Source organism: Lytechinus pictus, chromosome 1 (assembly GCF_037042905.1).
Source record: "Lytechinus pictus isolate F3 Inbred chromosome 1, Lp3.0, whole genome shotgun sequence".
NCBI classification, from domain to species: Eukaryota; Metazoa; Echinodermata; class Echinoidea; order Temnopleuroida; family Toxopneustidae; genus Lytechinus; species Lytechinus pictus.
The window spans coordinates 10,937,845-11,226,202 of record NC_087245.1 but is presented as its reverse complement, the minus strand read 5'-3'; the positions used below and the strand labels follow the sequence as shown (position 1 = coordinate 11,226,202).

Here is a 288,358-nt window from a genome sequence, read left to right as displayed (position 1 = left end):
ATGCTTCACCCCCAGCACCCATGCTTCCCAGGGCCATGGGGCAGGGCGAAAAAGACTGTGAAATTTGATTTCTATTGTCTGACTTGTAATTGTTTATACAAAACACGGGCGGTCGGGCGCGCGCACACTTGATTCGACATAAAACCTGGAAGTTTCAAGTCCAACCACACCCATATCCCATGTCCCTCCCTGCTATCGAGTAGTGTGTAAACTATGTTTATCACGTATTGCGCGTGACCACGTCTGTATCGGAGTGCCGGAGCTTGATTGAGTCGCGTTATAGGAGGGATGTTATTGGAATATGTTAAAGACTATGTAAATGATTTGCGATTGTCGGATGTGATAATTATGTACATTATAACATATATTTAAAAAAATACAAAGAAAACCTGATTTCGTGCTGCCTATGGAAAATAATACACGCAGCACCCCCAGCACCCCCAGCACCCCCGCTTCCCAGGTCCATGACATATTTCCAACGTAATTAATTCTATACAAGCTTGGCGATTACCAGCAAAAAAACTGTCCTTTCTACTCCCTACGGGAGTTACCCGAACAGAAACAAAAACTCTTTTTTTTTCCATTTGCAGTGTGTCTCGCCTTGTAGTCATAGTGTGAAACGCAATCAGAAAACACTTTCACACTGTTAAATTTGAGCATTCAAACAGTGTGAATTACATCTTCAAAAAGTTCACTATGTGAACACACTGCAATCAGTGACACTAAATTCTTTGCAGTTAATTGGTATTCATCAAAGTTATTGTCGCGTTTTGTTTCTGAGCTTTAATTCCGGATCTTCCAAGCACTTTGCCACCCTCTCAAGTATTGGTTACCATGGTTACGGGATATCTACATGTGCGTTGTAAAACACTGGTGAATACTCATTCCGGGTTTCTGTTTCTTCTTCTGAAGTACTGTCCATACTGTTTTTGAAGATAGTGAATACACTACTGTTTTGTTTGCTTTCTTTATACAACTCAATGATATTTAAATTATTTCCTTTTATAATCTCTCAAAATATGTACTTTAAAATACCCGGTATATGTTGCTGCACATGTGTATTCACGTTATCCACGGTTCTGTTCTGTTGATACATGATTTAACCCTTATGAATATCAGTCATATTCCTTACAGTTATTGTCATGGTAAATTGCCAATTCGTCTATTGTCAACTCGTCTACTCATCATATGGTCTAGCTTCATTTAGTATAATGCCATTCAGTCCATCAAAATTTCATTTAGAAACCATTTGGTCCAATCATCACTTTGTCTAATCCCCAATTCGTCTTTAACAATTTCGCATCATAACCAGGAGGTCTAATCATTTTATTTTCATTCAGTTTGCCCAATATAAGGACTAAATGGCAATTGGACCAACTGGTTATTTGACGGAGTGGTGAGTGGATGAAATGGCAATTAGACAATGTGGATAGTGGAAGAACTGATGGTAGACCAAACGATAGTAGATGAACTGGTAATTGGACGAACACGCATGAGAACAATTGAAAATAAACCATTGTCATGCAGGATGGATGCACACATTGTCCTATTTTCCTATTTTTGATGTCGAATGTGCTTGTCTGAATTGTCTGAATCTTTCTGATAGATCCCGATAAGTATTTTTTAGTATAATAGTTCATTAGACTTCTCCTATATCACGCATGGTGTACCACAAGGTTTTATTCTCGGTCCGCTATTGTTCTTAATTTATATTAACGATGATACCACTTTGATATACAACCAACCTTACAAAATGATATCAATATCGAATTAGATAAAGCAACGAAATGATTCAAAGCAAACAGGTTATTAAATAAAGTCCTAGTAAAACAAATTATATTCCCTTTTTTGCCATGGGCAGTCTTATATTTCTAATTCATTAAATAATTTATTACTCCAAATTGACAAAATTCCAATTAATAAAGTAAATAATGTTTTTTGGTGTATGAATATGCAATGGGACACCCATGTACAAAAAATCACTCAAAAAGTATCTACATGTATATTGGTATCCTGTACAAATTAAAAATTCCCTCCATCTTCTGCACTGGTATTACTATACAATTCTTTCATGCTCTCACATCTGAAGTATTGTGTTGCGTTTGGGGAAATTGTAATCGAATGTAATTAGACAAATTATTTAAATTGCAGAAAAAGCCCTTGGTATTTGCATGGGATGTCATTATCATGCTCACTCTGCCCCACTGATTAGAAAGCTTAGGTCTCTTAATATTTTCCATTTATTCTATTTCTCTATTGCTCTACTTGGTTTTCTTTTTTTCAGAATAAATTACCTCTTAATGTCCATGAAATATTTACTCTCAATCACCAAATCCACCATCACAATGCCCGTTTTAAAGATTTGTTTCACCTATGGCCTGTTAAAACTAATAATGTAATGAAATCCGTACGACACACTTTCCCTGTAATTTGGAACTCGACCCCTAAAGATATAATTGAATGTAATTCAGTTACTCCTTCAAAAAAGATTGAAGCAGTTTCTGTATCTGAAGTATGCGTAGACATTTATTTATTCTAAATTGTAATTTCTTGTTCTTTTGTCTCTGTTGATATACTCTGTTCACATCATGTATTTTATCTTGTCATTTCTTTACAATGTATACATAAGGTTTTTGGAACTGCGCATGTACAAGGCCTCTTGGCTTTTTTTTTTGCAGTTCTCCATTTCATTTTCATTTTTACTTAAGCTTGTTAATAATTTTGTAAATTTTGTATTGTGCATATTTTTAACCGAAACTGAAATAAATGCGAAGTAAATTGAATTGAATTGAAATTGAGCCAAATGTGGGTAAGGATATGCAGGTTTGACATTATTGATATTCAATTGGGAGAGGAGGGTTAACGTTTCCCTTAAAAGAAATATGTTATGTACGCGCTAAGAAATCCCGGTGCAAATGGGGTGTACGATACGTGCGTACACCTCGCAATACCATCGAGGTGCAAGTTAGCTCTTATGCGAGGGTACGTGTCTGTTGTACACCCATGAACTCTTTGCGTGCACCCCACCAGTCTCGCTGATAGACGTATGGTACAGATAGAGTTGATTTGTGATCGAAAAATACCCGATAACAATGCACTAACGCCATACTTTACCGAAGTGAAATAATTTTTAAAATATTTAATATTAATGTGATGATAATTGTTTCAAAAACACATTTGATTACGTATACTTTTGGAGAAACAGTAAATAGGGCTATTTGAATCACAACTATCAGCACAAGTCAAAAAAGTATCTGATCATTTCGCTTGAGACCTCATCTGATCTTAGCGCTTCTCGCTGGCATAGCGGGAAAAATCTTGACTACAGGAAAAGCGATGTGAGTTCGAGTCCCAACTGAGGTAACTAAAAAATCGATACAGAAAGTGAATAGACCAGAAATCTCGACAATATTGGGGTGTAAAATTGAACCCGAATTTCTTAGTGTGTAAGGTAGTTATGTTATATTATGTTGTTTATATTAAAATTTCGTTTCTGTATTACGATTTGGTGCATGACGTAAATTAGATTTCTATAATATTTGCACTATGCCAGTTGCCAGTACGATTATTTTTCATGAGAAAAGATGTTTATAGATATATATGTACCTAAAATCAATAGTCAGTTGGTAATATATGATTTATATATTTTGGTTATTTGTTTATAAGAACATATACGTGTTTATGTATGTTTTTTTTCTCAATTATTTCAACCTTAATTTTCACTTAAAATGTAGTATGCATTTACGTGTGTGTTATATTATTTTTAGTATTTTGATTATTGTTTTTTTTTTATCAAACTGGATTATTTCATAATGAATGTGAAAATGTAATCTGGTAATTATGTATGCACTATGATTATAATTCTATGTTATGAGAGAAAAAGAATAAAAACTACCCCCAAAAAAAGTTTAGCGCCCGCTACAGATATAATCTATCCACTGTGTATTGTATCTCTATTCTACATCATTATTCATTCAGTTTTTGCTTGAATTTATTAGTATAAATCCAAACACCGTGAAAGAGCAAATCATTTATTGTATTGTATTGCCCAACTGTGAGACTGATAAATAACTGAGCTGCGACACAGAGTACATAGGGCTTGGTACCAGGCAGACACTTCAAACAACCTAGGTAAGCAAAACTTCAAATTTAACAGGCCGTTATATAGCTCTTTCTTATCGCTTGGATCTCCGAAATGATATGCTAATACCAATATAAATATCATGTGTGATTGAAGTTTGTGTCGCCATTTTATTGGTAGGGTCTAGATCGCCGTGAATGATGATAGAATCCGTGAAAATGGTGTATTAGTGTATTCTTCTCGTCAATCATTTCAGTGCAACTCATTACAGTTTGAAAATAATGTGATGTTAATCAGTGGAACTTACTTATTATTTAATGTAATAAATAGTTACTAAATGATTTTTTTGTATTAAGTGGTACATAGACATGTCGTAGGAAATGAAAGAAAGTATGCATGGGAACGGAGTCCCAATGTGATACACTACCAAAATATATATTACACGGATAGGTCCGAAATAAGGAAAATATCTGGAAAAAGATTATGTTCACTGAGTATGTTTGTTCTCGGATTATTAAAACCTTAGTTTTTTTAGGGGATTCGAAAAAGTTTTCTATAAGCGTGCCATTTAATGTGACTGTTGCATAGAGGGTTGAATGTATACTTGATTCTTTCTATTTGAAAGGAATTATATTCTCTATTATATCAATGGCAAAAAGAAGCTGCTGAAAACTGCTTATCTAATAAAAGAGAGCCAATGGAGTAAATTAGAAAGTCAAAAAAGGGCCTAAGCTTTCGATCCTAGCAGAATCTTCGTCGGAGGCAAAATGACAAACATATAAAGTGGAACAACCATAATATACACCACAAACAAGCTACAGCAACACTAGAAACAAGGAGACAAAAGGGGCATTTGTGAGTAGAGAAGACCAATCAGGTTAGTGAAGGGGATGAAAGAAAATGAGTAGGCAGACACAAAGGGAAGTTAGTGTAAGTAAGGCCAGTAAAAGACCTCAAGCCAAGAGGGATTAAAATAATGAGGCAGGCAACATCAAACAGGATCTGTAACAAAACAGTGATAATGGGATGAAAAACAAGAGAATTAGTGAGAGGTGGGTCAAACAGGTTACAAAGAAAGGCTTAATAAACTGGTGCATAAGAGTGGGGGAAAAAAGGAAAAGAATGGGAAACAACTGATAATGTGCAAAAGACATATAAGTATATATGATAAAGCATTAAACAAACTAAGAGAAGAAGGTAAGTGTAAATATGTATCTATAAGTGATATGTATATAAATATATCAAAAAAAGAAATGTATATGAAAAAATATAAAATACACGTATGGTGTAACTGATATTGTAATCCGCTAGGTGTGACGGCAAAAAAACATAAGACTATATAGTAGAAAAAAAAAAACCTGTATATGTGAAAAAGAGGAAGCAGATTGCCTAAAAAGGTAAAAGCAAATATAGAAGAGAGGGGGTGTATTATGAAGAAACCATAGTATACGTGTAAATAAGCAAATGTGGTAAATCTAAAAGAGGTGAGTGGAGAAAAAACAAATATATATATATATATAATAATTATTATATCGCCTGAATAAGGAAGGAAAAATTGGAGCTGAGCTTGTATGAGATATGGGAGGAAAGTAGAGTAAGAAACTATAATGTAACTATTCAAAAGAGCTGAGTCATAACTTTACAGGATGTTGTGTTAACAGGGTATTGAAATGCAATGTTGACATGTGTACTTCGTTGCTTTATTGTTTGTTTCGCTATTATTGATAGCTATTTTGAAATTAAGTGATTGCAAATTGGTGTTTCCGCACAATAAGTACATACGTCTTCTTTTTTTTTTTACAATTGTATGAGAAATTAATGTGTATGATAATAATAATGTATGTTAATAAATTTTGTGGTATCTTAATGCATTTGTGGAGAATTGTCGGGCTTGATGACACAAAAACTATTATATAATTCAACGAAGTTTTGTATCAGTATTTGGTGAGAAATTGTAGCCTAACCTATTCTATTTTGATCATGAATAAATGAATACGTATTTTCATTTCTGCGACTAAATAATTTTCCTCCATCATGCCCTATATTTCCCTATGTGATAGAAGTATAAAGACGGCATATCTGAATCTTCTGCCAAGTTTTAAGTGAATTAATGACATTGGAATATATTTTTACTGGAAATGGGCTATTTTGTCTCGTAAGTCACCACGAAAAAAATGTAAAACTTAGTCCAAACATCGTATGTGTAACTGTACAATGAATTGAAAAGAAGTCGTGAGATTATTGATTGAAGTGAATGGAAATCAAAAGAGAAGGTAGAGTTATGATGACCTGTCAAAAATAAATTATAAGCAGAATGATACCAATATTTACTTTATATTTATATGGTATTCTCGTATCCGTAGCGTCATACTTTCAATTATGAATATTGCACGTGGCCATTGCTTTGTCTTATAAGGTCATTAAAACATCTCATCCAGATGTTCTTGGTCAGACTAGCACAACGAATATGTCAATAAAAATGAACAGTTTGTCTGATTCCATGAATGTATTGTCATTAATTTTATGTCACTCATATCAATTCCAGAGAAATATATAAATATCATGGGTAACTCCACCGAGTCTGAGGCCGCCTAAATCGAGTAAATTCTAATATACAATAATTTATTTTCTGACTTCTGTCGTAAAAAAAGTGATGGAAATCCTTTTCAAATTTAAAATAGAATGGGATATTGTAAAATTAAAAATCTACCCCTTTTGCTACCACTTATATTGGTCGTATAATAGCATAAATTTAAGAGCCTAGTGCTCAGGGGAAAAAGGAGAGAAGGGAAAATAAAAAGCATGCTGGCATATGCTGGGAAAGAGAAAGAAATATGTCTTTAAGAAACTTTTATAAATTTGGCAACTTCCAATAACTCTGCAGCTGCCAGTTGATATGATCTTACAATGTATGTATCTAAGCATTTCATTTTAATTCATAGAGGTACATGATAGGTGACATTTCCCACGACTATTGCAGTATATCATGTGTCGTATTTTTGTCGCACAGTTCTGCTTTAAAATGCTACGAATTGTGGGTTCACGGTACAATTATATTGAGATCGATTAGTTTCCTCGTTTACGCAATTTTGAGGGTAGACACACAATGTTGGATCTAACAACAATTCTTTTACAAATATCAGCCGCAAGTATTGTGATCATATCCGTTATTGAAAGGTTAAACACATAACATGTTTGAATTGTTTGCTTTGAACCTTGAATAGTGGATCTGCTGGAGTTTTATAAATGCTCTTTGTTTGATCAATTGTTTTATTTCGACGAAACCATGCACAAAAAAATGGAGACTCAGACTCTGTATCCCAAACTTCAAGATCATGGGTTATGAGAGTGTAAACATGCATGAGTTGTGGTAAACATGGTGAAATGCAAAAAAAAAAAAGCACGGAAATTAGAAATGGTTGAACTGTTCTCGTCATATTGCGTAAGGGGGGTATATCCTTCAGTGCAAACAATTCATCAATTTCTGACTCCCGTGTTTCATTTTCTGTTTTTTTTTTGTTTTTTTTTGCGGGGGGGGGGGGCATTTTACCATGTTTACTGCTACTCATGAGCCTCTGAATTCATTCACTGTAGTCATACTTCGCTTTGACACATTTCGAATTTTACATCACAACAAAGAATACCTCCTGATTATCAAAGCGTAAATTTATACTACGTAAAATGGATTCACATTATTTTCGAGAAGTTATATTTCATGACATATGAAATGGTTTTGCGTTCATGATTAATTTTTCCTATAAATTTGGGTTTTTTTAAGTATAAAGTTTTCTTTTTTTGACTTACACGTTATATTGCGCCATTGATAAATGCCTACATGTTAACAGGTACCCCAAACCAACAATAATTCGCCAGGGAAAGTTATCTGTAATTAGCTTAAGTAGAACCTTGGGTTAAAAAAGTAAAAATAAGAAAATAAGCTCATTCTGAAAGACTAATTATTCTCCATCATACTATGAAGAATAGTAGTTGTGAAGTTAAAGAAAAGACTAGATACAAGAGTCTCTTGGACAACACTTTTTACACACTGCTTGGCGGTTTCACCTGGATCTGGATGTGTACGATGCAGGGCCCCCCTGAACATAAACGCATCGGGTGAGAGAGGGCGGAGTGAAGATTAGAAGGTTCTGTCGAGTGTCGATGGCCTTCTTGAATGAGCTTGTCGATGAGTTGATGACAGCGTCACTCAGGTGATTCCACTCAATGATAGTGGATGGGAAGAACGAGTTCCTGTGTTGTTCAGTTCGTGCTCTGATTAGATTGTAACACTTGTTATTACTTGTGTATTACTCGTGTCACAGTTTTCAAATTGTTTGGCACGTATACGTCGTTTGGATTTTGTAGGTTGAGCAAAATTTTGGATTGGGAGAGCTGGTAACTAGATTGCACACGCCTCATTTTTGAGTGAACCCCTAACTCTCAACCTTGTTTTCTCTTTAAAGATCTCATTGAATTCCTTCAACATTCAGTCATGTACTTGAGTGGGTTATTGTTTGATCGACTTGACAAAACTTAGAATGTGCTTTTATAAGTTTAATGAACAATTTTGATTTTATTTTTGGCGACTTATTGTTAGTTTTCGGTGGCAGGTCATCTATATAATTTCTATCATTACTTTAAGGAAATTACTGAACTATAAAGACAGAAGACCCGAACATGTCTGAATACAGTGGTGGCAATATGACAGACTAATTCAATGTTCATGATTTGCTTCTCACAAAATATTCAATGAGCGAAATCTAGTTGAGGACTTAAAAATAAGTTAATCCAATCTCTCTCGATTGTTTGTTATTCACGTCGACAGGGCTCATCGTTCCTTTTGTAATTCCAATGTTAAATCTGAATCCCGCCCTCTTGCTTTTTCCATTCACTTGTGAAATTATTGTCTCAAGTTCGGGGGGGGGGGGTGTTGCACCACAAATTGTCGCCCCGCGACAATTTGCGCGAAATTTGACACCACAAATTGTTACCCCTGAACAAATTGTCGCCTCGCGACAATTTGCGCTGCACGTGCCGGTCTCAATTTTTTTTAGCATATTGTGCCAATTTGTGTCGGCAAAAAGAAACCTAGAACCACGAATTGTCGCCCATTACACAAATTGTCTTCAACCACCAGTCTGGTGTGTAGTGTATGTGCTTCCGAGTGTGTGTCGTTTGTGGTAAGGTTGTGTTAGATGTGAGCGTTGTACTAGGGTGCGTGTGTGTGTGTGTGAGGGTGTGTATGTATATGTGTGTATTATTATCATTATTATTTTTTATTATTATTATTATATATATATATATATTTTTTTTTTTTTTTGGGGGGGGGGGGGTATATCCACTTTGTGTAGCAGTAGCAGTTGGTTGTAGTAGGTCCATGGTCAAACACTCTGATCGTCTAATACCATACGAGCTAAACCCATTTGCTCTAGTAACAGTTTGGTCTAAATCTAAATTCCACTTGGTCTAATGTATGTGACTTGGTCAAATATTATTTGTCGGTATAATTGCCGAATCGTCGAATATTATTTGTCGGTATAATTGCCGAATCGTCGAATAGCCAAATGGTCTAATCGCCTTTTCGACTTTTCAGTCTGTTACGGGATTGACCAAGTAGTGTTAGACCAATTAGATATTAGACCAAATACAAATTAGACCGAATGGAAATTAGACAGAATGGTAAATAGGCAAAATGACAATTAGACCAAAAGGTAAACTGGTTGGAGACAAAATGGAATTAGACCATGTATAGGATGTGGCTAAACGGCCATTAGATAAATCGGATCTACACCAACTGGCAATTTACCTTTGGGAAGGCTAATATATAGAGAACAGCAGCAGAGCCAGTGGAAAAATCGGTTTTTATCCACATGGTTTAACAACAGTTAGACTTATTCTCCGTTTGTCTAATAACACATGGGGCTTAACCCATTTGGTCTACTAATAAGTTGGTCTAATTTGCAATTGGTCTAGTATATACTTGGTCTAATTCTCATTTGGTCAATGACCAATTCGTCTAATAGCCAAATGGTCTAATTACATTTGCTACTCTACATGACCTATTTTATTTGTATAAGTTTTAAGTGAAATTGGGAGACAATTTGTGGTGTCCCCTCCTCCATAAATTGTCGCCTAAATGAGGCGAACATTTGTGCAGTGTGACAATATTTGTGGTGTCAGATTTTCACAAAATGTCGCGGGACGACAACTTGTGCAGGGGCGACAATTTGTTGTGCAACAGGAGGAGGCATTGGAACTTACATTACGTGACATGTGGGGAGTTGCTCGAATATACCGTCGCAAATAAAAAACTTAAATCAGAGTTCTCTTATTCCCTGATGGATTGTCAGAAAACATTCACCAATATTTTTCTCTAAGCTTTCTGCTGTTATTAAAACCAACCTATTGTCAAGGTGAACTTCCCCTTTATAACTAAGTTATCACCAATCAAACTATCGATATCTCTTTAATCCCTGTGCAGTGAACTTAAACAACTGAAAATGCAGACCACATCTTATCCGACCCAGCCGGGAGTCCCGGGTCAGACGGTCTATGTTCATCAGCCTGCTCCAGTCAACTATTCTTCTACTGTCCAGAATCCAAACTCGACGAGTGGTGTGTCTCAGAACTTCAATGGAGCAGCAGGAAGAGCAACCGGTTGGATACAACTTTTTCTTGGTATTGGGAGCATCGTCGTTGCTATTGCCGAGATCGTTCTCGGGACCGGAGTAGGCTTTACCGGCATGGGCATATGGGCGAGTGTTCTTGTAAGTTAGGTCCAATGTAAAAATTGTCACTTACGAAGGCTATAATACCTGATCTTTTCACCAACACTGTTATTTTTTTTTTAACAACGCTGTTTACTATATTATGAATCGTACAGTAGTTGTATAAACAGTGTAAAAAAGTGTTTAAAATCTTTAACAACAAAGTTTAATTTCTAATATTTTCTATAATATAATAATATATAGTAATTATTATTATAATAATATTTGATATGATAATTTCTAATAAATTAGGCATGGTTGTTTAACCTGTTCAACAACTACTGGACGATTAATATAGTAAACAGTGTTGTTTAATTATTTTTACTGTGAAGCCCTGCATCTTTTCTGTCATTTCCTTTGATTCATAAATTCGATTATCATCCTCTGTAGTTCTACATTCCTACTGGAATCTTGGGAATATGCACCTACCAAAAGAACAACTGTGTGGTATGTATTATTGTTTTCTTCGTTCATATATATAGTCTTAAATCAATATCACAGTCTTTTAAACCAAGTGGGAGCATTAGAACACTGACAGCTTTGAGTTTAAATGACTTTTTGGAGGGAGTGGGGAAGATGGTATGAAATAAATAACAAAGAAACACATATGAAATCGTATTTTTATATCAAAGTTCAATTTGACAAATACACACCTACCAGCTTTGAATGATCCCAAATATGATAGGACAGCAACTGCATGACCTCTATAATATATTTTAACATTTGACGTTGTCTTGATACCTGAATATTCTGTTTAATATTCTGCATTGTTTTCTTAGATCATTGCCTATCTAACGATGTGCATCATATCTGCTGTTTGTGCCTTCATTCAAATGGTTGCTGGTTCTATTAGTTCGAGTATTACGAGTGGACTATCATGCTATATTTATGAGTACTGCGGAGGTAGTATTTTGGTAGGTAGATGAAATTAGTTTCGGTTATTCATGGTGAATAATAAACAAAACATTCTCATAAAAAAAAGGAATACAATCTTTTATACGAGCATCTCATTAGTTGGGCCAATCACACCCCTTTTCAAAGCATTTGATTTAATTTCGATGATTTTCCACAAACTCTAATGTAGCGTGAGAAAAGTTGCAGTTGATAACCAGGGAATCTCAATTTCAACTTTACCACGTAAACAGAATGTACAAGCTGTAATTTTCGCGGGGGTTTTATTTTCGCGGATTTCGCGAATTGCCGATCGGCCGCGAATTTAACAACACGCGAAAATATTGACACACTTGTTAGTCAGTGCCAATGTCCCCAACAGCAAAGCTTTGCTATTGAAAACATACTGTGTAGTGAGAAAATGGAGATATGCACCTCTATATGTACAAAAAATAAGGCTTAGAAAGTACAGTTAGTGATTCAAAAAGTTAGCTAGAATTTCACTTTTTTTAATTTCTCAAACAAAATCAGAGCCTAAAGTATTTTCTAACATTATTTTATCAATATCTATACACTCATTGTAATATTAAAATGTATTTTCCATGAAATAATTTGATATTATTGTCATCTGATTGACTCTATTACACACGTATTGGCAGCTATTTGCATACTCATTAATATTCATAAGTCACATGACCAGAGCTTTTACAGTTGAAGATTCTGTTCACAAAATTCCACATTTTTGCAGTTTTACCAACTTTTTGAAAAATTAATAGAACAAAACACAAATTCTAACGATTGCTTAACCCTATAAATTACAGATCAAACTTATGGCATGATGAATTTTCAGATCTAAAGGTAAAAAAATTGAAATTTAAACCACCTTTTTCCACAGTTTGTAACTGTTTTTACAGGGACATATTTATGTACAAAAGACACATCAGCATGGAATTTGAGGAGTAGAGATTTGCACGTGATTAATTTAGCACTAGTTTTGCTTCTTTTAAATGCTGTGGAAATGTTTTCTACATCTTCCGATCGCGAATTTAACAACCCGCGAAAATGTCGGGACCCCCGCGATTCGCGAAAAATTCTGTACGCGAAAATAACAGCTTCTACAGTAAATATGTTTCATTGGAATTATGCGATCAGAAAAGCAGTTTTAAAGAGAGAAATGGTGACCGACATTTCAATGTCTTACAATCAAGTAATGTATATGAAATGGTCTGATTCATCTAATAATTTCTGCAAAATAGGATTCAGCTTACTGCGCTATTATCGCAGCTCATGGCTATGTAAGTGGTGTAAATAAGTTTGTTTCTGAAATTATTAGCAACTATTATCAGTGTTTAAACAAAATTGCAAAATTTTGCAAACGAATAAAAGACATTTTAATTTTAGATAGTCGATAATGAAATGCTTGTACGAGAACATAAATAGATAATAGGTGGAAAAGGAATTCTCGATTCTTATCTCGGCTTGGCGGTCTTTGGCGAGGCATCAGTCCAAATTTTGCCACTTTCCACCTACGTGTTAAATGGGTATTATTTATGATTTGGAAGCCAATGTAATGTGACTATCAATTTAGTTTGGAAACTACTGCTGAATTGCTCCCTATACGGAGTGAAGAATGCGCTTGCACAATTGTGCGAACAAGTCGCGGAAAATCAACGGTATATCTGCAAAGCGCTACGAAACGCCGCGGAGTTTTGTAGGGTAATACTAGTATACGGGGAATGGTGGGGGGGGGGGGGTACTTAGATTTGGTTTGGACGGCGGTGTGCAGCTGAAGGTTCAAAACCCATTCCCATATTTATGGGTCATTTCTGCTAACAAAATACCCATTATTAAGGATTTATTAAAATTTGACAAGCACCCCCCCCCAAAAGAAAAAAAGAAAGAAAGAAGTTATCACCCAGAATTGGAGGACAATATGGACCCATGTTTAAGGCCAGTATCTAAAAATTGGAGCCATGTTTAGGGCTTTTCCAGCATAAAACCATACCCCATGTTTAGGGATTTCTTCCAAAAAAAGCGACCACATCCCCGTATGCCTTATTTCGTCACGGTGAGTACCCCCCCCCCCAGGCTAGTATTTTATATCCGAACAATGCGCCGTTCCGATGTGCGCTATATACAAATGCGGATTATTATCATTGTTATGATTCATGAATGGATGATAAAAGAATACATCTATGGATACAGTAGTAAAAAATAAATAAAGAAAGATTGAAAGTGAGTAGTTAGGAGATTTAGATAAAGGAAGGGAAAATTAAACAGAAAATTATCTTTATTCTCTCGAATTCAATTGAATAGGCTGGGAGAGTCGCAAGTGACGCTCTGTTGGCGGTTCTTGGAGTGATTGAGATGGTGGTTGCTATTGTAGGCTCAGCTTACTGCTGCGGTGGTATGGCGTGTGCCCATTCCTCCCCAACAACTACTACTACCACTGTGGTAAGTTAATACACTTAATAATCATTTAAGGGGTACTCCGGGTTGAAAATAATATGATTTGAACAAATGAAGAAAAACCAGACAAACAGAACACTGAAAATTTGATCAAAATTGGACAAGGAATAAAAAGTTATGGCATTTTAAAGATTTGCATCATTCCGGTGAAACGGCTCTAGGCATGTCTTCATGAATATTCTATAGGCAAACTGATCATGTCATATCCCCACTTGTTGTTTTGTATCTTATTTTATGAAATTAGGTTTATTCATTTTTCTTTTCTTCAAGAACCAACAATTTGAATAACTATTTAAGTGCATTAGATATTCATTGCTGTAACTTATTTATTTACAAGGGAGACACATTCAGTTTTGTTGAAATTTTGCAATTATGACAATTCTTTAAATTTGTTTTTGCAGTACACCCAGCAGGCGGCCCCAATGGTGGTGACAACTGGTATGTTGATTCTGCATTTTACGTGGGATGTTTTGTTTGTGCCCATTGTGACCCATTCATTTTAGACCTTGATTGTATTTATTTATTTATTTTTCGAAAAAAAAGTAAACCGCGTTATTCTAAGTCGAGACGAACATACTAAAATGCTTGGTGAGTGGAGAACGTTTGCGGAAAAAAACATTTTGTAAGTAAGGGCTTGTAAAATGTGGCAAAAATGAGTCTGCTAACAGTTTCAAGAAAAGTTAGTGAATAAAACATTAATATGATTTCAAGCTAGTTAACACCGAGTAATAACATAACACATTAACTATTTGGGTAAGTTATTCAAGAAAATAGATATAGTCATCTAAAAATCAGGGAAAACATATTAGAATAAAGCTTTAATTTTGTGTTTGGTAGTTTAGGCACATTTTAGAAGAAAAAAATGTTTTCATGTGATTAAATGATGCGTGTGTTTCAACTGGGATTTTCCCATTCGATCACTTTTTGGAAATCAAATAATATTTTTTTGTGGATATTGATGATTGCTTTCTTTTTAAAACTAAAATTAACTTTTTTTTTAATTTGTGACGATTCACACATACACTGCGAAATCACATTTGATTGTATTTACACCGCAGTCACACCGCAGTTACACCGCAGTCACACCCCGAAACCAACTCCGAGTCGATCAAATATATCCATACGAATTTCAAATGACATAATTATCATCGGTCGGTTTTAAGTCGGTTACTTGAATGTGACTGCGTCATTACTTTTCTTACAGCTGAAATCAAATCAAGATTGAACTTCTGATAAGGAAATAAATAAAGCTTTATATTCTAAAAGTCTTGTGTTAGATTCGTACCTACTAAAATTATTTTTTCGATCGATTGAAATTCCAATTATCCCTCATCAGGCCAATTTCCACAGCCAGTGGGGATCGCTCAACCCCCTCCAGCTTACAACGTTCAGCAGGCCTACCCTCCAGCGGGCCAACCTGCCCCTCAAGCCGGATACAACCAAGCTGCAGCTGCCCCTTACAACCAGCAAGCTGTTGGAGTACCAACCAAATCTGGGGGAATGGTGGCCTGAATCTTCAACTCTGCTCTGTGTCTGTCCGAATTAATTTCTCTAAAATACAATGATCAATTTAAGAAGAAAATACATACATTGAAGGAAGAGGGAAACAATTAATATCCATGAAATACAATTATTGTATTTCATGGATATTGTTTTTTCTTAAAAGAATACTTTATACCTTATGAATTTGAAAATGGAGTTGACGCATATACAATGACAAACCTGTGAACCCGTGTAAACAAATTGTGCTATACAGTGCGTCCCACAAAAAACGAAACCGAGATTTAGCGATGATTTATCATAACTTAATCATGAATACAAAAGACAAATGACCAATCAATGTAAAGCTTAGGATCTCCTCTTTCATCTGACATTACTTAGATTATTCCTCATTCACGCATGAGCAAAATCAATTTGAAGAAAGGATACCAAAAAGTCATTTGGCGGGGGGTATCTGAATTTCAAAAAGAAATTCAAATGCCTAAAAAGTTCAATATCTGCTCTTTTATTTGAAACCTTAATCACTAAAAATGGTCGAGAAGTAAAAAAGTTATGTTCCCTCGAAACAATGCTTGTATTTCCATAATTTCATTAAATAAACGTGTTTTCACCGATTTCCCACAGAAGCTATCGAACGGTTAACAAAAGACTTAATGCATGGCTGATCGTCAACAAAACGGAGTATCGAGTGAGTTTGAACGCCAGCCTGTAAAACCTCTTCATTTTATGAAATTATTGAAATTCAAGCCTTATTTCAAATAACCAGAACTTTGTTATTTCTTGACCATTTCCTGTAATAGAGGTATCAAATTAAAGAGCAGATATTGAACTTTTCAAAAATGGGGTTTCGTTTTGAAACCCAGATACAGCCCGCCAAATTAATTTTTGGTATCCCCTCTTCAAATTGTTGTTGCTCACTCATGCGTGAATGAGAAATAATCTTATGTTATGATAAATCATCGATAAATCACGGTTTCGTTTTTTGTGGGACGCACTGTATCTTAGGACTTGTTTCATTAGTTTATGCTAAATATATGGATTTGCTTGATACATTTATTCCTACAATGAACCCACTTCGTATGTAAACTTTGTTGTAATTTCCTTTTTTACATCATTTTTTATTTTCTTTATAATTCAATTTACAATTGAATCAAGAAGACTTCTAGTATAGCAGTGGAAAGGAATATAATCCTTATGTTTTTTAGAACTTGTAATGCGTATCCAATTTAAACAGGGTGAATAAAGAGTGCAATGAATCATGATACAATGCAAGATGCAAATTACAAATTAAAATGAACACAAAATAATCGATTTTTTAAAAATGGCATACATAGTGAATCCAATCATATTGATTTTGTACAACGGTTGGAGAGAAGATGATAACACATATTACATACATCTATTTTCGTAATGGGGTGCTTTCTGAAAGGCTTCCTGTGGCCTCAATATTAGTTGGTTCATATTGACGATTGGGATGCGTACAAACCATGCAATGTATTTCAAATATATAAATATCTTTCAGTGATATTAAAATACTATTTATTCAAAAGAAAATGTTCTTAACTTAAACCTTGACCCTAAAATGTAACATGTCTCTGCTACTCATCCGTTGATATACCGTTTGTCACTGGAACAATGCATACCAATTGGGATTGAGAAAACTAATTGAAAAATATTGACATGTTTTTTGCATTATTGGCCAGTAAGCAAGAACTGTATTCACGTCGCCCGTAGAGTCGTATGACAACGAACATTCATGACATGTATTATAAATTAAATTATTACATTATAGACTGTATTCATACGTTCTTTTAGAAATTTCACACTCAATCATCGGCACGATAAACGAAATGAAATCAAATGAGGCCTAACAGGTTCACTCAAAACCTATCATCCGAAATAGTACAGATATGTATACATTTAGCTTGTCATGTGTGTTGCTATGTGGTGGCTTGTTTTTTAATTTCTTTCGGAAGTATGGTTACATTTTTTTTTCAAATAGGTTGTAGTAAAATAATAGAAGCTCTGTTTTTCAGTACTATCCTGAGTTAAATTTCGGTTTAATCATATTTAAAGCTTTATTCTAATTATTTCTAAGTTTCATTCATACGGTTTGTGAGGTATAATGTTGAACATGTGTAATGTCTTTCGTTTTTGTTTTGTTTCTTTATAGAGATTCAATATTTTTTTAAACTGAATATTCAATATAATTCGTACTCATTCATCGTTAATAATAGTTAATGATAGTTACAGAAGGTCAGCTGGAGAGCATATATATTTTCATATGTTTTACAAAACAAGAAAACATTGCCGTACGCAGACATTTTTCGCTTACGTGTAAACTTTTTCGAGAAAAACAACAACTCAAAAGCGCGGGATCGAATTGACCGAGTTTGTCATTGGGGCTTTTTTTTTGCATTCTGTCGAGTGAAAATGAAGGATTTGGTGCATACTTAATATGAATTTTGTAAAGATTGTCAGTAAAAAAGTTTCCATACAAGAATTGAACTTAACTGTTCCATTATGGTAAAATCAAGTGCATGGGTTCTTCATCATGCTCATTATTTTGTCGTATATATTTGATTAGAAAATCGTTTATATTTCATGCCATATTTTTTGCAGGCTTGAACACATTTTGTTTTATGCAGACGTTAATTATTACACATTTATGACATTGTAATGTATTTTTACAAAATAAAAAGATACATCGTGGAACGTTGCTGATTTGATCATAATATATATAGGACAACCTTTACAATTTGAGGTTAGCCAAACTGATTGAACACATTAAATTGAGTTGTTTACTGATTAAACCGTAAAACAGTTAATCGGTGCGGTACTATGGAGACTTGGGGGTAACCTCATTATGATTTTTCATGTTGTGGTAATATAATGGTGGAAAATAATGTAAAGAGGATACAGAAGAATATCACAAAACTGAAATCTGGGCCTTGTGATTCCATCTTATCTCATATTCAATTTAAAAAACAAACATGACATTTCATTTCATTGACGAATGACAGAATTAGTTTTTTCCTTCCCATAACAAGTCTCGCCCCCAGCGCCTTGTGCTGTGTGCGGGGACATCAAATGCCTTTTTATTTGTATTTGTATCCAAATCCAGACGATGAATACGAAATTAAACGAAACATACCCAACGCCATTGTTTTGTTTCAAATCTCTTGATTATTTTTTGGCTGTCAAATAATTACGTTGTAAGAATGGTTTTACTTCATTGGTTAAGAATCATAATAGTCTTTCTTTGACCGTTTCGAATAGCTATCGACATTGGAGATGTAAAATACGTTAGAAAGGAAAGAGTTCAGGTCATATTAATGTTTACATGGTTGAATTCACATATACGGGCCCTCCTAGACTTCCGGTTACTGCTACTGGTATTCTTCCACTGCGCAACCTACATAATTGACCTTCATCTCGACCCTTTGGTTTAATGGTATCACCGTCAAAATGATTATCAAAGGTCAAGTCCTAAATAGAGAAAATTCTAACTAGCTTAAAGCTGAAAATTTCATCAAAATCGGATATCAATTTATAAAGTTTGATATTTTAAAGTTTCGATTATTTTCACAAAACAGTGATATGCACAACTGGGTGACATTTTTGCAGATTTGACAATAAGGACCAACTTGACTTAACCATATAGTATTAAACAATACTAATTCCACATGTTCATGGAGGAAATACCCGACAATGAGGAGAAAAATATAATATTTCATATAATAAAATACAAAATAAATAGTGAGTGGATGACATCATCAGTTTCCTCATTTGCATACAGACCAGGATGTGATTATAACTGTTTTGTGAAATTAAGCGAAACTTTAAAATGTCATAACTTTCTTATTTCAAATCCGATTTTAATGAAATTTTCAGTGTTATGCTTATTGGATTTTTCTTTCTTAATTCAAATCAATTTTTTGTTGGGGTGGACTTGTCCATTAGGGGAAAGAAATATAGAGAGAGGAGAACAAACAGGAAAGAGAAGGGGGCTGGATGGAGAATGAGAGGAAGCACCGTAAAGTGATTAAAAACAGAATGAAGCAGAAGGACCAAGGATAAAAACACGAGATGGGGAAAGATGGAGAATGAAAAAAATATCAACAACCAATCAACTTTCTTATGGACGAGGGAGTTCATCATGTTCATTGTAATAAATGATTCTACAATGAAATATTTTGAATAAAATAACTTTTGGATTTTTTTTTAGAACACACGTTGGTGTGGGTGTGCGTGTGTGTGGGGGTGTTTGAAAGAGGTGTGTATCTGTGAGAGAGAGAGAGAGATATAGAGGAGAAAGAGAGAGAGAGAGAAGAGAGGGTGAGAGAGAAGAAGAGAGGAGGAGGGAGGAATGGAAGGAACTCTTGGGAGATAGATGCAGTGAGCTCTAGGAAAGATAACCAAATTAATGGGAAAAGGACTTCAAAGACGCGCTTAGCAATCAGATAGGCATGATATATAGGAGAAGGGTATAACAATAACATTTTTATGTTATGCGTTATCCCCGGGTAGATCAATTTTACAACTGTAGTAGCTACCCTGGGTAAATAAAACGTTTTTTTTTTGTTATTATATAAAAAGAACATATAGCGGCATAAAACTGTGTGAGGGTGATGAGAGGAAAGGGACAGCTCGAGCTGAATAGAAGATGAGAAGGTCTACTGTGGGAGTAAAATAAAACCGAGACACAATACTCAGTGTGTGGTGAGTGCGTGTGTGGGTGGGAATTTGTAAACAGTGGATATAGCATTACCGAAGAGCCTTGGAAATAAATTTGGCGATACAGGAAAGGAGTATATTTCTGAGAAAGAAAATAACGTTAAGTGAGAAAGAATCATATAAATATTGAAATAGATAAACAAATATTGAATTATTATTATCATCATTAAGTGGTAAGGCAAAGATGGTAAATAATAAAGTGCATGATCTTTTAGAATAGACATATTAGAAATGAGTTAAAGAGGGATTCTGAATTTCAATCCGTTATTAGGTTAATTTCGGAAAGGGTTTATATTTTTATAGAACATATGAAAAATATATATTTAATGTAGAGAGAGACGAGCGCCCGCTACACCGATGCAGCAAGGTTTATGATATTAGGTATTCCACTTCATCCAATATTTGCTTCAATAGAGTTATACCTCTATACAAAAACCCTCGCTCCTTCCACGGACAGAATCCATTTTCTTTTGTAAATAGAGCCGTAGGTTATTATAATATCTGCAGCAGCAGTGTGTGCCACTACGCAGCGCTTAGACTTCAAAGGGTTTTGATTCGGGCAGACATTTAAAAGATATCACCAAGGTAGGCCTTGTCATATTATGTTTTTCAAATCTAATGACATAATATTTCGACCTAAACATATTGCTGTATTGCTCTCTCCCTCTCGCAACATCTTCATGCTCTGTTGAACATGATATGAACTATTATTACCAATTGCTATGTCGTTGCGATTAAGACGCCATTTTGTTGATGTGTGCGTGTATTCAGCCTCATTTCAATCATTAGGAATGGAGTTATACATTTATATGATGATGATGATGTTAGATTGAAAAGCGATGTATCTCGTCTTGTTTTATACGATTCCCAATACAATGATAATTTTATAAGAAGCCATCAAAACCATTGTGATGGAAAGAACGGAGAACAGAATGTATTTTTTGTGTTTTTTATAGGTTTACAGCTTTTTGATCTTTTTTTGTAAGATCAGAAACAAAATATGCGTTTTTATGTTTTCCTTCACACATCAGAAGAAAGATGGCCTACATCAAATGGCTTTGCGATTATCATACTAACCCAAGTTTTGTGTAAATAAACTCTAAGGTTTTATGGTCAGAAGTTTCAGGATTATATAGGTTAGGCTATAATTTTGAAAAACATACATATATTTATTGCATGTTGCCGTATTGAATTGGTCTATCAAAATCATTACAATACCGATGGGTTTCCAAATATAATATTTTGTTGGCAAGATATTTCGATTAATGTTCATTTTGGTTTTGTAGCAAAATGTTGATATTCATCATGTTGCATTTGGCGTGGTTATTGAAATATATTTGTATAAACGCGATTAAAATATTTCTCATATTTATGCTCTAGGTAATGTATTTATATATAGTATTCCCATAAAAATGAAATATTATGCTAGCTGCCTCCGCCAGGAGATACAAGAAAACTTGATATTTTCCCGATTTGGTTTAGTCATATCATGATTTGAATATATAGTTTCGCAGTATATAACATGAATGTCAAATTTCCTTTTTTTTAAAACACATATTGACTAAATTGATATGACAACATAAATATTGTTCATTACCTTGTAAATAATTATATTCTTAAAAATCTTAAGAATTGCTGAGTTGGGGTAATAGCTGAATGCATCTTGACATTTACCACTCATTCTACTCACATCCGTCTAGTTTATTCTTTTCTAGTTAGCTTTGACACAATGATAGTAAAGTTTATCAAAGTATTTAGTTAGATTACGAATAAAATTGATTGAAACAATAATTTGAATTTACTCACCTGAAGGTATAGTACAGATGGTTTTAGAGAAAATCCTCTCTAACATTCGGGTTCTATTAATTTTCTCGGGAATCCCTTCATGGGACAATGCAAGTGATTTGATTGTCAGTATATTCTTTTAATAGAATCTGGATATTTTGAACTAAACTGTGCAAAATTCATAAGGAATACTTTAAGTTTTAATATTCAATTTAATTCAATGCGTTAAATTTTTAAATACATTCTTTTATTCAGAGAATGCATCAGAGATTCTAATGTATACACATAATAAGGATTCCATTTCTGTAGGAAATAAGAGCAGTTTGATAAATGTGTAAGATAACTGATGTGTTCCCCCTCATACGTTAAGTGACCGACGGAAATTATATATGAATCAAATCGAGATGTCCCTGCTTTTGCTCGGTATGCCAGTTATAGACCACAAAATAGGAAACGAAGCAAACAGATTTGTATGCAAAATATTTCAACTTGAACTGCCTGTTAAACAAACAAATCATTTATTTGTACCTTTCTCCCCATCGTACAATATGAGAGAGCACGCCTGGCGCTCTGACACTATTGTAAAGGCATATACGTCACACCACGCTTGGCAACGCAACGTCATGTGCTAAAATTGGACATGATGCAAAAATTGTGTCTGTCACCATGCTGTCACTAACACTGTTGAATTGAATGATGCTTCTATTCTAAGTGATCCCTATTAGTTTTGTTTTCAGAATGACTTTGATTCATGTATTGAAATAGTAATTTAAAGCCTTTTTTTTTTGGGGGGGGGGTAAATCTAGTTATCATTCATATTTGTTCAATTTGATTTCATTTTTCGAAAGAAAATGGAGCATTGTAGGCTACATGTATGCTAAAATACACGTTGGTTCAAAATTTTAACTTAAAGATTTTGAAATGTATATAAAAATAGCAAACAATGTTTGATTAAAAACAACATATGCTTTTTTTTTCGTTTGGGTATAAAACCCTTCCCCATGCCTAAAAAAGAAGCGATAATTAATATACAGTCTTCGTAAAAGTACATGTACATGTATAACTTTCTGAAAAGCCCGTAGGCCGAAAATATCCACTTGAGAGATAGTTAGATAGATAAAATAGATAATGTATTACACGTTTATTATAACGATTGAATATTATTCATATCATTAAATTATCATTATTAATTTTATCATTGATGATATTATTCATCATCATTTAATGTTATCGTAACGATGATGCCATGTTGACATTGATGACGAAGATTAGTATTTTCATTTCTTTCTCTGTTTCAATCTATGCGGTAAGAGCTTGATTTTTTTTTAAACAAGAAACGTAACAATTTAGTTTTTGCCATATTACCAATCGCCGAAAAATTACGTTTTCTTTTTTTTCAAATATTCAAGCGCACATAAATGCACGATCACATGCGCTTTTCAAGCACATATAAGAAATCCAATATAATTTGCATGATTCATTCTTAAAAAAAAATGAAAATACAAATCTCTTTATGTCGAAACGCACTTGAAGCTTCTATTCATGTTCCATGTCGGGTCCCCCATCCATCTTTCATTTATTTCTCTAATCATGATAAAGTACAATATTGCCAATTCAGAATTTCCTATAATTAGCCATTAGAATATAATACTTATATGTAGTATTTTAGAAAATGATATTCCATTACCAACGCTCTTTTCGCATTGTCTTTTGGATACACTCCCCGCACTTTGTAAGAATAAAGATTAGGAAAAAAAAACTTGTTTGACCCATTTTTCTAATGGCTCAATAAATTTGAGTATATTTTGTTATAAATTGCCCTACAAAGATCCTTATTATTCAAACTTATTCACAGCGGTCACTCAGTAGAAAATACCTAAAGGACAAGTCCATCCGAACAAAAAGCTGGTTTGAATAAAAAGAGAAAAATCAAACAAACATAACACTAAAAATTTCATTAAAATCGGATTTAAAATAAGAAAATTATAACATTTTCAAGTTTCGCTTAATTTCACCAAATAGTCATATTCACATCCTGGTCGGTATGCTAATGAGCAAACTGATGACGTCATCAACTCAGTATTTCTTTTGTATTTCATTACATGGAATATGAAATATTCCGTAATTTTGTCTAATTCCATATGAAACGAAGATTTACTCCGTCGTGAACATGTGTAATCATCATTGTTTTAACATTTTGTGGTTTAAACAAGAGAGTCCTCATTGTCAAATAAAAAAAAATGAAATATGGTATATTCAAGCAATAAACAACAAAAGAAATAGTGAGTGGGGGACATCATCGACTCCCTCATTTGCATATCACTGAGTTGTGCATACATAACTTATTTTTGAAAAATAAACTTTAAAATGTCATGACTTTCTTATTTTACACCCGATTTTGATGAAATCTTTAGTGTTATGCTTGTTTGATTTTTCTCTTTTTATTCAAATCAATTTTTCGATGGGGTGGATTTTAACTTTTTATGGCGATGACTCCGCAACAGATTGGATTCATCATGGCACGATTAATATTAGAAGTTATCCTCTAAACAATGGTAAAAAATGATAAACCTTGAAAACAACTAAACATTTGCAATCAGCACAATGACTTGATTCACTTTTTTAATTGTCATTTCCTATTGATATTTTGTTGTCCATACAGTTCATTGATAAATACTATTATGGTGTTGATTGATTTACTCTGCCATGCAGAGCAAGAATTTTCACCAAACGCTAATACACGGTTAACATAGCACCAACAATTTTGGCGCATTTTTACGGATTGTACCATATAGTTGAAGAGACTGAGTACGATTTGAATTTGCCGGGAGGAAGGGGCTTCCTATAAGAACCCCCCTGCTCCTACACCTGCTCCTCCTCCTTACACTCCCAGCCTCCTTGTTGTACACGCCCTCCATCCCTCATTACTCTTCATCCTCCTCCTCCCCTTCCTTCTCCCTCCCTCTCCTTCCTCGTACTCCCCTCCTAATTTTACCCCTCCTCATCGTCATCATCTACCTCCTTCCCCGCCTCCTTTACTCTCCTTCCAACTCCGATCCTCCTTTTCCTTCTACACAATTTACTCCCCTCCTCCTCTATCCTACTCTCGTTCCTCCTTCTACAACCTCTTATCCCCCTCCTCCTCCTCATCACCATCCTCTATACCTTCTCCTTATCTTCCTCTTTATACCCTCCTTTCACCTCCCGTCATTATTTTCCTTCTACCCTCTCCCCCTTCCCACCTCCCACTGAATCCATAAACCATTAACAATTTAGTGATGTTTTAAGTCATTTGATTTAGAATAGAATATCTACACTACAGTGCGTATCAAAAAAAGTTTACACTTTGAAAAAGCCCTGGGAATTAAAAAATATACAGTATGTGGGTAATTTTTTCACATACATGTATAATCTTGGGTTTGGGTCCCATCTATCCAATGAAAGTAACAGTTTTGACAGAATGTTACACTTGAGTGAGCACTGTCCATTTTTGTAGAGCTCGCAGAAATCTGTTTGCGCAGAAATGCTCGTTTTCACGCTGTATCAAGGGGAAAGGGCGAAATCAAACACCCTGTGAAACATTTCTCATACATTTGCCTTGCACTTTTAGTCAAAACGGATACATTCAAGCATTTTGTAACAATTTTGCCACCCAAATTGTATAGTAAGCACAACCTTTACCCTTATTGTGCCAGCTGGATCTGAGGACATATAAACTGAATCTGAACAAAAGTTTATATCAGACATCTCCAGTATTTTTTCACTAAGTTTTTATCATTTAAAGTGGGTTTAAGTCTCATTTTTCATTTAATACTTGTTTCTCCACACTTTTCCCAAGCTTAACAATGATTAACAAAATGAAACTTAAGCCTACGCCATTTCATGTAAATCAAACTCAGTGTAAAGCAAATATCGTCACGATGGCCTCGGTGTGTCGGGGAGAAGGGTGGGGGAACAATGCACTTTTCGAAGTGTTTTAGGCAAGGAAACAAGTTAAAAAAGGTAAAATATATCTTCAAATAAATATTACTAGCTAAATTCCACGTGTTCTTCATAATTAAGGTCAAATTTTATTTGCATAACTATTTCAAAGTTTTGCGCAAATCATTTTCACTAACTTTTCAGAAGTAAGTGGTGCTAACTCAAGCGGAAATATTTTTCGATAGTTATATCGTCATTTGCTTAAATGGATCTGTACCAATGTTAAAATGTAGAAAAATCTTCAGGATATTACAAATGTATAATTTTACAGGATTTTTTCTAAGTGTAAATTTTTTTGATACGCACTGTATGATACATTAACCGTCAGCAAACACCGACAAAATAATTTATAGAATATTATACACCAGCCTTACCGTGTCATACTTCAGCATGGCTGTAAGAGGGTTCTAGAGCAAACAAATCAATTAATCATTCTTTCTCTCGCAAATGAGGAACAAAAATGTACTGCACTTTGGTGGCAAAATGAATCAAGTCTCATTTCAATTTCAAAAGGGAGATTTCTTTTACCAGGGCCCAGTGTGTTATAAAGAGGTGCGTTAGATTCAATTTAAACATAAATTGTGATTTATCTTAATTTGCGGACTTAAATGTTATAAAATTGATATTAAAGTCATCATCATTATCACTATTAGTATCATTATCAATGTAATAATCATAAACATTTTAAACAACCGGACAAGGTGGCTCTGTAGAAGAGTGCCCGCCTCATGAACGGGAGGTCGTGGGTTCGATTCCCGGTGTCATAGGCGATTTGGACCGGGCAGCCGATCGGGGCCGGAGGTACTAATCGGCGGCTCTTTTACCCGCCGATTAGTTCCGAATTTTGTTGTGTGATGCGATCGTCATAGTCTATTTGTTCCGACCAGGCGATTTGTTCCAATACGCTGTTCATGCACCATTATCACCCCTACAGCAATAATGTGATATTCCAGTCGTCCTTTTCAACCAATTGGCTCCTCTAAGTCAACCACACCCACAGAACAGATACAGTTGCCGATTTGAGAATCTCAAGTTATTTAGGGAGTTGTATGCATTTTTTAGCACTCTTCCAATTAATTAAACATCCGGGGACGGCTGCTGTGTAAAGCCATGAAGCCCTATTCACACTGTGTGCTCCCTTTGTGCGCCTGGGCTATTCGGGGTGTGAACTTCGATATATCCACCAATATGGCTGGTTTGTCTTGGTCTTCATAACCAAGCAAGCAATAGGATGAATTGGCGACTAGGGTGATGGGGGGGGGGGGGGGGTAAACACTGCTGCATGCTCTTCTAACCCCCAAAGTAATCAAGTAGAAATCAAATTGAATGTATCAATACAAGAAAACTAAGTCCAACAATAAGGCTGCCAAAAACACAGGGAACTCTCAGTGACACCTCATTGAGACACACACTATGCGCATATATTTTTTTTTTTTGGGGGGGGGGGTTGGGGCACGGGACCCGGGTAGTCGAAAAAGGAGGAAATATATGAAAATAAAAGGGAGAGAAAAAAACGTAGGAAGAAGAGATCGCAAAAAATGGGGAAAAGTATATGAGAAAAGGAAAAAAAGAAAAGGGAATAAAGGGGGGGGGGGGGGGGAAGGAAAATGAAGGGGGAAAAGAGGAGGAGATGAAATAATAATAATAATAATAAAAGAGCGTGCATGGGTGCACCTGCAATTTGAAGTTGGACCTAGTGAGGAGCAGAAATGATGCTCGACCTTTGGGGTGCCAATTTGATGTTTGACCGGGGGCGCATCCATGTGTCACACGGGGGGAGGGGGTTGGGCAAACTGAACTTAAACTTAGGGGGCATCAACTTGACCCGTTATGAGGGGGCACCAAACTGAACTTAAGCTCGAGGGAGGGGGTGCTTTGGCGCAGATCCAGGGGGGGGGGGCACACCTGGCTCATGCCTCCCCCCCTTTTAGAGGCACAAAAAAGTGGTCGAAAGTACCGTATATGTGCAAGTGCTAACCCTTTTTTTAATTTTTGCTTGTCAAATTTTTCTGGACAAAAGTGCCCTCCTGGAAATTCCTGGATCCGCACCTGGCTGGCATTTAATAACACACATGTAGGCCCTATATATATATTTTATCTATATATATTTTATCTAGAAGCTTCTCATTGGCGGCGGAAGCCAAAAAATTTAGGGGGGTCTACCTGGAATTTATGGTTGGACACAGGAAAAAAATTGGACAAGCAAAAACAAAAAAAGGTTAACAAACAAATTTTTAGGGGGGACCATAACGATTTTAAACAATTTTAGGGCGGTCCACCTGAATTTAGGGGGGACGCAGGAAACAAAATTGACAAGCAAAAAAATAAATAAATAAAATAAAACCACCTCAAATTTAGGGGGACAGGACCCTCGCCCCCCCCCCCCGCTTCCGTCGCCTATGTAGCTTCTTAATATCACTTTAATTGCACCAAGCTATCGATCAAAGCTTGGCACAAGAAAGAAGCTACAAGATTTGTAATGTCAGTTCACTGATCATTGAAGTATGAAACACCAGCGACGTTCTGTCCGCAAGTCATTTCTCACGCTATATATTTTACCAAATTTATAGAAATATGAAGACAGAGGAAAATAATCAGGAGCGGCGGGGCAAATTTCAAAGTGGGAGAGGGACATAGGGGAAAAAGGCAAAAAGCGCACTTAAATATGAAGAACAATTAAAAAAATAGTATACTATCTACCCCAGTGGCGTAATGAGGCAAAAGTTTGGGCCAGACATGGCGTACAACGCATTTTTATTAAAGCTGCGAGCAAAATTTTGACTGTTTAATACAAAATATATAATTTGTGATGTATAGATTTTGACGAACCCCCATGCCTGAGGTAATGCGAGATGTCCTCGCATTGGATAACAAAATCACGGTCCATGTTTACAATCAAAAAGTTAAAAAACAAATGTTTAAAAACTAACGTTAGAGTAGACCCTACTCCCAAAAAGAGACGTGGTACAGTACGGTACCGTGTCAACTGTTCAGGCAGTCCAGCGCTGCACGCGCGCAAAAAAGGTACCGGTACATCGCATCGTGTACCGAAGGCGTACCGATGGTACCGTCCGTAACGTACGAGGTTGAAATACCTCTTATCTCGATCTACCTAGACCAACTTTTTTTTTTATTTTAGACCGAATTATAGAAATAATTGTGATGAAATTACATTAAAAATCACACCAATATATATATTGAGACATTTCACCAAAGCAGATATTTATAGAATATATTTACTACATTCGAACCTTCTGACGAATATGGAACCAAACGGCGGCTTTCCGTTCGTATCGGCAAAAATTTCAACCAGTCTTTTGGATCTGGCAGCCCCGATCGGCTAGCCGTTTGGTACTGGCAACCCAAATATACTAGCCGTTTTGGACTGGCGGGCCCCGGTCCAAATCTTCTACCACATCGGCCGAGTCATAGCAAAAAACTTATAAAAGTGGGACCTTATGCCTTCTTTTGATAGGCTGTGTTCAGCAATGGAATGAAGAAGTGTAATATTAAGATACTGTGTAATGCAGGATCCGTTGATAGATTGGTTTCAGTTGGCTTAAATAAAAACATCATTTTTATCATAGTAATTAACCACATCATCATCATGACCATTGTCATCAAATTCATAACAAATCAATTAATTAGTCAATAATAGAAATAGGGTAATATATTTATTTTCACCACAAACTCAATCCTTTATAAAATATGCTAACACATTTCGTCATTAACGGAGCTATTGATATATGCAACCACAAATTTGTTTTCCTCTTTCTTACCACGTTCCCATATCATTTTAACACAATTGGACTATTAAGAAACAGCGAATCGGTCATTTTTCCTGAAAAATAATATCTAATAAAATTAATTTCTGGTAGAAATCAAACAATTACATCACAATTAAAATATGTCCCTTTAAAATTTATTATACCTGCATATTGACTTGAATTTAAGCGGATATCATAATAGAAATAGTATTTTCCCATGCAATTTAAATTTTTACAGTAAACACCAAAAGTCAATACCTGAATTGGTAATGCGAGCAGCATATATTCTAGAACAAAGATTTTTTTCATTCTATTTTTCACAGAGCAGCGAAACTCTGATGTACTGGTGAATTTGTAAGAGAAATGGGGGAAAATATTTCTCGTTTCAAATCTTTGCAGCATTACACATCAATCACTATCCATGGGCGGGGTACACAATATACATGTATATATATTTATATGACACCTAGTAGTAGATAGATCCTTGTCATTTGGTTGGTTGTTTGATATCGATCATTCAGACCATTTACAATGACGTCATCAACCATGCAATTTTGTCCATTGCACGCGCGCACCGAGACTACTGGGGGTGTTTCATGAAAGTTGTCAGCGCTGACTAAATTGTCAGAGCTGACAATTTCAGTGAAATCCTTGGTTTTGATTGGCTGAGAGACAATAAGTTGTCAGTGCTGACAACTTCATGAAACGGTCCCCTGGTCACCACTCGTGTTTGCATGCAGCGCGTATGTTGTATGTACGCGACAATAGACAGACCGAGCTCGCACTGCATGGTCATATATTACATCGAAATTGATAAATTTGATATGAAAAATAATCTATTTTTAGATGTCATATAAATGCTCTTTTCATTCGTCCAATGGACAGAATACTTAATTCGGTGAAAGATGAAATGAATGATCCATTCAACTCGGCTACGCATCATCGTTGAATGGATCATTTCATCTTTCACCTCATGAAGTATTCTGTCCATTGCACTCGTGAACATTCATTATTTGTATTATGAATTACAATAAATGTCACTATGCGAGCGAGCAAATTTTTTAATAATTGGAAGCAAAGTTTTAATAATTGGAATGATTGCCAAAATCGTCTTTCAATGTGTGTGCACTTTTTAGAGAAATGCAGCGAGTGAGCGAGCCTTAAAAAGTTTCAGTCGTTTAAAATGCTTCAGTCGATTGAAATGATATGCATTATATTACAATGGATGATAACGGTAAATTGTAAATAACGTAAAGTCAGATATTGTTCAATGAAAGCTCATTTGCTCACTGGTTAAAGGTGAGATGAGAATAATAAAAAAAAATTGTATCATGATTATTGGGATTAAGGGAGCTTTATAAAATGATTATAGGACATCACAGGCCACAATATAAACTTTTAAAAAAATATGAGGAAATAGTACAGTGATTCAAAATGAAATTTAAATATTGCAGAAAAACATTATAGGCATTTATATAGCGCCATCTACCTATAAATATTATATTCCGAGGTGCGTTGTAGTTATTATCATTATTACCCCGGCTTTAGCTCGAGCTGCCTTTCAGCGCTCATGCATTCAAGGAATTAATCCTGCCGGGTACCCATTCACCTCACCTGGGTTGAGTGCAGCACAATGTTGTTAAATTTCTTGCTGAAGGAAATTAACGCCATGGCAGGGATTCGAACCCACGACCCTCTGTTTCAAAGTCAGAAGACTTGTCCACTGGGTCACAACGCTCCACAAAATTAAGATTATATTGGGAGATCATGATGCAACATTAACAAATTTGAGCCAAATTCGTATATGAAATATAAATAAGATTGTTATGAAATGTGATCTAAAGTCTCATATATGCATAATAATCGGATGAAATTGTAAAGTGTGTGGGAAATGCTTCTGCCCTACTTGGCTCTGTGTTTCATTAACGGCATTGATTTGGTTAATGTCATCAGTAACTCATCACGCTCATCGTACATTTTACTTGAAGTACAGGGTATGCCTATATTTTTTGTACAAATTATCCCCCACTTCCACAAAGATTCTAGGATGTGCCCCTCGCCATACTCACGCCAGTTTTTTCGAAGGATGTTATGATTGGTTTATGATCAAATTTTTAACCACATTTAAAAGTCATTGGTACCATACAATTTATAAATTTGAAGTATTATAACAATACTTCTATGATGTAGCAGGTATACCCTTTGTAGAGATCAAGAGTATAGTATACTCTTGATCTCTACGAATAACGTTATTGAACATAAATTCTATAAGTAACATCCATGGACTGTTTATGTTGAAACTGCTCCTTTAATCCTAACAAGACGACTGAAGAGCGAAAAATTAGACTGACATTTGTGATCTATGTTTACATGATTGCATGAAGCGAAAATTATTCATGATCAGTTTGATCATACGATATGGACGAAGACTCAAAGGTGGAGTCTGTATTTCAGTCATTGGGCAATGGGCAGTACTTAATAAAATCCATGAAAGTACCTGTACCTTTGTTTTTGCAATATCCTCTCTATTCCTTCGCAGCTTTCAAGTATACCACTGATAATGCAGGCCACATCTTATCCGACCCAGCCGGGAGTCCCGGGTCAGACGGTCTATGTTCATCAGCCTGCCCCAGTTAACTACCATTCTACTGTCCAGAATCCAAACTCGACGAGTGGTGTGTCTCAGAACTTCAATGGAGCAGCAGGAAGAGCAACCGGTTGGCTGCAGCTCTTTCTCGGTATTGGGAGCATTGTCGTTGCCATTGGCGAGTTGGTACTCCAGACTGATGTTGGCTACGTCGCTATGGGGATCTGGGCTGCTGTTCTGGTAAGTTCCCCCTTCCTCCCCTATGATATTTTGGAATGTTTGAGAGTACGACTAACAATTCTGGAAGGCATTTGAATCTAAATTATGCAAGAAAGAGTAAAAAAGTATTTCTACACCAACGAAATGTTTTGCAGTTAGGCGTATCGTGCCAATAGAACAAACTTGAATCGCATGTGGATGATCTTTGGCTTTTGAGTTCAAATCTTTGAGGTGGAATAAAAATTATAGCAATATGGATTCGAGATTTCGATTACACTCTTGGAATCAGATCTAATGTAGAATAAGAAGCAAATAACCAGCTTTAAGATGAGCAGCTTTATGCTCTTACTCGAAAACGTGTCATATATATTTGATATCTCACTTGACTTGCAACTAGATTGGGCTCCAGATGTAGATGGTCGCAGAGACGTTTCCGTCTCTAAGATATCTTCTAAAATTACAGAGTTTCCGACATGTCCGACGCGAGGAGTCGCAAGAAAAACTGAGCGTGCTTGATTCTCAAAGAACTTCTAGTTTTCGCAATGTTTTCGCGACGTTTTCGAGACATTTTTATCAGTTGCAGAGACGTAGCCATGGTAGCGGATACTATAACTATACATCCCCGACTTGATCATGATACGTCTCCGCGATGTCTGAAAATTCTCAGGAATTTCAGATGGACGTGAGACCTGCAGCAGGAGACCAGCCGTGGGGACGTCTACTCGATGATGATTAGCTACTCTACCGCACAATATATTTTTTTTGGTCACGTAGATTCGTCTTGGAGACATGTTTCCAATAAAAGATCAGACCTTTCTGTTGAGATGTCGAGCCAAATGCCGATCAGTTTGCTTTGAAATCTCCGCGACGTCTCTGATGCCCCGTCAGTCGCTGCTGAATAAATGCAATTATCAAAATACTTTATCATAACTGGTGGGTGTTTCAAAAAGCTGTTTGAAAGTTACAAATTACTTTACGCATGATTTGTGACCCTTTATTGCGCTACATTATAGCCCTACCAACTAAGGACGTGTTCCAGTCGTACATAACTTTACGAACAGCTTTATGAAACACCCAACTGGTACACATCGTTATCACTTGTTATCATTAGTATTATTATTCTTATTCTTATTATTTCCATTGAAATAACTACTGATGATGTCATTTTTTTCATTTTTATTAATTCATTTTATTTATTTATTTTTTTTTTTTTTTGGGGGGGGGTCGTTTATAATTGCTTTCTCTTTATTGTAATAATTTTTTTTTTCTTGTACATTGAATTATGATTTTGTATTTCTTAATAAAATTGTAAAAAAAAATGTTTTTGTGTTTTTATTTTACACGGACGTGCTGAAGAACGGTAAACTGCCGATTCGTCTATTGCCAATTCGTCCACTCATCACTTGGTCTATTTTAGTCTAATGCCACTCCGTCCATCAACATTTCGTCTAACAACCATTTGGTCCAATGATCACTTCGTCTAATCACCAGTTCGTCTATGACCATTTCGTCTAATATCATTTGGTCTAATACGCATTTTCTTTTCATTAAAGGACAAGTCCACCCCAACAAAAAGTTGGTTTAAAAAAAAGGAGAAAATTCCAACAAGCAAAACAATGAAAATTTCATCAAAATCGGATGTAAAATAAGAAAGTTATGACATTTCAAAGTTTCGCTTAATTTCACAAAACAGTTATATGCACATCCTGGTCAGTATGCAAATTGGCAAACTGATGACGTCACCCACTCACTATTTGTTTTGTATTTTATTATATGAAATATGAAATATTCGAATTTTTTCCTCCTTGTCAAGTGAAACAAAGTTTTATTTCTCCCTGAACATGTGGAATTACCATTATTTTAACAGTTTACATGGGTTAAGTTACGTTGGTCCTTATTGTCAAATCTGTAAAAATTGAAATATTGTAATATTCAAACAATAAAAAACAAAAGAAATAGTGAGTGATGGACATCATCGACTCTCTGATTTGCATATCGCTGAGTTGTGCATTTAACTGTTTTGTGAAAAATAAGCGAAACTTGAAAATGTCATAACTTTCTTATTTTACATCCGATTTCGATGAAATTTGCAGCGTTATGTTTGTTTAATTTTTCTCTATCGATTCAAATCAACAATTTTCTGGGGTGGACTTGACCTTTAACAATCGCCCAATTAACACTTATCCAATAAGACCAAATGGTTTATGGACTAAATGGCTATTGGTTCAACTGGTTATTAGACGAAATGGTGAGTGGACGAAATAGCAATTAGACCATGTGGATATTGGACGAACTGATGGTAGACCAAATGACAGTAGACGAGTTGGCAAATGGACGAATTGGCATTAGACCAATTGGAAATAAACCCTGACGTTTTTGGCTGATCTATGTGTACCGTGTCGAAATAAATGAAATAAAATCAAATAAAAATAAGAAGATTAAAGTTAGGAGAGCACTTTAGAAATTATGATAATGCAAGACCCAGGTGCAAGAAATAACAAAAATACTGTTGTTATCATATTCTATTATATGCAAGTTGAATTGTTCAAATAGAATGATAGGTTGTGAGCCTGTTAATATGGCTGCATTGAACATGCTATAATGATTTTTTTGCCTTCATAGACTAATATATTCACCCCTGTCTCTCTCTTTCCAGTTCTACATCCCAACTGGGATCTTAGGAATATGTTCCATGCAGAAGAACACTTGTGTAGTAAGTATTTATTTTAATAAAAATTTCTACTTTTAAAGCTTGTTTATTTATAGGATTCTCATAAACATTATAATGATGCAAGCCAAATAACAATGAATATGATGAGAGGCCAAGCGTTTACTTCCCACACCCGAAACAGTTTATAATCATTATACAACAAAATTGATTCTTGTTTCTAGATTTATGAGTAAAGACAAAATTATACACTCATTCTCATGACGTTAAGTCCTATAATAATACATTTGTGAAAACTAGGGCCTTAAATAGTATTATTATATATATTATACAATTTCAAACACACCCACATACACACACACCCACACACAATACACTCTGGTCCACAAACCCACATCCTCATATTCAACACACATCGTGTCAACTACAAGATAGCGCCCCTACTATAATTTTCGCTTAAAAGTAGATGGATACTCCAGTAAATTCAGCTTTATCAACGCATCCGTCGTCCTACTTCATAGAATTGTCCTTCTCGTCGTATCAATAACCCTTTTTTTCAAACATTTTTTTTCTTAGATCATCGGTTATCTTACGATGAGCATCATAACTGCCAATGTTGCCTTTGGTCAAATGATTGTTGGTGCCATTGGGGCAGGGATCTTAAGTAATTACGTCTCACACTGCGATTGGGTATACGTTTACTGCGATCCATCCTTCAGGGTATGTATCAGTGATGATAATAATGGTGGTGATCTAGTAAGACAAACTATACTATCATGACTATCATTGATCATACTTATGATGACAAAAATAATGACAATAATTATAATACATCGAAATGTACGAATGAGAATTAATTATTGTTATTGATAAATATAGTATTGATTGATTTTCCCAAAGTTTACCTTTTTAAAGATGTAAACTTTTACTAATAAAAATTTCTAGTTTATAACCTACGCTGTAATGTGACAACTGACGAGTAGCATGCTAATGTTACACAAAATAGCAAAGACCCTCGCTGTATAATACTGGAAGAATTGATTTTCGTTGTAAATTAACGATAATTTTTATAAACAAATAGGCCTACATAAATAGCATAGTCTAATGACTATATGGATTAGTTATTAATGCTTATAAAGGAGGTTTAATGAAAATATTGAATTAGCTATTGGAAAAAGAAGTCACGAATGCGAAATATTCCACTTGAATCGACAGAACGGAAGCATTGCTTGTGACTCTTTGTTGGCCATCCTTGGATTGGTAGAGATGATTGTAGCTATTGTGGCTTCTGCTTACTGTTGCGGTGGTATGGCCTGTGGCCAATCGTCAACCCGAACCACAACCACCACTGTGGTGAGTAGACAACAATTTTCTTAACAACCCCCCCCCCCCTCGTAATATCAGAGTGAGTCTGTCCTGTAGCAATTTTTACTATATACTTTACAGAAAAATGAACTTAATAATAGCCAAAGTGAAGATAAAAATGTATCACAATGACAACAAGGTAGTTAAGAAAATAACCAAGCGATGCATCTAGTTTTGTTGTAATGTAAATTGTAATTTCCCTCAGAATACCGAAATCTGTAGAGGGGTTTATTTTCAAGGACTTGTGAATGAGCAGGTGAATGAATAGGAATATGGATAACTCGTGTAAGCTCTGGCGCCATCTATAATATAGGTGAGCTTTAAGTTAAAACATAATATAGTCCCATAATGCACAATTTTCTTTGAAAAAAAATCAAAATGCATCTCATAGCCTATTTCAAAATAAAAGAAAATCCTAAACGAATCAAACGTTGTTCGAAGATAATATAAAAGTTGTGATTAATCTTGTAGTCTCACATTATGTTCTTTAAGATCACTGTGCTTTTGGAATTACATTTGGATACAATAGCAGTGAGGAGAGGACCGTCTCAAAGTGAACTGCATTTTTTGTGTGATTACAAATTGGTTTTTCACCTCCTATTTTCCTTCTCCCTCTTAACAAATTGTATTCTGTACAGTACACCCAGCAGACGACCCCAATGGTTGTAACAACTGGTAAGTGTCCAGAGAATTAAAATATTATTGCTGGGTCCCCCCCCCCTTAATATGGGTTTCGATATGGTGATTATAAAGCATGTTGCTATAGATTAAACGGCAGTGAAGTTAATGATTTACATTGGTTAGAAATATTTCCATTTGTCATCCCCTAAAACATAATTAATACAATCATCATGAAATACCGATCAGAAGACCTCTGTATGACCAACAAAAAATAGAAATAAAATCAGTAATTTTAAACGAATATAAGGCAATCTTAATACCTGGAATTTGTATATTGTACAAATGGAAACACATATCTACCATGTCTACCATTCAATTTATCCTTCTCCAACCGTCTCTTAACATGCTTAAGGGATACTCTATAGGCTAAAATTAATATGATTGAACAGATAACAAAAAAATTAACTAAACACTGAATCACTGGCGGATCCAGGGGGGGGGGCACTAGCGTACCTACGGGGGGGGGGGCAGAGGGGGCAGTCTGCCCCCCCTGACGAGCCACAACCCATGCAAAGGACGTATCCCTGCCCCCCCTGACGAGCTTGAAGACCTTTATTGTCCCCCTGACGAGCTTTTTTTTTTTTTTTTTTTTGCTTGTCAAATTTTTTTCTGATACGAAATCCTTCATTTGTGATTGAAGACCTTTTTTTTTTTTTTTTTTTTGTCAAATTTTTTTCTGATACGAAATCCTTCATATGTGATTGAAGACCTTTTTTTTTTTTTTTTTTTGGCTTGTCAAATTTTTTGGCGGACGGTTTTGCCCCCCCCTGTGAAAAATCCCAGGTACGCCACTGGGGGGGGGGGGTCACATCCGGCTCGCCCCCCCCCCTTTGAGAGGCATGATCAAAATTTGTAATGTATATAGGCCTATGCCATTTGTTTACCCAAGTCCCCCCCCCCCCCTTTGAAAGTGAGTACCTTTTGTTGCTGTTGCTTGTCAAACATTCCGCGGACAAAATGACCTTTAATGCTAGGTGCAAATCCTTTTTGGGCTTGTCAAATGTCCCCCCCCCCCTTTGGAAAATCCTGCAGTGGATCTTCCCCTGCACTGAATGTTTCATTGAAATCAAAGAAAAAGTTCTATGCATGCCCCAATGAATATGCAATGAGCAAGCTGCTGTCATATCACCTCTTATTCTTTTATACTTCAATATATGAAATATTAATTCCTATTAAATAAAAGTGGATTCATTACTTATATAATCTGTAAGATAATCGTAGCTGCAGTTTATATGTATTTTGTTACTTGTATAGAAAAATATGAAGTAATCATAATTGTATGGAATAACATATAACAATGAAAAGTGAGGATTTGACATGACCAGTCCCCCTATTGCTTATTCATGTCCTCGTCCATATAATTATTTTAAAAATTGTTTTTGAAATTCAATAACTTCGTTTTAATAATATATTGATAATTTTTTTCAGCGCTGTTCAATTTTTTTCGTTTATTTAGATATAAGTATTTGCAGCCTGGAGTGTCTCTTAAAAAGAAATAATCTTTTTCATTTTGTTTATAGTCATTCATTAGTTTCAAACATATTGGATAAAAATACTTATTCTTGTCACAATGTATTTTGGATAAACCCACAGGCCAGTATGCCCAGCCGACAGGGATCGCCCAACCCCCTCCAGCTTACAACGTTCAGCAGGCTTACCCTCCAGCGGGCCAACCTGTCCCTCAAGCCGGATACAACCAGACCGCCGGATACAACCAGACCGGATACAACCAAGCCGCAGCTGCCCATGTTTCCCCTTACAACCAACAAGCAGCTGCTGTACCAACCAAACCTGGCGGAATGGTGGCTTAAAAATGGTTGAAAATAGTCATAAAATACGCCTCATTTTACTATATTACATTAGTAAGCAACTCCCTTTAAAAAACGTGGTAATGATAAGCTTGAAACACGTTATAAAGGTGAGGAGACTGACTCCTCCATTTCGTAAATTCACACATTTTGAATTGCATTCATCTTCAATTAAAAAAAAAATGGTAATGGTAGGAATTCTACAGATGGTAATTTACGCTTAGAATTAGATCCCTGTGCCATGAACACAGTTTTTTTTCTGACGGGCAATATACAAAAGGTTGTACAATGGCCTTAACAGATCGCCAAAGCAAATAAATTACCTCTCACAATAATCATCTATGCTTTATTTTAAACATGGGCCATTTCTACCATTTCTATTTTTTGTAAATATTCAAATCGCTAAATATTAGTCTAATTTGATATTATGAAATGCAAACAATTGTATAATAATTGATTCATTCTCTACAAATGAAACCTTGAAAATCAATAGCCTTTCTTTCTATATATATATATAACCTCAAGTGCAGTGAAATATAGACATATAGATTATGTATCTATTTTATGTAATTTATTATTATTACTGCACATTGATGTCGTGCCTTCTGATCTCTTGCTTGTCCTATTCGTAAAAAAATGTATCGTCTGATAAAGATGTCTGACAAGAAAGGCTGAGGATTTATTGATAAGAAAAAAAATCATGTTCAGTAGAATACATCTTTTTAATGATGTATTAAAATTGTGCTTGCTTTTGATTGTTTTCATTGTGAATTTATAGGCCCAGATTTGCTTGGTTTAGTAATAATATCTTGTATAAAGTTATGCAATAATACTGAAGTAATGCTACAACTTGATTACATTTTTGCAGTAATCCATGCTAGATAAACTTAGCAAAGAACCCCTTTTTTTTAGATATTACTCGTGCAAAGCAATGTGAATTAAATATGGTTGGGTTTGTGGTGAATTCAATGGATAAGAACTCTTTTGTATATTATTCTATTAAAGCGCTATAAAAATACCCGTAGGATAGGCCTATACGTTGTTCTATAAAGTACTGGTATTTACAATTAAAATACATCCATATTTTGGTTTTATGTCTTTCTCTCCTATAATTCCCACTGGCTCTTTTAGGCCGGTGAGTTTATGGCCAATGATTTGAACGCCAGGTCGATTGTCATTAAGAAAATACAATGATATATATATGGCTGAAATATGTAATGTATTTCGAAGTTTGAGAAATAATTTCGGAAATAGTGGATATTGATGCGAGGTAGTGTATATTACTGATGAATTATATTTCTTGATTGTGTTAATTGTTGATTGTGTGAACTATCTTTCATATTCTTCGATTATCAATTTCTAAAGATGAAACTAGTTATGATGCTAATATTCACCTCGAATCTTTACTTTGATGATCGATTTTTTTTAAATCTAAAAATGTTATACTCCGCCTGTATATCTGAAATATATTTATGTAATTGAATTATGAATGTTATTCAGATCTATATATTTATAGTGGAGGTCTCTATGTCTTTCAATAATCTAATGTACAATGAGAAAAATATAATTAGTGTTTAATTAATTCTGATAAAACAACAGTTACACTTTGCTAAAATAAATAAACCATTTAGCCACATTTGAAACGAGACGTTTCACCAATCGGTGTTGTATTTTATCTTAACTATAGTCTGCTGCTTGTAGTGTTATATATATACAAATTGGGCGGTAGATTTCGTACATGCAAAAGATTCCACCCCATAGACATACTATTTTATCTATATTTACTATATCCACTCCAATACAGGGAGTATCACATTTTGCTGCAAATCATGTACGTTAAGTGGTAATGTAGAAAATGATATTTTAGACTAAAAAACCATTACATAACCCACCTTACCTTAATCGGAAACAGTTGATTACATCTCGTTGATAAATAAATTGGATGGAACATGTCACACTGATTAATAGCTAAATACGAGTTATTTCGAATCGTTTGATAAACCTTTGCCATTATTAGTTTTATTGTCTTTTTTTCAAATAAAACTAAAATAAATTATTGTTAAATGGTGGCTGTGTGGATTCGAACTATTTGGTTACGAGACCAGTGTCTGGTAATTTTTTTAATTGATTTTTTATTGTTAACCTTGTCATGGTAGTAGATTCCGCGTAATGATTTGCACTGATTAAAACTTCAATACGCAATCAGTCTTAGCAGCGTGGTAGGTATTTTGTTTCTCTTGTATCATTCAGCTGTGTCGTGTGTGTGGGAGGTGTGTATGTGGGTGTGTGTGAGAGGGTGTGCGTGTGTGAGGGTGAGTGTGCGGGTGTATGTGTTTGTATGTTGTTGGTGACTGGTGTAAGGGCATCAATCTGGGGTTTTTAAACTAAGACCAATTGGTTTCCTTCGAGTACCATACCCTGAAGTGTCAAAACTACACCCTAGATTGAACACAACACTAATGAGTGTAAAACTTACAAACAGAGGGGTTTTAATATTACCCATATTTGTTGAACCAACGCCAAAAAATAATAACACTGTAGTAAAATTACTTGTGTGGTTCCCTATGTACACCAATCTAACACCACAGTTTTTGCAATGTACGTTTAATGGGCGAGAACTACAATACAGACATAATTGAATACAGGGATGGAAAATTATGCATATTAATCATAATTTATTTAAACACTTCTGACAACATTGTGTCGTTTTCTGGGGATGTAGAGTTGTTTATAATAACAATTTATCAAAATTAGATTTTGCAGATGGTTCATGCTACTTAAACAGGAGGATGAAAAAGGGCCTACCAACACTTGTTCGTTAGATGTTACATCTTTATCTCGGAAATCTAGAATTATATTCTATAATATAGTGTTGTAGCAAAAACAGCTTATTTACAGTCAAATCAAATCGCTAATATAAGGTAATATTTATTATTTGATCAAACGTTCTCTGAACCATAATTTGAGAGATTTAAAACCGCGACGCAGGATGCTTTCAGGAACAAAATAAGGTATTTTCAAATGCCCTTAATGGCAATGAGCAACCAAAAAGTCTTTGTCGAAAATTGTTAAATCCAAACAGCAGTTTTGTCCTGGACTCTGGACAATAGACATACTTGCAATTTTTCGTCAGCTCCAAAACTTGGGACCAAAATTATGATCGATTTACCAATTTTCGACAAAGACCTCCAGCTGTTCATTGTCATTTGACGGGTATTTTCAATACATTTACTGTGTTCTGGAATTCGTTGCGAAAAATCTCCAATGATTATTAACCGTTGAAAAATCATAAAAGAGAGTACGCCCTCTTTTAAAACAGATGATGCATGTGAATCTGAAAAACGACATCCAAAGGTCGTATCATCGAGTATATTTCATGGCCATCATTATTATATCATGACTTACTTTGAGCCAATCATACACCATTTACAAGTAGGGCAGGTTGTTTGCTTGCTGGTGATTTGCTCCGGATTTGCTACGTTTATAGATACGGTTGCAAACAAGGCCCGTGGCACTTTTCTCTACAAAAGTACAATGGTCTAATTCAAATATTTCAGTTGTTACCTTTGTTCTACTCTCATAGTCCAATATTTAATGGCCTTCTACTAGGATTCCCTTGAAAACAGAAGTCTCTATAATGTATCCATCTTCTTCTCCTGTATGTTTGCACAGATAATGGGTGAATATGTAAACGAACTATATAAACAAAAACCCGGCTCAAATTCACTTGCTGATCCGGTTTACAGGTCTTTGGCTTTCAATCTGTATTCATACGTCTACCAAAAGATGACGTGTACTGTTTCTGATAAAATATTTAAAAAAAGAGATAATACCAGAGTTATGGACCAGTTTAACCTTAAATGTAGATTATAATTTCTGTAATATGAGAAACCTTGTTATTTTATCACCTTCATAGATGTATGTAAAGCAATACTGATCTGTTTTGAAGTTGATATACATTCGTTAATTTCCAAAATATGGCATTGAAATTACTTCCTATCTACCAAAGTTCAGACGAGAAAATGATGAGGATGAAGATAATGATGACCATGGTGATGATTAAGATGGGAATGACAATGATAATGATGATGGTTATGATGAGAATGTTGGTGATGGTGATGATGATGATGAGGAGGAGGAGGATGATGATGATGATTAATGGTTATGATCTGGATGATGATGATAATAATGATGATTGTGTTGGTTATGATGATGGTGGTGGTGTTGATGATGATGATGATGATGATGATGAAGATGATAATGACGATTATGATGGAAATCATGGTTATGGAAATTATTGTTATGATAACAATGGTTGTAATGATGATTATGATTTTCATGGTGATGATAATAATGTTCATGAAAAAGAGGGGGGGAAGAAGAATCCGGAAGATATGCACTGGTTATATTTTGAAATATCTTACGCTGTTTAAAACACACATGTTATTTGGTTTAGGTAGGAGCTTATCATAGTACGCATGATTCCGTACTTACTATACACATAATTATATGCCTCCTTTATATTTTGTTATGTTTGTCCTAAGGTACATATATTCTCTTTTTCTGAATCCTACTGTAAAATTAACACAAAAAAAGTTAAAACATCCGCCTCGATCGAGAGGTCATGTTACTTGCTCCAGGTAATAAAAAAAAAGAAATCACTATACTCTTCCCAGATTTATTGACACCTTAGCTTCGTATCCTCACTTTTATTCATTTGTAATAACAACCCCTCTCACCCCTCCTCTGTTTACCAACCTCTTATTTGCATAACTGCAACCAAACCATGAAAAGAGTATATAACCTAAAGCTTAATAGGGGGCCGAGCTCCCAGGGTTCTTACCGTTATATGTTAACACGCCTCATACGGTGGAAAACAAATGACAAGGGGGCCCAGCCAGCACACGGTCCGCCAGGCAGATCCGGTTCAGGATGAGTGCACACTGGTCTTCAAACAAAATCTTAAAGGAGGGGGGTAACGTCAATTGAGCTCGAGTTGATACCATACCCATGGTTGATACGATACGTCCATGTGAGGAATCAAAGGAATAATAATTTTGCTGATGGTTCAACTCGCTAATTGGATTTGTATTGTAGGGTCACCTACAGTGACACACCATGTCACGCGTATCACCAAGGAATGACGGGGACATTTCCCCCAGGTAAGCCATGATTTATTCTTAATTCATACCTTAATGGCAAAATGGTATTTGAGGCTATGAATTTCGCACTTCAATTGTTTTGGTTAATTTCGTTTCCGTTTTGGATAGAAAACAAATCAGATGTAGGCATATTGTTAATTGATTCAGATTTAATTGATTGATTTAATTGATTTAGAAACTGACAAATACAATGTATTCAAGTTTCAACTGAAAAGAACTGATAAATTAGTTCAGACTAAGTTGCCAATAAAGTGAAAAGGGGAGAAAATACGGAAAAGTTTTATTTATCTGAACTTAACTAGTTTGGTAATGATTTTCGTGGTATAGTTTTTACATCAATGAATTGTATTCCAGTAATTGACTGCTAGGAATATTTCTCCCCGATATATTGCTTATGATAGCCCGATATTGCTCAACTTTTGCAGAAAAGATTGTAGTGGAAATCAATTTTCTTATCAATTTTATACAGGATTTTCCATATATATATATATATATAAATTCCAATTTTTAGGCTCACTCGCATTGTAGATTTATCGAATTTTAGCTCAATGTGAATTTGTGAGTCATAACACCAACCGCAGAAAACTCCCTATTCTCCAATACTTATACAATGTAAGATGGTAACGAGCACGGAAGTAATGCAGCATTGTGAATTCAAATTTCTTTCAACCACCAAAATAATGAAAATATACAAGACAGCAAATGATTAGCTAAGCATAACGAAAAAATACAAAATTATAATTAGTGAATCTCGTAAACGCAAAAGACACACTCATAATGCCGCGCACTCCCTCGCATACCCATACTCATGCCATGATTAAAGAGATAAGATGAATGAGAAAAAAGAATAGGGAAAAGGGAAATAGAGAAGGGGAAACTTTGATAATTATGCAATATACTTTAAGTAGTGATCATGTTCCAGTATGTTTTGGAATAATCGGGATTCCTCAGCCATGATGGTTATTCTGTGACACCCGATAAGCAGCACCGCTTGGTGACGATTCTGGAAATCAACAATGTTAACAGTGCTTATATACCCGGCAGTTTGCATTCCGTATAAGAATGGCTTCATATATGTATATATTATTCTTATATCGGGGGGGGGGGGGGCGCTTTGACACTTACCGCCTAAAAAAATCAACCACAAAGAATAGATATACAAATATTCTATGTAGGCCCTATATGCGTATATATTCCATGTCGTCGAGTACTCTAAAATTAAAGCTGTTTACTGTTCAAATTCGAGCATTTTCTCGCTCGGTCGCTACATGCTCCCTCTAAAAATAACATGTGAATGCAGAATAAATTAATGCTTTCTTGGAGCGCTAGTATAACAGTAAATGATCCCATGCTATCCAATGCCTAGTAATTTTTTTTTCAAGTTTAACTCCCAACTTCGTCCAACACGAATACAAATGCCATAAAAATCAAGTTTTAACTTTAGATTTGTCTATTTTGGTTTAAAAAAATGCTCTGATTTTTACTTTATGATATTAAAAAAAAGAAAATAGTTCGGTCGCTATATTCTCCCTGAGCGAGGCTAAGGTTATTAAAATGTTTCAGTTTAGAATCACGGACGTCGATCCACGTCTCGGATTGGGGGGCGAGGGAGTAAAAAGAATATCCATTTTTGGGGGGCCAATTTTTAATACAGGATTTTTTTTAAACGCGTCCAAATCTTGATTTTTTGTGCATGTTTAATGATATTTAAATGTCAAGTATAATGACACTGGAAACGATTTTTAACAGGGGTGCTGGTGTAAATTCGACAAGCAAAAATAGAGAAAATGCGTTTTCACAAGAAAATGGAGGTTATTTTGATAGCGAGAAATTTGACAAGCAAAAAAATCACTACGAAAGGAAGGCGATCTTCTATTAAGCATATCAATCAAATTTCACGGCAAAGTTTCCTATGGGAAATAACCTACACCCCCGGTAAAGTTTGAGGATGCTTCAACACCCCAGCACCCCCGCTTCCTAGGGCAATTTTACCCCTATTTCTCGAAGATTATACAGGGCAATGTTTTCTGGGTTATGTTCTTTAGAAATATTTTGGGGACCAGGGTTCGGGGGACTAGCTGCTTGGTCAGATCAGTATAGTCTCCCACGTATGCTGCCACCGATAGGCCATTTCCATTGCACTGAATAAACCGACGTCGGAAATGTTTCAAGCCCCAAGAAGTCCCACAAAATGTTTAGAGTAGAAGCGCACCTGGAATTTGGTTAAGTAAGTGGAGCCATTATAACTCAAAGGCACTCGATATCTTAATGCTATATAGTAAGAGAACATAAATAAACGCTCAGACTAGTGCACTGGCGGAAATAAGTGGAAAATATAATCGATATTTGCATTGGATGTCAATATTAAATATTACTAAATTGAGAGAAACGAAGACGACGAAGTCCTAAGTAACCACGTATTTTATTAGTTAATGTTAAAAAGAAAAATTTTTAAAAGTCATCTTGACGTTGTTTTGGACGTGGTTCCGTTTTCATCCATCTTCTTCGCTATTACAAATGTGAAAAGGGAACAACATGTATCTTGGCAAGCACCAATCCATCTTCCTATATAACCCAAGACACAAGCGTGTGGAAGCAGAATATACTGAAAAGACAGACAAAAAATTACTTTCTCATTTGCCAAGATCATCAGCATTTTCATTTTTGGGGGCTGAATTATTGAAACTGAATAATAGGCAAAAATTTTATCCGATGTTCAATATTGGATGCCTAATGCATGCGGGCTAATAACTGAAACTCATATCTTTATTTTACATGCAGTGCTACATAATTTCTCCCAAACACAAAGTATCACCAGGGGCATATCCATGATTTTCAAAAAAGGGGGGGGGGGCATATTTTCCCAATGAAAATTTGACAAGGTTGTTACAAAAATGAAGGTCATTTCGTCCCAGTACACTTTTACAAGCCCCCCCCCCCAAAAAAAAAAAAAAAAAATGTCCTCACTTGTGTATGAACGACATATTCCCATTAAGAATAAAGACTATGACTCTTAAGGGGGGATTGGCCGGAAATGCCCCCCCCCCCCTGGATCACCTTCGTACCTCTCTGACGTGAAACCCATCGTGACTACATCCATATTTACATGACCTATATGTCTGTCTATTGAATCCGTTTTAATAATAATGGATCAGAGTATAGCAAACTACGTACATTTTATTAGGCAGGACAGCCTTGAAAAATATTCAACAGGTAATTATATATTAATGATGGTTAATTAATAAATAAAAGTTCATTGTTCAGAAGGCATCATCTAAAACGTTTCAGACAGCATGTTGATTGAACAAGTGGACTTTTGCTGAGTATAGATGTTACGTAAGAGAAAAAATTCAGTTTGCGGAAAGTGTTTTGGTTACTGACACAATGAAATATACCAAAGAAACCTTGTAAATGAAAACCCGTTGGCACTTAACACGAAAATAGCAAGAAGGTTCATAGCAGACCTTTTCTGTTCGAGGTAAGGTACTGGTATCTAGTTAGCTTTGTTTCGTATGCAAAAATTTTGAACCATATTACACGAAACGCTCCATGTCATATCAAATTCGAAAACATTCTCAAAGTACATTTGGTGTAACTACTAACTTGACCAGTTTCTTCAGTATGCATTCATGAACCAATTTGAAGTTCATCGTAAAAACGACCTTTTCTTTTCAATGTATACCACTTTGACTTTTGACATTGACACCTCCAAAACTAATTAGATCATTGTCACTATTCTATATAATTACCAATGATTACTGAACTAAGTTTGAATTAGATCATTCGAAAGGTTGTTTAGTTACCATTTGAACGATACGGAAGAAAAGGTCGCACTGATATGACCCGAAAACATTATTACGTAAAAGTACATAACTGTACATATTTTAGAAATCACCAACAGCATGAAGATTGTGAGACTAATTGGAAGAAGAATCAAGAGAACATAGTTATTAATTTTAAACACAATTTGCAAGATATATATTATGGGAATAGAGAATAACATATATTATTTCCATTTGTTGTTGATTTCAACACTTAAAAGAGATAGAAATCATATTGTAAGGAAGTGGGAATTCAATATCATTTTTACTTTCGTTTCACACAATATGAAGGATTTTAAAAACATAGGCCTAATGCCTATTACGGAAGAGACATTAACCATCATAAAATATGCTCATTTTTTGTGGCAGACAGAAAGATGCTAGGATGAATAATGATCTTGTCGATTACCCGTCACACTATAAAATGAACCGAAATTCCATGAAATAGACTTGATACATCATCTTTAGCTATGCTTTATTAGATCATCTTTTTTAAGATGTTTAATCATCTGTTTTATTTAATATGCAATTATTCAGTTTCACCTTGAGTGGTTTATAAATATTTCCAATTTCATTTTCATTTTGCAGGGGAGATGAAACTACCCGAACTTTGCTCGTACGACCCGCGTCTTCCCATGGAGATCCGATTTCCTCTATAAATCCGAACGATCCGGTCCCAGATAAACCGGTATACAGACCAGATACACTGCCACCTATCGAATTGCCAGATGACCGGGTTTTTACCAAGAGATCTCCAAGGGGAATCTTTACCGTCTCAGGTGAAACGTCATCTACCATACACGATATAGAAAGGCCATCTTCGTCTGCTGATATTTATCCTGTTCCGGAGACTATTTCTAGTCGGGTAGGTTTGCCGATATTGCTCCATGCCATCAACGGTACACATCGGAGTCCGCAGAGCGCATTTGAAATGGGGGAGGGTGGGGTGCTAAACATGCACAAAAATACATTATTTGGCAATATTCACTATTTTTTCATAGTCAGATACATGTAGTTATGGATTGTTTAAGTGTTGAATGGGCTGATAAATTTACTGTTAGAGAGTGAATTCGACACAAGTTCAAAGTACGGGCCTCAACGTTTTTGATCTAAAAATGGATATTAATATTTACCACGCTTCCTATTTCAGTATAGTTTGCAATAAGTCATCTTAAATAAAATTATATAAACATTAGAAAATTTTCTATTTGCCAATCAAAAGGTCTGATAAATATTTGGTAGATTTTTCCTTTTCGAAGCAAACTGTACTTCATGCCAAGGCACACTGAAAGCGATGAGCAAATTTGTGTCCATTAGGTAGAGAGAAATCATCCTTGTAAATCCAACTTTTTATAGATGGATTAAAGTAAAGTATTTATTTAAACATTCTATTTGGCATAGTGCTAACTCTGCCAGAATAATGCGCAATTTCTCCTTTCACTACTAAAGTGTACAATACTTTTAAAAAGATATCATTTCTACTTTATTGCGCTATTATATCAATTACTCTGTGTACCTAATCGGACTAAAATAGTCTGGAAAATGTAGCACGAGAACCCATTTTTTAAGGACTGAATTAAGGCAAGGTCCACAAATATCTTGAATGCAAGTTACGCCCATAACGCCGATTCTAACCCGGGTGGGTGTTTTATAAAGCTGTTCGTAGGTTAAGAGCGACTTTAAGAACGACTGGTGAACCTTTCTTGTAGTAAATGGTATATTGAATTGGCGATGGTTTAGCGCGTATAAGAAGGGTTCACCAATCGCTCTTAAAGTCGCTCTTAACTTACGAACAGCTTTATGAAACGGCCCCCTGGTTTGAAACCCACAATCCTCTGAATGAAATAAATATGTATGTTATATCTGATATATCCCCCAGATTTGATCGCTTGTTTTTTGCTAGAATGCGCAATTGTAATTTACTTCTTTTAATGTGATAGTTTTTATCATCACTATTGTTCATATTTATTGTTATCATCGACATTAATTTCATTACTATCATCATACTTATGGCTATGATTATTTTTATTCTTTTCATTTATTATTTTTATTGATATCATTGCCATTATTACTGTTATTATTATCATTGTAAATATTTTCAGTAATACAATTGATCTTATCGAGAAAAAACATTATACATATATACTCTTCGCCGTAGTAGTACACAGTAGTATTTAATTAGAATTTCCATATTGGTCCTCCATGACGCAGTACGTCATAACTATAGGGACTGCTAGCACAAAAGATAGAGAGCCGACTACAAATTTGTTCAGTTATTAGGGAAAACAGAAGAGACAAAATCAATACATATATAATGACAGCATCCACTTACAAATTTGCATAAGCATGATAAGATGGATAGGGTTACCTCGATACAAGCAAGCAAACATGGTTTCACTTATCGTAAAAACGTTTAAGTAAACCTATAACATATTTAGCCTGTGATCATCAGTGACAAGAACTAAGAACAAATTTCAATATCGATGATAATGACAATGCGATGATGATTATATCCGTATCAGGACAACTACCCCCTGGACAATTACCCCCGGACAACTACCCCCGGGTAGGGGGTAATTGTCCAGGGGTGATTGCCCGGGGGTTATTGTCCTAGAACCGATTATATAATAACTATTAATAACAACGATGGAAAATATGAAATAATATTTTATTAAAACAAATCATATATTCTATAAATTCTTCTACGAAAGCCTAAGAACGTTATGATACTCAGTTCATACGCTGTTCTTTTTATTTATGCAAGAGAAGAAAATCAAATAAAATTCTAAATTGCAAAGAAAACACAATGAAGCAAATATACATTTATGGCTGGTAGTTCACTTGATAAAAAAATTACGCAAATTGCTTTGCAGTTACTTTATAATTAACTTGAAACAATTGGTTGACATTTAATTTACTCCTGAAGATCTTAGCTGCAAGTCCCTGTTATTAAGGCCCTGCCCTTGATGTGTAATAAAATGTAGCCCTAAAAAGAAATACTGCTGTAAATAATTAGTCATGTTAGTAGGCTTGGTGCTCTCACAAATCAAAATATAAAAAATCAGAGCACTCTTCCAATTTTATTCTATACACAACAAGTAGGCCCTATTCAAATTAAAAACCAAAAGACGAAAATAAAGTGTGTGTTTTTTTTAAGCAAAATTAATAATGACTTTTCTTCCGTTTTATTTTCATTCATATGAATAGTACGAAAAACTACCAAAAACAAAGTTAGGATTTTTCAACAAGACCGCTGTTCATGTTTAAAACTTAATCAAGAAACATGTTAGTTGAAGCAATTCTACCAAAATTAAATACCGGTTTAAAAATGTCCACCATCTTATCTTTTTTCTGATGACTTTTTACACATTTTTGTACAGGGGAACACAGGCACCGATATTAACCCAGTCGATGTCCCCGATTCAAAAGGGACGAGGAACTGGTCAAAAGGAAAGATTGTTGCGATCGTGATTGGTATTACGTTGGCAGTTGTAGCAATCTGCGGAGTGATCGCCGGGGTCGTTGTCGGTAAGTTTTTTTTCAACTCTTTGGTAATCATATTCTAATCTTTACAACGAAACTAACAAACTCTTCCTAACCGTCTTTTTATTTTTACTTGAATTTTTTATCTAGTCGAGTGCTCATGAACTATATAATATTTTATGTAGACTTCGATGCACTAACTGCACCTTATGTGAATCGGGATGAAAATAGATAAGAATGTTTGTCAAATTTCAAAGTCTTAATCAGTGCACATTTTTTGTCCCTCCTCTATTATTTATTCTCTTTCTACCCCCTCGACCCTGGTCTCCTAGATTACACAAGGTTTATTAATGCCATCGCGTGTAATATCCTTCTGAGACACATTCGAATAAATTCTTACATTGATATATACCCATTTGGTACAGTGTGCAACCATTACTTTTTGACTGGATATAATGAAAACTTAACAAGTAATTCAATAACTTTTTTTACCATTTTGTTTATGCAGTTGTCAGCAGTGGCGAAGAAAGTGAGTAAAAATATATTTTATCAATTGTATTGTGTAAAGTTTTATAAATTGTTCATACAGTCTTCATGCACTCTTTACTGTATTGAAACAAATCACTAATACAAATGAATCATGTGCATGAACAGTAAAAGAAAGTATTTCGATTATTCATGTTCTTTCTTTCTTTGATATCCAAGTTTAATGTTCAATAAAAATGAATTTCAAAGAATAAATTGATAATGAAAACTTTGAATAGAATGAATGTTATGCATCATAATATTGCATCATAACTTTGAAGCACTACCATCATTATAACTGAACTTTTTTAAATCCTATTTTATTTTAGCGGCGACTGTTTCCCCTACAGACCCCGTATTTATTGAAGAGGTTGTGGTGTGTAAGTACATTCTTTTCTTTAGTCCACCCCAGAAAAATGTTGATTTGAATAAATAGAGAAAAATCAAACTGGCATAACGCTTGAAATTCCATCAAAATCGGATGTAAGATAAGAAAGTTATGGCATTTTAAAGTTTTGCTTATTTTTCACAAAACAGTGATATGCACAAATTAGTGTCATGCAAATGAGTCAGTCGATGATGTCCATCACTCACTATTTCTTTGTTTTTGTATTGTTTGAATTACAAAATATTACATTTTTTACAGATTTGAAAATAAGGACCAACTTGACTGAACCATATACATGATATAGCATGTATAATATTAAACGATGCTAAATCCACATGTTAAGGCAGAAATTAATCGTTGTTTCACTTGACAATGAGGAGAAAATCAGAATATTTCATGTAATAAAAATTAAAAAAAACAGTGAGTGGATGACGTCATCAGTCTCCTCATTTGCAACTGTTTTGTGAAATTAAGCGAAACTTTAAAATGTCATAACTTTTTTATTTTACAGCCGATTTTGATGAAATTTTCAGTGTTATGCTTGTTGGATTTTTCTTGTTTTATTCAAATCCACTTTTTGCTGGGGTGGACTTGTCCTTTAATAGTCTTAGTTATAGATACGAGTGCGAAATATATTTTTTAAATCGTGATTGTTCACATCATCATTATCCCTAATTATAATGGATATAATAATCATAAATGTCAATATTTCCCATGGTTGTTATTATTATGATCATTGTTATAATTGTCATTTTAGGCCCTATGATATGGCCCTATGATAATTGGTAAAGATAGTGTAACTAGTACCAATGATAATAGCATTATTATTAGCATTATTGTTAATATTATAATTATCATTATGCTGCTAATGTTGTTGTTATTGATAACAATAAAGAATTTCACATATAGGCCTAATCATCAGCATCAAAAATCAAATCAATATTGTAAATTTATATACAACCATTGTTTTCAATATTGCGTATTATTGTCAATAGTTTGTTCTTAAGTTTACGTTGTTTGAAATTCATTTTTTTTTCTTCAATATTTATCAATGCTGACATTTACCTACCCCCAGCAAGTATAAACGTCTCTGGATCAATGTCATTTGGTGATAAAGTCTTTACGGAAGCTTACAATGACTCATCGTCGGAGCAATATCAAGAATTAGAAACCAACTTTACCGTTGTAGTAAGTTTCTTTAACTTTTAATCGTCTTATAAAAGAAGTAAATCTTCAGGATAGACAATGACAATATTCGTTTAAAAACGAGAAACCAAATTCCATCGCGTTCCAGCAAAATGATAACAAACGGATTTAAGAGGATGCGGAGGGACCTTTCAAGCTTAGCTTCTGTACATTTCATCAAAATTGCAGAATGAAAAAAAAGTTATGGATTATTCCGGTGAAACACTTCCGTGCATGCCTTCATAAATATGCAATATAGGCTGGCTGATGATGTCACATTTCCCTAATTATTCTTTTTGTACTTTTCTTATTTGAAATTACATTTAAGCACTGTCCTTCAAAAATGTAAACAAGGTTCCACTATTGATTTAAAGTGTAAGAAAATCATACTGAAACCCATTTTGTTACACATATTTTACAAACTTATGAAAATGTGAAAGAATAATTATTTCATTCAATAAAACAAAATGTGAATGGGGACATGTTATCATCAGCACACCTATTGCATATTCATGAAGACATGATCATATAGAACTGTTTCACTGAAATAATGTTAAGTCATTGATTAATAAATTCGTTATTTGTATCAGATTTTAATACAATCTTGTCTGTTTTCGCTTGTTGAATTGTATTTTTCAGCCGAGATTATTTTTTTAAAGAATGAGAATGTTATCACAGATGAATAAGACGGAAAGAAACAGTACAAAGACGCAGATCTTAGAAAGATGTCTGTTGTTGTATAAGATTTGTTGACACATCACCATATTCTGTTGAATATTTTCAGATGGATGCAGTATTTTTGAGTGGAGAGTATGCTGACGTTTATAATGGCACATATGTCACTGGTTTTAGGTAGGTAATTGGATGTTGGATGTACTCAGTTGAGTTAATATGGAGCTAGGTACTTAATAAAGCCACAATAAAATAAGAAAATACGAAAAGCGTTTGTACATTTGCATCACTTATATCACACTTTTTTTTATTGTATTTCAATAAGCACGGGGCTGATCAAACAGACTTATATTATATTTCATAAAATCCACAAATATTATTTCTTTCAATCAGTTATGAGTTAAAATATAATTTTTTATATTTCGTATCCCGTTGTTATTCATTTTTCTCTCACTTTTCTTATTTTTTGATGTCCTCTTTCCTTCTCCCTTTTCTTTTTTTTATTCTTTTTTTTTATTCTTCTTAAACTTCCACTTCGTTTCTCTTTTCTGCGTACTATTATTATCATTATCATTATTATTGTTTAATTAATATCCCCATTATATACTAAATTGTCAATATATCATGTCTATCAATATTTATTTATCCATTCATTCATTAATGTGGGTGCGTCGTGGCCTAGTGGTTCTGACTCTCGCCTTTAAAACAGAGGGTCGTGGGTTCAAATCGTAGCCATGGCGTGTTTTCCTTCAGCAATAAATTTATCCACACTGTGCTGCACTCGACCCAGGTGAGGTGAATGGGTACCCGGCAGGAGTAATTCCTTGCATGCACTGAGCGCCCGTGACGGTAGCTCGAGCTAAAGCCGGGGTAATAGTAGCAGTGCCTTGTATCCTCTGGCAAAAAGCGCTTTATAAATCCATTGTATTATCATTATTAATTTCAATTACATTTTCAGCTCTGGGAGTATTATCGTCAACTTTTACGTGGTACTGTTAGATATCCAAGATTTAATCGAAGATACTCAAACAGATTCCGGCAGCACAAATGAGGAAGTCGACTCTTCCATAGCCCTCATAGCACAGGTAAGGCAAGAGATTATTCATGGTATAGGCTTACTCATAAATATGTATTTTTCTCATTTTACCCCATGCATATACGTAATATTCTATTCAGCAGCGTGGCTATTAATATCTCAAAGATCAAGATAATAATATCGAAAAGTTGATTTGAATATATATAGAAAATACAAACTATATAACATAGCACTAGGAATTTTGTTACCTTCAATGTGAAATAAGAAATGTATAGCATTTTAAGGTTTTGCTTATTTTCATAAGACAGTTATATGATGGAGGATTATGCAAATAAAAGAGTCGATAATGTCACGTACTTCGAGTATTATGAAATGCAGAAATATATCTATGTTAATCGCTAGAGGTTATTCATTTGTCTCGCAATCTACTATGGTCAACATGGAAATTCGTGATCACTCTCGCAAAAAGTGTTCACTATATATAGCTTTCTAGGAAATTCGTGATCACTCCCGCAAAAAGTGTTCACTAGCTTACAAGTTCACTAGCTTACAAGTTCACAAGCTCGTGAACTTGTAAGCTAGTGAACACTTTTTGCGAGAGTGATCACGAATTTCCTAGAAAGCTAGTGAACACTTTTTGCGAGAGTGATCACGAATTTCCTTGTTGACCATAGTAGATTGCGAGACAAATGAATACCCTTTAGCGATTATTTCATTCCGCAATAATGAACCTATTTAGTATATCTATGTTGTTAGATCTTAGAATAAGCAAGCACTTGAATGAATCACAACAGAGCGAACCAACCTGATTTTTTTTGTCATTACAATGAATAAACTTTTGATACATTATTTTCATGTCAAAAGATATGAAACAACGTGACTGGGGTGATTTCATCAGCCCCCTCATTAATACTGTGTTGTACATATAAACGCTTTCAATGTGCCATGCAGCTGTAGTATCTATCCATCATGCTTTTTGTAAACAAAAAACAACAAAATGGTTATTAATTGCAAGATTTTTACCAATAAACCAATAAGTATTTTGTCAATAAACCCCTACTTTCACGAGCGTTAAATGTGCTTTATTACTTTACCTCTTCCGATATCCTATTATTGGCGTCTTACAAGCTCAAGCCGAAGAAAGCGTAATTTTCAAGGCTAACAAATTTGAATTGTATAATTCAACTGTTAAGCGGTAAAATTCCACCGGTCTGTAAGTTTGTTTCCGTTCACCTTCCGATAAGTTTTATAGGAATTAACTATTTCATAACTTGGTGAAATTTTCCAGGCTTGAACGAAGCTTGGTAATCTAGTGAAAAAATATTATTTTTGAGAAAAAACTTCCCTGGGAGTGTAAACTGCATCCACGTCTTCCAATAACGAGATTAGGGTTTTGTTCGTAATAGATGCAATGTTAGTTCGGGGATTTATCAAATAAAAAAAATGGCATTGCCTCAAAGCTTCATGGATTTGTGGTATCAAGGCCACATTTTTTTATATGCATGCTACTGGCAAAAGTCGGTGCAAAAATATTGTCTCGTAGATACCTCTTATGTTAATTCAAATTCAACCGAAGACAGTTAAGTGATGTAAACATACATTGATGAGTGATATGACATAACAAAAGACTATCGTAGAAGAAATCGTATTCATGCAAGAAATCACTATACATGACCTGGATGTACACTTTATGCAAACATCGCTCGACTTATCTATCTACTTTGGAGAAGCCTTCTAAATTCAACGTGTTGATTCACCCTTTCATACTATAACATGTTGCCAGGGACGCCAGAGAAGGGGGAAATGGTGCGATCTTTTATGTATCGGTGAAATCCTCTAACAGTGTAAATAAATGCGTAGCAACTCGGAAAGTGTATTATGTGGTCTATTCAAGAAGCGGTGCTTGTATGAATATGAATAGACGTAAAAGAAGTATTGTGATGTGGGACTGAAGCTCACAAAAATTTGGTGTGGATTGGACCATGAATCTGGCCGGAAGGTTTGTTTCAAATTGGTTTCATTTCCTTTACATCACGATTGTGACTTGACTGTTATGAAAGGAATTCCTATATACATATTCGAGTCAAATGAATTACCTCATACTTAAGAAGTCAAGAGATAAAGAAAGTATATCAAACTCTCATAACTGTGTGCGAGCTCGAGGAGGGAGTGCTCGTGATAGAAATGGCGCAGTCACATTTGCTCTATGACGGTAATTAAATACGGCGAGTCTAAAACAGACGTTTTAATCATTTTTATTCGCCATATCGAGGGCACGTCCAATCGCTCAACTTTATTTGCAAGTTCATGTACCTTGTTTATACAACAGCAATGTTTCAGTGTGTGAAAATTAGACTCGTTCAATTTCTTTTCAATATAAGAATTGGTCTTGAAAATATATATTGATGATATTTTTTTATTTATAGACTTTCATTCTTAAAACAATATGCTTTTCACACTGCATTTCCTTAACCCCATACTATCCTTAACCCCGGACTATCCTTAACCCCATACTATCTTTTTTTCGATTCACTCTGTCTTTCTTAACCCCATACTATTTGCTTAGCCGGGGTTAACGCCTTAACCCCGGGCAATCACACAGCTCATAAATATTGATGATTTTACCATACAGAGCGCGATTGACGTGCAATTTCGACTTCTGTGATTGGCTAATGCTTAGCCCCACTTTTCCTTAGCCCTGTTTCGTTTCACACTGCAGTTGTGGTGCTAGCACCACAATAAGCCGGCTAACCCTGCTTTTTTGCAGGGCCAGATAGTACCGTACTATTTACCATGCTAGCCCACTTTGCTAAAACGTAGTGTGAAAACGAAGTGGGCTAAGCTTAACCCCGGGAAATTGGTGGGGCTAAGACCCCCCCCCCCCTTAGCCCCACCAATTTCCTGGGGTTAAGGGAAAAAAGTGCAGTGTGAAAAGCATATTACTCGACTAAGTTTGCAGTTGAAATAAAATGTATTCATTCCATGGGCCTAAAAGCTTCAATATCTGCTCATATCCCTACATTGACTTCAGAACTTTGAGTTAATGGTGTGTGTTTGGTTTTCTGTTTTATTATTAAAAAAATCAATGTATCAAAGGATTATCCTATCCTGCGAAAAATATCCTAAAAAATTGAAATCACCAATTATGAAAAAAAAGTTAGATAATCTCTTAAAATATTTCAAAACAAGCGTTTTTTTGTAAATCACGTAGAAGTTAGTTTGCAATCCTGCATACATAACAAATGAAGATTACATAATAACGCCGCTTTCGGCGAACGTTGGCCTATACGGAGCCCGCAAGCCCCTCGCACCATCAGCCTTCACATCGCACAATTAGATATTAATTCGGATTGTATACGATAACGGGCGTTATGGTATCATTATTATCATTATTATTGTTATTATTATATTATTATGGTTGTTTTTGTTGTTATCATTACTCTCCTAGTTTTAACGATTTCGTCATATCTTCTTTTTCTGTAGTAGTGTAGGTATTGCCATACGATCACAATAGGGCGCCGTACCGGAGGCGGCGATAGTCGTACATTGATAATTTAGAATAAAATGTATATTTTTTAAAATAGTATTTTTGGTTGAACATTCGAGGTTCATAGAAATCGTACGGAGATAATACCGATACAGCCCGAACTTCACGGTCTATGCAAATTTGTCGTGCATAGATGGTGAGGATACTACAGGGTAATTGTACGATTACCGTACGAATTAAGGCCACCGCACACCTTACGACCCGACTGGTCTGCGACTGGCTTGCGACTGAGTGACGGGAGATGGATCGCAAAGTGGTCATAAGCCTCGACAGCGTACACCAAAGACCTTATAACGCGTACACCTTGCGATCCGATCTGCGACTCACGCATGCGCTTTTTGCATTTTGCCATAGCAACTGAGAAAGTGCGCTTACTACTGCGTATGCGCGTTGCTTATCATATACGAGTCGTGCAACTAGCTCTGCCGTCTGATTGGCTGGAAGTTGGATTGAGTTTGCGATCCAGTCATAAGGATTCGACATGTCAAATCCTTACAATTTTCCTTGCGACTTGTCTCTGACCGGTCTGTGACTCTCAAGCTGACAAGAGCTGTGACGTCACATCTCCCCTCACTCAGTCGCAAGCCAGTCGCAAGCCAGTCGCAGACCAGTCGGGTCGTAAGGTGTGCGGTGGCCTTTACGAACAACATAATGTTCCATGCAAGAATCGCAAGCCCTAAGACGCATTTAAATAATATTAACACATACGCCGTAAACCGTAGCCCCCACATTGTAGGTGTACACAATTTTATGATAACGTTCAGTCTCCTCATTATGTCCGCGGCTAAATGTGACCAAAATAAGGTAGGTATTTATAAAGAAATGAAGTCAAGATTAATAACATGATCAGTTTTATTTATGGAAAGTTGTAGCCGCTTGACACCATTCATCCTTCATATTGTAACTGTCTATAGATTGAAACGACAGCTCTTCAAATTGTGAATACGGTTTTGGAAGAAGCCACCGAAGAGAATTCAACGAGTGTCTTGGTAGCCATTGGAATAACTGTTGGTTCGGCAACAGTATTAGAAGGTATGTTATTGATATAGTTGTTCTGTTACCATCAATATATATCAACTTACGCAGGATCGTCCAAAACCCAAAACATCCTAGATATTCCCGATGAATGAAAGGTTTTGTCAAATTTATAGCGATAACAATAACATAAAGAATTTTGCCTTGATATTCAGATTCCTGAATAAATTTTTTAATGAATTATTTATGAACAAAATATAGCTACAACGTTACATATTAATTTGACAGTCATAAGAAGGAAAAGTCTTTCAAACAGGTGACCTTTTCATGAAATAGTCACACTGACAATTCAGTCAGCGTTGAAAAATGTTATGAAACAGCCCACAGGGCCCACATAACGCATCCTCAGATGGGTTCGCAATAAAATATTCGTCTTCATTTTCAAATCTTAACACATTTTACATCTTTGTTTACTTCCTCTTACCACAGTTTCCGTTGATATTGAAATAATAACTGTAGCGCCACCGGCTAGCACACCGACCGCTGCTACAACAACATCGACCACCAAATTACCAACGACCACTGCAACAACCACTGTAACCACCACTGAAACGACCGCTGCAACAACTACCCTGTCGACGTCAACTGCGGCACCAACCACTTCGGCTGTGACCACAGGCAGTCAAACGACCACATCTGCAGAAGCTGAAGTAACAACGTTATCTGGTAAGAAGCAAATATTCTCCATTAATTTTAGATTATTAAACTTTTGTCTAAATGACTTTTATTCTATATATATATATATATATATATAAATGTGTGAAGTTATACATGTACTACAGCTTTGGCAACTCTTATATATTTAAATATATATATATATATATATATATATATATATATATATATATATATAATGAAATAACGAAGTATGTCCCCCGTCACGGAAAGAAAATAATAATCAAACTAAATGAAGAATAGTCAAAGAATGCTCAAATATTCCACTTTAACTAGTTTCGTCTTTAATTCTTATATATATATATGTATGTAGACTTTTTGAATAAAGGTTCCAAGTTCGTTACGAACTTTTTTCAAGCTTGTGGAAATCGTGCCAAGTTTAGCAACTAGTAATGGTTATAAATTTATTCTATAAGAGGTCTACTGTTGTTTGCCTCTTAAAAGTATACATCGTTTCTAATTTGCCAACATAGAAACATCCATAATGAAAAGCACTGGTCTGTGTTCTAACAGAAAAGCGCCGGAAACCATTGCAACAATTTTACCACAACATTTTAAAAATCGCCTCTTCCAATCTGAATCAACAGCACATCTCATTTTGTCCATAGCAGGCTCAGCATACAAATGCATATAGGGTCAATTTACTACCCTTTAGAGTAAGTGACGTAAGATGTGTCAGCGGGTGAGATGAACCCTCCATTGTTTCTGAAAAACTATGCAAATCTCAAATGACTTTAAAACATCGATAAATGGAAATGGTTCTAATCGATCAAGAAAGAAAATACACATTTTTGGTATAGATCTTCATGAAACCTTGTGAAACATCGGGAACGTGCACCCTAGATTGGTTAAATGAAAAAGAAGTTGTGTTGGTTTATTTCTGTTCTTGATAAAAGTTTACATGGACATTGATAAATGAAACTGGAAAGATCTCATTATCATTATTGCACTCTACATTCAGTAGGCTAAATTGTGCTCAACTTACAGATTTAAAAGGAAATTCAAAATGTATAAAACTATTAAACAAACTTGTTATATTTACGGTATTTTCACCGATCATCAATTCGATTCTTTCAGATAATGCGACGTGTGACTTCAAGTGTGGAGATGGTAAATGTATTGTGTCTGATAACATTTGCAACGGGGAAAATGATTGCTCGGATTTCTCTGACGAAGATCTATGTCGTAAGTGTTATGACGTTTATTAAATCTGTTAAATCGTGAATAGCAATGGAATTCAAGAAAACAAGACCACATTATCCACTATTATCACTAAATGATAAATGCATTCGTATTTCATTTTTGTTTCCGATGTGACAGTTTTTATATTTATCTATTTATTACTATTTTGCTTTGTTTCCAGCTCAATGTAGTGATGTCCGTTTCCCTCGGTGCGGAGAAGTTCTTTCTTACAATCGGACTTACTTCCCAAACCCATCAGCCCAAGACCTTGATACTGCAATCAGTTTGATTGAAGAAACAACCATCATGGTAGAATGTCATGAAGACTTTCTGCTTCTCTTCTGTGGTATGCTTTTTGCTGACTGTCCACATGGCGGTCCTTCTCGACGCCCTTGCAGGAGTCTATGTGAAGAAGTTACAGATGCATGTCGAGACTCCTTCCAAGCAACAATGAATGCAGAATGGCCGATAAATTGTCAACTACTAAGCAACGACGACAATCTGGATGAATCCTATTGCGCTGGTGGAGAAGGTGGTAAGTCACATGCCAAAAAGTACATTCATTCCCTTTTCACATATTTTCAACTATTTGCAGTGTTCAACGAATGTTCCTTTAAGCGGACATCATTCAGAATTCTTGATGACATATTAATGTGCATCTCCATTTTCACGTTTTTCATGTCCATAGATCTCACAGGAGAATCAATGTGCGGTACCCGTCCCGCTGTAGATGACTATCAGTCTAGGATAGTGGGAGGAGTCAATGCTGATCTAGGGGATTTCCCATGGATCGCTTCTGTTCGGATGGGAGGTTACTTCTGTGGTGGAACTCTGATCAGCAATCAATGGGTCTTGACTGCAGCCCACTGCGCGTGAGTATTCTGGTGGTACGTGCGCCCCATTTTGGCGACCGGTGACCCCTGTTTTTTTTACTCCTTCCTTTTTTTTGTATTATCCACTTTCTTGTAGTATATTTGAGTTTAGATTCATATGGACTAAAATGGTACATGGACTGTCGATGACGTTTCACGTTCTGTTTTGGAAACCCTATTGTCATAAAAGGTGGAAATCAATTTCTTCAGAATTTAGACGCTGCCAGTCCAGCATTTGCCTTCATGTCTCACATGCAATTGTACATGTAATGTTTATTAGTAAAGCGTCTTTTGATTTGTGCTATTCATGATCAGCCAAGTAGAAGTGGATACAATTGGATGTTTTAAGTAGTCTATTGTGTGTTGTTCTAAGTAGTCTATTGTGCCAACACCCTACCACTGACACCACAATAGTGTATCTTCTAATGAAAAGGAATTGCTTGCTCTACTGTGCTATGTGTTAGATGCCCCAGACATGTCAGAAGAAAAACGCATTTTTTTTAATGGCTTTCAATAAATTTCTACTGTGCCAGTTGATTTTCTTACATGGACCAGAACAAAAATAACTTGAGTCTAATTTGCTCAATGTATTCCAGTTTCAGCAAAGTATCAGTTACCAACTGAGCCAACACACTGGTCTTCTTCAACCAGTGCATTAAGATGGACAATAGAATTTCAAAGGTACTGTACGTCACGCGACTTACTACCAACTACGAAAGAATCGGCAATAAATTCACTACTTACACGTTCTGCAGCAGAATGGCTAATCCGTTCCTTAATCACCTCTTGGTCTGACTTCAGTTAACAGTCTGCTGGCTGGTCTTCCTTCCACTATACTAGACAGACTCCAGTGCATGCTTACAGAATGCTGTTGCTCGCCTGCTTGCTGGTACCATAAGCTCTATGCTGGTACGAAGAAATATGACCAAACCACCTCTATTCTGATCGAGTTGCACTGGCTTCCAACTTTCAATGCTTACCATCGTTTAGCTCCAGGATATGTGACCTCCCCCAGAGATCAACGTCATGACGTCCTAGCTTGCGCGCATCATAGCTCTATGTGCGCATCAACGAACGTAGAGGGCAGCAACACACAAGCGTGTTGCTCTAAGGAAGGTCAACTCCGCTCGAATTTTGTGACCACTTTAAAAAATAAGGTGGGGTTTTGGGAAATTTGTCGAGTTGATTTTTTTTCATTTCTTAATTTCAAATATTTTTTAATGAACAATTTTTAGATCGGTTATTCTGGGTATAAATATTAAAAATATTACTTTTATTAAAAAAAAAATATTTAGCTTAAATAATCATGATTTTGACATTTTTCCTCATTTTAGAATATTAAGCCTGTGACGAGGATACCTCATATCTCTTATTTTCTTCTGCTGAATTTCGCTGCACCACTAATAAATGCATAGACAACCACCGTAATAATCGAGGTCATTTTTCTGGCCTGGGTGCGCCGAGTCTGGGCCGGTCGCGCAGCTAGCTAGTGACGTTGATGATGCGCTGGGGCTTCAGGCGACTCGTCATAGATCTAGCAACTTAGACAATGACGTCTAATTTGCCTGGCCTGATTTGAAGTGTAATGGCTTCAGGGCTGATGTTTATCAACGATGATTGTTCAAGGGTAGATTTCAAATTTTAAATGTCATTTGACTTTTAAGTCTATAAATCTGAAATAAAGGCGCTGTATCCCCGAAATCCGGGTCTAAATTTCAACTCTGAGTCCGAGACCATGGCATGGACGGCGAAAAAACAACCCATGCATCGGATGCATTGCATTGGCTGCGCGCTGCGCTGCAGCTGCACTGTGATGATGGGTTCAGCGAAGAGCTCAGAGAAAATAAGGTGGTTATATTCAATCCCGAAATGCTTTGCGAGTGGTCACAAAATCGTCTCGACGCAAATCACCTAATACAGCCGTCTGGTGAAATCGCTGATAACAACAATCACCGATTTGGTAATGATTTTAGTTTCCTGAAACTTATATTTGTAAAGTTTTAAATAGCAAAGTATGTTTTTATATGTATGTATATTCTTCAACATATTTTTTAAGTTATCTTTCATATTCGTTTTTTGATCGCTACTAATTTGTTGTTGTATTAGATCGGCATTTGATTTCGTTGGCATGAACAATAAAATACGCGCGCAGCTCAGCTGCATGCGCGTATCGAGTTGACCTTCCTTATAGCAACACGCTTGTGTGTTGCTGCCCTCTACGTTCGTTGGTGCGCATCTAGTATTTGTCACTCTTCACGTACCCATAACTCACCTAAGGGGGTGGAGACCACGCCTTTTCATCTATATCTCTTCTTCGTTGGATCTCCCTCCTTTATTCGTCCAACTGAACTTTTCAGATCATGTCTCAAAACACACATATTTCAGCAGATGACTAGTAATTAACTCAATTGGATGACTCCTGTGCCAATGAAAGTTTAAACAGATATATGGTACTATATACATGTACATGTAAATGATGTAGATCCTCGTTGTCATAATCACCTGGTTGTCATATTGATGAAAGGAATTTAAAGTTAAACAGGACTGCATTGCTGTGATTATCGGACCAACTTGTACACCATACAGTATGTACAACAGTAAAGAAATGCTATATTTTACTGATAATTTTTACCATGATTAGGCTGCCACATAAGCTCCCAGACATTTGCCTACATGAATAGGATTTTAGAAAAAGTGTTTATTTCTAAAGAATATGCTGACGAGTTACAGTTTCACAGCAGAGCTGTAATTTTTTTTTCTTGTGAGCAATCATTTCATTTTTTGCTGATTTGTCATGATACTGATGTCTTCGTTACTCGGGCTTATTAGCCTGGTTTTGGTTTTTAGGCACATATTTGTTTTGGTGCAATAAAGGCAATGACACAGGCAGTGAATCGCTTTTAATTAAGTATAAATGTATTTGGCAAAAGCTTCTATATCATATGAATCACTATTTTTTCTCTATATATTTTCATTACCTAAACATATGAATCCACAATGCTCAACTATATTCAATGGAACGTGGTACGTGTTTATCGTATCACTGGACATGAACCAGTTAAACGATAACACTTACAAAAACACCACGTGTGGTTCTATCCTTTATTTCATGCACCAAACATTCGTTCTTCACTCATAGAGATGACGAGGAAGGTAGTGGAGATGGTATCGAACCTAGTGACTTCAGCATTACTCTTGGGATCCGTAACCTTTTGGAAGATCCCGAGTCCAAAATGGAGCGACATGTTGACCAAGTGATTGTCCACCCCAACTACGGTGCTTTCAATGGAATAGCAAATGATATCGCACTACTTCATCTATCCGAACCTGTAGAATTCACTGAATATGTGAGACCAGCTTGTTTAGCTACTATACAAAACGAGACGATGGCGTACAGTCGATGTTGGATCGCAGGATGGGGAAGCATGCACTCAGAAGGTAATTCCCACTGTTACCATATCTATATATGTAATGATTACATTCACACAAGTTTAGAAATTCAGTAATAATATTTCATATTCATTCAGATTTTTCTAAATCTTAAAAAAAAAATGCGTCATTCTCTTTCCGACGAAAATTAACTTAACTTAAACCTGGGTTGAGTGCAGCAAAGTGCTGATAAAGGTCAGCCCGGCAGAAAATGACAGAAAATAACTTTTGGTTAGAGATTATCCCGATTAATGAACTAATTTGTAAGATTAGGTTTGAGTAAATATGTTCTAATAGAGATTTAACATGCCCAGCGAAAATTGCTCCGATGGAAAGTCTGCACGTTAAGTCAAACATAAAAACTAACCTCCAAAACTAAATAAATCCTAATCCTTATCTTTACCTTATTCTGAACCAAAAACTCTATTACAGTCCTAAGTTTAATCGTATGCCCTCTGAGATATTAAGACAGGAACAAATGTCGCAGGAGCAAATGTCGTATCACCCAGCGGGTTGACTGTAAAAAATGTGAGTTAACCTTGGAGCTTATGTTGTAAAACATACCTTTCAAATGATTACATTTTATACGAAAAGACAACAAATTTTTAACATGCTATGATTACACTTTCGTTACCAGGTTCCCTTTCCAACGATCTTCAGAAAGCATTTGTTAACCTCATTGAACATGATGTATGTGCTGACCTATATAGTCAATACAACATTGTCGAAGAAGCAGAGATCTGTGCAGGCTATATTCAAGGCGGAGTTGATTCTTGTCAGGTAAACTATGAAAGTTAGATTATGGAGGTTTTCGTACAACCAATTTGCCTTTAAAAGGGCTTACCATCAAAATACGTATCAATGAACAGGGCCTGGGACGATTCTTTTTTTCAGTAGGAGTGCTGACATTTGCTAAAATCTCAAAGGTGGAGCCACATTTGAGTTTTCCATTGTTCTTTTACATATACACACACACGTGCAAGGGCACCCCCACACACAGGTATAGATATATGCGTGTGTGTGTGTGAGGGTGTGTGTGTGTGTGTTTATATACATTTGTCAGTAAGTTCCTAGCTTTATTCTTATAAAAAAACGTAGATACATTCATGTTTTGTAAATCAGGAAAATGATGGGCAATTGGGTATCTTCCAACATTAGTAATGTAAGCGCGAAGCGCGAGCAGGAAATCTTTATATTCTGATCTGAAACTTTATAATTTAAGCAAGTTTGAATAAAAAAAAAAGCTGCGTATCTGAATAAACATGCCTGTGCGTTTTTAGATTAAGACCGTAGAATCTGGGCATTTTAAAGACATTTTATATTATGAAAATAAATAATGCGAGCGCGAAGCGCGAGCTGAAAATATTTGATGTTCCGATCTGAAAAGGGGTGAATTTAAGCACTATTTCAATTGTGAAGGGGGGGGGGGCCTACAAAACGTTAATTTTCATTACATTTCTGTCATTTATCATACCTACCAGATTTCCAGGGGGTGCTGCCTATGGAAAATAATACATGCAGCACCCCCAAGGAAAATTTGGGGGTTGCTTCAGCAACCCCGCTTCCCAGGGCCTTAAATATGAAATATGTATATGAATAGCTTCATACTTACTACCACCCCGTAAACCAATTAAATAGAAACAAAATCATGAAAACGTGTTATAAGAACTGATAGTTAGATATCAGTTTTGGTTCAGATCTCCTATATACTTGAACAATAGTGGCGTTCAACGCATTCATGTAACATACGACATAAAGATGATAGTTATGGCATTTGCAACAATCTTACCACAGGAATTTGCATTGTACTTCTGTGATGATTAAAATTCCAACCTCTCTATTTGAAACGCACCCACCATCTTGAATGTAGATTTGACAAGGTGACTAAATACTTAATACGCTGTCCTAAAAAAATGGCTTCGAAGGCGCGATATACATGTACCTGCCATGTTGCATAATAATACAGTTTAATTGAGGCATTTCGTTGATTTTTTTTTCATGTTTCAAAGTATGCAAAGAAAAAAGATAATCGTGTATACAACAAGCTGTTTTTTGTAATCATTACTATTGTTTCTTTGGACAGGGTGACAGTGGAGGCCCACTATCTTGTGAGGGTTCTGATGGTCGCTGGCATCTGGTAGGATCTACGAGTTGGGGTGTCGGGTGTGCTGAGCCAAATTACCCTGGGGTTTATGCCAGGATTTCACAATACACTCGGTGGATTCAGGATACCACGGGATCTGTTGGTATGTTTTTGTGAAATTATGAAATTCCTCCCTAATATTCTGTCGAAGCCTGGAAATATTTGATGTGTTCAGTAACCTTAAGGACGAAAGACTTCCAAAACACATGTAGGTTTATATCTCTGCTTTTGGTACCCCCCCTCCAAAAAAGTGCATGTCACTATTCTATTTCATTACTAGGTTATATGAATGCATGTACGCCAAACTGATTGTGATGCGAAGGATGTAATCTGAAACCGTGTTTTATTGAACACATTTACCGATTGTACATCAAAATTCAATATCTGCATAATTTGTAATGTTTATATGAAGTCATTCTCAAGATAGGAGTGAGCTGAAAATGTCAGGGTATGATTGTTGTCAACATCTTTCCAATAGCCAATTACTAAATTGGTAAATTAAGTACTCTAATGGCTATTTTAAATAATTTTCGAGCAGGAAGTAATCATTTGTTTACTCTATAAATTTCTTTGCAGTTTTAAATACTATGAATGGGTGTTCGTCCCAGCATTATTACTTACTAACTTTACTTTACTTTACTTCAAAGATGTTGTAGGACTAAGCCTGTTCATCGATCAAAGAAGAGATGTCCATTGCTTCTCTCCTTCAGACAAAATTACACAGATGCACTACTTGTGTTGGAAGGGAGGGGTGGCAAGTGTATCGTGGAAACAAAAAAAAAATCAATGAAAACACTAGAAAATCGAAAATCACTCAACATCATAGGCAATCTTCTCCCAATGCTTATGAGTCTATTCTTTAATGCATTCACTGAACATAAATCCCCTGAGAGACTGTTCCCCACACATCTATACAGTGCGTATCAATCCTGTAAAATTATACATTTGTAATATCCTGAAGATTTTTCACATTTTAACATTGGTACAGATCCATTTAAGCAAATGACGATATAACTGTCGAAAAATATTTCCGCTTGAGTGAGCACCACTTACTTTAGAAAAGTTAGTGAAAAATGATTTGCGCAGAACTTTGAAATAGTTATGCGAACAAAAGTAGACCTTAATCGTGAAGAACACGTGAAATTTAGGTAGTAAATTTGATTTGAAGATATATTTTACCTTTTTTAACTTGTTTCCTTGCCCAAAACACTTTGAAGAGTGCATTGCACCCCACCCCACTCCCCACACACTGATGCCATCGTAACGATATTTGCTTTAATTGGCTTAGGCTTGATTTTCATTTTGTTAATCATTGTCAAGCTTGGGAAAAGTGTGGAGAAACAAGTATTAAATGAAAAATGAAATGTAAACCCACTTTAAATGATAAAAACTTAGTGAAAATATGCTGGAGATGTCTGATATAAACTTTTGTTCAGATTCAGTTATGTCCTCAGATCCAGCTGGCAAAAAGGGTAAAGGTTGTGCTTACTAAGTGTTGAAATTTTAAAAATGGGTGGCAATATTGTTACAAAATGCTTGAATGTATCCGTTTTATTTCAAGTTTGATTTCGCCCTTTCCCTCTTTTCTGCGCAAACAGATTTCTGCGAGCTTTACAAAAATGGACAGTGCTCACTCAAGTGTAACATTCTATCATAACTTTTACTTTCATTGGATAGATGAGACCCAAACCCAAGATTATGTGTGAAAAAATTACCCACATGTTGTATATTTTTTAATTCCCAGGGCTTTTTCAAAGTGTAAAGTTTTTTTTTATACGCACTGTATATCACTCGGTTAGCAAACGAAAACGTTAATACGCACATCAAGACGTGAATATCTTTTCTCTAGCTTTTGGAATGACCACGTGTTTTACCACAGAAAAGCTCAGAACTTGTCTCATAATAACCATGCAGATATTTGTACACATCAATCATATCACGTCTCTTTCTTCTGTGACTGAGTGACGGCAATTTTAGGTGGCGAAGATGTTCAATGTATGAAATGTGCTTATTACCTCTACGTTGGACACTAACCGCTCGCCCTCTGCTCACCCACCTTATAGGGTGACCACGCTGCCTGACCATACTCGTAAGATTGGGCGAATAATACCATTTAACGAAAGCTTGACAGACGTCCTATCCAAATGTGCAAAAGTTCTTCATATAATACCGAGCAGTTTATTAGACTTTGAAACCACTTTAGAAATGTGCTCCTTGAAAGAAAGATGTGTCTGCTTGAACTCTTAAATCTCTCCCACTCTCACATTCACGTAGAACAACAGATTGGTCATATAATACTCAGAGTCACACCTACTTCTTCAAATCTTCAAAACAGTATATCTGGGGAAAAGCGTAATTACCACTTCTCAGGCCTCAAATCTTGCAATTTATCTTGCAAGAAGTTAACTCGGTCATTTTAATCATATACTCTCTCAGCATTCAAACAATTTATATTTTATTTTTTTCGTTATACACTACCGACTTTTACAAACTAAAAACCTGAGATTTATTTTGTTGTTTGTAGTTAATTGTGCTAGGAAAATAATGTGCATATGAATGACATTTCATTTTAGGTGTGGCAAACGGCAGTGAAGTTAGTACTGTTGAACACGGTGAATCATTAACCATCGTTTCTCCAAACTATCCTGGATACTATCCCAACGACGCGAATATGCAGTGGCTTGTTGCAGGACCGAACGACTATCAGATCGTGGCAAGTTTTCAGGCCTTTCATCTGGAAGCCAGATATGACTTCCTCATAATCGGTTCGGGTTTGGATCCGGAGATTACGTCGTCGCAGTTAGCCAAGCTGTCTGGTGACGAATTGCCCGATGACGTTGTATCCCGTAACAATGAGATGTGGGTCGTATTCACCTCTGATTACTCGGAAACAAGGACAGGATTTTGGATGGAGATCAAGGTGTTCAAAAGAGGTAGGCCTACATGTATGTAAGAACTACTACTGGCTGTAACGTTAAAAAAGATTCCCAATTGACAAAGGACCACATGGCTACAAAAAAAAAGCGATTTCTGCCATGCTTCAAACAAACTCAGAACAGAAAAATGAGCCGTATACTACATGCGAATGTTAAAGAAGTACATTACAGGTGTTCAAAGATTAAAATGATGTAAATCTAAGCAAGTTGGTCTATGCATTTGACCTTAAATATGAGCCAAAGATTTTACTGTTTAAGTCATTAAAGATTGATATTTTGCAGAATCGTATTTCTTTTATTCAATTGTCATAATCATATCAATGCTACAGAAACAAAGACAAAGGCAATTGTACCAGAAAAAAGTAAGACTGAAGTTTTATCCTTTGCCATTTGGAAATAAGCTTGACACGATCTCGGAATTTTAACACGCATGTTCCTCCTTGAACATGATGGACCACAATGAATCATACTGGTGGATAGCGATGTATTCATGGTAATGGAAAACCAGCGAAATAAAAGAGGTAATCGGTTTTTCTGAGTCAGTGTCATTTGTATCTTCAAAATGGAACTAGGTCTACGGTCAAGGCAAACGACATGTACGATTGCTCTTACATTGATCTCTATTGCTTTTCTTGAAATAGTATTTGATTTTTTATACAATACACTGACAATAGTACTAGTAACAACAAGTGCATTGTCATCTAATACTGGCTCACAAATATATTATTGTCATTTATACAGTGCGTCCCATTTTTTGTGGATACTTTTTTATTTTTTTTATTTATATGTTCTCATTTACATCGTCACTGTATATTGAACAAAAATAAAAAACAACAGCATGATATACATTAGAATTCAACATAAAAATTGACAACATTATATAAATATAGCAAGAAAGAATTTTAGATACATGTTCAATAGTAAGCAAACATAATGCCTAAATTGACTTTTCAATCTTTGTTTTACAATTTTTCCAAAAAAATACTTTTTTTTATAACTGCTCTCCATTTTATTTCTTCTAAGAATATTTCAAATATTTCTTTAAAATTTGATTTTCTTTTTTGTTGAAAAATTGTATAAGAAGCTAAATTGATCAATACATTAAAGAAAGATATAACGTTGTGTCCATTACCACCGTGTCTACCAATCACAATGTCTTTATAACTTATATCCACAATTTTAATATTCAGATTAATGGTAACACAAAGGTTACTGAATTTTAAGCAAAATAGTCTAGAATAATGGCAATCATAAAATAAGTGATAATAGTTGTCAATAGTTCTACATTTAAAACAAAGTGGAGATTCTGCCAATTTAAATCGAAACAAATATACATTTGACATCAAAAGTTTATACAAAAATTTAAAGTTGAATTCAGCTAAACGAAATTCTTCAATGAAAGTAACTTTTTTCTTTCCAGATATTGTTATAAATCAAATTTTCTTTGAAATAAAGTGACCAATATTGTTCAACATTTGGGGTTATAAACTTTTTATCCACAAGAAAATTGTATAATCTTTTAGAAAGTTTAACAGATAAATGTTTACTTTGTTTTATATGTAAAACAGCATCATGGTCCTTCAATTGAAAGTAGTTAACAATTGAATGATTTGAGCAATGTTTATTTAAAAAAAAAATGTTTTTCCATTTTTCTGGTATACAACTCCAAATTAATTTCGATTCACATAAATAATTTCCTTTTTTCTTTAATTTTGCATGAATACACAGTATATCCAATTCTTTTATGTAACATTCGTATAAGTCTTCAGAGGATAGCATTTCCCAGGTGTTAGGCAGTGAAATTCACACAATGGAATTCAAAGCAATCAAAATTCCACACAGGACCAGTTCTCTATAAAAGGCCCTAACCAATGAATAAGAACCATCTTTTTCAAGTGTGACGGCAGTGACTACACATCTTTATCTTCATGGTAAGTATTGAGGAGACGTAAGCCTACGCTCTCCTTCAGCCCTGCTCTCCGTTGGGGAACAGGCATGGAAAGCCGCCTGGAGTTGAGTAAAAGCGGCAGCTATCATGGCAGTCTGTGATATATGGCATGCGAGTCGTGCTGACTTGGGCAGGAGGGCTCCTCCACCCATATTTTTGGTATGTGAGCCATACCTTTCTACGTACATCAGGGTGCTGCCCTCCACTGTTTTTTCATTAGGGCGCTGCCCTATCTTATCTACTAGAAATTTCGCTGATTCAGCACACTTTCACATTTTCAATTATTACAGTAATTACTCTGTAAACTCTTCGGTTTATCGAATTAAGCCGTAGTGCTGATTAGACCAAAAGCTTCAGTCTCTGCAAATGTGCCGGACCAAATATAACCCTTGTTAAATTTGTATTAGTTGTCGAGTATTCACCATCCCAAAGATGGAGAATTTCTTACTCTAGATGCTACCATTCCTTTGCCATAGAATGGCATACTGTGAATCTTTCGCCATAATAATGGGCGACATTCCCGGACAAATTATGAGCATGTGTATCTATGTATTAAAATCGTATCGGTATGCCTACGTTTTGAATTATCCCTCATAGGGAATCTTTTTACAAGAACCATTTTCGTTTAAACATGTTAATAAGCATCGATTTGGAGTATAAACTGACATCGCTATAACATGGACTGGCGCAGGCCTCTCTTTATAACCTAGAGTACATTGTACACAAAAGGCATTTTGCACAATGCAGGGAATCTTCTTCACTGCTTATAAAATAAAATGATGATCGATTTGCTCTTGTGTTAAATTTTATAATCTTCTGTAAGAAAATTAGAAATAATCAAACAAGTAAAACAGTTCTACCAGGAGCTTCACAACAGCGATATTATCGCTAGATATCTCACAATTCGCGTGGACAATGCTAAGACTTACTTCTGTGCCATTTTACATTTCGGCATAACCCGATTGGTTAATTCATAGTCATTTGATATAGTTTGCTGATAAGCTGGGAAAGCCAAGATTTGACACGAAATTCAACTATCATCCATTTGTTGCTTGTAATATTAAGCTTTACAATCCTCAAAGGAAAAAAGCATGTTAAAATTATTCATTCCATACTTCATTAAATTAATGATTATGGATCTGGAAGGAACTTCATTTTGTCAAATGAAAAATTTATATTGCCAAGATGCAAATCTTGTCTGAGGTTTACCAGACAAGTAGATAATACACGCAAATTTGCTCTATTAAATACATGTAGTTCATCCGTGCAAGGCGCTTAAATGAATAGCTCATTACTATACTTACATTGAAAGAGGTAGCTAGTAAATTTTCACTAGACTTTAGGCTACATGACCAAGCATGAACATTCTATTGCTGATAGACCTATTCATTCATGTTGTCCTTGACAACCTACATTCATGACATTGAAGATTTTGTCAGACCATGGACCTATACATGTACATGTATTCTTATCTATTCATTGAACAAAAAAGAAACACAATTTAAACAGATTGGATTTTCTAGCTTGACAAAGCACCTGATTATCCTTTCCAACGCAAGCTTTTGATACTTACAGATTTCAAATTCCCGAAATGTACAATAAGTTGGATTAAGTAACCTTTTAACTTTTAAAAATGTAGAATGTATGCAGACATGCATTCCGACACTTTTGGTATTTGGTAAAAACACTGCCAGAGATCCATTGTTAATCTAATCAAAGTTTAAATTTCTTCCACCCTGTACTCATCTTGTACAAGACTATCAACCATGAACCATTAACCTTGTGCCATGCAAAATTATGCAATATGCTACCAAGAAGAATTTTAACTATACATTTAAAGTAACATGGATTCTCAAAAGAACTTATTGCCGAATGTTAACAATCAGTCATCTGATATAACATATTGTATAAGCCATTATGATCCCTAGAGGATGCTGCTTTGATTTGTATATTTTGTATAGCTGAATTTGAGTTTTTGCATTAATAACTCCTCGATCATCAGGGAAATACAAAAAAAAAATTGAACTTGTGATGATGAATAGTTTGAAAAATGAAAATGAATAACAATAAAACTGGGATTTCTGGAAGCGAATTCTCGAGGTCTGTTTTACGGGGGAAAGTTACAAATACCTGACTAAGCACATCTAGGACCTAACCTGGTTGGTTCTTTTCCCCTTTTCTTTTACTGTTTACATTTAATTTATTCAATCAGACGACAATGTTGTCATGTATCAAAACATTATAGATCGAAATGTCATCATGTTGGACTCGTATCTCAAATTAATTTCTGACAATTATCAACATTAAGATTCATTACTTATTTAACCAGCCAACTAGGCATATACTCCAACCGGATACTCCACAACCTATGATTGATCTCAATCACTGCTAATATCGTTAGCATGTTAAGGTGTCGCGATCATGTTTTGTAAGGTATCTGACCTGCCAACTATACACTAACATAAAATGTTTAGGAATCGATTTCTTGCACGGCACCTATGCCCTAGAACAAGATTTTTTTTTTAAGACATGTTTTGTTTTTCACAAACAAATGAATACCAATGTGATATATTCAAATTGATGCGTATGTTTGATTAAAAGAATAAACTCCAATGTATTTTTGCAAGCTGTGCTGTAAACCACATCCCCAACCTCTACCACCACTATTCTGATAATCAAGTATTATTGAATTAAGGCAATTTACTGCCTACAAATCCTTGTCGAGTTACTTGTCTCAGTTACAGTGTTAATCGTGTTTGACAGCAATAAAACTCTTATCAATTGTAATGATAAATTTATTAATCGAACAGTTTTTGAAAACACGAAATTTCATTTAATCTAAACCATGCAGGATATCAAATTTTATCAATCTTTCAGGAGATTTTCTTTTCAAGTATGCTTACATCTAAATACATTACAGCCTTTTTATGGAATTCCAATTCGGGAGAATATCCTTTTACTTGGCACACCAAATTACAAGGAAGTTTGATTCAATTTCATTGTACCATCGTTGAATGTTAGTCTTTTTTGGACAATCATAAATTATATCTTATTATTTAACGTCAATAAAGCTGCTGACAGCAATTTCGTCCAGCGTGTTCAAACGCTGAATGAACCATTCAAATTTCACTTTCAAGAGTTGTCATAAAAGTTATTTTGTACGATGTGAGAAGTGTTTAAACATCACTAGTTTCTTCCCTTCAAGTATGAATTTATTTTGGTGATCGCTTTTTCTATAAAAGTACTCATCTCAGAGTAAAGGTGCACAAAGAGTACCTTCTACATGTTCTAGTATTCACCCATTGGAACCCCCTAAAAAAAAAAACATCAGTAACCTTGTCTCAGATTAAAAACTGATTTACAGTTTTTACACTTTATACCAACTGACCATGATGCCTCAGTAATTGTACCGCGATTCCTCCTTCACCACTTGATCAACCTTTTGATTTGATCATAAAGATATATTTTGACTTAATATCTGAAGCAAGATATCATTTTCATCCTACGATGAATCTTCCAACATAAATTATTCTTATCTTAACCTCGATTATTTTATATGGCTCTTCCAGTGAGACCATTTTCACCTCTACTGCTGATGTAGAAAACCTTGAAAATTATATAAAATTATTAGAAGTTATTTCACATTTATATCAATGGATTATACAGAAATATGATATGTACTTGATTGGAGATAATTTGCAAGATGAATCGATGAAGAATATTTCAATGATTAATTTCCTCGGATTCTTCATTAAGAAACAATTGATTAATAATTATATGTAAAATCATTGGCTGTTTCAAACTTTCAATATTCCTTGATTACATTCTGTCTTTCGAGATACTTCTTGATACCTTTCAGTAGTGTAACAGTAAATGTACCAGGTTTAACAATCGAGTAACCATGGATGTACACACATCCCTCCATTTATATACAGTAATTGGGTGTACAGAGTAAATCTGTTATCTGAAAATGCCTTTGTAAACAGCCTCTCATTGACATATATGTCAACGTTGATGAAATACATGTAATCATATTATAGCACAATCAGCTTATGGCACCAGAAATGTGTTCTTATTACATGTACATTTTCATAATGTCAATTCATTCTGAAGTGTTACAAATCTTTCTTATTTGGCAAGTGGCAACATCGTGTGACCACGTTGAGATAATATGATCTATACGAGATCATTATGGGAGATTACTTTCAAATTGTTTGAAATTGACTTCTGGTGTGTGGCTTTGAACATGCTATCCTCTGAAGACTTATACGAATGTTACGTAATAGAATTCGTAAATTATACAAATAGTATGAAGTATAATTAGAATTCTATAAGTAATAATGAAGTATAAGTCGAGGAGGATCCCACCCTGCATCAAAACAATTTGATTCCCTCCCCGATTATACAGAAGTCAATTTTGAGATGCAGAACTTATTTTGTGGGAATATAGCGCCATCTATCTAGAAATAATCTATTCCGAGGCACATTGTTATTATTATTATTACCCCGAATTAGCTCGAGCTGCCTTTTAGCGCTCAGTGCAATCAAGGAGTTTATCCTGTCGGGTACCCATTCACCTCACCTGGGTTGAGTGCAGCACATTGTGGGTATATTTCTTGCAGAAGGAAAACACGTCATGCCTGGAATTGAACCCACGTCCGTCTGATTGAAAGACGAGAGTCGTAACCACTAGACCACGGCGCCCCATTAAAACACATACAACAAATTAACACAAGCCAAATGATTATTTGGTGTGTACATCTTGCAAAATTACTTGAGTGGATTGGAAAGCAATCCTATGAGTTAATCGTTTACAAGATCCTTGCGTTTTGTATGATCTTAGCCGTCTTTGAAAAGATGGTTCTTATTCATTGGTTAGGGCCTTTTATAGAGAACTGGCCCTGTGTGGAATTTTGATTGCTTTGAATTCCATTGTGTGAATTTCACTGCCGAACACCTGGGAAATGCTATCCTCCTCGACTTATACTTCATTATTACTTATAGAATTCTAATTATACTTCATACTATTTGTATAATTTACGAATTGTCCATCGTTGTTAACAATATCTTCAATCACAAGAATGTCTGAGCATACCCAATGCTTCCAAAACAAACACTTATTCTTATACAAAATGTTTTTATTACCCCATAACAACTGTTGCCTAATATCTTCACCTGTATTCTCAAAAGAGGGTTTGTTGTTACACATTTTCCAAGCAATTATACATTGACGATAAAATAATGGAAGTTGTTTCATTTCAGGCATTTGACATTCTTTTTCAAAAGACATTTAAAGAACAAGTGAATTCGGTCCAAATTAATTGACGTGTAGGTCAGGAAGGAACTTCCATCTAAAATTGTGATCCTTGTTTTCAAATAGATTGTTTAGCCAAACTGTTTTTAGGGCGTTACATTGTAAAACAAAATCAGGCATATTTATTCCTCCTTTTTCAGTTCTACCAATCATTGTTTTTCTTTTTATTTTATCACGCCCTTTCCATATAAATTTAAATATAATTTGTTCAACTTTTTTTTATTAATGTGATCAAGCATGGGAAATACAGTCATTAAATAGGTTATATTTGAAAGAATTAAAGATTTTAGTACAGTAACCTTTCCGAAAAATGTTAAATATCGGCATTTCCACAATAATACTTGGTTTTCAATTTTTTGTAACTTTTTCCTTCCAAGTTTTTTCATAAGCATCAAACATATTTTTACTGAAATACACCCCTAGAGTTTTTATAAACACACTTTTCCAATCAATCTTTTGAAAAAGATTGCTATTAAAATTTCCAAAGCTAAAACCCGAGCTTTCGAAACATTTAACGATGGTCCAGCAACTTTGCAAAACCTTTGGACTCTTTCCATTACAGTTTTTAAAGACAGTTCATCCGCTACAAATACTGTGGTGTCATCAGCGATTTGACTTATCTTGATCTCAACTGAATTATTTACATTATTTGTCAAAATAATACCTTTAATGTAATCATTCTTATTCAAATCAATTGATAAAAATTCTACAACTACTAAAAATAACAGGGCAGACACTGGACAACCTTGTCTTACTCCTCTAGTTCGAGGGAAATAAACTGACTGCCAATTTAAATTCATTAAACAACTATATGCATCAGCATATAAGGCTTTTATATAACTTATGAAATTATTACCAAAATTAAAATTTCCAAGGGCTCTATAAAGAAAATTCGTATTAATTTTATCAAAGGCCTTTTCTAGGTCCAAAAATAAAATAGCCCCTGATTTTTCATGCTTTGTCATATAATTTATAACATCATCAATAAGTCTTATATTGTTTCCAATAAAACGGCCTTTTAAGTAGGCATTTTGATCAAGCGAAATACATGAACTTAATACTAGTTTCAATCTATCTGCCAAAACTGTGTTTAAAAGACTGATAGGCCTCCAGTTGGATAGTAAATCTTTTCGTCCCTTTTTATGCAAAAGTGTAATAACAGCTCTATTTTGACTAACTGATAAATTCCCAACTGATAACGAATGGTTAAATAAATTTAATAATATATTTTCTGAATGATCCCAAAAAAATTTGTAAAATTCAAACGTTAAACCATCTGGACCTGGACTTTTACCAAGTTTTGAATTTTGGATAGCTTTATTACATTCATGAATTGTCAGTGTGCTATCACACATTAATTTCTGTTTTTCGTTTAATGAATTTTCTATGTGAATATTTTCAAAATAATCATTAATATCCTTACTTTCTATATTTTCCGATTTTGAAAAAGTTCTGAGAAGTAATCCACCTCAGCAGTCAAGATATCGTTTTGACTTAGACAAACTTTACCATTGCGTTCCACTTTAAACAAATTCTTCTGTTGATAATTTCTTTTTTCAAGACCTAGAAAAAAATTGTTATCACGTTCCCCCTCTTCATACCACTTTATTTTGGATCTCACCAAAGCTCCATGAACTTTATAATCATAGAGATTATTTAGTTCTCTTTGTATTTCTTTAATTTCTTGATTCTGTTTAGTAGATATAATTTTTTGCTTGGTAAGATAGTCAAGTCTTTGTTGTAAATTTAATTGTTTACATTTTGTATTGTTAGATTTATCTATACAAAAATATATTGATTTTTGTTTAACCTCTTTTTTTAAATAAATCCCAATGTAATCTTTTATCAGCTTCTTGATTATTAATATTTTCCCCAAGGTCTTCTATTAGAGCAATAATGATTGTTTTGTATTCAGAGTCTTGTAACAAAGAGTTATTAAGTTTCCATAGACATTTGCACTTTCTGAATTTATTGAATTCAATTTTTATAAGAACTGGATTATGATCAGATAAAAATCTCCCTATTATATTGCAATTGATAATATTATTCTTAAGTCTATCAGAAACTAATAAAAATATATTCTTGTCTCAATAGGAGACTGTCGTATTAGTTGATGAGTAAATTCAATAGAGTTGGGATGTTTGAGTCTCCAGATATCAACGAAATCTCTTAACTCAGACTGTTCTCTTAGGTACTTTGCATCCGAAAAATCTTTAGAAATCCCTCCTCTTTTGTCAGACCTATAGTTTAAAACAGTATTGAAATCGCCACCAAAAATAACACAATCACTAGGAAGGATGTTGTCATCTAAGAAGGCAAAACAAGATTTGAATAAAAATCCTTCTTTTTGTCAAAATATTCGGAGCATAAATATTAAGTAGCCATAGCGACTCACCACCATATAATATGTTAACAGCATTTGATCGACCTTCATGGAAGGATATATGATTAAGAACTTCAACTGAGTGACAATTTATTAGAATACTCGTACCACAACTGTTTGAAGTTCCAATAGAGTGGTAAGACAGACCTTTCCAATCAAATTTGTCATGAACCTGAATAATTTCTTTTGTAAAATGAGTTTCTTGAAGAAAAATAATATGAATTTTATTATCTTTTGCCCATTTATACAGTTTTAGTCTCTTTTTCCTTTCTCTTAATCCTTGACAATTAATTGTCAAGATACTTAATTCCATCGTTTTCATGATTCTTAAGCTGTGTTATATGCATCTTCATATTCTTCTTCGGAACTCAGTCGAATAAATTCTTCCTTCTCTGGCGTGATTTTAGAATGCCTTCTTTTTCTCTTTTTCTTCTGTTTTACTCGATGTTGATTTTCGTTGCTACGGGCCCGCGCTTGTTTAATGACTTTGTCGAGCGTTATTTGCTTGACCGTGCCTGACCTTTCACCAACGAGACTACTGGTGCGTGTATATGCTAATTCTTCTATCAATCCTTGCGGAGTTGCTACCTGTACGTCGCAAACATCTTCGCTGGCATATTTTGAAGTTGGCGCCATCTGCGCATTGCGTTCATTCACGATCACATGATCACTGTCGTCTGGTTGGGAAGAACCTTCCGTAAAGGCAGTGCACCGGGGGTCGCCTCTCTTATGCCCTGGAAGGGAGCAATCGTAACATGTAATCTGATTTTCTCGACACTCGCGAGCGTAATGACCTTCTTTCAAACATTTGTTACATCTGATGTTTGCTTTCATTTTGTTTCTGTCACTCGATTCCTTTTGCTCTTTATGGTAGATTTTTGCACGAAATCCTACGATTTCAACCGTATTTATAGGTAACGGGGACGTCGGTATTTCCATGAAGATAAACCTCCTCCCCGTTTTGAAACGAGTAAGCTTTCCGTCAGAATCTCTCGCACACTCATATTTCACTTCAGTTACTGGTTTCAGTCCTCTTTTTATGAAAGTAGACTTTATGTCACTGTTGGCAACAGATAGTGGTACATCACTAATGAACACTTTAGTGGTAGGCTTCTCACTAGTGTGAAGGTATATGGGTTAGTGTCCATAAGATCTATCTGCTGACTTCTGATGGATAAACCAGTGACAATTAGTTTTTGTCTAGACTTTTTATCAAGTGGATAGATACGCCATAGATTCCTGATTCTCTGAGCGCCATCAATGGTGGAATCACCACAAACTCTCTCTGCAGCAAGACACACTTCATAAACAGACACTTCATTCACACCATCTGATAAGTCACTGTTTTTTAAAAAACAGGCAAAACTCTAGGTGTAGTACCCCCGGATTTTGGTTGGGCGTTCACATTAGCCATAATAATCCGGGTAGCTTAACTAGATACAGTGTTCGAAGAGTATCGCAGCGGTGAACTCCCGGGTGTATCAATCAAGAGAACCCGTTTAGTTTTAAAACTCACAGCAAACTCACCACTAAGTGTCTTTTCTATCATAGAAATGGTCTCAAAAATCTGCAAAAGGCTGATATCTAGACAAACAGGATTTAAAGTTCCATATAGTTCGAAAAGTATATTACAGATGTAAGAAAACTCACCAAAATCTAAGAAAAAAATAAGACGGCTATACGGAGCCGTGGCGTCCGTCACAGTCGGCCATCTTAAAAAAAAACTTCCCTTCATAATGTGACGAACTTTATTATTGCTTGATACGTACAGTTTGGAAATTAATTATTACAGCACTGTGCTACTCAGTTCCCAAACTGTATGGTCTATAATGATAATTTCAAAAGTTTTAGATGTCATTAAAGTATTTTCTTCTTGTGGCTTGTTTGAATTACAGATAATTCTTCTGATGAATGTAATTTCATGTGTGGTGATGGCGACTGTCTTGCATCCGAAAAAGTATGCAATGGCGAAAACGATTGCCGAGACTTCTCAGACGAAGATCGATGCCGTAAGTGCATAATTATAATGATTGACCATGACCAAAATAGAATCATATTTTATCGTGTCTAAAGAAAATTCAGTTGCAGTGCAAAAATGCAGTGCATCTTTTTAAATCCTGCAACTGGCCTTTAGTGGAAAATTGAGCTGACAACTTTTAATTACTTTACAAATTTCCGTAAACTGAAAATAGACAAATGTTTTGCTTTATATATTAAGTACTTGAGAAGTATCGAGAGAAATTGATTTCAGATTTGATTTTTACTCTATGTTGTGGCTCACTGGATGAGTCTCGACTTTGAACCACTAGGTCCGGGTTTCAAATCCCAACGTAGCACTCGCGTCCTTCGGCAAGTCGTTTATCTTCATGTGCCACTCTCCACCCAGGTGTAATAAATGGGTAACCGGTAATGCTCGGGCGTCCGATCAGGGTAGCCATGTTAAGGGGGGTATTAGTATTAGAAACATTGTATTAAGCGCCATACAGTGCGTGTCAAAAAAGTTTACACTTAGAAATAATCCTGTAAAATTATATATTTGCAATATCATGAAGCTTTTTCTACATTTAAACATTGATATAGATCTTTAATTGTAACAAATCTATCCGCTTGAGTAAGCACCACTTATTAAGTTCGTGAAAAATGATTTGCGCAGAACCTGGAAATAATTATATGAATAAAAGTAGACGTTAATCATGGAGAACACATGGAATTTAGATAGGAAGATTGATTTGAATATATCTTTTACCTCTTTAACTTGTTTTCTTTCCCAAATCACTTCATAGAGCGCCAGTGCACCCCCAAACCGAAGCATTCGTGATGATATCTGCTTAACATGGAGCTGTGATTCACATGAAATGGCTTAAACTTGATTTTCATTTTGTTAATCATTGTCAAGCTTGGGAAAAGTGTGGAGAAACAAGTATTACAGAAAAATAAACCGTAGTCCTACTTTAAATGATAAAAAAGTGAAAGAATGCTGGAGATGTCTGAAATAAACTTTTGTTTACATTCAGTTATGTCCTCAGATCCAGCTGGCACAAAAAGGTAAACGTTGTGCTTACCTAGGGTTAATATGTTAGTTCTGGTAGCAAAGTTTTTACGAAATTTTTAAATGTATCTGTTTTATTTCAATTAACTTAAAATGCAAAAGAAATGTATTAGAAATTTACCGCACGGTCAGATTCTTTTTGCCTTTCTTCGTTGACAAAATGAAAATGGACAATTCTGCGCAAACCGATTTATGCGTCCTTTAATGGACAGTGCTCACTTAAGTTTAACATTTTGTGAAAATTCTTACTTTCATTCGACCCAAGAATATATGTGAAAGAAATATCCCCATGTTGTTGATTGTTTTTCAATTTCCAGGTCTTTTTCAAAGTGTAAACTTATTATTGATATGCACGGTATATTAAGCGCTATATAAATGTTGCGTATTATTATTATTATCATTATTATCATTTGTAGTAGTAGTAGTAGTATCATTATTATCATTGTTATCGTTTTACAGCCCAGTGCACCGATCTTCAGTTCCCACGATGTGAAGAAGTACTATCATACGATCGGACTTACTTCCCAAACCCATCAACCCAAGACCGTGATACTGCAATCAGTGTGATTGAAGAAACAACCATCATGGAAGAATGTCATGAAGACTTTCTGCTTCTCTTCTGTGGTATGCTTTTTGCTGACTGTCCGCATGGCGGTCCTTCTCGACGCCCTTGCAGGAGCCTATGTGAAGAGGTCACACATGCTTGTCGGGAATCATACATGGAATCGATGAATGCAGATTGGCCAATAGATTGTAGACAACTGAGTGATGACGAAAATGTTGACAATGATTACTGTACTGGAGGAGAAGGCGGTTAGTTTTTGGATACACATAAATGCAATCATCGATGTCAAATAGATAGGAGTTAGCATAATCGGTTGGCACATTTAGAGATGCAACCCAATGTCAAAACAAGACCATATGAACACTGCGAAGTTTCATACGAAAGGTCGTAGGAGAAATCATGCCATTTTGCAGGTGCAACGTTGCACCTTACCTTTCTTTATAAGTTCACAGTTGCACTTTTAACATTAGAAGGACTAGGGCACCATGGCCTCTCTTTAAAGTTTCGTGCTAACATTCTGTATCATAAAGATGACATCTGAAAATTAAATGCTAACATTAGAATTGGGGCTCGATATATAAAGACGGGTTTTTATGTCCAAATGATTCCTTTCATATGTTTTGTTTTCGCTTTTTTAAGGCTTGTAGTTCATATTGTAAGGATAGCTTGTGCCAAATTCTGGCGCGATCGTACAAATGACGACCAGGATAAGAAAAGAGGCGATGGGGCATCATGGTCCCTTATTCCTCAAAAATTTCGAAATAGCCATGTTTTTACCATAAGAGACCGTGATCTCGTTGTTCCACCAGTACTGTGATTCTTAGGGTGCATAGGATGAAATCAATCATAGGTCTTGGAGATGATGTTAACTTTGTTTTATCAGATTGCTCCTAGGAAGGGTTTCTTGCAATCAGTTTGATTTGGCCCAAAACAGTGTTTTCGCTAAGTAAAATAATCTTAATCGAATGTTTTGCACAACAGATCTAACGGACGAAGGTATATGCGGCACCCGTCCTGCAGTAGATGACTATCACTCTAGAATAGTGGGAGGAGTTGATGCTGATCTAGGGGAATTCCCTTGGATCGCTACTGTTCGAAGGGGCTGGGCTTTCTGCGGTGGTACGTTGATTAACAACCAATGGGTCCTGACTGCAGCTCACTGCGCGTAAGTAATATGAAACTTATACCCCTTTCATAAACCCAATTATGCGGCTAATAGCAGCATAATTTGGTCGTAAAAGCGGAGGAGGACCAGAGTTATCCGCATTATTTTGATGCTGCAATTATCCGCATAATAGCAGCATCGGGACAAGATTTTGAGTTTATTAACGTATTTCCAAATAATGCGGATAATTGCCATGGTGCGGTCACAAGGTCACCCTTTTCCAACACAACCGCATCGGAGGGGGCGTGTCAGTTGTCATGACGATTATATGCCTTTTTCAGGACGGGAGCTCGTAAAAATAATGCGGATAATTTTCGGAGTTTGTGAACGCAATTTTTATTGAATTATCCGCATTACTATTAGGCGGCTAATTGGAGGATAGGTTTATGAAAGGGGTATAGATTCATGATAAATTCTTAAATAATCTATATCTATGTAGCCTCGATATTTGTAACAGATGGGGCAAACATCTAACATATCATTTGACAATGAGCGAGGAGTAGAAGTATTTTAATTTATTTGACTTCTTTCATTGATAATTCTGTACATGGTTACCTACTTCTGTAATGTTTAAAGTTAGACATTTATGTGGACCTCATGAAGTTTCCGCATCACAATTGACCATAAGGAATACATTGTTTTCTTACCTTATCCATCCAATTTTCTTTCTTGAATAAAGAGATGACGGGGAGGGTAGTGGAGATGGCATGGACCTGAGTGATTTTGCCGTTACTCTTGGAATCCGTCACTTATTTGAACACCCCGACTCCAAGGTGGAGCTGGGGGTCGATCGAGTAATCGTGCATCCTGATTATGGTGATATCAATGGAATAGCAAATGATATTGCACTACTTCGTCTCTCGGAATCCGTCGAATTCAATGATTATGTAAGACCAGCTTGCCTAGCAACACTTCAAAATGAGACAACAGTATACAGTAGATGTTGGATCGCAGGATGGGGAACTCTGGAATCTGGAGGTACAGTATATTTCTTTCCTAAGATACATTTTTATTCTACTGATATGTCTTTCTCCCTCTTTTTATTGTTACTCCAGTATTTCTTAAGATTCTTTCATTTGCCGTATTCACCAGCTAATTATATTGGTTATCCATTGGTTCTAGATTTTAAACACCCGACCAAACATCTCCCAACTGGAAATATCTTTGATATCGTAGGAAAAGTGTTGTTCATGCATTTTGCATCAAAATTTTGTCAATGATATGTTCTCCAGAAGCCATGTTTACTCCGGTATGAACCATTCAATCGTTTCTTTTTTTCGTTGGTTTACCCAATCGTTTACGAGACTGAACAAAACAGAACAAATTCTATTTCATTACAAATATGATTCATGAAAGGAAATGACAATGCGGTTTTTAGTAGGTTAAAAAAGTTACGTTGAAAAAATATATAATGATAATGGACTTAGATCGGTTAAAAAGGCATTTTGATTCAAAGATGGATAGTTGTTTTATGCTGAGTTCTTACGTACCTGCAGTACTGAAGGTGCCATTTTTATCTTAGTCAGGGGCCGCGGAACGTTTCCAAGGGGGGGGGGGCTGGACATGTAAAAACACGATCGGGGTCCCGTAACACAAGGTTAGCGATTAATCGTACACTTGATTTTTACGATTGATTATGCATTGTCTATGCAATCAATCTTAGAAACTGTTCTACGATCATTGTTAAGTTTTGTGTTACGGACCCCAGATGGTCATTTTTTTACGTTTTTGTACACGGTTTGGGAAGGGGGGGGGGCGAAGTCACCCCTGTTCCTAGGCCGTGCTAATGCCTAACCTGGTTATCAAATATAAGAAACACCCCCCCCCCCACTACACATTGAATCGTATCTTCTATTTTTGAAGCCCTTCAGTTACTTAACGGCATAAGCTTCACTGTTCTGAATGCAAACTCGTTCACGATTCTAATTCAGGTTTCGACGTTATACTTTATTCTACTTATGTCTGCAGGTACTATTTCGAATGATCTCCAGAAAGCTTTGGTCCATCTTATCGATCACGACACATGTCACAATCTCTACAATCTCTATAGTGGATACAGTATCGTAGAAGAGGCAGAGATATGTGCTGGATACATTGAAGGTGGAATAGATTCGTGCCAGGTAACATTAATGTCTAGCTTTAAAGGCAGATTATTTTCCATGTCTGTGCTTGGATATCAGCAGTGACCTACGTAACGTTGTTTCATAATATAAAAAGGAAGAGATTTTCTTTTGACCTGTGACACTCAATGAATGAAGTTACTTTGATTATTTTTGTAATGTCCAGTAAAACAAAACTGATCTCATCCATTGTTAAAATATATGAGCAAGAGTTGATTCATCAATATGATTACTGTAAATATGATTTTTTTATATCTTAGGGTGACAGTGGAGGACCGTTAACATGTGAAGGTGCTGATGGTCGGTGGCATCTTGTTGGTGCTACTAGTTGGGGTGTCGGATGTGCTCAGCCTAACTACCCAGGTGTCTACGCCAGGATCTCCCAGTACACAGACTGGATTATGGATAATATAGGAGATGAAAGTAATAAAACATTTCATAAGTTTTATAAGCATTGCATGTAACGTGAGATATATGGATTTAAAGGTATGTTGCTTATTTACCACGAGTACTGATGACAGCTCATCCGTGATACTTTAGAATTCTATGTCACAATTACGTCGAGCCACATCGGCTCAAGAATTAGCTTACCAATACAGTTCCTTGCACCACATTCAAGATTTTCCTTTTATAGTCATATAATATTATGTCTATTAGAACGATGAAGAAAATCTACTACTCAAAACACTGGCGTAAATCCCGGGGGGGGGGGGGGGATGGGGGGGATATATCCCCCCTACTTTTCGAGGAGGGGGGATGGCCAGTACAAACATCCCCCCTCCACTTTTTACGAAAGAAATGAAGAAAAAAAATCACAAGAGATAATTGTTTTATTGGTGAAAATTCTTCCTAAAATACAGCTTAACAAATAAAACAAGATTATTGAATCATAAAATGCAAATAAAGAGCCATTACACCATTTCGAAACGAAATAATTATGTCCTTATTATAACATTGAAGAGAAACCCCTGTTTCTTCCAATTCATTAATGTTGGGGTCTTTGGGAAGGGATTAAGATGGAATGTCAAAAAATTTTTAATGTAATCTCTAATAAAACCATTAAACCATCATGAGGTAAAAAAAGATAATAATATTGGAGGGGTATTTGCCATATGGACATTCAGTGGCGTAACTACGGGGGGCATCGGGGGCACATCCCCCCCATCGGCTGACAAAAAAAACGGGGAAAGGGGGAAAAGGAGAAAAAAGGGAGAAAGGAAGAGAAACGTAGTGGGAAAGAAGAAAATATTATTCATTATAATGTTATATTATATTATAATTATGTTATGTTACATTACGACTTTATGAAACATTTCTTTATTGTTCCTGGTGCTCGCATTGTCTTTTTAACGAGATATATAATCCTGTTGTACTAAAACATCCCGTTTTCAAGTCAATATAAACCAAATATATTTCCTAGCACTTGAGTTATCATTGTTTAATGTAGTGACATATGCTTCTTTTTCATGACTCAAAAGTGATTGCCCCATGTTAAGGTCTTCGTATATATGAAACATTTCCTGTCCGTGATTACGTTCGCATTAGTGGATTGGTGAGATATGTCTGCTCTTCATGAATTCCTAAAATCCGTCCTTAAAATGTCCCTTCTTCTGATCTGAATATCAAAAATTTTCAGCTCGCGCTTCGCGCTCGCATCATTTGGTTAATGAAATACGTATGGTCCTAGTTAATTCCTACAAAGAAACCTTAGAATGCCCCACTTCAGGTCTGAATTATCTAAGTTTTCAGCTCGCGCTTCGCGCTCGCATTGTTTAGCGAGACAGGTACCTATCATGATTACACAAATTTGATTATATTGTCCCTTTTCAGGTGTGAATATAAAAAAATTTCAGCTCGCGCTTCGCGCTCGCATTATTTGATCAGTGAGATACATATCCGTTTAATGACATTGTCCTTAAAATGTCTCTATTAGGTCAGTATAACTGGCAACTTAGCGCGCTTCGCGCGCTCACTAGCGCACTCACTTAGTACGTGTTTACACTTAATCGGCATTTGAATCGGCTCGCGGTTCTGAACCGCGAGCCGATGCAGCATCGGCTTTTTCATAGCGTGTAAACGCGAGTAACTTGAATCGGCTCGCGGTTCAGAACCGGCAATTTGCACCACCAAAGTAGTAGGTTCTGAACCGCGAGCCGATGCAGAATCGGCTTTTTTACTACGTGTAAACAGAAAGCCGATTCTGCACCGGCAATTTGTGCGCATTTCTATTACTTTACCATTGTGACGTAATTGTTAGCGCACTGATCCAGCGTTGTCTTTATTATGACGTATATTGTAGGTATGCGTATCATTTCAAGTTTTTGCATCGGCTCGCGGTTCTGAACCGCGAGCTGTAACAACGTGTAAACGCAATCCAAATGCCGATTCTGCATCGGCAATTGGTTCAGAACCAATTGCCGATTAAGTGTAAACACGTTAGTGATTCAAAAATTTTGCTGGTGCCCCCCCCCCTCCCCAATGCCGTGACCCACGGTACACCACTGTGGACATATCAATGACAATTCCTTGCATATCTAAAACATGATTGCAAAAAAAATGCCAAAATATTTCAGTCATCCCCCCCACCCATCAACACGGATTTACGCCAGTGACTCAAAATTCGATCTATACCTTTTGTATTTTTTTTCTATTTCAGATGGTGAAGGAAATGATGAGATTCAAGAGTTTGACTATGGTCAGACTGTGATGGTCATTTCGCCAAATTTCCCCAACAACTATGGAAATGATGCAAGGATGGAATGGCTTGTATCTGGTCCAGACGATTCTCAGATTGTGGCCATCTTTAACTCTTTTGAACTAGAATATAGATATGATTACTTATATATCGGTTTTGGTCTTGATTTAAACGATGAAAATTCACGGCTTGCGAGACTAACGGGTTCTGATCTACCTGGAGACGTGTTATCCGTTAACAATGAGATGTGGTTGACTTTTACTTCAGACAGCTCCGACACACGACAGGGATTCTCACTAGAAATCTCAGCTCTTAATAGTACAGGTAATGGCATTAATCATAATCCATAAATTATAGCATATATTAATGTATGAATAAACTTCCACGTCATCTTATTGTAAATGAAAAAAAAATAACTCGATTACATAAGAAGGATTCTGGCTAGAAACAACTGTCTAAATTATGCACGTATTCGGATGGGGGGGGGCTTTCGGGGAAAAGGAGCAGAAAAAAGGAGGGAAAAAAAAAGAGAAAGAGGAAAAGAAAAAGAGAAGAAAAAAGGGAAGGGAGGCGTCGAATTAATGTACTAACTGGGCGGGGCGGCACCGAATTAATGTTCGACATAGGAGCGCCGAATTGAAGAACCAATTTGATTTTTTTCCGGAGTCACCAAATTCATGTTTAACCTATGTAAGGGCGCCAAATTCATATTCGACCTTTGGGGCGGCAATTTGATGTTTGTCCTGGGCGCCAAATTCATGTTCAACCTAGGGAGAGGGCGTCAAAATTATATTCGACCTTTGGGACGCCAATTTGATGTTTGACCGGGGGCGCCAAATTCATGTTTCACATGAGTTTGGCGCTCGCATCAAATGCAAAGTTAGATGCCCATCCTGTTCATGATTACCAAAAGTGTTTATAGAAAGTCCGAACTTTAGGTCAGAATATCAAACAATTTCATCTCGCTCTTTGTGTTTGCATCAGTTGTTTAGTAAGGTGACGATCGGCCTACTCTGATGAGAAGTTGAAACCCCAAAGTGCTTAAAATTATATGCTTTCAGGGAGCCGTTTCATAAAGTTGATCGTAAGTTAAGAGTGACTTTAAGAACGACTGGTGACCCTTTCTTTTTAGAGCGTAAAAAAGGTTCACCAGTCGTTCTTAAAGTCGCTCTTACTTACGAGCAGCTTTATGAAACACCCACCTGGTCGCATTTATTCTTTTGAAAAAGTGGTATGACATCATATTTATGGATATTCATTTTCATGAACACATTATAAAAAGTGGTCTTCTATTGCCGTTTTTCACGTGATTATGAAATAAGATAATTCAACACGCATTTAAGGCACCTATGTTTGCCTGGCGGGAGGGGGAGCCATTATCTAAAATTTCACAGGGGTGACGAAATTAGGACGGGCCCGCGGGGTGCAAAATCCTGGATACGCACCTGTACAGGAAGGAAGATATGAGTGGTAGGTCAAGAAGAAAAATAAAAGAAGAAAATAAATTACACGCGTACCTATGCGGTATCATATGTGAAAGCCAACCGAAAGAACAGACCGAAACAGAATAAGTAAAATATTTTATATCTTTGCTATGAGACCAAGTTCATAGATCTATTTCCTGTTCAATCAATCTCATTAAGTTTAAATATTTTTTCAATGGATAAAACCTAATCGAAAATCATGTGTCAATTGAAAGTATACTTTGAATAATTGTGTCTGCTTATAAAGAATATACACTAAATGGTTTTAGAATTTCTAGTTGCCTCACAGATGTCTTCCCAATATTTTTTTTTCAGATGAGGTCAATGGCACAGAGATCAGCATGTTTGGATACGGTGAATCCTTGACAATCGTTTCACCTAACTATCCGGATCCTTATCCTAACGACGCCAACATAGAGTGGCTCGTGTCTGGGCCAGCTAAGTACCGGATTGTCGCCAAGTTTCACGCTTTCGAACTTGAATATCGCTACGACTACCTCAGAATCGGTTCCGGTTTAGATTCTCAAGATCCTTCGACTGAGTTGGCTGATTTGACTGGATACTCTTTGCCCGATGACGTTATTTCTAATAACAATCATATGTGGTTGATCTTTTCATCTGATTACTCAGAGAGAAGGACTGGGTTCTGGGTTGAGATTCACGTGTTTGAAAGTGGTATGTGATATAAAATGAGATGGAATGTTAAAACACTTAGTGCAATGTACCACTCACCATATTTCATTTTCTGATTGGTATATAAAAGTACATGGATGGATGCACAAAATGTACTTCCTTTATTTAATGTTTATCATGCATTCTATCAGACTAGTACAAACACACATAATTTCTAGACACATTCATTCCTACATTCGATTATTTAGGTTAAAAAAAGGCAATGAAATTGCTCTGCCCAAAGACTCAAAGTGATAAAGAAACCTTTTACTTTGAAATGAATGCATTGGATATAATTTCAATTGAACCTAAGACGCTGAGCCACGATACCCGATTTGGTGCAAATCACTAATCATGGATTGTCCCTATATTTCATTTCTCAAAAGTATATACGATAAAACTTCTTTCGTGTCTCTTTTTAGAATCAAGATTTAAGAAGAAAAGAATTAGAAAGACTAAAATAAGCTTAATAATTTGGTCAGTGAAGTTAATCTAATTTGAATAACGATCAATAAGAAGATTACACTGAGATCAAAGTATCAACGCTTACAAAAAAATCGATTACGAAAAAGTATGAAATACAGAAAACGTACACGTATAACCGAGCAGACATGTCAGATGAAATTATTCATAGCAAGTTAGAAACTCATCATGTCCTTAACCCTTTCTAGATAATTCAACTGGTGAATGTGACTTCATGTGTGGTGATAGTAGCTGCTTGGATTCAAATGACGTATGTAACGGTGAAAACGATTGCTCGGATTTCTCCGATGAAGATTTATGTCGTAAGTATGAAGAACGACTGTAACCTTAAAAAAATAAGCAATTATCTTTCCTTTCGATTTCCCCTACGGTAACAATGAGACAACGCTTATTAAGACCTCGACTATTTTGTTCGATCTTGTTCTTCATTTATGAGACTTAACAGGTATTTTATATTCCAAATGTCAACGTGATTTTAAATGTGTTACCTTTTCCTGCTTTATATATTTGCTGTGTTATTCTTTATTATAGTTCATAAGATATTTTGTATGATTTAATTAATCTCCATTTAACAGCTCAGTGTACCGATCTTCAATATTCAACCTGTGAAGAAGTACTCTCCTACGATCGGACTTATTTCCCAAACCCATCAGCCCAAGACCGTGATACTGCAATCAGTATGATAGAAGAAACAACCATCATGGAAGAATGTCATGAAGACTTTCTGCTTCTCTTTTGTGCTATGCTTTTTGCTGACTGTCCCCATGGAGGTCCTTCTAGTCGCCCTTGTAAGGCACTCTGTGATGAAGTCACAGATGCATGTCGAGTATCTTACACCATATTGATGGATAAAGACTGGCCCATTGATTGCAATCAATTAAGTGATGAAGGGAATGTTGAAGAGGCATACTGTAATGGCGGAGAAGGAGGTAAGTGTAGAGGCATTTCATACCTTAAAGATCGAATACTATTTATTTAAGCTTTGGCTTGAAAGGACCATTTCGTGCTTGTTACCATAAATGGGCAATCTTCATTTTTTTTCTCGCAGATCTAACAGAGGAATCCGTGTGCGGTACTCGTCCAGCTGTAGATGACTATCAGTCTAGAATAGTGGGAGGAGTCGATGCTGATCTAGGGGAATTCCCATGGATCGCTTCTGTTCGGATGGGAGGTTATTTCTGTGGTGGTACTCTGATCAGCAATCAATGGGTCTTGACTGCAGCCCACTGCGCGTAAGTACTTTATGCCAATTTACTACCCAGGAATAATAATCTAAAAATTGATTAATTTAGCTATTCTCGGCACTCCAGCAGTAATATGATAAATATTATGTTGTTATTTAAATGTCTTTCTTGTTCAGAGAAGGAATGGTAGCCAGTGATTTCGTCATCACCCTCGGAATTCGCCATTTGTCTGATAACCACGAGCATAAGGAGGTTAGAGGGGCTGACAATGTCATCATGCATCCAAACTACGGTGCTTTCAATGGAATAGCAAATGATATCGCACTACTTCATCTATCCGAACCTGTAGAATTCACTGACTATGTGAGACCAGCTTGCTTAGCTACTCTACAAAACGAGACGATGGCATACAGACGGTGTTGGATCGCAGGATGGGGAACTACGTACTCTGGAGGTAAGCTTTCCACTTTGGGTTATCTACATGACTTGTACTTTTGTCGCCACCATACATTAACTAGCTCCTTCATGGCAGACATGATATTCAGAGTGATAGAAAGATAAAGAACAACTGTATATAATACTGAAAATAGCACGTTTTCCTTCTTTCGGAGCAGGTTCTCTTTGATTTACCTACGTTTGGTCTACTTTGATCAACTTTCAATGACGATGAACATAATGTTGATTTCTTTTCACCAGGATCGATTTCGGATGATCTCCAAAAAGCTTTGGTCAATCTCATTCATCCTGACGTTTGCTCTGAGCTGTACGGTGTTTCCAACATTGTAGAAGAAGCAGAGATATGTGCTGGATATGTAGAAGGTGGAATAGATTCATGTCAGGTATACCCATTTTATATGTTTAATATGTTTTTGCTTTTCTACATAGACTTTCAAACTTTTTAAAATGTCATTTTTGTGATTTCTCAGAGTGCTTGGACTAACTCATTATTGTGTTTTTCTATTGAAAAAAAAACTTAGGGTGACAGCGGAGGACCGCTTGCCTGTGAAGGTGCTGATGGTCGCTGGCATCTTGTTGGTGCTACTAGTTGGGGTTATGGATGTGCTCTACCTGATTACCCCGGAGTTTATGCCAGGATATCCCAGTACACCGACTGGATTATGAATAGCATGCAAAACGAAGGTAATTAACGGTTCTACTATATGTTTTACGGATAAGGTGACCAGTGGCGTAACAGGCGGGGTGGGGGGGGGGGTGGGCAAGTTGCCCCCCTGGCGGATTTCACCGGGAAAAGAAAAGAAAAACGGGAAAAGGAAAAAAAGGAGGGAGAAAGAAAGGGAAAGGGGAAGGAAAGGGGAAAAGGAAAGGGAAAGGGAAAGTAAAAAAAAAAACGAAGAAAAAACAAATGTACGAAAGAAGAACATTTGAGAAAGAACAAATCATTCCGAAATAGTCCTATGTAATGCAATAGCACGGTGGGAAATAAATTAAAAGATGACAAAATGGCAAACAATAGCGGGAAACGAAGGTAGAGAGTAATTAGTCAAAAGCTAAATTGGAAAACAAAGAAAAGGGACAAGAAAAAAAATAATAACACGACCGGGCTGCCGATGATTGAAATTAAAGAGCAGGAAGAAAGATGGACTGCATACAACATTGTGCTATAAGCTTGCTAGATTTTATGCAAATAAGCTACCGGGGCTTTGCCCCAGACCCCACGCAGTAGGGGCTCTTCATTTATAACCTTCAAATGACTCTATAACGCCCCCCGTTCAATCACGTTCAATCACTGGCATACAGGTGGGGGGGGGGGGTCTTTGTTCCACACCAAAGAGAAAATAAAAGAAATTATAGGAGACAACTTATAATGAAATGAATGGAAACAATAAAATGTGTTATTTGCTGAATATAATGGAAAAATCTATCACATAATTAGAATTTAATTTCAATAAGCCATTTTTTACAAATTTTTCCCACATTGTTATGTTTTGCCCCCTCAAAATATTTGGTTCATAACGCAACTGGGTTGAATAAATGTGTTGTGTATTAAAAAGCTATATTCTGTATATGCCCGCGATTTGATTAAAATAGCGGCAATCTGCGAGGTTTAAATGGCTTTGATATCAAGAAGTTCCGGGGGCTCCGCTCCGGACCCCAACCGCACAGCACTGCGTATGGAAGGGTTGGGCCATGGCCCCAAAAAGTTCTACAAACAAGAACAAAAAAGGAGGAAAGAAAAGCAAAGGAAAAGTGTAGGATATGATTTTATTTACTGAATATTATGTCAAAAAATAGCTCAAAGTTAGATTCTCATGAAAAGGTGATTTTTTTCTCGCTCGCTTCGCTCACTCGGGACTTATATAAAGCAGCTTTTTAGCACATGTGCTATACTGCGCCCCTGTTTTTTTTTGTACTCTTCACGCTACTGCCACAAAGAATCCTGTTCACAGAGGCGTACAGACCACAAAAAAAAAATCTAAAGAGAGAAGAGTGAAATATATTATTTTCTGGATGTCATGTCAAAATCTATCACAAAATTTGATTTTTGTATTAAAAATGTCAAAATTTTTGCTCGCTCGCTTCGCTCGCTCGCAACTTTTTTTAAAGATAAATTTTGCCCGATACGCAATATCTGGCCTTCTCAAAATAGTCGCATCATTACACCATTACACCTGTTCATACCATACCATGATATGACCGGGAAATTTTGGGCTCTTGCCCCCCCTGGCCACCGACCCCTGTTACGCCGCTGAAGGTGACATGTTTTCTTCGATATTCATGTTCTTTTATAAAAGCACTTCCGTTGCATCGATATTTGTTTGCTGCTGAAGGTCAGAACGTAGGGTCCATGGTCAGAATGGTGAGTTGCCAATTCGTCCTCTGCAACTCGTCCACTCACGACACGGTCTGCCTTCATTTAATCTAACGCCATTCCGCCCATCAACATTTCGTCTAACAACCATTTGGTCCAATAACCATTTAGTCAAATCATCACTTCGTCTAATCACCAGTTGGTCTTTGATAATTTCATCTCATAAACAGTTGGCATTATATTCGTTTTATTACATTCATTTTGCCAAAATAACACCTAGTCTAATTATACCAACTGGTATATGGACTAAATGGCTATTGGACCAACTGGTTAGTAGACAAAATGGTGAGTGGACGAAATAGCAATTAGACCATATGTACATTGGATGAACTGATGGTAGACCAAGTGATTGTAGACAAGTTGGCAATTGGACGAATTGGTATTGGACCAAATCAAATCAAATCATTTATTTCCACAATAATATAAAAACATTACAAATATGTACAAAATAGGAAACAAACATAATTGAAAAGGAAAGTGAACCGAGTTGTTCAAAAATAATACAAAGAAATGAACATTACTGTGGGGGAGCCAAGGAAGACAAAATAAGTCAATTGCAAATGAAAATAGACCGTCAGAATGACCAATGACCATCAAGCCTGTGTTACCGTACGGTAAAGATCTCCTTTGCGAAGCGTAAAGCAAGTCAATGGGGATAACGGCATGCCAAGATCTGTTTGGATTGGCAACAAATTGCGATAGTGTCGATTCAATTCTTTTATTTTTTCTCCCAAAAGAAAGGACTGCAAGGACGACCAAATCGTTTACGTATTAGTGTTTAATCTGTTAAATAATGATGTCATTTCTTTGATGAATTTAATTTCTGAATCTTTTTCTATTCCAGGTGGTGAAAATGATGACATTGAAGAATTTGACTATGGTCAGACTGTGATGATCGTTTCGCCAAATTTCCCCAACAACTATGGAAATAATGCAAGGATGGAATGGCTTGTATCTGGTCCAGACGATTCTCAGATTGTGGCCATCTTTAACTCCTTTGAACTAGAATATAGATATGATTACTTATATATCGGTTTTGGTCTTGATTCAAATGATCAAACTTCACGGCTTGCGAGACTAACGGGTTCTGATCTACCTGGAGACGTGTTATCCGTTAACAATGAGATGTGGTTGACTTTTACTTCAGACAGCTCCGACACACGACAGGGATTTTCACTAGAAATCTCAGCTCTTAATAGTACAGGTAATGGCATTAATCTTTTTGTTTCTTTCATAGAAAGATTTTATTCCAAATCAAACACGAAAGCAATTTAATTTACCGAAAAATCATGAAGTGAACATGTTTACAACAACTGTGCATGCGTACTATTATCTTATGATAAAACAAAATTATGATGATTTTGACTGAGAACCCTTTCAATTTCACGATAGCGTTTCAATACGTTTTTAAAAGAGCTAAAACACAACCGATCAGTGGCGTACCGTGGGTCACGGCATTGGGGGGGGCACCAGCAAAAATTTTGAGTCGCTCAGTGAGCGCGCAAAGCGCGCTCAATTACCAGGTATAGGCCTATTGACCTTATATTGAGACATTTTAAGGACTGTGCCATTAAACGGATATGTAATGTATCTCACTGATCAAATGATGCGAGCGCGAAGCGCGAGCTGAAAATTTTTGAAATTCATATCTAAAAAGGGTAAAAATAAGCTATTAAATAAAAAAAAAAAATACGTATCTGTCTCGCTAAACAAACAATGCGAGCGCGAAGCGCGAGCTGAAATTTTTGTATTTATTGACCCCAAACAGAGACAGTTTAAGGACTGTTTTTTAGAAATCAAATAAGAGAATACATATCTCACCATACTCATCTAATTTGAGTGCCAAGCGCTTGCTGATTTTGTTAGAAAACATGAAACACCTTTTGTAGTCATTGTAATCATGATTAAAATACGCATCTCACTAATCAAATATTGCGAGCGCGAAGCGCGAGCTAAAAATTTAGGAAATTCAGACCTGAAGAGAAGCATTCTAAGGCTTGTTTGTAGGAATTTACGAAGACCATACGTACTTCACGTACAAAATGATGCGAGCGCGAAGCGCGAGCTGAAAATTTTGTATATATTGACCACAAACAGGGACATTTTAAGGACTATTTCTTTTTTTTAATCCATTAAGAGTATACATATCTCACCATAGTCATCCAATGCGAGTGCCAAGCGATTGCTGATTTTGTTAGAATCACATTCAAACACATGAAGAGCTTTTTTTTTCAGCGCTAGCTGAAAATTTTTGATATTTACATTAGAAAAAGAAACATTTTAAGGACCGATTTCAGGAATTCATGAAGAGCAGACAAATCTCATCAATCCACTAATTCGAACGTAAGCACGAACACGAACAAGGATTTTTTTAATATACAGACCTTAAAATGGGGCTATCACTTTAAGTAGTCATGAAAAGAAGCATATGTCACTACATAAAACAATAATAACTCGAAGTGCGATGATATATATTTGGTGCATATTGACTTGAAAACAGGACGTTTTGGTACAACATGATTGTACATGTTTATCTCGTTAAACAGACAATGCTAGTACCAGGAATAATGAACAAATAGGACCTGAGCACATTATGTTTCATAAAGTTATGAAAAAAAAAAAAATTCTTATGTAATATAACACAACATATAATATAATATAACATTATAATGTACAATAAATTCTTCTTTCCCACTACGTTTCTTTCTTCTCCCTCTTTTTCTCCCTTTTCTCCCGTTTTTTTTTTTTTTTTTTTTTTTTGCCAGCCGATTGGGGGGGGGGGGGGCACGTGCCCCCCATGCCCCCCCCCCGTAGTTACGCCACTGGATCACCCTAACAACGTGTCGAAAAAAATAAAATATTTAGCGTAAAGAATATAACGGTTTACAGTAGAGTATTGAGCGTCATGGCAACAAAACACTTTTTTTTTTTAAATTCAAATACACGTCATTGTTCAAAAAAGAGGTTTGGAAGTTTTGAATAAATTGTTGAGTTACAGGGCAGTCCCAAAACAGATGTAAAATACTTTCAACAGAGGAAGAACAAAATTTACATAAATTAGCATTAATCTTAATCCATCAATTATATGGTAAATCAATTTATGAATAAATGTTCACGTCATCTTCTTGTAATTTAAAAAAACACCTCGATTACAAACGAAGGATTTTGGCTAGAAATAACCGTTTACAAGGAGGAAGATATTAGTGGTAGGTTATGGAGCCTCATCAGAAAAAAAATTAGGCGCGTACGTATGCGGCATAATATAATGTGAAAGGAATACGAAAGAACAGACCGAAAGAGAATAATGGTAGCCAGTGATTTCATCATCACCCTCGGAATTCGCCATTTGTCTGATAACCACGAGCATAATGAGGTTAGAGGTGCTGACAATGTCATCATGCATCCAAATTACGGCGCTTTCAATGGAATAGCAAATTGGAGGATGGGTTTATGAAAGGGGTATAAGACGCTGAGCCACGATACCCGATTTGGTGCAAATCACTATTCATGGATTATCCCTATATTTCATTTCTCAAAAGTATATACGATGAAACTTCTTTCGTGTCTCTTTTTAGATTTAAGAAGAAAATAATTAGAGAGACTAAAATAGGCTTAATAATTTGGTCAGTGAAGTTAATCTAATATGAATAATGATCAATAAGTAGATTACCCTGAGATCAAAGTATCAACGCTTACAAAAAAATCGATTACGAAAAAATATGAAATATAGAAAACGTACATGTATAACCGAGCAGACATGTCAGATGAAATTATTCATAGCAAGTTAGAAACACATCATATCATTCTTTCTAGATAATTCAACTGGTGAATGTGACTTCATGTGTGGTGATAGTAGCTGCTTGGATTCAAATGAAGTATGTAACGGTGAAAACGATTGCTCGGATTTCTCCGATGAAGATTTATGTCGTAAGTATGAAGAACGACTGTAACCTTAAAAAAATAAGCAATTATCTTTCCTTTCGATTCCCCCTACGATAACAATGAGACAACGCTTATGAAGACCTCGACTATTAATATTTTCAAACACATTTACACCTCAATCTACGACGATCTCGTTCTTTATTTATGAGACTTAACAGTTATTTTATATTCCAAATGTCAACGTGATTTAAAATATGTTACCTTTTCCTGCTTTATATATTTGCTGTGTTATTCTTTATTATAGTTCATAAGATATTTTGTATGATTTAATTAATCTCCATTTAACAGCTCAGTGTACCGATCTTCAATATTCAACTTGTGAAGAAGTACTCTCCTACGATCGGACTTATTTCCCAAACCCATCAGCCCAAGACCGTGATACTGCAATCAGTATGATAGAAGAAACAACCATCATGGAAGAATGTCATGAAGACTTTCTGCTTCTCTTTTGTGCTATGCTTTTTGCTGACTGTCCCCATGGAGGTCCTTCTAGTCGCCCTTGTAAGACACTCTGTGAGGAAGTCACAGATGCATGTCGAGTATCTTACACCATATTGATGGATAAAGACTGGCCCATTGATTGCAATCAATTAAGTGATGAAGGGAATGTTGAAGAGGCATACTGTAATGGCGGAGAAGGAGGTAAGTGTGAGAGGCATTTCATACCTTAAAGATCGAATACTATTCATTTAAGCTTTGACTTGAAAGGACCATTTCGTGCTTGTTTGGCTATCTTCATTTTTTTCTCGCAGATCTAACAGAGGAATCCGTGTGCGGTACTCGTCCAGCTGTAGATGACTATCAGTCTAGAATAGTGGGAGGAGTCAATGCTGATCTAGGGGAATTCCCATGGATCGCTTCTGTTCGGATGGGAGGTTATTTCTGTGGTGGTACTCTGATCAGCAATCAATGGGTCTTGACTGCAGCCCACTGCGCGTAAGTACTTTATGCCAATTTACTACCCAGGAATAATAATTTGAAAATTGATTAATTTAGCTATTCTCGGCACTCCAGCAGTAATATGATAAATATTATGTTGTTATTTAAATTTCTTTTTTGTTCAGAGAAGGAATGGTAGCCAGTGATTTCGTCATCACCCTTGGAATTCGCCATTTGTCTGATAACCACGAGCATAAGGAGGTTAGAGGGGCTGACAATGTCATCATGCATCCAAACTACGGTGCTTTCAATGGAATAGCAAATGATATCGCACTACTTCATCTATCCGAACCTGTAGAATTCACTGACTATGTGAGACCAGCTTGCTTAGCTACTCTACAAAACGAGACAATGGCATACAGACGGTGTTGGATCGCAGGATGGGGAACTACGTACTCTGGAGGTAAGCTTTCCACTTTGGGTTATCTACATGACTTGTACTTTTGTCGCCACCATACATTAACTAGCTCCTTCATGGCAGACATGATATTCAGAGTGATAGAAAGATAAAGAACAACTGTATATAATACTGAAAATAGCACGTTTTCCTTCTTTCGGAGCAGGTTCTCTTTGATTTACCTACGTTTAGTCTACTTTGATCAACTTTCAGACTGTGGCTTAACTTCAATGACGATGAACATAATGTTGATTTTTTTTCACCAGGATCGATTTCGGATGATCTCCAAAAAGCTTTGGTCAATCTCATTCATCCTGACGTTTGCTCTGAGCTGTATGGTGTTTCCAACATTGTAGAAGAAGCAGAGATATGTGCTGGATATGTAGAAGGTGGAATAGATTCATGTCAGGTATACCCATTTCATATGTTTAATATGTTTTTGCTTTTCTACATAGACTTTCAAACTTTTAAAAATGTCATCTTGTGATTTCTCAGAGTGCTTGGACTAACTCATTATTGTGTTTTTCTATTGAAAAAAAAAAATTAGGGGGACAGCGGAGGACCGCTTGCATGTGAAGGTGCTGATGGTCGCTGGCATCTTGTTGGTGCTACTAGTTGGGGTTATGGATGTGCTCTACCTGATTACCCCGGAGTTTATGCCAGGATATCCCAGTACAATGACTGGATTATGAATAGCATGCAAAACGAAGGTAATTAACGGTTCTACTATATGTTTTACGGATAAGGTGACATGTTTTCTTCGATATTCATGTTCTTTTATAAAAGCACTTCCGTTGCATCGATATTTGTTTGCTGCTGAAGGTCAGAACGTAGGGTCCATGGTCAGAATGGTGAATTGCCAATTCGTCCTCTGCAACTCGTCCACTCACAACACGGTCTGCCTTCATTTAATCTTACGCCATTCCGCCCATCAACATTTCGTCTAACAACCATTTGGTCCAATAACCATTTAGTCAAATCATCACTTCGTCTAATCACCAGTTGGTCTATGATAATTTCATCTCATAAACAGTTGGCATAATATTCGTTTTATTACATTCATTTTGCCAAAATAACATGTTGTCTAATTAAACCAACTGGTATATGGACTAAATGGGTATTGGACCAACTGGTTAGTAGACAAAATGGTGAGTGGACGAAATAGCAATTAGACCATATGTATATTCGATGAACTGATGGTAGACCAAGTGATTGTAGACAAGTTGACAATTGGACGAATTGGTATTGGACCAAATGAAAATAGACCGTCAGAATGACCAATGACCATCAAGATTGTGTTACCGAACGGTAAAGATCTCCTTTGCGAAGCCTATAGCATGTCAATGGGGATAACTGCATGCCAAGATCTGTTTAGATTGGCAACAAATCGCGATAGTGTCGATCCATTTCTTTTCTTTTTTCTCCCAAAAGAAAGGACTGCAAGGACGACCAAATCGTTTACGTATTAGTGTTTTATCTGTTAAATAATGAGGTCATTTCTTTGATGAATTTAACTTCTGAATCTTTTTCTATTCCAGGTGGTGAAAATGATGACATTGAAGAGTTTGACTATGGTCAGACTGTGATGATCGTTTCGCCAAATTTCCCCAACAACTATGGAAATGATGCTAGGATGGAATGGCTTTTATCTGGTCCAGACGATTCTCAGATTGTGGCCATCTTTAACTCTTTTGAACTAGAATATAGATATGATTACTTATATATCGGTTTTGGTCTTGATTCAAATGATCAAACTTCACGGCTTGCGAGACTAACTGGTTCTCATCTACCTGGAGACGTGTTATCCATTAACAATGAGATGTGGTTGACTTTTACTTCAGACAGCTCCGACACACGACAGGGATTTTCACTAGAAATCTCAGCTCTTAATAGTACAGGTAAAGGCATTAATCTTTTTGTTTCTTTCATAGAAAGATTTTATTCCAAATCAAACACGAAAGCAATTTAATTTACAGAAAAATCATGAAGCGAACATGTTTACAACAACTGTAGATGCGTACTATTATCTTAGGATAAAACAAAATTATGATGATTTTGACTGAGAACCCTTTCAATTCCACGATAGCGTTTCAATACGTTCTTAAATGAGCTAAAAGACAACCGAACACCATTACAACGTGTCGAAAAATAAAATATTTAGGGTAAAGAATATAACAGTTTACAGTAGAGTATTGAGCGTCATGGCAACCAAACAAAAATAAATTCTTATTCAAATACACGTAATTGTTAAAAAAAGAGGTTTGGAAGTTTTGAATAAATTGTTGAGTTACAGGGCAGTCCCAAAACAGATGTAAAATACTTTCAACAGAGGAAGAACAAAATGTACATAAATTAGCATTAATCTTAATCCATCAATTATATGGTAAATCAATTTATGAATAAATGTTCGCGTCATCTTCTTGTAATTTGAAGAAAAAAAAACTCGAATACAAACGAAAGATTTTGGCTAGAAATAACCGTTTACAAGGAGGAAGATATTAGTGGTAGGTTATGGAGCCTCATCAGAAAAAAAAATTAGGCGCGTACGTATGCGGCATAATATAATGTGAAAGGAATACGAAAGAACAGACTGATAGAGAATAATTTGAAAAAATATTATGCATTTGCTATGAGACCATGCTAAGAGATATTTTTCCTGTTCAATCAGTCTTGATAAGTTTAGAAAAGATTTCAATAGATAAAACCTAATCGAAAATCACGTGTAAATTGAAAATATACTTGGAATAATTTAACAGCGTTTGGTCACAAAGAACAGACACTTATAGAATTTCTAGTTGCCTTACAAATGTCTTCCCAATATATTTCTTCAGATGAGGTCAATGGCACAGAGATCAGCATGTTTGGATACGGTGAAACCTTGACAATCGTTTCACCTAACTATCCGGATCCTTATCCTAACGACGCCAACATGGAGTGGCTCGTGTCTGGGCCAGCTAAGTACCGGATTGTCGCCAAGTTTCACGCTTTCGAACTTGAATATCGCTACGACTACCTCAGAATCGGTTCTGGTTTAGATTCTCAAGATCCTTCGACTGAGTTGGCTGATTTGACTGGATACTCTTTGCCCGATGACGTTATTTCCGATAACAATCATATGTGGTTGACCTTTTCATCTGATTACTCAGAGAGAAGGACCGGGTTTTGGATCCAAATCAGTGTGTTTGAAACTGGTAAGTATTATTTTGCATTATTTTGAATTGTTTGGGATAATTGTAGACGGTATGGCAATCGCCCAAGATTTTTGATAAATTTGGAATTTTCCTGAACATCAGATGTAAAGCAAGGCTTTGAGAGACAACGAACCTGGATGGATATGGTCTGGGAAGGTATCTCCCAAAACATGCGAGAAAGTGAGGCTGGGAGCGAGGAAATGACTATTTTCATAAGTGAACCCCCATAATCAACGTGATACGATACTGAAATAGGGGACTTAAAAGTAGAAAACCGTTTGTATATTTTCAGTGAAACGTGTCATTTCAAGTCTCGTGGTATGCAGTAGTTAGACGTTCAGGAGGCGCGATATCTCAATCGGTAGAGCGGGGTTTCGGATTCCGGTGACACGGGTTCGATTCTCACTTTGATATGCGCTAGTGTCTTGGTAAGGCATTAATCCTCATTACCAGGTCCCTCGGAGAGGACCTTCAACCGTCGGTCTTCTAGCTGCTTGCTTACAAGCATTCATGCTTTCTCAGCAATCAGGTTAAAAAAATTCACCATCACCACTACTACAATGGTGTTTGTGTGCAAGGAACATAGCCACTGATAAAGAAATTCGTCACTACAAATTTACATTAAACCTGGAAACACTATAATTAGATTGCAATGAATGGGCACTATCAAGATAATTTGCCATTTTCAATAATATTGATATTTTTAACATTTCAGCTTATAGACGTATAGGTTTTACTTTCATTTCATAAGATATAGGTAGTGGACTCTGTGATATTTTTTTTGTTGTTACTGTTGTTCGATTGGCTACTATGACGTACCCCCTGGCAGCGCGCGCCGGTAACAACTTTTATTTTCTAATTTTCACAGATAATTCTACCAACGAATGTGATTTCATGTGCAATGATGGCAGCTGTTTAGGATCTAAAGATGTATGCAATGGTGAAAATGACTGTGCCGACTTTTCCGATGAAGATTTATGTCGTAAGTCTCTTTCCGAAAAAAATTGAATTCGTCGTCGTTCTTTCAAATTTCGTTGCATTTTGAATAATCATGAAATTAACTAGCCATCAGGTTTGAAATGTACAAATGACAAATATCTTTTCATTATTTATATACAAGTTTCTGTTCACTAATATTTCTTAATGACAATTTGCATTCTTGACAGCACAATGCAGTGATGTTCTTTTCTCACGATGTGAAGAAGTACTGTCCTACAATAAGACTTACTTCCCAAACCCATCAGCCCAAGACCGAGATACTGCAATCAGTTTGATTGAAGAAACAAGCATCCTGGAAGAATGTCATGAAGATTTTCTGCTTCTCATCTGTGGTATGCTTTTTGCTGACTGTCCTCATGGAGGTCCTGCTCAACGTCCTTGCAAATATGTTTGTGAGGAAGTAACAGACGCGTGTCGGGACTCCTTCCAAGGAACAATGAATGCAGAATGGCCGATTGACTGTAACCAACTTAGTGATGAAGATAATGTTGAGGGATCTTTCTGTATTGGTGGAGAAGGCGGTAGGTGTTTTTTCCTTCAGTATATATTCTGACATGACAGAGAAAAATCAGTAGTGTGTCACCATGGTCAAAAATTTGTAAACAATAATTGTTTATATGGTAGCACTAACATGCTAAATGATTCATTTGATTCTCAATACGCAGACTTTTATAGATTACTTATATTCTTCCGCTCTGTTCCAACTCATTTAGATCTCACAGAGGAGTCTATATGCGGCACCCGTCCCGCTGTAGATGACTATCAGTCTAGAATAGTGGGAGGAGTCAATGCTGATCTAGGGGAATTTCCATGGATTGCTTCTGTTCGGATGGGAGGTTACTTCTGTGGTGGTACTCTGATCAGCAATCAATGGGTCTTGACTGCAGCGCACTGCGCGTAAGTACTTTATGCGGCCATTTTTACTAGCCAGGAATAATTTTAAAATTATTAATTTAGCTATTTTCTGCACCCCAGCAGTAATGTGATAAATATTTCGTTGTTATTTAAATTTCTTTTTGTTCAGAGAAGGAATGGTAGCCAGTGATTTCATCATCACCCTCGGAATTCGCCATTTGTCTGATAACCACGAGCATAAGGAGGTTAGAGGGGCTGACAATGTCATCATGCATCCAAACTACGGTGCTTTCAATGGAATAGCAAATGATATCGCATTACTTCATCTATCCGAACCTGTAGAATTCACTGACTATGTGAGACCAGCTTGCTTAGCTACTCTACAAAACGAGACGATGGCATACAGACGGTGTTGGATCGCAGGATGGGGAACTACGTCCTCCGGAGGTAAACTTTTCATTTTTGGTTATCTACATGACTTGCACTTTTTTCGCCACCACACATTAACCATACTCTAGCTCCTTCATGGCAGACATGATATTCAGAGTGATGGAAAGATAAAGAACAACTGTATAAAATACTTAAAATAGCACATTTTCCTTCTTTCGGAGGGCAGGTTCTTTTCGGTTAACCTACGTTTAGTCTAATTTGATCAAGTTTCAGACTATGGTTAAATATCAATGACGATGAATATGATGTGAATTTTTTTTCACCAGGATCGATTTCAGATGATCTCCAAAAAGCTTTGGTCAATCTCATTCATCATGACGTTTGCTCTGAGCTGTATGGCGTTTCCAGCATTGTAGAAGAAGCAGAGATATGTGCTGGATATGTAGAAGGTGGAATAGATTCATGTCAGGTATATCTATATGTTTAATGTGTTTTTGCTTTTCTACAAAGACTTTTAATCTTTTTTAAACGTCATCTTGTGATTTGCAGAGTGCTTGAACTAACTCTTTGACATTTTTTGTATGTTCATGGAATGAATGTCTTGTATTGCATATTACTTAGGGTGACAGTGGAGGACCGCTTGCCTGTGAAGGTGCTGATGGTCGCTGGCATCTTGTTGGTGCTACTAGTTGGGGTTATGGATGTGCTCTACCTGATTACCCCGGAGTTTATGCCAGGATATCCCAGTACACAGACTGGATTATGAATAGCATGCAAAACGAAGGTAATTAATGGTTCTAATATACGTTCTACACATAAGGTGACATATTTTTTTTTATATTCATATTCTAAGTTTACAACAGCACTTCCGTATATATTTTTTGCTGCTTTATTTGAGAACGTATGGTCTATGGTCAGAATGGTAAAAAAAATCACAAAATTATTATAGTTTGTCTTATTTTGTAACGCTCTAATGCTTGCTTCTCTGATGTTTCCCGTCGCTTTTTAGGGGGGGGGGGTTAAATCCAGTTTTAGACAATTAAAACTATTAATATTCACATCTAAAGTAATAATATTGACGATGATTTTGAGATTATAATTTTGATTATTAAAAACAATTTTCGTTAAGATCTTGCCTACATAGTGAAAAAAGTGATTGAAAATTTATCTCGGTACACATTGGCACTTAATCAAGTATTACCTCGAAAAAAATGTTCTACATTTCTTATTTTGATTGTATTTTATCATATTACAACTGAGTGATTTACATGTCTTTTCATACATCTTCCATGAAGGGCCTGCAAGTAGCATGCCACCCGATGAATCAACATCTTTCTCAATCTCAATAACCACAAGAGAACAGGCTGCAACAATGACTTCTCAGAATAAACACACCCCAAGTTCAACTTCGGAACCTATAACAGCAGTTGAAGTCACTTTAGGTGATGATTTTACGTCACAATTACCAATAACGCAGGACCAAACGACAACTGTTGATAGAGCCACCTCTGGACAAACTACAGATGAACTGACAAGTACGCCTATGACAAGTGATCAAGCGACAGCTATTCATTACACACCTACCTCCGTACACGTGACTACAAAGATTCCAAGTCCCTCTGGTGCGCAATCAACAGATGCACCTACAACCCATTCCACTACAAGGTCAAGAACTACACGAGACAAAACAACAACGGTTTCTGTTACCACTACCCAACCTTCTACCGCCGAACCGACAACAACGTCAACTACAAAGAATCCAAGTACTACTGGAGCACCATCAACAAATGCACCTACAACCCATTCCACTACACGGTCACCAACTACACAAGACAAAACAACAACTGTTTATGTTACCACTACCCAACATTCTACCGCCGAACCGACAACAACGTCAACTACAAAGAATCCAAGTACCACTGGAGCACTATCAACAAATGCCCCTACAACCCATTCCACTACACGGTCACCAACTACACAAGACAAAACAACAACTGTTTCTGTTGCCACTACCAAACCTTCTACCGCCGAACCGACAACAACGTCAACTACAAAAAACCCAAGTACCACAGGGTCACCATCAACAAATGCACCTACAACCCATTCCACTACACGGTCTCCAACTTCACAAGACAAAACAACAACTGTTTCTGTTGCCAATAACCAACCATCTACTGTCGAATCGGCAACTTCGTCTTCTGTGACAACAAAGAATTCAAGAACCACTGGGGCACCATCAACAAATGCACCTACAACCGATTCCACTACACGGTCACCAACTACACAAGACAAAACAACAACTGTTTCTGTTACCACTACCCAACCTTCTACCGCCGAACCGACAACAACGTCAACTACAAAGAATCCAAGTACCACTGGAGCACTATCAACAAATGCCCCTACAACCCATTCCACTACACGGTCACCAACTACACAAGACAAAACAACAACTGTTTCTGTTGCCACTACCCAACCTTCTACTGCCGAATCGGCAACTTCGTCTTCTGTGACAACAAAGAATTCAAGAACCACTGGGGCACCATCAACAAATGCACCTACAACCGATTCCACTACACGGTCACCAACTTCACAAGACAAAACAACATCTGTTTCTGTTGCCAATACCCAACCATCTACTGCCGAATCGGCAACTTCGTCTTCTGTGACAACAAATAATTCAAAAACCACTGGGGCACCATCAACAAATGCACCTACAACCCATTCCACTACACGGTCACCAACTTCACAAGACAAAACAACAACTGTTTCTGTTGCCAATACCCAACCATCTACTGCCGAATCGGCAACTTCGTCTTCTGTGACAACAAAAAATTCAAGAACCACTGGGGCACCATCAACAAATGCACCTACAACCCATTCCACTACACGGTCACCAACTTCACAAGACAAAACAACATCTGTTTCTGTTACCACTATCCAACATTCTACTGCCGAACCGACAACAACGTCAACTACAAAGAAACCAAGTACCACTGGAGCACCATCAACAAATGCGCCTACAACCCATTCCACTACACGGTCACCAACTACACAAGACAAAACAACAACTGTTTCTGTTGCCAATACCCAACCATCTACTGCCGAATCGGCAACTTCGTCTTCTGTGACAACAAAAAATTCAAGAACCACTGGGGCACCATCAACAAATGCACCTACAACCCATTCCACTACACGGTCACCAACTTCACAAGACAAAACAACATCTGTTTCTGTTACCACTATCCAACATTCTACTGCCGAACCGACAACAACGTCAACTACAAAGAAACCAAGTACCACTGGAGCACCATCAACAAATGCGCCTACAACCCATTCCACTACACGGTCACCAACTACACAAGACAAAATAACAACTGTCTCTGTCGCCACTACCCAACCATCTACCGCTGAATCGACAACTACTTCTGTGACAACAAAGAATTCAAGTACCTCATGGCCACCACCTACGACAGAAGTATCACCAACAAATACTTCAGGTGATTTTACCTCACCACAAACAAACACAGTTGAGGGGACCACCAATGCTGTTATAACAACCAGTGAATCGTACACTTCTGAATCTATGTCGACACGATCCCCTATATCGTCAGCGGAAGTAACGACATCAGGTTCTACTGAGGTATCAACAACGGACGAAAATTCGACTGGGAGTTCCACTTCTACAGATTCATCTTCAGGTGGTTCACATTTACATTCTTCTAACACTTTACTGAATGATAACAAGTGTTAAAATATACTTTGGGAAGTGTGGTTGGATTTATTGTTTTGTAATATTTATCAAAGAAACCCTTTTTCCGTTTCTTTTATTTATTTACAGCATGCGATTATAATTAACATCCTATCTTTTACAGGTTCAGGATAGCAATATATATATATATAATTATGCTAACGTTACGTTGATGGTTTTCGTCTTTAATTTACGTATTACATTGTTTCACTAATTTTCTTTGTATGCATGGTCTCATGACAACTAATCATTCTTGTATCGGTTTGTGATGGAAGAAAATTGAAATAATACTCGTGGGAATAACTATACAAAAATTAAAACGATGGGGCTGCCCAAACAGTTATCAACCTTCTGATTCTTTTAATAAAAAATATTGATATTTTTTTATTGATTGTATAGCTAGATACATACCCGCAAAATTAGGAAATATCAGTACAAAATATATTTCATTTCTTGTAATGCTGATAACAATTCAACATTTGGGAACATACCTTATAATGATACAAATAAAGACCCCTATGCTCATTTTGTAAAATATTCTAAGCTATTTTTCCACCTTGAAAAACATTTCACCTGCTGATATTTTAGTGTATAACAATTGAGTATACAATATTACACCTCAAAAATCGAAGATCTTTGTGAAAAATATGTCAGGAACACATAAGTATTATGTTTGGCCTGAAATACTTTGATACCATTTTCATGTGGTGTTTATTTATGCTTGACAAGGTGATAATTGGTATTTAAAATTACTTGATAAACAATTATATTTTCAAAAAGGTCGTTTATAATCAATTTGACTGAAAATATTGGAGTATAATAACTTCATTGTATGGTTAAGGCTTCATTGACACCTGGATTAATCTATTCAAGCCTCGCTTACTCACAAAGTACCTCCAGATTACCCAAGCGTACATAACTGAACATAAAAATTGTATCTAATTATTTTGGAGAAGATACTCTTAAGTACATAAATAATTGTTTTGTGTTCAATTAATTATATAAATATGACGTGTTTTTAAAGATGATTTATATGGATAATGTGAATGCACTTCGACTACGTATGTACTGGGGGCAGCATATTATTATTATTGTTATAAGTGTGACTGAAAGAAAGACGCTGCGAATGAAGCAATCGGGTCACATTCCTTTTAACGTCAAGCTTCCGACCTCTTAACTGATCTCCATCAGTATATTTATAGATAAATATATATATATATACAGAGAGAGAGAGAGAGAGACAAAAGAGACAAACAGTAATCTCTAAGCTCCAACAAAAAGTTTAGACCAACGTACATGTATATTCTAGATACGAAACTTCTTGAAGTTGTGTAGAAAATTTGGAATATACATTGGAATAAACTTTTTGTTGGGACCTAATGCATTATCTGGCAAATATGTACTCTTTCTATTTTGTCTCTTCATCTTTATTCAACACGCGGATTTTCTTGTCGTCATGTATATGTATATAACGATTTACGTTTAACAGATTCCGTAATATGGCATTCTTAAGAACCACAACTATTTATCGTAATAAGCTGCATGCATTAATAGTTTATTAAATGTTCTCAATAATTCTTAGTATCATAATCCTTTGCAGTGTGTTGCGAGCAAGCATACTATGTTCATATACATGTACACAATTCAACAGGTCTTTTTATTTTGGGGTACATTGGGTCACTTCAGTTCACAAAACTTTGTTTTAAATGCTTCAAAGTTTCGATTTATTTCTTTATTAAGGGTCCTTAAGAATCTGCTAGATTGTAAAAACAGGGCACTATTGACTACAGTTCACACAATCTTGTTTTACACTCCTCCAAGTTTTCATGCATTTTGTCATTAGGGCCGCTCACAATTTCCCAGAAGTTAGATATGCTTATCATTCCTGAATAGATTCCCCTGTTGAAATAATATTTTCCTATCTTATACATTGAACTGAATATCAGTAGGAAATAAAAGTGTTCTATCTGCCTATCTACATTTTCTTGACTGAAGGTAATTCCACTGATGAATGTAACTTCGTTTGTGGAGATGGGACCTGTCTGGAATCTGATGATGTCTGCAATGGTGAAAATGACTGCTCGGATTTCTCTGACGAAGATTTATGTCGTAAGTATGTGGTATGTGTGGGGCGTTGTGGCCCAGTGGATTAGTCTCCGGACTTTGAAACAGAGGGTCGTGGGTTATAATCCCAGCCATGGCGTAATTTCCTTCAGCAAGGAACTGATCAACATGTGCTGCACTCAACCCAGGTAAGGTAAATGGGTACCGGTAGGAAGTAATTCCTTAAGAAGCTGTGTGCGCTGTGAACGCCTAGCTTAGCCGGGTAATATAGGAGCGCCTTGGGCACCTAAAAAGGTGGATATGTGCGCAATATAAATACCCTATATTATTACTATTATTATACAGAAAAAGGATTTGAATGAAGAGAATATCATGATATGTTGTCAAACTGTACTTCTGATATGATGACGATCGCATTTTCATTCACAATTTCATCTATTTTCACGTACACACGCACACATGAATAGTAATGACTTTGATAAGACAAATCGTTTGGTTTCATTTTGCAGTACTTGGTACCAATCTTGAATTGCTACACTGTGAAGAAGATCTACATCAGTGTCTATGTAAACAGTAAAAAACTTACATTAAAGATGATTCTTTATCAATTTCTAACCTTTGTACAGCCAAATGCAGTGATATCAATTTCTCACGATGTGAAGCAGTACTCTCCTACGATCGGACTTACTTCCCAAACCCATCAGCCCAAGACCTTGATACTGCAATCAGTTTGATTGAAGAAACAACCATCATGGTAGAATGTCATGAAGACTTTCTGCTTCTCTTCTGTGGTATGCTTTTTGCTGACTGTCCCCATGGAGGTCCTTCTAGTCGCCCTTGTAAGACACTCTGTGAGGAAGTCACAGATGCATGTCAAGTATCTTACGCCATATTGATGGATAAAGACTGGCCCATTGATTGCAATCAATTAAGTGATGAAGGGAATGTTGAAGAGACATACTGTAATGGCGGAGAAGGAGGTAAGTAGAAAATGTCATGCTTGATCAACTTGCTTCACTTCAAACGAAGATGTGTTTGAAGTCAATACCTTCAGCAGTGATGATGTCTTTTTCAGCTAGATAAGACATCGAAACTTTTTCTTTTATTGTGCAACAGACTTAACAAAATTAATGAAGCTTCATGTGGAGAAGAAGGTAAGCTTAGAGCTCATTAACTATATTCCATACCGACAAGATTGAATAGTGCTCATTTATATTTTGAATTGAAAGGCCCAGTTTGTGCTTGTTAATATAGATTGGTAATCTTAATTTGTCTCGCAGATCTAACAGAGGAATCAATGTGCGGTACCCGTCCTGCTGTAGATGATTATCAGTCTAGAATAGTGGGAGGAGTCAATGCTGATCTAGGGGAATTCCCATGGATGGCTAATCTTCGGATGAATGGTTTCTTGTGTGGTGGTACCTTGATTAGTAACCAGTGGGTCTTGACTGCAGCTCACTGCGCGTAAGTATTAATGAAAGAATTGACACAGACGAGCTATTTCGTAATATAAAATTTTACCCATCTTTGAACTTTGATATACCTTTTGTTATAATACCCTTTGACTTTCTCCTATTTGTAGAGATGGAATGGAAGCCAATGATTTCATCATCACCCTTGGTATTCGTCATATGTTGGATGATGATGAGCATAAGGTAGTGAGAGGGGCTGACATGGTCATCATGCATCCAAATTACCCAGCTAGTAATGGAATAGCAAATGATATTGCACTACTCCATCTATCCGAACCTGTAGAATTCACTGAATATGTGAGACCAGCTTGCTTAGCTACTATACAAAACGAAACGATGGCATACAGTCGGTGTTGGATCGCAGGATGGGGAACTACGTCTGCCGGAGGTAAACTATACTGCTATTATACAGGGGCCGCGGAAGCGGGGGGGGGGGGGGGCTGAAGCCCCCCTCCACTTTTTTTTATAAAACCGTGTACAAATTAAAACGTAAGAATGACCATATGATTGTGATTTTTTGCATGCTCAGCCCTCTTTGAAAACCGTTCCGCGGCCCCTGTTCTATACGTTTGGGATTAATAAGGTCCAAATACGCTTCTACTTAAAACAATGTCATATGTTGTGTCTGTAGTAGATTTACTTGTTAATTTGTCCCTTTACAAAACTAAAAAAGGAAATATAGCCCAATCGGTAAACGATTATCTATTGTGCTATTTCTGAACATGTTTTTTTTCTACAGGTTCCATTTCAAATATTCTGCAGAAAGCATTGGTAAACCTTATCGAGCCTAACATATGTAGCGTGCTGTACAGTGAATATGGTATTATACCGCAAGCAGAAATTTGTGCTGGATACGTCGACGGTGGAGTTGATTCATGCCAGGTAAGGATTCCACATTTTTGTCTCGCCTGCATAGCAGAGCAAGACTAACAATAACAAGGGCGGAAGTCTCTCCCCAAATGTAGGGGGCCAGGGGCTTAAAAATTTGAAAAGCAAAAAAAGAAGGTTATTACCCAAAAAGTACGTTTTATTTCGATTTTGAATGATGTATTTCTTTCAATCATTAGAGACCAAAAATTGGGGGACATTTGATATTGTGTCCCTTCTAATATTTTGGGTAGGGGGGACCTGTGCCCCCTGGGATTTCTGCCCATGGAGATTATAGGCTCCGCTTTTACGACGGCAGCGGCGGCGTCGTCAACATTGACATCTTAACCAAGGTTAAGTTTTTTGAAATGTCATAACTTAGAAAGTATATAAATGAAATATGTAACTTGAACATAAGGGTATTGCAGTATTACTGAACATCCTGCCTGAGTTTCAGGTCACATGACCAAGATCAAAGGTCAATTAGGGTCAAGAGCTTTGACCATGTTAGGGGTAGTTCTGAAACTGTCATCATAACTTTAAAAGTTTATAGATCTAGTTCATGAAACTTGGACAAAAAAGCAATCGTGTATCTCTAAATATTCTTTGCGAGTTTCAGGAACATGACCAAGATCAAAGGTCATTTTAGGTCAGTGAACTCTGGCTGTGTTGGGGTATTTGTTGAATTGGCATAACTAAGAAATTTTATAGATCTAGTTCATGAAACAGATATATGGGTAATCAAGTATAAATGATTGTTAAGCACACATATTAGGTCACATGATCTGGTAAAGGTCATTTTGGGTCAATGGACGTAGTATTTTATTATCATATGAATGTTTTTTTTTGTGAATAATTATTCAATAGCTGTTTCAAAGTCAGCACTGTGAATATATTGAATCGCGTAATGCAGGCGAGACTGCCACAGGCGTTCCACTTGTTATTAAGGTGATACGGCTTCTTTTGGATTTTTTTTTTTATCCTACAAAGAGCAGATAGACTCATATTCTAACTATATAGTTAATAAACAGTCCGAAGCTCAACTTTTACACTTGAACCAAGGATGACCATTGCAGTACATTATTAGAATGCACACATTAGTGGTCTTTGCAGAATATACAGATATCCATTATGTTCATAACTTAAATCCCCCCTTTCCTCTTTTAGATATGAAACCACCATTTCCAGATGCAAACGAGATCGATAATAGAGAAAGAAGATTAGCTCACAAATATGCATTAATTGCTAGCATAAAATTGTTTGATTCTTAGGCTTCATCTTTTTTTTTTTGGCAAATTAATTTGCATTATAGGGAGACAGTGGAGGACCATTAACTTGTGAGGGTTCTGATGGTCGCTGGCATCTTGTAGGATCTACGAGTTGGGGTGTCGGGTGTGCTTATCCCAATTACCCAGGAGTTTATGCCAGGATCTCGCAGTACACAGATTGGATTAAGGATACAATGGGATTTGGAGGTAAATATTCCGTTCTTAATCTTGAAATCTTATTAGAGGAAGTCCATTCTAACGATAAAGGTGTTTTAATAAAATAAGAGTAAATTTCACCAAGCAGAACGCTGAAAACAATCATTAAAATCTTGTAACGAATAAAAAACTTATTGAATTTTAAAGTTTAGCATTACTGGTACTGTGAAAACAGTTACTTCATGCACGATGCATGAATGAACTTTATATGGGTTGATGATGTTATAGTACAGGCTGTATGTCCCATTATTGAGTCCCGCCAGATTTTCGTTCCAATTTTGATTTGTTTTTTTGCTAACTTTGTCGATTAAACAAAAATGGTTCCATTATTTGTAAGTACGTCTTGGTTGGCCATCTATAGAAAAAAAAACGCATCTTGACCATTATATCAACTTTCAAACGTGTTAGAAGGTTTGAAATGTTGATAAAATGCATAGTAAAGATGTCTGAAATAGTAATACACATTTTTCAATGCAATTTTGAAATTCAAAATGGCCGCCAATAATAAGTCTATTTTAACTCATACATCAAGTTTAAAGGGAACAGGTAGATAAAAGTTTGTGAGAGTATCACCAATATGATGTAGAAATACTTTAAACAAAACACAAGTTTGCATTCATGATGATCATTGAAATAAGCCATTTTGACATTCGAAATAGCTACATTAGAATAATAAGTACAAAGCATTTGTAATTATTTGTACTTATATTACAAAGTGTCTTAAGCTTGGTTTCCAGTACGGTTTATATTATGTTTATCTTTCTCTCTGTTACCTTTCCCTTTTTGCTCACCAGATTCTTCCATTACAAATAATGAAGGTAAGCGAGAACTAAACATATTTAAAATTCTTAAGAATCATTTACATAATATTCATACAAATACTAGTTTATCAAAAAGGAAAGTAAACTGTATTAGCATTCAAATGAAGCATCGATGAAGATTCAAGACTCATGTATGAACGAACCACGAAGTTCTCTGTTGTAACTGCATAAATGAACACCATACCTTTGAAAATATCGTGCAAAGATGCACATTTTTTACTTAATGTTCAGCACAGTGGATGAAATTAACAAGAAGGTCGTACAGTGCCAATTTGCCGGGTATAGAATGAAAAAGTGTGAAAAAAAGTAATTGTGTGCAAGCAGGGAGGCACTTTCCCATCATTGCACACACGCACACCCCTCGCACATAACACATTTCTCCTCTCGCGCACATTCACCCACCCACATTCACACAAAAACGCTTTCTAAATGCTTCATAAATAATTTACAAAGTAGCGTTTACATTTCCCCTTATTGGTTAAATGTCTTTAGTTGATCAACACTTGACAACTGACCTATTGTTTTACCTACATTCAAATTAAGTAGCCCGATTTGGAAGCAGGTACTTATGTTGAGCCCTTCACGGGCGTGTGTGGGTGTTGGTGGAATTGTGCGTGGTTGTGGTGTGTGTGTGTGGATCGGTGAGGTGTTCCATGATTATTTGCTTCATTTTTTTTTGAGGGGGGGGGGTAAATATATATTTTTTTTAGTTATTAATGAAGATTTGTCAATTTTGTTTCTATTTATCTTGAGTTTATTTGAATGGAATCGTTAATAGAAACTTGTTGGAAAAAAGTTGTGTGTTTGTGGGTGGGTAGTGTTGGATGTGGACGTGCTTGTGTGTATCTGTGTGGAAGGATGGGTGGGTATCTTTCTGCCAGGAACCCAGCAACTTGGTGCAACTGAGATTTACCTTCTGGAGATTGTTTCGTAGTCAGTCATGTATGTAAAGATCCAATTGAAAATGGTACCAAATATGCGAGGAGAATAACCTTGTCAGGACATATCAATAAATTAATTATTAAATACGAATACTTCACACAAGACAACTTTAAAATTATTGCACAAACTTATCTGACTCACTTTGTATATATGGCTGTAGTGGATGAAGATTAAAAACACTGGCGGACACTCGAAGTTAGTAAATGAATACATCGAATGAAATCGACTATGAGACTATCGTAGCTTTTTGTTCTTTTATTGGTCAAACTTTAGCTAGTAGACCTTCACCAGAAGTATATAAACATAAACATAAGTACAATATGATGGCTAAGTAGAACATAAATTCAAAACTTATTAGGATAAAGGTATATGATTGAATCATAATCAACGACTCCTCGTGTTATACATTCGTGCTGTAGTTATTATTGTTATATTTGCGGTTGCCATATGCCTTGTGTAACCTTGTGACTGCTGGTGACTATCATGACCACTAACGAGAGAAATTTAATTGGTACTTTCCTAAGAAGCTGAGTGTTCCTCTTGTTTGGGAACTTCTTGTATTCAGTTGTTGCAATGCACTTGGCAACAATGGTGGGGATCGTTTCGACTAACTTCTAGCTTCTAGCTCGTCAATTTATGGCACTAACGAGAAAATATATGTTTTTATGAAAATTGAAACAATTTGACAATTTGATTTTGTTTCTGTAAAAAGACAATACGATACACATGAAGAATTTCAAAACTCATCACTTGCTCGCAAAAATTGAATAAAAGAATATTGGTTTTCCTCAGTGTTTCCCCCTATTTTCTTTTCAGATGATGAAGATCAAGAAGACGAAACTGAAATCAGTGTATTTGGTATTGGCGAATCCTTGACAGTGGTCTCCCCAAATTTTCCTGATAACTATACAAATGGAGCACAAATGCAATGGCTTGTATCTGGTCCAGAAGGATCCAGAATAGTGGCCATTATTCATTCCTTTGAGCTTGAACACAGACACGATTACTTATTAATCGGTTCAGGTCTTGATCCAAGCGACCGTACTTCATTACTTGTGAAACTGTCAGGTTCCAGTTTTCCCGAAGAAGTAGTCTCAAGCAACAATGAAATGTGGCTCAATTTCACATCAGATAGCACAATCACAAGAAAAGGATTCTGGATAGAAATCATGGTGTTTGGTCTCTCCAACATTACAGGTAATATTTTACAGTAGATTTGTTGTATAATTTAAATAATGTTTTTAAGGTATGCAAGTTTATCCATAGAATTTCTGTTGATAAAATCTTAAAGTCCCCTACTTCGCAAACAAAATGGGCATCCATTTTAAATGAACCGGTTAATAATTGGAATAGATTGTATATGATTCCCTTTAAATGCTGTCTTTCAACAAAACTCCGCTACTTTCAATATAAACTTTTCAATCGGATAATAGGGGTGAACAAATATCTTTACGATATTGGCTTGTCTGAATCTAATTTATGTACATTTTGTTCTTCCTCTGTTGAAAGTATTTCACATCTGTTTTGGGACTGCCCTGTAACTCAACAATTCATTCAAAACTTCCAAACCTCTTTTTTGAACAATGACGTGTATTTGAATCCCAGGACCAAAATCCAGTTGAAACCAATTAGAGCAAAACCAATTGAAACCAGTTGGCCAACTGGTTTCAATAGGGAAATTGGAACAACTGGAACCAATTGAAACCAGTTGCCAACTGGTTCCAGTTAAAACCAATTGGGCAACTGGAACCAGTTGGCAATTGGTTCCAGTTGAAACCAATTAAGCAACCAGTTGGCAACTGGTTTCAATTGGTTCCAGTTGTTCCAATTTCCCTATTAAAACCAGTTGAATCCAATTGGAGGTAACTGGTTTCAATTGGTTCCAGTTGAAACCAATTGGAGGCAACTGGTTTCAACTGGAACCAGTTGAAACTAATTGGTTTCCAACTGGATCCTATTGGAACTTCCAGTTGGAATGACTTAATTAGTTACAAATTAATTAGATTTTGCACTAACTATTGCTCATGCCAACAAAGAAGCAGTGCTATATGTCTATAATACCAATGTAAAGGGCATTGATAAATAGACTTTCATAATGTATATATATTACATGAAAGATCTTCAAATATATGTATTTGTATTTGATGTAATTTGGTAACAGTTAGTGGTGTACTAATTATCTTATAATCTGTTTTAATTATAATCTATGACATTTATGGACATGATTTTCACTGCTAAGCATTCTAAACACTTATCTGAAACAAGTATGGTACTTGAAATAGAAAATAATTAAATAGATACATTTTAAATGATGATGAATCACATAAAACATTAATCTGTGCACACTGGCAGATAATATGCAAATTAACTGGTTTCAATTGGAACCAGTTGGGTAACTGGAAAATTTCCAATTGGAAACCAATTGGAAGTCATTTCCAGTTACCCAACTGGATCCAGTTAGGATTTCCAGTTACCCAACTGGTTCCAGTTAGGATTTCCAGTTACCCAACTGGTTCCAGTTAGGATTTCCAGTTACCCAACTGGTTCCAGTTAGAAATCATTTCCAGTTGGAAGTCATTTCCAGTTACCCAACTGGTTCCATGCAGTTAGGATTTCCAGTTACCCAACTGGTTCCAGTTAGGATTTCCAGTTACCCAACTGGTTCCAGTTAGAAATCATTTCCAGTTGGAAGTCATTTCCAGTTACCCAACTGGTTCCAGTTAGGATTTCCAGTTACCCAACTGGTTCCAGTTAGGATTTCCAGTTACCCAACTGGTTCCAGTTAGAAATCATTTCCAGTTGGATGTCATTTCCAGTTACCCAACTGGTTCCAGTTAGGATTTCCAGTTACCCAACTGGTTCCAGTTAGAAATCATTTCCAGTTGGATGTCATTTCCAGTTACCCAACTGGTTCCAGTTAGGATTTCCAGTTACCCAACTGGTTCCAGTTAGAAATAATTTCCAGTTGGAAGTCATTTCCAGTTACCCAACTGGTTCCAGTTAGGATTTCCAGTTGCCCAACAGGTTCCAGTTAGGATTTCCAGTTGCCCAACTGGTTACAATTGGTTTCAACTGGAAATTGTTATATTCCAGTTAAAACCAATTGAAACCAGTTGAAACCAATTGAAACCAGTTGGAAATCCAACTGGTTTCAATTGGATTTTGGTCCTGGGATAAGAATTTATTTTTGTTTGGTTGCCCTGACGCTCAATACTCTACTGTAAACCGTTATATTCTTTACGCTAAATATTTTATTTTTACGACACGTTGTAAGGGAGATCGGTTGTGTGTTAGTTCTTTTAAGAACGTATTGAAACGCTATTGTGAAATTGAAAGGGTTCTTAGTAAAAAACATCATAATTTTGTTTTATCAATAGATAATAGTACGCATGTACAGTTGTTGTAAACATGTTCGCTTCATGATTTTTCTGTAAATTGAATTGATTTCGTGTTTGCTTTTGAATAAAATCTTTCTATGAAAGAAAAAAAATTTATATTTTACAGTACACCCCACATTTTCTTTCCTCAGTAAGGTTGACGTGACAGATTTTAGTTTTGTATTTGTAGTGATGTAATCATGTTTAAACACGGGTTCCTTTCATTTAACTAGTATAACGTTCAAAGTAAATAAATACAAAGTCAAATGGTAATGACAGTATTAAAGCTTGTTATTAGAGACTTGTTACAATGTACCCCTTTACATACAAATTATTTGTTATTGCATCCGCATTGGTTTTTTTATGGCAACGTCATTTTCATCTTTCTTTTAAAATAGATAATTTCACAAGCAATGAAGTTAGTTTCTTCGGGTTTGGTGAATCATTGACCATCGTATCACCAAATTACCCTGACAAGTATCCAAATGATGTTGCTATGATCTGGCTTGTGTCTGGACCAGAAGATTTTCAGGTTGTAGCCAAGTTTTACGCCTTTGACCTGGAATTACGCCATGACGTCCTTAGTATTGGTTCGGGTCTAGATGCCAGTGATCAGTCATCAGAGCTGATAAGACGTTCAGGTTCTAAACTACCTGAAGATGTAGTTTCCATCAACAATGAAATGTGGCTAAACTTTACTTCAGATTATACCGTCAGGGACGAAGGATTTTGGATTGAGATCACAGTTTTTGGACAAGATAATTTTACAGGTTAGTTTTCAAACTTTCCTGTATATCATGAATTAACAACAATACTTGGTAGCATATGCCAAAAACATATCAACCAATTTATTAGAAAAAAATATGCCACTTGACGGATTATTCATATTAATATCCCGGAATGTTCATGAGTTATTTGTATAAATGAATTAATGCTAGCGCTGATAAAATTGGAAAGTCATTAATAATTACATCTATCATGTCTATTATAAGAATTTATTGTGTGTATTTATAACTTATTTGTACTTCTGCTCATCTTAATGCTATCATGTATAATTGCAAGGATCTTCTGCACTGAAGGATTACAGATCTTTAAGAAAATAAACATAATTAATCAAGGTTTTTAAATATAATTATTTCATTTATGAGCAATCTGATGTATTAATATTAACGAAACTGAAAATGTATTTCATTCATCTTTTTAGATGCAGTAAATGGGAGTGAAGTCAGCACATTTGGCTACGACGAATCTTTGACCATTGTTTCACCTAATTATCCGAATAAATATCCAAACGATGTGAACCTACAGTGGCTTGTTTCTGGACCAGTTGACTACCAAATAGTGGCTTTCTTCCACGCCTTTAATCTAGAATCCGGACATGACTTCCTCATAGTCGGTTCTGGGTTGGATCCGGGGATCCAGTCATCGCAGTTATTCAAATTATCCGGCTCGTCATTACCTGAAGAAGTTATTTCTGATAATAATGAAATGTGGCTCAACTTTACATCAGACAGCTCAAATAGAAGGACTGGATTTTGGATTGAAATCAAGGTCTATGAAGCTGGTATGTTCAATTAATGGATGTTTGACTTTGATAATTTAATATACCGTATGAACAAGCCATTTGAGCAAATTGAATTTCAGTCTCAACATATTTAATACCTAATTCCCACTTTCACGATTCGTCCGACGATTGAACGGGGATCTTAATCGTTGAATAGTAATAATCGTATCAGATCTTATCAGATCAGTCACGGCAGTCGTAATGATCGCAGAAAAAAATCTTTAATGAATTTGCGTAAACCGTAAAGTTGGTAAAATATTTTTATCATATTGGATGGCTCACAACTGAATTCCAGAAATATTCCAAGAGTCTGGGCAAATATTCCACGAATCGCAGATGAGTGGAATATTGGCCAAAACGAGTGGAATATTTTTGATATTCCATGAAAGCCATCCAATATAATTATTATCATCTATCCCACCCCTGGCTATAAAAAGGGGAGATATTTGATTAAACAAGTAATACTACTTATCACATAATGGCATCGTCACTTCATAAGATCAAATTTGGTCGTTGACATGCGACTTGCATGTAGTTCATTATGACGTAATCGAGTGTAGTTGTGCTCTACGCTGTGCACCGCATTGCTGTCATTGTTGTACGCGTTGTATATTTCACGCATGCGCGCAATATTGTTGAATATTTTTATTATACAAACAATGAATATTTACGAGTGCAATGGACAGAATACACGTACTCAAGAGGTGATAGATGAAATGATCCATTCATTGAGGCGTAGCCGAGTTGAATTGATCATTCCATTTCATCGAATGAAGTATTCTGTCCATTACACGAATAGAAATAACATTCATCATTTGGTTTATAAGACACCTTAAAAGATTATTTTTCATATGAAGTTTATGAATTTTGATGCAAAATATGCAAGCTCGGTCTTTTGATCGTCGCGTACATACAGCATGCGCGCTGCAAACACGAGTGGTTTTACTTGTAGTGCCTGCAGTCTCAGTGCGCGCGTGCAATGGACAAAATCGTATGGATCCAAAATTGCACGATGAATGGATCCAAAATTGCATGGTTGATGACGTTATTGTAAAATGGGCTGAATGATCGATATCAAACAACCAATCAAATGACGAGGATCTATCTAGGTGTCATAAAAGCTCTCATATCCAATAGCAAAATTTTTACAGGATCCTACGGGGTATTTTTGGATTTCGGCTATTCTAGGGATACGCTCTAGTACTGCACAGGCAATTGATGCAGACCAAAATACGTGTTTTTAATGTATGGCTAAAATGCTATATATACTTCTGATATCTTATTACTGGTATTTGTTATTCAAAATTTGTATAGATATAATTCCGTTCATTGATATTCTATTTTCACGAAAGGTAATCCTACTGATGATTGTGACTTCATGTGCGGAGATGGGACCTGTTTGAAATCTGATGATGTATGTAATGGTGAAAACGACTGCTCGGATTTCTCTGACGAAGATTTATGCCGTAAGTATGAATATTAAATAATCTAAATTTGCTGTTGCTACCATTATTTTTCATAATGGAAGGCAATAGATCCCAAATCGTATCTAGAAATGTTGGGTAATTAATATCAGGCTGTTCCTGAAGAATATCGTTCCACCATAATGCTCAAATTCATTTTGGATATTATGTTGATTGAAGCATCTGCTGTTGTTTAACTTTCCACCCTTCTCTCTTTCATGTGTAGCTGAGTGTAGCGATCTTCAATATTCAACCTGTGAAGCAGTACTCTCCTACGATCGGACTTACTTCCCAAACCCATCAGCCCAAGACCGTGATACTGCAATCAGTTTGATTGAAGGAACGAGCATCATGGATGAATGCCATGAAGACTTTCTGCTTCTCTTATGTGGTATGCTTTTTGCTGACTGTCCCCATGGAGGTCCTTCTAGACGCCCTTGTAAGGCACTCTGTGAGGAAGTCACAGATGCATGTCGAGTATCTTACACCTTATTGATGGATAAAGACTGGCCCATTGATTGCAATCAATTAAGTGATGAAGGGAATGTTGAAGAGACATACTGTAATGGCGGAGAAGGGGGTAAGTAGAAAGTGTCATGCTTAATTAAGTACTTTCACTTCAAATGAAGCGTGTTTGAAATCATGACCTCCCGCTGCATTGATTACGTCTTACTTAATTCTATCAGCTATATTAAGACATTGACTTTTTTAATTGTTTAACAGATTTAACGAATGAAGCTACATGTGGTACCCGACCCGCTGTTGATGATTACCACTCTAGAATAGTTGGAGGAGTTGATGCTGATCTAGGGGAATTCCCTTGGATCGCAACTGTTCAAATGGGAGGTTACTTTTGTGGTGGTACGTTGATTAGTAACCAATGGATCTTGACTGCAGCTCACTGCGCGTAAGTATTTGCCAGTTATTTATTTGGTAGAGTAGGGTAATAAACCTCAGCGGTACCTAGTAACGGTTTATTAACTTTAATTTCAAGTACCACCTTTTCAATTTTACCTTGCGTTTCAGCGTGGTTTAACTCAAATATTTCCTGACCTTATACTATTCGTGACTTGAATTTTGCTAATCTTTAATATTTGACTGATGTATACATCCATCTTCCACTACTAGAAGCTAGTTTAGGGTAGACAAGGGGTGTGTGGACTCGGAACCTGATTATTCGTTTGGAACCACAACTATATATCTTTCTGCACCTTTAAGTCATCTTATTCATCCCAAATGCGTTCCTATATACGTAATCGGATCCTAGGTCTTATCCTCTTGTTAATAAGGGACTCTATCAACAGCCGTCACATGGTAGACCTGTGTAACTCGCATTCATATTCATACTCGAACACCACGGTGAATGTATGCCATTTTTATTCTTAAACTACAGAGAAGGTATGGTAGCCAGTGATTTCACCATCACCCTCGGAATTCGCCATTTGTCTGATAACCATGAGCATAAGGAGGTGAGAGGTGCTGACGACGTCATCATGCATCCAAATTACGGCGCTATTAATGGAATAGCAAATGATATTGCACTTCTTCATCTATCCGAACCTGTTGAATTCACTGATTATGTAAGACCAGCTTGTCTAGCTACTCTTCAAAACGAGACGATGGCGTACAGTCGATGTTGGATCGCAGGATGGGGAACGACGTACTTTGGAGGTAACGTAATTATAGCAAATGATTTTCTAATGTGTTTCATCGGGCTGCATTTGTTCGACATACAGTTATGATTAAACATTTAATAAGTTATCTTTTTCCCAACTCATTAATTTGCCTTCTAAAGGCTGAAAAAGAAAAAAATTGTTGTATGATTAAAATGAACTTCACCATATTAATTCAAATGCAAGTGATTCTTTAAATCCTTTTCCTTTTCTGTTTTTTTTTCTTCAGCTGGTTCAGTTTCATACGACCTTCAAAAGGCACTTGTTCATCTCATTAGCGACAACACCTGTAGTTCTCTGTACAGTCAGTACAATATTGTAGAAGAAGCAGAATTATGCGCTGGTTACATTGAAGGCGGTGTAGATTCTTGTCAGGTAAGACTTTTTATTATCAATATTTCTTATTGTAGAATGACATTCTGATGTGCATTAGACATTGGTTCTGTTACGAACCCTGCTGTTCAATTGGCCAGCAGGGTTTCTAACAGAACCAATGTGTAATACATATCAGAATGTCATTCCACAATAAGAAATATTGGAATATCTTTCACAATGTTTCGTTAAAGCTTCGAATTGCTTGAGGTTAGCAGAGCATAAAGTAATAAAAAATATTGTTTTATTTTATATTTTTGATTTTGGATGCTAATGATTGGATGAGTCTTTCCTGTTCTTCCCTTCCTTATTACTTTACTCTACTTTATCATTTTGCTCTTCAGACTTTCGTTTCAGTGACTCTATAGAGATAAAACCATAAAGACTGAGGGATCTATCATTTTCCCCTGACGCATAGTTGTTTTTATTAATTGCTTTTTTTTATTCACACTTTTTGTGCTTTCTAATAGTTGTCATGTGGATATCAGGATAATAAAGATTTTCTCAGACAAAATAAAATTTTGATTTGAAAATGGAGATGCTGATGTATTATATAATTTCTTTGTTCCAAAACTAGAAGTTTTTCGTTTTTTTCTGAAACAAGGTAAATGTATATTCATTTTTTTTTTCACTCATAGTCCTTAGCCTTTTCAACAAATATTTTCCATAAAAACAGGGCGATAGTGGAGGACCGTTAACTTGTGAGGGTTCTGATGGTCGTTGGCATCTGGTAGGATCTACGAGTTGGGGGATCGGATGTGCTGAGCCAAATTACCCAGGAGTTTATGCCAGGATTTCACAGTACACTGACTGGATCATGGATACCATGGGTTTTGAGGGTAAGGTTGTCGGTTCTTGATTACAATGGAGAGAAGAAAATACATTTTATTAGCCACTGCTCCTGGCCTCCTTAGCCTTCATCATTGTCGCAGCAATTTGTTCCTTTGGGAAGAAACGGTTTTCTGATGTGATTCATGATTTATAACGGGCGAAGGGCGTAGCTAAATGTTTCCAATAATCAATAGCTGCAATGGAAATGCACGGTGTCGATCACAGGTTAAACATTTTCTGTGAAAGGGGGGTGGGGTGTGAAACAAACGTACATTCTTCATTACAAATAGGTTTTCATTGTGATTATGCCATTTTATATAGTTTACTCATGGGATATGATATATAAATTTATTTCTTTTAGTAAACTGGTATAAATAGGACATTTACCAACACTTTTATAATATATTGAAACTGAGAAAGTCAAGTATAAGTACGGTAGACCAGATTTGCGTAAATCCTTTAGGTCAATGTAAATAAAGTTTTGACAAAAATGGAAAATAAAGTATTCTCTTTGAATTAATTGAGGTATATGCCATAGTCACACATATTGAACATTTTAAATCGGAACAATCAATAAAAATGAAAAATAGAGAGAAGGTAGGTATAAAAAAAAATCAATCGATGTATAAAAAGGAGAAGTTAAAAAAGGAGGAGCGTTACTAAGAAAGATGTCATCGTGATGCATTTTGACAGTATAAATAAAGACAAGAAATGTTTCATAATGTTACTAGCATACCTTAAAATCATAAGCATTTATTATACTGCTAACAAGACTATACAAAGCAAGATAGAAAAAGGAGATTAGGGGGAATTTTGGATTGACGTGGATGGAACTAGCTTGGTCATAGAATTTTGCGCCATTTCAAACTTGCAAAGTGTGAAGTTTAATTACTTATGTTTAAGGTAAAACCAAGTATAAAAAACGGGTACTCCGTAATTTCCTAAACTTAGGACATTTCGAAAGGGGTGAAAGTCACACAGCTTTGATATCTTATAAAGACCTATCTAAAACGGAAAAGGGGAATGTATCTAGTAAAAGAAAAAGGCCCTCATTTTTAACAATGAACATTTTATCGTATTTCACATTTCATGATAGATAATCCTGCTGATGAATGTTACTTCACCTGCGGAGACGGGACCTGTTTGGAATCTGATGATGTATGCAATGGTGTAAATGACTGTGCAGACTCATCCGACGAAAATTCATGTCGTAAGTTGAGAAATAAATGGAAACATTTATCGCTGTATTCATTATTTATAATTTGTAGTAAAAAAGTAATAATGCTATTTCAGTATTTCACAAATATGTTGAAGAGTATAAGAGATTCAGTGGAACATTGATTTTTTTTCAGGACATTATAAAACCAACGTAAGAGGATTTCTGATTTTCTGGAAAACCTTTAAGACACCTTTAAAATTCATTGAATGTTGATACCGTGTAAAAGACTTTTCCAAAAATACAATACAGTCATAGATTATCATTTGTCGTGAAATAGTGATGATATTTCAGTATATGCCTTTTTTTTTTACTTTTTCACAAATATATTGAAGAGTAGGAGATTCTTCGTAACATTGATTTTTTCTGTCCAATATAAAACCAACGTAAAAGGATTTCTGATTTTCTTGATTACCATTAAGATACCTTTAAACTTCTATGAATATTAATGCCCTGTAAAACACTTCTGAGAAACAATTAATGGTGTGCTTTAGCAAACAAATCGTCAATTAACCAAAAAATTTACAATGATTATGTTGGAAATTTTTCCAAACTTATTGGATTTACCAATGTTTACCAATTCATATTTCACATCAGATGATTCTACCGATGAATGTTACTTCACTTGCGGAGATGGGACGTGTTTGGAATCTGATGATGTATGCAATGGTGACAATGATTGTGCCGACTTTTCCGACGAAGATTCATGTCGTAAGTTGAACAATGACACTCACTGATTTATTTACAATACCACTTGTTGTTAATTCCAATGTACTTCGTTATACAGCAATATCGATTTCTTTCATCGGTCTTTCATCTTAGTCTTCCCACAAGAACACGAATCATCTTGTAAACGGGGGAACAGAAGAACATTGTATCATATGCCGAATTTTCATAGAAAAACGTAAAAGAAGATCGCATAATGATTATCTTATCTTTGTACAGCCCAATGCAGTGATATCAATTTCTCAGGATGTGAAGCAGTACTCTCCTACGATCGGACTTACTTCCCAAACCCATCATCCCAAGACCGTGATACTGCAATCAGTTTGATCGAAGAAACAACCATCATGGAAGAATGTCATGAAGACTTTCTGCTTCTCTTATGTGGTATGCTTTTTGCTGACTGTCCCCATGGAGGTCCTTCAAGACGCCCTTGTAAGGCACTCTGTGAGGAAGTCACAGATGCATGTCGAGTATCTTACACCATATTGATGGATAAAGACTGGCCCATTGATTGCAACCAATTAAGTGATGAAGGGAATGTTGAAGAGACATACTGTAATGGCGGAGAAGGAGGTAAGAAGAAAATGTCATGCTTGAATAAGTACTGTCACTAATTCAGATGAAGATGTGTTTGAAATCACTACCTCCAGCAGTTATAGGCCTTCTTTGTCCAGCTATATTAAGGCATTTTAATTTTTCTTATTATACTACAGATTTAACGAATGAAGCTACATGCGGTACCCGTCCAGCTATTGATGATTACAACTCTAGAATAGTTGGAGGAGTTGATGCTGATCTAGGGGAATTCCCTTGGATCGCTACTGTTCAAATGGGAGGTTACTTTTGTGGTGGTACGTTGATTAGTAACCAATGGATCTTGACTGCAGCTCACTGCGCGTAAGTATTTGCCAGTGATTTATTTGGTAGAGTAGGGTAATAAACATGTGCAGCGGTACCTAGTAACGGTTTATTAACTTTGATTTCAACGAACACATTGACCATCTCACGTTGCGTTTCACCGTGGTTCAACTCAAAGATTGCCTGACCTAAAATATTATTCGTGACTTGAATCTTGAATATTTGAATGCACACATTCATTTTCCATAAGAAGGTAGATTGGTGGACACGATGGATGTGGGGATGATTTATTGCCTTCATATTGTTCTTTAGTTATATGAATTCCAAGCACTATGAGGATGTTTGTTAGAGTCTTGACGGAGGGAATATTTTCAAGTAGGACTATATGATACGTACCTTCTCTACGATTATATGAATAAGGAATGGTAATTTTCTGTACCCGTCTCTGTTTAATTCTGAGGAGAAATCACAGTTGAAATATGTGTCGTGTTGCATTAATTAATGTACCATTTTGGATGTACTATTCTCCCCTTCCTCTCGATTCATTTGGAGGTGTCTTTGTATGTACACTCTAATCTTATGTTTTTTTCAGCAAAATAATTCTTCATTCATTTTTTTTATTATGTCAGTATCTGGTATCCCATTCAAGACCCACCTAGCTCTTCTTAAGTTCTTCCATCTGAGGGAGCTGAAACCCCCGAGTTGCCAAATTATCTTTTTCGTCATTTTGTTATCTCTGTACCAAATCAAAACATTCTTTTTAAGCAATCGCGGAAGTAGTTTACGTTACACCATGTGTAAAGTCCTTTGAGGGACTCAAATATGAAAAGTGGATAGAAATGCACGTAAATGGGAAAGGCAAGAAAGTCGAGGTTTAAAAGTACAGTATTCTTTTTTAAATGAGTGTAGTTCTTAAAAGGACTGTAAACCAGGAGTGGAAAGCTGAGAGGTGACAGAAGGCTGGCTTGAGTCGGCGAAAAGAGAAATAGCAGGTGCTCCACTTCCACGATTGTCCAAACCGCCATGCAAACCTTAAAAAATCATCTGATTCTTTCCAACATACCCGATGACTACGAATACACTGCATTCACCACTCATATTTCATTATATTCAACTGACTGTAAAACATATCAATTTCTGAAATTTCCCGCATTACTTTCTTGGTAATTTTCCACATGAGGAGGTCGTGAGAGATGACACAGCTTTGCCGCACTCCTTCAAGTGCCATCTGCATATCTTGATTGGTTTATATTCTGAACACCAATTGTAATACGTTTAAAGATCTGATATTTCTCACATTACCATCTGATTGGTGAATTCGAACATGTGTGGTGACATTGCACAACCCTGCTAAACTCCTTTCGTGATTTCTGGCCATTTACTGTTTTCTTATCCAAGCATGCCCAGTTCTTTTTTTTGCCAGCCAAAGCCGACTTTGCTAGTAACTCATCAACATTTCCCAGGACCTTAATATTGTTTTTGAACCACAACTATGTATATCTTTCCTTAAATATTATTCGTGACTTACATCTTGTTAATCTTTAAATATTTGAATATATACACTCATCTTCCCCTACTATACACTAGTGAAGGGGAAACAAGGGGGTATGTGGATTTTTTATGCGCTTAGCATTCTGTTTAGGAATATGAATTTTGAGCACTATGAGGCTGTTTGTTACAGACTTGACTGAGGGAATATTTTCAGGTAGGCCTATATGATATGTACCTTCTCTACGATTAGTTGAATAATTAACGGTTATTTTCTTTAGGCGCCTCTGTTTAATTCTGAGGATAAATCACTGTTGAATCATGTTACTGTGGTCCCTCTCTTAGGCTTTAATGATCATGACTTCCCACCTATGTTGGTCTGGTTAATTGTAGTGTCGTGTTACTATTTACTTCATTTCTCAATCGTATTACATTCTAATCAATGGACTCTAATTATTAGTCTAATACATATCAATATATCATGTTTTCTACATTACCACCTCAGTGGTCCATGGGAACATGTGTGGTGACATTGCACATCCCTGCTGAACTCCTCCCGTGATCTCTGGCCATTACTGTTTTCTTATCCCAGCATAGCCTGTACACTTTTTAACCAGCTAAAGTCGACAGGGCATAGATTGCCATCTGCTAGTAATTCATCGACATGTCCCAAGACTTTATATATATCTTTCTGTACCTTCTTTCTCATCCATCCCAAATGCATTCCGATATCTGTGATCGGATCCTAGGTCTCACTCTCATAACGGACTCTATCAACAGTCATCACATGGTAGACCTGTGTAACTCGCATTCATAATATACTCGACCACCACCGTGAATGTATGTCATTTTTGTTCTTAAACTACAGAGAAGGAATGGTAGCCAGTGATTTCACCATCACCCTCGGAATTCGCCATTTGTCTGATAACCATGAGCATAAAGAGGTGAGAGGTGCTGACGACGTCATCATGCATCCAAATTACGGCGCTATCAATGGATTATCAAATGATATCGCACTAATTCATCTTAACGGGCCTGTAGAATTCACTGACTTTGTAAGACCAGCTTGCTTAGCTACTCTACAAAACGAGACGATGGCGTACAGTCGATGTTGGATTGCAGGATGGGGAACCACGTACTTTGGAGGTAACATATTTTACTATACAATATAAGAAATTAATATCTGTGTTTCATGGGGATGCATTTGTTCAAAATATCGTTATGATCAAAAATTCTATAGAGTTTCAGTTTACTGGCCAATTAAGTCTATCTCTAAAGGCTAAAACGTGAGAAAAAAGTTTTTTTTCTTACATGATTAAAAAGTTAACCTCACCATATTGAAATGAAAGGTTAATTCAAGTGCAATTGATTCTCTCAATCCTTTTCCTTTTCTGTTTTTTTTTCAGCTGGTTCAGTTTCAAACGACCTTCAAAAGGCACTTGTTCAGCTTATTAGCGACAACACCTGTAGTTCTCTTTACAGTCAGTACAGTATTGTAGAAGAAGCAGAATTATGTGCTGGTTACATTGAAGGCGGCGTAGATTCTTGTCAGGTAAGACTTTTCTATTCTCAATATTTCTTTTTGTGAACAGACATTCTGATACGTATTACACAGTGATTCTGTTACAAGCGCTGCTGTTCAATTGGCCAGAAGTAAAATACATGATTCGTTATAGAATATTGTTCATAATATTTTGTTGATGGTTCGAATTACTCGAGGTTGCAGAATATTAAGTGACAAAAAATCATTAGTATTTTTGTTTATTTTTCGATGTTGACGGGGTGAGTCTTTCCTGTTCTTACCTGTTTTATTTTAACACGAATAGCCTTTTGCTCTTCAGATTCATTTTTAGTAATTATTTTGAGACAAAACCATGGAGACTGAGAAGGAAGGCACAGTTAATTCTATCATCTCCCCTGACGCATAGTTGTTTTTTGCCATTGTTTTTTTATTCACTATTTTTGTGATTTTAAATGTTGTCATGTGAGAATGAAAATAATCAAGATTTTCTCAGACAAAATAAATTTGATTTGAAAATGGAAATGCTGATGTATCATATAACTTTCTTGTTCTTATACTAACAGTTCTTCGTTTTTTTCTAAAACAAGGTAAATATATATTCACTATTTTCCACTCGTAGTCCTTAGCTTTTTCAACAAATATTTTCCATCGAAACAGGGCGACAGTGGAGGGCCGTTAACTTGCCAGGGTTCTGATGGTCGCTGGCATCTGGTAGGATCTACGAGTTGGGGGATCGGATGTGCTGAGCCAAATTACCCAGGAGTTTATGCCAGGATTTCAAAATACACAGAGTGGATTAAGGATACCATGGGTTACGAAGGTGAAGTTTCTATTCACAATGTTGAACTTCGTTAAGGAACCCTCCCCTTGTTTGAGTTTTAGTTGGCAGGAATTAATCAGAATTTAACCAAAACAGTGATATTTCAAAATGCAGGGAACAATCGGGAGGGAACTTCAAAAAGGAATATTGCTTTTGATTTACCCAAGCTCTTCGAATCCTCTGAATCATTTGAAAATAACTGACTTCCCGGCTAACTTCCCGTATCATTTGGCAATGTTTTAAGGGTGCATGGAATTTCTAATCTGCCTCTAATACAATCTAATTGTTCTATTGAATGTCTAAAAGAACTATGTGATGAACAATTAGCTTCACTGTTTGATACATCGATTCAAGAATAACATCCGAATATGTTAAAGAACACATTTTTTAAGGTGAGACCTTGCATCGATCACCAATGACTGCTACTTCAGCTTTTAGTGTGACTAGAGTCTTTAGAAACAAATTGAGAAGATAATGAAATTTACTTTCTGATCAAAATTAAATATCAATCAGTGTCAAAATATGTTTCAAAATTGCTTTCTAATATGCAGTATAGCACGCGTGATGAATGACTTTTTGTATTAAGTAGGCCTTATGCTTTCGACATTTCTATTTATCACTCTCTCTTCCACATATCCCCATCTGCTCATTTCCATCAGAACCTTCCATTCCAGATAATGAAGGTAAGCAAATACTATGAAATAGTTTCTTAGTAGTATCTTAAATAGTATCATGATTATGATCACGGACATGTCTTAACTGAACAAAAAAAAATAAATAATGGATTGTTTCGCCAAACCAGGGGAACGACCTTATCCGGCATGTCCATCGTGGTATAAGGTTTAAGGTCTATACATGTGAGGTTTGCCATTGGCGGCAGAAGCCAAAAAATCTAGGGGGGACCACAAAAAAATTTAGACAAGCCCCCCCCCCCAAAAAAAAAAGGGTTATCAACCAAAAATTTAAGGGGGGACGCCGGAAAAAAAAATTGACAAGCAAAAAAAAAAAAAAAAGGTTATCAACAAAAAATTTAGGGTGGACCGTCCCCCCTACCTAAAATTTCGGGGGGGGGGGGGGGACACGTCCCCCCCCCCCCCGCTTCCGCCGCCTATGGGGTATCCGCACGTGTGGAATGTGTGGTTGGGTGTTGTGTGAGTGTATCTATGTGATCTGAATAAGAGCAAACTAGAATTTTGTAAACTTTTCAACCTAAACAAAGAAATCCTCAATTGTAGGGGCAAGACTGAGTGAATTAGTATGAGATTAAGTCATGACCTAGTTTTTTTCCTTATAAAAAAGACGTTCAGGTTGTGTCATAGTTTTACCAAATTGACGTGGAATCAAGAAGGCATGGCAGTAAAGGGATGCTGATCATGTAGGAAATCACAATCAGATGACTATTACTATTCAAAGAAATTTGGGGACTAACCCCCCCCCCCCTCTGAATCGTGCTGTGACTTTGTAAAGCATTGTTCAGATCTTGATGCCACTAGTCAAAGCTTGTACAACCTTCATGATCTCATTGATCTGAAGATGTAGTTTCCATTAATAATGAAATCTGGCTATACTTTCCTTCAGTTTTCACTCTCGGGTACGGAAAATGTGAATTAAGATCTGTTTTATGACAAGACAACTTCAATGGCCATTTTACAATTTTCCATGTATCATGATAGAGGGACTGCTTGTAATAATCATGCAAGGCAATCATGGCTATGGGAAATGGCTGTGGCCATGGCTCATCGCGAGCATATAATTTCACCCTCAAATTCCCTTAATTCACTCCCTGTACTATAAAGTCTTTATTTTTGGTTGTCCGTATGTTGTGCAAGTGGGAACTTTTTTTGCGGGCTCGCCTTTTTTCAGCTGCACTCTTCTTTTGGTCTTCCAACGTCTTAAATACTTTTCCAACTTTAGCGGTCAGTGGGAATTTTCTCAAGTGGCCATTCCGGTACATTAACGTAATCTAAATGGTTACAACTATTGTAGCTTTGTCATGATGGCAACGACCATGATAGCGAGGCTCAACAGCAAGTCAAAATTAATATAATGACAGAGTTACAATTAACGATTGTGAATCTGCATGAAAGGGCCCTCACAGCATACGTACCCTTTTTTATCACATCTCTCTCTTGCCGGTTGCAAGGTGTTTTAGGAACAATTTGATGTTATAAAGTCTTTAGGAGTCGTATCATTCTCCATACAGTGGGCATGGCTAATCCAGCGGAGTCTACGTTGTCCGAGGAAGATAAACCTGCTTGGAAGACCGGCGCGAGATAGACTAGTCTGTGTGTTTGGCATCTTGTCATTCCATGAGATGGGCGTTCTATATTTTATCTTGTTTAGCACAGAGCAGAGTACAGAGGACACATAAATCCTTTATTAACCTTCGTCAAGAATTTAGCGTTATCCGAGACGGTTGTGGCTAAGTGAGAGCGTTTTAATGCATGTCTTGACGAGTGATGTATCGTGGGAGAAGAGGTTGTTGCAGATAGTTTACCAAAAGTATGCGATCTTTACCAAAACTAAGTTGCAGCTTCAAGCTTTTAGTCACCAATGAAAAGCGATAGCTGGCCCTGTCATATTTTCATCTTATTCAGACTACTAGGGGAAAAGTCTTTGTAGATCCCAAAGAAACTCTCCGTCTGAGTCTTCAGTTTCTGCGTTTTAGAGGATTTGAAAGCTGCAACATATGCAAATAACAGGACTCCGATGACAGTATCTCACACCTATGTCTGGCTTTGAGGTGAGCATAAAGTTGAACAGCATATTGACTACTCTGGTGTGAAGGTAAGTCTCTTTAATGGCTGGGTTAATGCTGGTTTCAGGAACAATTTATTTCATGGATCTAGAGCATATTTCATCCTGAACTCAAAGAATTCAAATCATTGCCAACTTCAAAAAAATCATATATTTTCATCTTTTTTTTCAGATGACGAAGTTCAGGAAGACGAAACTGAAATCAGTGTATTTGGTATGGGCGAATCCTTGACAGTGGTCTCCCCAAATTTTCCTGATAACTATACCAATGGAGCACAAATGCAATGGCTTGTATCTGGTCCAGAAGAATCCAGAATAGTGGCCATTATTCATTCCTTTGAGCTTGAACACAAAAACGATTACTTATTAATCGGTTCAGGTCTTGATCCAAGCGACCGTACTTCATTACTTGTGAAACTGTCAGGTTCCAGTTTTCCTGAAGAAGTAGTCTCAAGCAACAATGAGATGTGGCTTAATTTCACATCAGACAGCTCAATCACAAGAAAAGGATTCTGGATAGAAATCATGGTGTTTGGTCCCTCCAACATCACAGGTAATATTATACAGTACACCCCATATTTTCTTTCCACATAAGGTTGACGTGACAGATTTTAGTTTTGTATTAACGAAATTATTCAAGTTCAATCCCGGGTTCATTTGATTCAACTAGTATAAGATAAAAAGTGAATACCAATGAATACATAGTAAAGTGGCAATGACAACACAAGCAAATACTTGATAAAATGTGTTCATTTTACAAACAAATTGTTTGTTATTGGATCCGAACTTGTGGATTTACGACAACAAAATCTTCATCTTTCTTTTCAAATAGATAATTTCACAAACAATGAAGTCAGTTTCTTCGGGCTTGGTGAATCATTGACCATCGTATCACCAAATTACCCTGACAAGTATCCAAATGATGTTGCTATGATCTGGCTTGTGTCTGGACCAGAAGATTTTCAGGTTGTAGCCAAGTTTTACGCCTTCGACCTGGAATTACGCCATGACGTCCTTAGTATTGGTTGGGGTCTAGATGCCAGTGATCAGTCATCAGAGCTGATAAGACGTTCAGGTTCTAATCTACCTGAAGATGTAGTTTCCATCAACAATGAAATGTGGCTAAACTTTACTTCAGATTCTAGCGTCAGGGACGAAGGATTTTGGATTGAGATCACAGTTTTTGGACAAGATAATTTTACAGGTTAGTTTTCAAATTTTCCTGTATATCATGAATTAACAACAATACTTGGTAGCATATGCCAAAAACATATCAACCAATATATTAGAAAAAAAAATATGCCACTTGACGGATTATTCATATTAATATCCCGGAATGTTCATGAGTTATTTGAATAAATTAATTAATGCTAGCGCTGATAAAATTGGAAAGTCATTAATAATTACATCTATCATGTCTATTATAAGAATTTATTGTGTGTATTTATAATTTATCTGTACTTCTGCTCATATTAATGCTATCATGTATAATTGCAAGGATCTTCTGCACTGAAGGATTACAGATCTTTAAGAAAATAAACATAAGTAATTAAGGTTTTTAAATATAATTATTTCATTTATGAGCAATCAGATGTATTAATATTAACGAAACTGAAAATTTCTTTCATTCATCTTTTTAGATGCAGTAAATGGGAGTGAAGTCAGCACATTTGGCTACGACGAATCTTTGACCATTGTTTCACCTAATTATCCGAATAAATATCCCAACGATGTGAACCTACAATGGCTTGTTTCTGGACCAGTTGACTACCAAATAGTGGCTTTCTTCCACGCCTTTAATCTAGAAGCCGGACATGACTTCCTCGTAGTCGGTTCTGGGTTGGATCCGGGGATCCAGTCATCGCAGTTATTCAAATTATCCGGCTCGTCATTACCTGAAGAAGTTATTTCTGATAATAATGAAATGTGGCTCAACTTTACATCAGACAGCTCAAATAGATGGACTGGATTTTGGATTGAAATCAAGGTCTATGAAGCTGGTATGTTCAATTAATGGATGTTTGACTTTGATAATTTAATATACCGTATGAACAAGCCATTTGAGCAAATTGAATTTCAGTCTCAACATATTTAATACCTAATTCCCACTTTCACGATTCGTCCGACGATTGAACGGGGATCTTAAGTGTTGAATAGTAGTAATCGTATCAGATCTTATCAGATCAGTCACGGCAGTCGTAATGATATTCCAAATATTCCAAGAGTCTGGGCAAATATTCCACGAATTGCAGATGAGTGGAATATTGGCCATAACGAGTAGAATATTTTTGATATTCCATGAAAGCCATCCAATATAATTATTATCATGTATCCCACCCCTGGCTATAAAGGGGGGGGGGGTATTTGATTAAACAAGTCATATTACTTATCACATAATGGCATCATCACTTCATAAGATCAAATTTGGTCGTTGACATGCGACTTGCATGTAGTTCATTATGACGTAATCGAGTGTAGTTGTGCTCTACGCTGTGCAACGCATTGCTGTCATTGTTGTACGCGTTGTATATTTCACGCATGCGCACAATACTTTTGAATATTTTTATTATACAAACAATGTTTGTTTACGAGTGCAATGGACAGAATACATTGAGGCGTAGCCGAGTTGAATGGATCATTCCATTTCATCTTTCATTGAATGAAGTATTCTGTCCATTACACGAATGGAAATAACATTCATCATTTGGTTTATATGACACCTAAAAAGATTCTTTTTCATATGAAGTTTATGAATTTTGATGCAAAATATGCAAGCTTGGTCTTTTGATTGTCGCGTACATACAGCATGCGCGCTGCAAACACGAGTGGTTTTACTCTTACCGTGTTTACACTTAATCGGCATTTGAATCGGCTCGCGGTTCTGAACCGCGAGCCGATTCAGCATCGGCTTTTTCATAGCGTGTAAACGCGAGCAACTTGAATCGGCTCGCGGTTCAGAACCGGCAATTTGCACCACCAAAGTAGTAGGTTCTGAACCGCGAGCCGATGCAGAATCGGCTTTTTTACTACGTGTAAACAGAAAGCCGATTCTGCACCGGCAATTTATGCGCATTTCAATTACTTTACCATTGTGACGTAATTGTAAGCGCACTGATCCAGCGTTGTCTTTATTATGACGTATATTGTAGGTATGCGTACCATTTCAGGTTTTTGCATCGGCTCGCGGTTCTGAACCGCGAGCTGTAACAACGTGTAAACGCAATCCAAATGCCGATTCTGCATCGGCATTTGGTTCAGAACCAATTGCCGATTAAGTGTAAACACGGTATCTATGGTTTTACTACATAAATAGTGCCTGCAGTCTCAGTGCGCGCGTGCAATGGACAAAATCGTATGGATCCAAAATTGCACGGTTGATGACGTTATTGTAAAATGGGCTGAATGATCGATATCAAACAACCAATCAAATGACAAGGATCTATCTAGGTGTCATAAAAGCTCTCATATTCAATAGCCAAATTTTTACAGGAGCCTACGGGATATTTATGGATTTCGGCTATTCTAGGGATACGCTCTAGTACTGCACAGGCAATTGATGCAGACCAAAATACGTGTTTTTAATGTATGGCTAAAACGCTATATGTACTTCTGATATCTTATTACTGGTATTTGTAATTCAAAATTTGTATAGATATAATTCCGTTCATTGATATTCCATTTTCACGAAAGGTAATCCTACTGATGACTGTGACTTCATGTGCGGAGATGGGACCTGTTTGAAATCTGATGATGTATGTAATGGTGAAAACGACTGCTCGGATTTCTCTGACGAAGATTTATGCCGTAAGTATGAATATTAAATAATCTAAAATTGCTGTTGCTACCATTATTTTTCATAATGAAAGGCAATAGATCCCAGATCGTATCCAGAAATGTTGGGTAATTAATATCAGGCTGTTCCTGAAGAATATCGTCCCACCATAATGCTCAAATTCATTTTGGATATTATGTTGATTGAAGCATCTGCTGTTGTTTAACTTTCCACCGTTCTCTCTTTCATGTGTAGCTGAGTGTAGCGATCTTCAATATTCAACCTGTGAAGCAGTACTCTCCTACGATCGGACTTACTTCCCAAACCCATCAGCCCAAGACCGTGATACTGCAATCAGTTTGATTGAAGGAACGAGCATCATGGAAGAATGCCATGAAGACTTTCTGCTTCTCTTCTGTGGTATGCTTTTTGCTGACTGTCCCCATGGAGGTCCTTCAAGACGCCCTTGTAAGGCACTCTGTGAGGAAGTCACAGATGCATGTCGAGTATCTTACACCATATTGATGGATAAAGACTGGCCCATTGATTGCAATCAATTAAGTGATGAAGGGAATGTTGAAGAGACATACTGTAATGGCGGAGAAGGGGGTAAGTAGAAAGTGTCATGCTTAATTAAGTACTTTCACTTCAAATGAAGCGTGTTTGAAATCATGACCTCCAGCTGCATTGATTACGTCGTCTATCAACTATATTAAGACATTGACTTTTTTAATTGTTTTACAGATTTAACGAATGAAGCTACATGTGGTACCCGACCCGCTGTTGATGATTACCACTCTAGAATAGTTGGAGGAGTTGATGCTGATCTAGGGGAATTCCCTTGGATTGCTACTGTTCAAATGGGAGGTTTCTTTTGTGGTGGTACGTTGATTAGTAACCAATGGGTCTTGACTGCAGCTCACTGCGCGTAAGTATTTCCCTGTGGTTTTCTGGTATTGTAGGGTAATAAACCTGTGCAGCGGTACCAAGTAATGGTTCATTAACTTTAATTTCAATTACCACCTTTTCAATTTTACCTTGCGTTTCAGCGTGGTTTAACTCAAATATTTCCTGACCTTATACTATTCGTGACTTGAATTTTGCCAATATTTGATATTTGACTGATGTATACATCCATCTACCACTACTAGAAGCTAGTTTAGGGTTGACAAGGGGTGTGTGGACTCGGAACCTGATTATTCGTTTGGAACCACAACTATATATCTTTTTGCACCTTTAAGTCATCTTATTCATCCCAAATGCGTTCCGATATACGTAATCGGATCCTAGGTCTTGCCCTCTTGTTAATAAGGGACTCTATCAACAGCCGTCACATGGTAGACCTGTGTAACTCGCATTCATATTCATACTCGAACACCACCGTAAATGTATGCCATTTTTATTCTTAAACTACAGAGAAGGAATGGTAGCCAGTGATTTCACCATCACCCTCGGAATTCGCCATTTGTCTGATAACCATGAGCATAAGGAGGTGAGAGGTGCTGACGACGTCATCATGCATCCAAATTACGGCGCTATTAATGGAATAGCAAATGATATTGCACTTCTTCATCTATCCGAACCTGTTGAATTCACTGATTATGTAAGACCAGCTTGTCTAGCTACTCTTCAAAACGAGACGATGGCGTACAGTCGATGTTGGATCGCAGGATGGGGAACGACGTACTTTGGAGGTAACGTAATTATAGCAAATGAATTTCTAATGTGTTTCATCGGGCTGCATTTGTTCGACATACAGTTATGATTAAACATTTTATAGGTTTTCTTTTTCCCAACTCATTAATTTGCCTTCTAAAGGCTGAAAAGAGAAAAAAATTGTTGTATGATTAAAAATGAACTTCACCATATTAATTCAAATGCAAGTGATTCTTTAAATCCTTTTCCTTTTCTGTTTTTTTTCAGCTGGTTCAGTTTCATACGACCTTCAAAAGGCACTTGTTCATCTTATTAGCGACAACACCTGTAGTTCTCTGTACAGTCAGTACAATATTGTAGAAGAAGCAGAATTATGCGCTGGTTACATTGAAGGCGGTGTAGATTCTTGTCAGGTAAGACTTTTTATTATCAATATTTCTTATTGTAGAATGACATTCTGATGTGCATTAGACATTGGTTCTGTTACGAACCCTGCTGTTCAATTGGCCAGCAGGGTTTCTAACAGAACCAATGTGTAATATATCAGAATGTCATTCCACAATAAGAAATATTGGAATATCTTTCACAATGTTTCGTTAAAGCTTCGAATTGCTTGAGGTTAGCAGAGCATAAAGTAATGAAAAATATTGTTTTATTTTATACTTTTAATCTTGGATGCTAATGATGGGATGAGTCTTTCCTGTTCTTCCCTTCCTTATTACTTTACTCTACTTTATCATTTTGCTCTTCAGACTTTCGTTTCAGTGACTCTATAGAGATAAAACCATAAAGACTGAGGGATCTATCATTTCCCCTGACGCATAGTTGTTTTTATTAATTGACTTTTTTATTCACACTTTTTGTGCTTTCTAATAGTTGTCATGTGGATATCAGGATAATAAAGATTTTCTCAGACAAAATAAAATTTTGATTTGAAAATGGAGATGCTGATGTATTATATAATTTTTTTGTTCCAAAACTAGAAGTTTTTCGTTTTTTTCTGAAACAAGGTAAATGTATATTCATTTTTTTTCCACTCATAGTCCTTAGCCTTTTTAACAAATATTTTCCATAAAAACAGGGCGACAGTGGAGGACCGTTAACTTGTCAGGGTTCTGATGGTCGCTGGCATCTGGTAGGATCTACGAGTTGGGGTGTCGGGTGTGCTGAGCCAAATTACCCAGGAGTTTATGCCAGGATTTCACAGTACACTGACTGGATCATGGATACCATGGGTTTTGAGGGTAAGGTTGTCGGTTCTTGATTACAATGGAGAGAAGAAAATACATTTTATTAGCCACTGCTCCTGGCCTCCTTAGCCTTCATCATTGTCGCAGCAATTTGTTCCTTTGGGAAGAAACGGTTTTCTGATGTGATTCATGATTTATAAAGGGCTAAGTGCGTAGCTAAATGTTTACAATATTCAATAGCTGCAATTCAAAGATTACAAAGAAAATATATTTTAGTGTCGACCACAGGTTCAACATTTTCTGTAAATGGATGAGGGTGGGGGGTGTCATTAAAACTGTTACCGTAAGCTATAAGATGAAAGTGAAACAAATGTACATTCATCATTACAAATAATTTCAAATGTGCAGTAATTACTCCTGCTCATTATCAGAAGTCTAAAGTGCTTTACAATAATGAAGAGCAATAAACCCGACTTCAGCAATTATTGCAAAATATCTGTTAGCCCTAAGTTTTCATTGTGATTTTGCCGTTTATTATATAGTTTACTCATGGGATATGATATATAAATTTCTTTCTTCTAGTAAACTGGTATAAATAGGTAATAGGACATTTACCAACACTTTTATAATACATTGAATCTGAGAAAGTCAAGTATAAGGACGGTAGACCAGATTTGCGTAAAAATCCTTTAGGTCAATGTAAATAATCTCGAAGGTTTTGACAATAATGAAAAACAAAGTATTCTCTTTGACTGAATTAATTGCGGTATATGTCACAGTCACATATATTGAACATTCTAAATCGGAACAATCAAGAAAAATGAAAAAAGAGAGAAATGGGATATAAAAAAAATCAGTCGATGTATAAAAAGAAGAAGTTGAAAAAGGAGGAGCGTTACTAAGAAAGATGTCTTCGTGATGCATTTCTACAGTATAAATAAAGACGAGAAATGTTTTATAATGTTACTAGCATAACTTAAAATCATAAGCATTTATTATACAGCTAACAAGACTTTATACAAAGCACGATAGAAAAAGAAAATAAGGGAAAACTTTGGATTGACGTGGATTGAACTAGCGTGGTCATAATTGCGCTATTTAAACTTGCAAAGTGTGAAGTGTAATTACTTATGTCTATGGTAAAACTAAGTATAAAAAACGTGTACTCCTTAATTTTCTAAACTTAGAACATTTCGAAAGGGGTGAAAGTCACCCAGTTTTGATACCTTATAAAGATCTAAGAAGGAAAAGGGGAATGTTTCGAGTAAAAGAAAAAGGCCCTCATTTTATACAATGAGCATTTTATTGTATTTCATGATAGATAATCCTGCTGATGAATGTTACTTCACTTGCGGAGACGGGACCTGTTTGGAATCTGATGATGTATGCAATGGTGTAAATGACTGTGCAGACTCATCCGACGAAAATTCATGTCGTAAGTTGAGACAATAAATGGAAACATTTATCGTTGTAGTCATAGATTATAATTTGTAGTAAAAAAGTAATAATGATATTTCAGTATTTTTTTTTTACTTTACTCTTTCACAAATATTTTGAAGAGTAGGATATTCATCGGAACATTGATTTTTTTTCTGTCCAATATAAAACCGACATAAAAGGATTTCTGATTTTCTTGATTACCATTAAGATACCTTTAAACTTCTTTGAATATTAATGCACTATAAAACACTTCTGAGAAGCAGTTAATGGTGTGCTTTAGCCAAACAAATCGTCAATTAACCAAATGAACAATGATTCTGTTGGAAAATTTTCATATCTTATTGGATTTACCAATGTTTACCAATTCATATTTCACATCAGATGATTCTACCGATGAATGTTACTTCACTTGCGGAGATGGGACGTGTTTGGAATCCGATAATGTATGCAATGGTGAAAATGATTGTGCCGACTTTTCCGACGAAGATTTATGTCGTAAGTTGAACAATGACACTCACTGGTTTATTTACAATACCACTTGTTGTTAATTCCAATGTACTTCGTAATACAGCAATATCGATTTCTTTCATCGGTCTTTCATCTTAGTCTTCCCACAAGAACATGAATCATCTTGTAAACGGAAGAACAGAAGAACATTGTATCATATGCCGAATTTTCATAGAAAAACGTAAAAGAAGATCGCATAATGATTCTCTTATCTTTGTACAGCCCAATGCAGTGATATCAATTTCTCACGATGTGAAGCAGTACTCTCCTACGATCGGACTTACTTCCCAAACCCATCAGCCCAAGACCGTGATACTGCAATCAGTTTGCTCGAAGAAACAACCATCGTGGAAGAATGTCATGAAGACTTTCTGCTTCTTTTGTGTGGTATGCTTTTTGCTGACTGTCCCCATGGAGGTCCTTCAAGACGCCCTTGTAAGGCACTCTGTGAGGAAGTCACAGATGCATGTCGAGTATCTTACACCATATTGATGGATAAAGACTGGCCCATTGATTGCAACCAATTAAGTGATGAAGGGAATGTTGAAGAGACCTACTGTAATGGCGGAGAAGGAGGTAAGAAGAAAATGTTTTGCTTGAATAAGTACTTTCACTTCAGATGAAGACGTGTTTGAAATCACTACCTCCAGCAGTTATAAGGCCTTCTTTGTCCAGCTATATTGAGGCATTTTAATTTTTCTTATTATACTACAGATTTAACGAATGAAGCTACATGCGGTACCCGTCCAGCTATTGATGATTACAACTCTAGAATAGTTGGAGGAGTTGATGCTGATCTAGGGGAATTCCCTTGGATCGCTACTGTTCAAATGGGAGGTTACTTTTGTGGTGGTACGTTGATTAGTAACCAATGGATCTTGACTGCAGCTCACTGCGCGTAAGTATTCGCCGGTGATTTATTTGGTAGAGTAGGGTAATAAACCTGTGCAGCGGTACCTAGTAACGGTTTATTAACTTTGATTTCAACGAACACATTGACCATCTCACGTTGCGTTTCAGCGTGGTTCAACTCAAAGATTTCCTGACCTAAAATATTATTCGTGACTTGAATCTTGAATATTTGAATGCACACATTCATTTTCCATAAGAAGGTAGATTGGTGGACACGATGGATGTGGGGATGATTTATTGCCTTCATGTTTTTCTTTAGTTATATGAATTCCAAGCACTATGAGGATGTTTGTTAGAGTCTTGACGGAGGGAATATTTTCAAGTAGGACTATATGATACGTACCTTCTCTACGATTATATGAATAAGGAATGGTAATTTTCTGTACCCGTCTCTGTTTAATTCTGAGGAGAAATCACAGTTGAAATATGTGTCGTGTTGCATTAATTAATGTACCATTTGGATGTACTATTCTCCCCTTCCTCTCGATTCATTTGGAGGTATGTACACTCTAATCTTATGTTTTTTTCAGCAAAATAATTCTTCATTCATTTTTTTTTATTATGTCAGTATCTGGTATCCCATTCAAGACCCACCTAGCTCTTCGTAAGTTCTTCCATCTGAGGGAGCTGAAACCCTCTTTTTCGTCATTTTGTTATCTCTGTACCAAATCAAAACATTCTTTTTAACCAATCACGGAAGTAGTTTACGTTACACCATGTGTAAAGTCCTTTGAGGTACTGAGATAAGAAAAGTGGATAGAAATGCACGTAAATGGGAAAGGCAAGAAAGTCGAGGTTTAAAAGTACAGTATTCTTTTCGAAATGAGTGTAGTTCTTAAAAGGACTGTAAACCAGGAGTGGAAAGCCGAGAGGTGACAGAAGGCTGGCTTGAGTCGGCGAAAAGAGAAATAGCAGGTGCTCCACTTCCACGATTGTCCAAACCACCATGCAAACCTTCAAAAATCATCTGATTCTTTCCAACATACCCGATGACTACGAATACACTTGCATTCCCCACTCATATTTCATTATATTCAACTGACTGTAAAACATATCAATTTCTGAATTTTCCCGCATTACTTTCTTGGTAATTTTCCACATGAGCAGGTCTTGAGAGATGACACAGCTTTGCCGCACTCCTCCAAGTGCCATCTGCATATCTTGATTGGTTTATATTCTGAACACCAATTGTAATACGTTTAAAGATCTGATATTTCTCACATTGAACACTATGAGACTGTTTGTTACAGACTTTACTGAGGGAAAATTTTCAGGTAGGCCTTTATGATATGTACCTTCTCTACGATTAGTTGAATAATTAACGGTTATTTTCTTTAGGCGCCTCTGTTTAATTCTGAGGATAAGTCACTTTTGAATCAGTTACTGTGGTCCCTCTCTTAGGCTTTAATGATCATGACTTCCCACCTATGTCTGTATGTTGGTCTGGTTAATTGTAGTGTCGTGTTGCTATTTACTTCATTTCTCAATTATATTACATTCTAATCAATGGACTCTAATACATATCAATATATCATATTTTCTACATTACCACCTCAGTGGTCCATGGGAACATGTGTGGTGACATTGCACATCCCTGCTGAACTCCTCCCGTGATCTCTGGCCATTACTGTTTTCTTATCCCAGCATGGCCTGTGCACTTTGTAACCAGCTAAAGTCGACAGGGCATAGATTGCCATCTGCTAGTAATTCATCGGCATGTCCCAGGACTTTATATATATCTTTCTGTACCTTCTTTCTCATCCATCCCAAATGCATTCCGATATCTGTGATCGGATCCTAGGTCTCACTCTCATAACGGACTCTATCAACAGTCATCACATGGTAGACCTGTGTAACTCGCATTCATAATATACTCGACCACCACCGTGAATGTATGTCATTTTTGTTCTTAAACTACAGAGAAGGAATGGTAGCCAGTGATTTCACCATTACCCTCGGAATTCGCCATTTGTCTGATAACCATGAGCATAAAGAGGTGAGAGGTGCTGACGACGTCATCATGCATCCAAATTACGGCGCTATCAATGGATTATCAAATGATATCGCACTAATTCATCTTAACGGGCCTGTAGAATTCACTGACTATGTAAGACCAGCTTGCTTAGCTACTCTACAAAACGAGACGATGGCGTACAGTCGATGTTGGATTGCAGGATGGGGAACCACGTACTTTGGAGGTAACATAATTTACTGTACAATATAAGAAATTAATATCTGTGTTTCATGGGGATGCATTTGTTCAAAATATCGTTATGATATCAAATTCTATAGAGTTTCAGTTTACTGGCCAATTAAGTCTATCTAAAGGCTAAAACGTGAGAAAAAAGGTTTATTGAAATGAAAAGTTATTTCAAGTGCAATTAATTCTCTCAATACTTTTCCTTTTCTGTTTTTTTTCTTCAGCTGGTTCAGTTTCAAACGACCTTCAAAAGGCACTTGTTCAGCTTATTAGCGACAACACCTGTAGTTCTCTTTACAGTCAGTACAGTATTGTAGAAGAAGCAGAATTATGTGCTGGTTACATTGAAGGCGGTGTAGATTCTTGTCAGGTAAGACTTTTCTATTCTCAATATTTCTTTTTGTGGACTGACATTCTGATACGTATTACACAGTGATTCTGTTACAAGCGCTGCTGTTCAATTGGCCAGAAGTAAAATACATGATTCGTCATAGAATATTTTTCGTAATGTTTTGTTGATGGTTCGAATTACTTGAGGTTGCAGAATATTAAGTGACCAAAAATCATTAGTATTTTTGTTTATTTTTGGATGTTGATGGGGTGAGTCTTTCCTGTTCTTCCCTGTTTTATTTCAACATGAATAGCCTTTTGCTCTTCAGATTCATTTTTAGTAACTATTTTAAGACAAAACCATGGAGACTGAGAAGGAAGGCACAGTTCATTCTATCATGTCCCCTGACGCATAGTTGTTTTTGCCATTGTTTTTTATTCACTATTTTTGTGCTTTTTAATGTTGTCATGTGAGAATGAAAATAATCAAGATGTTCTCAGACAAAATAAATTTGATTTGAAAATGTAAATGCTGACGTATTATATAATTTTCTTGTTCTAATACTAGTAGAAAGTTTTTCGTTTTTTCTGAAAGAAGGTAAATATATATTCACTGTTTTCCACTCGTAGTCCTTAGCCTTTTTAACAAATATTTTCCATAAAAACAGGGCGACAGTGGAGGACCGTTAACTTGTCAGGGTTCTGATGGTCGTTGGCATCTGGTAGGATCTACGAGTTGGGGGATCGGATGTGCTGAGCCAAATTACCCAGGAGTTTATGCCAGGATTTCAAAATACACAGAGTGGATTAAGGATACCATGGGATACGAAGGTGAGGTTTCTATTCACAATGTTGAACTTCGTTAAGGAACCCTCCCCTTGTTTGAGTTTTAGTTGGCAGGAATTAATCAGAATTCAACCAATACAGTGATATTTCAAAATGCAGGGAACAATCGGGAGGGAACTACAAAAAGCTATATTGCTTTTTATTTACCCAAGCTCTTTGAATCCTCTGAATCGTTTGAAAATAACTAACTTCCCGGCTAACTTCCCGTATCATTTGGCAATGTTTTGAGGGTGCATGTAATTTTTGTTCTGCCTCTAATACAATCTAATTGTTCTATTGAATGTCTAAGAGAACTATGTGATGAACAATTTGCTTCACTGTTTGATACATCGATTCGAGAATAATAAGAGAAGACTTGACTCCAAGAAATATTGAATCATTATGGATCAATATTCTATTGCCTCGTACAAAGCCCATTACACTTGGTGCTCTTTACAGACCCCCTAAAGATAATAATTTAATTGAATCACTCTCTGACACTTTAGAAAAATTTAAAAAAGATGATGAGATTATTGTGTTGGGGGACATGAATATTTGCCTTTCGAAAAAGTCTCCTTTATCCAAGAAATATGAGAATTTACTTAATCTAAGTGGTTTAAGCCAACTTGTAAAGCTGCCCACACGTACAACTCAGACATCTTCCTCCCTGATAGATCACATATTATGTAGTAAAGAAGAGCATATTAGTCAAAGTGGTGTTATTGACCTAGGTATAAGTGATCATTTATTGATTTATTGTTCAAGAAAGATTGTCAGGCCCGTATTTGGGCACCACAGAACTGTGTCCATCAGGAGCTTAAAAGGTTATAATGTAGATAATTTCAACTTAAATTTATCCCGATCAGACTGGTCCAAGGTAACTGAATGTAAAGATGTAAATATGGCTTGGGCAAATTTTGAATCTATATTCTTGTCAATTATAGATATGAGCGCACCTCTGAAAGAGGTAAGAATTAAGCAATCAACTGAAAAATGGATGAACCATGAAATTATTGTTTTAATTAAAGAGAGAAATGTAGCTTACAAAAATATGAAAAGGAATATTGGCAATTTAGACCTTGAAAGGAAATATAAAGTTTTAAGGAATTTAGTTCAAAGGAAGGTAAGAAGTGCCAAAACCGAATACTTTCAAGAACAAATCGAAGAAAACAAAAATGACTCTAGAAAATTGTGGAAGAATTTGAAAGGTTTAGGTCTAAAAAGTAAAGGGAAATCTGATAAAAAAACGGTTATTAATGTGCAAGGTGAATTAAGTCACGATAAGGCTATAATTGCTACAAATGAGTTTAATCGTTATTATACAACTGTGGCCGACAAGTTAGTTTGTAAATTACCAGTAAATACAACAAAATTTCATGCAGAAAGTGACCAATTTCAAAAGTTTTATGAAGAAAAGGGTATTTCAAAAGGTAGTTTTCATTTTTCCCCCGTTACAGAAAAATTTGTTTTAGATGAACTAAATAGGTTGAAAATATCAAAAAGTACTGGTTTAGATATGATACCTGCAAGATTTGTTAAAGATGGGGCAAGAAATTTGTACAAACCTTTGAATTATGTTATTAATTTATCTCTTATGTCTTCTACCTTTCCTAATGATATGAAATTCGCAAAAGTTACCCCGCTACATAAAAAGAAAGATAAAACTGACGTTAGTAATTATAGGCCAATAAGTGTATTAAGTGTAGTGTCGAAGATTTTGGAAAAATCTGTTCATGCTCAAGTGGAGAAATACTTCCAAGAAACCAAGCTAATATATAAATTTCAGTCCGGCTTTCGTAACGGATATTCCACTGAAACTTGTTTAATACATTTAACAGATTTTATCAGGAATGAAATTTCACATGGGCGCATGGTTGGAATGGTTCTCCTAGACTTACAAAAAGCCTTTGATACTGTAAATCATAGCATACTTTAAAAAAAATTAGAAGTGATGGGTTTAGACTCTGCATGTGTGACATGGTTTAGATCATATTTATCTAACCGTCATCAGGTAGTTACCATGCAGACGGTTCTTTCTGATTCACTGCCTATTAAATGCGGAGTCCCTCAAGGAAGCATTTTAGGCCCCATTCTTTTTATGTCTTACATCAATGATATGTGTACTTGTATTAACGAATCTAAATTAATTTTATATGCTGATGATAGTGTCTTGCTATATTCAGATACAAATCCCAAGATAATTGATAAAAAACTTAGTGCAGATTTGGCTAATTGCATCGAATGGATGTCTGACAACAAGCTTAGTTTACACGTTGGGAAAACGGAAAGCATTTTATTTTGTTCGAAACGAAAGTTAAGATATACACACGATTTCAAGGTTTCATATAATAATCAGGTAATTGAAAGAAAAGATTCAGTAAGATATTTGGAATTTAATTTAACAAGTAACCTATCATGGACGGGTTTGGTAGACTCAATCGCCAAAAAGGCAAATTCACGCTTGAAATTTTTGTATAGATATCAAACCTGTTTGAATATGAAGTCTAGACGTATTTTATGCTTTGCTTTAATACAATGTTTATTCGACTATGCTAATGCGGCTTGGTACGGTAGTCTGGGTGTTACGGATAAGAAAAAGCTAAGAATAATTCAAAATAAAATTGTGAGATATATAAATGTTTTAGGACCAAGAGCACATGTCGGATATAATGAACTTGAAAAGGCAGGATTGCTTCATGTAGATCACAGGTCACAACAATTAGTATTACGCCACGTGCATAAAATATTCTATTCGGATAAATTAGATCATTATATAGCAAATAATTTCACCCGGGTATCAAATATCCATGGGTACGATACTCGAAATAGTAATTTTAATTTCGTATTACCAAAACGTGAAGGACATATTGGAAACACTTTTTATTTTAATGGCATCCAATCTTGGAATGCTCTTCCTGATAAAATAAAGGTGACCCGACAATTGCTCCGCCGACATCTGCTCCGCCGACAATTGCTACGCAAAATAAGACAGTTGCTCCGCCGACAATTGCTCCGGACAATTGCTCCGCCGACAGTTGCTCCGTCGACACTTGCTCCGCCGATATGTGCTCCGTCGACACTTGCTCCGCCGATATTTGCTCCGCCGATATTTGCTCCGCCGACATGTGCTCCGCCGACATCTGCTCCGCCGAAAATTGCTCCGCCGACAATTGCTCCGCCGATAATTGCTCCGCCGACATCTGCTCCGATTATACGACAATTGCTCCGCCGAAAATTGCTCCGCCGACAATTGCTCCGCCGATAATTGCTCCGCCGACATCTGCTCCGATTATACGACAATTGCTCTGCGACAATTGCTCCGCCGATATTTGCTCCGCCGAAAATTGCTCCGATTATACGACAATTGCTCCGCCGATATTTGCTCCGCCGAAAATTGCTCCGATTATACGACAATTGCTCCGCGACAATTGCTCCGTTGATATTTGCTCCGCCGACATCTGCTCCGATTATACGACAATTGCATGAACATCTTATTTCTCCAAGTTGGTCTATGTTAAATGATAAGAAATTCATCCTGATACAAATTGTTTTGTCGTTGTTTTGTTCTTGTTATTCGTTAATGTTTTATTTATTTTATTCTCCCCCTATCATCACAGCTTTCTGCTTAAAAAACAAAACAAATTGTTCTCCCTGCCGCTGCCACTTGACAAATTGTAACGGAGAAGGGGAATGACACACTCCCCATTGAAATTGTGAATCTGGATTTTTGTTCATATATTATTATCATTGGTTTCACTCCGGTCTTGAGCGGGGAGAGAATTTGGGGGGGGGGTGCTGGACACAATATCTCTTCTGCTTTCCAGCAACTTATACACCATACATTCGCGCGGGCTCTCTCTCTCTCTTTCTCGTTTTGTTCTTTCACGTTGTTTATTTTTATTGGTGACCGCTTGATTTATTGTATATTTATCAGTATTATAATTATTAATATTTGTATCAATAATTTTTATTTACGTCTTCGGCCTTATCTACCCTTGCACTTTTTTTCCTTCAATTTGTTTCAAACGAAAGTATGATCATCACTGGCGTACAGATGGTGGAGGGGCGTGCTAGGGGTCACGGATCCCCCCATTCTCCCTACCAATGAAAAAAAAGAATAAAGGAAAGGAAAATAAATGTCATCCTTGTCTCGCCCCCTCCATTTTTTGTTGTTGGCTCATTACGCTACTGGTGAGTTACTATAAAACTAGACTTCAGCTGTATTTTTGTTCTATTCTGTGCAAAGCGACAATATAAATATATCATAATAAATGAATATATGTATGTATCTCTCTCATTACGTCTAAACAAATAATGTTATTTTTAAAAGACAATAATATATATACCAGCAATAATATAGTTACAAATTCATGAAACCCAATACGCATCTCACTGAATTTATAATGCGAGCACAAAGCACGAGCTGTTATTGACGTGGAAAGGGGACATTTATACGCCTTTTTTTAATTGTAAACATGAAGCATATCTCGGGGGGGGGGGGGGATATCTCGTAAAAGAAATGAGAGCACGATGCGTTAATTTAATATTTTGGATATATTTACCAGAGTTACAATTCTATATATTTATTTTTCTTTGTGTTATTTCTTTCGACAAACTGTAATTGAAGTATTGAAGAGTATATAGGCTGTTATGCCTGCTGATCATGATAGAATGTGGATTATTTTGCTGATTCATTAGATCTTAACATGTGTTCTTTAAATTGGGTAATTTGGGTACATGTTATATATAGAAACACAGGCATTGTGCATTCAGATGCACATTGTGGAAATGAGATTCAGTATTCCTTGCAGCTAAGAAAGGTTTTGAAAATGACACTACTCTCAATTACATGTATACTGTGTCCATAGTTGCGAGTGTGTGAAAATGAAGGTGTTTGCAGTCATTAAAGTGTAGTTTTGGTTGGAAAACGTTAATAAATTTCATGAGTTCATGATTTCATTTATCTCATGTTCTGATCAGTAAATCAAATAAAAAATTATAATGACAAGAACTTGTTAAGTTTATCCTTCTATTTCAATCCCGTGAATAAACAGTAATCGCGATATTCAGAAATAATAAGTCATACACCTCCCTTTTTCCTCAAGCTCTCACTCACTCCCCCTCTTTCTCTCTCTCTCTCTTTCTCTTTCCCTCCATAACCCTTTTCACAATCATTTTTGTTTGATTTCCGCATAAGCAAAACGACGACGACAATGATAATGATGGTGATGATGAAGATGCTGATAATGATGCTGATGATGATAATGGTGGTACAATGATAATGATAATAAGTACATGAACACACGTTTTCTTTTCATATAGTTCATTCTTGGAAAATACATAGGCGGCCATATACACATGAAGGTATATCATTTATAGAAGAAAATCTTGTTTGATTGATTTTTTTTATTTTTTGAAACTACGTGTAAAATTATATCCCCCATCAACAACAAATTGTTACTTACATTATAACATCATAATGAATATAATTCGACTATTGGCGGACCATATTTAGATTTAGATTAAGATTTATTCATTTTCCGTTCACAAAGCACAACAAAATCAAAGTAACAATACATAGTCAAATTTAAAGTACAATATCAATCGGTATAATGCATAAGAATTAGAACGTATAAACAATGAGAACTAATGCGAACTAAAGTAACCTTGACTAATAACTATATAAAACAGAACATATGGATTTTATTTTTGGATTATTAAAAAAAAATAATTATCCTTTTTCTATCAGTGAAGAAAACAATCATGATCAACATAAAACAAAAAAGCAACTCACTATTATATACAGTATTATCATAATCTAAAAACCTACGGTGTGTATGACATGATGTGGATGTGGAGACCAGACTGAGAGCACTGTGTGTACGAGAGGATATGGAAACCAGAGTGGAGGGGTGTGCCGAGAAGGTGACACGACATGTAGCCTTTCACAAGTTGGTATTTTATTGAATATTAATTTTTACTTACTGAATGGCTTGGTCATGTTTGTATGGCACAAAATTTGCCGACAGTAAACATTTTGCGTGACTACAGTACAGGTTTTCGACAAAATAAGGTGGGGTATACCGTTGAATTTCACCTGGAGCAAATGTCTCCACTTCGGAGCATATTTCGCCAGTCTGAGCAATTTTGACGCTAAGAATGGGGTATGTATAATTTGTTTCTACTGTTATAACATGGAGCTATATGGTTATAATAATTACATGAAAACGCGTTTTTTTTCTTCATTTTAATCGCCAGGCACGTAATAAAACATACAAAATGCTCCCCCCCCCCAACCGCGTAGCCAGGATTTTATTTTGGAGGGGGCGGTACATGCACCCGAAGCGTGCCAACACTTACAGAGCGCGCGAAGTGCGCTCCCTAGGGGGTGGGTGCAGGGAGGGGGAGTTTCCCCCTCCCTTGCGAAGCGCGAAGCTTTCGGTGTTTCATGAATTAAAATGAAAAGGAGCCGTCTCTCTTGTCTCTAGTACCTATATCAGCTAGCTCCAATTCAGTTGACTATATTTTGATTTTGAACCTTTTTTTCAAAAGTGATTGTGAACGCACAAAAAAGGGATAAAATGGAAGAAATTAAAATAATAATTACCCCGCGCGAGGCGCGGAAGCTAAAGCATTTTATCAAGTTTTTTTCCAAATAAAAAAGGGTCCCAAGATAAGGGTTCTCTAAGTTAAAATTAATGCGTCCCTTAGAAAGATCAGATTTGATTTCAAACAATTATATATTTAACTCGCAAAACAGAGGAGGAGAAGGGTATATGCCGGGAGGAAGATAATCCTCCCTGCCCTGAGCAATGAAACTGAAATTTCAAAGGGCGGACGTTTCATCAAATGCAGATATCTCTAATACCTCATCGGCTCTAATTCAATTGATTTTCTAAGATTATTGAACTTCATTACGAGGAAAATAGTGCGCAAAAAGTTGAAACTTCTGTGATTTATTTAAATTGTATAAGAAAAGATGATTTCTTTGACTATTATCCTGAAGCGCTTCATTTTGAATGATAAAGAAACTTAGGTGTCATTAAAAATTTCAAACTGAGGGCGCAAAACAGGACAGGAGATGAATGTGCAGGGAAATGAAGTTTAATAGAATTTGATTAAAAAATATTGTACTTTTTTTTATTTAATACGACACGAATTGTATACTTTCCTCTTTTTAAATAGGTACCTGTTTGCCCCCAAATTATGGTTGTTTAGTAATGAGCTGAAATGCGGGAGAAGTTGCCTATATGGAGGTGACGGCAGAAATTGATATAAAGATTTTACCCGCCCGGAGTCGACCCGACCAGAAGTTGCCCGATCAATAAAAAAAAAAGATAACTTCATATACTTCAGACTAACCTTACTCTAATTCCATGGAGCTATAAAACATGTCTAATTCCACGCCCTAATGTATACATTTGAACTTTAACTGGCAAAAAACACACATAGCTGAGGTGTAAAAACAGGGTTAGAGAAAGGGTGAGGGGATACAAAGGAGAACTGCAATATTGTCATCTAACCGCGCGCAGCGCGGAAGCAAAATTCATATAAATTTAGAGCAAGAGTGAAAGAGTTTCTCTTTTGAGAAAAAATAAAGAATAAAAAGAAAAACCAACAAAGCTACCTTTCTTCCCTTTCCTCCCTTCGCTTTTCCTTTTCTCCTCTCTTTTTTCCCTTCTTTTTTTTTCTTTTTTGGGACGTTTTGGGGGGGGGGGGGGCCCCCCAATTTTCCAAAGCCGTGTACAAAAAACGTAAGAATTACCATATGATTGTGATTTTTAGCATGGACTGCCCCCACTTTTGACTCAGCCCTCACTTTGAAAACCGTTCCGCGGCCCCTGTGTATATGACATTTAATATATCATGCAAGCATAGTTTAAGTTTACTTTGTAAATTCATGGAGCTATGCTCCATGGTAAAATGACGCCTTCAGCCTGTGCTAAAATTGTAATGCGTATGAAAGTACGAATAAAAAAAAAAATAAATAATTGTCGCATTATCGGAGCAATTTACGGCGGAGCAGATGTCGGCGGAGCAATTATCGGCGGAGCAATTGTCGTATAATCGGAGCAGATGTCGGCGGAGCAAATATCGGCGGAGCAATTGTCGCGGAGCAATTGTTGTATAATCGGAGCAATTTTCGGCGGAGCAATTGTCGTATAATCGGAGCAGATGTCGGCGGAGCAATTATCGGCGGAGCAATTGTCTGCGGAGCAATTTACGGCGGAGCAGATGTCGGCGGAGCAGATGTCGGCGGAGCAAATATCGGCGGAGCAAATATCGGCGGAGCAAGTATCGACGGAGCACATATCGGCGGAGCAAGTGTCGACGGAGCAACTGTCGGCGGAGCAACTGTCCGGAGCAATTGTCGGCGGAGCAGTTGTCGGATTTTGCGTAGCAATTGTCGGCGGAGCAATTGTCATGGAACCAAAATAAAAGCCGTTAAATTTTTTTGTCAATTTAAGAGTGCATTAAAAAATCACCTAAAACTGGAAGCTGCCCGAGAACAGCATTACCAGTAAAATAACACATTTTGTACAGTTGGTTTCTAGTATTGTAGATAATGTATACATTAGGGTATGTTAAAATATAATCTTGTTTCACATATTAGGAAGATTATTGTTTGCTTCAGATGTTTGCAAATTATATGACTGATGGATATGTTTGTATGTATTTTTTTCCCCCAATATTCCAGTACTTGTCGTAGTTTATATTTTTTTGTTACAATATGTTAATGTTTTATACTAACTATAGGACCCCATTGCAAATAAGCCTTTCGGCTTTCATGGGCTATCCTGTCAAGGTATTTCCTCAATTTCATTGTAATCTCCTGTGATATTCTTGACGAATAAAATCAATCAATCAATCAGAATAACATCCTAATATGTTAAAGAACACATTTTTTAAGGTGAGACCTTGCATCGATCACCATTGACTGCTACTTCAGCTTTTAGTGAGACTAGAGTCTTTAGAAACAAATTTGAGAAGATATTGAAATTTACTTTCTTATCAAAATTAAATATCAATCAGTGTCAAAATACGTTTCAAAATTGCTTTCTAATATGCAGTATACCACGCGTGATGAATTACTTTTTGTCTCACCTGCATAGCAGAGTGAGACTATAGGCGCCGCTTTTCCGACGGCGACGGCGGCGGCGGCGGCGTCAACACCAAATCTTAACCTGAGGTTAAGTTTTTGAAATGACAGCATAACTTAGAAAGTATATGGACCTAGTTCATGAAACTTGGCCATAAGGTTAATCAAGTATTACTGAACATCCTGCCTGAGTTTCATGTCACATGACTAAGGTCAAAGGTCATTTAGGGTCAATGAACTTAGACCATGTAGGGGGAATCAACATCAAAATCTTAACCTAAGGTTAAGTTTTTGAAATGTCATCATAACTTAGAAAATATATGGACCTAGTTCATGAAACTTATACATAAGGTCAATCAAGTATCACTGAACATCCTGCATGAGTTTCACGTCACATGACCAAGGTCAAAGGTCATTTAGGGTCAATGAACTTTGGCCGAATTGGGGGTATCTGTTGAATTACCATCATAACTTTGAAAGTTTATGGATCTGATTCATGAAACTTGGACATAATAGTAATCAAGTATTACTGAACATCCTGTGCAAGTTTCAGGTCACATGATCAAGGTCAAAGGTCATTTAGGGTCAATGAACTTTGGCCAAATTGGGGTATTTGTTGAATTACAGCCATAAATTTGAAAGTGTGTTGGTCTAGTTCATAAAACTTGGACATAATAGTAATCAAGTATCACTGAACATCCTGTGCGAGTTTCAGGTCACATGATCAAGGTCAAAGGTCATGTAAGGTCAAAGAACTTTGGCCACGTTGGGGGTATTTGTTGAATTGCCATCATATCTCTATAGTGTATTGGTCTAGTTCATAAAACGTGGAAATAAGAGTATCCAAGTATCACTGAACATCTTGTGCGAGTTATAGTAGTTTTCAAAATCAGCACTGCTGCTATATTGAATCGCGTGATGCAGGTGAGACGGCCAGAGGCATTCCACTTGTTTGTATTAAGTAAGCCTAATGCTTTCGACATTTCTATTTATCACTCTCTCTTCCACATATCCCCATCTGCTCATTTCCATCAGAAACTTCCATTCCAGATAATGAAGGTAAGCAAATGCTATGGAATAGTTTCTTAGTAGTATCTTAAATAGTATCATGATTATGATCACGGACATGTCTTAACTGAACAAAAGAAATAAAGAATGGATTGTTTCGCCAAACCAGGTTAAGGTTTAAGGTCTATACATGTGAGGGTATGCGCACGTGTGGAATGTGTGGGTGGGTGTTGTGTGAGTGTATCTATGTGATCTGAAGAAGAGCAAACTGGAATTTTGTAAACTTTTCAACGTAAACAAAGAAATCCTCAAGTGTAGGGGCAAGACTGAGTGAATTATTATGAGATAAAGTCATGACCTAGTTTTTTTCCTTATAAAAAAGACGTTCAGGTTAATTGTGTCATAGTTTTACCAAATCGACGTGGAATTAAGAAGGCATGGCAGTAAAGGGGTGCTGATCATGTAGGAAATCACAATCAGATGACTATTACTATTCAAAGAAATTTGGGGACTAACCCCCCCCCCCCCCTCTGAATCGTGCTGTGACTTTGTAAAGCATTGTTCAGATCTTGATGCCACTAGTCAAAGCTTGTACAACCTTCATGATCTCATCGATCTGTAAATGTAATTTCCATTAATAATGAAATCTGGCTATACTTTACTTCAGTTTTCACTCTCGGGTACGGAAAATGTGAATTAAGATATGTTTTATGACAAGACAACTTCAATGGTCATTTTACAATTTTCCATGTATCATTATATAGGGACTACTTGTAATAATCATACAAGGCATCATGGCTATGGGAAATGGCTCTGGCCATGGCTCATCGCGAGCATATAATTTCACCCTCAAATTCCCTTAATTCACTCCCTGTACTATAAAGTCTTTATTTTTGGTTGTCCGTATGTTGTGCAAGTGGGAACTTTTTTTGCGGGCTCGCCTTTTTTCAGCTGCACTCTTCTTTTGGTCTTCCAACGTCTTAAATACTTGGCCAACTTTAGCGGTCAGTGGGAATTTTCTCAAGTGGCCATTCCGGTACATTAACGTAGTCTAAATGGTTACAACTATTGTAGCTTTGTCATGATGGCAACGACCATGATAGCGAGGCTCAACAGCAAGTCAAAATTAATATAATGACAGAGTTACAATTAACGATTGTGAATCTGCATGAAAGGGCCCTCACAGCATACGTACCCTTTTTTATCACATCTCTCTCTTGCCGGTTGCAAGGTGTTTTAGGAACAATTTGATGTTATAAAGTCTTTAGGAGTCATGTCATTCTTCATACAGTGTGCATGGCTAATCCAGCGGAGTCTACGTTGTCTGAGGAAGATAAACCTGCTTGGAAGACCGGCATGAGATAGACTCGTCTGTGTGTTTGGCATCTTGTCATTCCATGAGATGGGCGTTCTATATTTTATCTTGTTTAGCACAGAGCAGAGTACAGAGGACACATAAATCCTTTATTAGTCTTCGTCAAGAATTTAGCGTTATCCGAGACGGTTGTGGCTAAGTGAGAGCGTTTTTATGCATGTCTTGACGAGTGATGTATCGAGGGAGAAGAGGTTGTTGCAGATAGTTTACCAAAAGTATGCGATCTTTACCAAAACTAAGTTGCAGCTTCAAGCTTTTATTCACCAATGAAAAGCGATAGCTGGCCCTGTCATATTTTCGTCTTATTCAGACTAATAGGGGAAAAGACCTTGTAGATCACCGAAAATCTCCGTCGGAGTATTCAGTTCCTGCGTTTTAGAGGATTTGAAAGCTGCAACATGTGCAAATAGCATGTCTCCGATGACAGTATCTCACACCTATGTCTGGCTTTGAGGTGAGCATAAGGTTGAACAGCCTATTGACTACTCTGGTGTGAAGGTAAGTCTCTTTTATGGCTGGGTTAATGTCGGTTTTAGGAACAATTTATTTCATGGATCTAGAGCATATTTCATCCTGAACTCAAAGAACTCAAATCATTGCCGACTTAAAAAAAAGAAAACAAAGAAATTCATATTTTTTCATCTTTTTTTCAGATGACGAAGTTCAGGAAGACGAAACTGAAATCAGTGTATTTGGTATTGGCGAATCCTTGACAGTGGTCTCCCCAAATTTTCCTGATAACTATACCAATGGAGCACAAATGCAATGGCTTGTATCTGGCCCAGAAGAATCCAGAATAGTGGCCATTATTCATTCCTTTGAGCTTGAACACAAAAACGATTACTTATTAATCGGTTCAGGTCTTGATCCAAGCGACCGTACTTCATTACTTGTGAAACTGTCAGGTTCCAGTTTTCCTGAAGAAGTAGTCTCAAGCAACAATGAGATGTGGCTTAATTTCACATCAGATAGCTCAGTCGCAAGAAAAGGATTCTGGATAGAAATCATGGTGTTTGGTCCCTCCAACATCACAGGTAATATTATACAGTACACCCCACATTTTCTTTCCACAGAAGGTTGACGTGACAGATTTTAGTTTTATATTGACGAAATTATTCAAGTTCAATCCCGGGTTCTTTTGATTCAACTAGTATAAGATAAAAAGTGAATACAAATGAATACATAGTTAAGTGGCAATGACAACACTGAAGCAAATACTTGATGAAATGTGTTCCTTTACAAACAAATTGTTTGTTATTGGATCCGAACTTGTGGATTTATGAAAACTAAGTCTCCATCTTTCTTTTCAAATAGATAATTTCACAAACAATGAAGTCAGTTTCTTCGGGTTTGGTGAATCATTGACCATCGTATCACCAAATTACCCTGACAAGTATCCAAACGATGCTGCTATGATCTGGCTTGTGTCTGGACCAGAAGATTTTCAGGTTGTAGCCAAGTTTTACGCCTTCGACCTGGAATTACGCCATGACGTCCTTAGTATTGGTTGGGGTCTAGATGCCAGTGATCAGTCATCAGAGCTGATAAGACGTTCAGGTTCTAAACTACCTGAAGATGTAGTTTCCATCAACAATGAAATGTGGCTAAACTTTACTTCAGATTCTACGGTCAGGGACGAAGGATTTTGGATTGAGATCACGGTTTTTGGACAAGATAATTTTACAGGTTAGTTTTCAAATTTTCCTGTATATCATGAATTAACAATTTTTGGTAGCATATGCCAAAAACATATCAACCAATTTATTAGAAAAAAAATATGCCACTTGACGGATTATTCATTTAATATCCCGGAATGTTCATGAGTTATTTGAATAAATTAATTAATGCTAGCGCTGATAAAATTGGAAAGTCATTAATAATTACATCTATCATGTCTATTATAAGAATTTATTGTGTGTATTTATAATTTATCTGTACTTCTGCTCATCTTAATGTTATCATGTATAATTGCAAGGATCTTCCGCACTGAAGGATTACAGATCTTTAAGAAAATAAACATAATAAATTAAGGTTTTTAAATATAATTATTTCATTTATGAGCCATCTGATGTATTAATATTAACGAAACTGAAAATTTCTTTCATTCATCTTTTAGATGCAGTAAATGGGAGTGAAGTCAGCACATTTGGCTACGACGAATCTTTGACCATTGTTTCACCTAGTTATCCGAATAAATATCCAAACGATATGAACCTACAATGGCTTGTTTCTGGACCAGTTGACTACCAAATAGTGGCTTTCTTCCACGCCTTTAATCTAGAATCCGGACATGACTTCCTCATAGTCGGTTCTGGGTTGGATCCGGGGATCCAGTCATCGCAGTTATTCAAATTATCCGGCTCGTCATTACCTGAAGAAGTTATTTCTGATAATAATGAAATGTGGCTCAACTTTACATCAGACAGCTCAAATAGATGGACTGGATTTTGGATTGAAATCAAGGTCTATGAAGCTGGTATGTTCAATTAATGGATGTTTGACTTTGATAATTTAATATACCGTATGAACAAGCCATTTGAGCAAATTGAATTTCAGTCTCAACATATTTAATACCTAATTCCCACTTTCACGATTCGTCCGACGATTGAACGGGGATCTTAATCGTTGAATAGTAGTAATCGTATCAGATCTTATCAGATCAGTCACGGCAGTCGTAATGATCGCAGAAAAAAATCTTTAATGAATTTGCGTAAACCGTAAAGTTGGTAAAATATTTTTATCATATTGGATGGCTCACAACGGAATTCCAGAAATATTCCAAGAGTCTGGGCAAATATTCCACGAATTGCAGATGAGTGGAATATTGGCCATAACGAGTGGAATATTTTTGATATTCCATGAAAGCCATCCAATATAATTATTATCATGTATCCCACCCCTGGCTATAAAAGGGGGGGGGGTATTTGATTAAACAAGTCATATTACTTATCACATAATGGCATCATCACTTCATAAGATCAAATTTGGTCGTTGACATGCGACTTGCATGTAGTTCATTATGACGTAATCGAGTGTAGTTGTGCTCTACGCTCTGCAACGCATTGCTGTCATTGTTGTACGCGTTGTATATTTCACGCATGCGCACAATACTTTTGAATATTTTTATTATACAAACAATGTTTGTTTACGAGTGCAATGGACAGAATACATTGAGGCGTAGCCGAGTTGAATGGATCATTCCATTTCATCTTTCATTGAATGAAGTATTCTGTCCATTACACGAATGGAAATAACATTCATCATTTGGTTTATATGACACCTAAAAAGATTCTTTTTCATATGAAGTTCATGAATTTTGATGCAAAATATGCAAGCTCGGTCTTTTGATTGTCGCGTACATACAACTTGCGCGCTGCAAACACGAGTGGTTTTACATACCGTGTTTACACTTAATCGGCATTTGAATCGGCTCGCGGTTCTGAACCGCGAGCCGATTCAGCATCGGCTTTTTCATAGCGTGTAAACGCGAGCAACTTGAATCGGCTCGCGGTTCAGAACCGGCAATTTGCACCACCAAAGTAGTAGGTTCTGAACCGCGAGCCGATGCAGAATCGGCTTTTTTACTACGTGTAAACAGAAAGCCGATTCTGCACCGGCAATTTGTGCGCATTTCAATTACTTTACCATTGTGACGTAATTGTAAGCGCACTGATCCAGCGTTGTCTTTATTATGACGTATATTGTAGGTATGCGTACCATTTCAGGTTTTTGCATCGGCTCGCGGTTCTGAACCGCGAGCTGTAACAACGTGTAAACGCAATCCAAATGCCGATTCTGCATCGGCATTTGGTTCAGAACCAATTGCCGATTAAGTGTAAACACGGTATCGATTGTATAGATATAATTCCGTTCATTGATATGTTCTTTCCACAAAAGATAATCCTACTGATGATTGTGACTTCGTGTGCGGAGATGGGACCTGTTTGAAATCTGATGATGTATGTAATGGTAAAAACGACTGCTCGGATTTCTCTGACGAAGATTTATGTCGTAAGTATGAATATTAAATAATCTAAAATTGCTGTTGCTACCATTATTTTTCATAATGAAAGGCAATAGATCCCAGATCGTATCTAGAAATGTTGGGTAATTAATATCAGGCTGTTCCTGAAGAATATCGTCCCACCATAATGCTCAAATTCATTTTGGATATTATGTTGATTGAAGCATCTGCTGTTGTTTAACTTTCCACCGTTCTCTCTTTCATGTGTAGCTGAGTGTAGCGATCTTCAATATTCAACCTGTGAAGCAGTACTCTCCTACGATCGGACTTACTTCCCAAACCCATCAGCCCAAGACCGTGATACTGCAATCAGTTTGATTGAAGGAACGAGCATCATGGAAGAATGCCATGAAGACTTTCTGCTTCTCTTTTGTGGTATGCTTTTTGCTGACTGTCCCCATGGAGGTCCTTCTAGACGCCCTTGTAAGGCACTCTGTGAGGAAGTCACAGATGCATGTCGAGTATCTTACACCATATTGATGGATAAAGACTGGCCCATTGATTGCAATCAATTAAGTGATGAAGGGAATGTTGAAGAGACATACTGTAATGGCGGAGAAGGGGGTAAGTAGAAAGTGTCATGCTTAATTAAGTACTTTCACTTCAAATGAAGCGTGTTTGAAATCATGACCTCCAGCTGCATTGATTACGTCTTCTATCAACTATATTAAGACATTGACTTTTTTAATTGTTTTACAGATTTAACGAATGAAGCTACATGTGGTACCCGACCCGCTGTTGATGATTACCACTCTAGAATAGTTGGAGGAGTTGATGCTGATCTAGGGGAATTCCCTTGGATTGCTACTGTTCAAATGGGAGGTTTCTTTTGTGGTGGTACGTTGATTAGTAACCAATGGGTCTTGACTGCAGCTCACTGCGCGTAAGTATTTCCCTGTGGTTTTCTGGTATTGTAGGGTAATAAACCTGTGCAGCGGTACCTAGTAATGGTTCATTAACTTTAATTTCAATTACCACCTTTTCAATTTTACCTTGCGTTTCAGCGTGGTTTAACTCAAATATTTCCTGACCTTATACTATTCGTGACTTGAATTTTGCTAATGTTTAATATTTGACTGATGTATACATCCATCTTCCACTACTAGAAGCTAGTTTAGGGTTGACAAGGGGTGTGTGGACTCGGAACCTGATTATTCGTTTGGAACCACAACTATATATCTTTCTGCACCTTTAAGTCATCTTATTCATCTCAAATGCGTTCCGATATACGTAATCGGATCCTAGGTCTTGCCCTCTTGTTAATAAGGGACTCTATCAACAGCCGTCACATGGTAGACCTGTGTAACTCGCATTCATATTCATACTCGAACACCACTGTGAATGTATGCCATTTTTATTCTTAAACTACAGAGAAGGAATGGTAGCCAGTGATTTCACCATCACCCTCGGAATTCGCCATTTGTCTGATAACCATGAGCATAAGGAGGTGAGAGGTGCTGACGACGTCATCATGCATCCAAATTACGGCGCTATTAATGGAATAGCAAATGATATTGCACTTCTTCATCTATCCGAACCTGTTGAATTCACTGATTATGTAAGACCAGCTTGTCTAGCTACTCTTCAAAACGAGACGATGGCGTACAGTCGATGTTGGATCGCAGGATGGGGAACGACGTACTTTGGAGGTAACGTAATTATAGCAAATGAATTTCTAATGTGTTTCATCGGGCTGCATTTGTTCGACATACAGTTATGATTAAACATTTTATAGGTTTTCTTTTTCCCAACTCATTAATTTGCCTTCTAAAGGCTGAAAAGAGAAAAAAATTGTTGTATGATTAAAAATGAACTTCACCATATTAATTCAAATGCAAGTGATTCTTTAAATCCTTTTCCTTTTCTGTTTTTTTCAGCTGGTTCAGTGTCATACGACCTTCAAAAGGCACTTGTTCATCTTATTAGCGACAACACCTGTAGTTCTCTGTACAGTCAGTACAATATTGTAGAAGAAGCAGAATTATGCGCTGGTTACATTGAAGGCGGTGTAGATTCTTGTCAGGTAAGACTTTTTATTATCAATATTTCTTATTGTAGAATGACATTCTGATGTGCATTAGACATTGGTTCTGTTACGAACCCTGCTGTTCAATTGGCCAGCAGGGTTTCTAACAGAACCAATGTGTAATATATCAGAATGTCATTCCACAATAAGAAATATTGGAATATCTTTCACAATGTTTCGTTAAAGCTTTGAATTGCTTGAGGTTAGCAGAGCATAAAGTAATGAAAAATATTGTTTTATTTTATACTTTTAATCTTGGATGCTAATGATGGGATGAGTCTTTCCTGTTCTTCCCTTCCTTATTACTTTACTCTACTTTATCATTTTGCTCTTCAGACTTTCGTTTCAGTGACTCTATAGAGATAAAACCATAAAGACTGAGGGATCTATCATTTCCCCTGACGCATAGTTGTTTTTATTAATTGACTTTTTTATTCACACTTTTTGTGCTTTCTAATAGTTGTCATGTGGATATCAGGATAATAAAGATTTTCTCAGACAAAATAAAATTTTGATTTGAAAATGGAGATGCTGATGTATTATATAATTTTTTTGTTCCAAAACTAGAAGTTTTTCGTTTTTTTCTGAAACAAGGTAAATGTATATTCATTTTTTTTCCACTCATAGTCCTTAGCCTTTTCAACAAATATTTTCCATAAAAACAGGGCGACAGTGGAGGGCCGTTAACTTGTGAGGGTTCTGATGGTCGTTGGCATCTGGTAGGATCTACGAGTTGGGGGATCGGATGTGCTGAGCCAAATTACCCAGGAGTTTATGCCAGGATTTCAAAATACACAGAGTGGATTAAGGATACCATGGGTTTTGAGGGTAAGGTTGTCGGTTCTTGATTACAATGGAGAGAAGAAAATACATTTTATTAGCCACTGCTCCTGGCCTCCTTAGCCTTCATCATTGTCGCAGCAATTTGTTCCTTTGGGAAGAAACGGTTTTCTGATGTGATTCATGATTTATAAAGGGCTAAGTGCGTAGCTAAATGTTTACAATATTCAATAGCTGCAATTCAAAGATTACAAAGAAAATATATTTTAGTGTCGACCACAGGTTCAACATTTTCTGTAAATGGATGAGGGTGGGGGGTGTCATTAAAACTGTTACCGTAAGCTATAAGATGAAAGTGAAACAAATGTACATTCATCATTACAAATAATTTCAAATGTGCAGTAATTACTCCTGCTCATTATCAGAAGTCTAAAGTGCTTTACAATAATGAAGAGCAATAAACCCGACTTCAGCAATTATTGCAAAATATCTGTTAGCCCTAAGTTTTCATTGTGATTTTGCCGTTTATTATATAGTTTACTCATGGGATATGATATATAAATTTCTTTCTTCTAGTAAACTGGTATAAATAGGACATTTACCAACACTTTTATAATACATTGAATCTGAGAAAGTCAAGTATAAGGACGGTAGACCAGATTTGCGTAAAAATCCTTTAGGTCAATGTAAATAATCTCGAAGGTTTTGACAATAATGAAAAACAAAGTATTCTCTTTGACTGAATTAATTGCGGTATATGTCACAGTCACATATATTGAACATTCTAAATCGGAACAATCAAGAAAAATGAAAAAAGAGAGAAAGGGGATATCAAAAAAATCAGTCGATGTATAAAAAGAAGAAGTTGAAAAAGGAGGAGCGTCACTAAGAAAGATGTCTTCGTGATGCATTTCTACAGTATAAATAAAGACGATAAATGTTTTATAATGTTACTAGCATAACTTAAAATCATAAGCATTTATTATACAGCTAACAAGACTTTATACAAAGCACGATAGAAAAAGAAAATAAGGGAAAACTTTGGATTGACGTGGATTGAACTAGCGTGGTCATAATTGCGCTATTTAAACTTGCAAAGTGTGAAGTGTAATTACTTATGTCTATGGTAAAACTAAGTATAAAAAACGTGTACTCCTTAAATTTCTAAACTTAGAACATTTCGAAAGGGGTGAAAGTCACCCAGTTTTGATACCTTATAAAGATCTAAGAAGGAAAAGGGGAATGTTTCGAGTAAAAGAAAAAGGCCCTCATTTTATACAATGAGCATTTTATTGTATTTCATGATAGATAATCCTGCTGATGAATGTTACTTCACTTGCGGAGACGGGACCTGTTTGGAATCTGATGATGTATGCAATGGTGTAAATGACTGTGCAGACTCATCCGACGAAAATTCATGTCGTAAGTTGAGACAATAAATGGAAACATTTATCGTTGTATAGTCATAGATTATAATTTGTAGAAAAAGTAATAATGATATTTCAGTATTTTTTTTTTACTTTACTCTTTCACAAATATTTTGAAGAGTAGGATATTCATCGGAACATTGATTTTTTTTCTGTCCAATATAAAACCAACATAAAAGGATTTCTGATTTTCTTGATAACCATTAAGATACCTTTAAACTTCTATGAATATTAATGCCCTAAATAACACTTCTGAGAAGCAGTTAATGGTGTGCTTTAGCCAAACAAATCGTCAATTAACCAAATGAACAATGATTCTGTTGGAAAATTTTCATATCTTATTGGATTTACCAATGTTTACCAATTCATATTTCACATCAGATGATTCTACCGATGAATGTTACTTCACTTGCGGAGATGGGACGTGTTTGGAATCCGATGATGTATGCAATGGTGAAAATGATTGTGCCGACTTTTCCGACGAAGATTTATGTCGTAAGTTGAACAATGACACTCACTGATTTATTTACAATACCACTTGTTGTTAATTCCAATGTACTTCGTAATACAGCAATATCGATTTCTTTCATCGGTCTTTCATCTTAGTCTTCCCACAAGAACATGAATCATCTTGTAAACGGGGGAACAGAAGAACATTGTATCATATGCCGAATTTTCATAGAAAAACGTAAAAGAAGATCGCATAATGATTCTCTTATCTTTGTACAGCCCAATGCAGTGATATCAATTTCTCACGATGTGAAGCAGTACTCTCCTACGATTGGACTTACTTCCCAAACCCATCAGCCCAAGACCGTGATACTGCAATCAGTTTGCTCGAAGAAACAACCATCGTGGAAGAATGTCATGAAGACTTTCTGCTTCTCTTGTGTGGTATGCTTTTTGCTGACTGTCCCCATGGAGGTCCTTCAAGACGCCCTTGTAAGGCACTCTGTGAGGAAGTCACAGATGCATGTCGAGTATCTTACACCATATTGATGGATAAAGACTGGCCCATTGATTGCAACCAATTAAGTGATGAAGGGAATGTTGAAGAGACATACTGTAATGGCGGAGAAGGAGGTAAGAAGAAAATGTCATGCTTGAATAAGTACTGTCACTAATTCAGATGAAGATGTGTTTGAAATCACTACCTCCAGCAGTTATAGGCCTTCTTTGTCCAGCTATATTAAGGCATTTTAATTTTTCTTATTATACTACAGATTTAACGAATGAAGCTACATGCGGTACCCGTCCAGCTATTGATGATTACAACTCTAGAATAGTTGGAGGAGTTGATGCTGATCTAGGGGAATTCCCTTGGATCGCTACTGTTCAAATGGGAGGTTACTTTTGTGGTGGTACGTTGATTAGTAACCAATGGATCTTGACTGCAGCTCACTGCGCGTAAGTATTTGCCAGTGATTTATTTGGTAGAGTAGGGTAATAAACCTGTGCAGCGGTACCTAGTAACGGTTTATTAACTTTAATTTCAATTACCATCTTTTCAATTTTACCTTGCGTTTCAGCGTGGTTTAACTCAAATATTTCCTGACCTTATACTATTCGTGACTTGAATTTTGCTAATCTTTAATATTTGACTGATGTATACATCCATCTTCCACTACTAGAAGCTAGGTTAGGGTAGACAAGGGGTGTGTGGACTCGGAACCTGATTATTCGTTTGGAACCACAACTATATATCTTTCTGCACCTTTAAGTCATCTTATTCATCCCAAATGCGTTCCGATATACGTAATCGGATCCTAGGTCTTACCCTCTTGTTAATAAGGGACTCGATCAACAGCCATCACATGGTAGACCTGTGTAACTCGCATTCATATTCATACTCGAACACCACCGTGAATGTATGCCATTTTTATTCTTAAACTACAGAGAAGGAATGGTAGCCAGTGATTTCACCATCACCCTCGGAATTCGCCATTTGTCTGATAACCATGATCATAAGGAGGTGAGAGGTGCTGACGACGTCATCATGCATCCAAATTACGGCGCTATTAATGGAATAGCAAATGATATTGCACTTCTTCATCTATCCGAACCTGTTGAATTCACTGATTATGTAAGACCAGCTTGTCTAGCTACTCTTCAAAACGAGACGATGGCGTACAGTCGATGTTGGATCGCAGGATGGGGAACGACGTACTTTGGAGGTAACGTAATTATAGCAAATGAATTTCTAATGTGTTTCATCTGGCTGCATTTGTTCGACATACAGTTATGATTAAACATTTTATAGATTATCTTTTTCCCAACTCATTAATTTGCCTTCTAAAGGCTGAAAAGAGAAAAAAAATTGTTGTATGATTAAAAATGAACTTCACCATATTAATTCAAATGCAAGTGATTCTTTAAATCCTTTTCCTTTTCTGTTTTTTTTCAGCTGGTTCAGTTTCATACGACCTTCAAAAGGCACTTGTTCATCTTATTAGCGACAACACCTGTAGTTCTCTGTACAGTCAGTACAATATTGTAGAAGAAGCAGAATTATGCGCTGGTTACATTGAAGGCGGTGTAGATTCTTGTCAGGTAAGACTTTTTATTATCAATATTTCTTATTGTAGAATGACATTCTGATGTGCATTAGACATTGGTTCTGTTACGAACCCTGCTGTTCAATTGGCCAGCAGGGTTTCTAACAGAACCAGTGTGTAAAACATATCAGAATGTCATTCCACAATAAGAAATATTGGAATATCTTTCACAATGTTTCGTTAAAGCTTCGAATTGCTTGAGGTTAGCAGAGCATAAAGTAATGAAAAATATTGTTTTATTTTATATTTTTAATTTTGGATGCTAATGATGGGATGAGTCTTTCCTGTTCTTCCCTTCTTTATTACTTTACTCTTCTTTTCATTTTGCTCTTCAGACTTTCGTTTCAGTGACTCTATAGAGATAAAAACCATAAGGACTGAGGGATCTATCATTTCCCCTGACGCGTAGTTGTTTTTATTAATTGCTTTTTTTATTCACACTTTTTGTGCTTTCTAATAGTTGTCATGTGGATATCAGGATAATAAATATTTTCTCAGAAAAAATAAAATTTTGATTTGAAAATTGAGATTCTGATGTATTATATAATTTTTTTGTTCCAAAACTAGAAGTTTTTCGTTTTTTTCTGAAACAAGGTAAATGTATATTCATTTTTTTCCACTCATAGTCCTTAGCCTTTTCAACAAATATTTTCCATTAAAACAGGGCGACAGTGGAGGACCGTTAACTTGTGAGGGTTCTGATGGTCGTTGGCATCTGGTAGGATCTACGAGTTGGGGGATCGGATGTGCTGAGCCAAATTACCCAGGAGTTTATGCCAGGATTTCACAATACACTGACTGGATCATGGATACCATGGGTTTTGAGGGTAAGATTGTCGGTTCTTGATTACAATGGAGAGAAGAAAATACATTTTATTAGCCACTGCTCCTGGCCTCCTTAGCCTTCATCATTGTCGCAGCAATTTGTTCCTTTGGGAAGAAACGGTTTTCTGATGTGATTCATGATTTATAAAGGGCTAAGTGCGTAGCTAAATGTTTACAAAATTCAATAGCTGCAATTCAACGATTACAAAGAAAATATATTTTAGTGTCGACCACAGGTTCAACATTTTCTGTAAATGGATGAGGGTGGAGGGTGTCATTAAAACTGTTACTGTTAAGCTATAAGATGAAAGTGAAACAAATATACATTCATCATTACAAATAATTTCAAATGTGCAGTAATTACTCGTGCTCATTATCAGAAGTCTAAAGTGCTTTACAATAATGAAGCGCAATAAACCCGACTTCAGCAATTATTGCTAAATATCTGTTAGCCCTAAGTTTTCATTGTGATTTTGCCGTTTATTATATAGTTTACTCATGGGATATGATATATAAATTTCTTTCTTCTAGTAAACTGGTATAAATAGGACATTTACCAACACTTTTATAATACATTGAATCTGAGAAAGTCAAGTATAAGGACGGTAGACCAGATTTGCGTAAAAATCCTTTACGTCAATGTAAATAATCTCGAAGGTTTTGACAATTATAAAAAACAAAGTATTCTCTTTGACTGAATTAATTGCGGTATATGTCATAGTCACATATATTGAACATTCTAAATCGGAACAATCAAAATAAATGAAAAAAGAGAGAAATGGGATATAAAAAAAATCAGTCGATGTATAAAAAGAAGAAGTTGAAAAAGGAGGAGCGTTACTAAGAAAGATGTCTTCGTGATGCATTTCTACAGTATAAATAAAGACGAGAAATGTTTTATAATGTTACTAGCATAACTTAAAATCATAAGCATTTATTATACAGCTCACAAGACTTTATACAAAGCAAGATAGAAAAAGAAAATAAGGGAAAACTTTGGATTGACGTGGATTGAACTAGCGTGGTCATAGTTTCGCTATTTAAACTTGCAAAGTGTGAAGTGTAATTAATTATGTCTATTGTAAACCTAAGTATAAAAAACGTGTACTCCATAATTTTCTAAACTTAGAACATTTTGAAAGGGGTGAAAGTCACCCAGTTTTGATACCTTATAAAGACCTATCTAAGAAGGAAAAGGGGAATGTTTCGAGTAAAAGAAAAAGGCCCTCATTTTATACAATGAGCATTTTATTGTATTTCATGATAGATAATCCTGCTGATGAATGTTACTTCACTTGCGGAGACGGGACCTGTTTGGAATCTGATGATGTATGCAATGGTGTAAATGACTGTGCAGACTCATCCGACGAAAATTCATGTCGTAAGTTGAGACAATAAATGGAAACATTTATCGTTGTAGTCATAGATTATAATTTGTAGAAAAAGTAATAATGATATTTCAGTATTTTTTTTTTACTTTACTCTTTCACAAATATTTTGAAGAGTAGGATATTCATCGGAACATTGATTTTTTTTTCTGTCCAATATAAAACCAACATAAAAGGATTTCTGATTTTCTTGATAACCATTAAGATACCTTTAAACTTCTATGAATATTAATGCCCTAAATAACACTTCTGAGAAGCAGTTAATGGTGTGCTTTAGCCAAACAAATCGTCAATTAACCAAATGAACAATGATTGTGTTGGAAAATTTTTATATCTTATTGGATTTACCAATGTTTACCAATTCATATTTCACATCAGATGATTCTACCGATGAATGTTACTTCACTTGCGGAGATGGGACGTGTTTGGAATCCGATGATGTATGCAATGGTGAAAATGATTGTGCCGACTTTTCCGACGAAGATTTATGTCGTAAGTTGAACAATGACACTCACTGATTTATTTACAATACCACTTGTTGTTAATTCCAATGTACTTCGTAATACAGCAATATCGATTTCTTTCATCGGTCTTTCATCTTAGTCTTCCCACAAGAACATGAATCATCTTGTAAACGGGGGAACAGAAGAACATTGTATCATATGCCGAATTTTCATAGAAAAACGTAAAAGAAGATCGCATAATGATTCTCTTATCTTTGTACAGCCCAATGCAGTGATATCAATTTCTCACGATGTGAAGCAGTACTCTCCTACGATCGGACTTACTTCCCAAACCCATCAGCCCAAGACCGTGATACTGCAATCAGTTTGCTCGAAGAAACAACCATCGTGGAAGAATGTCATGAAGACTTTCTGCTTCTCTTGTGTGGTATGCTTTTTGCTGACTGTCCCCATGGAGGTCCTTCAAGACGCCCTTGTAAGGCACTCTGTGAGGAAGTCACAGATGCATGTCGAGTATCTTACACCATATTGATGGATAAAGACTGGCCCATTGATTGCAACCAATTAAGTGATGAAGGGAATGTTGAAGAGACCTACTGTAATGGTGGAGAAGGAGGTAAGAAGAAAATATTTTGCTTGAATAAGTACTTTCACTTCAGATGAAGACGTGTTTGAAATCACTACCTCCAGCAGTTATAAGGCCTTCTTTGTCCAGCTATATTGAGGCATTTTAATTTTTCTTATTATACTACAGATTTAACGAATGAAGCTACATGCGGTACCCGTCCAGCTATTGATGATTACAACTCTAGAATAGTTGGAGGAGTTGATGCTGATCTAGGGGAATTCCCTTGGATCGCTACTGTTCAAATGGGAGGTTACTTTTGTGGTGGTACGTTGATTAGTAACCAATGGATCTTGACTGCAGCTCACTGCGCGTAAGTATTTGCCAGTGATTTATTTGGTAGAGTAGGGTAATAAACCTGTGCAGCGGTACCTAGTGACGGTTTATTAACTTTGATTTCAACGAACACATTGACCATCTCACGTTGTGTTTCAGCGTGGTTCAACTCAAAGATTTCCTGACCTAAAATATTATTCGTGACTTGAATCTTGAATATTTGAATGCACACATTCATTTTCCATAAGAAGGTAGATTGGTGGACACGATGGATGTGGGGATGTTTTATTGCCTTCATATTTTTCTTTAGTTATATGAATTCCAAGCACTATGAGGATGTTTGTTAGAGTCTTGACGGAGGGAATATTTTCAAGTAGGACTATATGATACGTACCTTCTCTACGATTATATGAATAAGGAATGGTAATTTTCTGTACCCGTCTCTGTTTAATTCTGAGGAGAAATCCCAGTTGAAATATGTGTCGTGTTGCATTAATTAATGTACCATTTGGATGTACTATTCTCCCCTTCCTCTCGATTCATTTGGAGGTATGTACACTCTAATCTTATGTTTTTTTCAGCAAAATAATTCTTCATTCATTTTTTTTATTATGTCAGTATCTGGTATCCCATTCAAGACCCACCTAGCTCTTCGTAAGTTCTTCCATCTGAGGGAGCTGAAACCCCCGAGTTGCTAAATTCTCTTTTTCTTCATTTTGTTATCTCTGTACCAAATCAAAACATTCTTTTTAACCAATCGCGGAAGTAGTTTACGTTACACCATGTGTAAAGTCCTTTGAGGGTCTGAGATTAGAAAAGTGGATAGAAATGCACGTTAATGGGAAAGGCAAGAAAGTCGAGGTTTAAAAGTACAGTATTCTTTTCGAAATGAGTGTAGTTCTTAAAAGGACTGTAAACCAGGAGTGGAAAGCTGAGAGGTGACAGAAGGCTGGCTTGAGTCGGCGAAAAGAGAAATAGCAGGTGCTCCACTTCCACGATTGTCCAAACCACCATGCAGACCTTCAAAAATCATCTGATTCTTTCCAACATACCCGATGACTACGAATACACTGCATTCCCCACTCATATTTCATTATATTCAACTGACTGTAAAACATATCTATTTCTGAAATTTCCCGCATTACTTTCTTGGTAATTTTCCACATGAGCAGGTCTTGAGAGATGACACAGCTTTGCCGCACTCCTCCAAGTGCCATCTGCATATCTTGATTGGTTTATATTCTGAACACCAATTGTAATACGTTTAAAGATCTGATATTTCTCACATTACCATCTGATTGGTGAATTCGAACATGTGTGGTGACATTGCACAACCCTGCTAAACTCCTTTCGTGATATCTGGCCATTTACTGTTTTCTTATCCAAGCATGCCCAGTTCTTTTTCTTGCCAGCCGAAGCCGACTTTGCTAGTAACTCATCAACATTTCCCAGGACCTTATTATTGTTTTGGAACCACAAATATGTATATCTTTCCTTAAATATTATTCGTGACTTACATCTTGTTAATCTTTAAATATTTGAATATATACACTCATCTTCCCCTACTATACACTAGTGAAGGGGAAACAAGGGGGTATGTGGATTTTTTCTGCGCTTAGCATTCTGTTTAGGAATATGAATTTTGAGCACTATGAGGCTGTTTGTTACAGACTTGACTGAGGGAATATTTTCAGGTAGGCCTATATGATATGTACCTTCTCTACGATTAGTTGAATAATTAACGGTTATTTTCTTTAGGCGCCTCTGTTTAATTCTGAGGATAAATCACTGTTGAATCATGTTACTGTGGTCCCTCTCTTAGGCTTTAATGATCATGACTTCCCACCTATGTTGGTCTGGTTAATTGTAGTGTCGTGTTGCTATTTACTTCATTTCTCAATCATATTACATTCTAATCAATGGACTCTAATTATTAGTCGAATACATATCAATATATCATGTTTTCTACATTACCACCTCAGTGGTCCATGGGAACATGTGTGGTGACATTGCACATCCCTGCTGAACTCCTCCCGTGATCTCTGGCCATTACTGTTTTCTTATCCCAGCATAGCCTGTACACTTTGTAACCAGCTAAAGTCGACAGGGCATAGATTGCCATCTGCTAGTAATTCATCGGCATGTCCCAGGACTTTATATATATCTTTCTGTACCTTCTTTCTCATCCATCCCAAATGCGTTCCGATATCTGTGATCGGATCCTAGGTCCCACTCTCATAACGGACTCTATCAACAGTCATCACATGGTAGACCTGTGTAACTCGCATTCATAATATACTCGACCACCACCGTGAATGTATGTCATTTTTGTTCTTAAACTACAGAGAAGGAATGGTAGCCAGTGATTTCACCATCACCCTCGGAATTCGCCATTTGTCTGATAACCATGAGCATAAAGAGGTGAGAGGTGCTGACGACGTCATCATGCATCCAAATTACGGCGCTATCAATGGATTATCAAATGATATCGCACTAATTCATCTTAACGGGCCTGTAGAATTCACTGACTTTGTAAGACCAGCTTGCTTAGCTACTCTACAAAACGAGACGATGGCATACAGTCGATGTTGGATTGCAGGATGGGGAACCACGTACTTTGGAGGTAACATAATTTACTATACAATATAAGAAATTAATATCTGTGTTTCATGGGGATGCATTTGTTCAAAATATCGTTATGATCAAAAATTCTATAGAGTTTCAGTTTACTGGCCAATTAAGTCTATCTCTAAAGGCTAAAACGTGAGAAAAAAGGTTTTTTTCTTACATGATTAAAAAGTTAACCTCACCATATTGAAATGAAAGGTTAATTCAAGTGCAATTGATTCTCTCAATCCTTTTCCTTTTCTGTTTTTTTTCAGCTGGTTCAGTTTCAAACGACCTTCAAAAGGCACTTGTTCAGCTTATTAGCGACAACACCTGTAGTTCTCTTTACAGTCAGTACAGTATTGTAGAAGAAGCAGAATTATGTGCTGGTTACATTGAAGGCGGTGTAGATTCTTGTCAGGTAAGACTTTTCTATTCTCAATATTTCTTTTTGTGGACTGACATTCTGATACGTATTACACAGTGATTCTGTTACAAGCGCTGCTGTTCAATTGGCCAGAAGTAAAATACATGATTCGTCATAGAATATTTTTCATAATGTTTTGTTGATGGTTCGAATTACTTGAGGTTGCAGAATATTTAGTGACAAAAAATCATTAGTATTTTTGTTTATTTTTGGATGTTGATGGGGTGAGTCTTTCCTGTTCTTCCCTGTTTTATTTTAACACGAATAGCCTTTTGCTCTTCAGATTCATTTTTAGTAACTATTTTAAGACAAAACCATGGAGACTGAGAAGGAAGGCACAGTTCATTCTATCATCTCCCCTGACGCATAGTTGTTTTTTGTCATTGTTTTTTATTCACTATTTGTGTGCTTTTTAATGTTGTCATGTGAGAATGAAAATAATCAAGATTTTCTCAGACAAAATAAATTTGATTTGAAAATGGAAATGCTGATGTATTATATAATTTTCTTGTTCTAATACTAACAGTTCTTCGTTTTTTCTGAAACAAGGTAAATGTATATTCACTATTTTCCACTCGTAGTCCTTTGCTTTTTCAACAAATATTTTCCATTAAAACAGGGCGACAGTGGAGGACCGTTAACTTGTCAGGGTTCTGATGGTCGTTGGCATCTGGTAGGATCTACGAGTTGGGGGATCGGATGTGCTGAGCCAAATTACCCAGGAGTTTATGCCAGGATTTCAAAATACACAGAGTGGATTAAGGATACCATGGGATACGAAGGTGAGGTTTCTATTCACAATGTTGAACTTCGTTAAGGAACCCTCCCCTTGTTTGAGTTTTAGTTGGCAGGAATTAATCAGAATTCAACCAATACAGTGATATTTCAAAATGCAGGGAACAATCGGGAGGGAACTTCAAAAAGGAATATTGCTTTTGATTTACCCAAGCTCTTTGAATCCTCTGAATCGTTTGAAAATAACTAACTTCCCGGCTAACTTCCCGTATCATTTGGCAATGTTTTGAGGGTGCATGGAATTTCTATTCTGCCTCCAATACAATCTAATTGTTCTATTGAATGTCTAAAAGAACTATGTGATGACCAATTAGCTTCACTGTTTGATACATTGATTCGAGAATAACATCCGAATATGTTAAAGAACAATTTTTTTTAAGGTGAGACCTTGCATCGATCACCAATGACTGCTACTTCAGCTTTTAGTGTGACTAGAGTCTTTAGAAACAGATTGAGAAGATAATGAAATTTACTTTCTGATCAAAATTAAATATCAATCAGTGTCAAAATATGTTTCAAAATTGCTTTCTAATATGCAGTATAGCACGCGTGATGAATGACTTTTTTGTATTAAGTAGGCCTAATGCTTTCGACATTTCTATTTATCACTCTCTCTTCCACATATCCCCATCTGCTCATTTCCATCAGAACCTTCCATTCCAGATAATGAAGGTAAGCAAATACTATGAAATAGTTTCTTAGTAGTATCTTAAATAGTATCATGACTATGATCATGGACATGTCTTAACTGAACAAAAAAAATAAATAATGGATTGTTTCGCCAAACCAGGGGAACGACCTTATCCGGCATGTCCATCGTGGTATAAGGTTTAAGGTCTATACATGTGAGGGTATGCGCACGTGTGGAATGTGTGGGTGGGTGTTGTGTGAGTGTATCTATGTGATCTGAATAAGAGCAAACTGGAATTTTGTAAACTTTTCAACGTAAACAAAGAAATCCTCAAGTGTAGGGGCAAGACTGAGTGAATTATTATGAGATAAAGTCATGACCTAGTTTTTTTCCTTATAAAAAAGACGTTCAGGTTGTGTCATAGTTTTACCAAATCGACGTGGAATTAAGAAGGCATGGCAGTAAAGGGATGCTGATCATGTAGGAAATCACAATCAGATGACTATTACTATTCAAAGAAATTTGGGGACTAACCCCCCCCCCCCCCCTCTGAATCGTGCTGTGACTTTGTAAAGCATTGTTCAGATCTTGATGCCACTAGTCAAAGCTTGTACAACCTTCATGATCTCATCGATCTGTAAATGTAATTTCCATTAATAATGAAATCTGGCTATACTTTACTTCAGTTTTCAATCTCGGGTACGGAAAATGTGAATTAAGATCTGTTTTATGACAAGACAACTTCAATGGTCATTTTACAATTTTCCATGTATCATTATATAGGGACTACTTGTAATAATCATGGAAGGCATCATGGCTATGGGAAATGGCTGTGGCCATGGCTCATCGCGAGCATATAATTTCACCCTCAAATTCCCTTAATTCACTCCCTGTACTATAAAGTCTTTATTTTTGGTTGTCCGTATGTTGTGCAAGCAGGAACTTTTTTTCGGGCTCGCTTTTTTTCAGCTGCACTCTTCTTTTGGTCTTCCAACGTCTTAAATACTTGGCCAACTTTAGCGGTCAGTGGGAATTTTCTCAAGTGGCCATTCCGGTACATTAACGTAATCTAAATGGCTACAACTATTGTAGCTTTGTCATGATGGCAACGACCATGATAGCGAGGCTCAACAGCAAGTCAAAATCAATATAATGACAGAGTTACAATTAACGATTGTGAATCTGCATGAAAGGGCCCTCACAGCATACGTACCCTTTTTTATCACATCTCTCTCTTGCCGGTTGCAAGGTGTTTTAGGAACAATTTGATGTTATAAAGTCTTTAGGAGTCATGTCATTCTTCATACAGTGGGCATGGCTAATCCAGCGGCGTCTACGTTGTCTGAGGAAGATAAACCTGCTTGGAAGACCGGCATGAGATAGACTCGTCTGTGTGTTTGGCATCTTGTCATTCCATGAGATGGGCGTTCTATATTTTATCTTGTTTAGCACAGAGTACAGAGGACACATAAATCCTTTATTAATCTTCGTCAAGAATTTAGCGTTATCCGAGACGGTTGTGGCTAAGTGAGAGCGTTTTTATGCATGTCTTGACGAATGATGTATCGAGGGAGAAGAGGTTGTTGCCGATAGTTTACCAAAAGTATGCGATCTTTACCAAAACTAAGTTGCAGCTTCAAGCTTTTAGTCACCAATGAAAAGCGATAGCTGGCCCTGTCATATTTTCGTCTTATTCAGACTACTAGGGGAAAAGTCTTTGTAGATCTCAAAAAAATCTCCGTCGGAGTATTCAGTTCCTGCGTTTTAGAGGATTTGAAAGCTGCAACATGTGCAAATAGCAGGTCTCCGATGACAGTATCTCACACCTGTGTCTGGCTTTGAGGTGAGCATAAGGTTGAACAGCCTATTGACTACTCTGGTGTGAAGGTAAGTCTCTTTTATGGCTGGGTTAATGTCGGTTTCAGGAACAATTTATTTCATGGATCTAGAGCATATTTCATCCTGAACTCAAAGAATTCAAATCATTGCCCACTTTAAAAAAAAAAAAATCATATTTTTTCATCTTTTTTTTCAGATGACGAAGTTCATGAAGACGAAACTGAAATCAGTGTATTTGGTATTGGCGAATCCTTGACAGTGGTCTCCCCAAATTTTCCTGATAACTATACCAATGGAGCACAAATGCAATGGCTTGTATCTGGCCCAGAAGAATCCAGAATAGTGGCCATTATTCATTCCTTTGAGCTTGAACACAAAAACGATTACTTATTAATCGGTTCAGGTCTTGATCCAAGCGACCGTACTTCATTACTTGTGAAACTGTCAGGTTCCAGTTTTCCTGAAGAAGTAGTCTCAAGCAACAATGAGATGTGGCTTAATTTCACATCAGATAGCTCAGTCGCAAGAAAAGGATTCTGGATAGAAATCATGGTGTTTGGTCCCTCCAACATCACAGGTAATATTATACAGTACACCCCACATTTTCTTTCCACATAAGGTTGACGTGATAGATTTTAGTTTTATATTGACGAAATTATTCAAGTTCAATCCCGGGTTCATTTGATTCAACTAGTATAAGATAAAAGTGAATACAAATGAATACATAGTTAAGTGGCAATGACAACACTGAAGCAAATACTTGATAAAATGTGTTCCTTTACAAACAAATTGTTTGTTATTGGATCCGAACTTGTGGATTTATGACAACAAAGTCTTCATCTTTCTTTTCAAATAGATAATTTCACAAACAATGAAGTCAGTTTCTTCGGGTTTGGTGAATCATTGACCATCGTATCACCAAATTACCCTGACAAGTATCCAAATGATGTTGCTATGATCTGGCTTGTGTCTGGACCAGAAGATTTTCAGGTTGTAGCCAAGTTTTACGCCTTTGACCTGGAATTACGCCATGACGTCCTTAGTATTGGTTGGGGTCTAGATGCCAGTGATCAGTCATCAGAGCTGATAAGACGTTCAGGTTCTAATCTACCTGAAGATGTAGTTTCCATCAACAATGAAATGTGGCTAAACTTTACTTCAGATTCTACGGTCAGGGACGAAGGATTTTGGATTGAGATCACAGTTTTTGGACAAGAGAATTTTACAGGTTAGTTTTAGAATTCTCCTACATAATTATCGTGAATTAACAATCGATATACCTAGCAGCCATGTATATTTGTAAGGCTGGTTTGCACTAAAGGATGCAGATATTTAAGAAAATGAAAAAAAAATAATGAAGACTGACACAGCTTCATTCAATGATCAGTAAATATTCTTATAAATTAATATTTACGGAATATTAAATTCATTTTCTTTTTAGATGCACTAAACGGGAGTGAAGTCAGCATATTTGGCTACGACAAATCTTTGACTATCGTTTCACCTAATTATCCGAATAAATATCCAAACGATGTGAACCTACAATGGCTTGTTTCTGGACCGGTTGACTACCAAATAGTGGCTTTCTTCCACGCCTTTAATCTAGAATCCGGACATGACTTCCTAATAGTCGGTTCTGGGTTGGATCCGGGGATCCAGTCATCGCAGTTATTCAAATTATCCGGCTCGTCATTACCTGAAGAAGTTATTTCTGATAATAATGAAATGTGGCTCAACTTTACATCAGACAGCTCAAATAAAAGGACTGGATTTTGGATTCAAATCAAGGTCTATGAAGTTGGTATGTTCAATTAATGTTTGACTTTGATCATTTAATATACCGTATGAACAAGCCATTTGAGCAAATTAGATTTCAGTCTCAACATAAATCATATTTAATACCTAATTCCCACTTTCACGATTCGTCCGACAATTGAACGGGGATCTAAATCGTGAAATAATCGTAGTAATCGTATCAGATCAGTCATGGCGATCATAGGTCTACTGATCGTTGCTTTCGTAACGGATCCCACAACAGTGGTAACGAAGCATTATGGAATATTTCCTCCTGTTTTTTTTTTCATATTTGATAACTCTACAGATGAATATGATTTAAAAGTAATCATACCCATCGGTTGTTGTCAATTGTTATGTTAGAAAAATAGTTAATACAACTTTGGTTTTTTACATTATCATTTTATTCCATTACTAATTTCTATTCTTTATTTTTTATTCATTAGTTGTACAATTGTTTATTGTTTAGGGGCACCTTTTTTCAATCTTGCTACCCGACAATTACGTGCCGCAATACAAAATGCTATTTTCAGAACCATAAAGTTTTTTAAATATTTCCTGTTCCCAAACTGCTGGGAACTGTAATTCATAATTTGTATCGATTGTATAGATATAATTCCGTTCATTGATATGTTCTTTCCACAAAAGATAATCCTACTGATGATTGTGACTTCGTGTGCGGAGATGGGACCTGTTTGAAATCTGATGATGTATGTAATGGTAAAAACGACTGCTCGGATTTCTCTGACGAAGATTTATGTCGTAAGTATGAATATTAAATAATCTAAATTTGCTGTTGCTACCATTATTTTTCATAATGGAAGGCAATAGATCCCAGATCGTATCTAGAAATGTTGGGTAATTAATATCAGGCTGTTCCTGAAGAATATCGTCCCACCATAATGCTCAAATTCATTTTGGATATTATGTTGATTGAAGCATCTGCTGTTGTTTAACTTTCCACCCTTCTCTCTTTCATGTGTAGCTGAGTGTAGCGATCTTCAATATTCAACCTGTGAAGCAGTACTCTCCTACGATCGGACTTACTTCCCAAACCCATCAGCCCAAGACCGTGATACTGCAATCAGTTTGATTGAAGGAACGAGCATCATGGAAGAATGCCATGAAGACTTTCTGCTTCTCTTCTGTGGTATGCTTTTTGCTGACTGTCCCCATGGAGGTCCTTCTAGACGCCCCTGTAAGGCACTCTGTGAGGAAGTCACAGATGCATGTCAAGTATCTTACACCATATTGATGGATAAAGACTGGCCCATTGATTGCAATCAATTAAGTGATGAAGGGAATGTTGAAGAGACATACTGTAATGGCGGAGAAGGAGGTAAGCGTAAAAGTGTCAAATGTCATTCTTAATTAACTTGCTTCACTTCACGAAGACGTGTTTGTAGTCAATACCTTTGGCAGTCATGATGTCTTTTTTCAGCTATATAAGACATCGAAACCTCGTTTTATTGTGCAACAGATGTAACGAATGAAGTTTCTTGCGGAGGAGGTAAGCTTAGAGCTCATTAACTATATTCCATACGTACAATATTAAATAGTGCTAATTTGTATTTTGAATTGGAATTGGTAATCTTAATTTGTCTCGCAGATCTCACAGGAGAATCAATGTGCGGTACCCGTCCTGCTGTAGATGATTATCAGTCTAGAATAGTGGGAGGAGTCAATGCTGATCTAGGGGAATTCCCATGGATGGCTAATCTTCGGATGAATGGGTTCTTGTGTGGTGGTACCTTGATTAGTAACCAATGGGTCTTGACTGCAGCTCACTGCGCGTAAGTACTAATGAAAGAATCATATTGACACAGACGAGCTATTTCGTAATCTAAAACTTAAATTATCTTTGAACTTCTCTATATCCTTGTTTGTTTTTTTCAAACTTAAAAAAATGTCCTTTCCAAATTACTCAATTCAAGAACATGAAGAAAGCAGATTTTGTCTCGGATAATATTTGTTATTATCTATAGAGAGTGTTTTAGCGATACATTAAAAACACATATTTTGGAGTGGTTCAATTGCCCATTCAATACCAGAGCTTATCCCTAAAAAAGACCTAAATCCGACGAATATCCCATAGGCTCTTTAACAAAACTTGACGTTTAATATGAGACCGTATTCAACAGTCTAGTGCGAATGCGTGACGCCTACAGCAATGAAAAATATGCGATGCGCAGCATAGAGCACAATGGGTGATTTCAAGTACGGTGTTGAAATCTGGTGTTGGTGTTGTGACAACACCAACACCAGCTACAACACCGTACTTGAAATCAGGCTGGTGTTGGGATTGACCTCGGAAAATATGACGTATTTCCGGCAGTTCGTGTTGAATGCTGGTGTTGAATGTCGTCTGCTGAACCCAGCACTGCGGCTGGTGTTGACGATCTACGTGCAATTTTCCCATTCACCAACACCAAACCCCAGGGATAGGGAAAATCATGATTGCAAGTTCGGTGTTGGTGTTGGTGTTGGCAATCTCAAGCTCGTGAACAGGTGGCGAACACGATGAAACATCCCCGTAAAATTAGCTTTTACAGTTAAGATGAGTACAAATCATTTGAGCTGTATATATTTTGATGAAGAATAATGTTCACTCTTTCGAATTCTTGAATTAATTAAAACATTGGTATTCTGTACGATGAGAATTTTAATGCATTTCTCTCCGATTTCATTTTCGTCGTCGAGACTTCTCACGTGAAGTTGAGATGATTTAGCAGCGCAGCGCAGAGGCGTGACGTCATGTGCTATCGATAACGCAATCGGTATCATTCCTCTGAACCCAGCTCGGTGTTGGAGCTCGGTTCAGCGGCCTTTTTACGCTCAACACCAACACCGAACACCGAACTTGAAATCACCCATTGACACTCAATGACGTCGCGTGTCAACGACTAAATTTGATCTTATGAACTGATGATGCCATTGTATGGGAAGTGATACGCATGTCCAATCAAACTTCTCCCCTTTTTAGGAGGGTGGGGGGGAATTGATGAAAATAATTTTATTGGATGGCTTTATTTCATGGAATAACAGAAATATTCAACTCGTTATCGCTAATATTTGCCCAAACTCTTGGAATATTTCTGGTATTCCATTATGAGCCATCCAATAAAGTGCGTATAAAAAAAGTAATCCTGTAAAATTATATATATTTGTAATATCCTGAAGCTTTTTCAACATAAACATTGGTACAGATCCATGTAAGCAAATGACGATATAACTGTCGAAAAATCGGTTTAATTTCAATTGGTCCAACGCCAATGGGTCCAATTGACAACTTGTCTACTATCATTTGGTCTACCATCAGTTCGCCCAATATCCACATGGTCCAATTGCAATTTTGTCCACTCACCATTTTGTCTAATAACCAGTTGCTCCAATAGCCATGTAGTCCATATACCATTTGGTATAATTAGACTAAGTGTCAATTTGGCAAATGAATGAAAATAAAACGAATATTAGACCAACTGGTTATGAGACCAAATGGCCATAGACGAACTGGTGATTAGACGAAGTGATGATTGGACCAAATGGTTGTTAGACGAAATGTTGATAGGCAGAATGGCATTAGACTAAATGTGGTGGGTGGATGAGTTAGCATTGGACAAATTGGCAATTTACCAAAAAAATATCTCCGCTTCAGCGAGCACCACTTTTGAAAAGTTCGTAAAAATGATTTGCGCAAAACTTGGAAATAGTTATATGAATAAAAGTCTACATTAATCATGAAGAAAACATGGACTTTAGCTAGGAAATTTTATTTAAAGATATGTTTACCCTTTTGACTTGTTTCCTTGCCCAAGGCGCTTCATAGAGCGCCATTTTGCCCCCTCTACCCTTCTTCCCACACACCGAAGCCATGTTGATGATATCTGCTTTACACGGAGCTGTGATTCACATGAAATGTCTTATTAAGCTTGACTTTCCTTTTGTTTATAATTTTCAAGCTTTAAAAAGTGTGGAGAAACCAGTATTAAACGAAATATGAAATGTCAACCCACTTTAGATTAAAAAAAACTAAGTGAACAATACTGGAGATTTTTGTTTACATTCAGTTATGTCAGAAAGTCAAAAAGGGGCCTAAGCTTTCGATCCTAGCAGAATCTTCGTCGGAGGCAAAATGACAAACATATAAAGTGGAACAACCATAATATAGACCACAAACAAGCTACAGCAACACTAGAAACAAGGAGACAAAAGGGGCATTAGTGAGTAGAGAAGACCAATCAGGTTAGTGAAGGGGGATGAAAGAAAAGGAGTAGGCAGACACAAAGGGAAGTTAGGCCAGTAAAAGACCTCAAGCCAAGAGGGATTAAAATAATGAGGCAGGCAACATCAAACAGGATCTGGAACAAAACAGTGATAATGGGATGAAAAACAAGAGAATTAGTGAGAGGTGGGTCAAACAGGTTACAAAGAAAGGCTTAATAAACTGGTGCATAAGAGTGGGGGAAAAAAGAAAAAGAAAGGGGAACAACTGATAATGTGCAAAAGACATATAAGTATATATGATAAAGCATTAAACAAACTAAGAGAAGAAGGTAAGTGTAAATATGTATCTATAAGTGATATGTATATAAATATATCCAAAAAAGAAATGTATATGAAAAAATATATAAATGCACATATGGTGTAACTGATATTGTAATCCGCTAGGTGTGACGGGAAAAAAACATAAGACTATATAGTAGGAAAAAAGAAAAAAGAAAAAAAAAAAAAAAAAAAAAAAAAAAAAAAAAAAAACCCTGTATATGTGAAAAAGAGGAAGCAAATTGCCTAAAAAGGTAAAGGCAAATATAGAAGAGAGGGGGTGTATTATGAAGAAACCATAGTATACATGTAAATAAGCAAATGTGGTAAATCTAAAAGAGGTGAGTGGAGAAAAAACAAATATATATATATATATATATATATAATAATTATTCAGTTATGTCCTCAGATCCAGCTGGCACAAAAATGGTTAAAGTTGTGCTTACCTAGGGTTTGAATGCGAATTGGGCTGCAAAGTTGCCAAAGAATGTTTAAATGTAAATGTTTTTATTTCAATTGGCTAAAAATGCATTTCTGCGCAAACCGATTTCTGTGAGCTTTACAAAAATGTACAGTGCTCACTCAAGTGCAACATTTTGTCAAAATCGTTACTTACATTTGATAGATGAGACCCAAACCCAAGAATATATGTGAAAAATTACCCCCATGTCGTATATTTTTCGATTCCCATGTGTATTTCAAAGTGCAATTTTTTTATTGATACGCACTGTGTATATGAATATCAATGTGTTTTTTTTAAACAAGTGGAAAACCTAATTACCAATAATGCGTTAAAAAATCCATTTATTTGAATGCACGATAAAAGACCATAGGGTGCCGTGGCTGGGGATCGAACCCCGGACTTTCCATGTGTAGCCAGGCGGCTTTGACCACTCGGCTATGCACGGTAATTCTCAGATTAAACAAGAATAATTATTACGTCATTATACATTTTCTTTTATACCTTTTGACATCCTCCCACTTTTAGAGATGGAATGAAAGCCAGTGATTTCGTCATCACCCTTGGTATTCGTCATATGTTGGATGATGATGAGCATAAAGTAGTGAGAGGGGCTGACATGGTCATCGTGCATCCAAATTACCCAGCTATTAATGGAATAGCAAATGATATCGCATTACTCCATCTATCCGAACCTGTAGAATTCACTAACTATGTGAGACCTGCTTGCTTAGCTACTCTACAAAACGAGACGATGGCATACAGACGGTGTTGGATCGCAGGATGGGGAACTACGTCATACGGAGGTAAACTATACTACTATTCTATCTATACTCTTTACGTTTTGGATTTATAAGGTCAAAATACGCTTCTACTTAAAACAGTTTCATTATGTACTGTCAGTAGTAGATGAAGGGGAGGCGAGGTAAGTTGTGACACTTTTTGCATGTTAGAATTAATTGATATGACGAATAATCTTGTAGAAATAAGTACATTGCCTTAAAATTTGGTTCTTGGGAAATATTTTCACCTATAAATAACTTTCTACCCCCATACTGAAAATCGTTGTCATCTTTGACAAATCAGATGTCAAATGGCTCATCTTGCCCCGTCTGTGGGGTGAGCTGAGCCACCTACTGGGGTAAGTTGAGCCACAAAAACTATGTACAAAATGTATGGGGGAAGAACCAGCATGTGATTCCTTTTATTTAAAGTTTTTCACTTGCTATTCTCTATGAATACTAACATCCTCTAAAAGTAAAAGAACTGTCATGTGAAGTTACTCCTTTCTGCCTGCATATCAATGGCTTTTCAAGGTTTGTTTATACATATATATATATATATTACCATAAGAATTACCATGGCTTTATCATATTTCACACCTTTTTTACTTTTTGGCTGAAATTTGTATTTTCCCCTCTTAAAAGTACTTTTGTTTCAAACTTGAAAACAATGTGGTGGGCTTAAGGGTTATGTAATGGGTCATCAATACATGACACCACCATAATGTCTGACTCATTCATTATTGGCCTGGGGCTAGTGGCTCAACTTACCCCTATGTTCAACTTAATTACCCCGCTTTCCCCTACTTGTTGATATAATATTGCAAAACTAAAAAATATATAACCCAATTGGTAAATGATAATGTATTATGCTATTTCTGAACGCCTTTTTTTACAGGTTCCGTTTCAAATATTCTTCAGAAAGCATTGGTAAACCTTATCGAGCATAGCACATGTAGTGTGCTATACAGTGATTATGGTATTATACCGCAAGCAGAAATTTGTGCTGGATACGTCGACGGTGGAGTTGATTCATGTCAGGTAATGAATGATTTTACATTTTTATTAAGGTGATACAGCTGGAGCAGGTGGACTCAAGTTCACTATACAGTTAATTAACAGAAGCTAAAATTGGAGAACATACAGTTATCCATTATGTTTATAATACAGTTTGCCATTGTAATATACCGGCCACCTAATTAAAAGAAATAAAACTCCCCTTTCCTCTCTTAGATTTGAAACCATCATGAAGATTAGCTCACAAAAATGCATTAAATGATAGCATGGAATTATTTCATTCTTCGGCTTCATCTTTTGTTTTGAAAATTAATTTGCATTATAGGGAGACAGTGGAGGACCATTAACTTGTGAGGGTTCTGATGGTCGCTGGCATCTTGTAGGATCTACGAGTTGGGGTATCGGATGTGCTTATCCCAATTACCCAGGAGTTTATGCCAGGATCTCGCAGTACACAGACTGGATTAAGGATAACATGGGATACGAAGGTGAGGTTTCTGTTCTCAATGTTGAACTTCGTTAAGGTACCCTCCCCGTGTTTGAGTTTTAGTTGGCAGCAATTAAGCAGAATTCAACCACGTATCCTCTTAAATTCATACCAAAAGTCCTTAAAATGTTTATGTATTATGTCAGTATTACTAGTCATAAGTGACGAAAGCGGGGCAAGAGGATATATCCCCTCAAAATATCCTTAAGGAATAAAAATTTTAAAAAAGAAGAAAATTTGGTAAAATAGGGAAAAAGAAAGAAAGAACGATGAAAGAAAAAAAGAAAAAAAAAAGAGGGAAAGGGGTTGGAAGGAAGAACTGCAGTGTTGCACCCTGAAGTTATGGGGCAGTGAAAAGGACACCAACCCGCTAAGGTCTTTGCGTTACATGCTCGCGATGCGTGTTCCGCATGCATATAACATGTATAATTATGATCACTAATTTGTATTAATTAAAATTGATTTTTTTTTAAAGAGAGAAAGAATAGATCTTTTAACTGCAAAAAAGGGGGTAAACATTGCATTTTTAGTACAATTGTACCTCTTGGTATTGGTATCCATTTAACTCATTGGGATGTTTTAATTCAAAGAGACACTCTGTATCTATGCAAATGATAATGAATAATAATACATAGGATTTATATAGCGTCTTTTCCAAAACAAATAAACACTTATTAGCATAAATTATGTAAATTAGCCTCTAAAATGAGTAGTTATCAAACATTCTTGTAAAATATATACTGTACCTTTTGCTACTTCATGAAAATGTAAAATTTAATAAAAAGGTTTTGTAAAAGCAGAATAACATAAATGGTTAAAAAAAGGATACAGTAATCATGTTTTATGATCAAACTTGCATAAATGATGCGCATTTTCAACAAAAAATAATTTTTCACATGATTCTGAATAATTTGAATTAAATAGGCTTACAAATAAACATGACTATATACAACAAAAGGTAGAAATGTGTCTTAGGGTTCAGGAATGACATTTTGCAAAGGATTGTTCTGATCTATGCAAATAATCTGTAATTTACATTACTTACGCATATTTATGTAATATTGACTGGCCCTAAGGGAACAGCAAATATATTGCCAGCAAAGAATCATATTGACCTGAGTATTTAGACGAGGGCAATATAGGTCTTTTAATAGCATTATATTTGATGTTCCCCGAAAGGGTTATATTGTGTCAGGTTAATATCAGGGTCTAGGCTCTGCATGCACCTCACCAGTATGACGTACTTGTAAGCGCCCCGATCCAGCGTTGTCTTTATTATGACGTATATCATGTATTATATATTGTTGGTGCGTTTTTGAAGCGTATCTCTTTATTCGCATCCTCAAATGCCCGGATGTGAGACCAGGGAAAATACAAAGGTTTTGCGTCGTCTCTGCATGCAAAGTCAATACCCGATATTCAGAGAATTAAGGGAAATACAGTTCCTGCTCAAAGTGTTCCCTTTATAACTCTCGTATCAAAATTTGATTTTTGTTATTTAAAAAGTGCTTAAATTTTTCAGTTTTCAGATTTGATTACCAACAAATTTCAGCATGCACTTCGTGTCCGCATCATTTAAATCATACCTAAAACAAAAATTATATGCTTTTTGAGATAATTTTGTTCATGATTGCAACAAGTGATCAGAATGTCCCGTTTTAAGGTCTTTATCTAAAAAAATCTAAACTCGCGCTTCGCGCTCATATATTTTGATCTATATAAGAAAACGTGCTTAAAGATGTCTGGGGTAAATGTCCGGAGTTCATGTCCTAGGGGGTACTTGTCCTCGAGGGTGGATATCCTGGGGTAAATGTCCACGGGGTGGATGTCCAGGGGTTAGATGTCCAAGAATCGAAAATGGTTACTCTACATCAGATATCACTCAAAGAGAGTAAAAGACGTTTACATTTTTTTTACAGTAATAAACCTTACCAATAATATCAATACTCTGGTGGTAATAACACGCGATGGTAATAATTTTCCTATATCACGAGTATAGTGCACAGTTGTTGTTTACAAAATAGAACATAAACATATTAGCAATAAGTTTCGTAGAAGATGAAGGTGGTTGAAAAGAATGAATAATCAGGGCCAGTATTGATAAAAGCAAATGAGTCCTTCGTTATTACATACCTATTTCCTGTGTCAATGTTAGTTGCAAACCAGAAAGAAAGTTTCTATGAATATTGAATTCAATATATTGATATACCACAATCAAATGGGAAACGGAAAATCTTTAAAATAATTTGGAACATGAGCAAGATGAGAGGGGTAGTTTAATGGTTTTTGACGAATTAAATAATTCGTGTGTGTACTGGCCGAATGCTGGAAAATTGTGAAATGATAATAAGGCCGTGTAGCTTTTGTAAAATTCTCAAACGTAATGCATGATTTCGTTTGCAAAACTTCTCTCGTGATCATTGTCATATTGACACTTTATGATTTCATTTCCATTACCATAGTGATATTCACTTCATATGTGACATTTTTAGAACATTCATTATCTTATACACACGATTGCATTTATTCAAGTGAGCATTAAACATTACAGATAGATTTATTAAAATATCATTTTTGACTTGCATTAGAATATACTATGCAATCTTTACCTTTTTTTTCTACTCAGAATAATCTCCAATGTTTAGAGGACTTTGAGGAAGGACTCTGAAGCTTACCAGAACGTCAGAACAAAAGGACAAAATCTAATATACATCATTAAATGATCTTGAATTGGTTCCCTTTTGAAACGCATTTGGAAATAAATCGTGTGTGTGTGTGACTAATTTTTCTCTCGTAAATTGAAAAAAATCATAGATTTCATGCTGACCTACTTTTTTTACCTGCCGAAAAAACATCTTGAATCGAATGTGAACAGGACAAGTCGAATGATAACGATATGGTTATAAAGTTTTATACTTGCATCGATTTTGTTTTTTTGTGATGACATTTTACATTTTGAAGTCATATTCGTGTACAATTTCATCTAATCTATATTCAGTATAACTGTTGCTTCCTGAAAAGATTTCCCGGTATATGTAGCCCAGTTGATTGTTAGTTGCAGATACTTCAAAAGTTTGACAGGTGTGCATTTCCATATAATATATGTAGCTGTATTTGCTACCCTTAAAAGTTTAGAAGCTATTGCTTCTTAGGTCCTACTTTAACAAATTGATATTGCTATGAATGCTTTATGATGTGTGTAAAAGATAAGAGATATTTTATGTGGTGTTAAACTTAAATTTGTATCTAGTTTGCCTATTTTGTGTAAATAATCTACTTCATTAATCATGTATGACATTTCTGGACGAAAGCTATACAGAATATCGGTTAAACATTGAAAATAGTACAACTAACAAGGGTATATTTTTTCTCTTAAAATGTTACCTGTTAGATGCGTGAAATATGAAGGGAACTTTTTTCAACAATGCCTCACTATTTCTTTCCGTCCACTCGGGTGATTATACACCAATTCTGGTGAGGGAGAGTTGGAGAAGATTTCACTTTCTGGTTGGTTAAATTGTCGGACATGCATAATTATAGTAATACCTGTATCGGACCTCCAAACCTGTATAAAGCACTCCATGACTTGAAGCACGTTCATGTGCTCTAAGTCAATAGAGTGCTGTAGATAGCTCCAATAATCCATCTTGATCATTAGCCCCATCCTATTTCTTTCTTTAAATTATACGCCTTTGACTTTTTTCCATTGTTGTTCACCAGATTAGGATGTGAAGTGCGATTTATTCATTTCTTGACTTTTTGCCGTTTTTGCATCAGAGTAAAGTGTGGCCAAAGTTTGTCTAATATGTTAGGATTGAATATGAAAGGAAACTTAAACCAAAAAAGTGATTAAAAAAAGCTCCATCGTTTGCTTCTTTGATGATCTACTTTATTGGCTGTAAATAGTAATCATTTTATACATTTTACTGTCTGTTTAAGGTCAGTTTGTTGTGACAATCATTCTACATGTTGAATTGTCTGTATTTCACTATGAACCTCATCTCAATAAAGTGTGTGTTTTTAATCCTGAACAAATATTTGTCACGGAGAGATCATTCTTAATTCAACACTGTACATGTATTTTAAGATAGAAACCAGTTATAGAAACTAATGCCCCTCCCCATCTGTATCCATCTACCTCTAACCCCTCCTCTCTCTCTCTATCATCAACAGGCGTAAGGATGGGGGCTTCAGGTCCTTCCCCCTCCCCCCCAAAAAAAAAAGGTTTCTCAACCAAGAAAGGAGAGGGGAATGGAAAGGAAAAAGGTTGTATTCTCCATTTAATTTTTCTTCCTTTTCTCAGCGCCTTGAGCACATAATCAATGTGGATTTGGCGCTTTAGAAATACTCTATATTATAATTATTTATTATTATATATTATCGTTATCTAGGTGTTAATGTCCAAATCTATCCCAAAAGTCAATTTATTAAAAAGGGCAAGATTTTTTCTCGTTCGCATCTTTATATTAAGTTTTCCCCATACGCCATGACTGCCCCAACCCCCTTTTTTCCCCCTTTTCGCTCATTACGCCACTGCTACATGTATCATCTCTCCCTTTCCTATACACAAACATACTCGCACACACTCATAAATGCTTAATGTTAAAGAATTGAAATAATCGAATACCACATAACACGATGTCATATCAAATGATATAATACGAGAAAGGGTTAAATAAAACAATTTCTTTATACTGATGATTATTCACATTGCCTTGCTTACATTCTGTATTTCAAATTGAGGCACAGTCCTGATATATTTTTCTGCACAAAAAACATACAACTAGTCAGGGTCCGCGGAACGGTTTTCAAAGTGGGGGGGGGGGGGGCTGACCATGCAAAAAATCACAATCGTATGGTCATTTTTACGTTTTTGTACACGGTTTTGGAAAAAAGTGGGGGTCTAGTCAAATATACCTACTATAGGAATTTAGTCTGCCACAATTCATGTTCACATTTGATGAACGACTAAATTCTTTTTATGGTCATCAATGATGAGTGCGCGCATTCGCGTGTGTTGCTGTGCGTTTGCGAGAGTGGGGGTGAGGGTGTGTTTATGTGAAGATTTTAGGCTGATATTCTGTCATAACCTTTTTTCCGTTCCATTAATGCATAGGATTAACTCTCCGCATCAGATTTTTTAAAATATCCCATTAGATCATTCGATTCAGAATCCTCACATTTCAAGTACAGTGTTAAAACTACGATGATTATTAATATTCACAATCGAATACAATCACTTTTCATATCTGGACATTTCTATGCATGGTTATAGTATTTGCACGAATTAATATAAATCCACCCCAAATTATTTTGAAGTTGTCATCTCATTGAAGCAAAAGGAATACCCCTTCTAAAACTATCTAGACCTTCTCACTACTCCAGAGTACTTGAAGATATTACTTCTTGATTAATGGAGGGTTCAGATTAGGTCTGATAAAGCTGATACTCTGTCAGATTTTGTATAATCATTGCAATAACTATAGCACGTCTCACGCAATGTGAGTATTTTCTGTGTATAAACAATGAACACCACTTGAAAATACTCTAGAAGCTTCAAAAGTTATTTATACATTGAACACACTGCAAAATAATGAACAATACGAAATTATTCGGTTCACTTTAGAGTACATTATACATATCATGATGTCTTAATCGATCAATATAATCATTTTATGCCAATGCACAATCACTACAAATTTATTTTGTTTTGATCAAGCCGAATATTCATCTTAGTATAAATGTCTTTTTAGATTCTGTCCTGTTGCATAAAACAAAATACAATTAAATTGATACAAATACGCTGCATTCGCACCATTTGCAACTGGTTACACTGTTTCAAGGCACGAATTCCTTCATATTCAACTCAAATGATATACGTATAAATGGACAAGGGAAACATACCATGTATACAGTGCATAATACGGCGAAAATAATGTAAATCTTTATTAACTCAAATGAATTCACATATAAGAGCAGTCATGAATAGGGGTGAATAGAGAATAAGCATGATTTAAAATGATGACATCAGCTAACTCTATATAAACTGTTTGATGTTCAAAATTTAAAATGTGTATCTTACATCGAACATATAATTATAATGGGATCATGTTGACGCCTCGTACGAAAACAATAAGGATAAAAACACTTTTTCTAGACTTCTTATTTTGTCATTCTTTTGCACGGGTATTCCAGTTTATGTGACCAGCCACCATAAACCAATCGTAATTCGCCAGAAAAGGTTCTTTGTTTTATTTATTTTTATTTATTTATTGATATATTCATATTCCACAATCATCAAAGTACATTTATAATAAATCATTTTAACACTGAAAAAATGCATAACACATGCAGGATTGAAACGTAGCAATGAATTGAAAAAAGTGGAGGGGCCTACTAAAAAGCAAAGCTTGTAAAATGTAGACCCCCTATCAAAATTTTATACAAGGGTAATATGATATAAGTAGAGTAAAATAATCAGCAAAATTCTATGAAATTATATATAAACACTGTAACACAAATGTATTTACACTATATACAAAATTGAATATTGACTTTAAAATATTGCCCCCCCCTGACGAGCTTGAAGACCTTTAGTGCCCCCCCCCCCCCCCCTGACGATCTGGAAGACCTTTTTTTTTTTTTTTTTTTTTTTTTTTTTTTTTTTTTTTTTTTTTTTTTTGGGCTTGTCAAATTTTTGGGCGGACGGTTTTGCCCCCCCTGTGAAAAATCCTAGGTACATGTACGCCACTGGAGCTACTGGTCTGACTTCTAACTCATCCCTCCTTTCGTAACCTCCACTGGCCTCCAATTGACAAGCGGATTCGCTTTAAGATCCTCCTCATCACTTACAAGTCTCTTTCTGGTTCAAGCCCTTCATATCTTTCTGAACTCATCAACACCTACACTCCTTCCCGTGCTCTCAGGTCACAGAATAAGCATCTCCTTCAGGTTCCTCGTTTTAAGACAGTACTACGGTCATATAGCTCCTTCACCTTCAATGCTGCGCAACCCGGGGGGGGGGGCACTCGACCAAAAAATTAGTGGGTATGTGCCGCGGGCGAGACAAAAAACGGGGGCCTTGGAACGGGCTTATTGTAAAAAGGAGGGTCCTCGAAACGGGCTTCGGAACGACAAATGTTTGTGAAAACGGGGGTCCTTGGAACGGGTCGCCTGCGTGTGATTGCGTATTCATCCCTATGGAACGGGCATACGTGCATGCAGCTATAGCCCGGCGCTACGGGCGCCGGGTGCGCTAGCGCAGATGCGATGGTCGGACAGCGCTGCGCGGCCGCTTTTCACCAAAACTGCGGCTCATTGTAGCAGATCAATACGGCCGGAACGGCGTAATGGAAAATATTTAATCAAATTAAACTACCAACCTTGCCGTCTTCCCTCCACCATCAGAACGTTCCGAAGACAACATTTCAAAAGGCGCCACACTATCACCTTAAGTAAACCGACTATGAACTGGAAAGCTGTTCGACTTAGCTATGTGAAAGACGAAATGTTAATGTAAGTATTACGGAAGTATGAAGAAGATAAAATGCTATGCTTTGGAGCGGCTTTCTTTGTTCTTTTTCTCAATAAGACAAAAACGGTATGCCTTGGAACGGAAATTTGAGTGTAAAAATGGGGGTCCCCTCCGCGGCACATACCCACTATGCATTATATACTGAGTGCCCCCCCCCCCCCCACCCGGGGCTGCAACCCTCTGGAACTCTCCCACTTGTCATCCGGACTGCACCCACCATCCATTAAGACTGCACTTAAAACATACTTGTTTAACAATTGATTAATTGTATATTTTTTGTTCAATGCCCATATAATTTGATATATTTAAATCATGTATATGTGAAGCGCATAGAGACCAAGGGCCCGAATTCACAAAGGTCGACTAAAGTTATACCGGGGTTAAATTTAGTCGGGGGTTAACTAATACCGGGGTATAAAGTTAGTCCACCGCGCTATTCACAAACGGTGGACTAACTAATCCATGGACTAACTTTAGCACCCGGTGCTAAATTTAACCCACGGCTGAGTTATACCCCGGTCATAACTTTAGTCGACCTTTGTGAATTCGGGCCCTTGTGTATTATGCGCTAAAGAAATGTAATTTTTATTTATTATTATTTAATTTCAAGTTGTAAAGTTTAATGAAAAACAACTTAAACAAGATACAACCGTTTCTTTGACACATGTTTTGAGGACAGCTTGGACGTTTCACTGAGATTGCACAGTGTGCACATTTCAAGTTTGATTGAACCCCGAACTTTTGTTGTTGTTATCTTCTCTTTTTTTGAAGTTCTCGATTAGTTTATCCAATTTAGTACTTGAATATCTGGGTTATCGTTGATCCAGTTTGACAAGTCATACATCTTTTTAAAGCTTGGATTTTTTTTCAAACTCAATAAATGTATCAATTCATTATGGGTGACTTATTGTTTGTTTTGGGGTAGCAGGTCACATATTATTTTTATCTAGCTTTTCATCCAATACTTTCATACTAATTCTGGTAAGGACCGCATGTCTCGACTATTAAACTTAAATTTACAGATGCAGAATCACATAATTTTACAGACCTAAAAGTCTAAGATATAAGCTAGCAAATACAATCATATAATTAACAATATTGCCCACTTCTTTCTGGTTGATCAAGAAATCGTGTTCGCAAACAAAATTTGTCTTCAAAGACCTGCGCCATTGTATATGGGATGTAGCCCATCGTGCTGTGTCTTCAGAGTACAGAATCTCGTAGATGAAGAATAAGGTCCATAGGAAGAAGTACAAGAGCAAGATCGGTCCCTGCATTACGAAGAAGATACTCAACCTAGGAACGTGAAATGTAATACAGAATGGTTTGGAATAGTGGCACAAAATACCATTGGAGTTTAGCGCACAAATAAAGACCCCAAAATCAAATCGATTCAAATATATGCTGGAATGTATCCCTGATAACTATCTATTTCCTTCCAGAAAACTACAATGAAATAAACAAACAAGTCAAATTAAATCGAAGTAAATAATTTCCCACTTGCCTAATTGATCTGAATGCCATATGGAATAATATAATCACTTAAATATTCAACATTATCCATTCTATGGAAGTTGCTTGAGACATGAACAGTGATTCCATGATTATTTGGAGTTTGTAATAAATAATAATATAATAATAATATTAATAAACCGGTGCTAATATAATAGCGCATAGTCAACTCAATCTACTCTATGCGCTTTACATACGCCGCATCTCTCCAACTTTACACTGCAACAAAAAATAGATCTATGTTTTATATGTCTATCAAACGTATCTTCAAACCCCAGAAGAATATACTAACGTGCCATGTCACAAAACGTTCTTACAGTCCTATTTTTACGGCGCTTTTAACTTTTCATGTTTTATTCCAAATTTAGATGGCTTCCATGTCTACCTGTTGTTTCGAACTATCGAGGGGTACTGGTTTTTGGTTGATCTCCACTAGACCCCAGTTGACCCTCTTAGTTGAGTCTTTTACCCCAACAGGACAGGAATACTGGAGTTGGTGGCTCTTGAACACCAATCCATCTTCATCTATGGCGGTTATCTATTTTAAAGTTTGAAGAAAGGAAACGAATTCTGTTTGTACGATGAAATCTTATGTCATATTCAAAACAAACGAAATTCGTATTAAGTTAGAAAAAGCTAGTGTTTCCACATGTCAAATATATTTTACACGTCACAATCAACTTGTGGTGCTACCTAATTCTATTTAAATCATTATTGAGGATACCAGATTTAAATTAACATTTAAAGTTAACTACTTGCACGTGTGATCAATTAAAAACAAGGTTTGTAACATGTGAAAGTAATTTTATCAGGTTACAGATATCGAAGACAGGGGGTATCATTAATTTCTTTTCGGGTGTGGTGGTATATGGCAATGCTGAATTCTGTCAAAAGAGAATGTGTTCTTTCCCCTCCACGGTTCATGAAAAAATGCACGTTAGCTATACACACGTGCTTAGGTCTATATACATCCAATATGTATCAATTTTTGACAATAATAAGTGTAAAGAATGGAATTCACCTCTACACCCTGTTTCTCGCAGTCTGAAAATGAAAGTCCAAGAAACTCAATTCCGCCAATGACTTTGAGAGTCACGTGACAAAAGCATCCATGGGGTACTCTGGAAATTTCAACTTCCACCTGAATTGGGAAAAAGAAATATCATTTAGGTGCAGGTCTCTAATCACCTTTCACACGGTAAAAATTGTAATTAGAATGATTCCAGTGAAAAATAAGGCTAATATTTTAACACGTGTGAAACCAAACTTGAATCACGAACGCTAATCACAATCACGAATTCAAATTCTACTCCGGAGGTGAATTCCAGTTAATTTTCATTCAAATTACGGTACAAATTTTACGTGTTAAAGGCTTGACCTCCAAAAGATCTTTTGGGGTGGAGCTTACGTGTCCTTTCAAGCTTTTCCGTAGACATGGTAGATATACAATTGTCATGCACTCGTCGTATCGATGCAGTGCTTTGATTGACAAGTCACCAAGGACGCATACCGCCTACGCCTGGGAATTCAAATTCAAATTACAGATTTCGAGTGAGCGTGCAAGGTCCGATGATTCTAAAGACGAATTGCAATCATCAACGGGCCTTTTCACACGTGAATCTTGAATCATCATTGTAATGATGATTGCTATTGTAATTGTGACTGTGATTAGCGTTCGTGATTCTAATCATGTTCGGGTCTGGTTTCACACGTGCTAAATATTCGTCATGAGCCTTATTTTTCACTGAAATCAAAATTCAAATTACAATTTTTTACCGTGTGAAAGGGCCCCAGGACCAAAATCCAGTTGAAACCAATTAGAGCAAAACCAATTGAAACCAGTTGGCCAACTGGTTTCAATAGGGAAATTGGAACAACTGGAACCAATTGAAACCAGTTGCCAACTGGTTCCAGTTAAAACCAATTGGGCAACTGGAACCAGTTGGCAATTGGTTTTCAATTGGTTCCAGTTGAAACTAATTAAGCAACCAGTTGGCAACTGGTTTCAATTGGTTCCAGCATAAAATAGGTCCATGGTTCCAGTTGTTCCAATTTCCCTATTAAAACCAGTTGAATCAAATTGGAGGTAACTGGTTTCAATTGGTTCCAGTTGAAACCAATTGGAGGCAACTGGTTTCAACTGGAACCAGTTGAAACTAATTGGTTTCCAACTGGATCCAATTGGAACTTCCAGTTAGAATGACTTAATTAGTTACAAATTAATTAGATTTTGCACTAACTATTGCTCATGCCAACAAAGAAGCAGTGCTATATGTCTATAATACCAATGTAAAGGGCATTGATAAATAGACTTTCATAATGTATATATATTTTCATGAAAGATCTTCAAATATATGTATTTGTATTTGATATAATTTGGTAACAGTTAGTGGTGTACTAATTATCTTATAATCTGTTTTAATTATAATCTATAACATTTATGAACATGGTTTTCACTGCTAAGCATTCTAAACACTTATCTGAAACAAGTATGGTACTTGAAATAGAAAAGAATTAAATAGATACATTTTAAATGATGATGAATCACATAAAACATTAATCTGTGCACACTGGCAGATAATATGCAAATTAACTGGTTTCAATTGGAACCAGTTGGGTAACTGGAAAATTTCCAATTGGAAACCAATTGGAAATCATTTCCAGTTACCCAACTGGATCCAGTTAGGATTTCCAGTTACCCAACTGGTTCCAGTTAGGATTTCCAGTTACCCAACTGGTTCCAGTTAGAAATCATTTCCTGTTGGAAGTCATTTCCAGTTACCCAACTGGTTCCTGTTAGAAATCATTTCCAGTTGGAAGTCATTTCCAGTTACCCAACTGGTTCCAGTTAGGATTTCCAGTTACCCAACTGGTTCCAGTTAGAAATCATTTCCAGTTGGAAGTCATTTCCAGTTACCCAACTGGTTCCAGTTAGAAATCATTTCCAGTTGGAAGTCATTTCCAGTTACCCAACTGGTTCCAGTTAGGATTTCCAGTTACCCAACTGGTTCCAGTTAGGATTTCCAGTTACCCAACTGGTTCCAGTTAGAAATCATTTCCAGTTGGAAGTCATTTCCAGTTACCCAACTGGTTCCAGTTAGAAATCATTTCCAGTTGGAAGTCATTTCCAGTTACCCAACTGGTTCCAGTTAGAAATCATTTCCAGTTGGAAGTCATTTCCAGTTACCCAACTGGTTCCAGTTAGGATTTCCAGTTACCAAACTGGTTCCAGTTAGAAATCATTTCCTGTTGGAAGTCATTTCCAGTTACCCAACTGGTTCCTGTTAGAAATCATTTCCAGTTGGAAGTCATTTCCAGTTACCCAACTGGTTCCAGTTAGGATTTCCAGTTACCCAACTGGTTCCAGTTAGAAATCATTTCCAGTTGGAAGTCATTTCAAGTTACCCAACTGGTTCCAGTTAGAAATCATTTCCAGTTGGAAGTCATTTCCAGTTACCCAACTGGTTCCAGTTAGGATTTCCAGTTGCCCAACGGGTTCCAGTTAGGATTTCCAGTTGCCCAACTGGTTTCAATTGGTTTCAACTGGAAATTGTTATTTTCCAGTTAAAACCAATTGAAACCAGTTGAAACTAATTGAAACCAATTGAAACCAGTTGGAAATCCAACTGGTTTCAATTGGATTTTGGTCCTGGGGCGGAACGTCCTGTCAAGTTGGTTAAAGAAAATCCAATGTTGCTAAACATGCTACAATTGAAAGTCTTCTCACCTCATCACTGTTAGTTGACTCAATGAGCTCGTAGAATCGGTCTTTGAATGGAAGAGCGTTGTTGTTTACCTTCGTTATTACATCACCAACATGAAGTTCGTTGTACAAGTTATCAGGGAGCCCTGCAATCCTGTATTCAAATTTATCAAAAGTAACTGCGTATCATAACGTTATATCTACATTATATATAGTCATTAGCAAAGAAAATCGTATCATTCCAAGAAAATAACAATCGGTGAAGAGGGTGAATTGCAGAGACAATGATAACCAAAACGAAATGAACTATAAGTTTAAAAAATTCATCCGTCATCTACGAAAAAAAAAAAAAACTTTTTTTCAATTGATTAAAATTACTACGCTCAACCCATTTTATCTAGATTTCCTAGTGCATAGGAAAGGTTACAATTCTCTCAAATGAAAAATTACATCGTAAAGTAAAGTTAAAAAGGAAAAAGAAAAGTAGTTTTAGATGTACAAAAAAGCTTTATGCGATTGCCGCTATATTCATACTTCCGTAATACTTACATTAACATTTCGTCTTTCACATAGCTAAGTCGAACAGCTTTCCAGTTCATAGTCGGTTTACTTAAGGTGATAGTGTGGCGCCTTTTGAAATGTTGTCTTCGGAACGTTCTGATGGTGGAGGGAAGACGGCAAGGTTGGTAGTTTAATTTGATTAAATTTAATTTCATTCTAAGTTCTTATCATTCGATATTTTGTTTTAAGTGTTATTGAAAATATGAGGTTTATATTAAACGTCATTCTTATATTTTCAATAACAACTTGAAAATATATTTTGATTGATTGAAAAATATTTATTCAGGAAAAACACAAGATCAGTATAAAAACACTGTTTTACATCAAGGTCCTGAATATGTGGAATGATAACTTAGAATGAAATTAACCTTTAGATAAAATCTTAAATTAATCTTATTTAGGATTGTATTTAAAGGTTACCTTAATTAATAAACTAGAAAAAGAATCGAATAAGAATGTGTTCAGAACAATATTTGTTACCTGAATACAAAATCATGGGAGCTCAATTTTTGCGAATTTTAACCATATCTAGGCCGGGGGGACCTCGGAGGCCCCCCCCCCCCCTCAACGATTCGCGCAATATTTTCGCCGCGTGAAATTTTTTGACTGCGTCGCTCGCCGACTTTTTATTTTTAAGTTTTTGCGCATCTTTTGAGACCAAATTTGCGACGCCCGGGTACACTGTTTTGAAATTATGCAACATTTTGTAAGTGCATGACAGACCAAAAATTGCTCAAACAAGTGATTTCGTGTACAAAGTCAATGCAAACTGTGTTTTCAACCAATAATGATAAATGTATGATAATTTTTTGTTTTGCTGGTCTAAATAGATTTATGCTTTACTTTATGCTTTTTATGATCTCAAAAGAGTTCCCGACAAAGCAATGAAAAAACAATGAAAACAAAAGGTCCCCAAAACAGATAAATACATAAGAAATTGCAAATACAATGTAATATATAGAGGAATAGGTATGATTTTGCATACTAATTATGCATAAATTAGCATAATCAGTTTACACCAATTTGCATGAAATAAATTAATGTAGGCCTAAAATTTTGTAGATTATGTTCCAGACAGCCTGCTTGCCAATTTTTGGCCTACTGTTGCAGTATATAACCTAATACGAAAACAAAATGAAAAGTATAATAGAGTCGGCGAAACATTGCACACTACCTCACTTTTGACAATCTACAGTTTATACATAAAGATGTTCTGTTTCCGTAAGATTCGATGTTCTTGTAAAAACAGATTAAGACTAAGAGTCGTGTTGTAATTACGAGATTTCTCTTTCAAAAATACACGACGTCTTCGGGAACACAAAATATGTATTGTCAAGTGCCTTTCATTTCAAATCAGTCTTTGTCGAGAGTTTGTGAATCAGAGCATCAGTTTTGTCCGTGATTCTGGACAAATGGCAGTTAATTTTTTTCCTTAGTTCCGAAACTTAAGACAAAACTGCTGTTCTGGTTCACCACCTTTGACAAAGACCGTCATTTGACTGGTATATTCAATGCATTAGCTGTGGGGGTGTTATTCCCGTCCGCGTTGCCATGGTTGCTGTTGCGAAAACTTCCTGAATCATTATTTTGGAGTGCATGCCAAAGGTCCACCTCAGCATGGCAATCTATAACCAAATTATACATTTACAAAGTGAAGACGAGCAGTATGCGAGAAAGTTACAATACATCGAGTAAACGAAAAAACATATCAAGAGATATGGACTTGTTTAGTGCCTGGGGTGGTTTATGCCGGCCCGGTGACAGTGTTTTTGAGTGTGTGGAGGTGTATGGTTGGGTGCGGTTGTGTGCCAAATATGAGTGTACGTTGGGTGTGCAAGTGTGTGGGGGTATGTGCCTGTGTGCTTATGTATGTGGGGGTATGTGCCTGTGTGCTTATGTATGTGGGGGTATGTGCCTGTGTGCTTATGTATGTGGGTGAGGGTGTGCGTGTGATCGGGAGTGTATGGAAAGCGAATTGTAAAACACTATATATTCATCATTCGAATAAAAAGATGGAAAAAGTACAACACTTACTCGACGAACTCAAGATTCGATGGACTCCCACACAATGGAGATTCTTCCTTCGATCTCAATGCGCCTAGATATTCAGGTGTGTCGCTTCCATAGGCTATGTTGGCTTCAGGCTCTCTAATTGGCCTCAGGGTCTCTACCCTGTCCACCGAACTGCCCTCGGAAATTATATCGAAGTTGCATTCATTTTTATCCTCCGGGATGTTGTCTGGAAACAGAATACTCTGTTCACTCCTTGGTCTTAGGCGGCAGCCGCATCCCAATACTCGTCCACCAGGCCTATTCTTGGCTCTGCAATCTTTGGGCGGTACAGGGGGTAGAGATCGCGAGGGAAATGAGTAAGGTATGCTCTCATAGACTGATCCGTATTCTTCACCGTAGACGCTTTCCTTCTCCATTTCATTATCTAAGAGCTCCTTACTCTTAACATATGTGTAGTCAGGTTCGACGCTCTCATTTTGTTCTATAGGTCTTGGAAAGTACATCTCCTTCTCAAGAAGATTTGTGTTACTTCTTGCGCGCTTGGGGACGCCCTGGAAAAGAATCAATATCTTTATTTTCTAATATGTACAAGTGGTTTTTTTATCGCACGAAACTACAATTTCCCCTCAAACCAAACGTAATAATAATGCTAATAATAATGATAATGATAATAATAATAATGGTGATAATAATGATAGTAATAATAATAATTACATCATATTTACACATTATTATCTTTTCGGCCTTGAATACATACAAATCGTACAATGTAAATACAAAAATATAATTCGAATAATTAGATATAAATAAGTAAAATGATAGAAAAAAAAGAAGAGGGTAAAAATGGATATCCATAGGCCAGGGCCTGTTAAAGTAAAATGCAATACTATTGCCAAGAGGCATGCTAGCCCTCACAGAAAATCTTTGAGAAAACATTTATCGGTATTTCGATCAATTTAATTTCAAAGTCAGTTTCAAAACACAGGGCAAGTCTTTACAGCCAGGAATGCATTATAATGAAAAGTAATTTGTTTTATATAAAAATAAAAAGGAAAGGAGGGAAAAAGAAACAAGAAAGAACTTGCAGACCCACGTAATGCAGACCTGATGGAATACAATTAATTGATATAATGTAGCATAAAGAAATACATGATGGAGCCCGATAAGTAACAATAAGCTTGGCAGGTGTCGCGAGCCTAATTACAACAGGAAGGCGAAATGCATTCATTCGACCTAACCCATTCCAATTATAGTTCATAGGCGGATCCGGGGGGGGCCGAGGGGCCCCCCCCCCCCTATTGGCAGAGCAAAAAAAAGAAAAAAGGGGAAGAAAAAAAAAAGAAAAAAGGAGGGAAAGAGGAGAAAGAAGAGGAGGAATACGAGTGAATAAAATAAGAAGACTTGTAAAATAAAAAGAATCTTTCATGTCAATATATAAAATTTTCGCTCGCGCTTCGCGCTCGCATTGCCTGTTAGGTGATTTTCATATCTTGCTCAATATGGAGTTTAAATATCAAGTCAAGTCAATATACAACACATATTTCACCTCGGAAACCGAACTTTCATTATTTTATGTGATTTACAATTGATTCTTAAAAAGTGCTCTGTAAAAATGTCAGTTTTATAGTCTGAATATTAACATTTTTTGCTCGCGCTGCGCGCTCGCAAATTTTGATTTATCAGGTACCTATTATTTTCGTGTATTCCTTAAAGTTTTCAAAATATCCCTTTTCAGGACTGATTTTCAAAACGTATCAGCTAGCGCTGCACGCTCGCATTTTGATTGGCGAGTTATGTATGTCTCTTAAGTCCCCTTTTCATGATAGTTTATTTTTTTTATTTTCTTTCAATCTTTATTAATCAAAATATAAATTACATTACATAGTTTATAAAAAAATTTGGCTCACAATTTGTGCTCGCATTAATGGTTCAAATATATTAACTGATGCATCCTATTTATAATTACAAAAAATGTCCAGTTTTCAGGCCATAATTTCATCAGATTTCGCGCCCTCATTAGGCATTAATGAATAAGATATTAATTTAATAATTTAATTGTCATTTTTGTTTCATCTCGCGCTTAGCAAGAGGAATAGGAAGTGCTTGAAATATAGAGCTGAAATTTACTCTTTTTTTCAGATCGGAATATCGAATAGTTTAAGCTCGCGCTTCGCGCTCGCTTTAATTTTCATGATAAAAGATTATTTATTATGGCTGGATTCTAGGTCTAAATATGAAACACGCGCGCAGGTTTATTCAGATACTCAACTTTCTCTCTATGTAAATCATTATCCAGTTTCAGATCACAAAATATCAAAAATTTTCTGCTCGCACTTTGTGCTCGCATCATTCATGTAGGAAGATCCCCTATTAGTCATAGAGTGTCCCGTTTTTAGGTGTAAATCTCGATTTTTTTTCCGCTCGCGCTTCGCGCTCGCATCAATTGTTTAGTTATATAGCTATCCTGTTCACGATTACAAAAAATTGATTAAAATGTTCCATTCTTTATGTAGAAATGTCAAAATTTTGCAGCTCGCGCTTCGCGCTCGCATTATTTGATTGTTAGAATATGTAACGTCTTCATGGCTAAGTGCAAGCAGTCCTTAACAGGTACCTTTTCGATCAGTTCAAAACGTATATAAAAATTTTCTGCTCGCGCTTTGCGCTCGCATTATTAATGTAAGGAAGATCCCCAATTACTCATCCTTTTCATGGTTTACATAACATGTATAGAGTGCCTCGTTCAGTAGGTCTAAATCTCGAAATTTTCCGCTCGCGCTTAGCGCTCGCATGTTCAGTTTTATACCTATTCTGCTTAAGTTATAAAAAAAAGTACTTAGAATTCCCATTCTTTAGGTAAAAATGCCAAAAAAAATCCGCGCTCGCATTATTTGATTAAAAAAAAAAAAAAATATGTAACGTCTTCATGGCTAACTGCAAGCAGTCTTTAACAGGTACCTTTTTCATCAGTTCATTTTTGCTCGCGCATCGTGTTCGTTGTAATTATTTAGTTGCATACACATCTTTTTCAGGATAACAAACATTGCACAGAATGTTCACATTTTAGGAAAAAATACATAAGATTTCCACACAAAAAATTGCTCGCGCTTCGCACTCGCATTATATATATAAGGATATATGATATTATATATATCTATGTTGATTTATAAGAATAAAGCTAAGAAGTGACTAATAGGACTACCCCTTCAAAGAAACCAAAAATCATCTTCGAGCGGCTGATCGGGGAAATATGGCTGAAAAAAAATCCCGGGCGAGGGCTGGATCCGCCCCTGTAGTTGATTGACAAAAGTGTGTGAATATGATTGGTCATCAATCACTGATTATAGGGAAGTCAATAACAGAACTTCCATTGCCTAAACCGGGATGAAATATCGATGACTTTTGAACTATTTTTGACTGGCAGAATAATTAGGGCTACATTACTGTTTCAGGTGATGAATTTGATCCCGTCAGGAGATGTCTTCATAAATGCCGATCTATTTTTAAAACGAGCTGGTCGAAGTACCATTTTCCGGTCAGATATGGAATGTCAAACATGTAACCTATCCACTGGTGGTAAACATTCGACCCTCTAACCCCATCTTTATTTTTTATGATTTTGTTAACAGTGCCATTTTAACACACGAGTCTCTGGGAAATATTTTACGCTCGTGGTACCGGGAGGAATTTAAGGGCATGACTCCACAATCCTCTGTACTCACCAGGATCCAGCACCCACTAATTTACATTTGGAATTATTACAAAGACGTGCTACACCTACATACAAAAAAACTCTCTCTCTCCTGGGGGGGGGGGGGAGGCAGTCAAATGTACTGCTGTACACACGCGTGACCAAATTATTTCAAAACACCCCCTAACGAGTTTTTTTCTCTGTGTGCAAAATCAACCCCTAAACAAGTTTTTCGCGGGCTTTATTAACACAATTTGGCCCCCAAACAAGTTGTCGCCAAAATATGAACTCTGGGAAAAAAACTTGGGGGAAAAACATAGTTCGGTTTTAGACCCGGTCATTCGACCTCTGCAGCACTGGGGTCGCTTACAGACCAATGGTTACGCTTCATTGACATTGGGGAAACAATAGGTGCGATTTAATTTGATCTAAAACGTGCGTTGGACACTGTCGACACTCAGGTAATGTTAGTCAAATTACGTCGTATTGGATGTTCAGACAAAGTTATTACGTGGTTTAATTCTTATCTCAATGATAGAACACAAAGAGTAGTTGTACGAGGCACTCTCTCAGATGAGCAATCTGTTTCGCTAGGAGTACCACAAGGGTCAGTCCTTGGGCCGCTCCTTTTCTTAATATACATCGACGATTTGGTTCATACCCTGAAATATTGTAGTATTACCATGTACGCAGACGACACCACATTATATGTTCACAGTACGTCTGCACAAGATATTCAATATAAGCTTCAAGATGATATGAGTTCCTTAAAAGAATGGTTAAACGTAAATAAACTAAAACTTAACACGGATAAAACAACGTTTATGTTAATAGGGACACCCCGAAAGCTATCTAATATTGCTATGGAAAATGTAATTACCAAATTTAATGGAGATGTTATAGAACGGTGTACAACGATAAAATGTCTTGGAGTCATAATTGATCAACACCTATCTTGGTCATACCAAGTTGATAATGTATGTAAAAAGGTGTATGCCAGCCTAAGTATGCTAAGAAGGGTTAGGCCTTATGTTGACCAAAATACCCTCAACACTCTATACCTATGTTTAGTCCAATCACACCTTGATTATTGCTGTGAAATCTGGGGGTTGCGTTTCAATATGCACACAGATCGTATAATCAAACTTAAAAAAAGAGCGGCTAGATTAATCCTAAAATGTAATTTTTATACCCCCTCAAAAGAAATGTTTCGTGAACTCCAATGGCTCCCCTTCAACGATCGCGTTACCTATTTCAAGTGTATTTTTATGTATAGATGTATCAATGGTCTGTCATCGGAATTCTATCGTAATGTGTTTACTTTTGCAAGTGATTCTCATTGTTTTAACACTAGATATGCAGCAAAAGATAATTTGATCACCCCAAAAACTCATACCGAAATGTTTAAACACTCTTTATCTTACTCAGCGATTTTACTTTGGAACAACTTGCCATTTAATTTGAAACAGTCAAAATCTCTTTCAATCTTTAAACAGAAACTGAAAGTGCATCTTTTTAAATTTTAAATTTTATTATTGCCTTTTAATTTGAAATCAACTTTTCTATGTCTATCTAATTTATTTTATCTATATGTATTGCTTTGTATGTAATTTGTTAATTAGTATCATGTTTTTAAAGATGCCGTATGCTTGCTACTCTGTTTTCTGTTATGATATGAGTTAAGTTATTTAGAATATTTCTGTGTATATTTCATATGTATTTAAATGTTTTTATACTTGTTTTTATCATGTATTCCAGGGCCCCACGGGAGACCAGTTTATTGCTGAGTGGGCTACCCTGGTTAAATATATTGAAATAAATAAATTAATAATAAATAAATAAATAAATAAATACCCTTAACACGTTTGGCTAGTCTAAAAAAAAAAAGCTTTGGGAAAAAAATATCCTGAATACGTTTGACCCCGCGATTGGCCATTGACCAGTCTTTCAAAACCACCCTTTTTCTTGAAAACCGTTGTTTTTAATACCCTTAACGAGTCCACGCGCGGACCGCGTCCAAAACTGAAAAACACCCCTTTAAACGGGGGGGTCACGCGTGTGTACAGCAATATATTTGACTGCCCCCCCCCCCCCCTCCCGGGCTCTCTCTGTGATGAAGGGAAACAAGAAGACAAAACTTTCTAAGAAAAAATGGCAATGAAAATTACGAAACTATATACTTTTATGTGTCCCCATCAATATGGATGAAAGAAAATTTTCAACTCAAACATTTACACTGTTCTACCTCGGTCATTACATCTCCTACAACAATTTACTATCATGACTATGAAGCACAGTATTGAATTAATAAGATTGTGAAATTCAATTATTTAATAAATGCATACTTTAAAAATGAATTAAAATTCAGACAAACAGAAGGCACATACATACGGTCTTCCAATTTACAGTAGCAATCAACTGAGTCATTTAAACAAATAAAGGTCAACAAAATTACAGGAAGATAATCTTAAAACTTCCATATACGTGCATATTTATCTGCAAGGTAGTTTTAATGCAAAATAAAGAATAGCCTATTACATTTTGTTGGACGAACATTTTGAATACAAGATGAGGTAAATATGCATGCATGTTGTAATTATTAAAGTTAAATAAGCTATTAAAAAAATTACATAATTCAGGGAAAGAGGGGAGAGATGCATGAAAAATATGATTGTTGAAATTATTTTGATACAAGTAATATTACCTTTGACAATCCATAATAACGATCATAATCATTAGAATGCATTCGGTTTGGTGGATGATATATCATTCCTGCTCTGCCTGCTCCAAAATGAGTAGGTGACATATGGGCCGTGAGATGGTGGGAGAGATGACGAAATAAAGCTTCACGTTCTTGCCTGGGAAGGACATTAATATTCATATTTACATTTCACTAATCTCTCAAAATATAGGTATTTAACCCAGTACAACACAAGTTGAAAGTAATGCATACACATAGCAACCGAAGGGATAATAATTCTGAGTCCAACAATACCTGGAAGAACTCTGGGTCAAAATAAAATGTTTGTACATTCAGAGTAGGAAATAGTTTAAATTATCCATAAATTTTATAGGAACATCGAAGATTTGGGGGACGTTACCGACTGTTGACACCCGTCATTTGAGGCTATAGTAATGAGGGCAATATTCTACAACCGCCTCCCACTTATGAAGTCAGCGTTCGTTGACACAGGCATGTAAAGTGGCGTTTTTATGGATGCCCACAGTATCTAGATTAGAAAAAGAGGTGGTAAATTCAGAATGACGCAGGTCGGGTCTATACATATAAAATAATTACGCATTAATTTTTGTGAAATTCTGAATAATAATGATAATAAAATCAATGTCAGCAACCTACTCGCTGTGCCCTGTCAGGTAAATGACATCATCTGGAGTTTGAAGGCAGATCGATAGCTCTCTACCAGACAAGATAGGCAAAGCAGCCTCGGGTAGATTAAAATCACGAGTGAATGCAATTATCTTCATTTCTCGGGCGCATTTGGAGCCAACCGCATTAGTCTTGTATCCCTTCATCCAGATTGACAGATTCTCTTTCGGAATCAATTGCAAAAAGAGCGGCAAAAGGCTGTACTTTTTCTTCTGTCGACAAAATGAGAATTAGCACGAACAGTGAGTCTACATTCGAAATTGTGATTACAACGTCAAATACATGTTCATATTGTGGTTGATAAACTTCTTAAGTTAAAACATGAACGGAATTAGCCTTACCCAAGATACTTGTCAATTACATCACGGGTAATAACTCCATCCCTTATTGACGAGATAGCAAGATACATTATTTTGCCAAGTCGACTCAATGCTTTATTTTGTTTACATGGTGAACTATGTTATCTTGACTTATAAAAAAAGGTGTTTATCGACAAAATAATGTCAAGATACGTTGTCTTGAGAAGTCGACTTATTATGTTTCAAGGACGAAATAATAGTGGACGATAGCGTAACTCGTCATGTCGACAATTTATTGTTTTAATATATAAATCGAATTGGCAAAATTAAAGATTTCCCCATCTCGTAGATATAGATGATACCTTAAAGATTCCGTCCATTAATATAGTCATAAACTCAGAATACCAATACTTTGAGACCGGATGACTGGTTTTAAGCAGAAATTAACGGACAATCTAATGGTGAGCGATTAAGCACAATCGATTTTAAGGTATCTACCAGTCACCGTGTTTTAACGTGGTGTTAAATATCAGCGGTAACTGGCCCGTCACTACGGAATATTTGAAGTGCCATCGACTTGTCGAGAGATTTAATTTTAACATATTATTATGGTAAGATTACCACCATGACATACAACGTATATGTTGACTTAGCTAAATAATGTATCTCGCCATTTCTACGTTGCGATGGGGCACGTAAAAAGCTTCTGTAGATCGCAGAAAAGTACGTTTAGCAACGAGATGGTCGCCGATGGGTCACCTCTTTCCCTTTTTTACTCTCTTTTGTTTTCTTTAGTTTACTCTTTTATTTTTCGCTGCAGGTATTTAGTGCTTTATTCCTACGGCGGTGCATTGACCAACAGAGCCTTTGGTACATGTACAGCATTGTCATCTCTTTTGACGATCCTGAAACCTTCTCCTCCGCATCCACTTGACTGCACACACACACGCACATGCACGCACTCCCAACTCACATCCCTTAACATGGACAACAACACAGACATGATATAGATCAACTCAACAATGGCAGTAAATATTATACAGTGGCAGAATTTAATGATTCGTTTTCAAAATCAAACAGCTTTAGCCTTTTACATATTTACTCTAGAAGCCTCAACAAAAATGTTGACAACCAATTTTCAATTTTCAGTTATTGGTGTAAGCGAAACCTGGCTTAATGAAAATTCTCCTCCATTATTTAATTTACCAAAATATTATTTGATTAGCGCTGACCGTGTAGGACGGAGAGGGGGTGGTGTTGCTTTTTACGTTTCCGACAATTTAAAATTCCGAATTCGAAATGAAATAAGATTTGAATCATTTAAACAGGATCTTATTGAAGAAAGTTGGAATGATGTTTACAGTGAAAATAACGTGCATATTGTTTATGAGAAATTTAACCTTAAATTACAGCATTTTTACGATAAAAATGTCCCATTTGTAAGAAAGCGCCAAAATTCCAGAGAGGCTCAAAACCCGTGGATCACTAAAGGGATTCTAAAATCAATTCATACTAGAAACAGTCTTTACAAACTACATTTAAAGAAACCTACAACTACAAACACACAAAAATATAAGAAATATCGTAACAAACTTACAAACCTGATACGAATATCTCGAAAGATGTATTATTCAGACAAATTATCTAAAGTTAGTGCTTATTCTAAGGCCACGTGGCGGGTTATAAATGATATTATTGGGAAAAAATACTCCATTACCTGAACATGCTGAAGATGAATTAACTTTACACGGTGATAAAATCCCAGATCAATCCATTTATGCTTCGTCCTTTAACTCTTTTTAGTAACATCGGCCCCCAACTAGCAAATCAAATAGGTAATTGCAACAACGCCCATTTTACTGATTTCATTTCAACGCCATTCGAACATTCTCTTTTTCTCAATCCCACCAACTCTACTGAAATAATCAATATCACAAAATCTTTAAACTCTAGTAAGTCACAAGGACATGATAGGATAAGTTCATCCATGCTTAAAGAAATTATTCATGATGCTATTGTTGATCCATTAAGTTATATTGTTAATTAATCTATTTCATCAGGTATTTGTCCGAATTTACTCAAAATTGCAAAAGTTACCCCCAATCTACAAAAAAGATGACCCCCATGAAATAAGTAATTACCGCCCAATTTCTATTCTTTGTAGCATATCAAAAATCTTAGATAAAATAATATACACAAGATTATAAAATTTTGTAAACTTGCATAATTTATTAAACCCAAATCAATACGGTTTTAGAAAAAATCACTCGACAGACTTAGCACTAGTAAATATTTATGACAAAATCACAAAAGCGATTGCTAACAAAGAACATGTTATTGCAATATTTTTGGATTTAAGCAAAGCTTTCGATACACCTAATCACAAAATATTACTTCATAAACTACATCTATACGGAATACGGGGCAACGCACATCGATGGATAGAAGATTAATTATCAAATAGACAACAATATGTTACATTTAATGGAATAGATTCAGCCTTAAAAACTGTAGAATGTGGTGTGCCGCAGGGGTCAATTTTGGGGCCGCTCCTTTTCCTATTATACGTCAATGATATATCGAAAACTTCCCCCTTATTATCTTTTATCCTATTTGCAGATGATACAAATATTTTTTATTCTCAACCAAAACTTGAAATTGTAGTATCTACTTTAAATGATGAATTGTGTAAAGTGTCTACTTGGTTCAAATGCGACAAATTTGTCTTTAAACATAAACAAAACACATTTTATGCACTTTAAACATTATAATACCCGTGAAGTTAACGAAGAAATAACGATAAATATTGACAGCGTAACCTTACAACAAAAACAACATTCAAAGTTTTTGGGAGTTACTATTGATGAAAATTTATCGTGGAATAATCATTTACGCCAAAATCACCACTTCCGTATCCAGAGGTGTTGGGATAATTTCCAAATTAAAATACTTATTACCTCCCAAAACTCTTTTTCTTCTTTATAATGTCTTGGTTCTCCCTCACATATCATATTGCAACATGGTTTGGGGTAACTGCGGTAATACAAAACTTAATTCGATTTTCTTGTTACAAAAAAGAGCCGTTCGCATTTGTACAGGATCACAATATCTTGCTAGATCCAGTCCTTTATTTTTTAAACTAAGAACATTGAAAATTTCAGATATAAATAAATTTCAAGCTGCTATCTTCATGTTCAAATACAAAAAGGGGATACTTCCCCCTTCCTTTCAAAATATGTTCACAATCAACAACACCATCCACTCTTATCCAACACGAAACTCTGACAAATTTAATTTGACAAATCCAAAACTAATAATTGCACACAAATCAATTAGACATCACGGTGCAGATTTATGGAATAATTTATCACCTGACATTAAGTTATGCTCTACACTTTATTAATTCAAGGCTGTTTTGAAGAGAAATACAATATAATACCTAAAATCTCTGTGTGTTTCGTACCAACCGATATTACAATCCCCCCCCCCGCACTTGCACTCTCGCACACTTGCACTTGCGCTTTCACTTTTATCAACATGATTATAACTTTCTCATTTGAATTTTTCTTTCCCTATCTACTTTTTTGGTAATATTCCTATTATGTTGTGCAATAAAAGATAAGTCACTTTTATTGCACTATTGCACTGTTTGTCTGGTTTTCCTTCCCCTTTCCTTTTGAGGCCTTTATCAATTTCAAACTCTAAGCTTAAGATGAAGGTCTCCCAGGGACCTGGGACGATTTTTTTCAGTGGGGGCGCTGAAATCTCTCCTCAAAGGTGGGGGGGCACAATTGAGTTTTCCATAATTACACACACAACACACATCTAAGGGCACCACATACACACCCGCACAACCTTACACACACCCTCACACACACCCTCACCCACACACCATCACACCCACCCACACACACACACACATATATATATATATATATACATATATATGACAGTCACTTCTTAGCTTTCTTCTTATAAAAGAACATAGATATATAATAAGATAACTCGAGCGCGAAGCGCGAGCTATTTTTTTTTTTGGGGGGGGGGGAATTTCATGTATTTTGTCCTGAAAATTGAACATTTTGAGCAATGTTTATGGTCCTGAACAAGGTGTGTATGTAACAAATAATAACTGCGAACGTGATCATGATTTTTTATATACGCTCTGGCCTGATCGAAAGGGACGTGTTATAAGGACTGTTTGCAGTTACCAATTAAGACGATACATATATCAACAATCAAATAATGCGAGCGCGAAGCGCGAGCTGAAAAATTTGACATTCCGACCTAAATACTGGACATTCTAACACTTTTTGTAATCATGAACATGATATTATATAAATATACAATCGATGCGAGCGGAAACAAAATTGAGATTTCAGACAAAAAAACGAGACATTCTAAACACTATTCTAATCACGAAGAGGATAGGTATATAACTATACAATTGATGCGAACGCGAAGCGCGAGCGGAAACAAAATTGAGATTTCAGACCAAAAAACGAGACATTCTAAGCACTTTTCTAATTATGAAGAGGATAAGTATATAACTATACAATTGATGCGAGCGGAAACAAAATTGAGATTTCAGGCCTATAAACGAGACATTCTATTCATGTTTTGTAAATCAAGAAAATGATGGGTAATTGGATATTGGATAATTGGATAATATTCTGATATTAATAATGTGAGCGCGAAGCGCGAGCAGATTTTTTTTAATATTCTGATCCGAAACTCCGCACTGAATGTAATATGGTTTGAACATATAAAGAAAAATCAGACGAACATAAAAATAAAGATTTGATCGAAATCCGACAAGGAATATCAAAGTTATTGCATTTTAAAGATTAGCATTATTCCGGTGAAACAGTTTTAGGCATGTCTTCATTAATATTCAATGAACAAACTGATGATGTCATATCCCACTTGTTCTTTTGTATTTCATTATATAGAATTAGTTTTATTCAATCTTTTCCCTTAAAGAACCAAAAACAGTTGAATTGACAACTGATTTAGTCCATTAAATATTCTTTGCTGCATCTTATTTCATTATAAGGGAGACATATCATTCACACTGGTATGAACAAAATGAAACAATTTTGATTCTATGTAATAACACAGGAAACAGGATAGTGGGGATGTGACATCGTCAACCCACATGGGCGGAAATCCCAGAGGGGACAGGGGGACGTGTCCCCCCTAGCAAAAATAGTAGGGGGACACAATATCAAATGTCCCCCTACTATTTTTGGTCTTTCATGATGGAGAAAAATACATCACTTCACAATCGAAATAATACATGTATTTTTGACTAAATGACCTTACATTTTGGGTGAAAACTTTTTTTTTTGGGGGGGGGGGACTTGTCAATTTTTTAGGGTTAAAATGACCTTACATTTAGGGTGATAACCTTTTTTTTTTTGCTTGTCAAATTGTACAGGCCGTGGTCCCCCTACCTTTGGGGACAGATATCCGCCCATGTCAACCCACCTATTGAATATTCATGACGACATGCATATCACCATTTCATTACTAAACTGTAGAATTAAATAACTTAACTATTTGTTATCAGATTTTAAAAATTTATTTATTTTGATAAAATGTATTTGATATAAATATTTTCAGCCCGGAGTACCCCCAAAACAAGCTACGTATCTGAATAAACATGCGTGCGCGTGTTTAGAGTTAGACCTAGTATCTGGGCATTCTAAATACATTTTTTTATTATAAAAATCTATAATACGAACGCGAAGCGCGAGCAGAAAATATTTGATATTCTGATCTGAAAAAGGGTGAATTTAAACACTATTTTAAGTACTGTGTCGGAAAATTCTGAAGGGGGGGTTCTACAAAACGTTGTTTATTTTTATTACATTTCTGTCATTTATCATACCTACCACTAGCTTTCCAGGAGGTGCTGCCTATGGAATATAACACATGCAGCACCCCAAAATTTTGGGGGTGCTTCACCCCCAGCACCCCCGCTTCCCAGGGCCATGGGGCAGGGAGAAAAAGACTGTGAAATTTGATTTCTATTGTCTGACTTGTAATTGTTTATACAAAACACGGGCGGTCGCACTTGATTCGACAATAAAACCTGGAAGTTTCAAGTACAACCACACCCATATCCCATATGTCCCTCCCTGCTATCGAGTAGTGTGTAAACTATGGTTATCGCGTATCGCGCGCGACCACGTCTGTATCGGAATGCCGGAGCTTGATTGAGTCCCGTTATAGGATAGGGATGTTATTGGAATATGTGAAAGACTATGTAAATGATTTGCGATTGTCGGATGTGATCATTATGTACATTATAATATATTTTAAAAAATACAGGGGGGAACCTGATTTCGTGGGGGTGCTGCCTATGGAAAATAATACACGCAGCACCCCCAGGAAAATTTCTGGGGGTGCTTCAGCACTCCCAGCACCCCCGATTCCCAGGTCCCTGAGGTCTCCCACATTTCAAAATGTATTATGTCGATATATGTATACAAAAAAAAAAAAATCTGCTATTTGGTTAAACAATAAAAAAGAAATTGTCGGGTATAAGTATATTTCAATTAGATTATTAGAATGTATATATGCATATTTTATTCATTAAGTCAATTGCTTATTGTTATGTTATGCTAAGAAAAAATGATTACACTTGTATATACTGTTGTTATTGGAATGTGGAAATAAATACATCAAATCAAATCAAGCCTCCGGATGACCGCGGTCGCTTTTCGACAATGATCTATGAGAAGATTCACAGTGGAGCGATAGAGGTAGATAATCAGAGCTCCAAAATAAAAGTAAAAAAGGGTATCTGATTGGTCTACAGTCGGTTATCCATAAAACCATGGACCTATTACGAATAGGTCCATGATAAAACTAAGTAAACAGAAAACTGTTTGTGTTAAAATCCTCTCTTGATCATCTCTATCTCTTAATTCCGTGTATATTTTTGTTGTTGTTGTTTCATGGGCAAAATTTGTAAGAAATGTCATAATATGAATTAAAATTTCATTTCGATTTGCACGCTTTATCGTTATGTTCCCTCTCTTATACACCAATAAAGATAAGAAAATGATGTCCCAAAGAGGGGGAGGGGGCAAATCCCCGGACGTCATAATGCCCGGTTGTGAGTATAATTGACAGAAATCATAACTGTAGGGCTTTTGTGATCAATTATTATGTTTGTTAATGGGCAAGTACCAGTGGATATTCGTTATAGACCTTATTCTGTGATAAATTCATCTTGCATAGCAGTTGCCAAATGTCAATATCGTAAGCCTTTCGATCCATTCTCAAGAACTTGATACAAAAAAAACTATACTCATGTTAATTAATACAATAATTATGCATGTATTCTTCACAGAACTGCATATACGGAGCTGTGTGGTTTAAGTATTAATAGTATTCTTTCGCCTACTCCACTGCTTGGTGCTACTTCGCTTTTTCATATTGTTTGTCTGCTGTGTAAACTAGGAGTATATAGCATGATGAAATGTTTTGGTGATTATGTATGATTGATGTTTGTTTGGTTTAATAGGTCAACAAAAATTTCAAATCCAAAGTGTTTATGCGCAATTGTGTAAGATTAGGTCTACATGGGAAGATATTTATAGATCATGAGTATTGTTAGAAATCATATAACTGTTTAAAAAAATTATCTTTTCTTTTATACTGAAATTTGTCATTTTATCAATGCGTGGCATACGCAAAATCAATTTTTAATAATCTACTCTTGGTAGATATTTGAAAACGCTTGCGCAATGTCGTATGAGATTTTTGAAAGCATATAACACGATTTTCTGTTGATATGGATCAGGGATGGTACTATGAGGGACAAGGGAACCTAGCGTGAATTATCTTAAGTGATAAAAACAATTTTATAAAAGGGAGAGAAAGAAGAAAATAAGGGCAATAGAAGAAAGCAAAGTAATTGAAAGGAGAGTGCTTGTACAAATTTATTATCTGTATAATACCCCTTCCCCCAACGATATGGTATATGGATCAGTTTGTGTATGGGACATTTTGGATATGGCAACTGGCGTAGAAATAGAAATGGGGGGATGGGGCTTGGGGCACTGGAACCCCCCCCCCCCCAGAAAAAAGGGGATTGGAGAAAAGCTAAAATGGACAATATGATGTAATTTTCTTGATGTTGTGTCCAAATCTTGACAAAATTGAACTTCCGTTAAAATGGTAGAAATAACATTTGCTCACTCACGACAAATTAGATATTTTGCCCCATTTGTCTTGTTGTGCCCCCCCCCCCCCAAATTTGTTTGAAGAGCAAAATTGACTCATTGCGCCTCTAGATATGGCACATATTCAATAACTTAAAGTGTTTTGTTTGTACTAAAAAGGTACCCTTTTGTTCCCACAGCTGGATGTCGAAACAGCAAGCACAACTGCGATATAATGGCGCCATTTCAAGTTCTCCTAAAGAATATCCTCACGTACATGACACCTCTCTATTATGTATTGTGTGCCATTATTTCCATAAAACAACTAAATTTGAACAAGGTTGCTGTTTTGAGTAAAAATGTCTGCACTCTGCACAAACACAAGACTGCGGGAGGCAAATGTTTAAAACGAATGCATTAAAACAAAATCTTTAGGGCAAAATTGAAACTGACTTCAAGAGAAAGTTTCATGAAAGGACTTGTATGTTTAATCCGAAAGTTACGACACAAAATGTGCCCGGTGGCACTCGGATTTGGATAGGGTAACGGTGTGCGGCCTCAGAATCTGAAACCATAACCTTAAGAACTCAATTTGCTATTAAACGAGATTACGGGAGGCTTAAAAACAAGATTTCTCTCTGCAAAGGGGGGCGCTTGGGAACGGGAATTTAACATGAAAAGGTGGCATTCGAGGACAGACGTTTATAAGGATCTGGGAGAATGGGATTGGTCAATAAAAACGGGTGTGATTCTCAACTATAGTCAAAATAAAAAAAAAGTTGTCAGGGGTCCGTTGCAGAAAGAGTTGCGTTTAAACGCAAGTCAAAAAATCAATCGCAAGTCCCAAATGCGCGTTGTTGATTGGTTGAAAATCAAGTTGCGCTTGATTTTTAGAGTTACGATTGATTGCAACTCTTTCTGCAACGGGCCCCTAGATCTGACAACTTTCAGACGAAAAGTGTTGATGAAACACCTGGCCTTATTAGTTTACAATGTCGTATAATTATCCAATATTGCTTGAAAATTAAATGAGTGCTTCCCTGGAAAAAAGAGGAGAGATGATATTAGAGAGATGATGATAATTATAATAATGATAATACTACTAATAATAATAACAATGATAATGATAATGATTATAGTAACAAACGTTCTAAATTAAAATAGCTCAATGAGCACTATCGTTTATCATAAACCTACACCTATAGTGGCAGAGACTTTCCTTTTTAACTCTCTTTCTCACGTTTTCTTCTCTTCCCCATCTCTGTCTCCTCCTTCTTTTGCTTCTATTTCGCTCTATTTTCCCTTCCCTTTCTTCCCGTCTCCCTATCCCTTTTTCTGCATATCTTTCTCTGGTTTATTTTCGTCCTATTACTAACTCGTCTACTATCATTTGGTCTACCATCAGTTCGTCCACTATTCACATGGTCTAATTGCAATTCCGTCCACTCACCATTTCGTCTAATATCCAGTTGTTCCAATAGCCATTTAGTCCATATACCATTTCATCTAATTGGACTAAGTGGTAAGTGGGCGAAATGAATGTAAATGAAATGGATATTATAGACCAACTGACTATGAGACGAAATGGTCATTGACGAACTGGTGATTAGAGAAAGTGATGATTGGACGAAATGATTATTGGGCCAAATGGTTGTTGGACGAAATATTGATGGATGGAATGGCATTAGACTAAATGAAGGTAGACCATGTGGTGAGTGGACGAGTTGGCATGAGACAAATTGACAATTTACCCTTTCTCTCATTTCAATATTTACTCTCTCTCTCTCTTTCCCTTCCTTTCCTTCATTTTCCCTTCCCCATTTTTCCTGCTCTTTTTCCCTCCTTCCGTTTTTTTCTTATCCCCTCTACATCTCCTTCCTTTCTTTTCTTGTATCGATCCTTCCTTTTCTTTTCCTTTTCTCTTTATATTCATTTTCTGATATTTCTCCCCCCCCCCCTCTTTCTCTCCTTTCTTTTTTTTTCTTATTTTTTTTTTAAGGTTTCAAAGGAGGAGGCAAGAGCCGGATGTGCCATCCCCTGGATCTGCTATTGGACAGACCCAAAATGTTGTTTGCCTGCTACGATTTGCTTTCGCCAACCAATATCAATTCTTATATAGAGATCGTCTAGAGGTCGAGTTTGTCTACGCAGTCGAGTAGAGTTCGAGTATTGAACAAACAAAGATCGTGTATCGTTCGTGTAAAGATCGGTATGTTCGAGTACAGATCGATGCGGTTGTCGAGAAGGGGAACGGTTGGAATCGTAAATGGTCGAAAGTGGGTCGTAAACGATCGAGTAGCTGTACATAGGGAACGGCATGTGTTTGTCGTGGAAAATGGGTGATCGGGGTTTATCGTGATTGATCGAGTTGATCTGATCGGCAGTGTGAACCTAGCATATTACGACGGAGCAAAGCGATTGAGGCAAAATCAAAAGGTTAGTGAACACTTTTGGTATATTGTGGAAATTCCAGTATTTTAAAGGAACACCCACTCTTCTTCTCCCATGGCCCTGGGAAGGAGGGATGAAGTTGAAGCACCCCCCCCCCCCCCCCCCACTTTCGGGGGGTGTTGTGTTTGTGATCCCCATAGGCAGTTGCATCGCCTGGAATTCTGGTAGCTGTGTCAAAATAGAAAAATGTAACCAAAATATGTTCTTCATTTCCCAGCGAAACCCTTTTTTTTTTTGGGGGGGGGTCTAATTTCTCTGAGCCAAAATTACCTTCATTTCGAAGTGAAACCCTTTTTAGCTTGTCAAATTTACATCAGCAACCCCTGTAAAAATAAACTTTAAAAAAATAAAATCGTTCCCTTCTCCTCGCTGCTAATTGCCCAGAACGCATGAGCAATTACGCATCTCATGATGACAATGTTATAGATTACTCACATTTTTTTCTAACAGAGACAGATACCCCTCCCACATCGGTTGATAGTCGCCTTTCGTCAATCGACTCTGGGCCATGGTGAGAGGATATTCCCATCCAATTTAGAGCGGCAAAACGTCTATAGTATTATCATTAACTTGATCCAGAACGTCATTTCCGTAATAGCCCTAAAATGAGAAGACAGCCAAAATTTTCAACCTATTCTGAGAAGAAAATTTAAAGAGTGGAGAGGCGTAAACACAAAGAGAAAGGCAAATGACTGGAACTTCGATCACGGCTCCTTCGTCTGTTGAAAGAATTCGACTTGAAAGCAAAAGAATAACAATAATAAGATTTCTGATTTTTCTTGGGAAAGTCCCACATAACAGGTTTGAAGGTTGCATTGCATTATACGAAAGATTACTTCATTTTCACTATTTATGCTTCAGGGCCCCGGGAAAGATCTTTTTTTCTTTACTGTGGGTGCTGTTGTAAATTTGAAAACCAAAAAAAAAAGTTTTCACGACAAAATTAAGGTCATTTTGGTTACATTTGTTATTCTTACACATCTTCCAGAATACATGGGGTGCTGCGTATGGAGAATAATACACTCAGCATCCACAATGAATTTTCGGGGGTGCTTCAGCCCCAGCACCCCTCCCCTTCCCAGGACCACGTTATGCTTTGTATTCGAATATTGGGAGATTGTTGTTTTTTTAGCTCGTCACGCGCATGTCACGTGTGTAACATTTCGTAACATGTCGTAATGGCCGAAAATTCATGCTTGAAAGTAAACGGTTATTTTTAAAAAAAATCGTTATTGGAGTTTTTCTTATAATTGTAACCAAACTCCAATTATGATACATATGATTTAGTTTTGGTTACACTTGTCTAATGCATAATGCAACCATTAAAATCATAGCTATTTCATTTTATACCAAAGATCAACAAGCCGTAAGATATAGCTGATTTATATATTTGTAAGTAATAAAAGGTTACTATTTGGTTTCGTTTGTGATAAAATTGGAATTATTAGAATTTAGAAAATGGTATAAAATATTTGTTAAATCTTAAAACCAAACTGATCCGATCATAAGAAAAATAATGCTTTTTTTACCTTTTGTAACCAAGATGCAATGGTAAAAAATTGTTGCTTGTCGGTTACAAAGTTGATGTTCAATTACTATTCTAACCAGTATCCAACGATTATAAAGCATATCCTTTTTTTGTTATACCGTTATAATTATATAAGCCGAAATGCAAGTATCAAAGGGGCAAACAAAATATGACAGCAAAAAAAGATAAGAGGAGAGGGGTCATCATCACTTTCGAAAGCGCTTACCCGTAAAATGAAAACAAATAATTCTGCCCCCACAGAAATCTCACCCATATATTTTCAAAACTATCAAGTTCTCAGTAGAATCTTAATTGAATTTTATTGGAAATTATCTATTTATTATTAAACATTCAATGCTAACTAGGAATCAAATCGAATGAGCCGAAAATAACCCCATATTATGACTGTATGAAAAAGTGGGGTATTTTAATTAACAAACAACATGATAAATTATCAAAATATTCTTATCTACTAATTTTAACTATATTTTGACATCTGACATTTAATATAACTCTGCGTGGTATTACACTGCCTTATATTTTTTTGAAGGAGTGAGCTTTAGGAGTGTCAGATTATGCATCAACAATGAATAGTAACTTCATTATACAATATAGACCAGGATAATCAAAGGAAGTAAGTTTGGGTGATATTGCTCACCATTTTTTTTATTCATTTTTATTTTTTATTTATTTATGTATTTATTACTGGAATATACTGTAGTGACCCTCTTAATTCTTATTTCAACTTGCTTCCTGTTTTCGTTTGCATTTTAATATTATGACTTATTGAAAGATGTATGAATCATTTATTTGTTCATCCTTGCATATCGAACATGTTTGCTTCTCAGACTATCATGAATGAAAAAATTAAACACCATCAGAAAAAAGAGAATAGAACTTTCGGGACCCCGGTTCGGGACAACTTTCTCAACAACTTTTTCCTATCATAATATCTCCCTTAATGTAGTATCCTTTAATGTAAGACATCTAAATGTATCCTCTTAATGAAATACCGGAATTAAACATTTTAATGTAACCTCTCTTAATGCAATCTGTTTGAAGATTTGAGAACTTCATTTGTTGATTTTTTTTTAATGTATTCAGATCACGCAGAGCGCATAATTCTTAAGCCAATTTCACAATGTTTAGTACGCCAAAATCTGGTTGCTTCCAGGGTCATCCTGAAACCTTTTAAGAGCGAGCCGCATTCTTTTTTTATATTTAGAGCTTCAAACCTTGAGAAGAAACGTTTTAAACTTTAACAGACACTTAGAAAAAAAATTATGCGGATACTTTTGTCAATAACTGAGATACAAGACTTTGAAATAATCTTTTTATGGGGGGCATAGCCCGTTGTGTCCCCCACCCTATTTTGTGAGGCCCTTTGCCCCCCCCCCCCTAGTCTGATGTCCACTTCTGCAAGTACATATGCGTAGACGTGTATTTTTGTGATTTTCAGTAGATCTACGTTTTTTTTTTTTTTTGGAGGGGTAATTCATTTTTTGTATTGTCAATGTAATTGACTGATATGAAAGAAGATCGAATTTAATGTTTTGTAATAGTTAGTTTTCTTTGAGAAAAAATATTAATGAGATATTGGACTTCGTCTTAGTAGTATAACCCACTGATCTGTATACTAGAGTATACTCATACTGTCACATATGGACCTACAGGGGCCGCGGAAGCGGGGGGGGGGGGCTGGGGGGCTTCAGCCCCCCCCCCACTTTATTCCAAAACCATGTACAAAAACGCAAAAATGACCATACGATTGTAATTTTTTGCATGGTCAGCCCCCCCCCCCCCCCACTTTGAAAACCGTTCCGCGGCCCCTGACCTATTACGAGTACTAGTGTTCAGATTAGTGGTATTCGGTATTACCCCCATCATATTATTTGTATAATGTTCATATTGTGTCTGAACCGAGACTATTTTATTAGGGGATTTCCCTTAAGCCATAAACACAACATGGTCAATGGCGCTGAGCTGTACTGCACCAAAAACATGAAGGTCGAATCGGTTATTTTAGTCCTGCTCTTCTATTTTATTAATTGTAGTAGTAATCAGAAAATAAAACATTACGAGAAACAAAGTTGCAGCAGACATGGATACTTTGCAACGCCCATTACCTGCCCTGTCAACGATGCCAGCCACGCCGGTGACGGAGCAGAGGATGATTTTGATCATTTTGATTTTGAATCTGAACAAGCTGACTATGCATTGGAAATGGGCCACCAACATTACCAGAGCAAGAAAATTCGCAATACTCTCATCACGAGATTTTCCCAGTGGCATTTCCCCAGTAACCATTTGCTGTTTGGTACGTATTACTTTTAAAATTCATCAAGAAGTTCACATGAAAGTTGGTTTTAATTAATTAGAAATTTAAACAGTTAAAAATCCCAACTCTGGCGTATCGAAGAGTTAGAGGTGATATGATTGAAACGTATAAATTATAGTAAACACTTTAATAATTATGATCAATGTACAAAACTTAATCTAGAAGAAAAATATAGCGAACATACCAGAGGTCACAGTAAAAAATTGTTCATACCAAGGACAAAGACCCAGAAATATAAGAATACTTTTTATGTTAGAATACGTAAGACATGGAATAGCCTAAATAATGAAGTTGTCACTGCGCCAAGTGTGCACAGTTTTGAAGCTGCCCTGGATAGATGCTGGAAAAATGAGCCAATAAAATATGACTACGAAAGCCCTGTTCCCAGAAGTGAGCAAGCCATCTTCAGTTGAGGAAAAACCTAGAACTGAATACAGAGGCATAACATGCCTACATTCAGAAACTTTCCTAGGTATCCCTGGGAATCTTGTAAAACAGAAAAATTGTAGAAAAAAAGGGTGCATGAAGTTAATTTGATGAAAATCTGTCAAGACTCTATGAAATTTTAGGTTTTTCATTTGTGACGTCATTTTCCAGCAGCTCTCCATGCATAGTCCACTATATCCACTTTGAAGTTGATGAGACATAGCAATATGAAGTGATTTCATTTTAATGTGTCTGATATTTGACAATTTGACACAAGTTCAACTTGACTCTAGCCTATAGCATACTAACCTCGCAAAACGTGTGAGTGGCCTAGCCCTAGGCTTAGGCCCAAGATACACAAGATCTATGTCGAAAGGTGGACTGAGGCCGGCCGGCTGCCCGAAGGCGGCTCGACAGATGTGCATATGCTCACTATTTTTTATCGCCAGACTGGACTGAGCAGGCCTACACCTAAAGGCGGCTTGACCACTGAACTAGAAATCGGTAGGCCTATAATAGCCAACAAGAGTTATTGCTAACGAACAATTAAAAATGTTGATGTGAAAAAACAGGCACATGTGTCACTTGAATAGTCGTCATGGATAAAGAATCTCAAAGCAGTTTCGATTCAGTCTACTTCTGGTGTATGTGTATACGCTCCAAATCGCAGGCTTGAGGCCCACATCAATGGCGGCTTCAACCGACTCATGTGTATTTTGGGCCTAATTTGATTCTTTATTGAACAGAAAAAAAAGTAATATTTAACCCATTTTCATTTTTCAGATTCTTTTCCAATTGACCCCATGAAAGAGAATTATGTGAGGCAGGTGAAGAATATTATCTTCTCTCAGGTTCTCCCAACTCCACTCAAGGACAAGGCAAAGCTTGTAGCATACTCAGAAGATGTGTTAGGCAGTCTACTAGACCTGCACCCCTTAGTGACAGAAGCTGAACCATTTGTGGCTTTTGTTGCTGGAAATACATTTCTTGATAAATCCATACCTTTAGCCCATCGTTATGGAGGGCATCAGGTACATAGTTTTAATCATTTTCTTTTATGATAAATTGTGTAAAATATCATACCATTTGCATTTTGTAGATAAAGATTTCCTATGTGATACTATTTAAGTGGGGAGGATGAAACAACAGATCACCCCCCCCCCCTCCCTGAACAAATGGTTCAACGCTTGGATTCATGCCAGTGTTATTACATGACAAGAGAAAGTAAACCCATTATCATGGATCCTAGCAGGATTCATGTCTTTATAGAGATCATTAAAATTGGTATACTAGATATCACATGAGGATTCTAATTGTTTTATATAGCAATCTTCTATTTTGATTGAATCCTTAGAATCCAGTTCTAAAATAATGTTTCCGAGATATTATAAATGTAAATAAAGTTACCTGTAGTTCAATTTCGTGGATGATAACTGGTATATATGTAAAATTATTCTTTATTTATTGAAATTAGTTTGGTAGTTGGTCTGGTCAACTGGGAGATGGCAGAGCTCACCTTCTTGGTGAATATATCAACAGGTATGTATAGGATTATCAGTGCATTATTATAGGGTACCTAAGGGGTAAGTTCTCCATGATGAAAAGATTGTGGTGAAAATACCAGAAAAAAATGATACAAAATATTGGTGAGGATTTAATGAGGATCTATTAAAGATTAAGAAATGGACATTTGTGTCATTAACTGACTGATTGTTAAAAAGAGTCAAACTGAGCAAGCTAAAAGGGAAAAAGATGGTACATGGGGAAGCTAATCCTCCTGTAAGAAGCTATTCACTTTTTCAATATTTTTATAAAAAGTTGACGTACTTGCACAACCTCATCACGGCCAATATACCCTATGGTCTGTAAAATAAACCATAAGATACTTGTAGATAACATGAACACATTATGTTGATAGCCCATCTACAACCCCCCTGCCATTGTCCAATGGTATACAAAATCATAAAATTAAACATTGACAATGTATTCTAAGATCTTGACCAATTATTAATACCCCTGATGAATAAAATTGTTTTCTTTCTTTTATAGTGAGACCTTATATCGAACAAAGAATTCAAGATAATTTTCTCAATCTTTAGCTGTAATTCTCTCTTTTAATCAATTAGAAAAGGAGAAAGATGGGAGCTTCAGCTGAAAGGTTCTGGTAAGACTCCATATTCCAGACACGGAGATGGTCGAGCAGTACTTCGCTCCTCAGTAAGGGAGTTCTTAGGCTCAGAAGCTATGTTCTATCTAGGAGTTCCTACGTCAAGAGCTTTGAGGTAAGATTGTACACATGATGATACAACTGAGATAAATTGGAAAAATGTTTCCTTTGACCTTTGAGTTTGACAAGTTCTAATTTTGATATGATTTTGTGCTGACTCATGGTTGAAAGATGGACCAATTCAGTATTTTACAAGCATGGAAGCTCAATAATTTAAAAACACAATATACTTTGCAAACATCATTTTGTTACTATTTAAATGCTATTTTTAGGGGAACACTATTTGTGTTATGAAGGTCTACCACAACTCACTAAGAAATATGTGAGGTATTCTATGACACAATTTACTCTTGAACATGGAACATGCTGTATGAGTAGGCCTACATACATGAACCTGTGTGAGGTAAATAGCTGGTATACTGTATTTTGCAGTTTAGACCAGATACAAGCTCTTCTTCCCTAATGACTTGAATGTGAAAACATTTTTTTATCAACATACATGTACTTTATTTTATTATCATTGGTATAGATGAGATATGTTTAAAAAAGTTGTTTTTCAAAATTGAATATTTTATGACATTTACAATTTTTATGGATATCTGAGTGATGAATACATTTGTTTTATGCAGTCTGGTTATAAGTGAGGATCCTATATGGAGAGATCAGTTCTATGATGGTAATCCAAGACAAGAGAAGGCAGGTGTGGTCCTGAGACTAGCGCCCTCATGGTTCCGAATAGGATCTTTGGAGATTCTCGCCAAGAATGGAGAAATCAACTTACTCAGGTGTGCATTGTAGTTTGATATTTGTTGGTAAATATTGAATTGTTGTAGAAATATGGTATATCACAGCAAGATCTGTTAACTTTTAGACAGATATTTCAATAATTAAAGGTAATTCATGTAAAAAAAATCTTCTATCCATATTTTATTTTACCGCACATCAGTGGCGTACCTAGGATTTTCCAGGTTTTTCGTCAGGGGGGGCAAAAAGGTCTTTCAAGCTCGTCAGGGGGGGCAGGGATACATGCATGGGTGGTGGCTCGTCAGGGGGGGGCAGATTGCCCCTCTGCCCCCCCCCCCCCCCCCCCCCGTAGGTACGCTAGTGCCGCACATGTTCAAGATCAGAGATGGATATCAGACAATTGAACAAAGAGAAAGAAACATTAAAATATGAAGTTTAATGTTCCCCAAAGTTTAATGCTGTATGTGTGTTATAATTGCATAGAAAAATGTATTCTGAACCATAATCAAATAAATCAAAAGCAGGATTTAGCATGTCACTCTCCTTTCCAAAACTGTTGATCTCTATGATGTATTTCGCTAAGGCGGTCGCTGTATCATGCACTATTTTTTTTTTACTTAAAAAATCTATATTTCAGCTATTGGCTCATCTGAAACAGTAACTTTTTCTCTACCTTCTAATAAAGTATGAAATCATAAATTTGATTTGAAGCCCAGCCAAGAAATAAGTATTTTTGTTGCACCTGTTTAGACCTGCTGAAAATGTCAAAAGGTCTAGCAAGCATGTTTCATACTAGTGTGGACATAATTTAAAACCCTATTTCTGCTTATTTTATGGATATCTTCCCTTATTTTTTTTCATTGAATGAGGTTGTCACGGTTATTCGATTATATCATTTTAAAGCTTAGGATATGTGTTTTATTCATTTAATTTTTAGATGAGAAATTTAAAAAAATGTGGAGTATTCAAAAATATGAGAATGAGGGGGATGACAATTTTCTTTATATCAGTTATATATCACATGCATGTACACCCTTTGTGAAATAATGGAAAACAATATTGTATCTTGAGTTGGCATCTCTTTGATAACTGTACCCAAGAGCATACACCATGTTTATTAGTAAGATCTGATTAATGTGGTGATAACATTATAATTATACTTCTTGCTGCAAATAATTTATGTGCAAAAGTAATTACTCAGATAACTATTCGATTCCTTTTCAGATCTCTGTTAGACTTCATCATTGTGCACCACTTTACAGAGATTGATTCGGAATATAATGATAGCTATCTTGCATTTTTCTCTGAGGTTGTCAAGCAGACAGCTTACATGATAGCAAAATGGCAATCTGTTGGTTTTGCGCACGGTAAGATTTGACTCCCTTTTGCTGTTTATAAATATTGATATCTTATATTTCTTTTGTCAAATTAATTATTGACTGCTGAATACAGGATTACATACCTATACTTGCCTCTCAATAGCGGTGCATTATGGATGATGCCTAATGTTGAGATTTGTGTAGTATTGCAATTCCAAGATTGACTTTCTTTTTTTTTTCTCTCTCTTTGTCCCTAGAGCTGGTCCTGGCATAAAAAATGGCAATCAAGCGCAACTCCAAAAATTAAAAGCATTTTTAATTTTTGTTAATCAATGGGACCCACGTATTTGGGAATTTCATTTGATTTATTTTGTTACTATTAATTGTATCTTTGTGGAGGCCCCCCCCCCCACCGAAGCTGTTTTCATAATGATATGCATGTATAACAATAACAAATAATAGTTTTTCATTGACCAAATTGCTATCAGCCGATCATGTTTTGTAGCTTATGATATGAGATTCTAAGCTTTACGATAACAAGCCTGCTCATTCATCATCGTGAAGGATTTCCAGTCTTACGTATTATACAAAGAATCACTTCCTTAAAATTTCATATTACTATTTTTTATTTCTATTTCTTGCTCTTTTCATATTTCAGGTGTAATGAATACAGATAACTTCAGTCTACTTTCTATCACCATTGACTATGGTCCATTTGGTTTCTTAGATGCCTATGACCCAGAGTTTATACCGAACACATCAGATGACGAGGGTCGTTATAGTTATGAGAAGCAACCTGATGTGGGACTATTCAATATGCAGAAGTTAGCAGATGCTCTGACACCCCTGCTGTCTATGAATCAGAGAAAACAGTAATGCCAAGCGCTTAATCTGTTTAACTGTTACTATTTTTAAAATTTGAGTTTGCTTTGAAAATAAAGAATGTAGCAAAGCATGGATTTCCAAGGATCTCAAAGATTTTATTGTGCGTGTGGCTGGCAATTGAGATTATGAAATGATGATGCCATAGAATTTTTAGGATTCCCCCCCCCCCCATCAGAGTTTTTAAATGCATTTTCATTGTTGAGAAAGTGTTCAATAACTAATGCTCTCTGTATTGTTGTAGCCATCATTGCCTTGTAACACAAGTATACATTCATTACTTTTGCTCTTTGCCAATAAATCAAGTGCAATAAATGTATGAGATCTGCCTATAATCCATTTTAAAGACAAGGATTAAAGATCATGTTTGATGAATTTGGGCCATTGATGATGCTATCAGTGGCTTAATTTGCAAACAACTTTCAGAAGGCTTTTAAGTATTCATGAGTTTTCACAAGGACACCACAAAGTTGTGTTATTCTAATATCATTTATATTTATTGTTCGAACTATTTAATGAGATGTATTGAATTTCCTACAGGTTGCCCACCATCTCTTCTGGATATGTGGATATTTACAAGAAAAGATTTATGGAACTTTTCAAAAAGAAACTTGGACTTATTGGAACAGAAGAACGAGATGAATACATAGTAGCAATGTTATTAAAGGTAAGATTATTGAAAATGATTTCTTTGTACTTTACCCATTTAGGAAAATTTCTAACATCCTTGTAAAGGGTACTTTGTTGTTACAAGCGATGTTGAGGAGGTCAGAAAGGGCCTTGATACAAAAAAAGTTTTAAATTGAAATATCTTAAGTGAGCTCAAGGAAAGATGAATTTAAAAGAAACTGTTGTGGCACTGGTGAAGGGAAGTGATTTGAGATGGGTAGGCCATCTTTTTAGGAAGAAAGATGATGAACATGTGAAAGCAGCATTGAATCTGGGAGTAGATTGCAAAAGAGGAATAGGAAAACCAAAGGTTACATGGAAAGATATGGTGAAGTAGGGAAGTAGTAAATAAGTTTGATTGAATGACTGCCATCTTGAGAGTCAGCAACCCTTTGTAAAACGGAAATAAACAATTATTATCTTGTGCTAGAATTAACTCATAAATAAATTGTTGACACTTTGACATTTTTATCCCTATCCTCTATTTGATGTTCATAACCATTGCCTCCCCATAATAATCCTCTCTGTCATTAAAGGTAGTAGCTTAATTATTGCTATTCATCAATATCACCTCGACCGCTGTCACAATCATCACCACCTCCATCACTGCCACCACCCTCATCATGATCATTTTCCAAATGATTACCGTATCCGCATTAATATCATCATCATTATAACACCCCCATCATGACAACCTTATCTCATTTCTTCTGTTCAATTCATTCTTTCTAGATGATGGAGGACACTCACTCTGACTTCACCATGACCTTTAGGCAGCTTGGGATCATCACCATGGCAACGTTACAGTCCTCTTCATGGGATGCTACTGAGCTTTGGGCTTTGACAGATCTGAGCAGACACAAGATGTTTCCAGATTGGGTCCGAATGTATGCAGAGAGACAAGAAGTGTTAAGTGTGGAAAAAGACTTGGAGAGGAGAAAAGGGATGAATTGTGAGTTGACATTTGCCCAAGATATGGATTTTTATTGTACAGGTTTAGTGTGCATGTACCATTTATCATTGTTTCGTATTGGAATTTCAAGAATATAATGCAAGAAAAGTTATTGATTTAGCCCTGGAAAGCCCCACAAGGGAAGAGAAATTAATTGAAATAAAACTACAGAAAAGCCAAAATCTTGATTATCCTCATTTTATTGGGGCCCACTGATATTTTAAGTTTGAATCATTGTCAAAGTTGTAATATCAATCACAATATTTAAAGTGGAATCATGTCCCATAGATGGATAATGTAAACCAAAAAATCAGCCTATTGAAATCAATTTATTGCGGAAATTACGGTAATTAGCATTATGAAGGAAATACATTGCTTTTGGAAAAATTAAGTGATGGGGTGTCAGTTTTTAGCATGGTCGATGAGGGAGATCTTGAGTGTCTTTCTAGGCATCAAAATAGCCCGGTTTTTATAGGTGCAAATCTTCACTGGCACCTGTACAAATCTGCAAGGAATTATATGAAATATGTTCAAATCTGCCTTAGATAAATGGTGCTAATTGTAAGCAAGTACATTATTAACATCATTCTCATGGTATATTTGTGTTTTTGTTCGTTTCACAGCTGTAAATCCTAATTATATTTTGAGAACATGGATGGCTCAGAGTGCAATTGAAGATGCAGAAAAGGGAGACTTTACTACTGTCAAGAAGCTACTACAAATTCTGAGCAAACCATTTGAAAATCAACTAGAAGCTGATGAAAGAGGCTACGCCAGCAGACCCCCATACTGGGCATCAGATGTTAGGGTCAGTTGTTCATCATGACAGTAGTGAAAAGTGGATAGAATAAATATGGGATGGTATATATTGGTACAGGTTGGGAAGGGGGAGGAAATATGGACACCATGCTTGTAGGTGGACCTTTAACTTTGGCCCTTCTTGCTACTTGTGCCCCCCCCTCCTGTTTCAAAATTCTGGATCTGCCACTGGTATTCAGCTTGTAGTGACAGTGCCCCCATTCCACCCACCACCAGGTAAAGCTCACACAGCATTGTACATTGGCTTTTTTTATTATACTGGAATATCATAAGGCTATTTATTTTTTTTTTTTTAATTGTCAGTGTTCATATAGATGTACCTTTTTGTATATTATTAGCTTAGGAAAGCTTAAAGACTGCCTTGTTACATAAGAACTCATCATAATTACAGGGTTCATCAGAATATTATTAAACAGAAGTAATCATTAAAAGAATATTTTAATAGTAAGTCTTTATGTAAATGAGGAGCAGGTGCATTCAATTGTAGATTTAGTTAGGGCCAACTCTTTTTATTTTCGTATGTGTTGGATTGGGAATAATTGGATATTCTCCGTTCTAAGGCTTTCAATAATATATAGCTTGTCGAGGCATTTTGTTGCCAACTATCAAATTTTATAATACTGTAAGCTATGATATGTCATGAATCCAATATAGTGTATCTATATAGGATTTCAGGATATAAGGTATTCGGTAGTTTAGGTCTGGACTCTTATCTTTCATTAGTTATAGCCCTAAACATTGACTATATGGGTCAAGCTGGCTGATAATATGAAAATGAGTATCTGTTGCCTGAGGAAACAGATTCAGCAGTTCACACCACCATATTGCATGAGGAGCACAGTCCATTGTTCAACAGTACAGCTTATGACAAAAAAAGTAAAGAGTCCTGAACTAGACTAGGTTTATGGTTAAGAATAGTTCCTTAGCCACATGGTTGAGGTCACTAATGTGCAGATTTTCCATGTAAGCAATTATTGTTAAAGGAAATCAGCCGAGAGTTGAGAGAGAGATAAGAAAGTATATTTTTGATAATGTAGTAAGTACTAAATTACATAATTTCACTTTTGGAGAACAGGGTATAATGTAGAGTGCAATAAACTTTGTGCCTTCAATTTACAGTTATGTCATGAGTTGCTTATTGCTTGGTGCTATTGACCTGTTATTTGAATATTCACTGCTTGTAAAACAAGGCCCAAATTCACAAAGGTTTTTTTTTTAACCATCAGTAGAACCAATGGTTTATGCAGATTTCCTGTATGAATTACGCTTATTTACCACATATATTAATTACAATGCCGATGCATGCTTTTGTCACAGTGCGCCAAATTGGCACCTGTATCCATGGTTAAGTTACGCTAATTTCTTCATGAGTCCCGTTTGAAGAGTGGACTCATTAATTAAAAAATAAGCGTGGATAACACTGGTGTCGATCCGTAACGTCATTCTTTTCAAGTGGGAGGATGAAACAATAGATCATCCCCCTTGAATATTAGATTCACAACACAAATCGACACCCATGGTGGATAACCAGTGTAACAGTCGTCAATTTGGCACACTGACAAAAACATTTTTTAATATAGGCAGTAAATAAGCACAATTTATACAGGAAATCTGCCGAACCCATGGGTTCAACCGATGGTTTTAAAAAACAAATTTGTGAATTCGGGCCATGTAGTTTGAAAACATACATCATGAGCCATACATCAAGATTCAATGAGATCACTATAATCACAGCATGTTTATTGGTCTGAAAGAAACGTTGTACTGCCTCAATCCATTTTCATAAATATGCTACTCATCTATAGATACTATAGATAAAACAAATCAATATATTTACATTTCTATACATATATACACTATCAAGTTGCAATTGATGATTATTAGATGCCAATATTCCACAATACATTTTCTGAGCAAAGGTTTCCCTCTCCATATCGCATTGCATACACATCATTATTATAAAATGTTACTAAAGCTAGTGAGAAAAGCTAAAATATAGTAGAGAAAGAAGAGAGGGGACGAGTATGTATATCGATAGAGAAATATTCCTACACTCACTGACGGACTTCTTAATGAAATAAGCTAGATGTATTGACTGTGGCATGAGTGAGCACATATTTGATTCCAAATTGTTGTTTTAAATTCAAAGTTAATTTTGAGCATTTGTGGTACAGTATTTGACAAATTTGGTGAATGAGGTCATTACCGTAAATCATCTATTATTGACACTATTACACCTTCTGGAACTTGATATGGTTCATTACAAAGCACAATTTGATTTCTCCCTTATGAATTTGCAAAGAAATGTAATGTCTATAAATTTATTGACAAAATGGTTAAATTAACATTTTAAAAATGCATCAATTATATTGTTTCAATGATTTGGCAATAATACTTTGATTATCACTTTTGTCTGTATTTATTTATGTTTCAATGATATGTTTTAATTTTTATTGTCTCTTTGTTTGTACATGATCATGATATCAACTTGTATTTTTCATGCATTGGAAATAAATGCTGGATTGAATTTAATATACAGTCACCATATGTTGTAAAAATCTAAGGTATTAAGTCATGATTGTGTAAGAAAACAAAAAAGGTTATAACTTATAACTACTTGGACACATAAAGTTAATTTTGTGACTTGAAATGTTAACAATTTTGCTTACAATGCATGCTCACACATGTAAGCCATATGCTTTTACTGATCAATCTCATTCATCAGAAGTTAGTCAATGAATGTATGATATCCCCAGATAAATTATTTTGGTAGAATTTCTTTAGCTTGTGTTGATATTAAAGCAAGGTAAATTGTAAATCATTTATTTCGTCTTTTATTTCCTTACAATTGTCTTCTTTTTTTTTTGGGGGGGGGGGTGAAAATGGACTTGTAACTGAATCCAATAAACACAAAGTACAGTAGTCTAAACTCAAATTATGAAGCGACTGCATTATCCTATATCTTTTGATTATTTGTAAAATTACATCCTACTTTCTCTATTTGAAATGACCAGCAAAATGGAGATACTAGTATTTCATGAAATGCCTGCACTTCAACCTTCTATCAGAGAATGTATTGTAAGACAGTGCGCAGCATAACCATAACAAATATGTGTTCAAGGGATGTATAATAAACAATTACTGACATTTCATGGTTAATAAGTATCTACAAACTGGCAAACAGGCCCCTTCTCCCCTTACAGAGGGAATAAATACAGTAATATCCAAACAGAATGCTGAAAATTTCATCAAAACCTGATAAAAATAACAGAGATATTTAATTTCAATGTTCAGTAATATTTTGTGAAAATAGTTATATGCATGCCGTCATTAATATTCATAAGGTGGGCCAGTGATGTCATGTCCCCACTTTCCTCTTTCTCATGTTATTACATGACATAATTATTTTGTGTTTTCATACATGTGCATAATCCCTTGCAAAGAAAAAAGTTGCCAAAATTATTATCTTACACATTAAGTCAGCAGTCCATCCATTTTTTTTTAATTCATGGAGGACAAAATTTGAATAAATTTAATTTTATATAAAACAAAAGAATTAATTCATCAGCTTGCTCATTGCATATTCACAAAGACATGCATAGAACTGTTTTACCGCAATGCAAAACTTTCAAATCATAACTCTTGTTATTCCTTGTCTAAGTTTGATGAAGCTTTCAGTGTTTTGTTTGTCTGATTTTTACTTTTTCTGTTCAAATCATATTATCTTCAGCCAGGAGATCCCCTTCAAGGTTTATATTTCCATTTCAATATTGTGACAACTCTGGAATTAAAAAGAGATAAAATGCTTTAGTCTCTGTTGCATGTAAATCTATCAACACCAATGTTCTGCTGACAATTAATTTTGTTGTTTTATCAGATGGCCTGAATTGATAAAACATCCGAATCCAGTCTGATCAACAAGGTTTCCCACATCAAGGCATTAGAGACTTGACCCTATGCACTAATCCTACATCTGGGGTGGTATTCTGAGATCCATTTTATCTCAGATAAAATAAAACATGTTATCTCTGTTAAAATCAGTGAGATGAAATACCCTTAAAATCTCTCCGAATTGGTATTCTGAGAAAGATTTTATCTTCATTTTATCTCTGTTAGACGCACCTATTTTTTTATCAATATCCAATTAGAAACGCTCCTTTATAGCTCTCTCATATCACTCAACCAATGGAAATCCATTCTGCTAGGTGTGGCGAAGGAGTGAGATTGCGTCAATTTATTGACTTCAAATACGCTTGCGCGTCTTTACAGAGATTTTGTTTTAACAAAAATGACAACTCTCGTCTTTTTTTCTAAGTCTATATCGCATGTTATCAAGCATCATTTCAAAGACAATATTAGCCAAGAAAAGTCTTATGAAATACTTCCTGTTTGTACAGGAATAACATTAAGGTGTTGTTCTCAATAAATATATAATTTTTCTTCATTTTCATGTCAACATTTGGAGTTAATTCATCTAGAAATATTGACGAAATCAACGTCGCGGAGATAAAATAGCCCTTCCCTCTTTTAAGTTTATTTTATTTTTTCTTCAAAGTAACTTTGGCGCAAGCACATCACCCGTGTCGCAATGGCCAGATACGCGATGGGTATGTCTACGCAGCCACTGCTCTGTTGTGTATCATCATAGATACGCAAGATAAAATTTATACGCAAGATAAAATTTTACATTTTATCTGAGAGATAAAATGTCACCTCAGAATACCAATTTCATCTTAAGAGTTAAATTAAATTATTTTAAAGATAAAATGACCTCAGTATACCACCCCAGATATTTATTACATGAATTGACAAAATTTTATAATGTTAGTAATATTAGATTAGTATTCTCATTTACATACACAAATTCATTTCAAATTTGATATGCTTGGATCTGTTAAAGTTACTGTAAGAATAAGCCATTTTTTATGATAGAACTCTATGACCGTGTAACTCAAAATGAATTTTTTTGTCGATACAATGCTAACCTGAGCAAAGTTTTTTTTTTCCATCAGATAGTAATGAAAATAATATTAAACAACTAATGGATTTATATAGCACTTTTTGAAGAGACAACAAAGCAAAATTATTGGTACCTCTGCTTTAGCTCTAGGTGCTGGTGAATTCTGGTGCTCGGTACATTCAAGGTAATCCTTCAAATGGTCTTCCAGTTAGGGGACAAACAATTTTGTTGTATAACATTGATCTCTAGAAGCATTGCTCTAATGACCTAAGGGACCAACAGAAATCTGTTTGACTGAGGAGAAATCCAACTTAGAAAAGGTACATAACACATGCTTTGCATTAGCTGGTCTCAAAATTTCTTCGACTTGGGTGAAATAACGGTACAACTTACATAAGGTTGACTTGTGTAAGTGTATCTGCATTACTAAATTAATATATTGGATGTCAAATTTTTGATCTCTCAAATGATTCTTCAGATATTCTGTGATTTTACTTATTTTCTTTTGCCTCTGTAATTCCTTTAAAACTTGTGACCTCACAATCTGGTAAAATCAAAGTTAATCCCCTTCGCATACATGATCGGAGTCATGTTGATCCTTCCAAACAAAACAAGCCATTTTCAAGAAGGCTCCTACATCAAGATTAAACTTGTGACCCAAAATGGATCAGCTCATCATTCCTACTATATGGATACATCTGTGAAACGATTGACTAAATTGAAGACAAACAGATTGCATAATATCAGATGACCCAGAAACAATGCCTCCAATAATCACCTATAGTGAAGCAGGGGAATAAAATACTGACTTCTAATTATCAAAATGAGTCCATTTACTAAAAACACAAACAAGATCTCTATTTCAGTGATGCAATGGAACTGAAGCAGGAGGAGGCATGAGAGAACTAGATGGCCTGCCTGGTCCACTGGCTCGGGAGGAAGGTGGTTGGCTGTCTGTCCTTTGCTGCTTGGCAGGGGGCCCAGGACTGCTACTGCTGGCACTGTTGTCCGCAGGACGTTTGTTACTGGAAGGTTTGATGGCTTCCTTCTCTATAAAGTTCATCAGGAATTCCTTGGTAACTGGATTTTGAATGCTCTGACACACAGCTGTGAATTTATAAAAGCAGATAAACAATAAATAAAGAACTGAATTCTACAGCAGCATGTCTTCCTACAAATGTATTAATTTCTCTTGAAGACTGACCTAATCACAAGCTAATTGTTCTGACAAACTTTTCTAGCTGCTTTTCGCAGTTCATTCCCAAATAGATTAAACAAACTTCAATACCAAATAAATTATATTTAAGCTTTTTGTGTAATGAATTGTGCAGTCCAATGCTACTGGATTATTTTAAGGTGGTGTGAAAAACTTTTCTTTCTGCAGCATGGGTGATCTTATTTTGTGCGTATTCACAAGTGAGGGCAAATATCTGTGACAGCAGAGTTGAATAGGGATTTCTTGGCTTTGGAATTAGGTACAGTGTCTTTTATAATACAATCACATTTTAGACACAAGTATTGTAATAAAAAACATTATAAAAATTTACTGACAGTCTAGGTCAGAGATGGAGAATGTGAATACATGAAACAGGAAATGCATTGTTCTCATGAACTAGCGTTTCTGATTGTCACTAATCTAGCTATTGATACTAAGACCTATTATGCAACAATAAAAATCAATACTTCAATTCCATCCCACCCCTGTACATTGTACATTAATACATCAGTACCAAATGTTGCAGTCTACTTTTAAAAGTTATTGTGACCAATTAAAATTACTCTACACTAATTATTCTTTAAAAGTTTTAATTACAAATCTTTTTAAAAAGTAATACAGATATTTGGATATTGTTGCAGTCTACTTTTAAAAGTTATTGTGACCAATTAAAATTACTCTACACTAATTATTCTTTAAAAGTTTTAATTACAAATCTTTTTAAAAAGTAATACAGATATTTGGATATTGTTGCAGTCTACTTTTAAAAGTTATTGTGACCAATTAAAATTACTCTACACTAATTATTCTTTAAAAGTTTTAATTACAAATCTTTTTAAAAAGTAATACAGATATTGGGATAAAACTTAACATAATTAGCAAAGGAAATTACACCAGTAAACCAGGCCAAAGATTATACAAAATTGTGTAACCTACCAACTGCTGTCTTGTAGCCATTCGGGAAGCTCTTATCCGTTCTTTCCTTCATAAAAACCCATCCTTTCTTAGTATCATAGGCACACTCGATAATCTTATTGTCATACTGCTTCAGCTCCTTGTTGATCTGAGTTCAAGGAAACAAGGTTTAGTATATCAGCATTTGAAATGAGGAAATGAACTGGTTTTGGATAGGGCAGTGTGTCAACATAAAATCTTGGTTCAAGTTTACAGATGTCAACTCGAAGTCATTCCATAAAAAACAATTTATCCAGCAACAATCAAGTATCCTACAGAAAATTTTTGATAAATCTTATGAGAATCTAATGTATGTATAACATGAATTATGTGTCAAATGATTCTGATAGAGTAATGAGCACATTCTGTCAATACAGTGATGATTATTCAGCATAATTGGCTTTCAGCTAGTTTTAATCATCATTTCATTATTTTGGGGGCTGGCTTACTAAATCTGGATCTATGATTACTTATGACCACTAAAAGTGGACTTTGATATTAAAGTATTTTTTCTCAATATGAAAACTCACTACAATTGGTTCGGATTTAATAGAAAAGATTGCTTAGTTTAATCTGACTACTGTAAGTAAACACACCATGATCAAAGTTAACTTGATTCGCATACATTTAGAAATGATAAAATGAAAAGAAATAATGGAGGTATAGTATAACTGACCTTCATTTGTCCAAAGGGTTGCTGTTGACCTCCGACAAAGAGTAGCCCAAGTGTCTCCGGAATACACCTTAACAAAAACATACAGGGTCAATTATTCACAGATGATCATATTTGATCATTATTGCATACACCAAACAAGGTGTCCCAAGTACACATGTTCATATATATAGTATATATTGAACAGTGAAAAGGAATCGTTGATTTAGATATCGTGAAGGAAGTGTTTACACTAAGCCAGCAGCGTGTTGAAGTAATGAACCAAATCAACAATTCGGTGCAATGAGCCCTTTTGCTAGCCGAACCAATTATAGCACTCATTGTATTCTGGCATAATAGTCCAGCCAAAACTTTCTAGGTGTTTCTTGTATTAGAATATTTGAAGAGCAATTATTTGCATTGGGCCTCTTCATTAAATACTAACAGAATGGCAAGAATATGAGTGTACATACATATACTGAAAGATGAACACATCTCATCTTACTAAAAGTCAAAGTCCCTTGAAAGTATGTTATGGCTCCAAAAGTAATGTCTAATACTGCTTAAATTTGAAATTTCTATACAACTTAAACCGTAGTACTGTTATAATACTAATAATTATAACAATAATATGATAAATTTGTATAGTGCAGACACTAAAAATGATGATCTACATAACCTTATTTTAACTGGGCTATTACAGACCAGGATATACTGCGAAAGACTTGAAAATAAAAAGTCAGCAAGCGGCACGGTCAAAAAAAAAAAATTTGCGCTACAAGGTAGTGACGAAATATGTTGAGGGGGGTCAAATTGACATCCCCCCGGTTTAATAAGGGTTAAACAATTCCAAAAACACATGTGTCTTCAATAACGTTTTGTTACTTACCCTTCTCGTCTGACGGTGGTGACCTTCAACCTGAAGTCAACTGAATTCATACTTGGAGGCTTCCATTTTAGTATTAGGTCACATCTTCCAGGTATGTATGGCTAAGTTCAAATAAAAAAAAGTTAGTTTAAAAAAAATAGCTAAAATGTAAACAGAGAAGAAATCAAGTTTGAACACAGTCTTAATGTATCATACCCAACACCATATCAGCAAATTTCCTGCAAAACTTCTTATTCCAACTAGAAGAAACCTGCATCTTACCAAAGTATAATTTATTATTGCTGGAGAAGACCGATAAATCCCTCCAAGGAGTATAACCAATTTAACATATGAGACAAGTGTTTATAAATCAGAGCAAGAAAGGTGCCAAGTCAAACGCCAGGGGTATGAACCAAAACATGTTCAAGATAGCAAATATATCTACAGTGAGAATATTTCTCTAAACTTAAAGTTTGAAATCTTTTAAAAATTACACTTGATGTTGCTTCTCCAGTTTAATACAATATGCAAGCCATTGTCATATAAACTGCCAAGGCCTGGTTCAAGGAGAGTAATGTCCATCTGGAATTAATATTTCCAATATTTCACAATTTTATGAGAAGTTTTGATGACATTAGAATGGGACTTACATCTTTGTGTGGCTGAAAAATAAGTCCATCTGTTTCATGCATCAGTTCCTGGCTGAAACTTCCATCAAGTATCTATATTAAAAGAAAACAAATAAATGAGCATCAATGAGGTGAAAGAAACATCCTGTAAATTATTGGAAAGGGTTGTTCATGTACAGCGTGTCCTGAATGAAATGTCCCTCTCATAGAACACAATTTAAAAATTCAAGTCTTATATGAAATAAAGTTTACATATTTGGGAAGCTTAAACTATTTTGCAGTTCCTATGAAACTTTCACTGGTCTCTCTTCACCGGAATTGGATTCAAAGGGGTTTTTATCAAAGCAGTCAATTCCAAGTTTGAGAATAGGAAACGCACATCGATCACAGTATTGGAGGCAAAAGGTCATGTGATTCAACTGTATTCTTGTTTTCAATACTATTTTCTATCAAGTTTAATACGTCAAATTAATATACATATTTAAATAAAAAACATTAATATAAGTTTAGTCCCACTGATTATGTTCCCTTTTACAGAGTATGATACTCATGTGGTTTGCCCTCCATTGTCCAGCTTAGTGTACTCACTTCCAAATAAATTCATATTACCTGCTGCATGATGATTTAAAAAATAAATATTAATTCAGTTTTCATTGGCTACTATTTTAGCATGCCCTGCACAGTATACAAATAGCGAATAGGCATGAGTGCGATGGTGCGAGATTTCGCATGAGGTGAAAGAAAGATGCTCTATTTAACGAGGCGTTAGCCAAGATGAATAGAGCATCTCTTTCTTTCACCGAATGCGAAATCTCGCACCATTGCAAGAATAAGAATATTCGCTATTTGTGTTGTACAACGCCTCAGAATTTAGTGAAAATATATTTAAAAAACAAGTTTTTCCCTGCAGTAATCTATGAAAAGGGAGCAAAAAAAAGTGAAAAGCAAAATCCCACAAGCACACATGACCTTGGGCAGCATTGCGCATTTGTCCAGCAGGCTTATACGCGTATTGCACCTTCATTTGTACTGAGCGCAATAAATTAAATCGTATTGTGACGTCACCTCCTAAAGCCGTACAACGGTACATTTTGGATGGTACGTCTTGTGTGCTACGTTACGAATGTTTGACATTCAGCCACCCATTTGCTCGCGTACAACAAGCTAAGTAGGCGTTGTACAATATGAATTAATTGGAATACAGAAGGCCACTTTACAAGGTCTTTTGGTATGAATTGGCTGGGAATATGAAGCCATGACCTACCCTTTTGTGTGGGAGGCACTCCAGCCAACCATGCCAACATTTCTAAATATTTGCTTAATATTTATCATTCACTGATTTGGTAAAATGAAGGAGAAAACTCACAAGGTTCCATATTTTAATATAAATACATTAATGACATATTGGAACATTTTACAGTTATCATTTTCAGTCTTTTATGTACCTTCTTTGAAGAAGTGATATCCCAGAATGGTTTCTCTCTGATACCAAATGGTTCTTTCATTCTATCAATGCCACCACGCTGTAGCTCAAGCTCCCTAGGTGCAATTATCTCATCATGAATACATCTTCTTCTCCAACCAAAGTCACATTCACCGACTGGTTTGCTCTGTTTGATAAAGATATTGAAAGCAATTCATTCATACTGATGATGACATTGTTTTCCTCATCTACTTTCTTTTCTTCTTCTCTTCTCTTTCTCTATCTGTCCTGTTCCTTTCTCTCCTTTGGTGATCTAATTATGATAGATGATATTCTTTCACATTGAAATTTATAAATGTATGTGAGTTCGAAGGAGATTTTTCTCTTTAAAATTATATTTTTAATTTATTATTTATCATTTAGTAACATCACAACTCACAAGCAAGAATTTATTAAAATTTTATATAAAAAACACTTCAATGTGCAATGCTGACCACCTTTAAAGTGACATAAAACAAAGTAATCAGGTAGTTGATTGTCATTGCTCAACATTAAGAAGTTTAGGTTCTCTCGCCTTTCAACAGAGGAGGAAAGAAAATCAATAACAGGATGTAAACAACAATTACCCTTTCACTGAGGGAAAACATATAAAACAGATAGAGCTTGGTATTAAAGGGGAATCCAACCCAAATAAAAACTTGTTTTTATAAGGAAAAGAAAAATCAGACAAGTTGATAGGTGAAAGTTTGAACAATATCGGACAAACAACAAGAAAGTTATGAATTTTTAAAAGTTGTAAATATTGGTAATCACTATACTCATGGAGACTTCAAATTGGCCGCATATGTGATGTCACAGTGATGTAAGGCAAGGACTACTCTTCCATGTACTCCGCTACACATTATGGCTAAAATGTCATTTTTCCCAAAATGTTTATTTCAAATTATATTTTTCTTTCATGAGGACATTAAACAATATATTACCTGGGTTATATTTAGATTACTGCCCCAGGGGAATGGGTACTTAGGAGAAAACCACAAATCCCTGATAATAATGTACATGGCCTATGGGAAAGTTGTCCTTGCCCCTTGTCATAATTTGCTTACCCAGTTGCCAATTTGAAATCTACATACTAATAGTGATCTCAATTTTAAAGCAGCTATAACTTTCTTATTTCTTGTCCGATTTCTTTCAAACTTTCACCATTCTTTTAATTATTTTTTATCCTTCCCAACACAACACTTTATGGCCAAGGCTGGATTCCCCTTTAATTCAAAGATTACCAGAGTGTGCTAATATATTGTCACATTTTCACACTTCTAACTAGAATGAACTATTAACAACAAGATGAGCTGATTAACAATGGAACAGGATATATTCTGATGCAGTTTTGTTACTACTATTGGTCTGCTGAGAGAGGGGGGGGGGGATATCTCATCACATGTGTGGAACTAAATGACAAACATTTAGAGTAGCTTATAATCAATGTTAAGTTACCCAATACTTGATGATGTCATAGATCAGATACCTTGCATGTGATTTACCATCCACTGTATCAATAATCATTTCCTGTAAGCAAAAAGAAATACAAGTTGGGTGAATTTGAAGAAGAAACCACACAGGAAGGCAGAGAAAGAACTGAAAGCAGTTTCTGGTCAACACCATAAGTAACAAGTGTAACTCTATGGACCTCATGTCAAGTTAATTAAAGGTGTTGTGGCTCACTGGGTAAGTCTTCGGACTATGAACCACAAAGGTCCGGGGTTCAAATTCCACCACAGCACTCGCGTCCTTTGGCAAGGCATTTATCTAAACTTGCCACTCTTCACCCAGGTGTAGTAAATGGGCACCCGGTAAGAACGAATTCTTTGAATGTTTGAGCGCCCGATCAGGGTAGCTGTGCTAAAGCTGGGGTAATAGTGTGCAGCACTTAAAAACATTTGTAATATGCATTATATAAATGTTGCATATTATTATTATAATTCAATTTTGATTATGAATTTGAACTATGAAGTCTTTTAAAAAATTGTAAAATGTTAAGTCACATTATGATCGACTGTATCGAAATATAAACATTGTTTGCGCCTGCTATGGAAAGGCATGTATCAAATAATGCCAACCATCTTTTATGGCAGAACAAAGAGAAGATATCAAATTATAAATTAATTATCAAAAAACAGGTTATACATGAGAATATTGTGAGAGAGCAAAGATAAAAATAGTACAATAAAAACAATTAATGATGGATTGTGGTAGGGACATTCATTTTCTTTGAACGCTTGAAAGGGAACAATGATCCCAGAATGAAATCACATCAGATCAAATAAAATATTCATAACAATATAATCCACTTGCTGAATTGATACTCATAGTTAACATCCACCCCCTTCTTCCAACAATGAAGAATCATGTGTCACAATCCATACTCACTCCATCGACAAGAGTATCCCGATGTGGCCCCTTGCGATTCGGGAATGAAAGTTGAGGAGCAGAAAAGACAACATGGTCTCTATCAAACAGATACACTTCTCCTGGACCATCTATTAACATCATGTACCTAACAAATTTTCAAAAGTAATTCAAATTACAAAGTTATTGAAGATACCATACATTTCTAACTAATTTCAAACTAAAATAAAGGTCAAAATATCTATCAAAATGGAGGTAACTGTTAATAATTGAGCACAAGGTGGTTCATGAACGAGTCTCACCTGATTTCGCAATTAACAAAATATGCAATATGATCTTTTGACCCCTTGATGACCTTTGACCTTATCATCCTGAAGAACACACGTGTGGTATCTATTACCCACAGATCATTTGTAGCGAGTCTAAACACAATTGATGCATACATAAAGAAATAAGAGCAAGTTGAACAAAAACTTGAAAAAATGATGGACATGACCTCATAATTAACACATATGCGGTATTAACCAATGATCATTTGTATTAAATGTGAACATAACTGATGTAGGGAAAAAAAGAAAGGAGAGCAATTTTAACAAAACTTGACCTTTTGACATTTAGATAATCTTTGACCTCATCATCCTCAACAACACACATGTGGCATCACCCAATGATCATTTGAACCAAGTGTGGTCAAAATTGATTCAGAAATAAAGAAATGAGAGCAAATTACACAAAACTTCAATGAAGGATGGACAAGACCTCATATCATTTGACCTTTTGACCCCAAAATGACCTTTGACTCCATCATTCTCATAAGGTCACATGTGGTATTACCCAAGGATCTTATGTACCAAGTATATACAAAATTAATGCAAAAATAAAGAAATGAGAGTAAGTAGAACAAAACCTTTAACATTTTCTAACAGACCAACGCACCAAGAGGAAAAGTGATTACTACTGTAGGTCTCTGCCGAACTTCGTTCAGGCGAGACAAAAAACGAATGGTACAATGATAATGCATACATATGAATAAAACTGCACTAATTTTTGTACAGCAACTCAAAATATACATTCACATCATGCAAAAGAAATTATGGTTTCATATAGTATGTCTTTGATAACAATTTTTACATAAATGAGAATATTTCTAAAACATCCTCAAATTCCCCCAAGTCAATTTTGAACCCTTCTGTGTTGGTTGATTTTAGCAGTGGAAACTAATCTGGACTAAGAGACTCACTGAGAGGGCTGTTAGTTTCTACCTGACCACACCACCAGATAGAACATGCAAGATGGCCCATTTGTTTATTATCAATCTTGATATCCATGAGCATGAAAACTGAATCCCTATCCAGCTATGTTGACACCCCGCCCCCACCCCCAACTCACTTGGCTGCAGGAGTAAGAGCAAAATACATAGTGGTGCAAAATGAAAACAAAACAGGTGTGCACTGGTGAGAACAAAGGAATTTATCTACCTGATTCCATCTGCTTTCCAGCTGACCCAATAGTAATTCTTCTTGAGGAAATTGACATTGTTTCTATCCATAGAAACAGGCTGACTACCTGGGAACTCCTGTCTGTGAAACCAAATATCATTTTAGGCTTATGTAAAAGTATGACATAAATAATCAATGCTCATGTCACCCGCAGGCAGCAAAAAGAATATTGAAGGCATGTGTCTGATTAGCCTGCAACATGTGCTAGTCACTTAGATCAGTAAATTTCCATTTTACAACTTCCCATTTTCTCCCATCAATGTAAATGCAAAGACATATAATACTGTGCTGTACGTTAGAGGTGCCACCTACACAGCTCTGCAACATACTTTGAAATAATCACACAAATATTTCAGGATGATCATAATAAAAGCTCTGATATTATTCATGAATTCATGATCACTACATGTAGATTGAAATTGTGATAATAATTAGAGGGAATGAACTTATAATGAGCGCTTGAGATCATTTCATTTTGGCTATCCATCACTGACGGATATGAGATGGTGTATCATCATAGCCAAGCTCTGCACAGCCATATGCCATCAGAGCTGACCAGCATGCACATTTGGTGTCAAACAGTGTAGACATAATAAGCCAATTTTTTCAATCAAATCTTGAAAAAAAAAATGCATACTCCAAGTGGCTAAACAATAGCTTTTCACAAACACAAATGGAGGGACCATGCATTCTCTGTAATAGGACCAAAGCTATAGAATCAATTGCATTACGCGGCTTTTACGCCAAATTTCATCAACAGAAAAATTCAAGTCCCAACTGAAAACTTATTTGTTCTCCCATTAACAGTTAATAATGTTATTAACTGTTATTATTATTCAGGAGAATTCAAAATTCTATTCTTTTTTGTTTTCTATTATTGCTTGTGGCGACATGAGCACCGAAAGGTGGACCTATGTGCTATATAAGAAGCCACCATTATCATTTATTATCATTAATTACAGGAATACCTTCTTTCATAGCAATGTATGTAGAAATGTGTATAATCTCATCCCAAATATGGATTTTTAATCACATGTAACTGAAAAGGAGCATCAGGAATCTCACCTTCTCCATCCAACCATTTTTTCCACTTTTCTTCTCAGATGGTTGGCTTTCTGGAAATCTGTGACAACTCGAACTCCCTCGACACCTTCCATGAACTAATTTTTTAAAGACAAAATAAAAGAATCAAACTCAAAACATTTCATTATTTTCTGTTTCTAAAACAATTTAGTTTTACTGCTTGGTGAGTCACAGACCTAAAGCATGCTTTATAAATATTTAAGTGACAATACAAGGTAGTGTAACAAGAGAAGAATATGGATATTTGCATGTTTTCAAGAATGGATTGACAATGAACTCCTAATGGATTAATTCATGCATCTTCCAATTTCTAAAGGAATACACAGGAGCACTGTAGCCTTTGGTGGTGACCTATGATGCCGCCAGTTTCATGGGAAGTGGTTTGTGTTGAAAACAGATAATTGTGAAAATTTCCTATTTTATTTGATCATAAAACATGGATATTACACACATGACATAATAAATTTATACCTTAAAGCTCAATTGTGTCCTAAAATTGGGCCAAACAGTGTGTAACAGTTTCAAAATTTGGAACAACCCGAGAATTTGACAAATTGCATTACAGATTTATTGCGAAAAATGTTGAGGGGGGGGCTTGAATCAGCCCACCCCAGTCTTATTAGGGTTTAGGCTCCATGGCACTTCGAACATAATAAGTCAAGATAATTTTGATATGCTATTGTGAAAATTATCAAATGACACGTAATTTTAGACTCCTCAAGGGGGAAAAGCTATTGTTTTTGTAACTAACCTGTTTATCATGTTGGCTTTTACTTTTGCCTCCTCCTCCCTGTTTCTTTGAAGAACCTTCTATTTCATCATCATCCCTGTCATCAGCTCCTACAATGTAAAAAAAAAATTAGTGAATATTGGGTGAATGTTTACACTTTTTTGTTCAGCGATTGTATCAACAAATAGGAGACTATTTTTTTTCTGAATAGCCAATGTAACACATTTTGGGTTTTACCAGCATTTTCTGTAATTCAGATAACATTGAATAAAACTATCAACAGCAGTTGTGGCATGCACCATTGTAGCATACACCTGTAATACAGCAATACAAGATGAGTCATAAACTGACGCAGTTTTGTATTTTGGAAATTTAGTTTCATCAGTTATTGATAATCATATTACACTGGCACACTTCTGTGAAATAACCACACATGCACACACACCCACTCACACTTCAACTGAATATGTAAACGAGATAAGTTCTCTGGAACAGTGAAGATGTCAATAGCAATTCAGTTATGTACATGTACATCATCACTAGCTCAATATTGTTTCAAATTTAAAATCAAAATGAACTGTTGCTATCCTGCTAAATACTCTTGAATTGCCTTCATCAATCAAATGGATGTGGGGGCACAGTACAGATAAGGGCAATTTTTTATGTCTGAACCCATTTTTCTCCATTTCACTTCATTTCATTTCCTATGATAATTTATTTTGTTATACTATTACCTGAATCCTAAATGCTATATTAAAAATGCCCACCAGTAAACTGTGATAATGTTGAACTCACCAACACACCAGTCGGGTAGGTCAGGAGGGGGAGGGGCTTCTGACACATCACCATAGCGATGAAAAAGTTCTTGGATATAGTCTCCTTTGTAAATTCCTGGAGGCCTGCCCTGAGCAAACAAACTTACTGCTGCATCCACACTGATAAGCAAAAAAAAAGTTAATGACCGTTTCCATGAATTATCTTTTAACGAAAAATTATATTTGGGCACACCAATATTATGTGTTGCCACTTTTAATGGTACTGAAAGTGATCAAAGTGACCATAGCAACAATCAGACACACTACGCAAATCATAAGTTAGGAAAGTTGTTAGATCTGACAACTTGTTGGACAAAAGTGTTAATAATAGGCTCCAAAGGTGACTATGATACCTTTGTGATAGATCATGGCAAGAGGAAATCCAACATTCATGGCTTCATCCTCCCTTCATATACACAGTTGTATACATTTTGATCCTTAAATCCCCTTGGAACACCCACTAAATGAACTTGAGCATCTGCCTATGCCTGTTTTCACACTCCTCCCTGTACACAAACCCCAGATAAAGACATGATCATCATCATCAACCTCATTCAAATTCATCTATTCCATCCCAGAGATACAGTTAATATAACTGATGAGGCATCCCTGAAAAAAACAAATCTAACAATAAAAAAATTCAGAAAAAAGGAAAATGAGGTGTGTGTAAGTTTCACTGGCTGAACCTACCTCCAGTCCAAGTTTTCTACCAGGTAGGCACAAATAAGGAAACCAGTCCTGTTAAATCCATGAGTACAATGAACACCTATGATCTGATCAGGATTCTTGCCTACGAATGTACCACAGATCTGGATGAAAAGAGATGTCTGTTCTCGGGATGGGCATTCACCACGCCTGTGGGGGAAAAAGAGTAAATTTTTTAAAACCTAGATCTTGGGTTATGGAACAGACCTACCTATAGTCACAAATGATGAGTTTTAACCATTGGCATAGGACCAGTTACACAAAAAAATGCATTTAAATAGAAAACACATGTCTGTATTAGCCAATCATTAGCCTACAATGAGAACTGTATTTTAATTTGGGGGAGATCATCAATTACACTTTTAATACAACAGGCCAAAAGTCTAGGCAATCTGTTCATCTGTGCTGATATAACATTTATTCTTCAGAATGATGGATTGAATCTTTGTACATAATATTTATGTTTTAAACCATGGGCACACATGGATTTATGGGGGTCATGGTTCCTCAATTCAAATTACAATCTAACATGTATATCATAACTATTCTTCTATCCCACTCCCAAAATATATAATTAACACAACTATTAAATCAAGAAATGAATAACTAATAAATCACAAATGTGACAAAAGTTGCCAAAAAAATTAAATGAAATGTGAGGTAAATACATATAATAGACTGACCCCTTGCACTGCAGCTTGAAGTGTCTTGCTTCATTCCCTTCAATTTCTTCCTTGTCATAGAATCGATGTGTATTGGTCAGATCAATGACTAGTCCAAGTTTGACCTGCCTAGATGTCATGTAGGCAAACAGCATTGACACATCAAAGCGGTTCTCTTCTGGGATGTTGTCATTGTATGTTGGACCAAGTGGAGTCTTGAAGGGAAGAAACTTTCCTGTTTGAAAAAAAAAAAGAATATATTAGGTAGTATCTTAATATATTCTCCATTGCCATTGTTCATTTATAGGACTGCATCTCCTTTCATGTTTCATTGTACCATAAAAAAATTTCAAGAGTTATATTTGAGTTGGGTCTTATTCTTAAACTACCAAATTCAAAGAAAATCCATCCACGAGTAAGTTTGTCCACGGACTGAGTCTGTAACACCTATTTTCGGTGGCATACTTGGTTCCACATCAGAATTTTTATGCCCAAATGACTCTACATGGTCAAGTCCAACTCATGGCGGCTTCATCTACATGTGCATCATTCAAAGCTTTGCAAAAACCACTTAAATTTCAATTTTTTTTTTATATTTCAAGAACAGAGCTGCCAACCTTTAAAAGTAAAAAGTAGTAATCCAGAAGCTCAAAAGTCATAATTTCATATGTGCTACGCGGTATTAACTTTTTGAAGAGGTAATATAAGGAACATATTCTTTAAGAAATGAATCCTCTTTCTTTTTAGGCTAAGATTCAAGATTCAGAATCATCTCTGGTATTCTCTTTTTTGCGTAAATCTATGATAAATCCAAGTGAAAAAACCCACAAGATTGAGTCAGTATTTAAACATGTGATGATAGCATTCTGAGGAATGTAAACAAAGATACTCGATCATGCAAATAATGAGAATTATTGGCCACCTTCAGACGAGTTCACCACTGCCCTATATATTACCTTATAGTATTAAATGTTAACATATTATTTGCCCTAAAACGAGTAATAATTAGGGTCAAAAGTATATTGGCATAATTTGACATGAAAATCCTAATAATTATGACTTTTCTTTAATAGTTGACAGCTCTGCAAGAACTTAAGAACTTGAGATTTTGATGTAGCTGCAGCTATTCGGTCACTCTCACTGATGTAGGGTAAACTTCTTCTTTGCTATGCAGTGAAGACAGATCTGAATTAACAGGAATGACTTTTTATCTCACGTGAAAGATCAGAGGGAAATGGAAAAAATATGCAAGGCTCATTTACTAGTATTTGAATAATATAATCCGTTCATCATGCAAGCCCTCAGGGCTATTAAAGCCAATTAAATTTTGGACAGCATCAATTTGACAAAACATGGATTGTCATCTACTTTGGATAGTTGCCGTTCTCATCAACCTAGGTCCTAGACTCTTCTTAACAAATCTCATGATTGCTACCACCCCCTTCCAATCTTGTTTGTTTACCTAGTTAGCCTATTGCTTCCTAGACATGCCAGTGCCACTTACATGTACATGTGTAACACCCTTCAGGCATGGTTACAAATCGATCCATGCAATGAATGATTGATTTCTCATTGCATGATATTTAAGATAGGCCTAAAGGAAATAACATTGGCACAAAAAATATAACTGATTCTTGTAACAAACATAAGGTGGGTGGATGACTCCACTTCCTCCCTTTTTCAAGATAGGCCTGCTTTACCCAATGACTTCTCAATTTGCCTACAAACTAAAAAAACAAAATTAAGACCCTTTACCAACAAGTGATCTTAGATTTTGGAGCATGGTGATGACGTGTACATTTGTAGATTACCTGCAATCAAGGTTCCCTTGCGAGGACAGTTCAACCAACGCTCTGGTACAGCCATTCTGAAGTCACTCTTGCCAGTCTTTCACACAAGTTGTCACAAAATTCTTGTAACGAATAAAAAAAAAGATAAGGTTCGCATGTATTATTTCCAAGTTATTAAAGGGATGGTCCGGGCTGAAAATATTTATATCTTAATACATAGAGTTGAATTCACTGAGCAAAATGCTGAAAATTTCATCAAAATCGGATAACAAATAATAAAGTTATTGAAGTTGAAAGTTTAGCAATATTTTGTGAAAACAGTTGTCATGAATATTCATTAGGTGGGCTGACGATGTCACATCCCCACTTTCTGTTTTCTTATGTTATTACATAAAATCATATTTTTTTCATTATTTATACTTGTGTGAATAATATGTCTCCCTTATAATGAAATGAGTTGCAGCAATAAATATCTAATGCAGTTGTCAATCCAATTTTTCTAGTTCTTGGAGGAAAAAAATTTAAATAAACCTAATTTCATATAATAAAATACAAAAGAACAAGTGGGGATGTGACATCATCAGCCCACCTAATGAATATTCATGACAACTGTTTTCACAAAATATTGCTTAACTTTAAAATTCAATAACTTTGTTGTTTGTTATCCGATTGTGATGAAATTTTTGGCATTTTGCTCAGTGAATTCTACTCTATTTATTAAACTATACATACTTTCAGCCCGGACCATCCCTTTAAGACTTTTAAAGTCTTAATGCACATTCAAATTTGTTTATTCAAGGGAACGTGAACAAGGATTATGCAAAGGTTATTATTAAATGAACAGCTAGCGATGAACATCGTATTTGAATACTATAGCATGGAAACACAATATCCACCCCATGTAACACCTGTCCACAAGAGTTGCACATGCCAGTAACGGTAGATGGAAAGCTCCAATCTAAAGTCTAGATCTATGTCAAAAAGCATTTGACCACACAATAATTTACCATCCAAGTTTAAAACTATGCATGTTGGCCATACATGTACTGTATATGGGCACTTTCACTCGTCCGTGTAATACAAGACGGACATATGCTCTCCAAAATGGGGTAGAATGGGGTCGAAATAGCACTCAAAATAAAAGTATGTACTTACCTCAATTTATATGGATGAAGGTCATTTTGTTTTCAATTTTGACAGGAGAACGAGCGAGACAGAAATTTTCCTTTTTTAAGGGTCCAGTTTGTGCCTCGACGTCAGGATTCTGTGTCTTACGATAGACCTTCATCCATATAATCAAGGTAAGTGCATAATTTATATTTTCCCCTTTTATTTTGAGTGCTATTTCGACCCCATTCTTCCCCATTTTGGAGAGCATATGTCCGCCTTGTATTACACGAACGAGTCCTGGGCACCCGGCCCTCTAAGTGGGCCGGAGCTACCTGGGTTACTGTGTAGGATGAGGACTGAAAACAAAATTTTAAAATGTTAACAAACTTCTAAAAAAGAACGGATTTATCAGTCTACCCCTTGTATACCTCGAGCGAAATTCGTGCAGGCTCCACTCCACTTCACTACTACTACCGCTACACTACGCTCCACCTACCCGAACTTCGAGACCGTGAACTCCTTCGGATACTCCAAGAGAAAAGGTGGGATAAAAAAGTTATTTATTGTAAAAATTATAGAAAAAAAATATCACGAGAAAGAAAAATAGCTTAATTTCTTACTCTACACCCTTATTTCACTCCATGTCCATCCTCTGGTTATCCTCAAAATTGGTGATTTTGGGCCAGTATCTAATTCCTCACACATATTATTCACGGCCGATTTCAAAACATCGCATGCGATTGGTCCAGGGATGCCACTAGGTGTCCTCCAAAAATACTGAAACTTATCGCGGGCCGGGACAGTGTCCAAGAAAGAAAAAAATTTAGGGGGTCCACCTTAAATTTGGGGATGGACACAGGTAAAAAATTGGACAAGCAAAAAAAATAAATAAATAAATAGGGGGGGGGTCCGCCCCCACCTCAAATTTAGGGGAGGGGGGGGAGGACCAAGTGGCTTCTTGTATCTTGTTGTGATCGATGACTTTGAAGTCAATTAGGTTTGAAAAACTGACAGTAGTTAGTTGTTGTGTGTTTCTCATAGAACGCTAGACCAAAAGCTTCAGTCTCTGTAGTTTGGTTGTTCAGCTGAACCGCGTTGGCTCCACTCACCAATACATAGACTGAAGAGTTGTTGGCCCGTACATAAAGACAATGTATCAGCTAACCCAGGGAGCTCCGGCCCGCTTTCCGGGCCGGAGCTCCCTGGGTTACGTATCAGCATGCAGCAGTAACGTTAGATATAACATTCGGCGGAAACCCGATTTTCGGAACGTTTTTGGTACATAAAATGTCACATTATAAAAAAATGATTACATCCAAACTTACGAGAAAATATATAAAATTCAGAAACATCGTACCTTAGACCGCAGTTACCGCTAATTCCTTTCAAATGATGATAAAAACTTAGTCATCCACGATTCCTTAATTGGTCATCGTAAGTTGCCATCTTGGATGACGTCATCATCTTTACAGACGTATTTACCAGTCGCTATTATACCGCGATTCGTGCCGCTGCTTTGCGCTTGTCTATGTGCATGCGTTCGGAACTTGTCGCTCGCATTGATTGGCCAGGATTTATTCTAATCGGAAAGCCTCGATAAAAGGATAGCTCAATGAACGTAGTGGGTAGTGCGCGCGTTTATAATAATAGCAAATATCTCTCACGCGGTCGATCGACATGCATGAGAGAGAGGGAGAAAAAGGGGGACTTTCCGTTTTTTAATACACAGAAAACAAGAAAAGTCAGAAACACAGAAATAAGACAGATAGCAGGGAAAAAGCCGGAATTCCGTATAAAGACGAAAAAGTGGCATCCCTGGATTGGTCGCAGGTCAAACAGCATGAATATTTATATTGGATGGCTCAGAAAATACCAGAAATATTCTAAGAGTTTGGCAAAATACTCCACTGATTCGTGGAATATTTTCCCAAACTCTTAGAATATTTCTGGTATTTTCTGAGCCATCCAATATAATATAAATATTCATGCTGCTTGACCTGCGACCAATCACATGCGATGTTTGAAATCGGCCGTGAATAATACGTGTGAGGAATTAGATACTGGCCCAAAATCACCAATTTTGAGGATAACCGGAGGATGGACACGGAGTGAAATAAGGGTGTAGGGTAAGAAATTAAGCTATTTTTCTTTTTCGTTATATTTTTGTTCTATAATTTTTACATTAAATAACTTTTTTATCCCACCCTTGCCTCTCGGAGTATCTGAACGAGTTCACGGTCACGAAGTTCGGGTAGGTGGAGCGTAGTGTAGCGGTAGTGAAGTGGAGTGGAGCCTGCACGAACTTCGCTCGAGGTACCCCTTGTACTATCTTTATATCACACCAAAAAAAAAATGTTGATACAAATTTCAATTTCATTTTGTAAAATTAAAAGAAATTTTATATTAACAAGTCCAAAAAACAAAAAAGGAAGAATAAATTTAACATTTGAATCTCAATTTCTTACTTGGGCAGGTTACCGTAATAACGGACTATAAACCGCACCCGTGGATTAACCGCACCCCCAACTTTAGACTAAAAAAAAAAATCCTTCTCACATTATATTTGAGGTACGAAGAAATAAAAACTAAGTTAAAGCTTTCAAAGTATCCAAAGAGATTACCGGTATGCGGAAATCTGCTTTTCTTGATCAATGCATCTACAAATGATAGCAAGAAAGAAAGGTCCCGACAATATTGGCCACTTACACACTCAGTCACTCACTCACCTCACAGTCACAGTGTACACACACACAGCACTGCCGTTCTTGTACATTGCAAACTACGATACGGTACCACTAGTACATCTTATCAAATAATGATCCGTGTCTTCCCCGGCGTAGGAGGAAGAAACATTCACATTTCTTGCATCACAAACTCACAATCACTTTCAGAATTTGTCTAGCATTCGATGTCTTAGCATGAATTTTGGATACGGGATTACAGGAAGGTTCAAGAAACAAAGAAATTGGCATTTTTTACAGTTGTTTTTAGTGTTTTTACGGCTTCGTGCAGTCTCTCTTGTGCGTGGACTAGGTTACAATGTAATTCAAATCACTAATTCCATGATTTTTATTTTTTTGTCACATACCTACTCTAGAGTCGACTCTCAGTCTAGTCTAGACCAAAAGCTTCGGTCTCTGTTATGTTGGTTGTTCAGCTGAACTCCGTTGGCTTCACTCACCAAATACAGAGACCGAAGTTCTAGCGCGATCTGTACAGGGGACTCAATGGCCATATGTTTATGTACTTAAGATCGGATAAAACGGGGAAGTGAATTTGCGTGACAGCCGAGGTAAGTCACTGTTTTTGTTCCTTTTAACTTGATTTTTCTCTGTTTTTTGGCAATTAATGCCAAGATGGAATATTAATTTGTATTTTAATTTGGTCGCGTTAATTTTCAAAATTTTTATTCATTAAAGACAAAAATTGAAGAGCCCCGACGGGGGGATTTTGCATTGCAAGTCCCCTAATGGTGGCTGCACGATAGCGAGCCGTCTGTGTACGAGGAGAAATTTAAAAAAAAAAAAAATGTTAAAAAACTCCTCGAAACAGACGGCTGCCAGCTGTACTCTAAGTCTAGTCAAGTTCTAAATAACTAACTCACTCACTGTACATGATTATGATATAAAAGTCTTGAGGTCTCCAAATCAAAAATTGGGCTTGGCCAATTGGGAAAGTGTTACTGTTAAAACTAATTTACTCTACCAGTCCATGCGTCGACTTGGCTCCTGTGCAATTCGATATATTACAACAAGGATTCGTGATATCCCCATTGGATAAACGTGCATAAGAATCGCATGCATTAGTGTCCGCCTGTGGCTATGGCATTGATTGCGATTCAAGCACTAACGACAAATCCACTTATCTCTAAATGAATAAAAAACAATAAACAGGATCCTACAATATCATTTAGGATATATAAGAAGCATATCAATAATCTTTTTCAATACATACCGGTACCAGAAAAGTATTATTAGACCGCGTTTTGTCACAAGATCATGATCGACGCAAATTCGCTTCTCTTACTCTTACTCTTAGAGTCTTAGTCTTACTAAAATACTAATGATTATTTTTACGGTATCGGCGAAACGCAATTTAATAATAACCGTGCATGCATATATGCAGCGCAGGACAACAAGCGGGGGGGGGGGGGGTCCAAAATATGGGGGCAGAACTTATTTGTACTATTTTAGAAAACTTTCTGCCCCCTCAGTCCCCGTTTATAAAATATCAATGGGTAATTTTAAGATAAAAATTTTAAACGGCATACAGCGTATAGCAGCTGATTTGAGTATAAATAGAATGAAACAGAATTTCATGAGATCTTTATAATTAAGTTGATATATTTTGAAATGTGTTTAATTTCACGAAACATGCATAATCAGCATATCAAAAGATGGTTTACATGTCCATATCCAAATAGATTAGAAGCAATTGCAGGTCTTTATCAATTGCGAAACATAAACATAAGAAAATACCTCACAGAGAAACTTGAGTACATTTACTTATTTTTCCCGGCTCGATTTGGGTTATGAGCTTCTTTTCCAACTTACCAGATTCTCACATTGGGAAACTGAAGAAGCTACAAAATGCAGCTGCATGAATTATGACTTCATCCAGCAGATACATCAGTCTGGTCTTAGGGGCTTAGGGCCTATTTTTGCTCTTGAGGGCCGCGCGTTCTTCCAAATACAGTGTTTTGGTCTTCCATAAATTATTGTCAAAAGAACTTCCCCTATAGTTAATAAATCAGGCATGCCTGAACACTTACGGCTTTTGTGGGGCAAAATCTTCAAGGGGCACAATTTTGTGACAGTTTGAGTTCCTGATGAAAATACATACACCACAAACACTGAAGTTCTCAATTTTCTTCAGCTCACGCACCGGGCTTACGCATATCCTACACTCTAAAAAACGAAAAGCAACGAAGAGCAAATTTTAGCCCTTATAAAGAACGTGTATTTGATAGTGACTGCACTTCGAAGTGCTGATTTTTCTCGTTCAAATATGAAGTAAACAAAATAATCAGCGCCTCGTCGTAGCTCTTCGTTTTTTAGAGTGTACCCATATCCTGTTTCACCGGGAAAATAAAAAAAACGGGAAAAAGAGAAAAGGGAGGGAGAAAGAAAGGGGAAGGGATGGGGAAATGAAAAGCGGAAAAGGAAAGTGAAAGGGAAAAGTGAAAAGAAAACGAAGAAAAAATATTTTTGTTTAATGAAAAAGGAAGGAATTAAGCGGGAAAAAGAATGAAAGAAGAACATTTGAGAAAGAACAAATCATTCTGAAATAGGCCTATGTAATGCAATAGCATGATGGGAAATAAATCAAAAGGTGACAAAGTGGCAAACAATAGCGGGAAACGAAGGTAGAATGGAATTAGTCAAGAGCTAAATTGGAAAACAAAGAAATGGGACAAGAAAAAAAAATAATAACACGACCGGGCTGCCGAGGATTGAAAGTAAAGAGCGGGAAGAAAGATGGACAGTATACAACATTGTGCTATATGCTTGCTAAATTTTATGAAAATAAGCTACCGGGCCTTTGCCCCAGACCCCACGCAGTAGGGCTCTTCATCTATAACATTCAAATGGCTCTATAACGCCCCCCCCCCTGTAGGGACCCTTCCTACATTACATGCAGCGGCGTAACAGGGGTCGGTGGCCAGGGGGGGGGGGGCAAGAGCAACAAATTTCCCGGTCATATCATGGTATGAACAAGCGTAATGAGGCAACGATTTTAAGAGGGCCAGATATTGCGTATCGGGCAGAATTTATCTTTAAAAAAAGTTGCGAACGAGCAAAATTTTTGACATTTTAATACAAAAATCCAATTTTGTGATAGATTTTGACATGATATCCAAAGAATAATATATTTTATTCTTCTCTCTTTCCATTCCTTTTTTTTGTGTGGTCTGTACCCCACTGTGAACAGGATTATTTGCGGCAGTTGCGTGAAGAGTACAAAAAAAACGATGGGTACAGTATGGCGCATGTGCTAAAAAGCTGCTTAATATAAGTCCTGAGCGAGCGAAGCGACCGAGAAAAATATCACCTTTTCATGAGAATCTAACTTTGAGATATTTTTTGACATTATATTCAGTAAATAAAATCATATCCTTCACTTTTCCTTTGCTTTTCTTTCCTCCTTTTTTTTTTTGCTCTTGTTTGTAGAACTTTTGGGGCCATGGCCCAACCCTTCCATACTCATATACGGCAGTGTAATGCGGATGGGGTCTTGATATCAAAGCCATTTAAACCTCGCAGATTGCCGCTATTTTTAATCAAATCGCGGGTATATACAGAATGTAGCTTTTACACAACATTTTATTCAACCCAGTTGCGTAATGAACCAAATATTTTGAGGGGGCAAAACAAAGCAATGTGGGAAAATTTGTAAAAAGTTGCCAGCGAGCAAAGCGAGCTGCAAAAAGAGTGCCTATTGAAATTAAATTCTTATTATGTAATAGATTTTTCCATTATATTTATTCAGCAAATAACACATTTCATTGTTTCCATTAATTTCATTATACGTTGTCTCCTATAATAATTCCTCTTGGGTGTAGAACCAAGACCCCCCCCCCCCCCCCCGCGCCTATATGCCAGTGATTGAACGCAAAGCTTAATGTAGGAAGGGTCCCTACAGGGGGGCGTTATAGAGCCATTTGAATGTTATAGATAAGGACCCCTACTGCGTGGGGTCTATATAATAGGGCAAAGCCCCGATAGCTTATTTGCACAAAATTTAGCAAGCTTATAGCACAATGTTGTATACTGTCCATCTTTCTTCCCGCTCTTTACTCTCAATCCTCAGCAGCCCGGTCGTGTTATTATTTTTTTTTCTTGTCCCATTTCTTTGTTTTCCAATTTAGCTCTTGACTAATTCCTTTCTACCTTCGTTTCCCGCTATATTTGTGCCACTTTGTCATCTTTTGATTTATTTCCCATCATGCTATTGCATTACATAGGCCTATTTCAGAATGATTTGTTCTTTCTCAAATGTTCTTCTTTCGTTCCCTTTCCCGCTTAATTCCTTCCTTTATCATTTAAAAAAGGATTTTTTTTTTCGTTTTCTTTTCACTTTTCCCTTTCCTTTTCCCTTTCCTTCCCCTTTCCCTTTCTTTCTCCCTCCCTTTCCTCTTTTTCCCGTTTTTTTTTTATTTTCCCGGTGAAATCCGCCAGGGGGGCAGCTTGCCCCCCTGTCCCCCGCCTGTTACGCCACTGATATCATGTCAAAATCTATCACAAAATTTGATTTTTGTATTAAAAATGTCAAATTTTTTGCTCGCTTGCTTCGCTCGCTCGCAACTTTTTTAAAAGATAAATTCTGCCCGATACGCAATATCTGGCCCTCTCAAAATCGTCGCCTCATTACACCATTACGCCTGTTTATACCATGATATGACCGGGAAAATGTTTGCTCTTGCCCCCCCCCCCTGGCCACCGACCCCTGTTACGCCACTATGTTCATGGTAACATTGATTCGAATGTCATGTTTTAGGCCTATCTGAATAATAATCAGCTAACACTTTGCGCTCTAATATACGTTCTTAATTAAAAACATGATAGAACTGTCGAGTTAAGTTCAGGTCGTCTTAAAAATGTTAATCTTAATTGATATAGCGTTTTTTCGGTTACTCGCTCGCATCAATATCCTGCATGTAATTACTAAAAATGCAATAATATTGTTTGATTGAAAACCATTCATGGTAGCATGGCCTGGAATATCCTTATTTTTACACTCTAAAAAATATGGGTAAAAATGCTCCATGAGGGTAATTGTGTCCAACCAACATTGGGCATTTCTTTTAGGCATTTTTATTATTGTAATGAAAATGTGCCCACTCTTAAATAGCTGGTTATTTTTTAACCTTACTGGACAATATGCTTCCCGCATTGGATACTGCCCCAAATTGTTGGACTTATTTTTTTTTTTTTTTTTTTTTTTTTGTAAAATAACCATTGCTGGTCTTCTTTATTCATCAAACAAAATATATTCACAGTGCTAACATTTGCCTCCATTTCTGGAGGGAAATACATGGTTTTCTGGATTTCACATTTTCTTCTATCTGTAAACGATATCTTAATAGGTAAAACAAAATATTAAACAGCCTTTGAATCGTTATTTTCCTTTTAGATTCTTTTCCAGCGAAACATTTATAAATGGTATATAAAGCATAATTCAAAATTATATCTACATCATTTTTTTCTTTTGATCTAAATGAAATTCCTGATAATATATAACATGGCTGGAAATGAAAATTTGGCAAAATATATTTCTGTACATTTTCTTCAACTTTTTTCCAAAATATTATCATTATGTTACAAGAGAAAAACATATAACTGCAATCACCTTTTTGATCACAGTAAAAACATTGGTCATTTTCTTTTAATTTCCATCTAAAAAGGTTAGCTGGTGTTGCCAAAATATTATACATGAACTTAAAATTAAAATTGACCAGTACATAATCCTTAACTAACTTTAACTTAAATAACCAAACATCTGTCCAAATTGGTAAACAGTCAAATACTAAGGTATTACACCAAAATTCCTCTGCTCTAGATTCTTCAGTTTTTACTTGGATCAATTCATAATATATTTTCCTAATAATACTATCAACCAATCTAATATCATTATATACATTAACATTGGATCTAAATTCCGAATACTTCTTTTGTAATAAACTTGTATTAGAAAAAAGAGACATGTTGCCACATAACTCAATAGCCTGTCGTATACGAGCATACTGACTGTACCACCTTCCGTCCTTAACTACTATTTTAGCGCTAATCTTATCTATAGGTATAGAAAACCCTTATCATCCATTAAATCCCCCACAAACAAAATATCAGAGTTTATCCAATTCATATAAAATAAAATTTTCCCTTTGTATAAGATTAGCCAAATCATTTCTTTTTGATAATTATCCTGTATATCTGCTTGAATATTTCTTGAATAGTTATACCTTTTTAATAAGAAAAACGTTGATAGCAAGTTATAATAGAAATAAGGCATCCTGTTTTCCAAAAAACATTTGTTTTTAATATTATATTTACAATTCATAATAAATTTTATACCACCCAGTTGCTGAAACCAGTAATCAAACATACATTTACATCCAGGGTTTAACTCATCACTCAAATATTTACAAAGCCAAAATAAATTCAACGACGCAACTTTTGTTTCAACATCTAACATATTTAGGCCACCTTCATCTATTGTGCTTACTACATTAGTCCGTTTAACCTTTTCATAAGAAATTAAAAAATAATTTATCGAGCTCCTTTACTATTTCTTTAGGACAAGAAAGAACTTGTGATGTATAAATTATTTTCGACATAATCAACGATTTTAATATTAAAATTTTCCCTCTTAACGTAAGGTTTCTCTGTTTCCATATTTGTAACAACTGTTTAATTTTTAATATTCTTTGTTCAGACTAATTCATTTCTAAACTTAAATGCTTCTTTTTGCAAAAATGAATACCAAGAGACTTATCATAAACGTCCTCCCATAATATATTTCCAATATTATTTGTCGGATTGTCGTTTCCCAGCCAAATAGATTTTGTTTTGTTTTCATTTAAATGAATTCCAGAATATGTTTCAAAGTTTCTAATGATATTAATAGCTGTATTGCCTGATATAACTGTCCTAACAAATAATGTCATATCATCTGCTAACTGCAGTATCTTAAAAGTATTCTTATTTTCATGTTTGTAACCAATGCTCAAACCTATGATATTATTATTTTGTCTTATCTGATTTGCAAGGGTTTCAATGCAAAGTATAAATATTAATGCGAATAAGGGACAGCCCTGTCTTATACCCCGCGATGGCTTTATATCTCTTGTTAACCATCCATTCGTTAATATATTAAGATGGGGATCATTATATATAACTGAAATCCATTTCCTAAAACTATATTTAAAACCATATATCTTTAAACAAGCATCAATAAACTTCCATTCTAACGTATAGAATGCTTTCTGAAAATCGGCAAATTATAATTGCACCATCGGTTTTGTTAAAAATGCTATAATCTATAACATCCTGGATTATTCTGGCATTATAAATACCACTCCTGCCCTTGATATAACCTACTTGGTCTTCATTAATTAAATGAGTTAAAACCTTTTGGAGTCTGTTTGATAGTACTGTAGCAAGTATTTTGTAATCAGTATTAAGTAATGTTATTGGTCGCCAGTTACCCAATTCCATCGAGTCTCCACCTTTAAATAACAAAGTTACAACACCCTTTCTCTGCAAAAAACTAAGCTTACCTTTGCTATAACCTTCATTTAAACTATTTACAACAAGATCTTGTATATCAACCCAAAATTCCCTAAAAAACTCTACTGTTAATCCGTCGATACCGGGTGTTTTATTGAGACTCATTCCCTTTAACGCATTTGTGCCATGGCATCTTTAATTGAGATCAGTCCCTCGCATTCTTCGGCTTCACTACCACATAAATGAGGGTGATTTATTTCTTTAAGATACGCTTCGATCAACAACAGATCGGGATTTTGTGTTGTGTATAATGTAGAATAAAACTTTTCTACTGACTTCATAATTTTGTCCCTATGTGTTACTACTTTCTTTCCTATCTTTATCCCTGATATATATTTTTTTGTACTATTCCTATGTTCTAAATTTAAAAAGTATGAAATATTGCTCTCACTTTCTTCAAAATGTGTAACTCTATACCTAACTTTTGCACCATCGCATTGCTTTTTGTAATACATATTAACCTTTCTTTGAACACTAATCATCCGTTCTTCTATATATCTCCGAATTACCTGCATAAAGTTGCACATGTAAACATTCTAATTCTTTTTCCAATGAAATTAATTCTTCCTTCTCGGCTTTCCTAAGCTTCTTAGCAAAAGATATAGTATAATCTTTAATTCTCAACTTACATAGGTCCCAAATATAATGAGGATCACATTCTGCTTTAAATTCATTTTTAGTATGAGTGATAACATTAATGACACCAGTTTTATAATCGCCGTTTTTTTCAGGAGTGAGTTATTCATTTTCCAGAATGAAAAAAATTGTTGGACTTATAATTACCCTCGTGCTAGTTGAAATTTTACCCACTATTTTTTACAGTGTAGGTCTAAATCTGAAAAAAAATCAGCTCGCGCTTCGCGCTCGCAAATTCAAGTTTTTAATCAAAACTTATATAGGCTTATGCATAATTTGTCCAGTTTCTAGGTAGGAATCTTTAAAAAATTCAGCTAGTTCTTTGTGCTTGCATTATTGAGTAGTGAACTATGCATATTTTTATGCACTGCAAATTCGAATTCCTTTGCATATGTCAGACAGTATACTGAAAATTTCAGCTCGTGCATGGGTTTAGTTATTGATCTGCAGTCATGATTTAAAAACTGCTCAGAATCCACTTAATAGTGTCTTAATCTGCGACCAGGAATTGCAAAACAAGTCACACTGCGTGATTTTCAATAGAAGGCCTTCAAGAGTACGTGTTTTTGTTAAAAAACAGTGGAATGGAATTACAGTTTTCATCAGTTATTCTTGAAGGAGCATACCTTTTCTATTCACTGTATTGGACACTTGGATCTCCCTGATATTCCATTTATTTTGAACAACAAACAAAATTTAGATCAAAGCTCTTGCATTAATTCTTCTCTGTTATCATGAACAGGATGTGCCTTTAGTGGTTTATTATACAAATTAAAAGTATTTTTTAATGATAGGATATTATTATATTGACATCCAAGGTGTCAACTATCAATATATTAATATGCAAAAGAAAGCAATTCGCAAAATTATGTAATGGGTCTGATAAGCAAACCCATTATTTGTAAAACTTAATTTTGCTTGAAGCTATATATATATAGATTTCTTTTTTTTTTTGCAAACGGCATTATTTATGTTTCGTTTTAATGCCAATATGCTGCCTGACTCATTTTTAACAGTTAAAAGAAGAACACTAAAGTAAGTCAACATTTTATAAGTTTATTCCTCCTACATACATATGTAGTCCCGGTGTCTTTGGACCGATAAGAATTTGCACAATGGTATACAGTATAGTCTTATGTTTTTTCCCGTGACACCTAGCGGATTAGAATTATGTGTATTTATATTTTTTTTATATACATTTCTTTTTTGGATATTTATATACATATCACTTATAGATACCTATTTACACTTACCTTCTTCTCTTAGTTTGTTTAATGCTTTATCATATATACTTATATGTCTTTTGCACATTATCAGTTGTTCCCCATTCTTTTCCCTTTTCCCCCCCACTCTTATGCACCACTTTATTATGCCTTTCTTTGTAACCTGTTTGACCCACCTCTCACTAATTCTCTTGTTATTCATCTCTTCCTCATACCCTAGCTCTATCACTGTTTTGTTCCAGATCCTGTTTGATGTTGCCTGCCTCATTATCTGAATCCCTCTAATTGGCTTGAGGTCTTTTACTGGCCTTACTTTTGTAACTTACCTTTGTGTCTGCCTACTCCTTTTCTTTCATCCCCTTCACTAACCTGATTGGTCTTCTCTACTCACTAATGCCCCTTTTGTCTCCTTGTTTCTAGTGTTGCTGTAGCTTGTCTGTGGTCTATATTATGGTTGTTCCACTTTATAATTTATGTTTGTCATTTGCAAGGATCGAAAGCTTAGGCCCCTTTTGACTTTCTAATGGTAGAAAATGTCAAAATCTATGGGGTTTCAATTAATGAAAGCATGATTTTAAATAGGGCCTTCTTTATTTGAATCAATTATGCAAATTTTAGTGCATTAAATACAAATTTGGTTTTAAATCTATAAATAAAGCCCTTTAACTGCTTATTTTTAAAACTTAATTCTGATCAAATGCATATTAGAAAAAAAATCAGTATAAAAATGTTTTTTTAATGTTTTACAACTCATTTTTGTTTAATATTTCGTACCGGTATGTACATTTTTTAATATTGTTTTTTAATATTTGCAATAATCTTACAATCACTAGCGAAAAGTAAAAATAATGATACAGTTCAAGCACTGGCGGATCTTCCAGGGGGCACAGCCTGGGCCCTTTTGAAAGGGATGGAGGCCCTACATTTTTAATGTAAGTATGCCAATTTCTGTAACACGTGTGCCCCCCCCCCCCCCCCCCTGAAATGGAGGACTTTCTTTTTTTTTCTTTTTTTTTGCTTGTCAATTTTCCTGGGGAAAATATGCACACCCCCCACCCCTCCTTTAAAAAATGCTGGATCAGCCCCTGAGTTCAAATTTGGCGAGAAAAAAAAAGAAGTCTTTTCGCTTGATAATGGCTAGCCCGGCCTCCTCGGGACGCTTTAGAGATAGGCACGATCGCGATCGATCGGCTCTGTCCGGTAGGCTAGCTCTGGCGCGGCGGCCGGCCGAAGTAAAGTGTCGCTGGTAAAAGTACCTCTCAAGCGCTAAATACACTGCCATTGGCTTACAGAATCTTCGACTTCGCACAAAATCTTTAACTGGATTCTGGTAATCTTCTCCGGGCTCATAAAAAACACCCCGGTTTGAACATGTATCGAATGAAGATACTCAAGCAGTGCATGTTTCTTCCTTTAGAATCTACGAAGTGCATTGACATTAGCGTCAAAAGGAAGTTTTCTGTGATATCGGAGAAATCGGCATTCAAAAGAATACACAGGAGTTTATGTCTGGGACCGTTCTTACAAAGTGGAAGGAGTTGTGATGCATTGCCACTGCTGGTAACAAGAACTCCAAGTCCAACTGCAGCTTCGGCCACAACTTGTTTATTACACAACAGAAGGAGCATGAGCACGGATGATAGAGGAGGATCTGAAGGAAAGATCAAACCAGTGTTTGTTGCTATTCCTAATCCTATCAAAGTCATCAGAAACAATATATTCTATTGGTTAATTCGTTCATATTTTGATCCAGATTTTTCAATTGATGAATTTACACAAGGAGCTAAGCAGGTATTAAATAAAAATAGGATTGTTTTTGCTTTCCTTTTTTAATAACAGAGATCAGAGTGTCATCAAATTTGATTTTATTGCTTCAAGTAAGACCAATTACAAATCATGCAAACTGTTTTTTTACATTTGCCCACATAGATTTCTAAATCTGCTGTACAGTGCATAGCTAACGTCAGAGAATGTACGGTACATCTTGTTTTTTAACGATGTTTTTTCCCCAAGAAAGGTAGACTAGATCCATTTGAAATTATCAAGCATGTTTCTAAACTAAAGCAATAGATAAATTAATTTGTAACTGACTTACTGTGTAAGGCCTACCTATGTCATGATTAACTATTTTCCAAACTTTCTCTTGAAACTGCTTTATATGCTAATTTATCAAACTACTTTTTCACAGAATCACACTGTCATCTGGGGTCCTGTTGCCGAAGTGTTTTGTTTAACTAAAAACATCTAAAAAATTCAAGTGCAAGTGCCTGAAGTGCCTCATATTCGGAGGTTGAATTCAAGTTGCAATACATTTTTTAAGATGCATTTGATTGCATTTTTTTTTTCTGCAATGGGCCTCTGCCTTCTGGTCAGGTTAATATTGGGTTACATGTAAATGTCTAATGTGGTTCCAATTGTCTTCCATGTATGCATTCCATAAAAGATGACAAAATTTAACGCACAGTGTTATCAACTTGCTACATGTACATTGTGTCTACCTAGTACCATGATGGCTAGAAATCTAACCTGGGTTTTGGGTCATCCATCTGTTAACAGCTTCATAATGGACATTCATCTGTCTATCACTGTCTGTATGTTGTTCGTTGTGGGTGTTCCCTACAGCTAGTCAGCTACAGTAGGTATTGGCCTAGTGGATCTGTCACAAAGACGATAATCTGCTAGCTAGGTGCAGTATTCTATGAAATAAATACCATTCCAAATCCACGGGTCAACTCCTTACTTTTTTTAATGGTCTGATTGCATGGCCCTGGGAAGCGGGGGTGCTGCGTGTATTTTTCTCCATAAGCAGCAACCCCAGGAATTCTGGAAGGTGTATAAAAATAGGGGGAAAAGGAACCAAAATGACCTTGATTTTGTAGTGAATTTTTTTTTTTTTTGCTTTACAAATTACCTCAGCACCCCCAGTAAAAAAAATCGCTTTCCATGGCTCTGTTTGATTGGTTTGGGGATTGAGGTCATTGGGCACCTTACTAAAAAGTCATAGCCACATCTATTCCATAGGAACCCAGCTTTTCATCTCAAATCCTTATATATCATCATAGACAATTCATTGAATAATTCAGGAAAGCAGATACTAATTAAAGTGGATTCCTGCTAACAGACACAGCTCAGACTTAAAATTGGTCATGCTCATTCTTGTAATAACCTGAGTGATGTTATTTGAAATTAGCGTTAAATGATTGTAAACATTTTTACTTTTTCATGTCAAAAAGTCTTTAGTCAATGAGGTCAATAATGATGTATATTCTCACAATGAGATGTTGATTGCATTAATTTTAGATACTTATAATGTTTTATTTTTGTTTTCCAGGCATTGGTGACAATATCAGAGACAATAGCGGAGGGGACATGGGACAATCTTGAAGGTCTTCTGTCTCCAAAGGTAAAAAAAAATGATCTGGAACATTTCATCCTTTGACACAACCTAATTTGCATATTCATGTAGATAACACCATTCCCCTCAAAATATGAAATGTTGAGTCCATTTCCCAACTTTTGTTTAAATCTCATTAGTTTTGTTTTGATTTTCTATGATTATTTTCATAATTGTCCCATACATAATTTGAGGTGCCCTGAATTAGCATAAATTTGCATACATCACTAAATTTTTCCTAATTTAGTTTTAAAATTTAATACAAAAATTATACTTTCGACTCCCATCAAAGATTACTTCATAAAATAAATATGAAATTTGTCTTCTAGGGTGACCTTTTCTTGGACTTGCCAGACTGTTAGATTGATTTTCAATTTTGATCTATATTTTGAATTCGGAATTTGAAGAGTACAAAACTGCATCTTATATAAATTTACTAATTTTGCAATGTTTTTGTAACACCTGTGTATTTAATCTTTTCCACAGCTTCTTAGAGAAATCCAGAACACTTGTCGAAACTTCAGTCTGAAGGAGATCAGTTCTATATCGTTATCATCAGAGGAAATTTTGCACACCTTTCCCCATGACATTGCTATACACTATGATGATAAGGGTATGTATGATTTGGACATACAAGGACTCTGTAATGATATTATAACTTTGCAAATTTTGAAACACAAATGGGAAAAAAAGCACAACTCCGGATAATAGAAATGTTTGCAAGAACCCCCCCCCCCCCCCCCCGTACTTCTGCAACAGTTGGTGAAGCTTCCTAGTGTTCTGAATTTTTTTGCCACAAATACATCAGTTACACTTGGCCATTATTTCATCAATATCATTTGCTAATTGTTGGCATGTTGACAGTTCACATGTACACATTTCATTTAACTGTTTTGAAAAAAAGAATAGATGAAGACTAGGTTTGTTTTTAGCTCATCCGGCCCAAAGGGCCAGATGAGCTTATGCCATGTTGTGGCGTCCGTTGTCTGTCGTCCGTCCACAATTTCAAAATGCTTCTTCTTCGCCATTTCAAGTCCGATTTCAATTCTGTTTGCTTTATATGATAGCACTAGGTGGGGGATTCAAAACTTCTACACATAATTTTTAAAACTCATTAAATATGCTAATTTATGCGTATTTTTAAAAATTCACATTAAATGCTTCTTCTTTAATTGTTGACCGATTTTGATTTTTTTTCTTCCACCTGGTAGAACTTCATGAGGTTCACCAAAATTTTACACAGAATTTGAAATTTTCAGTAGAAGATTATTTATGCTCCTTACATGAATGCAAAATTTATTCATAAATCACAGAAAATGCCTCTTCTTTATTTGTTGACCGATTTTGATTTTTTTTCTTCCATCTGGTAGAGCTGCATGAGGTTCACCGAACTTGTACACAAAATTTTGAAAATTTGTCTCGAAAATAATTTATGCAAAATTTACTCATAAATCACAAAAAATGTTTTTTCTTCTTCATTTGTTGATCAATTTCAATTTTGTTTGCATTAAATGATAGCTCGAGGTGGTGATACAAAATTTCAACACAGAATTTTGAAACTCATTAAATATGCTAATTTATTCATATATTTTCTAAACTCACAAAAAATATTGATTGATTTTGATTATTTTTGTTCCATCTGAGAGCTACATGAAGTTCACCAAGGTTCTACACAGAGTTCAGAAATTTTACTAGAAAATTATTTATGCTTAATTTATATGAAATTTATTCATAGATAAAAAAAAATGCTTCTTTGTCATTTCTTCATCGATTTCAATTCTTTATCTTCAATTTATGTCGCCAATATAACTCACTAGTGTCAACTGGGCTGAAATTAAAATTGTGTTATATTTCGTTGCGAGATGGTGGATGAGCTCCACGTCATTGATGTGCTAGTTCACGTAGGCCTACTTTTTCTTCTTTTTTTTTGTTCATCACATTGTTTCTTCATTTCGTTGTTTTTAACATTGATATGCAGAATTGAGAATAAGATATATAATCTGTGTACTACATTTCAGGAGGGAAGTTCCTTTTTATCTTGATGAAGTTTTGGTGTCACTCCACTCAGTCTGGAAGCAGTGATCCAGAAGTTAAAGGGTTTCGAATTGGAAGACCGCCCCCAGGTGTTTCGCAGGAACAATTTGACAGTCTTGGAAGTGTCTACAGTTGCACATATGAGTAAGAATATTGTGAATCCTCTTTGTGTAGGTTCAATCAAGTTATTGGCTATGAATAGGTTAGAGGAAATTCTAGGCACTATTGTGTACTCTGGTGATTTTGTAAAGTAACCAGGGTTTTGTCCTACTTCTGATATTAATAGTAGAATTTATTGGATGATAATTAATTGTAAAAGCAATATTACTGCTTTTAGAAACTGGTTCACCAAGATATTTAGGAGCAATAGGCTATAGGCCTAACGATTGGTTGATATCCACAAAAAATAAATGGTGATGATTTAGTGTCCAGTTAAGGCCCAGTATGAAGGCTATTATAAATATGAAATTGAGTAATTTACAGGCCAAGAAGTTTGCAGATGATTTTTAAGCTGCCCTGCTTGCGGCAGTAATCTGACCATGTTCTGGGCTCTTTTTTGTTATGTCTTATTCAATGTTTAAAATGTATCTGTATTGTTACACTGCTCCTTTATTGCTTTTCACACAATAATATGATGCAAAAAAAATGCTGTCTACTAGAATCCATATTGCATTTCCTTTTGTTTTGTCAGGTTTTATGAATAGCCTAAAAGTGATAAAAATAAGTCTGAAAGTAGGAATAAGCAGGTGTGGGTTTGGGAATGATCCAATAAGTGACAAGTATGGAAATCCATCTATGTAATAATTTTTTTATTTGAGAAGCATATACTGTCTTTTTGTGAAAATAATGGAGCACAATAACTTATACTATAGTCAAAGCAATGACTCATGCATTTACTTTTATATTTAGAGAATAAGACAAATGGATACCCAAATTCCACTCTGTCAAAAATATTTCCTTATAATCATGAGATTGATTGGATCAGTTGCAAATATTTGTAAGATGTGGTCCTGGCCAGTAAACCAAGATATTGCTGTTAGAGAGACCCTGTCACAATCAAAATTGTTTGGATTAAAAAGATTCAGAAGCAGATGTGAAGGTCATATTAGCACTGCTATTAAGGGGAATAAACATTGAAATTCTAGAATTCAAGATAATGATGGCAGTTATAATTACGTATTCAATTCATTAAAATACCCAGTCATCAAGAACAATCCCGAGTTCTCGACAGATCACAGATCTTGATTGTTACTAAGTTTGTTATGTAAAGAAGAAACCTTTGCAAATTATTCAAACATCCAATCATTAAACAGTCCTCAATTCATCAACAAACCAAGAGCATTTTTTTCCTCAACTTTCCACTTCCTTTAGATTTCACCGTAATATCTCACCTGGTGCCAACCCACAATGGATGATCACATATATGCAACATGGCCAGCTGATTAATTCAGAAGCTAGGGGTCTACCTGAAGATGAATGAGTGTTTCGTTTATTTTATACTTCATAGAAATGGGCATGTTACCGTAATCACCTGTTCTTAGATATTTTCTATAATTAGCAAGTTTTCACACAGCGATGCAGAATGAATCTGACAATGCAGGAAATGTATTTGAAGATGCACGTCAAATCACAATGAATTCTTTGTCGTGGGTCAGCAAATTGGAATAGCAGTTTCGTCCAACCTTTTTTAAAGCTGAAAAAATTATAAAACATGTCATTTGTTCATTCATGGACAAAACTGCTGTTTTGACTCACCAACCCTTGATAAAAACTTTATTATCATGAATGGAATTGACGAGATTGTGTATGTTCCAGAAAAGCTTCTGCATAGCTTTTGCAAGAAGTCCCTAATAACATGCTTATTTCATACATGTACTCATGCTTTGGGCTAGTTGATGAGAATTGTTCAAAGACAATCTGAAGATGGATGACTGTCATGCTGTGCCCATACATACAACACTTCTATTCCATCAACCTTGTTACAGATTACAAGCAGATTACTTGAAGGGGAAAATCATGCAATTTTTGTTACTTGTTATATAACCAGCAGGCTAGATTATTCAGCATTAATCATGATCTTTTGGCAACATATATCTGGTTCAGCTTTCATGCAATAGCCTTTGCACAGCCAACTGTGAGAACATCGCACAGACTCTCAAATTATTCCCATTTGGTCTTTGGATTATAGTGATATTAACATCAGAAAAGACTGCAAATTAAAGCCAGATCAAATCCCTGATCACCTCGGCCAACTCAGTTAGTATATGCACACCTCAAACGTGCAGAGGAAATACCATCAATTTTTTATTTTGCAACATTTAACCTGTGTAATGTTATGCAATAAAATTATAAGTATTTATGAATTATAGTCATACTCTGGTCATGTAACCTCGGGATTCCTAATTGTCTGCCTTTTGACTCAATATTATGCTTCGACTTGACAAATAGCAATATTTCTTTGACTGTTGCTGTCATGATTTGTTCAAATACCATGTGGGTGTCTTTCCTTACATCACAATGGTGTAGCGTGAATCTACTTTGGCAGAGGAATATTACTATTTTTTTTAAAGAAGCAAGTGATTGTTGTTTATTTATCTTGATATATTTTCAGATTTGCCCAATGAGATCTTTATTGGACACATTTTATTCATGGGTCATACCATATCTTAGACAGATGTGCTCATTGACATCAATGAATGTTAGATTTGGTTCTTCAACTCTTGTTACTTGCTATATTTTCAAAGTAGGGCAGCATTAGACTCACATGTCGATGTGCCCTGTTTATAGATTCAGTGTAATGTTCATATTGCTTATGCCATTACCAAGCTTCAGTTCATTTAGTTGAGTTTGATTTGGTTAATCTCAACCTTTTGTAAGACAGGGCCCAGATCAATACAATACATGTGAAATGTACTGTAGGACTACCAAAGAATCTTGTTATTGCTGAAGTCCTGTTTCATTGATTTTTAGAATGTGATAAATTGTAAAGAGGTAGAACCATAGTATTACCTTTGGTAACATATCAGGAAAACAGTATTGTGATCAATAACATTGGCCTGTAAATACAGTTACATACTGTAAAATCAGCACCAGCCGCACAGAAATGTTGTGGTATTAAAAATAACCCTAATAGTAAGTCCAGTCCCTTCTTTTTTATTTTGATGCCGAACATTGATCCAAGATGTACATACATGTAACTGATTGTTTTGAAATGAAGTATCGTTGCGGTCCTCGGCTCATTGTTAGTGCTAACAACGTTTTTGTGCGGCCGGTACAGATCATAGATGTACATTCACTTTGTAGTAGACCATAGACTTACAATTGAACCTTATCATCCCACCCATTTCATTTTACAAGGCCCAAATGAAAATTGCATAAAAAATTTGTTGATTGCTCTATGCTTATGGAAAAATCACAAATCTTAAGTAAGGGTGAAAGTGTGTTTACATAGCTTGGCTAATAATCCTAAGCCATCTGTTAGTCTATTCTTAAAAGGGATTCTTAATTCTCCTGGGGTATCAGGTGACATGTTGCACAGCTTCAGATAAGATTAAGCTCAATATTGAATTGACATTTGGTTTACCAAAGAAATTTGAAGATAAACTCTGAATTACAGTTTAGATTTCTAGTATATCTCACTTTGATATCAGTTCCTCTTTATTTCATATTTGAACTCATTGAGGGGTCTTTATTTTTGGAATGAAATAATTGCCTTGATCGCCTGAAAAGCGACTGATGGGCAGCAAGCAATGTTGCAGCCAAATAATTATACAGGCCTACATGTACATGTAGTATTCACTATGTTGCCTATAGTCTATAGATACATTATTCAAATCAGTGTGCAAAACTCTCATTGAAAGCAATTCTCATTGTGAGATACTAGACTGAAGAGCAATGCTACATGTATGTCACTTGTTACAGTTAAATCCTTAAAAACGAATCATTGAACATGCTCGTTTTAACTTATTATCCCGGTGGGTGTTTCATAAAGGTGTTCGTAAGTTACAAATGACTTTACCAAAGCTAAATTCACACCATTGAAATAGTGGTGCACATAATTTACCTCAAGAAATGATCACTAGTCATTCGCAATATCATTCCTAACTTACTGACACCTTTATGAAGCACCCACCAGATCGTGTAGATATATATAAATACTATTTTTGATAATGAAACCTAACTTGTTCTGTTTGAAATGTATTGCTACCTTCTCAGGGGCTACGGAATGGGGGGGGGGGGGGGCTTCAGCCTCAAACTTTTTTCCAAATCTTAGTACAAAATGTAAAAACTTAACATCTGATATATTTTGTTGTGTATTGTCAGCCCCTCCCCCTTCCCTTTCAAAACCATTCCGCAGCCCATGCATTCAAGCAAACTACATACTAACACCCTGGCTTTTGCTGTTGGAATGAGCATTAAAAAAATGTTTCTTTAATTGTAAAAATCTTGTGTTTGTTGTTATTCAGAAAACTGAGCTAAACAGACACTGATCATGAGGGTCACCAATCATAAGGACCACTACTCATAATACAAAATGAGGGTCACAAGTCATGATGAAAAAGAGGGGTCATTAGTTTGATGTTTTTTTTTTTTCTTATGACAAGTGACCCTTTTATTTGATTATGGCCTGTGACAACTTCTTTGATTATGAATAGCGATCGTTCTGAATATATTGAACCTTCTGAATAATCAACCTATTCCCATTTGATTAATTGAGACTTTTATCATTACTAATCCTCTACGACCAGATACTTTTTTCTCGTGTTTGAATAGGCAGTCCAGGGTTCTGCCCCCTATGATTTATCAAGAAGTGAAAAAAAAAGAAAAATAAAGAAACCAACACTAAGAAATAATAAAGTAGGACTAGTATTGAAAAGTGAGATATTAGTTATGAAACTATAATATCCCTATCTGGATGATATGGATGAAAGTTTCCTCTGTTGACTCCCAAGCTCCCATAGCCATCCACCATGCACAGGTCTAGTTGCAATTTTTACAATGTTTATGGTATTCATAAAGGATGAATTTATTTTTTCTCTGGGAAGATCCACGAGGCTAGTTTTTCTCATAACGTTTGTTTATCAGGATGTCTGTCTATGGCTTAGCCTATTTCTTAATACAGAGTTTTTGAAACGCGATGGACAAATTCTACAACATAGAAAATCTATTGAAAATGCCCATCAAATCACTATGCGCAGCTGAGAGGTCTTTGTCGAACATTGGTGAACCGAGACAGCTTATCTATGTAAGATTCTGAGCAGATGAAAAATTGTAAACATGTCGTTGTCTAGAGTCCAGGACAAAACTGCTGTTTTGATTCACTAATTTTCAACAAAGACTGCTTTATCATGAAGGGCTTTTGAGTAGATTTTCTTTATAAAATCCCTCCCCATCTTTACTGCAAAAACAGAGAAAACCATTTCATTAAGTTACTGTCATCAATTACTCATGAGATAAAATATAGTTGATACTAGAATACGCTACTTACTCATAAGAATATAAGGAACATTATTAGCAGGACCATGGGAATGATTTTATATCAGGGGGGTGATGGTTTCTAACAAGCAAAAAAAAAGAGAAATTATTACCAACTCTGTGTGTGTGTGTGAAATAAGAAAGAAATCAATGTTTAATGTTAGGTTGAACGACAAGTCCTCCCACACAAAAAGTTAATTTAAATGAAAAAAAAAATATCTAACAAGCATAACACTGAAAATATCAAAATCACTGATATGTAAAATAAGATTAGGTTACTAGTATTTGAAAAAAAAACAGTTGTGGTCCTTGTCAGTATGCAAATGAGGGGACTCATGACATCCACTCACTATTCTTTTGTATATTATTGTATGAAATGTGTAATATATAATTTTTCTCTTCATTGTCATCTGAAACCATAGAGAGCTATGTCTGGAAACAAAAGTCTTATGGTACCCTGTACATGTGGAATTACCATTTTTTGATATTTGTGGTTCAGTCAATTCAGTTGGTCCTTATTTTCAAATCTGTAAAATAAAATAATAGATATTGTATTCAAACAAAAACCAAAATAAAAAGTGAGAGACATCACACACTATCTCATTTGAATATCACCGAGTTGTATATTACTGCTTTTTGAGAAATAAGATTTTTGTCTCAATTAACTGAATGTATAGATTTTTAGTATCTCTATAAGTTGATACAAAAGAAAAGTTGAATTTCTGATTAAAAATTGAATAAAAATGACAAAAAAAATCACTTTTTTTCAAAAGGGTTGGATCTGTATTTTAGTTTGTTTGCGAAAGGGGTTAGATCAACGGAAAGGAAATTTTTGGAAAGGAAATTTTTGGAAAAGAACATTTTTAAAAAATATGAAGACAGGTTTTTTGTATACCCAATTTTATGTTCACGTGGTAGGGTATCATGAAAATTTAGTTTTGCATAAGAATATTGCAATATGGGAGAATGAAAAAAAAAGATTTTCTCGGAGTGGATCTAACCCCTTTTGCAAACCCTTCTGAAGAGCTCATTTGTCAAAAGGGGTTTGATCCATTTTTGTCTCGCCTGCATAGCAGAGCGAGACTATAGGCGCCGCTTTTCCGACGGCGTCGTCGACATTGAAATCTTAACCAAGGTTAAGTTTTGAAATGTCATCATAACTTAGAAAGTATATGGACCTAGTTCATGAAACTTGGGACATATAATAAGGGTAATCAAGTATTACTGAACATCCTGCCTGAGTTTCGGGTCACATGACCAAGGTCAAAGGTCATTTAGGGTCAATGAACTTAGACCATGTTGGGGGAATCAATATCGAAATCTTAACCAAGGTTAAGTTTTTGAAATGTTGTCATAACTTCGAAAGTATATGGACCTAGTTCATAAAACGTAGACATAAGGGTAATAGTGTATCACTAAAGATCCTGCCTGAGTTTCAGGTCACATGATTAAGGTCAAAGGTCACTTACGGTTAACAAACTTTGGCCATGTTGGGGGTATTTGTGGAATTGTCATCATAACTTTAAAAGTCTATGGATCTAGTTCATGAAACTTAGACATAAGAGCATCAGTGTATCCCTGAATACCCTGTATGCATTTCAGGAAGATCCTGCCTGAGTTTCAGGTCACATGATTAAGGTCAAAGGTCACTTACGGTCAACAAACTTTGGCCATGTTAGGGTTATTTGATGAGTTGTCATCATAACTTTAAAAGTTTATGGATTTAGTTCATGCACTTGGATATAAGAGCAACCATGTATCCCTGAATATCATGTGCGAGTTTCAGGTCACATGACCAAGGTCAAAGGTCACATAGGGTCAATGAACTTTGGCCATGTTGGGGTTATTTGAGGAATCATCATAATTAACTTTGAAATTTTATGGATCTAGCTCATGAAACTTCGACATAAGGATAATCAAGTATGAATGATTGTTTTGCACATGTAGGTCACATGATCATGGTCAAAGGTCGGGGTCAATGGGCATAATGTTTTATCATATTAGTGTTTTCTTCTGTGAATAATATTCATTAGCTATTTTCAAAGGAAGCACTGCTGCTATCAGTGTTGTAGTCAAGGCTCTAACATCCAAGGCCAAGGCTTTAATACCCAAGGCCAAGGCTTCAATACCAAAGGCCAAGGCATGGAAACCCAAGGCCAAGGCCTGAAAACCTCAAGGCCAAGGCATTTCAAACTTACGATATACAGAACAATGAGCTAACAATGCTTAGGCGGCAGACATCACACATGGCAAACATGTATGTGAGCGAGCGGACTGAGCGAAAAAAGAATTTCACCCTTGTACATTTAAAACAAAAATAATTTCATGATAGATTTAGACATAATATTAAAATAATAATATAGTTACCTTTGTAAATTTAATACATAATATTTCTATGCAATTTACATTGCAATAATTATTATTACCACGGTCATCTGATCCTGGCATTCTCAATGTACCGGTATGTTTTTCTTCACTCTCTGAGACAGGGGCGGCAGAACCTATTTGTATTTGGGGGGGGGGGGGTTCAAAGCCAAAAAGGCACTTATATACCAAAATGGGGATTTTGGTGCAAACAGATACATGTATTTTCAAAATGAGATTATCAACTACGTGAAGTTGTTGTGTGTTTTGTAGAAATTAAGTTGAGCAAAGCCTTTTTAAATTGATTTCTAATTGATAAGATAGATATTTTGATTTAGGTTTTACTTCTCAGCGAGAAAGCGTAGCGAGCAAGCGGTTTTGGAAAAAAATCAATTCTGAAGTTGTAAAACTCGATTTTTTGTCAATTATGGGGCTAATGACTGTTAAATCATCACTGTTGCGTGATGTTGCCAGTGCGAACCACGATCCCAAACTTCTGGACATGTGTAATAAGACATGAAAATTAAATATTCTGAGCTGTTTTTGTAATCATGAAAAAGATGTTTTTCTAACTAAAGAAATAATGCTGACAATATACAGATCAGAAAAGGAAGCAGTTAAGGACTGCATTTTTGATAGGATACATAACTCACCAATCAAAGTAATGCGAGTGCAAAGTGCGAGCTAAACGACCTGAAAACTGGACATTCTGAGCATTTTTTGTGTGTAAACGGGAATAGAATGAGTACAATAATTGATGCAAGTGTAGAAAGCGAGCCAAAAATTTGCGATATTCCAACCAGAAAACACCAATCTATACATTTTTGTAACCATGAACAGGATTAGTACTGTACTAAACAATAACTGATGTAAGCACGATTCAAAATTTGTGATTTTTGAACCTAAAATGTATTATGTTTACTATTAAAGAAGGTATTTCTTTTTGAAAAAGGGCATAATTCATTCTGAAAAAAAGAAGGCATTTTCGACTTTGGAAAAAGAGGCATTTTTGCTTCAGGGAATTTTTTTTTGGGGGGGAGACAAGAGAGCACATAGCGCAAGCTGAAATTTTCAAATGCTGACTTTAAAATGTGTCATTTTTAGGACTCTTGCCAGTTTTCATGTTTTTTCTGCTTACAACCACTTTTAAATTTCAATTCTCATTTCTTGTATCTTCTACACCTATTTTACCTCAAAAGCCAGAATAAAAAATACTAACAAAATAAAGTTATATTCAAAAGGATACAAAATAAATGGGGCGCACCCCATACCCTTAGTTTGGGGGGAGGTAAATCTTGATTATTTCCTGAAACATTTAATTAATTATTGATAATTATTAATAATATTAATAATTATTAATTATATATTATACAAGAGATTTTTATTTATCATTATTTCTTGAAACCATATTGACATAAAAACAAATACGTTATTTCCTTGAAACTGGAGAGAAATTAAATTCACTGTCGAACCATATGATTAAAAAGAAGTAAACATTTTTTCCCTTTGTTTTGTCAATCTGAGACACTAGACCCAAAACAAAATGTATACAATTTAGAAAAGATGTACTGCCTATCATTATTAACTAATTCTGCAGTATGTTCTGCCTAACCAGCCACCCCCATCTTTCTTACGCCCTTACATGTTTCTCCTTACAATTTAGAAAAGATGTACTGCCTATCATTATTAACTAATTCTGCAGCATGTTCTGCCTAACCAGCCACCCCCATCTTTCTTACGCCCTTACATGTTTCTCCTTACAATTTAGAAAAGATGTACTGCCTATCATTATTAACTAATTCTGCAGTATGTTCTGCCTAACCAGCCACCCCCATCTTTCTTACGCCCTTACATGTTTCTCCTTACAATTTAGAAAAGATGTACTGCCTATCATTATTAACTAATTCTGCAGTATGTTCTGCCTAACCAGCCACCCCCATCTTTCTTACGCCCTTACATGTTTCTCCTTACAATTTAGAAAAGATGTACTGCCTATCATTATTAACTAATTCTGCAGTATGTTCTGCCTAACCAGCCACCCCCATCTTTCTTACGCCCTCACATGTTTCTCCTTACAATTTAGAAAAGATGTACTGCCTATCATTATTAACTAATTCTGCAGTTATGTTCTGCCTAACCAGCCACCCCCATCTTTCTTACGCCCTCACATGTTTCTCCTTACAATTTAGAAAAGATGTACTGCCTATCATTATTAACTAATTCTTCAGTATGTTCTGCCTAACCAGCCACCCCCATCTTTCTTACGCCCTTACATGTTTCTCCTTACAATTTAGAAAAGATGTACTGCCTATCATTATTAACTAATTCTGCAGTATGTTCTGCCTAACCAGCTACCCCCATCTTTCTTACGCCCTCACATGTTTCTCCTTACAATTTAGAAAAGATGTACTGCCTATCATTATTAACTAATTCTGCAGTTATGTTCTGCCTAACCAGCCACCCCATCTTTCTTACGCCCTTACATGTTTCTCCTTACAATTTAGAAAAGATGTACTGCCTATCATTATTAACTAATTCTGCAGTATGTTCTGCCTAACCAGCCACCCCCATCTTTCTTACGCCCTTACATGTTTCTCTCCCTTCTCCTCTCTCTCTCTCTCTTCCCATTCCTCTTTCTCGTCTGTTTAAAAATATATCAACCCCCCCCCAAAAAAAAAAAAAGAGAGAGAGAGAAGAAGAAGTTCCACCACCAAGACTAGACTTAGAATAGGGGGATAAAGGAAAGGAAAAGGTGGAGTAAATTTGATATAATTTTCTAAATATATTGTCACAATCATTCAACAAATTAGCTTTTCTCATAGCAAGAGGGTGACAAATTTTGTCCGCTCGCTCGCTTCAATCGCTTTCAACTTTTTTGGCAGAAATTTTGTTTTATATGCCATATGCTTGGCCCCTCAAATTTTTTGGCTCATCATGCCATTGACATAGCCCATTTGGATATAACAAAATTGAAGATTGTGTTCAAGTTTTCCAAATCTTTTCAGAATATCATTAAGACTTAAAGCATTCTTGTTGGCTAAAGAAAATAATACAAGAAAAATCCTAATGGAATAGAAATCAACCTTGTTATAAATCGTTCTTTAGAGTTAGCTATGTTTAAAGTATGAAAGTTGTTGTCAAAATTGCAGTCAGATCTGTCAGAATTATTCCTTTCATCAAAGCACTATAATCTTGATCATAATCATTATTACTGTCATTATTATCATTATTATTAATATTGTCATCACATCATTAGTCATGATTACAACACACTACCAATTAATAGAGTTATTTTTCATCACTGCTGTTTTCTTTGTTATGTGATGATAATTCTTAATAATTACAATTGATGACACTGCTAGTACACTTACTGCTGCTGCTACTGTTACTGGTGACTGGTAGTTTTGACCATTAGTACTATACAGAACCGTCATAATGGTTAGTCGCGTGCATTTGAGTGTCCGAAAGTCCCCACACACAGCTTCAACACAGTGAACAGTGGTTTTCATGAATGTAATATTGCAGAAATCCGGGTATATCTTTATAACTATTGATAATCTCACACCAGATTGATAATAGTGTGAAAAATTTGTCCAATTCCATTAATTTGATGTAAATATTATTACAATTAATTCATTATTTACGTCTCGCTGTTCATTTGAAAGTGCCCATGTTCACAACTCTTGCTATGGCAAACGGTTTAAAACCACCTGTATTTTCGAGACACTGGCACCTTTGTTTTCCCATTGGAATATCCCTAAGGGTCAAAAGGTCGAGATTGATTGTCATCTCAATGCTAAATAGATTACCTACAGTTTGATGTATAATACTTTATGAATGGTATAATGGTTACATCTCATTTTTTCCCCAAACTTTGAGATCGAGCAGGCAGAACATGGCATATTTCTGTGTACAACATCACGTGACTAACGCATGATAGTTTCCATTTCTAGACCCTTTTCATTTGAAACAATTAATGCAGTCCAAAGAAACTGAATTAAAGCATCTAATGTTGAAAGTAAAAATGTTCTTCTACTATAAAACTTTGCCTACTA

General features: G+C 36.0%; 9 protein-coding genes across 17 annotated transcripts; 7 read left to right on the top strand and 2 right to left on the bottom strand.

The window, feature by feature from the left end:
• The first annotated feature begins 3,922 nt into the window (after window positions 1–3,922).
• On the top strand, window positions 3,923–18,868 carry LOC129258051 (uncharacterized). The gene is made up of 7 exons (XM_054896521.2): window positions 3,923–4,131; window positions 10,560–10,845; window positions 11,236–11,292; window positions 11,625–11,759; window positions 14,053–14,190; window positions 14,607–14,643; window positions 15,542–18,868. The coding sequence occupies exons 2-7, from the start codon at window positions 10,579–10,581 to the stop codon at window positions 15,715–15,717; spliced, it is 810 nt and encodes a 269-aa protein (XP_054752496.2). The 5' UTR covers window positions 3,923–4,131; window positions 10,560–10,578; the 3' UTR covers window positions 15,718–18,868.
• A 12,404-nt stretch (window positions 18,869–31,272) lies between these two features.
• On the top strand, window positions 31,273–41,508 carry LOC129257959 (uncharacterized). Its single transcript, XM_064095923.1, has 6 exons — window positions 31,273–32,802; window positions 35,438–35,494; window positions 36,026–36,169; window positions 36,665–36,802; window positions 37,453–37,489; window positions 39,089–41,508. Exons 1-6 carry the CDS (start codon window positions 32,536–32,538, stop codon window positions 39,304–39,306), a joined length of 861 nt encoding a protein of 286 aa, XP_063951993.1. The 5' UTR covers window positions 31,273–32,535; the 3' UTR covers window positions 39,307–41,508.
• A 2,834-nt stretch (window positions 41,509–44,342) lies between these two features.
• LOC129255061 (enteropeptidase-like) lies at window positions 44,343–72,589 on the top strand. Its single transcript, XM_064096413.1, has 18 exons — window positions 44,343–44,465; window positions 48,875–49,151; window positions 51,667–51,814; window positions 52,278–52,298; window positions 52,624–52,674; window positions 53,758–53,870; window positions 54,652–54,719; window positions 55,498–55,624; window positions 60,037–60,154; window positions 60,587–60,823; window positions 61,910–62,017; window positions 62,196–62,549; window positions 62,703–62,886; window positions 66,026–66,324; window positions 66,953–67,095; window positions 68,399–68,561; window positions 71,032–71,391; window positions 72,585–72,589. The coding sequence occupies exons 1-18, from the start codon at window positions 44,422–44,424 to the stop codon at window positions 72,587–72,589; spliced, it is 2,820 nt and encodes a 939-aa protein (XP_063952483.1). The 5' UTR covers window positions 44,343–44,421.
• A 10,349-nt stretch (window positions 72,590–82,938) lies between these two features.
• Window positions 82,939–153,647, top strand: LOC129255053 (uncharacterized). 4 transcript variants are annotated; one of them, XM_064095916.1, is made up of 70 exons: window positions 82,939–83,048; window positions 84,548–84,901; window positions 85,635–85,818; window positions 86,498–86,796; window positions 87,787–87,938; window positions 88,199–88,361; window positions 90,595–90,957; window positions 92,433–92,792; window positions 93,461–93,574; window positions 93,848–94,201; window positions 94,321–94,504; window positions 94,633–94,910; window positions 95,153–95,295; window positions 95,434–95,596; window positions 98,131–98,490; window positions 101,100–101,213; window positions 101,517–101,870; window positions 101,981–102,164; window positions 102,293–102,570; window positions 102,831–102,973; window positions 103,112–103,274; window positions 104,103–104,462; window positions 105,396–105,755; window positions 106,624–106,737; window positions 106,922–107,275; window positions 107,468–107,651; window positions 107,779–108,056; window positions 108,326–108,468; window positions 108,621–108,783; window positions 109,295–111,697; window positions 113,743–113,856; window positions 114,438–114,791; window positions 115,092–115,275; window positions 115,394–115,671; window positions 116,023–116,165; window positions 117,463–117,625; window positions 118,429–118,452; window positions 120,214–120,594; window positions 123,173–123,544; window positions 123,979–124,338; window positions 125,691–125,804; window positions 126,028–126,381; window positions 126,525–126,708; window positions 127,195–127,472; window positions 127,704–127,849; window positions 128,523–128,685; window positions 129,774–129,887; window positions 130,491–130,604; window positions 130,839–131,192; window positions 131,333–131,516; window positions 133,834–134,111; window positions 134,372–134,517; window positions 135,145–135,307; window positions 135,967–135,990; window positions 138,237–138,617; window positions 138,897–139,268; window positions 139,705–140,064; window positions 141,755–141,868; window positions 142,092–142,445; window positions 142,581–142,764; window positions 143,253–143,530; window positions 143,760–143,905; window positions 144,574–144,736; window positions 146,004–146,117; window positions 146,504–146,617; window positions 146,852–147,205; window positions 147,344–147,527; window positions 149,462–149,739; window positions 149,966–150,111; window positions 150,740–153,647. In XM_064095916.1, exons 1-70 carry the CDS (start codon window positions 82,961–82,963, stop codon window positions 150,935–150,937), a joined length of 17,883 nt encoding a protein of 5,960 aa, XP_063951986.1. In that variant the 5' UTR covers window positions 82,939–82,960; the 3' UTR covers window positions 150,938–153,647. The 4 variants fall into 4 exon arrangements, with proteins under 4 accessions (XP_063951986.1, XP_063951988.1, XP_063951987.1 ...); XM_064095918.1 differs by lacking the exon at window positions 98,131–98,490; XM_064095917.1 differs by lacking the exon at window positions 135,967–135,990.
• A 7,360-nt stretch (window positions 153,648–161,007) lies between these two features.
• Window positions 161,008–196,185, top strand: LOC135153396 (uncharacterized). Of its 2 annotated transcripts, XM_064095915.1 has the most exons (35): window positions 161,008–161,055; window positions 163,033–163,413; window positions 163,694–164,065; window positions 164,496–164,855; window positions 166,277–166,390; window positions 166,614–166,967; window positions 167,103–167,286; window positions 167,775–168,052; window positions 168,281–168,426; window positions 169,095–169,257; window positions 170,518–170,631; window positions 171,018–171,131; window positions 171,366–171,719; window positions 171,860–172,043; window positions 172,533–172,810; window positions 173,041–173,186; window positions 173,856–174,018; window positions 175,284–175,397; window positions 175,783–175,896; window positions 176,131–176,484; window positions 176,623–176,806; window positions 179,115–179,392; window positions 179,652–179,797; window positions 180,423–180,585; window positions 181,247–181,270; window positions 183,265–183,645; window positions 183,925–184,296; window positions 184,510–184,869; window positions 185,511–185,624; window positions 185,848–186,201; window positions 186,472–186,655; window positions 190,393–190,670; window positions 191,545–191,687; window positions 191,989–192,151; window positions 194,777–196,185. In XM_064095915.1, exons 2-35 carry the CDS (start codon window positions 163,140–163,142, stop codon window positions 194,779–194,781), a joined length of 7,329 nt encoding a protein of 2,442 aa, XP_063951985.1. In that variant the 5' UTR covers window positions 161,008–161,055; window positions 163,033–163,139; the 3' UTR covers window positions 194,782–196,185. The 2 variants fall into 2 exon arrangements, with proteins under 2 accessions (XP_063951985.1, XP_063951984.1); XM_064095914.1 differs by lacking the exons at window positions 161,008–161,055; window positions 181,247–181,270 and having other exon boundaries at window positions 163,056–163,413.
• Window positions 196,186–198,839: 2,654 nt separating this feature from the next.
• Window positions 198,840–214,758, bottom strand: LOC135155544 (uncharacterized). Its single transcript, XM_064104977.1, has 8 exons — window positions 214,523–214,758; window positions 213,869–214,022; window positions 207,495–208,024; window positions 205,449–205,556; window positions 204,924–205,053; window positions 202,218–202,337; window positions 201,582–201,734; window positions 198,840–200,980 (listed from the first exon to the last, which is right to left on the bottom strand). The coding sequence occupies exons 1-8, from the start codon at window positions 214,696–214,698 to the stop codon at window positions 200,888–200,890; spliced, it is 1,464 nt and encodes a 487-aa protein (XP_063961047.1). The 5' UTR covers window positions 214,699–214,758; the 3' UTR covers window positions 198,840–200,887.
• A 14,183-nt stretch (window positions 214,759–228,941) lies between these two features.
• On the top strand, window positions 228,942–238,499 carry LOC129257306 (protein adenylyltransferase SelO-like). Its single transcript, XM_054895603.2, has 10 exons — window positions 228,942–229,324; window positions 230,555–230,802; window positions 231,246–231,310; window positions 231,898–232,053; window positions 232,628–232,783; window positions 233,967–234,109; window positions 234,720–234,933; window positions 235,484–235,610; window positions 236,345–236,564; window positions 237,188–238,499. The coding sequence occupies exons 1-10, from the start codon at window positions 228,973–228,975 to the stop codon at window positions 237,388–237,390; spliced, it is 1,884 nt and encodes a 627-aa protein (XP_054751578.2). The 5' UTR covers window positions 228,942–228,972; the 3' UTR covers window positions 237,391–238,499.
• Window positions 238,500–239,092: 593 nt separating this feature from the next.
• On the bottom strand, window positions 239,093–262,967 carry LOC129257293 (mRNA-capping enzyme-like). The gene is made up of 16 exons (XM_054895584.2): window positions 262,843–262,967; window positions 257,800–257,900; window positions 256,010–256,223; window positions 255,312–255,476; window positions 254,602–254,741; window positions 253,828–253,916; window positions 253,059–253,153; window positions 251,973–252,074; window positions 250,516–250,642; window positions 249,583–249,654; window positions 248,108–248,272; window positions 246,684–246,755; window positions 246,055–246,155; window positions 245,190–245,256; window positions 244,496–244,622; window positions 239,093–243,450 (listed from the first exon to the last, which is right to left on the bottom strand). Exons 2-16 carry the CDS (start codon window positions 257,852–257,854, stop codon window positions 243,206–243,208), a joined length of 1,836 nt encoding a protein of 611 aa, XP_054751559.2. The 5' UTR covers window positions 257,855–257,900; window positions 262,843–262,967; the 3' UTR covers window positions 239,093–243,205.
• A 9,223-nt stretch (window positions 262,968–272,190) lies between these two features.
• LOC129257281 (m-AAA protease-interacting protein 1, mitochondrial-like) lies at window positions 272,191–280,908 on the top strand. Of its 5 annotated transcripts, XR_010292817.1 has the most exons (7): window positions 272,191–272,827; window positions 274,368–274,439; window positions 274,917–275,043; window positions 276,449–276,608; window positions 277,836–280,438; window positions 280,600–280,666; window positions 280,788–280,908. XR_010292817.1 is itself a non-coding variant. In XM_054895573.2 (5 exons), the coding sequence occupies exons 1-5, from the start codon at window positions 272,408–272,410 to the stop codon at window positions 277,942–277,944; spliced, it is 888 nt and encodes a 295-aa protein (XP_054751548.1). In that variant the 5' UTR covers window positions 272,191–272,407; the 3' UTR covers window positions 277,945–280,908. The 5 variants fall into 5 exon arrangements, 1 of the variants encoding a protein (XP_054751548.1); XR_010292823.1 differs by lacking the exon at window positions 280,600–280,666 and having other exon boundaries at window positions 277,836–279,605; XR_010292812.1 differs by having other exon boundaries at window positions 280,600–280,908.
• Window positions 280,909–288,358: the final 7,450 nt, after the last annotated feature.

What these genes read in the sequence shown, in the direction of transcription:
- LOC135153396 (XM_064095915.1), top strand. Translation starts at nt 163,140, where the DNA reads ATGCAATGGCTTGTATCTGGCCCAGAAGAATCCAGAATAGTGGCCATT. An exon ending in GCGGTGTAGATTCTTGTCAG is followed by an intron (nt 173,187 to 173,855) that starts GTAAGACTTTTT and finishes CCATTAAAACAG; the next exon opens with GGCGACAGTGGAGGACCGTT. An exon ending in TTGACTGCAGCTCACTGCGC is followed by an intron (nt 186,656 to 190,392) that starts GTAAGTACTAAT and finishes TCCCACTTTTAG; the next exon opens with AGATGGAATGAAAGCCAGTG.
- LOC129257293 (XM_054895584.2), bottom strand. Translation starts at nt 257,854, where the DNA reads ATGGCTGTACCAGAGCGTTGGTTGAACTGTCCTCGCAAGGGAACCTTG. An exon ending in ATGACATCATCAAGTATTGG is followed by an intron (nt 248,273 to 249,582) that starts GTAACTTAACAT and finishes TTTATCAAACAG; the next exon opens with AGCAAACCAGTCGGTGAATG. An exon ending in TGGCTACAAGACAGCAGTTG is followed by an intron (nt 243,451 to 244,495) that starts GTAGGTTACACA and finishes ATAAATTCACAG; the next exon opens with CTGTGTGTCAGAGCATTCAA.
- LOC129255061 (XM_064096413.1), top strand. Translation starts at nt 44,422, where the DNA reads ATGTCACGCGTATCACCAAGGAATGACGGGGACATTTCCCCCAG. An exon ending in CGGAGACTATTTCTAGTCGG is followed by an intron (nt 49,152 to 51,666) that starts GTAGGTTTGCCG and finishes ATTTTTGTACAG; the next exon opens with GGGAACACAGGCACCGATAT. An exon ending in TGAAGTAACAACGTTATCTG is followed by an intron (nt 60,824 to 61,909) that starts GTAAGAAGCAAA and finishes CGATTCTTTCAG; the next exon opens with ATAATGCGACGTGTGACTTC.
- LOC129257281 (XM_054895573.2), top strand. Translation starts at nt 272,408, where the DNA reads ATGTATCGAATGAAGATACTCAAGCAGTGCATGTTTCTTCCTTTAGAA. An exon ending in TTACACAAGGAGCTAAGCAG is followed by an intron (nt 272,828 to 274,367) that starts GTATTAAATAAA and finishes TTTGTTTTCCAG; the next exon opens with GCATTGGTGACAATATCAGA. An exon ending in TATACACTATGATGATAAGG is followed by an intron (nt 275,044 to 276,448) that starts GTATGTATGATT and finishes ACTACATTTCAG; the next exon opens with GAGGGAAGTTCCTTTTTATC.
- LOC135155544 (XM_064104977.1), bottom strand. Translation starts at nt 214,698, where the DNA reads ATGAAGGGATACAAGACTAATGCGGTTGGCTCCAAATGCGCCCGAGAA. An exon ending in GTTATTATGGATTGTCAAAG is followed by an intron (nt 208,025 to 213,868) that starts GTAATATTACTT and finishes ATTCTTTTCCAG; the next exon opens with GGCGTCCCCAAGCGCGCAAG. An exon ending in AGTCAACTAACAGTGATGAG is followed by an intron (nt 202,338 to 204,923) that starts GTGAGAAGACTT and finishes TTCCCAATTCAG; the next exon opens with GTGGAAGTTGAAATTTCCAG.
- LOC129258051 (XM_054896521.2), top strand. Translation starts at nt 10,579, where the DNA reads ATGCAGACCACATCTTATCCGACCCAGCCGGGAGTCCCGGGTCAGACG. An exon ending in ACCAAAAGAACAACTGTGTG is followed by an intron (nt 11,293 to 11,624) that starts GTATGTATTATT and finishes TTGTTTTCTTAG; the next exon opens with ATCATTGCCTATCTAACGAT. An exon ending in ACTGCGGAGGTAGTATTTTG is followed by an intron (nt 11,760 to 14,052) that starts GTAGGTAGATGA and finishes TCAATTGAATAG; the next exon opens with GCTGGGAGAGTCGCAAGTGA.
- LOC129257306 (XM_054895603.2), top strand. Translation starts at nt 228,973, where the DNA reads ATGGTCAATGGCGCTGAGCTGTACTGCACCAAAAACATGAAGGTCGAA. An exon ending in ATCTGTTGGTTTTGCGCACG is followed by an intron (nt 234,110 to 234,719) that starts GTAAGATTTGAC and finishes TTCATATTTCAG; the next exon opens with GTGTAATGAATACAGATAAC. An exon ending in TAGTAGCAATGTTATTAAAG is followed by an intron (nt 235,611 to 236,344) that starts GTAAGATTATTG and finishes CATTCTTTCTAG; the next exon opens with ATGATGGAGGACACTCACTC.
- LOC129257959 (XM_064095923.1), top strand. Translation starts at nt 32,536, where the DNA reads ATGCAGGCCACATCTTATCCGACCCAGCCGGGAGTCCCGGGTCAGACG. An exon ending in GGATCTGGGCTGCTGTTCTG is followed by an intron (nt 32,803 to 35,437) that starts GTAAGTTCCCCC and finishes CTCTCTTTCCAG; the next exon opens with TTCTACATCCCAACTGGGAT. An exon ending in TGCAGAAGAACACTTGTGTA is followed by an intron (nt 35,495 to 36,025) that starts GTAAGTATTTAT and finishes TTTTTTTCTTAG; the next exon opens with ATCATCGGTTATCTTACGAT.
- LOC129255053 (XM_064095916.1), top strand. Translation starts at nt 82,961, where the DNA reads ATGTGTGGTGATGGCGACTGTCTTGCATCCGAAAAAGTATGCAATGGC. An exon ending in CTCCGATGAAGATTTATGTC is followed by an intron (nt 101,214 to 101,516) that starts GTAAGTATGAAG and finishes TCCATTTAACAG; the next exon opens with CTCAGTGTACCGATCTTCAA. An exon ending in GAATAGCATGCAAAACGAAG is followed by an intron (nt 108,784 to 109,294) that starts GTAATTAATGGT and finishes TCTTCCATGAAG; the next exon opens with GGCCTGCAAGTAGCATGCCA.